The 288,358-nt window shown below is 44.5% G+C and overlaps 2 protein-coding genes across 3 annotated transcripts; both read left to right on the top strand.

Annotated features, from left to right (window-relative positions):
- Positions 1-31,818: 31,818 nt before the first annotated feature.
- On the top strand, positions 31,819-40,541 carry LOC144511365 (uncharacterized). Its single transcript, XM_078241657.1, has 4 exons — positions 31,819-33,040; positions 38,236-38,408; positions 39,393-39,517; positions 40,218-40,541. The coding sequence occupies exons 1-4, from the start codon at positions 31,866-31,868 to the stop codon at positions 40,374-40,376; spliced, it is 1,632 nt and encodes a 543-aa protein (XP_078097783.1). The 5' UTR covers positions 31,819-31,865; the 3' UTR covers positions 40,377-40,541.
- Positions 40,542-62,247: 21,706 nt separating this feature from the next.
- Positions 62,248-270,292, top strand: LOC144511363 (uncharacterized). 2 transcript variants are annotated; one of them, XM_078241652.1, is made up of 6 exons: positions 62,248-62,351; positions 247,342-247,397; positions 257,282-257,405; positions 259,053-259,209; positions 259,677-259,870; positions 261,643-270,292. In XM_078241652.1, the coding sequence occupies exons 4-6, from the start codon at positions 259,062-259,064 to the stop codon at positions 268,666-268,668; spliced, it is 7,368 nt and encodes a 2,455-aa protein (XP_078097778.1). In that variant the 5' UTR covers positions 62,248-62,351; positions 247,342-247,397; positions 257,282-257,405; positions 259,053-259,061; the 3' UTR covers positions 268,669-270,292. The 2 variants fall into 2 exon arrangements, with proteins under 2 accessions (XP_078097778.1, XP_078097779.1); XM_078241653.1 differs by having other exon boundaries at positions 247,342-247,410.
- Positions 270,293-288,358: the final 18,066 nt, after the last annotated feature.

Here is a 288,358-nt window from a genome sequence, read left to right as displayed (position 1 = left end):
CCCAAATTCAGTTAATACAAAGACTCGAAGTCAGTATCCTGGTTAAAGATATATCTTTATTTGACCAACAATCACTAGGAGTGTGTTTTGGGCAGCCCAACACCTCTGAAGGCCCTGAGCATTCCAATACCACAAGTTACAATACATCAGACAGGGCAATTATACATTTTCAAATTTGCTTTTCCCACCTTCCCATTAGTTATGAACCAGTCATCATTAGTACAAATCAATCATTGTTGACAGTTGTCATATACCTGAGCCAATTGCATTCTACCCTCTGACATGGGATTTTATTGGTCCATAGAATCCAGATGTTTCTTCCCCCTGTCACTAATCAACCCCTGACGCTTGGCAATAGAGTTCAAAGGCACTGTTCTCACCAACTCTCAATTACATGAATGGTCGAGTCAGACAGTTGACATTCCCATGGCTGAAGCGCTGTCTTATCGGTATAAATTGAACAGCTCTATTCATACTATGTCTTTGGGGACCCATATAGTCTGTAACTTGTGCTGATAAGAATATAAACATCCTGCGGTTTCATTGTTCCAAAGAATGTGGTTCGTCTCACTCGGTCTTCATCCCATCATGCACTGGAGCAACCTGCCTTTGGCTAAAGTGTACAGATTACTTTAAAAATACATTTTTAAAATACATGTTTAAATCAAATACTTGTTCAAATCTCTTTTTTGTTTAAATCTTTTACTGTCATTGTGTCTTTGTGCAGACAGTACCCCTGTTAGTCTGTGGGTCTGATCTGGAGTCTCTTCACTCAGTGCGAGTAGTTTTATTAGTGTATAAATCCCTGATTATTTGAAATTTCTCTAACAAAGCAATATATTAGGGATGGGCAATAACTGCTGGCCCAGCCAACAATGACCACATCCCATAAATTAATTTTTTTAAAAATCCACCTAGTGATGGTGTGGAAGTAGTTTTTTTAATGTCAATTTCCCATGAGGGTGACACTTAACAAATGTAAACTAAATTATTTTGGTGTGGTGTAGTGCTATATCACTGGGTTAGTCATATTGGGTCCAGGCTAAGGCTCTGAGCTTCTAACTTGATAAAAAAAATTAACTTGTCTCTCATTTAATTGGTTCAGTAGCCCTTCAGGGAAGGAAATCTGTTGTGCTTATCCGGTCTGACTGACGCGAATCCAGACCCACAGCAATGTGGCTGACTCTTAACTGCTATCTGAAATGGCCAAGCAAGCTGTTTAGTTGGGGACAGGCAACAACTGACCTTTTGGCTAAGATCAAGCATTGGGCCGTGTCCAAGATGGGGCGCAATGCCTTATCTTGTCTGTGTCTCTTGTGGCACAGTAAGAAGTTTAACAACAGCAGGTTAAAGTCCAACAGGTTTATTTGGTAGCGAAAGCTTGTGTGGCTTCTGCTACCAAATAAACCTGTTGAACTTTAACCTGGTGTTGTTAAACTTACTGTGTTTACCCCAGTCCAATGCCGGCATCTCCACATCTCTTGTGGCAGCCATGGTGGCACAGTGGTTATCACTGCTGCCTCACAGCGCCGGGGACTCGGGCTCGATTCCAGCCTTGGGTGACAGTGGAGTTTGCACGTTCTCCCTGTCTACGTGTGTTCCCTCCGGGTGCTCTGCTTTCCTCCCACACAAGATGTGCAGGTTAAGTGGGTTGGCTGTGCTAAATGTACAGGGTTAGAGGGCTAGGGTGGGGATGGTGCACATGGGTAAGATGCTTTTTCAGGTGGCACAGTGGTTAGCACTGCTGCCTCACAGCACCAGGGACCTGGATTCGATTCCGGGTTTGGGTGACTATGGCATCTGCACATTTCCTCCCCCTTCCCCTCCCTCCCCTGCTGTGTCTGTGTGGGTTTCCCGAGTGCTCTAGTTTCCTCCCACAGGCCAAAGATATGCAAGTTGGGTGGATTGGCCATGCTAAATTGCCCCTTGGTGTCCAAGGATGAGCAGGTTGGTGGAGTAGCCATTGTAAATGTGGGGAGAGGGTCTGGGATTGATGCTCCGAGTCGGTACAGACTCATTGGGTTTAATGGCCTCTTCTGCACTGCAGAGATTCTATTGGAATTTCGTTTTTTTTGGAGCAAGCAAGAGATGGATTTGGATCTGCACGGCCCACTTTGAGTATTGGCTTTGTAATTACATCTTTGTAATCTAAGAATGGAGCAAAAATTTAGAAAGAAGTACTGGCCACGCCATTGCGTGGAAGCACTTGTGGAATGCAACTTTGCACCACACAACCTGGTGTGTAAAGACCCTGATGGCGATTTTAGAAATGTTTTGTAATGTTCTTTCAGATATTTTATGAAAGTATATATTTGCAATAAAAACAAATGCTGACCTTGCCAGTGGTGCCCTCATTCTGTGAAAGCATTAAAAAGAATGGTACCATAACAAGGATCCTTATCCTGTTGTACGCAGTCATTGGCAAAGAATAAAACAAGACTGGGTCAAATGAGGTGGCTGCGATTGGAAATTTTTGAATTATGTCCCCTGTACAATGACAGGATTCTGGCAGGAAGGAAAGCCCCATTGCTGGTGTTTAATCTGTCAAGTTACCTGATATTTGTGGAGCTTCATCAAACATTGGCAGTGCTTTTTTTTAGTCATTTGTGGGACATGAGCGTTGCTGGCTGGTCAGCATTAATTGCCCATTCCCTAGTTGCCCTTGATCAGAGGACAGTTGAGTCAACCACATTTTTGTGCCACTGCAGTCACGTGTAGGCCATGATGTGGAAATCCTGGTGTTGGACTGGGGGTGGGCACAGTAAGAAGTCTGACAACATCAGGTTAAAGTCCAAAAGGTTTATTTGGCATCGTGAGCTTTCGGAGCCCTGCTCCTCCTTCAGGTGAGTGAAAGAGCAGCACTCCAAAAGCTCATGATTCCAGATAAACCTGTTGGACTTTAACCTGAAGTTGAGGGACTACCTGCATATGGGCCAGACCAGCTAAGGGCAGCAGATTTCCTTCCCTAGTTAAGGGTGTTCCAGTAATTTTATTCAGTTGAAGGGGTACAGCACTAATGCTGCAACCTTTTATGGAGTTGCTGAATTCATCCCAGTTATTGAGACTGGGGGAACTGCACATGCAGTTTGGGGTTGTTTGGAACATGGCTTGATTGGGTCCGACCTTCCCTGCCACCAGATGCCTGCATTTGTTCAGCTGAAGGTGCTTTGAGCTGGGAGGGTGACTTGGCCAGCCAGCCTCAGGCAAATAGCACTGGGTGCTGACAGGAAAACGCCTGATATTCTGCCTGTCAGTCAAGGGCACTGGGACCACCTCCAATGCTTCTAATGTCAAGTGGCAGTTGCATAATAGAATGATGTGCTTAATGTGACCATAATTATGCCTGAACCCCTCTGTACCCCTTTAGATGCCAGTGTTGGTGACTGACAGTGGCTTCTGTGTGCAAGAAAGCAATGCAATTGCTTATTATGGTGAGTAAGTTTCCTGTTGTCTCATCTTTCCCGTTCTGACCTCCTACACTTGCATTGAGTGTACAGCATGGAAACCGGCCTTTAGTCCCCACTGGCCAGTGCTCCTCTCATCTGATCGATATATTCTTCCTTTCTCCCTTGCATGTTCACCTAGCTTACTCTTAACTCCATCCGTGTTGTTCGTCTCAGCTACCCCTTGTGGGAATGAGTTACCGCTGAATTCATCCCTGGGGTTTTTGGATTTTTGATTTTTGGAGTCAAAGGGGATGGGCAGGAAAATCGAGTTGTTCAATGGGCCCAATGGCCTACTCCTTCTATTGGTAACTTTGCCAACTTATCAAATTAGGAAGGCTAAGTCAAGCTAGTCTTGTGTTTTTTTTTGCTTTGTTCATGAGATATGGATGTCACTGGCAAGGCTAGTATTTATTGCCCTTGGGAAGTAGCAGTGAGTCACCTTCAGCAGCGACAGGCCATGTAGTGTAGGTACATCCACAGTGCTGTTAGTAAGGGAGTTAGGATTTCCATGATGAAGGAATGGCAGTTGTAGTTTCAAGTCGGGGAGGGGGACTTGCAGGTGGTGTGTATCCCATGCACCTGTTGCCCTTGGTCTTCTAGGTGGTACAGACTACTGTTGAAGGGGCTGGAGTTGGAACAGTGCAGCTTGTAGATGGTGTACATCGCTCAGGGGGAGGGGAGGCAATCGAGCAGGCTTTTGTCTTGGATGGTGTTGAGCTGCTTGTATTGTTGGAGCTGCACTCCAGGCCAGTGGAGAGTATTCCATCACACTCCTGACTTGTGCCTTATAGATGGCACAGGGGTTTTGGGGATTGGGCAGTGTAGGTGAATTACTTGCCTTGTTTTCCTGTCTCTGACCTGTTATTTTTAGCCACAGTAATAATGCAGCTGGTTCAGTTTCTTGTCAATGGTAACCCCAGGAGTGTAGACTCCATAAATGGGATGGAGAGCAGTGCTATGTCCAGAGAATGGGTTGAAAATTGACAATTATATTCTATATCACTGTCCTTGTCCCTGTGAGCCTTCCAGCTGATAAACTACACTTCTGAAATCCAATCTGTGGCTGCCAATTCATACCCACTGCAGGGCAACACATTCTGCTTCTGGTGTTCAGTCTGGAAAAAGTATAAAGAATTTAAAGGTATGAAGTCTTCCAACAAGGGCATTGGACTGTCTTTCCTTCGTCCCTGTCCGATGAAATTGCAATTTTATCTCTTAGCCAAGCAATGCTGTTTATGAATCATAGAATTCTACAGTGCAGAAGGAGACCATTCAGCCCATCGAGTGTGCACCGTCCACAATTCCACCCAGGCCCTATCCCCATAACACGTTTTTTACCCTGCTAATCCCCCTGACACTAAGGGGCAGTTTAGCATGGCCCATCCCCCTAACCCACACATCTTTGGGCTGTGGGAGGAAACATTCATTTATTAAAATTTCTATTGTTGCAGCTAACCAGCTGTGGAATGTTCTGGCATCGACTCAGACCAATGGGTCCAGAGACGGGGCTGGAAGGATCTGGTGAGGAGATGGGAAGGGGCTGGGTGGAAGGTTGCAGTATTGTGAATCATTTTAATTTCTGGTTTGTACAAAATCCATGGCATCTCTTAATGGTCATGATGTGGATCTCTTAATGGTGTCAGGTACAGGAGACTGGGAGCAGTTCCTGCTGAACCGGAGCGTCTGACCTTGTTCCTCTTAGTAACAAGTTTAACAACAGGTTAAAGTCCAACAGGTTTTTTGGTAGCAAAAGCCACACGTGGTGTTAAACTTCTTACTGTGTTTACCCCAGTCCAACGCTGGCATCCCCACATCTTGTTCCTCTTGTCAGTGGGCAATAGTGGAGCTTATCCAACAGAGGGCAGCATGGTCTCAGTCACTAAAGCCAATGCTGATTAAAGTCTGGATAAAAGCAAATTACTGCGGATGCTGGAATCTGAAACCAAAAGAGAAAATGCTGGAAAATCTCAGCGCATCTGTAAGGAGAGAAAAGAGCTGAAGTTTCAAGTCCAGATGACCCTTTGTCAAAGCCCTGATTAAACTCCACTGCTTGGCAGGAGAGCCTTGGATAGTTGAAATAAAACTGCTGTTCTCCTGGATGTTTATTCCATGTGATTCAGAAAATGGCCTTCCTTATCTATAACTATCTTGTGAACTGGCATGTTAGAACATTTAATATAAGAAATGGGCCATTTGCTGCCTTCCACCCAAGCCCGCAACTCCTTCATTCAATAGAATCGTGGCTGATCTGATTGTAGCCATAATTGCATTTTTCTGCCAGTCCCCCTTATCCACTCACCTTGACCCTGTCAGTCATTTGTCCAACTCGACCCTGAATATACAGGGAGGCGCAGCCTCTGTCGGATCATAGAATCCCCACAGTGCAGAAGGAGGCCCTTTGGCCCATCAAGCCTGCACCAACAATCCTCACTCGGGGCCCTATCCCCATGACCCCACATCTACCCTAACTAGTCCCCCTAACACTAAGGGGCAATTTAGCATGGCCAATGCAGCTAACCCCCACACCTTTTGGAGTGTGGGAGGAAACCCACATAGGGAGAATGTTTGCGCAGACAGTGACCTGAGGCTGTATTGAACCTGGGTCCCTGGCAATGAGGCAGCAGTGCTTGCCGCCATGTCGCCCGCATGCTCTTTGGGAAGATTAATGACTGTCTGTCTGAAGAAATTCCTTCACGGAATCCCCAGTTTTTGCAGATGGTCCTGTCTTTCAAGATTGGGTTTTAACAAAAGCTTTGGACATTGCTAGAACTGGAAACTTCAGATTGAATAAGGAGACCTGTGGAATTAATGGCTTAATGTGCCCCTTTTCCAGGGGAAAAGGGTTTTTTGGGTAGTGGGATGGTAACTGGCATAGAGCAGTAAGCTTCTGATGCACTCTTCCATAAGGCACTTGTCAGCTGGATTCGAGCCTTGGGGCAGCACAGTGGTTAACACTGCTGCATCACAGCGCCAGGGTTCGATTCCTGGCTTGGGTCACTGTCTGTGTGGAGTTTGCACATTTGCATATTCTCCCTTTGCCTGCGTGGGTTTCCTCCGGGTGCTCCGATTTCCTCCCACAGTCCAAAGATGTGCAGGTTAGGTGGGTTGGCCACGCTAAATTGCCCCTTGTGTCGGGGGGGTTAGCTAGGGTAAACGCATGGGACCTGGGTGGGATTGTGATCGGTGCAGACTCAATGGGCCAAATGGTGGCCTCCTGCACTAGGATTCCATGAAAATCTCACTGCGGGGGGTGCACAAGCTTATGTGCTACTCATCTTTTAATCCTCTTATACTGCACAGCCCATAATCTGCTCCTGGAATATATAGTCCATGCTGCAGTCATGGTTCATGTTTGGGTAAAGTCTCATCCTTGTTTGACTGAGTTGGTTGGAGGCAGCTGGGTTGGAGTCCTGTTCAAAGTGGCAGTTTAGCCAGTGAGTGGGTTCATGCTCTGGTGACTGTTATGGACAGAGATGGAGATGATTGCTGCCATTGAGTAAAGCTGCAGATGGCAGTCTCTGCTCCCTTGCACAAATCATTGCTGCTCACATTGAACCATGGAATATGTGAAGGAAAATGGATGAAGTGGTGGAAAGAATCCTGTTGGTTGAATTGGGCAATTCTCAGTGAAGATTCCCCTTCAAATCCTGCTGCATGGTATGTCGGTGGTTAATTCGGAGATGGGACCCAGAGAAGTAATGTCCATGTGCCCAATCTCCCAAGGGGAAATGAGGATAACCTCAGCCAGGAATTTATCTGCCGTGCTTTTGTAATCTCTATTTAAGGGCTGGGCATTTCATGTTCTGAAGTATTTTGTACCTAGTCTGAGATTTGGTGTCACTTTCAGCCCCAATCGCTGGTCTTGCGTTGTCTTGACCTCTGATTGTTATAGGGGGCTGCATGTGGTTGGACCTCACCCCCAGCCAGGGCCTAGATCTCTCTTGGGGCTTCTGAGTGACAACACAAGAAGTAGAGGCTTCTTTGTTGCTTGACAATCCTGCCAAAAAATCAAATGACAATACAGCACAGGAACAGGCCCTTCAGCCCTCCAAGCCTGTGCTGATCACAATGCCTGCCGAAACTAAAACCGTAAGCACTTACGGAGTCCATATCCTTCCATTTCCAGTCTATTCATGTATTCGTCGAGATGCCCCTTAAATGCTGCCAATGTATCTGTTCCCACCACCTCCCCAGGCAGTGCGTTCCAGATATTCACTATTTAAAAAAAGAAAACTGCCCCTCACATCTCAACTTTTCCCCACACACCTTAAATCTATGTCCCCGAGTACTTGACTTTTCTACCCTAGGAAAGGGCACCTGACTATCCACTCTCTCCATGCCACTCATAATCTTGTAAACCTCTATCAGGTCACCCCTCAACCTCTGTTGTTCCAATAGGAACAAACCAAGTTTATCCAACCTCTCCTCATAGCTAATGCCCTCCAGACTCGGCGACATCTTGGTTTGGCTTTGGCCTTTTCAAGCTCTGGATGGCTGTTATCCTGCAGTTCATCATTTAATTCTGAACTACTCCCCTGGTGGTGGTGATTCTGATTTTGTGTTGTCTTTAATCCTGACCAGGGTGTTTGATTTGAGCACTGAGCATGTTGCCTGTTATCCTGTTAAACTTTGGAAGCCAGTGATATCCATTTATTTATAATGGAATCCACCCACTAGAATGCTCTGGCAAGAGTTACCATTTGCACTCCGCTTCAGTCTTTATATGGCACTGAGTGGGTAAAGGGGCCTGCCTATCTTGCTTCTGGCCCTGTCAGACCTGAACTCCTGGCACCTAGTGGGGCAGTACAGTGGGTTAGCAGGGACCCAGGTTTAATTCCAGCCTTGGGTCCCTGTCTGTGTGGAGTTTGCACTTTCTCCGTGTCTGTGTGGGTTTCTTCCACGTGCTCTGATTTCTTCCCACAGTCCAAAGATGTGTGGGTTAGGTTGAGTGGCCATGATAGATTGATTATTCATGATGTGGAGATGCTGGCGTTGGACTGGGGTAAACACAGTAAGAGTTTTAACAACACCAGGTTAAAGTCCAACAGGTTTATTTGGTAGAAAATGCCATTGGCTTTCGGAGCACTGCTCCTTCGTCAGATGGAGTGGATATCCACTCCATCTGACGAAGGAGCAGGGCTCCGAAAGCTAATGGCATTTGCTACCAAATAAACCTGTTGGACTTTAATCTGGTGTTGTTAAAACTCTTACTAGATTGACTGACTATTGTCAGGGGATTAGCAGGGTAAATATGTGGGGTTGTGGGAATAGGGCCTGGGTGGGATTGTGGTTGGTGCAGACAGTGCATGAATAAGGACTCCATGCATTCTTTCACCTACTGTCAGGAGAAAGATACAAAAGCCTGAGGTCATGTACCAACCGACTGTAACACATTCTGCACTCTCTCCTCTCCTCCTCTATGAATGGTATACTTTGTCTGGATTGTATGCAAGAAACAATACTTTTCACTGTATACTAATACATATGATGATAAATCAAAGACTTAATGGGCTGGATGGCCTCCTGCACTGAAGGGATTCTATGATTCTAGTCTTTGTAATATGGAGATATTTTCTTCTGGTCTGATAGAACAGAAGGAGTCAAATTTATCAGGAACATGTTGGGTTGATTGGTAGTGGTGTGACCTATGCTTCAGTAACCTCTAGGGGTTAAATATGAAATAAATCAATGGCGCACACTCTAAAATCAACATGTAACTATTTATCTAACACTGAGCAAATTAACTAAACTAACAAACTAAATAAAACAAGATTCTAGTGGTATGCTTTTCCAATAAATACAATTCTCAACAAAAACAAATTTAGTCGCACTCATTTGCAACTAGGTTTTGTCTACCGGAATATTCCGGGCCTTCTGATTCTTTCTTCTTTGGTACCTTTTGCTATCTAGATGGGGCTTTGAGCAGTTGCTCTCTGCTTTTGTCCCACAGCCCCCTTCGTTTATACCTGTAATGACAACACACCAATATTTCCCACAGTAGGATTGGTCCTAGGTTGTCAAAACCATCATTTACATTTAATAGGTTCTTGGTATCTAAGTCCCTGAATCATATTGGCTGAATTCAACACTGCTGCTTGGCCTTTCGATACAAATGTTTCTGTTTGGGGCTCTTTGTACTTGCCTTGTCACAGAAAAAGCATCACCTTTTAAAGGCACCATGCAATGCTTTCTCCCCAAGCATCTTACAAACACCAATGTACAATTATTGGGGGGGGGGGTTGTGATATTTTTCTTGGCTGCATGGGTTGTGGCAGTGGCTACTTGGTAGTTTGGCTGCTGGAATGCATGGTGTTGGGAGGCAGTTCTTGTCCTCCCTGAAACATCCTGACTCTGGATGTCTGGACGATGATGCCTCCTGTTGCTAGGGTTTCCAGGAGGGTGGGGGGTGGGTGGGGGGAAGAGAATGGATGGAATTCTGTTTATGGTGGGGCCTGAATCGTATCTTGGGTGTGACTGCAGATGGGGGGAACATTTGCTTTTGTATGAGTCCCTTAAACTGTCGTTCTATATTTATCTTTGCTGTGATTTGATTCATTATTGCTGCATGTATTAGTATACAGAAAAGTATTGTTTCTTGCACACTATGCAGTGTACCATTCATTGAAGGAGAGAGTGCCGAATGTAATATTACAGTCATGGGGTGTAGCGAAAGATCAACTTAATGCGAGGTAGGTCCATTCCTGGCAGCAGGAAAGAAGCTATTCTTGAGTCGGTTGGTATGTGACGTCAGACTTTTGTATCTTTTTCCTGACAGAAGAAGGTGGGAGAGAATGTCCAGGGTGTGTGGGGTCCTTTAATTATGCTGGTGCTTTTGAGGCAGTGGAAAGTGTAGAAGTCAATGTGTGGAAGGCTATGTAGCTTAGGGCAGTTGCTGCTTTGATTATCCATTCCTGGACCTTGTGAATATACTAGATGAGGGAGTGGGTTGTGCTCCCCTAAGATGTCCCCATTTGAGGACTTCTGGACAACTGGGTTTAGGTTGGGGAAGGAAAAGAGGAGATCCTGTTTGGGGCATGGGAACCCAAATGAGTTTCTCCTATGAGATTATGTTCCTGATATCCTGCATATTGAGGGTGTACACTGTAAGACCTTGTCTATGGTTTTATCCTGGTGGTACAGTGGTTAGCATTGCTGTCTTACAACCCTGGTTCAATTCCAGCCTTTGTCTATGTGGAGTTTGCACATTGTGTCTGTGTGGGTTTCCTCTGGGTGCTCTGGTTTCCTCCCACAGTTTAAAGATGTGTGGGTTAGGTGGATTGGCCACATTAAATTGCCCATTAGTATCCAAAGATGTTGAGGTTAAATGCCATGGGAAATGTGTGGGGTTGCAAGGGGAGGTGGGTCTGACTAAGACGCTTCAGTGTCAGTGTGGACTTGATGGGTTGAATGGTCTCTTCTGCATTGTAGGGATTCTATGATTTCCCCTCTCTTCGATATTTCCTTTTGTTATCTGGGTCAGTGGGATGCTGATGAGGTCCAATTAATATTTGATCCCATGGGGTGGGTTTCCCTTCCCCTGTAGGGAGGAGGAGAATTGTCTTTCCCCGAGGTGTCTTGACGAATCTTCCAGTTGGTGGGGAAATGCATTAAATTTTCTGGTAAATGGTGGGACTTGAGTGGCATCTATTGTTTGGCTGGAGATGGAGGGTTATTTTGTAGTGAGCATGATGTGAGAATCTTTGGCTTATTGGCTCTTTGAGTCAACATCCCTTTGGCTGTGTAAGCAAAGGTAGCAGCTATTTTGGAAGCTGGGCTGTGGAGATTGTAACAGAGGTTATGGTCACTTGAGAGTTTGTGTTGTCTATAAAAGTTGGGGGAGAGGTCACTGTCTGTGTGGAGTCTGCACATTCTCCCCATGTTTGCATGGGTTTCCTCCCACAGTCTGAAAGACTTGCTGGTTAGGTGCATTGGCCATGCTAAATTCTCCTTCGGTGTACCCAAACAGGTGCCAGAGTGTGGCGACTAGGGGATTTTCACAGTAACTTCATTGCAGTGTTAATGTAAGCCTACTTGTGACACTAATAAATAAACTTAAAACAGTTGGATTAACTTGCATTTAAATTTCAGAGGGGGAAGAGTTTGGGTCCTGGTAACATGAAGAATTACAATAGAGTTGGTGAGCCCTGATGTTTAATGGAAGGATTTGGTGAACCCATTGTTAACTGGGATATGGTAGCTCTCTTGAAGGTTCCCCGCTCGCAGTATGAAGAGAATTTTTTGGGCCAGCATTGGACCATCTCCCAATTGCCCTTGAACTGAGTGTCTCACTCGGCCATTTCAGAGGGAATGTGAGAATCAACCACATTGCTGTGGCTCTGGAGTCATATGTAGGCCAGACCGGGTAAAGATGGCAGATTTCCTTCCTTGAAGGACATCAGTGAACCAGATGATGGGTTTTAACAACAAAAGGTTGTCATGGTTGTCATTAAACTTTTAGTTTCTGTTTGCATTTCTTTATCTGCCGTGGTGGGATTGGATTCTAGCACCCAGAGCATTACTCTGGGTCTCTGGATTCCGAGTCCAGCTGCAATCTCATTTACATATTTCCTTTAAGAATTTTAAGGAAACTGGGTGAGTCATTTGGCCCTCTGAGCCTTATCTGCCAGATCACATTCTACCTTCCATATCCCCTGATTTCCCCCAGTATCCAAAATCTCTCTTGGAATTGTTAACTTGCTGTCTGAAAATCCACTCCCCTCTGGGGACAGGAATTCCAAACTTTTGGAGAAATTTCTTCTTGTCGCTCTTAAATGATCCTTATTCTGTGATTTTTTTTTTAAAATTTATTTTCATTTTTGACCCTTCGTGCTCAATTTCCCAACTCTCGCCCTCACTCAAAGCAAGCTTCACCTCCTTTTGGTTCTGTATGCATCCATGGGTGATATGGGTGTGGTTGCCCTTCTAACCAGCCTAGATTCACTTACCCAGCCTGTGATCAGGGCACTGGCTCGTTCAAGGCCAAAGTGGAAAAAGGGATAAAAGATTGGCTTGGTTGATGTCTGCTCGAGTGAGCTGGATTTACATTGCTTGGGTGAATTGGATTTAAATCCTACTGTGGAGCAATTTGCTCCTTTTTTGTTTTAAAGAGCTGACTCTGGGAGCAGGGTGAGGTCTCCACAGTGATGTAAAAGGCGTGCGGCCCAGCGAGTGGGACTCCATCGGTTGTAGTCTTGCGTGATTCCTGCCAGGGTGGAGCTGCAGACGGCCTTTGTAAAGGAAGCTTGTGTGTGATTAGGACATCCTGTTTATAATGCGAAGGCTGCGTGTGTTGGTTCCTGAACACTCCTCCCAATCTGCCAGTGCTGGGTGAGGCTGGGATCTCTCCCAGCAGCTGGTGTGAACGTGCCTCTGGTCTGGTGGGGAGTGGGCAGTGAAGTCTTGTGTTATTTGTGGAGCAGTAATTAATATGGTGCAAACATTATGATTTCTGTCTTCTCTTCCCTGCGTGGTTTAATGCATTGGGTGTGAGCCATGTCTTGTGTCTTAGTGAATAACATTCTCTCTCCTGCCCCATGGACCTATGCATTGTGTGAGAGGCATGAATTAGTGGCTAGAGTTCTTGCCTGAGTTAGAAAGTTGTCAGTTCAAGCCTCCACGCCCAAGGTGACGCTCCAGTGCTGTGTTGTCAGAGGTGCCATTTTGTTCAGGTTAGATATTTAAACCAACTTCTGCCCACTCGGGTGGTCAAAGATCCCATGGTACCTTTTTTATTTGAAGAGGAATAGGGGAATTTTCCTCTGTATTGGAAATGTATTCATTCATGGGACATGGGTGTTGCTGGCTATCCAGCATTTCTTGCCCATCCCTAGTTGCTCTTGAATGAAGTGGCTTGCTAGGCCACTTCAGAGGGCAGTTGAGAGTCAACTGCATTTCTGTGGCTCTGGAGTCACATGTAGGCCAGACCAGGTAAGGATGGCAGATTTCCTTCCCTAAAGGACATTAGTGAATCAGATGGGTTTTTCCGACAATGGTTTCATGGTCATCAGTAGATTCTTAATTCCAGACATTTTATTGAATTCCAATTCTGCCATGGTGGGATTTGACCCCAGGTCCCCAGAACATTAGCTGAGTTTCTGGATTAATATATTAGTGTTTTTTAAAATACCACTAGGCCTTCACCTTCCCCCTATTTATCCATTAGTCAACATGACAAAGTAACAATGATCTAGTGATTGTGTTGGGGGTGAGGGGGGCTTGCTGTATGCAAATGAACTGCTGCATTTTCCAGTGACAGGAAAGGTGAGTGGCAAGTGCTTTGGATGTCCTTTGAGGCACTACAGAAATGCAGGTCTTCAATTGGTGGATCTCATTCAAGGAAACAAAACACTGCTGTTCCCCCCCCCCCCCTTTGCCTTTTGAAGAAATTCAGTTTCTTTAATTGAGGATCCATCTGAGGGAAGAGTTGGGGTCTGTTTTATTAAACTGTGTTCCTTCCTAGATAAAGTGTATTAATCCCTGACCCTCCCCAACAACAACAAGGTTGCTCTTTCTGGAAATTCTGCCTCCAATGACTGCATTGTCAAACCAGCACTTTTAACACTGGAAGTTGGAACTTTACAGTAGCTGGTTCCAGGCTTCTGTAGGAGGAGCCTCAGCAGATGTTCTGCAGCTGTGTTGTGTACTCAACCTCTGCACAGAGGAGTACACTTAGATCCTCGCTACCTTAAATAACACTAAGAGCTGTAAGATTTGGATCAAAAGGCCTTTATTTCAGGCTTGAGGCTCCTTTGAACTGGAGGACTGAGGGCATTCCCACTGTTTTAACAGGCTTGGAATCCATTGCTGCTCTGTTGCTGTGGCAATTTACTGAGATCTTTTTACACTCCTTTGTTGCCAACTGGCATGAGATAACCGTGCAGTCCCTTCCAAGCAAAACCTCCATTTCCTTTAACATTTTGACTAGTTGATTGCTGGTCCTTGTTCACTGGCAGCTCCCAGTCCATCCTGTTGCATTGAGGCTTCCCTTCTGATGGCTCTTGAAGGCGCAGTGCCCATTGTCAGCGTGATGGAATATAAACTGCAAAAAGCAGTGTCGTGTTGACCTGCTGTGACCTCTGCAGATGGACCCTTGCTCACCTATGCACCCAATATTCTGGCTGAGTAGCATTTAGTTTTGAAGAATTTGCATTTCTAAAGGGCCCTTCATGGACACCAGAGGCCTCAAAAGTATTACTTTGAAGAGCCAACTTGCATGTAGCAAGCTCTCCCAAACAGCAGTGAGCTCATGATTAGAAAAATGTCTTCTATAATTTGAATGTCTGTTCGTGCTTTGACATTGGCAGTCATAGAGAGATACAGCAGAAACAGGCCCTTCGGCCCAGCTTGCCCATGCTGACCAGGTTTCCTCAACTGAACTAGTCCCATTGGGTCCATATCCCTCTAAACTTTCCCATCCATGTACCTGTGCAAATTTGTACTCGCCTCTACCACCAGATCTGGCAGTTCATTCTATCTACACACTGCCCTGTGTGGTGGTGGTGGCGGCAGGAGTTGCCCCTTGGGTCCCGTTTAATCTTCCCTTCTCCCCTTAAACCTATGCCCTCTGGTTTTGGACTCCCCTACCCTGGGGAAGAGACCGTGGCTATTCGCCTTGTCTATGCCCCTCATGGTTTTATAAACCTCTAAGGTCACCCCTCATCCACCTACACTCTGCGGGGGTGGAGGGGAGGAAGTCCCATCCCCTCATAATTTAAACTTTCCAGTCCCAGTAACATCCTTGTAAATTTTTTTGGTAGTTTATTAACATCCTTCCTATAGCAGGGTGACTAGAATTGTACATAATACTCCAAATATGGCCTTGCCACATTTGTACAGTTGTAACATAACATCCCAACTCCTGTACTCAGTGCTCTGACAGATGTAGACAAGTGTGCCAAACACTACCTTCACCACCCTGTCTACCTGTGACGCCACTTTCAAGGAGCTATGTATCTGCACCCCTAGGTCTCTGTTCGGCAATACTCCTCAGGGCCCTACCATTAACTGAAATTCCCACCCTGGTTTGTCTTACCAAACTGCCTCATCTTGCATTTATCTGAATTAAACTCCACCTGCCATTCCATGGCCTTGTCCATCTCAATCTACAACCCTCTGCTTTTTGCACTCATCAGATCATGGCTTCATGGGCCTCTGATTTTAATTGTCAATATTTGCAGTGCCCAGGCCCCAAGATCTGAGCATTCCCTCCCTAAACCTTGTGTGCTTTCTCCATTTTTATTCCTCCTCTCCATCTCTGGCTAAACTCTTGGTCCTATGTGGTAGCGTCCAATTTTGACTGAATTGCAATGCCTGTTGGATGTTTTACTGCTTGAAACTCTACATTAAATGCAAGTAGTTTCAGTTTGTGCAAACTTTTTTGTGGTATACATGTGGCTCCGGTTTGGTGAAAGCATGTTGTGATGGGTTTTTTCCTCCCTTCTTGCAGTAAGTCATGATGTTCTGCGAGGTACTTCCAGACAAGAAGCTGCCCTCATTCAGCAGTGGATTAACTTTGCTGAAAGCGAGCTTGTCTCTCCTGCTGCAGCCTGGGTATTGAAGTCCAGCAAGTTGGTAAGTCTCCTGGTTAGGCAGTGGCTTTAAAACTCAGCACCATTTGATCAGATTCATTAATCTGCAACTTGCTGAATAAAATCATCTACTTCAGCACCATCCGTTAGATGCAGAACGTTGTGGAGGAGATTGATGCTGATAGTGTGGTGAACCATCGTTGGTTCCCACTGGATAGTACTGAGCCAGGGCTGGCCAGTACTACAAGGATGTATATATGTTACTGTTGGATTGTACTACTGTTGCTGTTGGGTTAGGGTGGGGTTGTTACACCTGTGTTTGTTACTGTTGTGGCACATCCCAGTCGGGCTCCGCCTCCTGGGAGAGGTACGAGTCCCTGCTCTGGCCGGGACCCCTTCAGTCTGGGATAGTGTACTTAAGTTCTGATAGCTTCATTAATAGTAAATAAAAACCTTCATTTACTGAAGCTTCGAGCCTCGTGTCTAAATTGATGTGCATCAGATAGTGAGGTTAGAGACTGGGACTCCCTAAAGCCATCTACAAGGCACAAGTCAGGAGTGTGATGGAATACTCCCCACTTGCCTGAAGTGCAGCTCCAACAGCACAAGATGATCATCACCATCCAGGACAAAACAGCCCACTTGGTACCCCATCCAGCACCTCAAACATTAATCCCCTCCACCACCAACAGAGTAGCAGTCTTGTGTTCCATCCACAAGGTGCACTGCAGCAACTCGCCAAGGCACTTTCCAATCCTTGACTGCTAGCACCCCTCCAAGCTCCACATCACCCTGACTTGGAAATATATCACCGTGGGTCAAAGCCCTGGAAATCCCTCCCAAACAGCACTGGGTATATCTACTCCACAGGCCTACAGTGGTTCAAGAAGGCAGGTCACCACCAGTATCTTGAGGATAATTAGGGATGGGCAATAAATGCCAGTGCCACTGGTGTCCTGTGAATGTTCTTTTAAAAAGCTGCTTCCCATGTTGTAGCTCAAAGTTGCTGTGTGGTGTCTGCATTTTCTTTATAATCCCAGTAAGAAGGTAACCTTGAAACTGGCATTGTTGGGGCTCTTAAAGGTGTTCTGCTATCATAGAATCTACGGCACGGAGACAGGCCCTTTGGCCCAAACTGGTCCATGCCAACCAGAAAGCCCATCTAAGCTAACCCCACTTGCCTGCATTTGGCCCATATCCCTCTAAACCTTTCCTATCCATGTATCTGTCCAAATGCCTTATAAATGTTGTCAATGTCCCTGCCTCAACCACTTCCTCCAGCAGCTCATTCCACCCTCGTTTTTTTAAAAAAAACTGCTCCTTGGGTTCCCATTAATTCTTTAACTTAAATCTATGTTCTCTAGTTCTTGATTTCAACCAACCCTGGGAAAAAGACCGAGTGCATTCACCCTATCCATGGCTCATGATTTTATTCGCCTCTATAAGATCACCCCTCAGTCTCCTGCACTGCAAAGGAAAAAAAAGTCCTAGTCTGTCCAAACGCATCCTATAACTCAGTCCCTTCCTGGCAAAGTCCTTGTAAATCTCTTCTGCACTCTCCAGTTTAATAACATCTTTCCTATAGCAAAGCTGAACACACTACTCCAGGTGTGGCCTCCCCAGCATCCTGTACAACTACAAGTTGGTATCTGCTTGGCACAGAAAACCCTGTTCCTCAGCTGGGGATTGGTGGGAAACAGTGTTCCAAGGTAGTCCTGAGTTTAACCATCCCCAATCAGTATCTAGGCAAGCCTGAAACATCCACAATGCCTGCCTTAGTTTGCCAGTACTGAATGACCTGTCTATTCCCAGTGATTTTGTCTTGTGTACTTGGGGCCATGTTAATCCTCTTGCACTCCCTCCCTGCTGTTTTCTTGCACTGATTTAATCAGTAAATCTCACTAAATAATTTGCTGTCTGCCCACCCACACTCGGTGCAGAATGCTTCTGAGATTCACTCCTGCTATAAATTGCTTTGACGAAATGCTGACTCCCAAATGGCAGCCCACCCTTCCTGCCGTCTGTGGGAATATGAGGCTGTCAATGAAACTAATGTTCGAGGGATAGCTCTGACCTTCAGTGAGTTACAATCAGTTGTTTAAATGAAGCCTCTTTACAGTGCAACAGGAAATGTGATTCTTTCAAGTTGAACTCGCCATGAAACTGACTCCTTCCCTTTGACCACAGCAAGTTGTGATTAAAGCTAACAGCAAAAAAAAAAGTTTTGGAGATGACCCACTTTTGAAGTGCAGTCACTATTGTATTTCAGGAAACAGTTATTCATTGGGACGTGGGCGTTGCTGGCTGGCCAGCATTTATTGCCCGTCCCTAGTTGCCCTCGAAGGTGGTGGTGAGCTGCCACCTTGAATCACTGCAGTCCCATGTTCTGTGGGTTGACCCACAATGCCATTAGGGAGGGAATTCCAGGATTTTGACCTAGTGACCCACACAGCAATCTCTCTCTCTCTCATGGACTAAGAGCAGGAATAGGCATTTTAGTAAGCCTGCTCCACCTTTCGAGATCATGGTTGATTGCTGCCTTCCCCCATGGCCCTTGACTTCCTTGTGACTTGTCCCATTCAATATCATGGCTGATTGTTCCCATCTGTCCCCCCATGACCCATCAAAAGTCTTGTCCAATTCTGCTTTCGATATAGTCAATGACCCTCTGGACAAAAGAATTTCCAAAGACTAACAGCCCTCCTGGAAGAGATTCCTCCTTGCTTCCAGCTTGAATGGAGATCCCTCGTGCCCCCACTGAGTCCTAGATTCCACCCAGCCTCCTCCCAAACCCATGAGGGGAAACATTCTCTTAATATTCACCCTATCGAGTCCCCTCAAGGCCTTGCATTTTTTCAATAAATTATGGGGTGGTGGCATAGTGATATGGTTGCTGGACTTGTAATCCAGAGACCCAGGGTAATGCTCTGGGAACCTGGGTTCAAATCCCACCACAGCAGATGAAGTCTGATGACCATGAAACCAAAAACCCATCTGGTTCACTAATGTTCTTTAGGGAAGGAAATTTGCTGTCTTTAGCCAGTCTGACCTGCATGTGACTCCAGACCCACAGCAATGGTCTTGAATGCCCTCAAAACCACCGAGCAAGTCACTCATTTCAAGGGCCATTAAGGATGGGCAATAAATGCTGACTCAGCCAGCAATGCCCACATCCCATGAACAAATTAAGAAAAAATATCCCCCCAGTTTTGTTCTAAATAGTGATAAATATAGACCTAAACTCCTCTGGTTTACAGCATGAAAACAGGCCCTTCAGCCCATCTTGTCCATGCTGCTGCTTTTTTTTGACCCCCTAAGCTAGTCCAAATTGCCCACATTTGGCCCATATGCCTCTACATCTTTTGTCCAGAGGGTCATTGACTACATCTTACCCATGTAACTATCAAAATGCTTTTAAAAGACAATTGTACCTGCCTCTACTACTACCTCTGGCAGCTTGTTCCAGACTCTCTCCACCCTGTGGGAAAAAAAATTGCCCATCTGGACCCTTTATATCTCTCTCCCTCACTTTAAACCTATGCGCTCTAGTTTTAGACTCCCCTACCTTTTGGGAAAAGATATTGACTATCTAGCTGATCTGTGCCACTCATTATTTTATAGACCTCTAAGGTCACCCCAACGCCCCAGGGGAAAAAGTCCCAGCTTCTCCTTATAACTCAAACCATCTGCCCTCTTTGTAGTTTAATATCCTTTCTATAATGGGGTGACCAGAACTGTGCACAATTGAACTGCTCAAAGCTTTCCTCAGACAACCCTCTTCTTCCAGAAGCTGCCTAGTAAATTATATTGCTGAATTGCTTCCAATACAAGTATGCCCTTCAGGGGACCAAACTGTATATAGCACTCCAGGTGCAGGGCACCCAGATCCCTCCACTTGACGAGTAGAAAAGCAAACCTATTTTTCCATCTACCACTTATTGCCCACTCAACCTATGAGCAGCAATGTGATATAGCAGATAATCACTTTTTTTGGTGGGGGGGGGGACTTTAGCCAACATACTCATCCCCAATTGCTTTTGAGGAAGTGATTGAGTGAGATGCAGTGGGATGGCTTGCTAGGCCTTTTGAGGGCAGTTGAGTCAACCACATAGCTGTGAATCTGGTGTTTTGGCCACACTGGAAAAAGGATGGCACCTTTTTTCAACATCCTGGGTGTTTTGCCACTGACCAGGAACTGAACTGCACCAGCCAACTAAATACTGTGGCTACAAGAGCAGGGGAAAGGCTCAGTGTACTTCTCCCCCTGACTCTCCAAACCTGTCCACTATCTCAGCAAATCAGGAATGTGATAGAATGCTCTTCTTGTGCCTGGATGAGGGCATTTGTTGCACCATCCAGGACCAAGCCTGTTTGACTAGTACCCCATCATTCATTCATTCACTCCCTCTACCACCAACCCACAGTGGCAGCAGTGTGTACCATCTCCAGGATGCACTGCAGCAAGTCACCAAGGCTCCTCAACAGCACCTTTCAAACCTGTGACTTCTGCCACTAGAACAAGGGCAGCAGATACATGGAAACACCACCAAAGTTCCCTTCCAGTCTCGCACCATTCTGAGTTCACAGAATCACAGAATACTACAGGGCAGAAGAAGTCCTTTGGCCCATCGAGTCTGCACTGATGCATGAAAAGCCCTGACCTGCCCACCTAATCCCACTTGGCCCATGGCCCACACAACATTCAAGGCTAAGTACTCATCCAGATACTTTTTAAAGGATGTGAGGCATCCCTCCTCCACCACCCTCCAGGGCAGTGCATTCCAGAATGTCACCACCCTCTGGGTAAAAAAAGTTGTTCCTCCAATACCCCCATAACCTCCCACCCCTCATTTTTAACTTGTCTCCTTGTAACTTCCCCTTCAACTAAGGGGAACAGCTGCTCCCTATCCATCCTGTCCATGCCCCTCATAATCTTGTGCATCTCAGTCAGGTCGCCCCTCAGTCTTCTCTGTTCCAGAGAGAACGATCCAAGCCTATCCAACCTCCATGACTTAAATGTTCCATCCCAGGCAACGTTCTGGTGAATCTCCTCTGCACTCCTTCCAGTGCATTCACGTCCTTCCTATAATGTGGCGACCAGAACTGCACACAGTACTCCAGCTGTGGCCTCCAGTTCTATACAACTTCATGATCTTTACTTTTGTAATCTATATCTTGATTGATAAAGGTGAGTGTGCCATATGGCTTTTTCACCACCCTGTTAACCTGTCTTTCCACCTTCAGAGATCTATAGACAAACACGCCAAGGTCCCTTTGTTCTTTGTAACTTCCCAGTGTCAGACCTTTCACAGTATACTTCCCTGTCAAATTACTCCTTCTAAAGTGCAACACCTCACTTTTCAGGCTTAAGTTCCATCTGCCACTTATCCACCCATTTGACCATCTCATCTATATTTTCCTGTAACCCAAGACACTCGACCTCACTGTTAACCACCCGGCCAATCTTTGTCATCAGCAAACTTGCTGATCCTGACGCGCACGCGCACCATCCCCCCCCACATAGTCACCTGTCATTTATATAAATGATGAACAATAGGGGGCCCAGCATGGTTCCCTGTGGTACATCACTGGCCTCCAGTCACTAAAGCAGCTGTCTGTCATCACCCTCTGTCTCCTACTACCAAGCCAATTATGAATCCACCTTATCAGATCATCCTGTATCCCATGTGCATTAGCTTTAAGTCTCCCATGTGGGACTTTGTCAAGAGGCTTTGTTGAAATCCATGTAAATTACATCAGCTGTACTACCCTCATCCACACACTTGGTTACATGTTCAAAAAATGTAATCAAATTTGTTAGGCATGACATCCCTCTGACAAAACCATGCTGACGATCCCTGATCAAACCTTGCCTCTCCAAATGGAGATCGATTCTCTCCTTCAGAATCTTCTCCAGTAGTTTCCCAACCACGGATGTGAGACTCGCTGGTCTGTAGTTCCCTGGCTTGTCTCTACAATCTTTCTTAAATAGTGGGACCACATTAGCTGTTCCCCAGTCCTCTGGCACCTCCCCGGTGGCCAGGGAGGAATTAAAAATTTGGGTCAGAGCCCCTGCAATTTCCTCCCTCGCCTCCCACAAAAATTTGTCACTTTTAAGCCTGCCAATACCTTGTCACTCCCTATGATTTTTCTCTAGAGTCTTGGTCTCTCTTTCCGAGTTCCATAAATACCACCTCATTCTGTGGGTGAGGACAGATGTGAAATATTTGTTTAACACTCTACCAAAGTCCTCTGCCTCCACCCACAGATTTCCCCCTTGGTCCCTAATGGGCCCTACTCTTTCCCTGGTTATCCTCTTCCCATATACTTATAGAATATTTTAGGATTTTCCCTACTTTTGCCAGACTTGCAACTCCATTGTTCCTTCACTGTTGCTGGGTCAAAATCCTGGAACTCCCTAATGGCACTGGGTGCACTTGCACCACATGGACTGCAGCAGTTCAAGGAGGCAGCTCACCATCACCTTCTCTGGGCAATTGAAGAATTGCACCTGAGTACTGGGTACAGTTTGGTCTCCCCAACCAGTGATGCCCACTTCCATGAATGAATTTTAAAAAACTTGAACACCAGTGACCCAGGTGGGTTCTTCAGACGGTCCCCATTATATTTTCCCCCCTGATTTTTATTCCGTTTTCTGTAGTCGCTATGGTGGGATTTGAACTCTTGTCTCTCGATCACTAATCCTAGTCTAACTGAGAGCTACAGTAGGAACAGGCTATTTGGCCTCTTGAGCCTGCTCCACTGTTCAATGCAATCATAGCTGATCTGATTATGGCCTTAACTCCATTTTCCTGCCTGCCCCCTCGCCTGCAAATATATTCAATTACCCAGCCCACTGCTCTCTGCGGAAGAGAATTCCACAGACTGATAGGAGACCCTTTAATTTTTTTTGAAACACAAATGCCTAGTTTGAGATTCCCCCACAAGGGGAAAAATCCCCTTCAGGGTCTTGTTTCAAGAAGATCACTCCTTATTCTAAACTCCAAAGTAAAAGTTCCAGCATCTGGAACTGCATCATTGCCAATCCCATACCCAGTTCTTCTTTGGGCCTGGCCATACCCAATGTGTGTACCAAGGTTTTGTTGAAATGTCATTTAGTTTTTAATATTGTTTACAGATGAACAAACTGGGACAAAAACATTACCTCCCTCCCCCACCTTCAGTGGCAGAGGAAGTAAGCAGTGCCTCGTGAAGATGGAGAAGTTTATTAGGGTTTGAAATCTTTTTTGAGATTAAATACCCCAGAGAGCAGTGGAGACTGCGTCACTGGATATATTCAAGGCTGAGTTGAACGGACTTTCCAACTACAAGGGAGTTGCAGGAAAGTGGAGTTAAGGCCCTGATCTTATTGAATAGTGGAGTGTCTCCAAAGGGAGAGGGAATTGACTTCTCCCATTTTGCATTAATGCCTCTGGATTACTAGTCCAGCAACACAACTGTGTTATATGGAAAATAAGGAAAGACTCCCAAGTCAGGCAGCATCTGTGGTCAGGGAAACAACCATTATGTTGCCATATGCCTCCAGGCAATTGAAGAAAACTAAACATTCTGGAAGAGTCAGACATTGGGGTAAAAGTCCAACCCTTTCCCGAACAAGATGCCCATTCTTTCCTGATCAAGAAAGATGGCTGTTGCTCTGCAAATACGAAGTATAGACCTGTGATGTTAAAGACTTGCTACTCTGTTCTGCCAAGGATGTTTGAGGTGTTGGCCTGGTCTCTGGGATTGCATTACAATACATTTGTGGAAGACTGCGTCTTCTGAGCTCAGTATCAGATGCACTATGCCAGTGGGCCAAAGCAGTTTTACAAATGTTGCTCATAGCTAACTTGCACTCTCTGCGTCTATTTTATAAAGCTCTCCTGCTTCCTGCATGCCTTTTTGACCACTTTCCCAACTGTCCTGTGTGAACACAGGTCTCCCTGAGCTCCTTTTAGAATTATCCTTTTATATTGCAGCCTCTTGCATTTCCTGTGAATGTTTCACTTCACACTGAAACTGCACTCTGCCCATCCAATGCCTCCTTGTCCCCTCTACAGGTCACTCTCTTTTATCTGTGAATGTTTTTGCTCTGTGCTTGCCAGTCTAGGTGATTAATATACATGATCTTACTCTGCAGGTGGCTGAGTGTGCCAAAGCAGATGTGAAGAAAGTACTGGGGTTGCTGAATGATCACCTCCGTGGCCGGACATACCTGGTCAGTGAGCATGTCACTCTAGCTGACATCACACTGGTGTGTGCAATGCTGGGACTTTTCAAAGTAAGAATTGCCTGGTACCTGATCAGTTTCCCACCTCCTGACTGTTTTATAATATCCAATGAAGCACAAGTGACCCTTGCTGAGAGCATCTTTCATGTATCCTCTCCCTCACTAGCACTGTTTTACAGCCTCTGTATTGGTTAACAAATGTTCCACTTGTCATTCCTGAGGATAAATGATCTTCTCTGTTCTAGACATTTGTTTGAGGTGACTGATACCACAGGGCTTTCAGAATCTGACTTTTTTCAGCCAAATTGGAATTTGAGATTTTGGTATTATAGAATCCCTACAGTGCAGGAGGAGGCCAATCAGCCCATTGAGTCCTGCACCAACAACCCCATGTATTTACCCTTCAAATCCCCCTGACACAAAGGGGCAATTTCCACTTAACTAACCCACACCTTTGGACTGTGGGAGGAAACCCACGCAAACATGGGGAGAATGTGCAAAATCTACACACTTCCCAAGCAGGGTATTGAACCCAGGTCCCTGGTGCTGAGGCAGCGGTGCTAACCAGCGTGCTGCCCCACCTGTAGGTGGATGATGGCTTATTACTTTGGTTACTGAGGAGGGTTAGTGTTTTATCTGCTAGATTCTCAAGGGAGTGTGTATTAGTCTGGACTCCAGACCTGACTATATTTTTTAATTACCAGACTGTGCAGCTCAAGGTAATGGTGTGATGCTTCAGAGCTGAGCTAGAATGAACTCTTATTGGATGTGGTGAAGTTGTTCAGATTGTGTGAAGAAACTGCTGATCTGTAGTCAATCTACTTTGTTTCACCAGATATCAAATCTATGATTGCTGCCTGCTTCCTTGATCTAGAACCTGTAGCTGACTTCCAAACTGGTCTCAAAACCTGATCCTAAATCCTGGTGCTGTCTTGCCTCTGGTCATGTATTTATTGGGGTATGAACTTCAAGAGAGCCATGTGTCCTATTTCTTGGCAGCTGTCTCTATAATGTCTTTTTTCCCCCATCCAACCACTTTCCAGTCTGAGTTTGTGCAAGAACCTCCCAGTCTCAAACTGCCTCCCCTTGATATAATACGGTAGGATTTTTCTTCTTTGGCTCTACAGTTGACCAACACCACTCTTCCTGATTTGGTTGCCTGCAAAGAGTTAGAATTTCATAGAAACCCACAATGCAGAAGGAGGCCATTAGGCCCATTGAGTCTGCACCAACCACAATCCCACGCAGGCCCTATCCCCATGCATTTACCTTAGCTAATTCCAGGGACCATTACTATGGTCAATCCATCTAACCTCATCTTTGGACTGTGGGAGGAAACTGGAGCACCTGGAGGAAACCCACGCAGACACAGGGAGAATGTGCAAACACCACACACAGTGACCCAAGCCAGGAATCGAACACTTGTCTCTGGCACTGTAAGGCATCAGTGCAAACCTCTGCCACCGTGCCGCTTCTTTAATTTCCTGCCTTTTCCACCCCAATCCAAACATATCCAGAATTGCAGTAAGAAAGCAGAGTACCTGGCTTCTCCTGTTTAACTAGGCTATTAATGTGATTGGCCTTTAAACCCCTCCGGTTTCAACTGATGTGTGCCTTGTACAAGTAACTCTGGCATCTTCACTCCTTTGCTGGATGATTGGATCCTTGGGAAAATTCACTGGGTGCCTAAGAATACCATCTCTCCCATTGTAATGAGTTCTGATTCAGGCCCAGATTTAATGACTCCTGTTTAGGAATGCTGAAGGTATCCATTGTCAGATTCTAGGTGAGTTGGTACAGGATCCAGGTCTCCATTTCCCCAGTGCTGTAGGCACCCAGAGGCACAAATAGAATTTTTCTATTCGGATTCTGTACTGGCACATCCAAGATGTAGAACCAGAAGATAGAATTCAAGAGCAGATGCCTTTAATGCAGTCCTTTGTCCAGACTTTGCTTCCAGCTGATTCTGGTTTCAAGTGGATCTTTTGTGCAAGTTAATTCCTTAAATCAATAGATCATAAAAGTATCTTGCAGAATGTACCATGTGTGGCAATTGAATTGCTCCTTGAGTTGGTGCAGACATGACGGGCTGAATGGTCTCAAACATTGTGCAATTCTGCAAACTATCCTTTATTTTCCCCATTTAACTTGAATGCAAATCGTACTTCTCAAGTCCCCACCTGACCCAAACATCTGTTAACCGATGCCACCCGTCACTGCTTGGCCAAGTTGCTTGGTGTTCTGCTTTGGTGCAAACTTTGTTTGGTCATGTGACTGGCTGGCTTTGGTGTTCTAATATTTATCTATAGTCAACCCTACATCCCCAATCTGATTGTGGAGAATTGTTAAGAATCTTGGTGCTCTATTGCAGATGCCAGTTTGATTACGATAGGCTGCTTCACCTCAGCACAAGGTATTGGCAAATGGCTTGGAGAGTTCCTGGTTTACTTTAGCCTGTGTTAAATGTGGTTTGATGGTGTTACTGGGCCACATCGTGGCTCATAGAATCACTGCAGTATAGAAGGAGGCCATTTTGGCCCATCATGCCTGCAATGACAACCATCCCACTCGGGCACTAACCATGTAACCCCATGTATTTACCTTGCTAATTCCCTGACACTAAAGGACAACTTGGTGTGGCCAATCCACCTAACCTGCACATCTTTGGAGTGTGGGAGGAAACCCACGCAGATGCTGAGTGTGCAAACTCCACAGTCACCTAGAATTGAACTAGGTCCCTGGTGCTGAGGCAGCCGTACTAATCACCATCTTGAAGTGCTTGGCAATTGAGTGAAGAGAAGATGAGGACTGGGCTGTGGTGCTTTTTTGGCAATTGTCTCGTATTTGAAGGTTGTTACTAATGTAGAGCTGTGTCCAGATAGTACCAGAGGAAGGAATCCAGCAACTGAACACGTGACTGATCGAGTCACATCCCAGAACCATTAGGGCTCAACTAACTGTACCCAAGAAGGAAGGTCTGCTTCCAGCTAGTCACTAAATGTCAACTTTCTCACACTTGGTGTGTCTGGAAATCAGTAATGTGGTGAAGATTAAAGCAATTCTTCAACCCTTTAAAAGTCCAACGTTCAAGACCATGGTGCATTTGTCATTCAGCTCAATCTGTAAACATTAACTTGAAGTGGATTGATTTCAAATTAAGAATGTCTGTCTGAAGATATAGGCTGAGAGCCCTTTGATGCCTTGGGCAAACAGGAACTCTTTAATCTACCAGAATTACTTGCAATTTATTTTCCCAAGGAGGTACTATTAGTGAAGGGTCTAGGATATGAAGAACTAAAGCTTCAACTTGTCCACTTTGCACTGTCTTCACACCAGTCTTTTGATGCTGCTACTTAACCATTTCCAATCGCCACACTCCTGGTGTTTTCTTTAAACATGTGCAGCATGCACTGACCCAGTTTTTACTGGGTGAGTTGAAATCTGTGCACTGCCCCGTACTATTGAGACAAACTTCAAGTGTCTCTACACTTTTGGCCAGGAATGCCGCAACTATCACTGCACCAGTGCCTCCCTCCCACATGGCACTGAGCCCCAAGTGCAGTCATCACTTTCTGGAAGACGGGTGCTGTTGGCTTCAAGTTGTGCAAGCTTTGGACTCTTGGCATAAGGGACAAGCAGATGTCCCAATGGTGGGGGAGTCCAGAACTAAGGATCATAGTTTGAGGATAAGGGGTAAACCTTTTGGGACTGAAGTGAGGAGAAATTTCTTCCACCAGAGGGTGGTGAATGTGTGGAATTCACTACCACAGAATGTAGTTGAGGCCAAAATGTTGGTCTGATTTCAAGAAATTGGATATGGCTCTTGGGGCTAAAGGGGTATGGGGGGGCTTGTGGAGGGAGTTGGATCAGGATCTAAATGAATGGTGGAGTAGGCTCGAAGGGCTGAATGACCCACTCCTAGTTTCTATTGTTGTATTGCATGAATTGTGTAGAAACAACTCTGGGAATCAAAGTGGCTAAGATTTAGAGATAATTAAGTTTCAACAAATGACCAATTTAAAACTAAAAGTTGCTTTAGTACTCTGACCAGTTGGTGTTCCCTTAAATGGAGCCAATGAATGCTAATTTATTTTCTTTTGGGCAATTTAGTTTTAACTACTGTTGCAGACCAATATTTCCTTCCAATAATAGTCAGGTTTCTGAGCTGTGCTATTATTACCGACTGTCTTGTTGACTGTATAGTTCTGGTCACCCTATTATAGAAAGGATATAGTCAGATTTACATGGAAACAGGCCCTTCGGCCCAACTTGTCCATGCTGCCTTTTTAAAAAAAAACCCTAAACTAATCCCATTTGGCTCATATCCCTCTATACCCATCGTACCCATGTAACTATCTAAATGCTTTTTAAGATAAAATTGTACCTGCCTCTACTACTACCTCTGGCAGCTTGTTCCAGACACTCCACCCTGTGTGAAAAAATTACCCCTCTGGACACTTTTTGTATCTCTCCCCTCTCGCCTTAAACCTATGCCCTCTAGTTTTAGACTCCCTTACCTTTGGGAAAAGATATTGACTATCTCGCTGATCTGTGCCCCTCATTATTTTATAGACCTCTATAAGATCACCCCTCAGCCTCCTATGCTCCAGAGAAAAAAGTCCCAGTCTATTCAGCGCCTCATAACTCAATCCATCAAGTCCCGGTAGCATCCCAGTAAATCTTTTCTGCACTAGTTTAATTATATCCTTTCTATAATCGGGTGACCAGGACTGCACACAAGTTATTACATTGGAAAGAGTGCAAAAAAAGATTTATTAGGATGCTACCAGGACTTGATTTTTAGTTATAAGGAGAGGCTGGATAGACTGGGACGTTTTCCTCCTGGGACATTGGAGGCTTGGGGTTGATCTTGGAGGTCTATAAAATAATGAGGGGCATAGATCAAGTAGATAGTCAATATCTTTCCCCAAGGTAGGGGAGTCTAAAACGAGAGGGCATAGGTTTAAAGTGAGGGGAGAGACACCAATGGGTTGAGTGACAATTTTTTCACTCAGGGTGGTGTGTCTGCAGCAAGCTGGCAGAGGTGGGTACAATTTTGTCTTAAAGCATTTACAGTTACATGGGTAAGATGGGTATAGAGGGATATGGGCCAAATGTGGACAATTGGGACTAGCTTAGTGGTCTTAAAAAAAGAAAAACGGCATGGACAAGTTGGGTCAAAGGGCTGTAAACCGCTATGGCTCTGACCAACTTGAGACTTAGTAGCTCCCATATCTCGATGTACAAGACACATCAAGTGCACTGTTCTCTCCTATCCACTCTTGTCACTGCAGTGTCTTCACCAGCTGGAGGTCTGACATCTGTCACCACTTCATCTTGGGTTGCCCCCCCCCTTCTGCATCCAGGAGGATCCAGTGCATGACTTGTTGGATGTGATGGCCAAGCTACTTGAGGTGTTTGTGCAGACAATGGATGAAACGGGAGGCTGTTCTGGAGTGTTTAATTTCTTCAATTTTGGTGGTGGGGAGAATTGTCCTGGGTGTGTTTGGGGAGGGATGGTGAACTTATCCAGGATTTCTATTCTGAGTAGCAATCCTGGGATCTCTGCTGGGGAACACATGCATTCAGTACCCCAAAAGAGAGAATGCTGGAAAATCTCAGCAGGTCTGGCAGCTTCTGGTGAGAGAAGAGCTGATATTTTGCGTCCAGTCTGGAAACTCAACATTGGCTTTTTTCTCTCCTTACAGATACTGCCAGACCTGCTGAGATTTTTCAGCATTTTCTTTTGGTTTCAGATTCCAGCATCTGCAGTAACTTTTTGTATAGTATGCATTCGGATGTCTGGTAAGGAGAGATCGAGTTCTATGGAGCTGTCGTTGCAAACATAATCCTAATTTGTCTGACTTTGGTTTGTGTTGATTAGAGCCAGGCTCTCAAATGATGAATCAGTGATTCATTCTCCCAGTTTGCGTCCATTTCAGACAGAGCTGTCCAGCGATGGGATTGACAAGTTAATTCTAAAAATTCAGTAACTGCCCAAGGTTATTTATATCGGGCAATAAACCTGAATATTTTCAGTTAGCTAATTGGTCTTTTCGAAGGTCACCAGTAAATGTGTCTTTTTCATCACTCTAGGTCTTGGACCCCTCTCTGAGGGGGGAGTATGGTGATGTAGACCGCTGGTTCACTACATGTGTTAATCAGCCCCCATTCCAGAAAGTACTAGCAGAGGTGGAGCCAGCTGTCCTGTATCCAGGTAAGGAACAATGGGCAGGGGCTACAAGGTACTGCTTATAATGGGCATGGGAGTTGAGGCACCTTCGTGCTGTTATATGACCATGGGATAGTGCCCAACTCGACGCATTTGGGTTGCATGGTATGAATCCTGACTTGGAAAAATCTCCTACAGAAGATAGATGCAGGTCCTCCTATTTCCAAATGCATATCAAGTACTCCAGTCCCCACCACCTTTTTGAGCCCCATTTTTCATTATTGCCACTACACCTTTGTCTCCTACAGCTAGCTATTTGTGCTTGTAGCTCACCAAGCTTATTCACCATGTTGTGCATTTTTCATACTTGCACTGTGAACCTGTCTTTTTGAGGCTTTGAGATCAAGGAGCAAAAACCCATGACGTGGGAATAGAACTATCTGGGGTCTAGATACTGCTCCATCCTGACTTGTACTGAAGCCAGGTGTTTATCAGCAATAACTAGGTTTTCTAAACCTACTTTATTGTCACAAGTAGACTTGCATGAAGTTACTGTGAAAATCCCCTAGTTGCCACACTCTGGTGCCTGTTCAGGTACACTGAGGGAGAATTTACTGTGGCCTATACACCTAACCAGCACACTTTGAGACTGGGAGGAAACCGGAGTTCCCAGAGGAAACCCACGCAGACAGAACAATAAAGACTCCACGCAAACAGTGACCCAAGCTAGGAACTGGCACTGAGGCTAACCACTGCCATGAGATTAACAAAGCTGTCATGGGCACAAGCTGAAGGGAGTGTTAATGATTGCATTAAGGACTCTAGTGCTAATCGTGGCATTGAGGGAAGATGGCTAAATGTGTTAGTACAAGAGGTCAGTGCTCAATGAAAGCAAAACTGAAAACCAAGGGTGTTTTTTTGGGCGGGGGGGCGGTTGGCAGGGTTGAAGAATTGTTTGCTTTAGGTAAAACTAGAGAATCCAAGGGTCAAGACTTTTTTCTTGTACAGTAGAGACTGTCTGCAAGAACTTGCAAAGAGGTTGATTGAACTAGCTGAAGTGTACATTAATGTTTAGAATCATTAGAATTCCTACAGTGCAGAAGAAGGCCATTTGGCCCATCGAGTCTACACTGGCCACAATCCCACCCAGCTCCTATCCCTGCAACCCCATGCATTTGCCCTAGCTGGTCCCCCTGACACTAAGGGGCAATTTAGCATGGCCAAATTTGGAATGGGTTTATTTGAATCTCAAGTTCTTGATCCAGTGAGTTAATTAGCTGCCTGGATTTCTATAAGCTGGTATTTATGCAACTGATATTTGGCTTTGGTTCAAGGGTCCTGTGGTAAGTTGGGGCATTGAGTTGAGTAGGAAAATTATGGCTGGAGGGATGGGGCAATGGTGTACATTTCTACAGCAAAACATTCATCTTTCCACAGCCACAAAACCACTGGAAGGGCAAGATGTCACCAAAGAAGCTGCTAGACCTGAGATGGACTTAGTCTCGACTTGTGGAGGGAATGGATCCAATGAAGAAACAGTCAGTCTTGTTGACACCGGAGTGGATAAAGAAGTGTCTGCAGTTGAGGCCCACCCTGTAGGATCTTCAGTGGAGTGTGAACCAGTTGGTGCTGCAGATCCCCCTTGGCAGAATAGATTAGCCAGTTTAATCGATGCATCTGAAGCAGAACTCTGTGCAGTGTGTGCCTCAGTGGACGGTAGAATAGAAGCAGGGAGGTCAGCTGTTGCTTCTAGAGAGGCTATAACCACAAATGAGGAAATGAGAAGTAAAGAGAAGGCCATGTCTGACATTCTGGTGGATCTCTCTGTGGAGGTAGTCTGTGTAACTGGTGAATCCAAAGAGCAGGGAGCAGCTGAGGAGGCAGCAGTGAGAGTCCAAGAGGAAGGAATCTCTGAAGAGACGAGATTGGTTGAAATCTTGAACAAACCTGGTTCTGCAGATGGAGCTACAGTAGGAAGCACTTTAGTATCCTTATTGGAGGAGGATCGATTGAGTAATGCAAGTTTGGTACATGAATCGAAAGGGGAATCTGAAATCTCTGCAGCAGAAGCTTCTGAAGAGCAGAGTCCAACTGAAGCAAGCCAGCTTGATGTGTCCCAGTGTGGAACTGAGGCCAGAATGGCAGATGATTCTGGAAAGGGCTGTTCCAGTGACCTGAAGCTAATGGAGGATACTAAACAAGATCGGCCGTCCAAAGAGGAAGTTGCCATAATGAGTGCATCCAAAGATGGATTGGCTGCAGAGGAGGCTGTAGGTGAGGCAGATTCATTGAAAGAGGCCAATGTGGTCTCATTGAGTACACTAGATGCTTCTGCAAAGGATCAAGTATGTAAACGGGAAGCTACAAGTGCAATATGTGCTTCTAAGGTGGATGTACCCACCACTGTTGACGTGGTCGTGCTAGAAACTTCAAAAGAGAGTGCCCACATTGATCCGTCTCTGGCGGGTGGATCAGTTGCAGCAAGTATGGCTGATGCACCCAAAGACAGTGAAACAACTAAATGTGATGCAGTGGATAAATCACAAGGAGGCAGACTGGGAACCGAGGAACCCATGAGGGTCTGCAGTGAATATGATGATGGATGGGGCTCCAAACCAGCTGATCAGTTAAAAGCCAAAGATCCTTTTGTAAACATGCCAAAAAGGTAAGCTGATGTGTTGCGTGGATGTCTCCTGGTCTGAGTTATGTTTGGTCAGTTTTCAAACCCAGTATTGTTCATGGTGGAAGGAACATTTCCTCTAACTTGCATAGCAAGATGCAATGACCTGTTACTGTCTGAGGTCATCACTGTCTTGTGACAGTTTTTCAAACCGCGTTAACCTTCCCACGGCCAGTGTAACTGCTCCATTAGCATGGAGTAAACCATTCAGCTCTTCCAGCAATGTCAGACTTTGCTGCTGAGCTGTCCTCCACCAATCTAACCTTGCCATCTAACTTCCTCTTCCCCACTGGCCACCTTGGGGTAGAGGGGGGTGGGGGGCACACCACATTCTATTCACTACATATCTCTCTCTCCCTCGTCTAACATGCTGCTCCAGCCTTTTGCTTGTATAAATGTATTTGACGTTCCTTTCCAATTGTGCTTCATGCTCCTGACCACCTTGATGGCTTGTGACTACTTTTAGATCCCTTGCACAAATGTGCCATGCAAACGGGAAGCTATCATTGAAATCTATGCAGCTTGAGTGATTGATCCACTAATCTGAGCCTGGTGGCTACTTTATAAGCAGTAAATACTTTGGAAAAGCATTGGTAACGCATTGTGGCTTCCTGTGGTCGTCCTGACCATTTGGTGCCGCCTCAATCCAAACGATGTCTAACTCTTTATGCCCATCAACCAGCTTTTTTATCCCTACTGTGTTTCCTCGTGTCTTAGACTTTCGCAAAGTTGCTTCCAAATTGTATATTGAGGGAGGATGTACACTGGAGACCATGGTGAAATCACTGGACTAGCAATCCAAAAAGTTTGTTTGTTAGTCACAAGTAGGCTTACATTAACACTGCAATGAAGTGAAAATCCCCTGGTCGCCGCACTCCAGCGCTTGTTTGGGTACGCTGAGGGACCTAACCAGCATGTCTTTTAGACCATGGGAGGAAACCCCCACAGACAAGGAGAACATACAGGCAGTGACCCAAGCTGGGAATCGAACTGGGTTTGGCACTGAGGCAGCAGTGTTAACCACTGTGCCACCCAAAGGCTCGGGTTGACATTCTGGGGCATAGGTTAAAATCTCAACCACAGCAGCTGGTGGAAGTTCCAATTGTACTTCAGGAGCACTAAATACAATTGGAAAGGAGCTTTAAATTGATTAAAATTCAGCTCTCCCGAGATGGAAAGGGAAATTTAGCAAGTATTCCCCTCCATGTCCAAGCTCACATGCAGAGAATGAAAATCTGAGGTCCATGCTGTTCTGAATGAACAAGACAATAGCATTTAATGTAATATAAGCCAAAATATATTCACTGCAAAATTCGGTGTATTGGTTTGTAGACTGGATGACGTAATAAGATGTTATTAGACACTCAGTTGAAATGAATTGGCAAAACAGGCAGTTGGATTTCTGAGGTCATCCAGTTTGGACCCCATAGGAGGGTATTTCTAAACTCTAGTTAAAGTTTATTTATTAGTCACGAGGGCTCTCGTTAACACTGCAATGAAGTTACTGTGAAAATCCCCTAATTGCCACATTCCGGTGCCTGTTCGGGTACACGGAGGGAGAATTTAGCACGGCCAATGTACCTAACCAGCATGTCTTTTGGGCTGTGGGAGGAAACCAGAGCACCCGGTGGAAACCCACACAGATATTGGGAGAACTTGCAAACTCCATACAAACTATGACCCAAGCTGGGAATTGAACCTGGGTCCCTGGCGCTGAGGCTGCAGTGCTAACCACTGCCACACAAGTTTTAAACTTGGGAGACTAAGACCATTTACCATGGCCACACAGGCACAGAACATGCAAATTCCATACAGACAGTGACTTGAGGCCAGAATTGAACACGAGTCGGAGGTTTACAGCATGGAAACAGGCCCTTCGGCCCAACTTGTCCATGCCGCCCTTTTTTTTAAAACCCCTAAGCTAATCCCAATTGCCTGCATTTGGCCCATATCCCGCTATACCCATGTAATTGTCTAAACGCTTTTTAAAAGACAAATTTGTACCCGCCTCTACTACTACCTCTGGCAGCTTGTTCCAGACACTCGCCACCCTCTGACCAAATTGTCCCTCTGGACACTTTGGTATCTCTCCCCTCTCACCTTAAACCTATGCCCTCTAGTTTTAGACTCCCCTGCCTTTGGGAAAATATATTGACTACCTTGTCTATGCCCCTCATTATTTTATAGACCTCTTAAGGTCACCCCTCAGCCTCCTACGCTCCAGAGAAAAAAGTCCCAGTCTATTCAGCCTCTCCTTGTAACTCAAACCATCAAGTCCCAGTAGCATCCTAGTAAATCTTTTCTGCGCTCTTTTTCTAGTTTAATATCCTTTCTATAATAGGGTGACCAGAACTGTACACAGCATTCCAAGTGTGGCCTCACCAATGTCTTGTACAACTTCAAGACGTCCCAACTCCTGTATTCGATGTTCTGACCAATGAAACCAAGCATGCCAAATGCTGCCTTCACCACTCTGTCCACCTGTGACTCCACTTTCAAGGAGCTATGAACATGTACCCCTCGATCTCTTTGTTCTGTAACTCTCCCCAACGCCCTACCATTAACTGAGTAAGTCCTGCCCTAGTTCAATCTACCAAAATACATCACCTTGCATTTGTCTAAATTAGACTCCATCTGTCATTCATCAGCCCATTGGAGATATCTTTCTTCACTGTTCACTATGCCACCAATCTTGGTGTCATCTGCAAACTTACTAACCATACCCTCTATATATTCTCATCCAAATCATTAATATAAATGACAAATAACAGTGGGCCCAGCACTGATCCCTGAGGCACACTGCTGGTCACAGGCCTCCAGTTTGAAAAACAACACTCGACAACCATCCTCTGGCTTCTGTCAAGAAGGCAATTTTGTATCCATTTGGATACCTCGCCCTGGATCCCATGAGATTTAACTTTATGCAACAACCTACCATGCGGTACCTTGTCAAAGGCCTTGCTAAAGTCCATGTAGACAACATCAACTGCACTGCCCTCATCTACCTTCGTGGTTACCCCTTCAAAATCTCAATCAAATTTGTGAGACATGATTTTCCACACTCAAAGCCATGCTGATTGTCCCTAGTCAGTTCTTGCGTCTCTAAATGCCTGTAGATCCTGTCTCAAATACCTTCCAACAACTTACCCACCACAGATGTGAGACTCACTGGCCTGTAGTTTCCAGGCTTTTCCCTGCAGCCCTTTTTAAACAAAGGCACAACATTTGCCACCCTCCAATCTTCAGGCACCTCACCCGTGACTATCGATGATTCAAATATCTCTGCTAGGGGACCTGCAATTTCCTCCCTGGCCTCCCATAATGTCCTGGGATATACCTCATCAGGTCCTGCAGATTTATCTACCTCGATGCACTTTAAGACTTCCAGCACCTCCTTCTCTGTAATATGTACATTCCTTAAGACATCACTATTTAATTCCCCAAGTTCCCTAACATCCATGCTTTTCTCAACAGTAAATACTGATAAGAAATATTCATTTGGGATCTCACCCATCTCTTGTGGATCCACACGTAGATGACCTTGTTGATCCTTAAGAGGCCCTACTCTCTCCCTAGTTACTCTTGGCTTTTATGTATTTGTAGAAGCTCTTTGGATTTTCCTTTGCCTTATCTGGCACTGAGGCAGCAATGCTGACCACTGTACCACCAGGCCGCTCCAATAGGAAATGAAGATTTTGGATTAATTTATGAAAATTGCTCCAGGGTTCCAAGTAATGCTAATGTTTGCTTTATCTCAAGGGGTGGAAATGATGTCAGTTGTATAAACTCTGGTTAGACCCCATTTAGATGACTACATTCATGTCTAGATACTACCTCGAGTGATATATTGGCTTTGGAGGGAATCCATTCACCTGTGATTCTGGGGCCAAAAGGGTTAAATTGAGGAGAGGCTACCCTAGGCTTTTATTCCTGGTAGAAGATTAAGGGATGGCTTAATTGTGGGGTGTAGGTAGTTGGGGGAGCTCAAAGGCTAATTTTTAAAATTGGACCCTTTCCAGGATAAGGGTGGAAGGCAGTTTGAGTAGCTGGGGTCAGTTTGATTGTTAGACTTGTGCTGAGTAAGGGTTACAGAAACAAGTAGTAAATTGAGATGCATGACCTACCTGACTGCAGGCCCAGTGAGCAGATTTAGCTCGCTGTTTCTATTGATTATGTCCCTCAGTCACATCTTCAATAATAACTTGATGAATCTACACTGGGTTGTCTTTGATTCTCCATGCATCTCCTATTCTTACTAAGTTTTACCAACTTGCAAAGACCGAGTAAGCCACTTATGCTTGCTCTGCCCTTCAGTAAGATCAGGATTGACCTGATTGTAACTTTTTTCACCCCATTTATTTATCTATCGAGCTCTACCTTAAAAATATTCAAATATGCTTCCACCACCCTTTGAAGGTTTGTTCCAAAGACACTAAATCCTCCACCGTCTCAAATGGGTAACCCCTTTAAACAGTGCCCCCAAGTCCATGAGATGGGGGAATCCATTCTATCCAAACCCCTCTGGACTGTAACATAAAGATCCAGTCTTCTAATCCCCAGCAGATACAAGTCTAGTCTGCCCAACCTTTCCTCGTAAGACAGCCTGCCCATTCCAGGTATTAGTTGAGTTTGTAGATTTTTATCCTTGACTAACAGACTGCAATATATTTACCTATATTCACCATTCTTCAGTAAAATGATACATGAAGGTTTTGATCACATTTCTGGATGATAACCAGATCTCTGAAATGAAAGGTCACTGAACTGCCTGATTTACTGCAAAGACATAGAATCCCTACAGTGCAGAAGGAGGCCATTTGATCTATCAAGTCTGCACCAACAACAATCCCACCCAGGCCCTAACTTGTAACCCCACACTTACCCTGCTAATCCCCCTGACACTAAGGGGCAATTTTAGCATAGCCAATCCACCTAACCTGGAGGAAACGCATGCAGACACGGGGGGGAAAACGTGCACTCGGCACAGACAGTGACCCAAGCTGAGAATCGACCCAGGTCTCTGGCACTGAGGCAGCAGTGCTAACCACTGTGCCACCCAAATTCCCAGTGTATTAATCCTGTTCTGTCTGGATGACGTTGTGGACTGTCTAATGTCTGTTCTGTGTACACAGGTTGTTTAATATTGAACATATTTAATGGCATGAAAATCTTTTCTTTAGTACCTTTGTTCTGAATGAGTTCAAGTGGAAATACTCAAATGAGGATATTCGTTCTGTGGCACTCCCCTATCTGTGGGATAATTTTGATGAGCAGGGTTGGTCGGTTTGGTACATGGAGTACAAGTACCCTCAAGAACTCTGCCTGGATTTCATGAGCTTGAATCTAATAACTGGTTAGTAAATAATGGAGGAGTAATCTATTGCTTGTTCGGAGAATGTTACTGTCATTTTGTGACATGCATGGAGGTTGCCAATTCTGCTCGGATAGTCCAAGTTTCCAGGAATGTCCCCACATTAATTAAAATTGTTGCCTTGAATAATACCAGAGTCCTGCAAAACATTTGCAATGAAATTACTGCCTTTATTGTACAAGAACTCATTTAATTCTCACTCATCTTACCCATTCTTTTTCATCTCTTGTATCATCCTCATTCCACACTGCCCCAGAACATCCCCTTCCTGCCCTCCTTTGTTGTCAAGAGCTCAATAACTGAGGCAAGGTCCAGGAGTGGTGTGCCAGGCGCTACCCACAATCAAGCTATTATAGATTAGTGGCATCTGTAATGAATCATCATGGCAAGATCCCCTGCCCAACAATGGTCAAGTCATGAATCGTCCAGTCTGGTTGGGAAGGCAAGGCATCATTACAATAACAAGTGTAGAGATGGGGCAGTGGGTGATAGAAGGATCTGATGTAACTTCAGTGTGACCAACTGGAGCTGGCTGCCCAGTGGTGTTAATTACCTGCTCGACTATAGAAAATAAATTTTGTGATTTATTTTAATGGGAAGCAGAGGATTGTCCACCTCCATTCTATTGCATGACCTAACTGGTAGCTTGTTCTAACCCCTTGTCCCCTGGACAAGACTTGGTGGGGGTGCAGGATTAAATCTCTGGCTGAAGCCTAAGTATTTGGAACTTCCATGAAAACTTGGAAATTCGAAGCACAAGTTGAGAGTTGGGAAACTGCGGATGGCTCTCGAGCATTTCTTGTAGAAACTGGTTGATCTTCACAAACCTTGGGTATCTGTCGCGTTGAGGGTAACCACCCAACCTGTGGTTGAATGGATGACAGACACATGCTTGCTGTTTGCAGGGTCGCTTTCGGTATTGTGAACAGTCCTTTACTGTTTGATTTTGTGCAATCTGTGATGCAGGGCTGTTCCAGTGTTTGGATGGGCTGCGGAAGCACAGCTTTGCGAGTGTAATCCTCTTTGGCACTGATGGTGAACGCTCGATATCGGGAATTTGGATTCTGCGAGGACAGCAGCTCATTTCTGAAGTAAGACTGACTGGTTTTGAGTTTTTATCTGGTATCCAGGATGTCACTGAAAAGGGGGAAAGTGGTCAATAGGAAATATTTTTGTTTGGCTAATTTTGTACCTGTGCTGAAAATGCTGCCTTCTGAAAAGGGTATGATTCTTGTGCCAACTGTCCTTTTTTAATTGTAGCATTCAAAGAACAAAGAAAATTACAGCATAGGAACAGGCCCTCCAAGCCTACACCGACCATGCTGCTAAAACCCCCGACCCTTCCGGGGACCTCTATTCCCATTCTAGTCATGTATTTGTCAAGACGCTTCTTTAAAAGTCACAATTGTATCAGCTTCCACTACCCCCCCCCCCCCCTGCCGGTGGTGAGTTCCAGGCACCCACCACCCTCTTTTGCCTCTTGCATCTCCTTTTAAACCTTGCCCCCCCCCCCCCCCCAATACTTTAAACCTATCCCCCCTGGTAATTGACTCTTCCCTGGGAAAAAGCTTCTGACTATCCACTCTGTCCATGCCCCTCATCTTGTAGACTTCTATCAGGTTGCCCTTTAACCTCCATCGTTCCAGTGAGAACAAGCCAAGTTTCTCCAACCTCTACTCGTAGCTAATGCTCTCCATACAATGCTGAAATTGCACACTTAAACTGTCCAAGGGTCCACTGGTCTGAGGCTGCCAATCCACCACTTTAATTATATAGTTTTCCCCCCTCCAGTTAAATGAAGAATGGCAAGTGACCTGTGAGCCGTATTCCTGGAAGAAGTTGGATGTGGACACCGACGAATGCAAGGCTGTGGTTAATGAGTACTTCATGATGGAGGGAGCATTCCAACATGTGGGCAAACCCTTCAATCAGGGAAAAATCTTTAAGTGAGAGGACTTGATGACTGCATTTGGGATTGCTGTAATCATTGTGAACCAGTTGGCTACTGAATCTACCTCCAAGACTGTACTGGCATTGTATAAACCCAGGTACAAAGCGCTTGAAATTTATTTATCTATGGTGGGGCGAGGGGAAAATAAAAGCATTTGAAAACTGACCTATAGCTCGTTCCTTTTGACCAAGGTCAACCATAAGATGAAATCCTCTTGAGGGATAAATGGTGTCCCAATTTAGCTTGTGTCTGGTGAATCGAGGAGATGAATGGTGTCACTGGACTTAACAGCAGAAAGGGGATATTAACTTAACTGCTGAGAACCTCTGCACTGTGTTGTACAAGTGGTGGATTTGGGCCTGGGAGGACTGGAACTGTGGCCCAGCTCTGTTCCTTGTTCAAGAAACGTCATAGATTGCCAAGCAAGCTTCCAATTAAAACTTATTTTTGGTAACGGAAGGGAGCCTGTTGCGTATCCCCTCTGGTACAATTAACTAATTCAGGAATTAGAGACAGTGAATTTTCAGCCGGAAAAGTCTGTACTTTTTATAGATTATTTCTTGTGTCGATTTTTTTTTTTTTCTTTCAAAGGAAGTACTTGAGTTTGTGGAGATAGCAAGATGTTTTGGGAGGAGCTCGTTGACCTTTAACCAGCTGGGAGTTTAGTTTGACAATGGGATGGGGAATGAATAGAATTGACACAAGATGCTGGAGACTCGAGTATTTCAGTAAGACTTTAGAAGCCTTTTCTGTATTTTTGCAGGACTTCCTCGGGCTTGCTTAACTTCTGGCGGATGACTTTCCACTTTTTTCCTTTGCACCATCCACACGTACCAGGACATAAAGGAACTTGACTAATTTTTCTTTCATTCGTTAACTGTCCTTGTTGCAGCCACGTAATTTGAGTAGGGAAGTGGTTAGCACTGCTGCCTCGCAGCGTCAGGGACCTGGGTTCAATTCCCACCTTGGGTCACTGTGGAGTTTGCACATTCTCTCTCGTGTCTGCGTGGGTTTCCTCCCGGGTGCTCCGGTTTCCTCCCACAGTCCGAAAGACGTGCAGGTTAGGCTGATTGGCCATGCTAAATTGCCTCTTAAAGACAGCAGATTAGCAGGGATATATTATAATAGGATTACAGCCTATTCTCTGCACTGTGGGGATTCTAATGTTTGTTATCATGCTCTTGGGCTACTTTTTTGAACTGTTGACGTTGAAGATTCTCCGTGTTGGGTAGGCAGCTGCAGTGAAGAGTGGTGATCATTTATCCAGGTGAGGATGGTTTGTGACTTCATAGAATTGCTACAGTGCAGAAGGAGGTCATTTGGCCCATCGCACCAATAACCTATCCAAGCCCTATCCTTACCCCATGTATTTACCCTACAAAACCCCCAACAGTAATGGTCAATTTACCTTGGCCAATCCACCTAACCTGCACATCTTTGGACTGTGGGAGGAAACCAGAGCACCCGGAGGAAACCCACAGACACGGGGAGAACATGGAAACTCCACAAGGTGACCCAAGGTGGAAATTGAACCCAGGTCCCTGGTGCTGAGGCAGCAGTGCTAACCACTGTCACTTAAGTATACTTCAATAAAACCTTTTAAAAACTTTTACCTCTCCACTTTTAATCTTTGGCTATCCCTTTTTTAAAGCTTCTAGTAGCGCATTTGGAATTCATCCATATTAATTATCATTTGGTAATATTAGAATCAATACTGGTCAACCATTACTGTTCCTCTAACCAAAGGCATTATCTGTACCCATACTGTAGGTATACAATTAGATCAGGTTTATTTACAGCTTGATTTTTGTAAGCAGTTATGCTGTTCCAATTTTCTTTATCCCTACAGTTTTGGTGTTGGAGAGGCAGACTTCTCCTCTTGGTGATTGTGGCTTTTGAAAGTGCGTGCAGTAGATATTACATTGATACCACTTGTGATGTGAATGTTATTTGCTACTAATGAAACTTACAAGTCCCAAGATGTGTGTGGATGAGCAGTCCAAAGTGACCAACTGGTCTGGGGTGGGATGGAGATCTTGGTAGGTGGTGGGAGGATTCCTCTTCTCCTGGCCCCCTCCAAATATGCCTGGAAATATTTGGCTGTAGCTGTTTCGGGACTTTGCTATGCTGCAGTGTTGCCCAAATGCAGTTTTTTTTTAAAAAGCTGAGACTTTTGGGTGGCAGCACTGACCCCTCACAGCTCCAGGGACCTGGGTTCAATTCCTGGCATTGGTCACTCTGGAGTTCGCACCTTCTCCCCATGCCTGGGAGAAGGCTATGGCAGGTGGGGGCCTAGAAACTATCAATTATCATGAAAGTCGTGGTGTTGGGAAAGTTAATGGGGCTAAAGATAGACAAGTCTCCTGGCCCTGATGGCATGCATCCCAGGGTACTAAGAGATGCTGGGGGGAAATAGCAAATGCACTAGTGGTAATTTACCAAAATTCACCGGATTCTGGGGTGGTTCCTGCAGACTTGAAAACAGCAAATATGACACCACTATTTTAAAAAGGAGGTAGACAAAAGACTGGTAACTATAGGCCAATTAACTTAACTTCTGTAGTGGGGAAAATGCTTGAATCTATTATCGAGGAAGAAATAATGAGACATGTGGATATAAATTGTTCCATTGGTAAGATTCAGCATGGGTTCATGAAGGGCAGGTCATGTTTGACTAGTTTGGTGGAATTCTTTGAGAACATTACGTGCACAGTGGACAATGGGGAGCCTGTGGATGTGGTGTATCTGGATTTCCAGAAGGCATTTGACAAGGTGCCGCACCAAAGGCTGCTGCATAAGATAAAGGTGCACGGTGTTACGGGTAATGTATTAGCATAGATAGAGGCTTGGTTAACTAACTAAGCAGTGGGGGTAAATGGGTGTTTTTCTGGTTGGCGATTGGTGACTAGTGGTGAGCCTCGGATCAGTGTTGGGACTGCAATTGCTTACAATTTACATAGAAGATTTGGAGTTGGACCAAGTGTAGTGTTAATTTGCAGATGACACGAAGATGGATGGCAGAGCAAAGTGTGCAGAGGATGCTGAAAGTCTGCAAAGGGATATAGATAGTCTAAGTGGGTGAGGGTCTGGCAGATGGAGTACAATGTTGGTAAATGTGAGGTCATCCATTTTGCTAAGAATAACAGCAAAATTGACTTTAAATGGTAAAAAATTGCAGCATGCTGCTGTGCAGTGGGACCTAGGTGTCCTTGTGCAGGAATCTCAAGGAGTTAGTTTGCAGGTACAGCAGATGATTAAGAAGGCAAATGAAATTTTGTCCATCGCTAGAAGGATGGAGTTTAAAAACAGCAAGATTATGTTGCAGCTGTATAAGGTGCTAGTACAGTTTTGGTCACCTTGAGAGGATATACTGGCACTGGAGGGAGTGCAGAGGAGATTCACTAGGTTGATTCCGGAGTTGAGGGTTGGCTTATGAGGAGAGACTGGGGCTATACTCACGAATTCAGAAGAATGAGGGGAGATCTTATAGAAACAGATAAGATAGAAGCAGGGAAGTTGTTTCCACTGGCGGGCGAAACTAGAACTAGGCGGCATGGCCTCAAAATAAGGGGAAGCAGATTTGGGACTGAGTTGAGGAGGAACTTCTTCACAAAGGGTTGTGAATCTGTGGAATTCCCTGCCCAGTGAAGCAGTTGAGGCTGCCTCATTGAATGTTTTTAAGGCAAGGATAGATACATTTTTGAACAGTAAAGGAATTGAAGTTTATGGTGAGCGGGTGGGTAAGTGGAGCTGAGTCCACAAAAAGATCAGCCATGATCTTCTTGAATGGTGGAGCAGGCTCAAGGGGCCAGATGGCCTACTCCTGCTCCTAGTTATGTTCTTGTGTCTGTGTGGGGTTCCTCCCACAGTCCAAAAGATGTGCAGATTAGATTGATTGGCCATGCAAAATTGCCCCTTAGTGTCCCACGGTGTGTATGTTGGAGGGATTGGCTGTGCTAAATTTGGGAATGGGGCCTAGGTGGGATTGTTGTCAGTGCAGACTCAATGGGCTGAATGGTCTCTTGCAGTGCAGGGTTTCTATGATTCACCTTGGATGAGAATAGAGATACTACAAAATCATGACCAGTCTTTGCAGAGTGGAATGGGAGAAACCATTCCCATTGGTGGAATGATGGAGTACCAGAGTACAGATTTGAGGTGATTGGCAAAGGAAGCAATGGTGACCTGAGAACCTGGTTAGGATCTGGAATGAACTGCCTGAGATGTGTAGAGGCAGATTCAATCGAGGCTTTCAAGAGAATTGGATAAGCATCTGAAGAATTTGTAGGGCTGCAGGGAAATAGCACAAGATAAATTGCCCTCAATCAGCATAGGCACGATGGGCTGAATGGCCTCATTGTAACCATTTTAACTCTGGGTCCCTGATGTGCTTGAAATGTTAAAATTTTTATTCATGGGACATGAGTGTCACTGGCTGGCCAGCATTTATTGCCCACCCCTAGTTGAGAGTCAACCACATTGCTATGGTCTGGCGTCACTTGTAGGCCAGACCAGGTAAGGACAGCAGATTTCCTTCCCTAAAGGATGTTGGTGAACCAGATGGGTTTTTCCATCAATCGACTGGTTTAATGGTCATCAGGAGATTTTTAATTCCAGCTTTGTGATGGGATTTGAACCGAATCTCCAGAGCATTACCCGAGTTTCTGGATTAATAGTCTAATGACAGTACCACTAGGCCATTGCCTGCCTCCCCTGGTGTGATGTTTCTCTCGTCAATTTTAACTCTGTGCTACATGATGGGGGAAACTTAACTTCTCAATCTTTTATTGTGGTTCAACCCTTTTAACACTAGAGATCAGTCTTGTGTTTTCTCTGCCTTGTTTTCTCCATTTGGATAATTTTGTATCCTGAATAACTTTTTTCATAGTACAAAAGTGATTGGAATCCAAGGGCTGCCACTGCCTTCCAAGGAGCAAAAGGCTTCTCTGCAATCACCCTCCCTGTAATGTAACCACTTGCACTTTTCAAATGGATTATTAACTATGATGCCACGAGTTGGAAGAAGGGTGTGTACTAGAGGTACACGGGGCAAGCACTTGTTCTTTACTTCCAATCCAAACTGTGTTCTCACCAACGTATCTCTACTGCCTTCTCCTCCTTTTGGAGGTTGATCGATTAATCGCATGCAGTCTCCTCTGACCTTAATCTGCTCCCTCCAAGCACAGCTGCTTCCCTGCTGCCATCAGAATTTTGAATGGACCTACCTCGTATTGAGTTGATCTTTCTCTACACCCTAGCTTTGACTAACACTACATTCTTCACACTATCATTTCCTTTATGTACATTATGCTTTGTCTGTATAGTGTGCAAGAAACAATACTTTCCACTGTATACTAATACATGTGACAATAAATCAAATCCATTTAACTTCCCCATCTCCAACCCATATTTATGGCCTTGAAATAGAATCACAAGAGTCCAGAAGGATATCATTCAGCCCATCAAACCTGCACTGACAACAATCCCACAACCTAACTTGCATATTTTTGAGGAAACCCATGCAGACGCGGGGAGAACGTGCAAACTCCTCACAGACAGTGACCCAAGGCCAGAGTTGAACTCTGGTCCCTAGCGCTGTGAGGCAGCAGTGCGAACCACTGTGCCACTCAAAACAAAGTGCTGGGAAAACTCTGCTGGTCTGTCAGCAGAGTTGATGGTTGAGTCCATATGACTGAGGAGGTAAGAATGTGGGTTTTGTATTGATTTAAAGGGGTGGGGGAGAAGGTCAGGGATACATTGTAACTCGGATAAAAAGGCAGATTTCCTGGACACGGGGAGTGGTAATGAAGACCAAAGCATGTTTATTTCCAGCCCCCTGACTTTACCATCTCGCGTGGCCTCACTACTCATTGTCTCCACTTCAGATGAGACCATCTCTGGTCACTTTGGATCAATCTCCACAACATTCCCCTTCCTTCTCCCAACCCTACTTCCTTCAGTGCCTGTTCCTGGGGTGGAAACCCCCCCCCCCCCCCCCACCCCCCCACACAACTGCAATTTGGAAATCCCAATCCTCTAGGCTTTGGTCTTCCATTTCCAACAATTCTGGTTCAACTATGCCATCGCACTTGTCCCAGTTAGCACCGAGCCTTGTTCACTCATTGTCTCATTGCCTCTTCTTCAATCTTGCCTTGTTTTTCCAGATTTTCAGGAAGATCTAATTAGTAGAATAGCTTGGGGAACCAGTAGATCTGGTGTATTTGGATTTTCATTAAGCTTTTGAAAGTCCCACGAGGTTAGTGCCTAAAATTGAAACTTGAGATTGGGGAGAATATATTGGCATGGATTGAGAATTGGTTAGCAGACAGGAAACAGTAGGAATAAATGGGGTTTTTTTTGGAGTGGAAAACAATGACAGCCCCCAGCTATTCCCAATATATATCCATAATTTGGATGAAGAAATCAAAATTCATATTTCCAAGTTTGTCAATGACATACACCTAGGTGGGATTGAGTGGTGAGGAGAAAGTAAAAATGCTTCAGTATGGTTGAGTTCTTGTACACCAATCAGGAAGGCAAATGGTATGTTGGCCTTTGCTACAGAACTTAGCGTAACGGGCAAGGATGTCTTGCTGCAGGATCTTAGTGAGATTGTAATTGGGGTATTGCTGCTGCAAATGTTTGTTATGGATCAAGTTGGTGTCCAAAAGCTCCCACATTTTCAGCTGCAGCATAACCTGTCCCACCATTGTTACTTGTTGGTTAGCTCGATTTATTCCTGTGTACCACACTCCTTTCTGCATGCACCAAATTCCCACATGACCCTAATTCTTCCATCTGTAACAATTGGCTGTTGTTACCTGACTTCTCACCTGCCCCTTTCTGATTCATGTGGTTTGAGAAGCCTGTCTCTTGACCCTTTCTCTTCAGCTTCCTGCTCCAATAGTAAACACCCCTGAACCAACTGCCTTCAAGTGATTGACAAAGCCAGTTTTCTGTGTAACAAGCTGGTGGGTTACTGTTGTGTCAGATCTTGATACTTAATCTATAGTTAAACCTTGAAAAGACTTGCATGTGAACCTAGTTCGCTAATCACCCTGTCTCTCTGGGTGTAGTCGCTTGTCTCCTTGCCTGCCCCTTACTGAAGGTGTTGGGCACCTTGTTCTGGCAAAAGTAATTGACGTTCAGTCAGTGCCACAACTAAAGGGATTCTTGGAGGTTGAGGCAGGCTTGACTTCAGCCAACCAATGTACCATTTACAAATTAACTATTTCCAGTAAGCCGCAGTCAGCTGATAGAACTAGAAACCATTTGCACAATTCTGTAGAGTTGGTTGTTGTGCTCTCTGTCTGTCTCTCTCCCTTGGTCTCTCTCTGACATGTTACTGACTTAATTATCAACTCTTGAAATAATTCTGCAAACAATGGAATGAGTGCAGGCGGCTACTTACAGGAATGTTGGGGGCATGGAATGGTTACGCACTGAGATGGAATCTCTGGAGGCAGCAGTGCCTGTCAGTACCAGAACACTGAGACAACGGCAGCAGCGGCAGCAGTGACCATAGGAGAAGCAGAGCAGCAAATACCATGGCAACTGGGAGAGATGGTCAGTTTGGAGTGGTAGTAAGCTGCTCTGGTGGAAGAAACAAATCCATCTCTCTTGACCCTTTTAATGTTAAACACTTCAATAAAACATCCTTAATCTTCTAAATCTGAGGGTATTCAAGCCTTGCCTATGGATCCTCATAATTTAACTCTTCCAGACCCTGTGACTGTTAATGTCTTAATTTAACTTTAGTATTGATGTCTTAAGTTGCCAGTTGGATCCTGGGGCTAAAATAATGAACGAAGTTGGTGAGTCAGATGTACAGCATAGAAACAGGCCCTTTGGCCCAATTCATCCATGCCGATTAACTCAAATAGCCCCATTTGGCCCATATCCCTCTAGACCTTTCCTATCCATGTACCTGTCCTAATGTTGTAATTGTACCCACCTCTACCACCATCTCTGGCAGCTCATTCCATATACACACCACCCTCTGTGTGAAAGGTTGCCCCTCCCTTTTAAATCCCCCCCCCCCCCCTCACCTTAAACCTATGCCCTCTAGTTTTGGACTCCCCTGCACTGGGGAAGAGACCTTGGCTATAACCACCATGATTTTCTAAACCTCTATGGTACCCCCTCCTCCTCCTACACTCTCTAGGGAAAAAGTCCCAGCCTCTCATCATTCAAACCTTCCAGTCCCAGTAACATCCTTGTAAATATTTTTTTCACCCTTTTCAGTTTAATAACATCCTTCCTATAGCAGGGTGACCAGAATTGTACGTAATACTCAATGTAGCCTTACCAGTGTCTTGTACAGTTGTAACGTAACATCCCAACTCCTGTACTGTGTTCTGGCTGATTGAAGGCAAATGTGCCAAACTCCTTCACCACCCTTTCTACCTGTGGCGCCACTTTCAAGGAACTATGCACCTGCACCCCTAGCTCTCTCGGTTCAACAGCACTCCCTAGGACCCTGCCATTAACTGTGTAAGACTTGCCCTGGTTTGTCTTACCAAAAGGCTACACCTCGTATTTACCTGAATTAAACTCCATCTGCCACTCCTCAGCCCCCTGGCCCAGTTGATCAAGATCCCGCTGTAGTCTTAGATGACCACATTCACTGTCCACTGCACCACCAATTTTGGTGTCATCCACAAACTTACTAACCACTCCTCTTGATGACAAATAACAGTGGACCCAGCACCAATCCCTGCAGCGCACCACTGGTCACAGGCCTCCAATCTGAAAAACAACCCTCTACCACCAACCTCTGTCTCCTACCAGCAAGCCAATTTTGCATCCAATTGACTAGTTCCCCCTGTATCCCATGCGATCTAACCTTGCTGACCAGACTATGTGGTACCTTGTCAAAGGCCTTGCTCAAGTCCATGTGGAGAACATCTACCGCATTGCCCTCATCTATTTTCTTGGTCACTCCTTCAAAAAACTCCTTTAAGCTTGTAAAAACACAAAGCTGTGCTGACTATCCCTAATCAGTCCTTACCTTTTTCTAAATGCATATAGATCCTGTCTCTCAGAATCCCCTCCAGCAACTTACCCACCACTGACAGGCTCACCGCTCTGTCGTTCCCTGGCTTTTCCCTGCTGCCTTTCTTGAACAACATTTGCCGCCCTCCAGTCTTCCGGCACCTCACCTGTAGCTGTCTCCACCAGGGCACCCGCCCCCCCCAACTTCTTCCCTAGCTTCCCACAATGTCCTGGGATACACTTGATCAGGTCCTGGGGATTTATCTATCTTTGTGTTTTAAAACCTCCAGCACCACCTCTTTGGTAATGAGACTAATAATTAGTGGGTTCTCTGGATAAACTTAACTTTCAAACCATCGAACATATATTTTGTGCATCAGAATGTCTTGGTGTTGAGAGGATGATCTTGATGCTCTTGATTCCTCTGCTACCCAACCTTGATATCCTAATAGGCATTTGTCTCTTATCATACTGCTCATGTACTGTATCCTTATGTTTGGAAAGTGGTTAAAGTTTTCTTTATCAGTGTCACCGGTAGGCTTACATTTACACTGCAATGAAGTTACAGCGAAAATCCCACAGTTGCCACATGCTGGTGCTTGTTCGGGTACACTGAGGAAGAATTTACCATGGTCAATGCACCTAACCAGCCCGTCTTTTGGACTGTGGGAGCACCCCGAGGAAACCCTTGCAGACACAGAGAGAACGTGCAAACTCCACACAGACAGTGACCCAAGCCGGGAATCAAACACAGGTCCCTGGCGCTGTGAGGCAGCAGTGCTAACCACAGGATTGATTCTCGGAGTGATCTAGGCTTTGCATGGAATAAATGGCACTGAAACAGGCCATTCGGCCCAACCAGCCCATGCCAGCATTTTATACTCCACTCAAATCTTCACCTATCTTTCTTCCGTTAGCAACTTAACCCTCTATTCCCTTCTCCCTTGTGTGTGTATCTAGTTTTCCCTCTATTATTCACCACTCCCCATGTGAGCAAGTTCCACGTTCTCATCATTCTCTGAGTAAAGAAGTTTATTCTGAATTCCTTGTTGGATTTCTCAGTGGGCGTTCTCTCCATCTAAACCTTTCATCAGTTTAAGGACCTCCATTTGGTCAGCCCTCAGCCTTTCCTCTTAAAGAGAAAAGAGACCTAGCCTGTGCCCATTCATCTCGCTGAGCGGCATAATAAGATGTGATTTATTCCATTTATTCTGAGGAGGAAGGGTGACCAGCCACAGGATGTGGTCCATTTTGGTGCCAATGACATCAACAAAGAGGAGAAAGTTCACCAAAGCCTGTCAAGGGACTAGGAAAGAATTGAATAAGCAGGGCCTCAAGGAGAGTCATCTCAGATTAGTTCTGGTGCTATGCAGTGGAAAAATGGCAAGGTAGTGTAGATGCAGCACAGCGGTTAGCACTGCTGCCTCAGAGCGCAAGGGACCCGGGTTCGATTCCGGCGTTGAGTGACTATCTGTGGGGAGTTTATCCGTCCTCCCCATGTCTGCGTGGGTTCCCTCCCACAGTCCAAAGATGTGCAGGCTAGGTGGATTGGCCATGCTAACTTGCCCCTTAGCGTCCCAAAGATGTGTAGGTTAGGTGGATTGGCCAAGGTAAATGCGCGGGGATGGTGGGGGTTGGAGTTGGAGTCGGCTAGCCGGGATAAGATGCTTGTTCGGAGAATCAGGGCACGCTTGATGGGCCGAATGGCCTCCTGCTGCGCTGTAGAGATTTTATGCTTCTATGAATGTGTAGCAGGTGAGCGAGCGCAGGAGGGAGGGCTTTAGATTCCTGGGCCACTGGAACTGGTTCTTGGGAGAGACGGGACCTGTAACAAACCAGGCAGGTTGCTCATACAGAGCGAAGACCAGTGTAGTCATTGGGAGGGGCACAGACTAATCAAGGGAAGTCAGCATAATTTTGTTTTTAAGGGAATTTGCATTGTCTGACTAACTTGATTGAATCTTTTTGAGGAAGTAAGATCCATGAGTGTTACGTGTTTGATATAGTCTACGTGGATTTTAGCAAGACTTTTGACAAGGTCCCACGTGACCAGTTTATCAGAAGAATAAAAGCCCTTGAGATCCAAGGGACAATTAGATGCAAAATTGGCTCAATGACAAGTATCGGAGTGTTGGTTGGTGGGTGTTTTTTTTTCTTTTGACAGGAAGACTGTTTTCAGTGGCGTTCTGCAAGGCCTGGCACGGGCCCATTTTGTGGTATACGTCAGTGATTGAGATTGAAATGTAAGAGGCATGATGATACAAAAATTGGCCATGTGATGATTAATGAATAAGAAAGCCATTGACTGCAGGAAAATATCAATTGACTAGTCTGGTGGGCAGAAAAGTGGTAAATGGAATTGGAGAAGTTAAATTTATTTATTAGTCACAAGTAGGCTTACGTTAACACTGCAATGAAGTTACTGTGAAAATCCCCTAGTTGCCATACTCTGGTGCCTGTTCGGGTACACTGAGGGAGAATTTAGCATAGCCAATGCACCTAACCAGCACGTCTTTCAGACTGTGGGAAGAAACCGGGGCACCCGGAGGAAACCCACGCAGACACAGGGAGAATATAAGGCTCCCTCCAGACAGAAGGAGGCCATTCAGCCCATTGAGCCTGCACCGACTCTCCAAAAGAACATCTTTCCCAGGCCCACTCACTGATCTCCTAGCCCCGTCACCTCCATACATTTACCACGGCTAAATCCACGTAACCGACACATCTGTGGACTCGATGCGAGGGGGTGGGGAGACACGTGAGTTAGCAAATTAGAAGAGGGAAGTTGTGTGTAAAATTTGACCTGCTCGTTAATAAACGTCTCAGAAACAAACATCTGCACCATGGCTGAGACACGTCTCGATCCAGAGTTTCTTCTGTCATATTCAGCGACTTAACAAATCAATCATGTCGCATTTTTCTGATAGAGAAAAACCCAAGATGGAGAAAGTTGTAAACTCCTCTTTCTCAGGAATTTTCTGGTAATGAAATTCATCTAAATATTTATGGCATGCAGCTAGCAGTTCCTCAACAATGACCAGGCAGAATTAAACAAAAACCCACTTTGGCTGGCCCCGTAGGCTTATAACACCAGCGAGACCTTCAGTTCGAAACACTGCTCTCTCTCTCTCTGTCCAAAAAATGCTGAAAATTCACTCTCGACGCATTCTCATTCAAAGGTCAATTCTCCTTTTATTGCAGAATGTAGCAGACCTCAGCACCACTCTCAGGGTTAACCACGCGGCTGTGTTTCACCACCGTAGCAGCATCGTTAATAGAAATGAATCCAGGCACACATAGGACGTGGAATAATTGTTTAAGTTTATTTGTTAGTGTCCCAAGTAGGCTTACATTAACACCGCAATGCAGTTACTGTGAAAATCCCCTAGTCGCCTCACTCCGGCGCCTGTTCGGGTACACTGAGGGAGAATTTAGCATAGCCAATGGGCGGCACGCTGGCACAGTGGTTAGCACTGCTGCCTCACAGCGTCAGAGACCTGGGTTCAATTCCGGCCTCGGGTCACTGTCTGTGTGGAGTTTGCACATTTTCCCTGTGTCAGCATGGGTTTCCTCCGGGTGCTCTGGTTTCCTCCCACACTCCAAAGATGTGCAGGTTAGGTTGATTGGCCATGCTAAATTGACCCTAGTTTCAGGGGGATTGGCAGGGTAAATATGTAGGGTTACGGGAATAGGACCTGGGTGGGATTGTGGTCGGTGCAGACTCGATGGGCGGAATAGCCTCCTTCTGCACTGTAGGGATTCTATGATTCAATCCACCTAACCAGCATGTCTTTCGGACTGTGGGAGGAAACTGGAGCACCCGGAGGAAGCCCGTGCAGACACGGCGAGACGTGCAAACTCTGCACAGACAGTGACCCCAAGCCGGGAATCGAAACCGGGTCCCTGGCGCTGTGAGGCAGCAGCTCTAACCACTGTGCTGCTCCAATAGGAATGGAAAGATGGTGTAAATGCGTATATATTGAATGTAAGAGCACAGGAATATTGCAAGTAGGAAGGTAGGAGTATCATAAATAAGAACATGCGATCATCATGAATAGGAACATTATAAATAGGAATGTAGGAGTATCGTAAATAAGAACTTAACAAACACTGTGATTAGGAACATCTTAAATACAAATGCCAGAGTTTTGTGACTAAGAACACAAAAGCATTGTAAATAGGACCATCGTAACTAGGGATGCAGGGGATATCGTAACTAGAAATGCAGGGATGTTGTGAATGTGAACACATGAATATCATGAATTGGGACATCAGAACTAGGAACGCAGGAGTATGATAAATAAGGAGGTAGGAAAATTGTGACTAGAATCATTGTAAGTGGGAATTTAATGCCCAAACATCGTGCATAGTAACATTGGCTCTGAATTTGCTCCTCTGTTACGGCAGACTTAACACTGTTGGGACTCTCCTCAAAGGATTAAATGCATTTGGGATGTGGTAATCCTGTCCTTGTTTTGGAGCTCGCAGTGAACTTTTTAGGGTACCGTTCCTCTACCTGTCCTCTACTATGGCGGCACGGTAGCACAGTGGTTAGCACTGCTGCTTCACAGCTCCAGGGACCTGGGTTCGATTCCCGGCTTGGGTCACTGTCTGTGTGGAGTTTGCACATTCTCCCAGTGTCTGCGTGGGTTTCCTCCGGGTGCTCCGGTTTCCTCCCACAGTTCAAAGATGTGCGGGTTAGGTTGATTGGCCATGCTAAAATTGCCCTTAGTGTCCTGGGATGCGTAGGTTAGAGGGATTAGTGGGTGGATATGCAGGTAGGGCCTGGGTGGGATTGTGGTCGGTGCAGACTCGATGGGCCGAATGGCCTCTTTCTGTGCCATAGGGTTTCTAAGATCTCATCTTCTAAGATGTCCCAAACTAGGCTATTCTGCTGTTGCTGGGATTCAAGAGTGGAGACACCTGTGGATGAGAGATCCCCCTACCTTGATCTCAGTGGGACACAGAATGGGAGGGAAGGGAATTGATCTCCAGCAAGGTACAGTGTGTCTCACCAATAAGGGAGCTCAGGCCTTGGTGAGCACATGGAGCCATGAAGGTCACAGGTGACTGTAGCGTGCACAACAATATTGGTTTCTGGGGAGTGGAGGAAGCTGACAATTTTTCTCCCCCTGCCCAGGTTGGACATTTAACACCAGTGTGCCCAGCACCTTCAATGGAGGAAGACTCAGAGCATATATAAAAGGCTGATGGTCCCAGACTGCACAGAGACCTAGTGTCCTGTTTAATCCAGAACTGAGTTCTAAAACTGACATGCTATAAATTCACTACAGAGGCTCCTTCATCTGCAGCCTTTGCATCAACCCCTACACTCTGAAACTCCAATCTGGGCTCTTCTTCATCAGACTCCATTTCTCTAATGTCTTTTTTTCCAGCCTCCATTCTTCAGCTAACTTGCTGAAGACGAGCACGCAAGCAGTAAGCAGTCAGGAAGACTAATGGAGCCTTGGCCTTTATTACAAGAGGATTTGAGTAGCAAAGTCTTGCTTCAAATGTGTAGAACCTTGGTTAGACCGCACCCAGCAGTTGAGTGCAGTTGATCTCCTTACCTTAGAGAAAGGATATTATTAGCACAAAACGGGTGCAGCAAAGGATGACCAGACTTGTTCCTGGGCTTGTCACCGAAACTGTCTTATGAACAGAGATTGGGGAAACCAGTCTTTTATTTCTAGAGTTTGGAAGGATGAGAGGTGATCTCATTGAAACCAACACAATGTTTAAAAGGATAGACACTGGGTAGATGCAGGGCATACGTTTCCCTGGGTTGGGGAGCCTAGAACTAGAATTTCAAAATAAGGGGGAGCTTTAGGGCGGCACGGTGGCACAGTGGTTGGCACTGCTGCCTCACAGCGCCAGCGACCCGGGTTCAAATCTGGTCATTGTGTGCAGAGTTTGCACGTTCTCCCATGTGTCTGCGTGGATTTCCCCCAGGTGCTCATGTTTCCTCCCACAGTCCGAAGATATGTGGGTTAAGTTGATTGGTAAATTGACCTTAGTGTCGGGGGATTAGCAGGGTAAATATGTGGATTTGTAGGAATAGGGCCTGGGTGGGATTGTTGTCAGAGCAGATACGATGGGCTGAATGGCCTCCTTTTGCACTGTAGGGATTCTATACTTGGGACCAAGATGAAGAGATTTTTTTTTTTACTGGGTGGGTGGGTGGGTGGGGGGGGGGGGGGGTTATGAATCTTTGGAATTCTTTACCCCAGAGGGTGATAGAATCATAGAATCCTACAGTGCAGAAAGAGGCCATTCAGCCCATCGAGTCTGCACCAACCACAATCCCACCCAGGCCCTATCCACATATCCCTACATATTTACCCACTAACCTATGCATCCTGGGACATTAAGGGGCAATTTAGAATAGCCAATCAACCTAGCCCGCACATCTTTGGACTGTGGGAGGAAACCGGAGCACCCGGAGGAAACCCACGCAGACACACGGAGAATGTGCAAACTCCACACAGACAGCGACCCGAGCCGGGATTCGAACCCAGGTCCCTGGAGCTGTGAAGAAGCAGTGCTAACCACTGTGCTACCGTGCTGCCCAGATAGAAGTTCTGTTATTGAAAAGTTAAAAGTTTATTTATTAGTGTCACAAGTAAGCTTACATTAACAATGCAATGAAGTTACTGTGAAAATCTCCTAGTCGCCACACTCTGGCACCTGTTCGGGTACACTGAGGGAGAATTTAGCACGGCCAATGCACCTAACCAGCACGTCTTTCAGAGTGTGGGAGGAAACCGGAGCACCCGGAAGAAACCCACACAGACAGAATGTGCAAACTCCGCACAGATAGTGACCCAAGCTGGGAATCGAACCCAGCTCCCTAGCATTGTGAGGCAGCAGTGCTAACCACTGTGCCACCCTGTGCCGCAGTATGTTTAAAGCGGAGATTGACAGATTTCTCAATACCAATGACATAAAGGGATATATGGATAGTGTGGGGGGGAGAAAAGGCATTGAATTGGATGATCGGGTGGAGCAGGCTCAATGGGCTGAATGGCCTACTGCTACTCCCATGTTCATTCATGACCACAAGGCATCCCAAAACACTTTACAGCCAATGAACTACTTCTGAAGTGTACTCACAGCTGTAATGGAGGAATCATGGTAGCCAACACAATTGGTTTTGGATGGGCCACATCGCAATACTCTGCACAGTTTTGATCTCCATATCTAAGGAAGGATGTACTTGCGTTGGCAGCAGTGCAGTGAAGGTTCGTTAGGCTGGTCCCTGCGATGAGAGGTTTGTCTTGTGTTGAGAGGCTGAGTAATTTGGGCGTGTATTCTCTGGGAGTTTAGAAGAATGGGAGGTAATCTCATTGAAACATACAGAATTTTGAAGGGGCTTGATAGGGTCGACACACAAGGTTGTTCCCCCTTGATTGGGGAATCTAGAATAAGGGTACACAAGTCTCAGGATAAGGGGTCGATCATCATCCGATGAGAAATGTCTACTTCAGAGTTGTAAATAGTTAGAATTCTCTTCTGCAGAGGGTTGTTGATGATCCATCATTGAACATATTTAAGACAGATTTTTGATCTCTCGGGAATCGAGGGATATGGGGAGCGGGGAAGTGGGAGTCAAGATTTGATTTATTATTGTCACATGTATTAGTATGCAGTGAAAAGTATTGTTTCTTGCGCACAATACAGACAAAGCATACCGTTCATAGAGAAGGAAGGGAGAGTGTGCAGAATGTAGTGTTAGTTATAGCCAAGATGTAGAGAAAGATCAACTTAATGCCAGGTACGTCCATTCAAAAGTCTGATGGCAGCACGGAAGAAGCTGCTTTTGAGTCGGTTGGTACGTGACCTCAGACTTTTTTTTCCCAACGGAAAAAGGTGGAAGAGAGAATGTCCGGGGTGTGTGGGCTCCTTGATTCTGTTGGCTGCTTTGCCGAGGCAGTGGGAAGTGTAGACAGAGTCAATGGATGGGAGGCTGGTTTGTGTGATGGATTGGGCTTTGTTCTCAACCTTCTGTAGTTTCTTGCGGTCTTGGACAGTGCAGGAGCCATACCAAGCTGTGATACATTCGGAAAGGATGCTTTCGATGGTGCATCTGTAAAAGTTCGTAAGAGTTGTAGCGGACATGCCAAATTTCCTTAGTCGTCTGAGAAAGTAGAGGCATTGGTGGCTTTCTTAACTGTAGCATCCACATGGAGGGACCAGGACAGGTTGTTGGTGATCCGGACACCTAGAAACTTGAAGCTGTCGACCCTTTCTACTTCGTCCTCATTGATGTAGAGAGGAGCAAGTTCTCCTTTACGCTTCCTGAAGTCGATGACAATCTCCCCTCATTTTGCTGGAGATCAGGGGACAAGAGATCTACTGTGATAGTATTGAATGGCGGAGCAGGTTTTGCGAGGTCGTATGGTTTATTCTTCCTCCTATTTCATATGTCATTAATCTCCCACAAGCAACAATATGATAATAACCAGGTAACCTCATTTCAGCAATGTTAACTATGGGATAAATATTGGTCAGGACACAAGGGGAACATCTCCGCTCTTGTTCAAAGTAGAGCCATGTTCACAAGTGCCAGGTTTCATAAAGTCCATTGTGCTTTGTCTTCCTGGGTGTCAATCAGCAGTCTATGGAGATTATAACATTTAAGATACAAGATGTTCCAATGCTTGTTACATTAGTTTCTGCCAAGTAACAAGGATGGAACCCCCTGAGAGTGTTTTGATAGCAGATGGGATCCGGGATAACTTGGCAAGTTGGATCCAAAACTGGTTTAGTGGTGGGAGTGATGTGGAGATGCCGGCGTTGGACTGGGGTAAGCACAGTAAGAAGTCTCACAACACCAGGTTAAAGTCCAACAGGTTTATTTGGTAGCAAATACCATAAGCTTTCGGAGCGCTGCCCCTTCGTCAGATGGAGTGAAAATCTGTTCTCCAACAGCGCACAGAGACACAGAAATCAAGTTACAGAATACTAATTAGAATGCAAATGTCTACAGCCAGCCAGGTCTTAAAGGTACAGATGATGTGGGTGGATGGAACATTCAACACAGGTTAAAGTGATGTGTATTGTCTCCAGACAGAACAGCTAGTAAGATTCTGCAAGATCAGGGGGAAAGCTGTGGGGATTTCTGATAATGTGACATAAATCCAACATCCCGGTTTAGGCCGTCCTCATGTGTGCGGAACTTGGCTATCAGTTTCTGCTCAGCGACTCTGCGCTGTCGTGTGTCGTGAAGGCCGCCTTGGAGAACGCTTACCTGAAGATCCAAGGCTGAATGCCCGTGACTGCTGAAGTGGTCCCCCACAGGAAGAGAACAGTCTTGCCTGGTGATTGTCGAGCGGTATTCATTCATCCGTTGTTGTAGCGTCTGCATGGGTTTCCCCAATGTACCATGCCTCGGGACATCCTTTCCTGCAGCGTATCAGGTAGACAACGGGCCGAGTTGCAAGAGTATGTACCGTGTACCTGGTAGATGGTGTTCTCACATGAGATGATGGCATCCGTGTCGATGATCCGGCACGTCTTGCAGAGGTTGCTGTGGCAGGGTTGTGTGGTGTCATGGTCACTGTTCTCCTGAAGGCTGGGTAGTTTGCTGCGGACAATGGTCTGTTTGATGTTGCGTGGTTGTTTGAAGGCAAGAAGTGGGGGTGTGGGGATGGCCTTGGCGAGATGTTCGTCTTCATCAATGACATGTTGCAGGCTCCGGAGGAGATGCCGTAGCTTCTCCGCTCCGGGGAAGTACTGGACGACGAAGGGTACTCTGTCCACCGTGTCCCGTGTTTGTCTTCTGAGGAGGTTGGTGCGGTTTTTCGCTGTGGCGCGTCGGAACTGTTGATCGATGAGTCGAGCGCCATATCCTGTTCTTATGAGGGCATCTTTCAGCGTCTGGAGGTGTCTGTTGCGATCCTCCTCATCCGAGCAGATCCTGTGTATTCGGAGGGCTTGTCCGTAGGGGATGGCTTCTTTTACGTGTTTAGGGTGGAAGCTGGAGAAGTGGAGCATCATGAGGTTATCCGTGGGTTTGCGGTACAGTGAGGTGCTGAGGTGACCGTCCTTAATGGAGATGCGTGTGTGCAAGAATGCAACCGATTCCGGAGAGTAGTCCATGGTGAGTCTGATGGTGGGATGGAACTTGTTGATGTCATCATATAGTTGTTTCAGTGATTGCTCACCATGACTCCAAAGGAAGAAAATGTCATCGATGTATCTAGTGTATAGCATCGGTTGAAGGTCCTGTGCGGTGAAGAAGTCTTGTTCGAACCTGTGCATGAAGATGTTGGCATATTGAGGTGCGAATTTTGTCCCCATGGCTGTTCCATGTGTCTGGATGAATAACTGGTTGTTGAAGGTGAAGATATTGTGGTCCAGGATGAAGCGGATGAGTTGTAAAATTGCATCTGGAAACTGGCAGTTGACGGCATTGAGTACTGAGGCCGTTGCAGCAATGCCATCCTCGTGGGGGATGCTGGTGTAGAGTGCCGAGACATCCATTGTGACGAGGAGTGCTCCTGGTTCAACTGCTCCATGTGTGTTGAGTTTCTGTAGGAAGTCCGTAGTGTCGCGACAAAAGCTGGGGGTTCTTTGTACAATGGGTTTCAAGATGCCCTCGACATAGCCGGAGAGGTTCTCGCACAGGGTTCCATTTCCTAAAACGATGGGACGGCCGGGTGTGTTTGCCTTGTGTATTTTTGGGAGGCAGTAGAGATCTCCAACGTGTGGAGTACGTGGGATGAGAGCACGGAGGGTGCTCTGAAGGTCCGGATCAAAGGTTTTGATCATAGTGTTGAGTTGACGGGTGTGTTCTTTGGTCGGATCTGTGGGTAACTGTCTGTAGTGTTCCTTGTTGTTCAGTTGTCGGTACACTTCTTTGCAGTAATCCGTTCTGTTCAGTATGATGATGGCCCCTCCTTTGTCTGCTGGTTTGTTGACAATGTTGCGGTTGGTCTTGAGAGCGTGGATGGCGTTGCGTTGTGCTTGGGTGATGTTCGGTGCTGTCTTGTGAGTGCGGCTGATGAATTTGGTGTTGACGCACCTCCTGATGGCTTGGGCATACATGTCAAGTCGAGGGCAGCGGCCTTCCGGAGGAGTCCAATTCGACTCTTTCCTCTTCGGTTGCGCTGCGGATCTCTCTGTCTGCTGTTCCGGTTCATTAGCTGTCTCATTGTGTTCGCTGTTGGCCTCTTGGGATTTGTGGAAGAACTCCCGCAGCCTCATTCGCCTGATGAATTCCTCTGTGTCTGCTGCGAGACTGATGGGGTCTATTTTGGTAGTGGGGCAAAAGTTGAGCCCTCGGCTGAGAACTTCGATTTCATCTGGCTGAAGTGTGTAGTCCGATAAGTTGACAATGGACTTCCCTGCAGTGGTACTGTTTTCTACTGTGGTACCGGGGGAGGCTTGGTTGCTGCTGGTGGTGATGCCGAGTTTCTCAAGTTTCCTGTTCTTGGTGTGCATGTAGATGGTGTAGTTCCTTTGTCTCGTCTGCTTGGCAGAGTTTCGCAGCTGGTCTGCGTCCTGAGCGCAAGTGGAGAATATGGATTCGATCTTGGTTTCCAGGCTGCGGCGTTTGCTGTACAGTTGGTGTATGAGGTGTTTGAGGAGTGTGAGAGAGTGCGACGGCAAAGTCTCTCAGCGTAGTCTGTGTTAAAGGTTGACCTGAGTGGGTTCGTGATCCGTAGTTCTTTCGGTATCTTGTCTGCTTTCTTGCATGTTTGTAGAAACTTGATGTCTGTGTCGATATGCGCGATCTTCTTGGAGATCCTCTCCACTTAATAGTGGGAGACAGAGGGTGGGGATAGAAGGTTGTTGTGTGACTGGAGGCTGGTGTTCAGTGACGTACCACTGGGATCAGCGCCTGGTCCCTTATTGTTCATGATATGTACAAACAATATAGATGAGAATGTCCGAGGGTGGGGAAGTTTGCGGATGACATGAAGATTGGCAGGGTGGTTAATAGTGAGGAAGAAGGTCTTGGGTTGCAGGAAGATGGGCAGAGCAGTGACAGATGGAATTTAACCTTGAAAAATGTGAGGTGTTTCACTTTGGAAGAAGTAATAAGACAAGGGGATACTCAATGAATGGCAGGACACTAGGAAACTCAAAGGAGCAGAGGAATCCTGCGGTGCTTGTCCACAGATCCCTAAAGGTAACAGGGCAGGTTCAAAGAATTCCTAAAGTTCAGAAGGAGGTCATTTGACCTTTCGAGTCTGCACCAATGCTCCAAAAGAACATCCCGCCTAGGCCCTATCTCTGTAACCTAACGTATTCACCCCACTAATCCCCCTACTTACACATCTTGGGACACGAAGTGGCAATTTATCATAGCCACTCCACATAACCTACACATCTTTGGACTGTGAGAGGAAACCGGAGCGCCTGGAGGAAACTCACGCAGACACGGGGAGAACGTGTAGACTCTGCACAGACAGTGACCCAAGCCGGGGATCAAACCTGGGTCCCTGGTGGTGTGAGGCAGCAGTGCTAACCACTGTGCCACCGCACCGCCCAGTTACTGCTGATTTAGTGCGGAAAGGGTTAAGGTGCTGAGGAACCATCTGATCTAACTTTATTAAAAATTGAGCGCTTTGCTGTTTTCCTTCAAGGGGCCATCTTCCCACCCTCTGGGGCATGAGGTTCTGAAATAGTTAAGATAATTGCAGTGGGGTTAAAGTCTGTCTCCAGGAGCTGCTGGAACAGTGCGGGCAGTCAGCACTCTTGAAACTGACCAAACTTCCAGCACAGATTGACATCTGGTGCAGCCCCATCAGCCTGATGTCAGAACAGCCTGGACCAATAGTCGAGAGGGGAGCCGCCCCTCCTGGGAGGGTGCCAGCCGTGCCTCCCTCACTCACACTCAGGGGCTCTGCGCTGTCTGTCTGGCTCTCTGTCTGTTCGACACAGGGCGTTACAGAGGGCTGCAGCTCCAGCTTGCTCCCCTGGCAGTTTCCACTATCACACAGGGCTCCTGAGGAAGGGATAAAGTGGAGAAGGTAAAATGTCTCTTCCAGTTGTTCACGCTGTTACTTTTCCAGTTGCTTTACTTTCCAACCCGTAAAGATTAACCCCAAGAAAGTTCACATTTGCTGTAAAGTTGTCCTTGAGTCCTGAAGCTGAACTCTGGAGCCGGGTTAAGTCTCTTGACGTGAGGAACCTCCTTCCCCCCGCAGTATTTCTAATTTTACAAAAGGAAAAAAGTTTAATTAAGTTCTATTTTACTTCCAGAGCATGTTTAACATTTGTCTTTAAAGTTGTGTGTGAGTCCGCTATTCGTGTTGGTGTCACTGTTTATCATTTACAGTCACAATTGATTCGAAATTCATCCAGTTGCGATTCCCAATCAGGATTAGGATGCTAAATTCACAGATGGTTACGCCCAATTGCCCACAGCTAAAGTGCCCATTAGGATCCTCAGAATACTTGATGGTTATCAGGAACTTCATCCTGAAAGATGCAAGTGTGTATACGTATATGTGTGTGTGTGTGTGTGTGTGTGTGTCTATGTATGTGTGCGGCGTGTTTGTGTGTGTGTGTGTACACGTGTGTCTATGTATGTATGCGCGCGTGATGTATGTGTGCGCGCGTGTTGTGTGTGTGCGCACATGCGTGTGTGTGTGTGTGTGTGTGTGTGTTTGTGTGTCAGTGAGGGTGTGTGGGGGCGGCGAGACGTTGGGTGAAGACAGGAAGGGGCTCTGATAATGTCGATCAGGGGTGACTATCCAGCCCACAATCACTTGGACTTCATCATGGCTTCGTCAGGCAAGCTACAAATCTCCCATCATGTGTGGAGCCCGTACCCCAGTGAGAGTCAGTGTGTGTGGGACCTGTACCCCAGTGAGAGTCAGTGTGTGTGGGACCTGTACCCCAGTGAGAGTCAGTGTGTGTGGAACCCGTACCCCAGTGAGAGTAAGTGTGTGTGGAACCCGTACGCCAGTGAGAGTCAGTGTGTGTGGGACCCATACCCAGTGAGAGTCAGTGTGTGTGAAACCCGTATCCCAGTGAGAGCCAGTGTGTGTGGAACCTGTGCCCCAGTGAGAGTCAGTGTGTGTGGAACCCGTACCCCAGTGAGAGTCAGTGTGTGTGGAACCTGTGCCCCAGTGAGAATCAGTGTGTGTGGAACCCGTACCCCAGTGAGAGTCAGTGTGTGTGTGTGTGGAACCCGTATCCCAGTGAGAATCAGTGTGTGAGTGGAACCCGTACCCAGTGAGAGTCAGTGTGTGTGGAGCCCATACCTCAGTGAGAGTCAGTGTGTGTGGAACCCGTACTCCAGTGAGAATCAGTGTGTGTGGAACCCGTACCCCAATGAGAGCCAGTGTGTGTGGAGCCCATACCCCAGTGAGAGTCAGGGTGTGTGAAACCCGTATCCCAGTGAGAGCCAGTGTGTGTTGAACCCATACCCCAGTGAGAGCCAGTGTGTGTGGAACCCATTCCCCAGTGAGAGTCAGTGTGTGTGGAATCCCTACCCTAGTGAGAGTCAATGTGTGTGGAACCCCTACCCTAGTGAGAGTCAGTGTGTGTGGAATCCCTACCCTAGTGAGAGCCAGTGTGTGTGGAACCCATTCCCCAGTGAGAGTCAGTGTGTCTGGAATCTCTACCCTAGTGAGAGTCAGTGTGTGTGGAATCCAAGAAGGTAGATGAGGGCAGTGCAGTTGATGTTGTCTACATGGACTTTAGCAAGGCCTTTGACAAGGTACCGCATGGTAGGTTGTTGCATAAAGTTAAATCTCACGGGATCCAGGGTGAGGTATCTAAATGGATACAAAATTGGCTTCTTGACAGAAAGCAGATGGTGTTTGTAGAGAGTTGTTTTTCAAACTGGAGGCCTGTGACCAGCGGTGTGCCTCAGGGATTGGTGCTGGGCCCACTGTTATTTGTCATTTATATTAATGATTTGGATGGGAATATAGGGGGCATGGTTAGTAAGTTTGCAGATGACACCAAGATTGGTGGCATAGTGGACAGTGAAGAAAGTTATCTCCAATTGCAATGGGATCTTGATCAATTGGGCCAGTGGGCTGAGGAATGGCGGATGGAGTTTAATTTAGACAAATGCGAGGTGATGCATTTTGGTAGATTGAACCAGGGCAGGGCTTACCCAGTTAATGGTAGGGCGTTGGGGAGAGTTACAGAACAAAGAGATGTCGGGGTACATGTTCATAGCTCCTTGAAAATGGAGTCGCAGGTGGACAGAGTGGTGAAGGCAGCATTCGGCATGCTTGGTTTCATCGGTCAGAACATTGAATAGTTGGGACGACTTGTTAAAGTTGTACAAGACATTGGTAAGGCCACACTTGGAATACTGTGTGCAATTCTGGTCACCCTATTATAGAAAGGATATTATTAAACTAGAAAGAGTGCAGAAAAGATTTACTAGGATGCTACCGGGACTTGATGGATTGAGTTATAAGGAGAGGCTGAATAGACTGGGATTTTTTTCTCTGGAGCGTAGGAGGCTGAGGGGTGACCTTATAGAGGTCTATAAAATAATGAGGGGCATAGACAAGGTAGATAGTAATTTCTTTTCTCAAAGGCAGGGGAGTCTAAAACTAGAGGGCATAGGTTTAAGGGAAGAGATACAAAAGTGTCCAGAGAGGCAATTTTTTCACACAGTGGGTGGTGAGTATCTGGAACAAGCTGCCAGAGGTAGTAGTAGAGGCGGGTACAATTTTATGTTTTAAAAAGCATTTAGACAGTTACATGGGTACGATGTGTTTAGAGGGATATGGGCCAAATGCGGGCAATTGGGATTAGCTTAGGGGTTTTTAAAAAAAAAAAGGCGGCATGGACAAGTTAGGCCGAAGGGCCTGTTTCCATGCTGTAAACCTCTGACCCTATAACCCCTATCCTAATGAGAGTCAGTGTGTGTAGAACCCGTACCCCAGTGAGGGTCAGTGTGTGTGGGACCCGTACTCCAGTGAGAGTCAGTGTGTGTGGGGCCCATACCCCAGTGAGGGTCAGTGTGTGTGGGACCCGTACCCCAGTGAGAGTCAGTGTGTGTGGGACCCGTACCCCAGTGAGAGTCAGTGTGTGTGGAACCCGTACTTCAGTGTGATGTATAGAGTACAATCAGTGGATGTTCGGGAGTAGTGTGTCAGACTGGTTGTCAGGATTTGTGAAATGTCTCTAGCTCTGGAGAGTTTGTGAATACTCACCTATTGTGTATGGTGTGATTTTGCAGCTGTGTTACCATGCTTGTTATATATTGAAAATAAAGAGTGTGTGAAAAATGACAACACACATAATAGAAAATAAATCACCTAAACCTCACTCTCTAAAAGCAATTTAACAACAGAAAATGATTTGGATGAGAATATAGGAGGCATGGTTAGTAAGTTTGCTGATGACACCAAGATTGGTGGCATAGTGGGCAGTGAAGGAGGTTATCTAGGATTGCAACTGGACCTTGATCAATTGGACCAGGGGGCTGACAAATGGCAGATGGAGTTTAATTTAGAGGTGATGCATTTTGGTAGATTGAACCAGGGCAGAACTTACTCAGTTAATAGTAGGGCGTTGGGGAGAGTTACAGAACAAAGAGATCTAGAGGTACATATTCATAGCTCCTTGAAAGTGGAGTCACAGGTGGACAGAGTGGTGAAGAAGGCATTCAGCATGCTTGGTTTCATTGGTCAGAGCATTGGATACAGGAGTTGGGACATCATGTTGAAGTTGTACAAGACATTGGTAAGGCCACACTTGGAATACTGTGTACAGTTCTGGTCACCCTATTATAGAAAGGATATTATTAAACTAGAAAGAGTGCAGAAAAGATTTACTAGGATGCTACCGGGACTTGATGGTTTGAGTTATAAGGAGAGGCTGGATAGACTTGGACTTTTTTCTCTGGAGCCAAGAAGGCTGAGGGGTGATCTTATAGAGGTCTATGAAATAATGAGGGGCACAGATCAGCTAGATAGTCAGTATCATTTCCCAAAGGTAGGGCAGTCCCTCATGGTAGGCTGGTGAAAAAGGTTGGATCTCATGGGATAAAGGGGGAGGTGGCTAGATGGGTGGAGAACTGGCTTGGTCACAGAAGACAGAGGGTGGTAGTGGAAGGGTCTTTTTCCGGCTGGAGGCCTGTGACTAGTGGTGTTCCGCAGGGCTCTGTATTGGGACCTCTGCTGTTTGTGATTTATATAAATGATCTGGAAGAAGGTGTAACTGGGGTGATCAGTAAGTTTGCGGACGACACAAAATTGGCAGGACTTGCAGATAGTGAGGAGCATTGTCAGAAGCTACAGAAGGATATAGATAGGCTGGAAATTTGGGCAAAGAAATGGCAAATGGAGTTCAATCCTGATAAATGCGAAGTGATGCATTTTGGTAGAAATAATGTAGGGAGGAGCTATATGATAAATGGCAGAACCATAAAGGGTGTAGATACGCAGAGGGACCTGGGTGTGCAAGTCCATAGATCCTTGAAAGTGACGTCACAGGTGGAGAAGGTGGTGAAGAAGGCATATGGCATGCTTGCCTTTATAGGACGGGGCATAGAGTATAAAAGTTGGGGTCTGATGTTGCAGATGTATAGAACGTTGGTTCGGCCGCATCTGGAATACTGCGTCCAGTTCTGGTCGCCACACTACCAGAAGGACGTGGAGGCTTTGGAGAGAGTACAGAGGAGGTTTACCAGGATGTTACCTGGTATGGAGGGGCTTAGTTATGAGGAAAGATTGGGTAAACTGGGGTTGTTCTCCCTGGAAAGACGGAGGATGAGGGGAGACTTAATAGAGGTGTATAAAATTATGAAAGGCATAGATAGGGTGAACGGTGGGAAGCCTTTCCCCAGGTCGGTGGTGACGTTCACGAGGGGTCATAGGTTCAAGGTGAAGGGGGGGAGGTTTAACACAGATATCAGACGGACATACTTTACACAGAGGGTGGTGGGGGCCTGGAATGCGCTGCCAAGCAAGGTGGTGGAGGCGGACACACTGGGAACGTTTAAGACTTATCTAGACAGCCATATGAACGGAGTGGGAATGGAGGGATACAAAAGAATGGTCTAGTTTGGACCAGGGAGCGGCGCGGGCTTGGAGGGCCGAAGGGCCTGTTCCTGTGCTGTATTGTTCTTTGTTCTTTGTTAAAACTGGAGGGCATAGGTTTAAGGTGAGAGGGGAGAGATTCAAAAGTGTCCAGAGAAGCAATGTTTTCACACGGAGGATGGGGAGTGTCTGGAACAAGCTGCCAGAGGTAGTAGTAGAGGCGGATACAATTTTGTCTTTTAAAAAGCTTTTAGACAGTTACATGGGTACGATGGGTATGGAGGGATATGGGCCAAATGCTGGCAATTGGGACTAGCTTAGGGGTTTTTTAAAAAAAAAGGGCGGCATGGACAAGTTGGGCCGAAGGGCCTGTTTGCATGCTGTAAACATGACTCTATGAAATGCCGAACAGTTCAGCATTATCCTGAGGTGCAGAAACGGGGTTAACCTTACTGACCTTTCATCAGAACGGGAAGGTTTTTGCGATGTTTGCAGATTTGTACAATGACAGAGGTGGGAGTGAGGGGTTAAATAACAAAGGGGATGTTGGTGTCGGCACAAAGCCCTGGTCATGGGATCAGCGAAGAAAGTGTTTCTGTAGGAGGTGTAATTTGGAAATGCAATGTCATTAACTACAGTGTCCCATTCTGATGAAAGGTCATTGATGTGAAAGGTTAACTCTGTCTCTCTCTCCCCAGATACGCCCAGGACTGCTGAGTGTTTCCAGTTTTTACCACCAGTATCTCCTGTATGCAAAAACTGAGGCAGTATTTCTGATTTGAAGTAGTTAAAAGCACTGAGCCCTGAGGGTCTAAAGTGTCAGATCGAATGTTGATCTTCATTTAAAAAATAGATGAAATCGAGGAAAAAGAGGAATTGAGAAAAGAGAATTCCTGATTCTGTCAATATCATTATCCATCCTTAATCCATAGTTAAGAGGCATCTGGATGTGTACATGAATAGGGAGGGAATGGAGGGATATGGACCGAGTACGGGCAGAAGATTTTTTTTAGTTTGGGTAGGACATCATGATTGGCAGGTGCTTGGAGGGCTGAAGGGCCTGTTCCTGTACTTTTCTTTGTTCATTGCTGGGGCTCAGTGCTGTTGCACACACACACACTCACACACTCTCATACACACACATACATATATACATACACACACACTCACACACTCTCATACATACACATACACACTCACACACACACACACACACACATATACAGTCAATGCTGAGTTGTGTGTGACACAGACTGAATATTAGTGCGTCCTCAATCATCAGGCCCTCAAACTGACCCTTTTGGCTGACTCCTGTCTTTAAAAATATTGTGGCAGTGACTGTGAGTCAGACATTGGAAATAAAGAATAGAGAGGAAGGATCCTGGAATGTTTGGGAGAATTCCACATCCCTCTTCCGCAGCATTAAACAGAAGGGGAAGTTGAACCTGGAATATGGCCGGAAGCAAACCATGCCTGAGTGGCGATCAGGAACTGATCCCATCTCCTGTGCAACCGTAGGGTGTTTGAAATGTTAGAACATAAAAAAACATAGAACAGTACAGCACAGTACAGGCCCTTCGGCCCTCGATATTGTGCCGAGCTTTGTCCAAAACCAAGATCAAGCTATCCCACTCCCTATCATTCTGGCGTGCTCCATGTGCCTATCCAATAGCCGCTTGAAATTTCCTAAAGTGTCCGACTCCACTATCACAGCAGGCAGTCCATTCCACACCCGATGTTAAAAAAATTGTTTCAAAAATTGAATTGTTCTTACAGAATGAGAGCCCTCTTGCTCCCCAGTTCCCCAGTGAAACCTGCCCTGGGCCAGAAGAATTCCCTGCAAAGTCCTCTCACTAATTCCACAGTTTTCATTAATATTCTTGACTTCTCCCTTCTTCAGAGACGCTGTCAACATTTATTCCTCTTTCTGTCCCTGGCTGTTCCCTCACCCAAAGTGTCATATGACCTTCGACAGTGAGAAAGCTGTTCGGCCATGGGAGAATCACAACTGAGCACAATTCTCTCCTTTCCCATTGCCAGAGGTTAGAACCAGTGTCTGTCAGTAAACCCCCAGGCTTACTGGCACCTTTTTGTGTGAACGGAGGCAAGGTGGGTATTGAAATAACGGAGAGGAAATTCTCGAGCTTGGTCCCAAATGAGATGTAGCACAGCCAGCAAGACTGGGGCAAGGATAAAGGATATGCTTGGCTAAGAGATCAGAGTATTGGTGACAACAATGCAGAGCACACAGGCAGTCTGGTGAATTGCAGATGGATCTTTTATATTATTCTTTGGAATGTGGGTATCAGTTTTTAAGTTTAGGTTTATTTATTAGTGTCACAAGAAGGCTTACATTAACACTGCAATGAAGTTACTGTGAAAATCCCCTAGTCGCCACACTCCAGACCCTGTTCAGGTACACTGAGTGAGAATTTAGCATGGCCAATGCACCTAAGCAACATGTCTTTCGGGGTGTGAGAGGAAACCGGAGCACCCGGAGGAAACTCACGCAGACACGGGAAGAACGTGCAAACTCCACACAGACAGTGACGCAAGCTGGGAATAGAACCTGGGCTTCTGGTGCAGTGAGGCAGCAGTGCTAACCACTGTGCCACCGGGCCGCCCACTGACATTCATTGCCCAACCCTAATTGTCCTTGAACTGAGTGGCTTACCAGCAATGTCAGAGGGCAGGTAATAGTCACGGGTCGATCAGACTGGGTAAGGGTGGCAGATTTCCCTCTCTAAAGGGCATAAGTGAGCCAGATGGGTTTGTACGGCAATCGATCGTTTCACAGTCACCAATAATGAGACTATCTTTCAATCACAGATTTATTATTATCCCCGCTGCTATGATGGAATTTGAACCCACGCCCCCAGAGCATTAGCCTGGGTTATAGGTCCTGTGACATTACCACCAAGCTACCATCTCCCTCTGTGCAACAAGCCCTCTTTGTAGCAGAGGAATGTGGAATGATACATTTTCTAAGGATAGAAACATAGAAACTGGAAGCAGGAGTAGGCCATTCGGCCCTTCCAGCCTGGTCCGCCATTCATTATGATCGTGGCTGACCATCAAATTCAATATCCTGATTCCCCCCCCTTCCCCCTATATCCCTTGATCCCTTTAGCCCCAAGAGCTATATCTAATTTCTTCTTGAAATCACACAATGTTTTGGCCTCAGCTACTTTCTGTGGGAGTGAATTCCACACATTCACCACTCTCTGGGTGAAGAAATTTCTCCTCACATCCGTTCTAAAAGGTTTACCCCTTATTCTCAAACTGTGACCTCTAGTTCTGGACTCCCCCACCATCGGGAACATTCTTTCTGAATCTACCCTGTCTAACCCTGTGTGAATTTTATAAGTTTCCATGAGATTCCCTCTTGCTCTTCTAAACTCCAATGAATAGAATCCTGACCAACTTAGTCTCTCCTCATATGACAGACCTGCCATCCAGGAATCAGCCTGGTAAACCTTCGCTGTACTCCCCTTTAGTCTCCCACACAAGAGAAAAATCCTTCAGATATTCACCCTCGCAAGTCCCCTCAAGATCTAATATGCCTCAATAAATCACCTCTCATTCTTCTAAACTCTGCTGTATTTAGGCCCACCCTGTCCAACCTTTTTTCATGAGATAAGACCCCATCCCAGGAATGAATCTCGCTGAACTGCTTCCAAAGCTACATTTTTTTTTCAAATAAGTAGCCCAAACTGTACACCGTACTCCAGATGTGGTCTCACCAAGGCCCTCACCTAAGACTTCCCTACTTTCATATTCCATTCCTCTTGCAATAAGTACCAACATTCCATGTCCCGTTCTAATCACTTGCTGTATCTGCATACTAACTTTATGTGATTCATGTACCAGGACACCCAGATCCCTCTGCGCCTCCGAATCCTGCAATCTCTCTCCATTTAAATAATATACTGCTTTTCTATTCTTCATGCCAAAGTGGACAAGTTCACATTTTTCTCACATTATAATCCACCTGCCAAACTTGTGCCCACTCACTTAACCTGTCTCTTTCCCTTTGTAGACTCTCTATCTCCTCTTGACAACTTAGTTTCCTACCTATTTTGGTGTCATCAGCAAATTTAGCCGCCATGCATTTGGTCCCTTCATCCAGGTCATTGATATAAGATTGTACAAAATTGAGGACCAAGCACTGTGGTACTCCACTCGTTACAGTTCGCCATCGCAAAAAAGACCCATTTATCCCTACCCTCTGCTTCCTGTTGGCCGAGCAATCCTTTATCCATGCTAATATGTTACCCCCTACACCATGAGCTCTTACCTTGTGCTGTAACCTTTGATGTGGTACCTTATCAAATGTGTTCTGGAAATCTAAGTACATCACGTCTACAGGTTCCCCTTTACCCACCTTGAATATTTACTACAATGGTACTAAGGATGAGGAACAAAGAACAAAGAACAATACAGCACAGGAACAGGCCCTTCGGCCCTCCAAGCCCGCGCCGCTCCCCGGTCCAGGATTGAATCCTGAATCCAGGATCCCCGCCCAATTTTCCAGCCTATCTACATACTAATATCCTATCCACCGAGCTGTCCCTCACAGCTATGATGTTCATCACAACCTATTAACTCACCCCTGCCCCCCCATTCCAGACCATGTGATCTCCAGGGAGAGGCGAAAACCCAGAGTGAAAACCCCAGGGCCAATATGGGGAAAAGAAAAATCTGGGAAATTCCTCTCCGACCCCCTGAGGCGATCGAAACGAGTCCAGGAGATCACACTGGCCCTGATCGGAAAATGCTTCCCAACCCTATTCATTTCCACTTCCACGAACACCATATGAATTCCCTGCCCCCAAGACAGGTTCCCAACTATCCGCAGTCTCACTCTGTACTGGCACCAGCAAGATGATCATAGAATGAAGCCTTGAAACGAGAAACAAAGAACAATTAGCCCACGCCGCTCCCTGGTCCAAACTAGACCACTCTTTTGTATCCCTCCATTCCCACTCCGTTCATATAGCTGTCTAGATAAGTCTTAAACGTTCCCAGTGTGTCCGCCTTCACCACCTTGCCCGGCAACCCATTGCAGGCCCCCACGACCCTCTGTGTAAAATATGTCCTTCTGATATCTGTGTTAAACCTCCCCCCCTTCACCTTGAACCTATGACCCCTCGTGAACGTCACCACCGACCCGGGGAAAAGCTTCCCACCGTTCACCCTATCTATGCCTTTCATAATTTTATACACCTCTATTAAGTCTCCCCTCATCCTCTGTCTTTCCAAGGAGAACAACCCCAGTTTCCCCAATCTCTCCTCATAACCAAGCCCCTCCATACCAGGCAACATCCTGGTAAACCTCCTCTGTACTCTCTCCAAAGCCTCCACATCCTTCTGGTAGTGTGGCGACCAGAACTGGACGCAGTATTCCAAATGCGGCCGAACCAACGTTCTATACATCTGCAACATCAGACCCCAACTTTTATACTCTATGCCCCGTCCTATAAAGGCAAGCATGCCATATGCCTTCTTCACCACCTTCTCCACCTGTGACGTCACCTTCAAAGATCTGTGGACTTGCACACCCAGGTCCCTCTGCGTCTCTACACCCTTTATGGTTCTTCCATTTATCGTGTAGCTCCTCCCTACATTATTCCCACCAAAATGCATCACTTCGCATTTATCAGGATTGAACTCCATCTGCCATTTCTTTGCCCAACTTTCCAGCCTATCTATATCCTTCTGTAGCCTCCGACAATGTTCCTCACTATCTGCAAGTCCTGCCAGTTTTGTGTCGTCCGCAAACTTACTGATCACCCCAGTTACTCCTTCTTCCAGATCATTTATATAAATCACAAAAAGCAGAGGTCCAAATACAGAGCCCTGCGGTACACCACTAGTCACAGACCTCCAGCCGGAAAAAGAAAAAGGAACTTCAGTTCTGTAGAGAGAATGGAGAAGCTGGGATTGTCCTTCTTAGGTTAACGGGAGATTAAAAACAACATGGAAAATCATGAATATGTTTGAGAAGAGTTCGATTTTTTTTAAAAACAGGTCTGAATTCTATTGGGGAGAAAGCAGGATTAGGCTATTGAGTTGCATGATCAGCTTTGATTATAATGAATGGCGGAGCAGGCTCGAAGGGCCGAATGGCCTCCTGCTCCTATCTTCTATGTTTCTATGAATGTCGTGGTGTCACCTTGGTCTTCAGTTGTTTTACTGTGATCCCCCTCAGTTGGGTCCCTTGACTGCCCTCCTTCTTCCCCTCTCTCCTCAACCTTTCCAAGACACAGCAGCACCTTGTCTTGTGTCCAGAGTAGTGTGACTCCCCATTAGCCAGTGCTTTGATTCACTGGCCCTACCCATTACTGGAACATGTCGGATAGTCAAGATTTTATTGTAATAACTTTCAAAATATAATAGGGTAGAGATATTTAGAAAGGATAGATTTACAGGGCCTTGATCCACACTTTGTGCATGTGGGGAAAAGTGGATGGTGGCATAGTGGTGATGTCCGTGGCCTAGTAATCAAGAGGCTTTATTGCTTTGGGAACAGTGGGTTCAAATCCCATCACAGCAGCTGGTGGGTTTGTTTGAATATTTTTAAGGCAGAACTGGATGGATTCTTGATTAACAAGGGGGTGAAATATTATTGGGGGCGGACAGCAATGTGGGATTGAAGTTACAATCAGCCATGATCTTACTGAATGGTGGAGCAGTTTCGAGGGGCCGAGTGGCCTCCTCCTGCTCATACTTTGTATGTACGTATGTAATTAATTCATTAAAACCTGGAATTAAAAGCTAATCTCAGTAATGGTGACCATGAAACCATTGCCAATTGTTGTAAAAACCCATCTGGTTCAATAATGTCCTTTAGGAAGGAAATCTGCCATCTTTACCCGGTCTGGCCCACATGTGACTCCAGACCATAGCAATGTTATTGACTCTGAAGTGCCCTCTGAAACGGCCGAGCAGGAGTCTCAGTTCAAGGGCAATTAGAGATGGGCAACAAATGTTGGCCTAGCCAGCGATGCCCACATCCCTTAAAAGGACAAGAAAAAATTGACGTCACTACGGGACAAGCTATGAAAAAGGAAGAGGGTGTATTCTTGGGGGAGTTCTAGACTCTCCAACCAAGGGAAACATCTTATATTCATCTACCCTGTCTATTCCTTTAAGTATTTTGTAGGTTTCAATGAGATCGCCTCTCATTCTTCCTCTTTGGTAATAATATCCTTTCTGAGGTAAGGGGACCAAAGCTGCATGCAGTATTCCAGGTTGCGGTCTAACCAAGCTCCTATACGATTGAAGCAAGAGCTCACTCCTCCTGTACTCAAATCCTCTTGTGATAAAGGTTAACATTCCATTAGCCTTCCTAACTGCTTGCTGCACCTGTATACCAGCCTTAAGTGATTTATGGACAAGGACACCCAGGTCTCTCTGTACATCTACACTTTCTAATTTCTTATCATTGAGGAAATACTCTGCACATCTGTTCTTTCCACCAATGTGGATTACCTCACATGTTTCCACATGAGCCATAGCCACAAAAACAAGGGGAAAGGCCACCCTGAAGATGTACTGCTCTTCTCTCCAACCCTCTTGTTTTTGGGCTATGACTCATCTTTCATAGCCTGAGGAGAGCAGGTCATTGAGTGTCTTTAAGACAGAGATAGGTAGGTTCTTGATTAATAAGGGGGTCAGGGGTTATGGGGAAAAGACAGGAGAACAAGGATGAGAAAAATATCAGCCATGATTGAATGGCGGAGCAGACTCGATGGGCCGAGTGGCCTAATTCTGCTCCTATGTCTTATGGTCTTCATTCCCCCACCCTACAGTATAAATATCTCCCACTTTCTCTGCCTTTTAGCTTTGACAAAGGGTCATCGGGACTCAAAACGTCAGTTCTTTTCTCTCCTTACAGATGCTGTCAGACCTGCTGAGATTTTCCAGCGATTTCTCTTTTGGTTTCAGATTCCAGCACCTGCAGTAATTTGCTTTTACCTTGTACTGGTAACCTTGTTTGGGGGAATTCTTTAATTTCTCAGAGTGATTTATAGGTTTCTCATTCTTGGATGCGGTTCCTGGTCGCGTTTGGGATTTTTGGGAGCTCGAATTGGATCTGATTTGTCTTCAGTCATGTCTCACCGTTGCACCTTTGTGTGTACTGACTTCACAGGATCTTGATTCTAAATCAATCCTTGTTACCTCGGCTGGTCGCCATGTATCTTATGTGTGGCCCTGGATGTGAACTTGTCCCAACTGCAAACCTGGAAATTCATAGAAACTCTACAGTGCAGAAAGAAGCCATTTGGCCCATCAAGTCTGCACCGACCACAATCCCACCCAGGCCCTACCCCCATATCCCTACACATTTACCCGCTAATCCCTCTAACCTACACATCTCAGGACACTAAGGGGCAATTTTAGCATGGCCAATCAACCTAAGAGGAGGAAACCGGAGCACCCGGAGAAAACCCACGCAGACATGAGGAGAACGTGCAAACTCCACACAGACAGTAACCCAAGCCGGGAATCGAACCCAGGTCCCTGGAGCTGTGAAACAGCAGTGCTAACCACTGTGCTACTGTGCCGCATTTTTATCATGCACATTAGTTCTCTTCTCTTGCAGTTTTAAAAGTTGTTCTGTATTTTCTGAGAGAGTAGGATGGGTACGAGTTGGTAAATTGCAACGTACTAGTCTGCTAAACATGAGCTCTGCCGGTGATGGAATAGTTGCAATCAAAGGTGTTGTTCTCAGATGTAACAATGAAATTTGTAGTTCTTATCTGGTCTGTCTGCATTTGAGAATAAGGGATTTCACTGTGCAAATCAATCACTCAGCTCGGCCCTTAGATCGAGAGTAATAAGGAGAAGAAATAGTATGATCGATATTCCATTTCTCACACAAATCCTGAAATGGCTTACCAATAAATTGCAGACCGTTATCCGTAATGATCTCTCCAGGCACACTGAAAACAGCACTTAGAGTGTGCGTGACAGTTGTGGCTTATGGCATTGTGCAGTTGTTGAATAATGGGGCATTTGGTAAAGTACTTGACGATAATGATGAAATCAGCACCATGGACATGAAAGAGATCAGGTACAGTTTTGGACCAAGGATGGGCAGAAATTTCATGTGGAATCAATGGTTCTTTGTGCTGACTTGGCAAATGCTCTTGACATGCCTCTCGCTTGACAATGAATAGAGGGTCTCCCTTGTGTGTCTTCTTGTCCAATCTATGCCCTTGTGTGAGTGATGAAGTTGTTGAGGAACATCAGGTTGCAATAATTCCGGGAAGGTGATCTGCATGTCTTTAAAAATGACTCGCTGGAAAATGCCTGGCTTGCTCTAATAAGGCCAAATGGTCTCCTGTCTTTGTGGACATGCTGATTTGAATCAGGCTATCCTTCAATGACTGTTTCCCACAGTTTCTGAAGCATGGAATATTGTTGCTGTTTCTTCTGACGTTGCACAAAATGGTGTGAGTTAGGACATGGCAAGCCTCTGGGCAGAGCACCATTCAAATTCAATAAAGTGAGAATCGGATTATCTGAACAGTTTAAAAACCATGTGTACACACCGGGGCACAGAACACGAGGGAATGACTAAATAGGTGAATGTGCTTTTAAAGCATTCTTCCATGGGAAGTGGACAATGCTGGTTAGACCAGCATTTTTATTGCCCATTCCTTGAGAAGGTGGTGGTGAGCTGCCTTCTTGGACTGCTGCAGTCCAGGTGGTGTAGGTACATCCATGCTGTTCGGGAGGGAGTTCCGAGATTTTGACCCAGCGACAGTGAAGGAACGGTCAGAATAGTGTGTGACTTGGAGGGTAATTTGCTAGAGGTGGTGTCCCATGCATCTACCAGCTTGTTCTTCCAGGTGGTAGAAGTCGCGGGTTTGAAGGTGCTGTTGTAGGAGCCTTGGTGAGTTGCTGCGGTGCATCTTGTTGACGGTACACATAACTGCCACGGTGCATCGGTGGTAGAGGGAGTGGATGTTGAAGGTGGTGGATGGGGTGCTTATCAAGTGGACAACTTTGTCCTGGATGAGCTTCTTGAGTGTTGCTGGAGCTGCACTCATCCGGGCAATCACATTCCTGATTTGTGTCTTGGTGGACAGGTTTTGGGGAGTCAGGAAGTGAGTTACTCTCCGCAGGATTCCCAGCCTCTGACCTGCTCTTGTAGCCGTGGTATTTTATGGCTGGATCCGTTCATTTTCTGATCAATGGAAACCCTCAGGATGTTGAAAGTGGGAGATTCAATGATGGTAATGCCATTAAATGTCGGTTACATTCCCTCTTGTTGGAGATGGTCATTGCCTGACACTTGTGTGGCATGAATGGTACTAACCACTTGTCAACCCAAGCCTGGATATTCTCCAGGCCTTGCCTCTGGTGTCCATCATGTGGAGCCCCTTCAGAATCCTGTCTTTTTCAATAAGATCTCATTGCAATGTTGGCAATCACATTGGCCATCTGTGCTACCCCGCATCTGATCAGCATTGAAGGACATCTCACCCCTTTCCTTATCAACATGAGAGAGAGCTGGAAAACTACTGTAGCTCGAAGGAGAACCACCCAACTCTCTTGTGGTGAATTTGTTGATGGATAGATGTTTCCCTTCTTGGTCTGTGTCTGACTGTGAAAGATGTCATGGGACAAATGTGGGCAATTGGAACTGGCTCAGTGGTTAAAAACTGGACAAGTTGGGTTGAAGGGCCTGTTTCCATGCTGTAAACCTCTATGACTCTTAAGTTGTTGATGACACTGGTAATGGTGATCGCTGAGAAGCTTAAACCCCTTGCAGTGATTTTTCAGTGGTTGAAGCAATGTGAATCATATCCGGGGCCCAAAATCAGCTGCAGGCTGTTGACACAAAGCCTACTCTTGCTGAGGTGGCAAAGGAAACCCTCTCTGAAAATCAACAGGACAAAGTGTGAACTTCAGCTTTGAATGTTTTGGGAAGCTGAGCAGATTTGGAAATGTACACCTGAACCCTAGATTTATGGACCAGCTACATTTGGATTTATATACAGCATATTTACTGTAGTAAAGATCCCACGGCGTTATAAAACAAACTCTGAGCCACATATGGAGATAGTTGGACAAAAGACCTAAAGCTTTGTTAAGGAGACAGATTTTGGGGAGCATCTTAAAAAAGGAGAGAGAGAGGTAGTGGAGATCAGCGAGATAATTCCTCGGTTTAGGGCCCAGGCAACTGAACGCACAAACACCAGTGGTGGAACGGTGAAAGTTGGGGCAGAGGCCAAAGCTAAAGGATTGTAAAGTTCTCGTAGGGTTGGAGGAGATTACAGAGAGAGGGTGGGTTGAGGCAATGAAGCGAAGGGTGGGTTGAGGCAGTGGAAGTGAAATAACTCCTCACAGGCCGGTGTCCCTTCACCAGATTCCCTTGATTTACAAATTTATCTCCACTCCTCAGAGTGCTTCAGTTACAAAGTCAGAATCCGGGGTGTCAGTAGCCCTGGCATTCCTCATTATAATGTGGAGATGCCGGCGTTGGACTGGGGTAAACACAGTAAGAAGTCTCACAACACCAGGTTAAAGTCCAACAGGTTTATTTGGTCGCAAATATTGCTCGTTGAGGTCATTACAGGAGGGATTTGAGGAAATTACAGAGATAGGGTGGATTGAGGCAGTGGAGGGACTGGAGGGGATTACAAAGATAAGGATGTTGAGGCAATGAAAGGATTTGAGGAGTTACAGAGAAACGGTGGATTGAGGTTGTGGAGGGATTTGCGGAGATGTTCCCAATTGCGGGTTTGCGGTGGAGAGCTCCTCCCCCTTTGCACGGGGAGGAGAAGATCCAGCCCACTGTGTCCCGACATCCTATACTCCCAACTGAGACAGTTACTGAGAGAGCATCGTGCTGCCACTGAGTACAAAGCGGGATGTGCCCTTTGATGCCAGACAGTGAGGGCAGCAGACACCTTTCCTGCTTACTGCTCTCCTCAGGAAAGAGATAGATGGGGAAGAGGATGTGACGAATACAACTCCATTTGAAAAGGATTTGGAGGCTGCGTCACTGGCAGGAAGTGGTCCTGCCAGTGACGCAGGAAATGGGAGAGTGCCTGCTCACATCTTAGGAACCTCCTGTTAATTTAACCCCTTACTCATCAGAGGAGTCAGATACCCATCTGAACCTGACTCATGGCACAATCAAAACCAACTCACAGAATCAAAGAATTAAAAGTCGTACATCCAGGAAGGCTATTCAGCCCATCGTGCCTGTAATAGCTCTTTGGAAGAGCTGTCTGATCAGTTCCACTCCCTGCTGTTTCCCCATAAATCTGCTAATTTTCTCCTCTTCAAATATTTGTCTAATTTCCCCATTGAAAGCTCTAATGAATCTGCTTCCAGCGCCCTTTCTGTCAGCACCATCCAGACCATGACAACTTCCTCCTCATTTCCTCCTGGCTGTTTATTAATTACCCCAAACTGAAGGTAAATGCAAGAGAAGCGATGGCAAATGAGGTTAAAAAGTCTTCATGCAGCGAGTGGTTAGCATCTGAAATATTCTACCCAAGGTGTGGTGGAGGCAGGTTTAATCGAAGCATTTAAATTGATTTGATTTGATTTATTATCTGTCACATGTATTGGGATACAGTGAAAAGTATTGTTTCTTGCGCCCTATACAGACAAAACATACCGTTCATAGAGAAGGAAAGGAGAGGGTGCAGAATGTAGTGTTACAGTCATAGCTCGGGTGTAGAGAAAGATCAACTTAATGCAAGGTAGGTCCATTCAAAAGTCTGACAGCAGCAGGGAAGAAGCTGTTCTTGAATCAGTTGGTACCGACTTGGTACCGGTTGGTTCAGACTTCTGTATCTTTTTCCCGATGGAAGAAGGTGGAAGAGAGAATGTCCGGGGTGCGTGGGGTCCTCAATTAGGTTGGCTGCTTTGCCGAGGCAGCGGGAAGTGTAGACAGAGTCAATGGATGGGAGGCTGGTTTGCATGATGGATTGGGCTACATTCATGACCTTTTGTAGTTCCTTGCAGTCTTGGGCAGAGCAGGAGCCCATACCAAGCTGTGATACAACCAGAAAGAATGCTTTCTATGGTGCATTTGTAAACATTGATGAGAGTCGTAGCGGACATGCCAAATTTCCTTAGTATTCTGAGAAAGTAGAGACATTGATGGGCTTTCTCAACTATAGTGTCGGCATGGGGGGACCAGGACAGGTTGTTGGTGATCTGGACACCTAAAAACTTGAAGCTCTCGACCTTTTCTACTTCGTCCCCGTTGATGTAGACAGGGCCATGTTCTCCTTTACGCTTCCTGAAGTCAATGACAATCTCCTTCGTTTTGTTGACATTGAGGGAGAGATTATTTTTGCCGCACTCGGTCACCAGATTCTCTATCTCATTCCTGTATTCTGTCTCGCCATTGTTTGAGATCCGACCCACTACGGTGGTGTCGTCAGCAAACTTGAAAATCGAATTGGAGGGGAATTTGGCCGCACAGTTATAGGTGTGGGAATTCCCATGATACTGAATTGAAGTAGAATTGGACTTTTAAAAAAATATGCAGGTTTACTGGAAGAAGACAGATAGGGAATGTCCCTCTGGAAATTGTCCCTATGAAGAACCAGTGTCGATATGAGAGGCCGAATGGTCTCCTGTTGTGTAACAGATCCTCCTGGGGATATGCCACCACTCACTCTCTAGGCTCGTGCTCGAGAGCTGGCCCACTGAGCGAGTTCGTACCTCAAAGGGGAGACTTATTGTTGGGGAAAGTAAATTCGGGAACGGGATGGGTCCTCAGGAAAGTTGGGAAGCAGACACACAAATGGCATCTGGGGTCTCGCAAGAAACATCAAGTAATCGGGACTTCCGAGACACAACATGACTCTTGTCCCTGTTAGGTTGGCAAGCAGCGCACCAGAACATGAGCTCGAGGGTTGGCCTGCTGCGGAAGCAAGGCTTTTCCATAGAATGCTACACTCAATGCCCTTGGGAATGTCCCTTCCCATGGAACACCACGATATAAACAGGAGTAATGAGCAGTATATGATGTGGTTCCATACTGACTAGATGACCTGGGAGGTCAGAGAAAGAGTCATTTCAGAGGTCATGCAAAATTTCACAGACATTTCCACAGCATTTGACAGACAGATTTAAGTGTAGCTGTGGCAGGGGGAGAAGGTGGTGAGTGGCACAGGGTGAATTTCTCCCTCAGAAAGCCAGCACTGTCAGAATGGGCAGAATGTCCTCCTTCTGCACTGTAACCATCCTGAGAGTTTGTAGTTAGTAAAACTGAGCATCTTTGACCCAAATAAAAGGAAAACTTAAAATAAGGTAATCACTCTGGTCACAAATAGTTACATTCAATGACGGCGAGCAACTTTTACACTGGATCCTGCTAGGCCTGTCCAGTCAGGGTTGCCATAGCGATCATTGCTGTCCCTGTCCAGGGTGAGTTGAAAGAGACACCATGGATGGATGGATGGACGTATTGATAGACGGACGGACAGACAGAGATGGATAGATAGAGAGGCAGAGAGACAGATAGAAAGATAAACAGATGGATGGATAAGTAGAGAGACGTATAGATAGACAGACAGAGAGATAGAGAGACAGACGGATAGAAAGAGACAGATGGATAGAGAGAGAGATAGATGGATGGATAGAGAGGTAGATAGATAGAGAGACAGATGGATAGAGATAGAGATAGAAAGAGACAGATGGATAGAGAGATAGATGGAGACAGATGGATAGAGAGACAGACGGATAGATAGCGAGAGAGAGGGACAGAGAGAGAATAAAAACACAATATAAAGTATTGGAAGAGTGAGCCATAATGAACAATTCAGTATCGTTACAATGTGTGTGAAGTGCCAGTCTCTTTAATGTCCAGAATGAAAATGAGACTTCTGCTGCTTCCTGCATGTTGTCCATAGTCCATAGATCATGTGGTGTCAGATTGAATTCATTAAATTATCAATTATTTACACACCATTTATGAGGTGTGATTTATGAACTTTATAAAGGAGAGGATTTGGATTGATCTTCCAGACAGACTGTCCGCTTGGAAATAAAGTTTGTCAAGATACAGTGGGTTGTGGCCCTGTCACAACCAGATCCAACTCCTTCTTGAAATCATACAATGCTTTGGCCTCAACTGTTTACTGTGGTAGCGAATCCACAGGCTGACCACTCTCTGGGTGAAGACATTTCTCCTCATCTCTGTCCTGAGTGGTTTACCCCTTATCCTTAGACGGTGACCCCTGGTTCTGGACTCTGGAATCCTCTCTTTCTTTCTCATATTCTTCTCTTCCCCTCATTTCCTTCTCCTCCTACCTTCAGCAATGAATATTTTCTCCAAAGACCAGGGTTGCCAACTGTGATTGTATGTATTCCTGGAGGGTTCATCACATGGTGGGCGTACAGTGGTCAGCAATGCTGCCTCACAGCAGAGGGAGGCGATGGCCGAGTGGTATTATCACTAGACTATTAATCCAGAAACTCAGCTAAGGTTCTGGGCACCTGGGTTCGAATCCCGCCACGGCAGAAGGTGGAATTTGAATTCAATAAAAAAAACCTGGAATGAAGAATCTACTGATGACCCTTTGTCAATTGTCGGAACAACTCATCTGGTCCTTTAAGGAAGGAAATCTGCCATCCTTACCCGGTCTGGCCTACATGTGACTCCAGCATCACAGCAATGTGATTGACTCCCAACTGCCCTCCAAGGGCAACTAGGGATGGGCAATAAATGCTGGCCCAGCCAGCGACGCCCATGTCCACCGAATGAATAAAAGAAAACACAGTGCCAGGGACCCGGGTTCAGTTCGAGCCTCAGGTGTGGAGTTTGCACGTTCTCCCCGTATCTACGTGGGTTTCCTCCGGGTGCTCCGGTTTCCTCCCACAGTCCGATGATGTGCGGGTTAGGTGGATTGGCCATGGTAACTTGTCCCTTAACGTCAGGGTGACTAGCAGGGTAGGTACGGGGATATGGCCTGGGTGGGATTGATGTCAGTGCAGGCTCGATGGGCCGAATGGCCTCTTTATGCACTGTAGGAATTCTATGATTCTGTGACTTGACCCCAACATTCTAGCCATGAGTTGGCAATGCATCCATCCTTGTGACGGACAGCCTTCCTACATTCGAAAGCAAAGAGACTCATTACCCAATTGGATGATGGCTATCAGCCCAACCTCCCCTCCCCGAGAGGAAAGAAAAATCCACATCGCCATCTTAAATGGGAGGCCCCTTCTTTCTAACCTGTGCCCCCGAGTTTTAGATTCCCCCAGAAGAGGAAGCGTTCTTTCAGCATCCACACTGTAAATACCCCAGGACGCAGAGCTGTACCCACCTCCAGGTGTGGCTGCACCCGTACTCCAGGTGTGGCTGCACCCGTACTCCAGGTGTGGCTGCACCCATACTCCAGGTGTGGCTGCACCCGTACTCCAGGTGTGGCTCAGATTAAATGTCCCGTTGTGGTATGTTCACTTTTGGAATTCTGTACATGGCATTTGTGAGGCAGCTACTGTGACACATTCCAGGGATCATCAGGAATGTCAGCAGCAATACCCGATCTTATTGTCTGAGGAAAAATGAAGTCCCAAATAACAATGGCTGACCTTTAGCGAGGAGGGAATGTGGGTTTCGAATGCTGGAGTGTGGGGAAGGAGAGAATATTTCACTCAGCACACAACCCTGGGAGTTGAATAAGGCTCCTTTTCTCAGCTGATTGGCACACTGAGTGGAATTAAATTCCTCATGTTTTTGAGTGGGAGAGGGCAGCACAGCCAGAGCAGTCTGTAAATTCTTTAAGCGTTTTAATTATAAATATTAAAGTGTACAGAAAGTAAACAGGAGAATGAGATTAAACCAGACATTGGAGCGAACGTAAAATACGGGCCCGTTGCATCTTAACACGCGCCAAGTCCCCTTCGCTCATCAGCTCTATACTCACTGACCGACATTGGCTCCTGGTTACATAACATCATTATAAAGTTCTTACCCTTGTTTTCAAATCCCTCCATGGTCTCCCCCCCCCTTTCTCTGTAATCACTCCAGCCTCACAACTCTGATATATTTGTGTTCCTCTAATTCTGGCCTCTTGCGTACCTCCTGGTTTCAATCGTTCCACCACTGGTGGCCATTCCTTCAGCTGCCTGGGCCCTAACTCTGGAATTCCCCCCCCCCTTAAACCCCTCCACCTCCCTCCTTTCCTTTGAGATTCTCCGAGCTCTTTGACCAAGGCTTTGGTCATTTGCCCTATCACCTGATATGGCTGGGGTGGGTGTTTTGCACTAGAACATTCCATGATTCACTGTGCACTGAGCATGAGGAGACATTACTGTGTCAGACGGATGCCATTTTGCCCCGTTCAGTTTCTGAAGCTTTTGACTTTAGCCCTCTTTGGAGGGCTTCTGACTGCCGTGGTGTGGGAGGATGTCACATTGTTTGAAGGTGCTCACCATCACTGGGGCACTGGCCATCACCTTGTAGCCCACCCAGTGAGAAGAAAAGCAGCAGGACTCCATCCCATTTTCTCTGTTCCTTCACCTCCGTCCCATCTGTTCCAATGATGCTATTTTCCAAAATAGCGCTGCTGATATGCCTGCCTTCTTCCTTAATCGTGGTTTTCCACTCATTGTGGTTTGATTTGATTTTACAGTGTATTAACATACAGTGAAAAGTATTGTTTCTTGCGCCCTATACAGACAAAGCATACCGTTCATAGAGAAGGAAACGAGAGAGCGCAGAATGTAGTGTTACAGTCATAGCTAGGGTGTAGATTAGTCTCTAGCGTGCGAGAAACAATACTTTTCACTGTATATTCATACCTGTGACAATAACGCAAATCATAAATATTGTTTTTATAAATGTATATTTTCAAACAGTTGCATTTTTGAACTATCTTCACCGTTGTTTTCTGTGGGGGGAATTTTCCCAGAATCGTAGCGTTGACCTCAGTTGAGATTTTCCGGTTTTGGGGCGAGCACGGCTGGAAAATCCCACATTCTGAGTTTCATTAACATAATGAAGCTGTTCTTCTGCAATTCTCAAGATATTCATACCTGGTACATTGGAAGATGGTTGTGGTTGTGGAGGGTCAGTCATCTCAGCTCCAGGACATCTCTGCAGGAGTCCCTCAGGGTAGTGTCCTAGGCCCAACCATCTTCAGCTGCTCCATCAATGACCTTCCCTCCGCCATAAGGTCAGAAGTGGGGTTGTTTGCCGATGATTGCACAATGTTCAGCACCATTCGCAACTCCTCAGATGCTGAAGCAGTCCATGTTCAAATGCAACAAGATCTGGACAATATCCAGGATTGGTCTGACAAGTGGCAAGTAACATTCGTGCCGCACAAATGCCAGGCAATAACCATCTCCAATAAGAGACATTCTAACCACTGCCCCTTGACACTCAAATGGTGTTCCCATCACTGAATCCCCCACTGTCAACATCCTTGGGGTTACCATTGACCAGAAACTCCACTGGACTTGCCACAGTGGCTACGAGAGCAGGTCAGAGGCTGGGAATACTGCGGTGAGCAACTCAGCTCCTGACTCCCCAAAGCCTGTCCACCATCTACAGGGCACAAGTCAGGAGTGTGATGGAATACTCCCCACTTCCCTGGATGGGTGCAGCTCCAACAACACTCAAGAAGCTTGACACCATCCAGGACAAAGCAGCCTCGCTTGATTGGCACCACATTCGCAAACATCCACTCTCTCCACCACCGTCACTCAGTGGCAGCAGTGTGTACTATGTGGACGATGCATTGCAGCAATTCACCAAAGTTCCTTAGGGAGCACTTTCCAAACCCATGACCAGGTAAGGATGGCAGATTTCGTTCCCTAAAGGACATTAGTGAACCAGATGGATTTTTCCGACAATGGTTTCATGGTCATCAGTAGATTCCTAATTCCAGATATTTTTTATTGAATTCATTTCCACCAGCTGCCGTGGCGGGATTCGAATCTGGGTCCCCTGGATTAATTGTCTCGTGATAATACCACTAGGCCACCGCCTCCCCTATCTTACAGCAGGCAGGATACTTCTAAGGTATTTCATTGACTTTAATGGGCTTTGGGAGCTTCCAAGATCGTGAAAGGCAGTTGTGTGAATTATAGAATTTCTAAAGTGCAAAAAGGTGCCCATTTGGCCCGATCCTCATAATCCCATGCATTAGTCATGACCAGTCCACATAACCTGCACATCTTTAGACTGTGAGAGGAAACCGGAGCAGACACAGGGAGAACGTGCAAACTCCACACAGACAGTGACCCAAGGCTGGAATCAAACCCGGATCCCTGGGGGTGGGGTGGCAGCATCATGTTGATATTACTGCATTAGCAATCCAGAAGCCTGCACTAATGCTCCAAAGATTTGTGTTCGAATCCCAGCCGGGCAGCTAGGATAATTCAAATTTGATTAATTAATGCACCTGGAATCAAATATTAGTCTCATTAATGATAACACCAGATTGTCATTAAACACCCACCTGGCTGACTGGGGAGGAAAGCTGCCGTCTTTACCTACACATGACTCCAGATCCACAGCAATGTGGTTGATTTTTAACTGTCCTCTGAAATGGCCGAGAAAGCAGGACTGCGTGAGATAGAAAGTAACTGTGGCAATGCTCACAACGCAGGAACAAATAAAGCAAATATGAGGAGATCAAAACTGCACACAGTATTCGAGATGTGGTCTCACCAATGCCCTGTATAACTGAAGCCTCACATCAATTGAAAGGCAGCGCGGTAGCACAGTGGTTAGCACTGCTGCCTCACAGCTCCAGGGACCTGGGTTCGATTCCCGGCTTGGGTCACTGCCGGTGGAGTCTGCACATTCTCCCCGTGTCTGCGTGGGTTTCCTCCGGGTGCTCCGGTTTCCTCCTACACTCCAAAGATGTGCAGGTTAGGTAGATTGGTCATGGTAAATTGCCCCATAGTGTCCCGGGATGCGTAGCTTGGAGGGATTAGTGGGATAAATATGTGGGTTGCAGAGATAGGCCCTGGGTGGGATTGTTGTCAGTGTAGATGGGCCGAATGGCCTCCTTCTGTACTGTAGAGATTCTATGATCCTTACCCTTCTATTCAATTCCTCTCACATTCCATTCACCTCCTTAATTCTTGCTGTACCTGCATACTAACATTTTGTGACTCATGCACCGGAACACCTAGATCCCTCTGCAGCTCCGAATTCTGCAGCCCTTCTCCATTTAAGTGACACTCTGCCCTTTCATTCTTCCTGCCAAAGTGAACAGCTTCACATTGTACTCTGTCAGACTTTTTCCCACTCGCTCAATGGACAGAATTTACTGATTTTGACCCCAGGTGCTGGCTCCAGCGAGAAGACTGGCGTGCTGCTCCCCCCGGCTGCACGGCCGACTTTTCTCATCAGATAACGCAGCACAAGTTGGGGCGGCACGGTAGCACAGTGGTTAGCACTGCTGCTTCACAGCTCCAGGGACCTGGGTTCGATTCCTGGCTTGGGTCACTGTCTGTGTGGAGTTTGCACATTCTCCTCGTGTCTGCGTGGGTTTCCTCCGGGTGCTCCGGTTTCCTCCCACAGTCCAAAGATGTGCGGGTTAGGTTGATTGGCCAGGTTAAAAATTGCCCTTGAGATGCGTAGGTTAGAGGGATTAGCGGGTAAAAATATGTGGGGGTGGGGCCTGGGTGGGCTTGTGGTCGGTGCAGACTCAATGGGCCGAATGGCCTCCTTCTGCATTGTAGGGTTTCTGTGATTTCTGTGAAGTTAAACGATGGAGACATCTCTGACTCAGGACCGCTGGGGGAGCTGGGTCTGACAGAGCGACTAACACTGGTTTCACAGACACACCGGGACAACCTTCCCCCTCCACAGATAAGGAGGTACCCGCCCCCAACACCCTCAGCAGAGCTCCCCAGAGGGGTCCCCTTGGCATTGGCCCAACTTGGCACGTCGTCATTTGTGCCCATGGCGAACATGGGTGCAAGATTGCTCCCAACCTATCTATATCTGTCTGCAACCTCTTTCTGTCCTCTTGACAACTTTGCTACCTATCTGTGTTTCATCTACAAGTTTAGCTACCTTGCCTTTACTCCCCTCATCAAAGTTATTGATAGAAATTGTGAAAAGCTGAAAATTGTGACTCCAGTGGGATTGTCACAACCCGGCAATCGGTTTAACTCTGCGTCCTCCGTCGACTCACTCTCAGTGAAAGCGCTGAAACATTAGAAAGTGTACAGCACAGAAGGAGCCATTTGGCTTGTCCATGCTAGAATCATAGAAACCCTACAGTGCAGAAAGAGGCCATTTGGCCCATCGAGTCTGCACCGACCACAATTTCACCCAGGCTCTACCCCATATCCCGACATATTTACCCACTAATCCCTCTAACCTATGCATCTCAGGACACTCAGGGGCAATTTTAGCATGGCCAATCAACCTAACCCGCACATCTTTGGTGCTGGCCAAAAGAAGCCTGATATCATGTCTGACAAACGGTCATTCAGACTGGAAACGTTGGCTCTATTCTCTCTCCACAGATGCTGTCAGAGCTGATGAGATTTTCCAGTATTTTCTGTTTTGATCATGTTCAACACTTCAAACTCCTAAAGTACTTTTCTAAATGGATTGAGGGATTTTGCCTTAACCAGCCTTTCAGGCAATGAGTTCCAGAACCTCGGCTTCTCATTGAAAAACATGCTCCTCAACTCCTGTTTAATCCCTCTACCAATTACTTTAACTCCCTGCCCCTGGTTATTGAACTCTCTGCTAAAGGGCTAGGTCTCTTATAAGTTAAAACACCTCAATTCAATCTCTCCTGAGTCTCCCCATTCCAAAGAGCAGCAAGTGCTTGCGAACATCGTTGCCTGCAGGTTCCCCTCCAAGCCACACACCACCCTGGCTTGGAACTATGGATGGAATTTTCTGGCCGTTCCCACATAGCCAGATCTTCCGCTCCCACCGGCAGCGAACGGGAAGTTGGGGGAATTGCATAAAATGGGAAACCCAGTTGACAGCGGGAGGACGAGAAGGTCCCACCTCTGGCCAAAGTGACAGGAGCGCACGAAAATCCCACCTTTTGTTGTCGTTCCTTAACTGTCGCTGGGACAAAATCCTGGAACTCCCTCCCTAACAGCACTGTGGGTGCACCTACACCACATGGACTGCAGTGGTTCAAGAAGGCAGCGCACTACCACCTTCTCAAGGGCGGCTGGCGGTGGGCAATAAATGCTGGCCCAGTCAGCGATGCCCACATCCCGTGTAAAAATAACAAAAGAGAAGTATGGGGCGGCATGGTGGCACAGTGGTTAGTGCTGCTGCCTCACAGCGCCAGGGACCCGGGTTCAGTTCCTGGCTTGGGTCAATGTGCGGAGTCTGCACGTTCTCCCGATGTCGGCGTGGGTTTCCTCAGGGTACTCCGGTTTCCTCCCACAGTCCGAAAGGCGTCCTGGTTAGGTGGTTTGGCCGTGCTAAATTCTCCCTCAGTGTACCCGAACAGGCGCCAGAGTGTGGCGACTGGGGGATTTTCACAGTAACTTCATTGTAGTGTTAATGTAAGCCTACTTGTGACTACATTTTAAACAAACCTAGCCTATCCAATCTTTCCTTTTTAATTTAACCCCTGCCCTTTCTATACTCTAGGCTTTCTGTAGCATTGAACTCTCCACATCTGACATATGCCTCCCTCCATGCTTTATCCTATTCTGCTTGCCTTTTTACATCCAGTGGGTCTGGAGGCCCACCCTCTTAGTGGGAGCATGTTTTTTGTGAACCCTCTATATCTCTCTTCCTTTGAATGCCTCCCATTGCTCTGACACTTAATTACCTTCAAGAGCTGTTTCCAGTCCACTTTTGCCAAATCACAACTCAGGTTAGTAAAATCGGCCTGTTGCCAATTTTAAACTTTTACTCTTAGACTGCCTTTCTCCTTTTCTCTTGCTATCCTGAAGCTAAGTTAATTATGATCACTACCACCGAAATGCTCCCCCACTTATAGCCCTGCCACCTGCCCAACATTGTTCTCTAAAGCTCAATCCAGAACTGCTCCTTCTCTTGCTGGCCTTGCTAACTGCTGGCTAAAATTGTGCTCCTGAACACATCGTAAAAGTTTTGTACCTTCAGTACTTTCTACACTGACTTGATTCCAGTGTAATATTCGAGTAGTTGAAATCCCCTCCTGGCTAGCACTGGCCTATTGTTTCTCTGCTTCTCAATCATTTTGTGGAGATGCCGGCGTTGGACTGGGGTGAACACAGTAAGAAGTCTCACAACACCAGGTTAAAGTCCAACAGGTTTATTTGGTAGCAAATAACTTTGGTAGCATTTGGCATTTGCTACCAAATAAACCTGTTGGACTTTAACCTGGTGTTGTGAGACTTCTTACTGTCTCAATCATTTGCCAGCTTCTCCTTATTTGTTCCAAACCCTTCAGGATTTTGAACGCAATCTCAATTTGAGTATTCCTGAAAAAAAGAGACATGCGGTCAAAGCTTTTCATCTTGCACTCATCAGGACAGATTCGCAAGAAACATAGAAACTAGAAGCAGAAGTAGGCCATCCGGCCCTTTGAGCCCGCTCCACCATTCATTTTGATTGTGGCTGATCATCAAATTCAATATCCTGATCCCCCCTTCCCCCCCATATCCCTTGATCCCTTTATCCTCAAGAGCTATATCTAATTTCTTCTTGAAATAACACAACATTTTGGCCTCAGCTACATTCTATGGTAGTGAATTCCACACATTCATCACCCTCTGGGTGAAGAAATTTCTCCTCACCTCAGTTCTAAAAGGTTTACCCCTTATCCTCAAACTATGGCCCCTAGTTCTGGAGGCCCCCACCATCGGGAACATTCTTTCTGAATCTACCCTGTCTAACCCTGTGTGAATTTTATAAGTTTCTATGAGATTCCCTCTCTCTTCTAAACTCCAGTGAATATAATCCTAACCGGCTGAGTCTCTCCTCATATGACAGACCTGCCATCCCAGGAATCAGCCTGGTAAACCTTTGTTGTACTTCCTCTTTCGCAAGGACATCCTTCCTCAGATAAGGATACCAAAGCCGCACACAATACTCCAGGTGTGGTCTCACCAACGCCCTATACAATTGCAGTGAAACATCCCTATCCTTACACTTAAATCCTCAAGAATACCAGTTGTAAAGAGAAGAACAATTTATGCTCATTGATTGGCAAATGGACTCCGATTGGTAGAAGTGATGCTATGGAAAATGCACTAGGGAATAGTTAACTGCCAAGTTTTTGTACAAATTCAAACCAGACACTGGATTGACTTTGATTTGCCCATGTATTGCCTTGGGGAATGAGCCAGGGAATGGCTGTCATCCAGGCTTTTGTTCAGTTGAAAAAGGCACAATGTGTGGACCTGCTGCTCCTGTCTGCAAAGACAGGGCCCTGTACATGAATATGTGTGGCTTAGAATCATAGAATCCTGCAGTGTAGAAGAAGTCCATTCGGTCCATTGAGTCTGTACCGACCACAATCCCACCCAGGCCCTATCCCCATAAACCCCATGCATTTACCCTAGCTAGTCCCCCTGATACTAAGGGGCAATTTAGCGTAGCCAATCCACTTAACCCACACATCTTTGGACTGTGGGAGGAAACTGGAGCGCCCGGAAGAAACCCACGCAGACACGGGGAGAACGTGCAGACTCCACACAAACAGTGACCCAAGCCGGGAATCGAACTTGGGTCCCTGGCGCTGTGAGGCAGCAGTGCTAACCACTGTGGCACCGTGCCACCCGCTTCTAGCATGATGTGGAGATGCCGGCGTTGGACTGGGGTGGGCACAGTAAGAAGCCTCACAACACCAGCTTTAGGTCCAACAGGTTTATTTGGAATCACAAGCTTTCGGAGTGCTGCTCCCTCTTCAAGTGAGTGGCTACTCACCTGATGAAGGAGCAGTGCTCCGAAACCTCCTAACATGAGTAAGTGAGCCAGACAGCAAGCGGACTGACAAGCTTAAATTGGATTTCAGTGTAATTCTTGGCACCATCGGGATTGTTCAGTTAGTGCTGCTCAATTGCAGAATCACAATTAATGTTGGTCGCTGTGGATGGGATTTTCAGACCCTCCGCACGGCGTGTTTTCCAGCAGGGGAGGTGGCTCATCATTGACCGCTGGTGGGATCTTACAATCCCGCCGATGTCTGAGTCATTTTGCGTGGAAAAGATGACCTAGGACTGAGATGAGGAGAAATTTCTTCACTCAAAGGGTCGCAAATCCCTGGAATTCCCTACTCCAGAGGGTTGTAGATGCTCCATGGTTGAATACATTGGAGGCTGGGATAAACGGATTTTTGGTCTCTCAGGGAATGAATGGGAATGGGGAGTGGGTGGGAAAGTGCAGTTGAAACCCTTTGTTGTGCTGGATGGAGGAGCAGGCTCGATGGATTGGATGGTCTACTCCTTTTCTTTATTCAGTCGTGGGACACGGGCGTCGCTGGGCATTTATTGCCCATCCATGGTTGCCCTCGGAGGGCAGTTGAGAGTTGCTGTGGCTCTGGAGTCACATGTAGGCCAGACCGGGTAAGGAACCTGCTCCTATTCCTTGTGTTCCAGAGTTTTTAATCTTGTGTGCTTTAAGGAGAGGAACCTCAGCTCCCTTAGCTTCTCCACACATCCTCCGCACCCTCTCGGGGACCTTGGCATTCTCCCTAAAGTGCGGTGTCCACAGAATTGAACAGCACATTGCAGCTGATGCCTAACCATAAGACTTTAAGACATAGGAGCAGAATTAGGCCACTCGGCCCATCGAGTCTGCTCCGCCATTCAATCCTGGCTGATATTTTTCTCATCCCCATTCTCCTTTTCCCCATAAGCCCTGATCCCCTTATTAACCAAGCACCTCATCTCAGTCATAGAAGCCATTCAGAATTGAGTATCTTAAAGACACTCAATGACCTGCCCTAACTTCCTTACTTTTGTATTCTGTGCTTCTGGTTGTAAAACTGAGAATGCCACCTGCTTCTTCAACACCCTCTCAACCCAAGGCTGCAGTGATCATATTGTTGGGTTGGTAATCAAGAGGAGCAGATTAGTGCTGAAGGGACATAGGTTCAAATCCCACCATGGCGCTGGTGGAATTCAAATACATTAATAAAATCTAGAATTGAAAGCTAGTCTCAATAATGGGGACCATGGAACTATCATTGATTGTTGGAAAAACCTATCTGGTTCACTAATGTCCCTTAGGGAAGTAAATCTGCCGTCCTTATCTGGTCTGGCCTACATGTGACTCCAGCTCCAATGTGGTCAATTCTTAAATACCCCCTGACATGGTCCCTAAGCCATTCAGTTCAAGGGCAGTTAACAATCTGTAACAAATGCTTTAAAAGTTTATTTATGAGTCACAAGTAGACTTACATTAACACTGCGATTAAGTTACAGTGAAATTCCCCTCGTCACCACACTCCGGCACCTGTTCGGGTACACTGAGGGAGAATTTAGCACGGCCAATCCACCTGACCAGCACATTTTTCAGACTGTGGGAGGAAACCGGAGCATGTGGCCTTTCCAATGATGCCTTCGTCTCATGAAAGAATAAATCAAGAAGCACAAAAGGTCAGATCAAAATGCTCGTTGGTCTCAGTATCAACCCTGTGAAACAGTGGTGTACACTTCCCTCAGAAAAACCACCATTCACCACAACTCTTTGCCCCTTAGCAACACTGCCATTATCCTTTAATCCTACACACTTCAATTTTGCTAATTGTATATGTCCCTGTGATGATGTCGTATTGGCCCCGATGTTTGAGGTGTGCATGTCTTTGTGGTAGAGGTGTACATGTCCATGTGTTGGAGATGTACGTGTCCCTGTAGTGAAAGGATACATATTCTTGATGTGTACGTGTCCCTGTTGTGAAAGTGTATGTGTCCCTGTGGTGAAGGTATACATATTCTTTCGTGGAAGTGTACATGTCCCAGGTGGCACAGTGGTTAGCACCGCTGCCTCATAGCGCCAGGGACCCAGGTTCAATTCCGGTTTTGGATAAAGTTTTGTGTGGAGTTTGCATGTTCTCCCCACATCTGCGTGGGTTTCTTCCAGATGCTCCGGTTTCCTCCCACAGTCCAAAGGTGAGGTGGACTGTCCATGCTTAGGGCCCGATTTTACCATCAAGTTGTGCCCGTTTTCGGGCAAGAGAACTTGGTAAAGTCGTGAGGCGAGTAGTGTGATCCGCGCCTGCCCCCGTGCCGGTTCCCCCGTTACCAAGGCCTGAAAATGGCCGCGATTTGCATGCATAAGGGGGTCAGTAATGTTGTGGGGGTGGGGCAATGTCTATATGGGCCAGGGTGGAGGCATTATCCGGCCCGGGAGGGATGTGGCAAGGGAGCCGCATTCTATCTTTTTTTCCTGCGCGTGCGCAATTGGAGGTGCTGATCGGAGCTGCAGGATTTCAGGCGCATCAACACCCCCCCCCCCCCAGGCTTCTGCAGCACAATTCGGACTCGCTGATATTGTTTTAGGCAGAGTGCGTATGGGGGCTAAAAGTTGGATCTGAAACACTCCCAGATTCAAGTCTGCCCAGCACTTAGAATCAAAATGGAAAAATAGGACCCTTAGTTTCCAAGGATGTGAAGGTTAGATGGATTAGTCAGGGTAAATGTGTGGGGTTACGGGAGGAGGGCGGGGGCCCAGGTAAAATACTCCGTCAGAGAGTCGATGCAGAATCGCTGGGCCGAATGGCCTCGTCTGCACAGTAGGGATTCTATGATCGTTTACCCCGGTAGTAAACGTGTATATGTCCCTGTGGTCAAGTAAGACATGTCCTCATGGTGAAACTCTGGAGAGCCCTGCTTTGGAGCTGTAGGGAGCTCTGCGGTGGAGGTGTAGGGAGCTCTGCGGTGGAGCTGTAGGGAGCTCTGCGGTGGAGCTGTAGAGAGCTCTATGGTGGAGCTGCAGGGAGCTCTGCGGTGGAGGTGTAGGGAGCTCTGCGGTGATGGTGTAGGGAGCTCTGCGGTGGAGCTGTAGGGAGCTCTGCAGTGGAGCTGTAGGGAGCTCTGCGGTGTAGAGAGTCCTGTGGCGGAGTTGCTTTGAGCTCTGTTGTAGAGGTACACCAGGGTCTGTGGTCATACTGCACCTTGTGGCAGAGTCTGTGACATATTTGCATCATTGCAATTGAAGAATCGAGAGTCCATCATGGAGATAATAATGAACCAAGGCTCTGGAATGATCGGAGATTGTCAGCTGCTCGATGCTGGGCTGTGGGCAGCTCTTCGCAGACAATCCAAGAAACTCAAAAAATACCAAAAATTGCAAGTGGGCAGCAGAGTTTGCTGCAGTGAATCGCTGCTTTGTGTTCGAACCTTTCTGTTGGAGTGTGAGTCTTAAATAGTAAGATATTTATAAAGAGTTGAATCTGTGCTTGTTACTAATTCAGGCACTGAACCCTCTTGGGCTAACTCAGCCTCTCTGGGACTTGGTGGGGCGGACTGAAAGCTGCTGACGTTGGCATTGTGGAATCTGATGAGTGTTTGGTTCAACCTTGCTGTGCTATTGTTTACATAGGAACGGCCACTGATGGGGACGTGACATTAGAAAATGACAGATGGTTCCTGTGGGAAAGAGCTGCTTGGAGCGGCTTAGGGGACAGGCACTGGGACTGGAGGTTCAGGCATTGCCCTGGGAGGGACAGACACTGGCATAGGACCAAGAGACACTGGCATAGGACCAAGAGACACTGGCATAGGACCGAGAGACGCTGGCATGGGACTGAGAGACACTGGCATGGGACTGAGAGACGCTGGCATGGGACTGAGAGACACTGGCATGGGACTGAGAGACACTGGCATGGGACTGAGAGACACTGGCATGGGACTGAGAGACACTGGCATGGGACTGAGAGACGCTGGCATGGGACTAAGACGCTGGCATGGGACTGAGAGACACTGGCATGGGACTAAGACGCTGGCATAGGACCGAGAGACGCTGGCATGGGACTGAGAGACACTGGCATGGGACTGAGAGACACTGGCATGGGACTGAGAGACACTGGCATGGGACTGAGAGACACTGGCATGGGACTAAGACGCTGGCATAGGACCGAGAGACGCTGGCATGGGACTGAGAGACACTGGCATGGGACTGAGAGACACTGGCATGGGACTGAGAGACGCTGGCATGGGACTAAGACGCTGGCATGGGACTGAGAGACACTGGCATAGGACCGAGCGACGCTGGCATGGGACTGAGAGACAGTGGCATGGGACTGAGAGACACTGGCATGGGACTGAGAGATGCTGGCATGGGACTGAGAGACACTGGCATGGGACTGAGAGACGCTGGCATGGGACTGAGAGATGCTGGCATGGGACCAAGAGACACTGGCATGGGACTGAGAGACGCTGGCATGGGACCAAGAGACACTGGCATGGGACTGAGAGACACTGGCATGGGACTGAGAGACGCTGGCATGGGACTGAGAGATGCTGGCATGGGACTATGACGCTGGCATGGGACTGAGAGACCCTGGCATGGGACCAAGAGACACTGGCATGGGACTGAGAGACACTGGCATGGGACTGAGAGACGCTGGCATGGGACTGAGATGCTGGCATGGGACCAAGAGACACTGGCATGGGAGGTTCAGGCATTGCCCTGGGAGGGACAGATGCTGGCATGGGACCAAGAGACACTGGCATGGGAGGTTTAGGCATTGCCCTGTGAGGGACAGACATTGGCATGGAACTGAGAGACACTGGCACAGGAAGGACAGGCCCTGAAATGAGACAGAGCCAGAACATATTGGGAAATTGGACATTAGAATGACTTAGAAAGGGAAAGTAGGGAAAATTAAAGGAAGAAGTGAAAGAATGGAAATATTTTAACATGTCTCTTTCCATTGCAGCATCCTGGCCAGTCAGAGTTGACTTGCCATCCAATCATTACCCTTTTCTCCTGTTGTATAAGTTGTTGTGTTTGTTTGAAATTTGGTGTTCTTGAGTATGTCCTGATGAGTGCAAGGTGAAAAACTTTGGCAGTGTGCCTCTTTTTCAGCAATATTCAAATTTTGCCCTACCAAGCGTGTTTGGAATATTTGAACCGGGTTGTGTTTGACCATTGGTGTTAGGTTTGACCGTTGGTGAGAGGTTAGTGAGTGAATGCAGCCCAAAGAGATCAAGAGAGCTGGAAGACAAGGCCACTCCATGCAATCCAATGGCTGGGGGGGTGGGGAGGGACCTGTCACTAAAAATATTTATTTTTATCAGAGATAGACTAGGCTGTAATATTAGATGACTGTGCCCAGTTCTAGTCTCTATAATAGGAAAATGATATGGAGAACCGATGAACTAGGAGAAGGCCACTCGACCCCTCGAGACTGCTCCGCCATTCAGTAAGATCGTGGCTGATCTGATTGTAACCTCAACCCCACATTCCCACCTACCCCCAATAACCTTTCACCCCCTTGTTGATCAACAATTTATCTAGCTGTCTAAAAATGTTCAAAGACTCTGGGCAGAATTTTCCCATCCAGCCCGCCACGGGAATTGTAACAGGCGGGACACGGACCATGTAAAGGTCCGTTGACCTCGGGTGGGATTTTCCAGTCTTGGGGCGAGCGTGGGCTGGAAAATCCCACCCTCTGCTTCCATCGCCTTTTGAGGCAGAGATTTCCAATGACACTCACCACCCTCCGAGATATAAAAAGCTCTCCTCGCGTCTGTCTTGTGATCCCCTGGACTCTGGGGAAGAGCCTGAGAACAGAACTGAGAGTTTACAGCTTATGAAAGATTAAACTGATTAATTGAAAGGTTAAACAGGCTGATGCTCAAAGAGAGAACTGAGGGGAACGGGGTCATCAAAATTTTGAAGGGATTTGATTGGGAGGATGCACAGAAGATGTCTCCATTAAGGGGATAATGGTAGATTGAACCAGGGCAGGACTTATTCAGTTAATGGTAGGGCGTTGGGGAGAGTTACAGAACAATGAGATCTAGGGGTACATGTTCATAGCTCCTTGGAAGTGGAGTCACAGGTGGACAGAGTGGTGAAGAAGGCATTCGGCGTGCTTGGTTTCATCGGTCAGAACATTGAATATAGGAGTTGGGACATCTTGTTGAAGTTGTCCAAGACATTGGTAAGGCCACACTTGGAATACTGTGTGCAGTTCGGGTCACCCTATTATAGAAAGGGTATTATTAAACTAGAAAGAGTGCAGAAAGATTTACTAGGATGCTACCGGGACTTGATGGATTGAGTTATAAGGAGAGGCCGGATAGATTCGGACTTTTTTCTCTGGAGCGTAGGAGGCTAAGGGGTGAGGTCTATAAAATAATGAGGGGCACAGATCAGCTAGATAGTCAATATCTTTTCCCAAAGGGAGAGGAGCCTAAAACTGGAGGGCATAGGTTTAAGGTGAGAGGGGAGAGATACAAAAGTGTCCAGAGGGGCACTTTTTTCACACAGAGGGTGGTGAGTGTCTGGAACAAGTTGCCAGAGGTAGTAGTAGATAGAGGCGGGTACAATTTTGTCTTTTAAAAAGCATTTAGATAATTACATGGATAAGATGGGTGTAGAGGGATATGGGCCAAATGCAGGCAATTGGGATTAGCTTCGGGGTTTAAAAAAAAGGGCGGTATGGACAAGTTGGACCGAAGGGCCTGTTTCCATGCTGTAAACCTCTATGACTCAACGACTCTATGCTCCGGTTTCCTCCCACAGTCCAAAGATGTGCGGGTTAGGTGGATTGGCAATGATAGATTGCTCCTCAGCATTGACGATCCCCCTAACCTGCACATCTTTGGACACGAAGGGGCCATTTAACATGGACAGCCTTTTTGATTTGATTTGATTTATTATTGTCACATGTATTAGAATCAGCGAAAAGTATTGTTGCTTGCATGCTATACAGACAAAGCATACCGTTCATAGAGAAGGAAATGAGAGAGTGCAGAATGTAGTGTTACAGTCATAGCTAAGGTGTAGAGAAAGATCAACTTAGTGCGAGGTAGGTCCATTCAAAAGTCTGATGGCAGCAGGGAAGAAGCTGTTCTTGAGTCGGTTGGTACGTGTCCTCAGACCTCTGTATCTTTTTCCCGACGGGAGAAGGTGGAAGAGAGAATGTCCGGGGTGCGTGGGGTCCTTGATTATGCTGGCTGCTTTGCTGAGGCAGTGGGAAGTATAGACAGAGTCAATGGAGGGGAGGCTGGTTTGTGTGATGGATTGGGCTACGTTCACGACCTTTTGTAGTTCCTTGCGGTCTTGGGCAGAGCAGGAGCCCATACCAAGCTGTGATACAACCAGAAAGAATGCTTTCTATGGTGCATCTATAAAAGTTGGTGAGAGTCTTGGCTGACATGCCAAATTTCCTTAGTCTTCTGAGAAATTAGAGGTGTTGGTGGGCTTTCTTAACTATAGTGTTGGCATGGAGGGGGACCAGGACAGGTTGGTGATCTCTCCACCTAAAAACTTGAAGCTCTCGACCCTTTCTACTTCGTCCCCATTGATGTAGACAGGAGCATGTCTCCTTTACGCTTCCTGAAGTCGATGACAATCTCCTTTGTTTTGTTGACCACTTAATCTGCACATCTTGGGACACTAAGGGGCAATTTAGCATGGCCAATCCACCTAACCTGCACAACTTTGGACATTAAGGGGCAATTTAGCATGGCCAATCCACTTAACCTACACATCTTTGGATTGATGGGTAATGGGTGTGCACGACTTAGGACATGGGCAGCAGTGCTTTGGATGAGCTGTAGTTTGAATGTGGCCCTTTCCCAGCTTTACGTAGGAGAAACTCTGATCCCTGCCCAGTGCCTGAAAGATTAGCACGGCACGAAAGGCCTCAAGGCTAAGATCTGTTTTCTGACAGATTTTCTTCATCAGCTGCTTGGGAAGCCCCAGATCCAGTTTTCCTTTGATGTTGCTGAAAAAAGAGACATCCAGTCGAAGCTTTTTGTCTTGCAGTCATCGGGACAGGTGCAAGAATGCCAAATTTCAAAGAGAGCAACAATTTGTACAGCATGAGAAAAGGTTTGCTGATTGGTTGGCAAGTCAGCTCTGATTGGGAGCGATGGGGAGACGGGGAGGCAATGGCTTAGTGTTGTTATAAAACAAAGAATGAAGAACAGTACAGCATAGGAAACAGACCCTTCGGCCCTCCAAGCCTGTGCCGCTCCTTGGTCCAACTAGACCAATTGTTTGTATCCCTCCATTCCCAGGCTGCTCATGTGACTATCCAGGTAAGTCTTAAACGATGTCAGCGTGTCTGCCTCCACCACCCTACTTGGCAGCGCATTCCAGGCCCCCACCACCCTCTGTGTAAAAAACATCCCTCTAATATCTGAGTTATACTTCGCCCCTCTCACCTTGAGCCCGTGACCCTTCGTGATCGTCACTTCTGATCTGGGAAAAAGCTTCCCACCGTTCACCCTATCTATCCCCTTCATAATCTTGTACACCCCTATTAGATCTCCCCTCATTCTCCATCTTTCCAGGGAGAACAACCCCAGTTTACCCAATCTCTCCTCATAACTAAGACCCTCCATACCAGGCAACATCCTGGTAAACCTTCTCTGCACTCTCTCTAACGCCTCCACGTCCTTCTGGTAGTGCGGCGACCAGAACTGGACGCAGTACTCCAAATGTGGCCTAACCAGCGTTCTATACAGCTGCATCATCAGACTCCAGCTTTTATACTCTATACCCCGTCCTATAAAGGCAAGCATACCATATGCCTTCTTCACCACCTTCTCCACCTGTGTTGCCACCTTCAAGGATTTGTGGACTTGCACACCTAGGTCCCTCTGTGTTTCTATACTCTTGATGGCTCTGCCAACTATTGTGTAACTCCTCCCTACATTATTTCTTCCAAAATGCATCACTTCGCATTTATCTGGATTAAATTCCATCTGCCACCTCTCCGCCCAATTTTCCAGCCTATCTATATCCTGCTGTATTGCCCGACAATGCTCATTGCTATCCGCAAGTCCAGTCATCTTCATGTCATCCGCAAACCTGCTGATAACACCAGTTACACCTTCTTCCAAATCATTTATATATATCACAAATAGCAGAGGGCCCAGTACAGAGCCCTGCGGAACACCACTGGTCACAGACCTCCAGCCGGAAAAAGACCCTTCGACCGATACCCTCTGTCTCCTATGGCCAAGCCAGTTCTCTACCCATCTAGCCACTTCTCCTTGTATCCCATGAGCCTGAACCTTTTTAACAACCTGCCATGTGTGACTTTGTCAAATGCCTTACTGAAATCCATATAGACGACATCCACGGCCCTTCCTTCGTCAACCGTTTTTGTCACTTCCTCAAAAAACTCCACCAAATTTCCACGGCTCAACATCTGGACCACTGGGTGGTCTGTAGTCCACCCCCAGCATAGTGACTGCACCCTTCCTGTTTCTGAGTTCCACCCACAGTGACTCAGTACATGACCCCTCTAAGTTGTCTACCCTCTGCACCGCGGTAATATGCTCCCTAACTAATACCGCTACTCCCCCACCTTTTTAGCCCCTCCTCTGTCTCGCCCAAAACACTTATACCCCGGAATATTCAGCTGGCAGTCCTGTCCTTCTTTTAACCAAGTCTCCGTCACCGCAACCACATCCAAATTCCACGTAAGCATTAAGGCCCTAAGTTCGTCTGTCTTACCCGTTACGCTCCTCGCATTGAAGCACATGCACTCCAGACCTCCAGGCTCACTCAGGTCATCCTCCTCCAGTGTGCTCCTCTTCTTAGCTAGCCTTGCCCTGGCCCCCAGCTCAACCCCAGCCTCAGTACTTACTGACCTACTGTTTTGTTTCCCACCCCCCCTGCCACGCTAGTTTAAATCCTGCCGAAACACTCTAGCAAAACTCCCAGCCAGGATATTTGCTCCCTTCCAGTTAAGGTGTAACCCATCCTTTCTGTACAGTTGCCATCCTGACTTGAAGACTTCCCAGTTATCTATGAATTTGAAACCCTCCCTCTTGCACCAGTCCTTTAGCCATGCGTCCAACTGTAGAATCTCCCTGTTCCTAGCCTCACTTGCACTAGACACCGGGAGCAGTCCAGAGATTGCTACCCTGGAGGCCTTACTTTTTAGCCTAGCACCCATCTCCCTGAATTTCTCTAGTATGACCCCCCTGCTCTTCCTACCTACATCATTTTCACCAATGTGTATAATTACGTCCGTTTGACGACCTTCCTTTTTTAATATGCTCCCTACCCTCTCGGAGACATCCAGTACCCCGGCACCAGGGAGGCAGACTACCATCCCGGATTCTCGTTTGCTCCCACAGAACCGCCTGTCCGTGCCTCTAACCATTGCGTCCCCCACCACTATCACTCTCCTAAACCCCTTCTTTCCCTTCCGGACCCCGGACCCCTGTGCAGGCGATCTGGTCCTCGTGGCTTACCCCTGGAGGGTCATCCCCCTCCACAGAATCCAAAACAATATACCTATTTTGGAGGGGGACAACCACAGGGGATCCCTCCACAGACTCCTCACTCCCCTGATCCCATCTGTTGCCCATCCCTTTCTTTTATGGGAGACTGCCACTGGGGTACTTTCTGGCACATCACCCTTCTGACTATTACCCCTCCTAACTGTGACCCACGTGTCTTCCTTCCGAGACCCTGGTGTCACTACCTGACTATAACTTCTATCTATTAATCTCTCATGTTCCCTAACTAAATTGAGGTCATCGAGCCGCAGCTCCAGCTCCCTAACACGATCCCTCAGGAGTTGCAGTTCCACGCACCTGGCACAGATATGGATTTCCGGGAGGCAAGTCGTCTCCAGGAACTCCCACATCTCACACCGAATGCAGTATACTGGCCTCCCACTCATACCTGCCATGTCCTTTTTAGTTTTTGGAAGATCAAACAAAAAGGGGGGGAATAGAAGAAAAGCGAACAACCTTCCTCGCCTCCGCCAAAGCCCTGTGAGCCAAAGCCCTTACAGCTCACACTCTGCTCACTACGCTGCCCGCTCCCGACGCTGCCCGCTCAAAAGTGCGGCCTGCTTTTAAACCCTCCAAAAACCTTCCCAGGCTTCTCCTGGGCCTACTTCCGGTTTTGGAAAAAACCTCCGATTTTTAACACAAAATTAACTGAAAAATAAATAAAATATCAAATGCAGAAACAAATTCCCTTACCCTCAGCCTGCTCCTGTAGAACAATGAGGATCACGAGACTATTAATCCAGAAACTCAGCTGACGTTCTGGTGACCTGGGTTCGAATCCCGCCACAGCAGATGGTAGAATTTGAATCCAATAAAAAAAATCTGGAATTAAGAATCTACTGATGACCATAAAAACCCATCTGGTTCACTGATGTTTTTTAGGGAAGGAAATCTGCCATCCTTATCTGGTCCAGCCTCCATGTGACTCCAGAACCACAGCAATGTGGTTGACGCTCAACTGTCCTCTCAACAAGGGCAACTAGGGATGAGCAATAAAAGCTGGCCAGCCAACGACGCCCATGTCCCACGAACGAATAAAAAAAATGTTGCTATGGCGAATGCACCAGGGAACTATTTCCCCATGGCAAAATGGGGGAAGATGGAGGTGTAATGGGAATTACCAGTTGCTGGATTGGTAATTCAGAGACCCAAGCTAATGCCTGGGGTTCACGGGTTCAAATCCCACCATGGCAGCTGGTGGAATTTTAATTCAATGAATAAAAGAATCTGGAATATAAAGCGAGTCTCAACTATCATCACTTGTTCCATAAGCCCATCTGGTTCACTAATGTCCTTTGGGGAAGGAAATCTGCCGTCCTTACCTGGTCTGGCCGACATGTGACTCCAGACCCACAGCAATGTGGACTCTTGACCGCCCTCTGAAATGGCCGAGTGAGACACCCAGTTCAAGGGCAGTTAGGGATGGGCAAACAAACGCGAGCCTTGCCAAGAATAAAGAAAGAAAACCTCTGCAGCATCAATGATTGAGAGGCAGCAGCGAAGGCTGCAAGGAGGGCAAGAGGATACAGCCATGTTAAAGTCAGAGAATATTGATAAGACAGTGCCACGTCTGCTGGACACAGTGAGGGGAGGGGTCGATGCATCCAGCAGCTGTGTCTGCGTTGGGAAGCTGCTGTACGAGGCGAAAGGTGGCCTGTCCACCCCACAGGGAGATCATTCCACTGCTTGTAATCTCAGGGCAGCCTGGTAACCTCTGACTGTATGGGCGCTGTATTGGTAATCTCTCACTGTACAGACTCTGTATTGGTAATCTCTCACTGTATGGGCTCTGTATTGGTAATCTCTGATTGTACAGACTCTGTATTGGTAATCTCTCACTGTATGGTCTCGGAATTGGTAATCTCTGTCTGTATGGGCTCTGTATTGGTAATCTCTGATTGTACAGACTCTGTATTGGTAATCTCTCACTGTATGGTCTCTGAATTGGTAATCTCTGTCTGTATGGGCTCTGTATTGGTAATCTCTGATTGTACAGACTCTGTATTGGTAACCTCTGATTGTACAGACTCTGTATTGGTAATCTCTGACTGTAAAGACTCTGTATTGGTAATCTCTGTCTGTATGGGATCTGTATTGGTAATCTCTGATTGTACAGACTCTGTATTGGTAATCTCTCACTGTATGGACTCGGTATTGGTAATCTCTCACTGTATGGACTCTGTATTGGTAATTTCTGACTGTATGGACTCGGTATTGGTAATCTCTCACTGTATGGACTCGGTATTGGTAATCTCTCACTGTATGGACTCTATATTGGTAATTTCTGACTGTACAGACTCTGTATTGGTAATCACTCACTGGATGGACTCTGTATTGGTAATCGCTGACGGTATGGGCTCTGTATTGGTAATCTCTGACTGTATGGGCTCTGTATTGGTAATCACTGACTGTATGGACTCTGTATTGGTAATCTCTGACTGCATGGACTCTGTATTGGTAATGTCTGACTGTATGGCCTCTGTATTGGTAATCACTGACTGTATGGACTCTGTATTGGTAATCTCTGACTGTATGGACTCTGTATTGGTCATCTCTGTCTGTATGGGCTCTGTATTGGTAATCTCTGATTGTACAGACTCTGTACTGGTAATCTCTCACTGTATGGACTCTGTATTGGTAACCTCTGATTGTACAGACTCTGTATTGGTAATCTCTGACTGTACAGACTCTGTATTGGTAATCTCTCACTGTATGGAGTCTGTATTGGTAATCCCTGTCTGTATGGGCTCTGTATTGGTAATCTCTGATTGTACAGACTCTGTATTGGTAATCTCTCACTGTATGGGCTCTGTATTGGTAATCTCTGTATGGACTCTGTATTGTTAATCTCAGACCGTATGGGCTCTGTATTGGTAATCTCTGACTGTCTGGACTCTGTATTGGGAATCTCTGACTGTGTGGACTCTGTATTGGTAATCTCTGTAAGGGCTCTGTCTTGGTAATCTCCAACTGTATGGTCTCGGTTTTGGTAATCTCTGTATGGGCTCTGTATTGGCAATCTCTGACTGTATGGGCTCTGTATTGGTAATCTCTGACTGTATGGACTCTGTATTGGTAATCTCTGACTGTATGGACTCCGTATTGGTAATCTCTGACTGCATGGCTGTGAATTGGTAATCTCTGTATGGGCTCTGTATTGGTAATCTCTGACTGTATGGGCTCTGTATTGGTAATCACTGACTGTATGGACTCTGTATTGGTAATCTCTTTATGGGCTCTGTATTGGTAATCACTGACTGTATGGACTCTGTATTGGTAATCTCTGACTGTGTGGAATCTGTATTGGGAATCTCTGACTGTATGGGCTCTGTGTTGGTAATCTCTGTATGAGCTCTGTATTGGTAATCTCTGTATGGACTCTGTATTGGTAATCTCTGTCTGGGCTCTGTATTGCTGATCTCTGACTATATGGACTCTGTATTGGTAATCTCTGACTGTATGGACTCTGTATTGGGAAACTCTGACTGTATTGACTCTGTATTGGTAATCTCTGACTGTATGGGCTCCGTATTGATAATCTCTGAATATAAGAGCTCTGTATTGGTAATCTCTGTGTGGGCTCTGTATTGGTAATCTCTGTATGGACTCTGTATTGGTAATCTCTGTATGGGCTCTGTATTGGTAATCTCAGACTTTATGGACTCTGTATTTGTAATCTCTGACTGTATGGGCTCTGTATTGGTAATCTCTGACAGTATGGGTTCTGTATTGGTAATCTCTGACTGTACGGACTCTGTATTGGTAATCTCTGACTGTATGGACTCTGTATTGGTAATATGTGACCATATGGACTCTGTGTTGGTAATCTCTGACTGTATGGACTCTGCATTGGCAACCTCTGACTGTATAGGTTCTGTATTGGTAATCTATGACTGTATGGTGTCTGTATTGGTAATCACTGACTGTATGGGCTCTGTATTGGTAATCTCTGTATGGGCTCTGTACTGGTAATCTCTGTCTGTACGGACTCTGTATTGGTAATCTCCGACTGTATGGACTCTGTATTGGCAATCTCTGACTGTATAGGTTCTGTATTGGTAATCGATGACTGTATGGTGTCTGTATTGGTAATTTCTGACTGTATGGTGTCTGTATTGGTAATCACTGACTGTATGGGCTCTGTATTGGTAATCTCTGTATGGGCTCTGCATTGGTAATGTCTGTCTGTACGGACTCTGTATTGGTAATCTCTGTATGGGCTCTGTATTGGTGATCTCTGACTGTATGGGCTCTGTATTGGTAATCTCTGTAAGGGCTCTGTCTTGGTAATCTCTGACTGTATGGGCTCTGTATTGGTAATCTCTGACTGTATGGGCTCTGTATTGGTAATCACTGACTGTATGGACTCTGTATTGCTAATCTCTGACTGCATGGCTGTGTATTGGTAATCTCTGTATGGGCTCTGTATTGGTAATCTCTGACTGTAGGGGCTCTGTATTGGTAATCACTGACTATATGGATTCTGTATTGGTAATCTCTTTATGGGCTCTGTATTGGAAATCACTGACTGTATGGACTCTGTATTGGTAATCTCTGACTGTATGGGCTCTGTATTGGGAATCTCTGACTGTATGGGCTCTGTGTTGGTAATCTCTGTATGAGCTCTGTATTGGTAATCTATGTATGGACTCTGTATTGGTAATCTCTGACTGTATGGACTCTGTATTGGCAATCTCTGACTGTATAGGTTCTGTATTGGTAATCTATTACTGTATGGTGTCTGTATTAGTAATCTCTGACTGGATGGACTCTGTATTGGTAATCTCTGACTGTATGGTGTCTGTATTGGTAATCTCTGTATGTACGGACTCTGCATTGGTAATCTCTGTATGGTCTCTGTATTGGTGATCTCTGACTGTATGGGCTCTGTATTGGTAATCTCTGTAAGGGCTCTGTATTGGTAATCTCTGACTGTATGGGCTCTGTATTGTTAATCTCTGTGTGGGCTCCGTATTGGTAATCTCCGACTGTATGGTCTCGGTTTTGGTAATCTCTGTATGGGCTCTGTATTGGCAATCTCTGACTGTATGGGCTCCGTATTGGTAATCTCTGACTGTATGGACTCTGTATTGGTAATCTCTGACTGTATGGGCTCTGTATTGGTAATCACTGACTGTATGGACTCTGTATTGGTAATCTCTTTATGGGCTCTGTATTGGTAATCACTGACTGTATGGACACCGTATTGGTAATCTCTGACTGTGTGGAATCTGCATTGGGAATCTCTGACTGTATGGGCTCTGTGTTGGTAATCTCTGTATGAGCTCTGTATTGGTAATCTCTGTATGGACTCTGTATTGGTAATCTCTGTCTGGGCTCTGTATTGGTAATCTCTGACTATATGGACTCTGTATTGGTAATCTCTGACTGTATGGACTCTGTATTGGGAAACTCTGACTGTATTGACTCTGTATTGGTAATCTCTGACTGTATGGGCTCCGTATTGATAATCTCTGAATATAAGAGCTCTGTATTGGTAATCTCTGTGTGGGCTCTGTATTGGTAATCTCTGTATGGACTCTGTATTGGTAATCTCTGTATGGGCTCTGTATTGGTAATCTCAGACTTTATGGACTCTGTATTTGTAATCTCTGACTGTATGGGCTCTGTATTGGTAATCTCTGTAAGAAGTTTAACAACACCAGGTTAAAGTCCAACAGGTTTATTTGGTAGCAAAAGCCACACAAGCTTTCGAGGCTCTGAGCCCCTTCTTCAGGTGAGTGGGAATTCTGTTCACAAACAGAACTTATAAGACACAGACTCAATTTACATGAATAATGGTTGGAATGCGAATACTTACAACTAATCCAGTCTTTAAGAAACAAAACAATGGGAGTGGAGAGAGCATCAAGACAGGCTAAAAAGATGTGTATTGTCTCCAGACAAGACAGCCAGTGAAACTCTGCAGGTCCACGCAACTGTGGGAGTTACAAATAGTGTGACATAAATTCTGATTCTAGGATCGCATGATAAAGACTCAGGAGGAAAAAAGCAGAAATATTTATGTGAAATAGTGTGACATAAACCCAATATCCCGGTTGAGGCCGTCCTTGTGTGTGCGGAACCTGGCTATCAGTTTCTGCTCCGCGACTCTGCGCTGTCGTGTGTCGCGAAGGCCGCCTTGGAGAACGCTTACCCGAATATCAGAGGCCGAATGCCCGTGACCGCTGAAGTGCTCCCCAACAGGAAGAGAACAGTCTTGCCTGGTGATTGTCGAGCGGTGTTCATTCATCCGTTGTCGCAGCGTCTGCACAGTTTCCCCAATGTACCATGCCTCGGGACATCCTTTCTTGCAGCGTATCAGGTAGACAACGTTGGCCGAGTTGCAAGAGTATGTACCGTGTACCTGGTGGATGGTGTTCTCACGTGAGATGATGGCATCTGTGTCGATGATCCGGCACGTCTTGCAGAGGTTGCTGTTGGGGAGCACTTCCTGTTGGGGAGCACTTCAGCGGTCACGGGCATTCGGCCTCTGATATTCGGGTAAGCGTTCTCCAAGGCGGCCTTCGCGACACACGACAGCGCAGAGTCGCGGAGCAGAAACTGATAGCCAGGTTCCGCACACACAAGGACGGCCTCAACCGGGATATTGGGTTTATGTCACACTATTTCACATAAATATTTCTGCTTTTTTCCTCCTGAGTCTTTATCATGCGATCCTAGAATCAGAATTTATGTCACACTATTTGTAACTCCCACAGTTGCGTGGACCTGCAGAGTTTCACTGGCTGTCTTGTCTGGAGACAATACACATCTTTTTAGCCTGTCTTGATGCTCTCTCCACTCCCATTGTTTTGTTTCTTAAAGACTGGATTAGTTGTAAGTATTCGCATTCCAACCATTATTCATGTAAATTGAGTCTGTGTCTTATAAGTTCTGTTTGTGAACAGAATTCCCACTCACCTGAAGAAGGGGCTCAGAGCCTCGAAAGCTTGTGTGGCTTTTGCTACCAAATAAACCTGTTGGACTTTAACCTGGTGTTGTTAAACTTCTTACTGTGTTTACCCCAGTCCAACGCCGGCATCTCCACATCATGGTAATCTCTGACAGTATGGGTTCTGTATTCATAATCTCTGACTGTATGGACTCTGTATTGGTAATCTCTGACTGTATGGACTCTGTATTGGTAATCCCTGACCATATGGGCTCTGTATTGGCAATCTCTGACTGTATAGGTTCTGTATTGGTAATCTATGACTGTATGGTGTCTGTATTAGTAATCTCTGACTGTATGGACTCTGTATTGGTAATCTCAGACTGTATGGTGTCTGTATTGGTAATCACTGACTGTAAGGGCTCTGTATTGGTAATCTCTGTATGGGCTCTGTATTGGTAATCTCTGTCTGTACGGACTCTGTATTGGTAATCTCTGTAACAACTGTGTATTGGTAATCTCTGACTGTATGTACTCTGTATTGGTAATCACTGACTGTATGGACTTTGTATTGGTAATCTCTGACTGTATGAACACTGTACCGGTAATCTCTGACTGTACGGACTCTGTATTAGTAATCTCTGACTCTATGGACTCTGTATTGATAATCTCTGTATGGGCTCTGTTTTGGTAATCTCTGACTGTATGGTGTCTGCATTGGTAATCTCTGACTGTATGGTGTCTGCATTGGTAATCTCTGACTGTATGGAATCTGTATTGGTAATCTCTGACTCTGTGGTGTCTGTATTGGTAATCTCTGACTGTATGGACTCTGTATTGGTAATCTCTGACCATATGGACTCTGTGTTGGTAACCTCTGACTGTATGGACTCTGTATTGGTAATCTCTGACTGTATGGACTCTGTATTGGCAATCTCTGACTTTATAGGTTCTGTATTGGTAATCTATGACTGTATGGACTCTGTATTGGTAATCTCTGACTGTATGGTGTCTGTATTGGTAATCACTGACTGTATGGGCTCTGTATTGGTAATCTCTGTATGGGCTCTGTGTTGGTAATCTCTGTATGGACTGTGTATTGTTAATCGCTGACTGTATGTACTCTGTATTGGTAATCACTGACTGTATGGATTTTGTATTGGTAATCTCTGACTGTATGAACACTGTACTGGTAATCTCTGACTGTACGGACTCTGTATTAGTAATCTCTGACTCTATGCACTCTGTATTGGTAATCTCTGTATGGGCTCTGTTTTGGTAATCTCTGACTGTATGGTGTCTGTATTGGTAATCTCTGACTGTATGGAATCTGTATTGGTAATCTCTGACTCTGTGGTGTCTGTATTGGTAATCTCTGACTGTATGGACTCTGTATTGGTAATCTCTGACCATCTGGACTCTGTGTTGGTAATCTCTGACTGTATGGACTCTGTATTGGTAATCTCTGACTGTATGGGCTCTGTATTGGTAATCACTGACTGTATGGACTCTGTATTGGTAATCTCTTTATGGGCTCTGTATTGGTAATCACTGACTGTATGGACTCTGTATTGGTAATCTCTGACTGTGTGGAATCTGTATTGGGAATCTCTGACTGTATGGGCTCTGTGTTGGTAATCTCTGTATGAGCTCTGTATTGGTAATCTCTGTATGGACTCTGTATTGGTAATCTCTGACTGTATGGACTCTGTGTTGGTAATCTCTGACTGAATGGACTCTGTATTGGTAATCTCCGACTGTATGGACTCTGTATTGGCAATCTCTGACTTTATATCATAGAAATCATAGAAATCATAGAAACCCTACAGTGCAGAAGGAGGCCATTCGGCCCATCGAGTCTGCACCGACCACAATCCCACCCACATATTTTACCCGCTAATCCCACTAACCTACGCATCACAGTACTCTAAGGGGCAATTTTTAACCTGGCCAATCAACCTAACCCGCACATCTTTGGACTGTGGGAGGAAACCGGAGCACCCGGAGGAAACCCACGCAGACACGAGGAGAATGTGCAAACTCCACACAGACAGTGACCCGAGCCGGGAATCGAACCCGGGACCCTGGAGCTGTGAAGCAGCAGTGCTAACCACTGTGCTACCGTGCACAGTGGTTCTGTATTGGTAATCAATGACTGTATGGTGTCTGTATTAGTAATCTCTGACTGTATGGACTCTGTATTGGTAATTTCTGACTGTATGCTGTCTGTATTGGTAATCACTGACTGTATGGGCTCTGTATTGGTCATCTCTGTATGGGCTCTGCATTGGTAATGTCTGTCTGTACGGACTCTGTATTGGTAATCTCTGTATGGTCTCTGTATTGGTGATCTCTGACTGTATGGGCTCTGTATTGGTAATCTCTGTAAGGGCTCTGTCTTGGTAATCTCTGACTGTATGGGCTCTGTATTGGTAATCTCTGATTGTATGGGCTCTGTACTGGTAATCTCTGACTGCATGGCTGTGTATTGGTAATCTCTGTCTGGGCTCTGTATTGGTAAACTCTGACTATATGGACTCTGTATTGGTAATCTCTGACTGTATGGACTCTGTATTGGGAAACTCTGACTGTATTGACTCTGTATTGGTAATCTCTGACTGTATGGGCTCCGTATTGATAATCTCTGAATATAAGAGCTCTGTATTGGTAATCTCTGTGTGGGCTCTGTATTGGTAATCTCTGTATGGACTCTGTATTGGTAATCTCTGACTGTATGGGCTCTGTATTGGTAATCTCAGACATTATGGACTCTGTATTTGTAATCTCTGACTGTATGGGCTCTGTATTGGTAATCTCTGACAGTATGGGTTCTGTATTCATAATCTCTGACTGTATGGACTCTGTATTGGTAATCTCTGACAGTATGGACTCTGTATGGCAATCTCTGACTGTATAGGTTCTGTATTGGTAATCTATGACTGTATGGTGTCTGTATTAGTAATCTCTGACTGTATGGACTCTGTATTGGTAATCTCTGACTGTATGGTGTCAGTATTGGTAATCACTTACTGTATGGGCTCTGTATTGGTAATGTCTGTATGGGCTCTGTATTGGTAATCTCTGTCTGTACGGACTCTGTATTGGTAATCTCTGTAACAACTGTGTATTGGTAATCTCTGACTGTATGTACTCTGTATTGGTAATCACTGACTGTATGGACTTTGTATTGGTAATCTCTGACTGTATGAACACTGTACTGGTAATCTCTGACTGTACGGACTCTGTATTAGTAATCTCTGACTCTATGGACTCTGTATTGATAATCTCTGTATGGGCTCTGTTTTGGTAATCTCTGACTGTATGGTGTCTGCATTGGTAATCTCTGACTGTATGGAATCTGTATTGGTAATCTCTGACTCTGTGGTGTCTGTATTGGTAATCTCTGACTGTATGGACTCTGTATTGGTAATCTCTGACCATATGGACTCTGTGTTGGTAACCTCTGACTGTATGGACTCTGTATTGGTAATCTCTGACTGTATGGACTCTGTATTGGCAATCTCTGACTTTATAGGTTCTGTATTGGTAATCTATGACTGTATGGACTCTGTATTGGTAATCTCTGACTGTATGGTGTCTGTATTGGTAATCACTGATTGTATGGGCTCTGTATTGGTAATCTCTGTATGGGCTCTGTATTGGTAATCTCTGTATGTACTGTGTATTGTTAATCGCTGACTGTATGTACTCTGTATTGGTAATCACTGACTGTATGGATTTTGTATTGGTAATCTCTGACTGTATGAACACTGTACTGGTAATCTCTGACTGTACGGACTCTGTATTAGTAATGTCTGACTCTATGCACTCTGTATTGGTAATCTCTGTATGGGCTCTGTTTTGGTAATCTCTGACTGTATGGTGTCTGTATTGGTAATCTCTGACTGTATGGAATCTGTATTGGTAATCTCTGACTCTGTGGTGTCTGTATTGGTAATCTCTGACTGTATGGACTCTGTATTGGTAATCTCTGACCATCTGGACTCTGTGTTGGTAATCTTTGACTGTATGGACTCTGTATTGGTAATCTCTGACTGTATGGGCTCTGTATTGGTAATCACTGACTGTATGGACTCTGTATTGGTAATCTCTTTATGGGCTCTGTATTGGTAATCACTGACTGTATGGACTCTGTATTGGTAATCTCTGACTGTGTGGAATCTGTATTGGGAATCTCTGACTGTATGGGCTCTGTGTTGGTAATCTCTGTATGGACTCTGTATTGGTAATCTCTGACTGTATGGACTCTGTATTGGCAATCTCTGACTGTATAGGTTCTGTATTGGTAATCTATGACTGTATGGTGTCTGTATTAGTAATCTCTGACTGTATGGACTCTGTATTGGTAATCTCTGACTGTATGGTGTCTGTATTGGTAATCACTGACTGTATGGGCTCTGGATTGGTAATCTCTGTATGGGCTCTGTATTGGTAATCTCTGTCTGTACGGACTCTGCATTGGTAATCTCTGTATGGACTCTGTATTGGTAATCTCTGACCATATGGACTCTGTGTTGGTAATCTCTGACTGTATGGACTCTGTATTGGTAATCTCTGACTGTATGGACTCTGCATTGGCAATCTCTGACTGTATAGGTTCTGTATTGGTAATCTATGACTGTATGGTGTCTGTATTAGTAATCTCTGACTGTATGGACTCTGTATTGGTAATCTCTGACTGTATGGTGTCTGTATTGGTAATCACTGACTGTATGGGCTCTGTATTGGTAATCTCTATATGGGCTCTGCATTGGTAATCTCTGTCTGTACGGACTCTGTATTGGTAATCTCTGTATGGTCTCTGTATTGGTGATCTCTGACTGTATGGGCTCTGTATTGGTAATCTCTGACTGTATGGGCTCTGTATTGGTAATCTCTGACTGTATGGGCTCTGTATTGTTAATCTCTGTGTGGGCTCCGTATTGGTAATCTCCAACTGTATGGTCTCGGTTTTGGTAATCTCTGTATGGGCTCTGTATTGGCAATCACTGACTGTATGGGCTCTGTATTGGTAATCTCTGACTGTATGGACTCTGTATTGGTAATCTCTGACTGTATGGATTCTGTATTGGTAATCTCTGACTGCATGGCTGTGTATTGGTAATCTCTGTATGGGCTCTGTATTGGTAATCTCTGACTGTATGGGCTCTGTATTGGTAATCACTGACTGTATGGACTCTGTATTGGTAATCTCTTTATGGGCTCTGTATTGGTAATCACTGACTGGATGGACTCTGTATTGGTAATCTCTGACTGTGTGGAATCTGTATTGGGAATCTCTGACTGTATGGGCTCTGTGTTGGTAATCTCTGTATGAGCTCTGTATTGGTAATCTCTGTATGGACTCTGTATTGGTAATCTCTGACTGTATGGACTCTGTATTGGCATTCTCTGACTGTATAGGTTCCGTATTGGTAATCTATGACTGTATGGTGTCTGTATTAGTAATCTCTGACTGTATGGACTCTGTATTGGTAATCTCTGACTCTATGGTGTCTGTATTGGTAATCACTGACTGTATGTGCTCTGGATTGGTAATCTCTGTATGGGCTCTGTATTGGTAATCTCTGTCTGTACGGACTCTGCATTGGTAATCTCTGTATGGTCTCTGTATTGGTGATCTCTGACTGTATGGGCTCTGTATTGGTAATCTCTGTAATGGCTCTGTATTGGTAATCTCTGACTGTATGGGCTCTGTATTGTTAATCTCTGTGTGGGCTCCGTATTGGTAATCTCCAACTGTATGGTCTCGGTTTTGGTAATCTCTGTATGGGCTCTGTATTGGCAATCTCTGACTCTATGTGCTCTGTATTGGTAAACTCTGACTGTATGGACTCTGTATTGGTAATCTCTGACCATCTGAACTCTGTGTTGGTAATCTTTGACTGTATGGACTCTGTATTGGTAATCTCTGACTGTATGGGCTCTGTATTGGTAATCACTGACTGTATGGACTCTGTATTGGTAATCTCTTTATGGGCTCTGTATTGGTAATCACTGACTGTATGGACTCTGTATTGGTAATCTCTGACTGTGTGGAATCTGTATTGGGAATCTCTGACTGTATGGGCTCTGTGTTGGTAATCTCTGTATGAGCTCTGTATTGGTAATCTCTGTATGGACTCTGTATTGGTAATCTCTGACTGTATGGACTCTGTATTGGCAATCTCTGACTGTATAGGTTCTGTATTGGTAATCTATGACTGTATGGTGTCTGTATTAGTAATCTCTGACTGTATGGACTCTGTATTGGTAATCTCTGACTGTATGGTGTCTGTATTGGTAATCACTGACTGTATGGGCTCTGGATTGGTAATCTCTGTATGGGCTCTGTATTGGTAATCTCTGTCTGTACGGACTCTGCATTGGTAATCTCTGTATGGACTCTGTATTGGTAATCTCTGACCATATGGACTCTGTGTTGGTAATCTCTGACTGTATGGACTCTGTATTGGTAATCTCTGACTGTATGGACTCTGCATTGGCAATCTCTGACTGTATAGGTTCTGTATTGGTAATCTATGACTGTATGGTGTCTGTATTAGTAATCTCTGACTGTATGGACTCTGTATTGGTAATCTCTGACTGTATGGTGTCTGTATTGGTAATCACTGACTGTATGGGCTCTGTATTGGTAATCTCTATATGGGCTCTGCATTGGTAATCTCTGTCTGTACGGACTCTGTATTGGTAATCTCTGTATGGTCTCTGTATTGGTGATCTCTGACTGTATGGGCTCTGTATTGGTAATCTCTGACTGTATGGGCTCTGTATTGGTAATCTCTGACTGTATGGGCTCTGTATTGTTAATCTCTGTGTGGGCTCCGTATTGGTAATCTCCAACTGTATGGTCTCGGTTTTGGTAATCTCTGTATGGGCTCTGTATTGGCAATCACTGACTGTATGGGCTCTGTATTGGTAATCTCTGACTGTATGGACTCTGTATTGGTAATCTCTGACTGTATGGATTCTGTATTGGTAATCTCTGACCGCATTGCTGTGTATTGGTAATCTCTGTATGGGCTCTGTATTGGTAATCTCTGACTGTATGGGCTCTGTATTGGTAATCACTGACTGTATGGACTCTGTATTGGTAATCTCTTTATGGGCTCTGTATTGGTAATCACTGACTGTATGGATTCTGTATTGGTAATCTCTGACTGTGTGGAATCTGTATTGGGAATCTCTGACTGTATGGGCTCTGTGTTGGTAATCTCTGTATGAGCTCTGTATTGGTAATCTCTGTATGGACTCTGTATTGGTAATCTCTGACTGTATGGACTCTGTATTGGCAATCTCTGACTGTATAGGTTCCGTATTGGTAATCTATGACTGTATGGTGTCTGCATTAGTAATCTCTGACTGTATGGACTCTGTATTGGTAATCTCTGACTCTATGGTGTCTGTATTGGTAATCACTGACTGTATGGGCTCTGGATTGGTAATCTCTGTATGGGCTCTGTATTGGTAATCTCTGTCTGTACGGACTCTGCATTGGTAATCTCTGTATGGTCTCTGTATTGGTGATCTCTGACTGTATGGGCTCTGTATTGGTAATCTCTGTAATGGCTCTGTATTGGTAATCTCTGACTGTATGGGCTCTGTATTGTTAATCTCTGTGTGGGCTCCGTATTGGTAATCTCCAACTGTCTGGTCTCGGTTTTGGTAATCTCTGTATGGGCTCTGTATTGGCAATCTCTGACTCTATGTGCTCTGTATTGGTAAACTCTGACTGTATGGACTCTGTATTGGTAATCTCTGACTGCATGGGCTCTGTATTGGTAATCACTGACTGTATGGACTCTGTATTGGTAATCTCTTTATGGGCTCTGTATTGGTAATCACTGACTGTATGGACTCTGTATTGGTAATCACTGACTGTGTGGAATCTGTATTGGGAATCTCTGACTGTATGGGCTCTGTGTTGGTAATCTCTGTATGAGCTCTGTATTGGTAATCTCTGTCTGGGCTCTGTATTGGTAATCTCTGACTTTCTGGACTCTGGATTGGTAATCTGCGACTGTATGGGCTCCGTATTGATAATCTCTGAATATACGAGCTCTGTATTGGTAATCTCTGTGTGGGCTCTGTATTGGTAATCTCTGTATGGACTCTGTATTGGTAATCTCTGTATGGGCTCTGTATTGGTAATCTCAGACTTTATGGACTCTGTATTTGTAATCTCTGACTGTATGGGCTCCGTATTGGTAATCTCTGACAGTATGCGTTCTGTATTCATAATCTCTGACTGTATGGACTCTGTATTGGTAATCTCTGACTGTATGGACTCTGTATTGGTAATCTCTGACCATATGGACTCTGTGTTGGTAATCTCTGACTGTATGGACTCTGTATTGGTAATCTCTGACTGTATGGACTCTGTATTGGCAATGTCTGACTGTATGGGCTCTGTATTGGTAATCTCTGTAAGGGCTCTGTATTGGTAATCTCTGACTGTATGGGCTCTGTATTGTTAATCTCTGTGTGGGCTCCGTATTGGTAATCTCCAACTGTATGGTCTCGGTTTTGGTAATCTCTGTATGGGCTCTGTATTGGCAATCTCTGACTCTATGTGCTCTGTATTGGTATTCTCTGACTGTATGGACTCTGTATTGGTAATCTCTGACTGTATGGGCTCTGTATTGGTAATCACTGACTGTATAGACTCTGTATTGGTAATCTCTGACTGTATGGACTCTGTATTGGTAATCTCTGACCATATGGACTCTGTGTTGGTAATCTCTGACTGTATGGACTCTGTATTGGTAATCTCTGACTGTATGGACTCTGTATTGGCAATGTCTGACTGTATGGGCTCTGTATTGGTAATCTCTGTAAGGGCTCTGTATTGGTAATCTCTGACTGTATGGGCTCTGTATTGTTAATCTCTGTGTGGGCTCCGTATTGGTAATCTCCAACTGTATGGTCTCGGTTTTGGTAATCTCTGTATGGGCTCTGTATTGGCAATCTCTGACTCTATGTGCTCTGTATTGGTAATCTCTGACTGTATGGACTCTGTATTGGTAATCTCTGACTGTATGGGCTCTGTATTGGTAATCACTGACTGTATGGACTCTGTCTTGGTAATCTCTTTATGGGCTCTGTATTGGTAATCACTGACTGTATGGACTCTGTATTGGTAATCTCTGACTGTGTGGAATCTGTCTTGGGAATCTCTGACTGTATGGGCTCTGTGTTGGTAATCTCTGTATGAGCTCTGTATTGGTAATCTCTGTCTGGGCTCTGTATTGGTAATCGCTGACTATATGGACTCTGTATTGGTAGCCTCTGACTGTATGTGCTCCGTATTGATAATCTCTGAATATAAGAGCTCTGTATTGGTAATCTCTGTGTGGGCTCTGTATTGGTAATCGCTGTATGGACTCTGTATTGGTAATCTCTGTATGGGCTCTGTATTGGTAATCTCAGACTTTATGGACTCTGTATTTGTAATATCTGACTGTATGGGCTCTGTATTGGTAATCTCTGACAGTATGGGTTCTGTATTCATAATCTCTGACTGTATGGACTCTGTATTGGTAATCTCTGACTGTATGGACTCTGTATTGGTAATCTCTGTGTGGGCTCTGTTTTGGTAATCTCTGTATGGACTCTGTATTGGTAATCTCTGTCTGGGCTCTGTATTGGTAATCTCAGACTTTATGGACTCTGTATTTGTAATCTCTGACTGTATGGGCTCTGTATTGGTAATCTCTGACAGTATGGGTTCTGTATTCATAATCTCTGACTGTATGGACTCTGTATTGGTAATCTCTGACTGTATGGACTCTGTATTGGCAATCTCTGACTGTATAGGTTCTGTATTGGTAATCTATGACTGTATGGTGTCTGTATTAGTAATCTCTGACTGTATGGACTCTGTATTGGTAATCTCTGACTGTATGGTGGCTGTATTGGTAATCACTGACTGTATGGGCTCTGTATTGGTAATCTCTGTATGGGCTCTGCATTGGTAATCTCTGTCTGTACGGACTCTGTATTGGTAATCTCTGTATGGTCTCTGTATTGGTGATCTCTGACTGTATGGGCTCTGTATTGGTAATCTCTGTAAGGGCTCTGTCTTGGTAATCTCTGACTGTATGAGCTCTGTATTGGTAATCTCTGACTGTATGGGCTCTGTATTGGTAATCTCTGACAGTATGGGTTCTGTATTCATAATCTCTGACTGTATGGACTCTGTATTGGTAATCTCTGACTGTATGGACTCTGTATTGGTAATCTCTGACCATATGGACTCTGTGTTGGTAATCTCTGACTGTATGGACTGTGTATTGGCAATCTCTGACTGTATAGGTTCTGTATTGGTAATCTATGACTGTATGGTGTCTGTATTAGTAATCTCTGACTGTATGGACTCTGTATTGGTAACCTCTGATTGTATGGTGTCTGTATTGGTAATCTCTGTATGGGCTCTGTATTGGTAATCTCTGTCTGTACGGACTCTGTATTGGTAATCTCTGTATGGACTGTGTATTGGTAATCTCTGTCTGTATGTACTCTGCATTGGTAATCTCTGACTGTATGGACTCTGTATTCGAAATCTCTGTATGGACTCTGTATTGGTAATCTCTGTATGGGCTCTGTATTGGTAATCTCCGACTGTATGGGCTCTGTATTGGTAATCTCTGACTGTACGGACTCTGTATTGGTAATCACTGTATGGACTCTGTATTGGTAATCACTGACTGTATGTACTCTGTATTGTTAATCTCTGACAGTATGGTGTCTGTATTCGTAAACTCTGACTGTATGGACTCTGTATTGGTAATCTCTGACTGTATGGACTTTGTATTGGTAATCACTGACTGTATGGACTTTGTATTGGTAATCTCTGACTGTATGAACACTGTACTGCTAATCTCTGACTGTACGGACTCTGTATTAGTAATCTCTGACTCTATGGACTCTGTATTGGTAATCTCTGTATGGGCTCTGTATTGGTAATCTCTGACTGTATGGAATCTGTATTGGTAATCTCCGACTCTGTGGTGTCTGTATTGGTAATCTCTGACTGTATGGACTCTGTATTGGTAATCTCTGACTGTATGGACTCTGTATTGGTAATCCCTGACTGTATGGTGTCTGTATTGGTAATCACTGACTGTATGGGCTCTGTATTGGTAATCTCTGTAATGGCTCTGTATTGGTAATCTCTGACTGTATGGGCTCTGTATTGTTAATCTCTGTGTGGGCTCCGTATTGGTAATCTCCAACTGTCTGGTCTCGGTTTTGGTAATCTCTGTATGGGCTCTGTATTGGCAATCTCTGACTCTATGTGCTCTGTATTGGTAAACTCTGACTGTATGGACTCTGTATTGGTAATCTCTGACTGCATGGGCTCTGTATTGGTAATCACTGACTGTATGGACTCTGTATTGGTAATCTCTTTATGGGCTCTGTATTGGTAATCACTGACTGTATGGACTCTGTATTGGTAATCACTGACTGTGTGGAATCTGTATTGGGAATCTCTGACTGTATGGGCTCTGTGTTGGTAATCTCTGTATGAGCTCTGTATTGGTAATCTCTGTCTGGGCTCTGTATTGGTAATCTCTGACTTTCTGGACTCTGGATTGGTAATCTGCGACTGTATGGGCTCCGTATTGATAATCTCTGAATATACGAGCTCTGTATTGGTAATCTCTGTGTGGGCTCTGTATTGGTAATCTCTGTATGGACTCTGTATTGGTAATCTCTGTATGGGCTCTGTATTGGTAATCTCAGACTTTATGGACTCTGTATTTGTAATCTCTGACTGTATGGGCTCCGTATTGGTAATCTCTGACAGTATGCGTTCTGTATTCATAATCTCTGACTGTATGGACTCTGTATTGGTAATCTCTGACTGTATGGACTCTGTATTGGTAATCTCTGACCATACGGACTCTGTGTTGGTAATCTCTGACTGTATGGACTCTGTATTGGTAATCTCTGACTGTATGGACTCTGTATTGGCAATGTCTGACTGTATGGGCTCTGTATTGGTAATCTCTGTAAGGGCTCTGTATTGGTAATCTCTGACTGTATGGGCTCTGTATTGTTAATCTCTGTGTGGGCTCCGTATTGGTAATCTCCAACTGTATGGTCTCGGTTTTGGTAATCTCTGTATGGGCTCTGTATTGGCAATCTCTGACTCTATGTGCTCTGTATTGGTATTCTCTGACTGTATGGACTCTGTATTGGTAATCTCTGACTGTATGGGCTCTGTATTGGTAATCACTGACTGTATAGACTCTGTATTGGTAATCTCTGACTGTATGGACTCTGTATTGGTAATCTCTGACCATATGGACTCTGTGTTGGTAATCTCTGACTGTATGGACTCTGTATTGGTAATCTCTGACTGTATGGACTCTGTATTGGCAATGTCTGACTGTATGGGCTCTGTATTGGTAATCTCTGTAAGGGCTCTGTATTGGTAATCTCTGACTGTATGGGCTCTGTATTGTTAATCTCTGTGTGGGCTCCGTATTGGTAATCTCCAACTGTATGGTCTCGGTTTTGGTAATCTCTGTATGGGCTCTGTATTGGCAATCTCTGACTCTATGTGCTCTGTATTGGTAATCTCTGACTGTATGGACTCTGTATTGGTAATCTCTGACTGTATGGGCTCTGTATTGGTAATCACTGACTGTATGGACTCTGTCTTGGTAATCTCTTTATGGGCTCTGTATTGGTAATCACTGACTGTATGGACTCTGTATTGGTAATCTCTGACTGTGTGGAATCTGTCTTGGGAATCTCTGACTGTATGGGCTCTGTGTTGGTAATCTCTGTATGAGCTCTGTATTGGTAATCTCTGTCTGGGCTCTGTATTGGTAATCGCTGACTATATGGACTCTGTATTGGTAGCCTCTGACTGTATGTGCTCCGTATTGATAATCTCTGAATATAAGAGCTCTGTATTGGTAATCTCTGTGTGGGCTCTGTATTGGTAATCGCTGTATGGACTCTGTATTGGTAATCTCTGTATGGGCTCTGTATTGGTAATCTCAGACTTTATGGACTCTGTATTTGTAATATCTGACTGTATGGGCTCTGTATTGGTAATCTCTGACAGTATGGGTTCTGTATTCATAATCTCTGACTGTATGGACTCTGTATTGGTAATCTCTGACTGTATGGACTCTGTATTGGTAATCTCTGTGTGGGCTCTGTTTTGGTAATCTCTGTATGGACTCTGTATTGGTAATCTCTGTCTGGGCTCTGTATTGGTAATCTCAGACTTTATGGACTCTGTATTTGTAATCTCTGACTGTATGGGCTCTGTATTGGTAATCTCTGACAGTATGGGTTCTGTATTCATAATCTCTGACTGTATGGACTCTGTATTGGTAATCTCTGACTGTATGGACTCTGTATTGGCAATCTCTGACTGTATAGGTTCTGTATTGGTAATCTATGACTGTATGGTGTCTGTATTAGTAATCTCTGACTGTATGGACTCTGTATTGGTAATCTCTGACTGTATGGTGGCTGTATTGGTAATCACTGACTGTATGGGCTCTGTATTGGTAATCTCTGTATGGGCTCTGCATTGGTAATCTCTGTCTGTACGGACTCTGTATTGGTAATCTCTGTATGGTCTCTGTATTGGTGATCTCTGACTGTATGGGCTCTGTATTGGTAATCTCTGTAAGGGCTCTGTCTTGGTAATCTCTGACTGTATGAGCTCTGTATTGGTAATCTCTGACTGTATGGGCTCTGTATTGGTAATCTCTGACAGTATGGGTTCTGTATTCATAATCTCTGACTGTATGGACTCTGTATTGGTAATCTCTGACTGTATGGACTCTGTATTGGTAATCTCTGACCATATGGACTCTGTGTTGGTAATCTCTGACTGTATGGACTGTGTATTGGCAATCTCTGACTGTATAGGTTCTGTATTGGTAATCTATGACTGTATGGTGTCTGTATTAGTAATCTCTGACTGTATGGACTCTGTATTGGTAACCTCTGATTGTATGGTGTCTGTATTGGTAATCTCTGTATGGGCTCTGTATTGGTAATCTCTGTCTGTACGGACTCTGTATTGGTAATCTCTGTATGGACTGTGTATTGGTAATCTCTGTCTGTATGTACTCTGCATTGGTAATCTCTGACTGTATGGACTCTGTATTCGAAATCTCTGTATGGACTCTGTATTGGTAATCTCTGTATGGGCTCTGTATTGGTAATCTCCGACTGTATGGGCTCTGTATTGGTAATCTCTGACTGTATGGACTCTGTATTGGTAATCTCTGACCATACGGACTCTGTGTTGGTAATCTCTGACTGTATGGACTCTGTATTGGTAATCTCTGACTGTATGGACTCTGTATTGGCAATGTCTGACTGTATGGGCTCTGTATTGGTAATCTCTGTAAGGGCTCTGTATTGGTAATCTCTGACTGTATGGGCTCTGTATTGTTAATCTCTGTGTGGGCTCCGTATTGGTAATCTCCAACTGTATGGTCTCGGTTTTGGTAATCTCTGTATGGGCTCTGTATTGGCAATCTCTGACTCTATGTGCTCTGTATTGGTATTCTCTGACTGTATGGACTCTGTATTGGTAATCTCTGACTGTATGGGCTCTGTATTGGTAATCACTGACTGTATAGACTCTGTATTGGTAATCTCTGACTGTATGGACTCTGTATTGGTAATCTCTGACCATATGGACTCTGTGTTGGTAATCTCTGACTGTATGGACTCTGTATTGGTAATCTCTGACTGTATGGACTCTGTATTGGCAATGTCTGACTGTATGGGCTCTGTATTGGTAATCTCTGTAAGGGCTCTGTATTGGTAATCTCTGACTGTATGGGCTCTGTATTGTTAATCTCTGTGTGGGCTCCGTATTGGTAATCTCCAACTGTATGGTCTCGGTTTTGGTAATCTCTGTATGGGCTCTGTATTGGCAATCTCTGACTCTATGTGCTCTGTATTGGTAATCTCTGACTGTATGGACTCTGTATTGGTAATCTCTGACTGTATGGGCTCTGTATTGGTAATCACTGACTGTATGGACTCTGTCTTGGTAATCTCTTTATGGGCTCTGTATTGGTAATCACTGACTGTATGGACTCTGTATTGGTAATCTCTGACTGTGTGGAATCTGTCTTGGGAATCTCTGACTGTATGGGCTCTGTGTTGGTAATCTCTGTATGAGCTCTGTATTGGTAATCTCTGTCTGGGCTCTGTATTGGTAATCGCTGACTATATGGACTCTGTATTGGTAGCCTCTGACTGTATGTGCTCCGTATTGATAATCTCTGAATATAAGAGCTCTGTATTGGTAATCTCTGTGTGGGCTCTGTATTGGTAATCGCTGTATGGACTCTGTATTGGTAATCTCTGTATGGGCTCTGTATTGGTAATCTCAGACTTTATGGACTCTGTATTTGTAATATCTGACTGTATGGGCTCTGTATTGGTAATCTCTGACAGTATGGGTTCTGTATTCATAATCTCTGACTGTATGGACTCTGTATTGGTAATCTCTGACTGTATGGACTCTGTATTGGTAATCTCTGTGTGGGCTCTGTTTTGGTAATCTCTGTATGGACTCTGTATTGGTAATCTCTGTCTGGGCTCTGTATTGGTAATCTCAGACTTTATGGACTCTGTATTTGTAATCTCTGACTGTATGGGCTCTGTATTGGTAATCTCTGACAGTATGGGTTCTGTATTCATAATCTCTGACTGTATGGACTCTGTATTGGTAATCTCTGACTGTATGGACTCTGTATTGGCAATCTCTGACTGTATAGGTTCTGTATTGGTAATCTATGACTGTATGGTGTCTGTATTAGTAATCTCTGACTGTATGGACTCTGTATTGGTAATCTCTGACTGTATGGTGGCTGTATTGGTAATCACTGACTGTATGGGCTCTGTATTGGTAATCTCTGTATGGGCTCTGCATTGGTAATCTCTGTCTGTACGGACTCTGTATTGGTAATCTCTGTATGGTCTCTGTATTGGTGATCTCTGACTGTATGGGCTCTGTATTGGTAATCTCTGTAAGGGCTCTGTCTTGGTAATCTCTGACTGTATGAGCTCTGTATTGGTAATCTCTGACTGTATGGGCTCTGTATTGGTAATCTCTGACAGTATGGGTTCTGTATTCATAATCTCTGACTGTATGGACTCTGTATTGGTAATCTCTGACTGTATGGACTCTGTATTGGTAATCTCTGACCATATGGACTCTGTGTTGGTAATCTCTGACTGTATGGACTGTGTATTGGCAATCTCTGACTGTATAGGTTCTGTATTGGTAATCTATGACTGTATGGTGTCTGTATTAGTAATCTCTGACTGTATGGACTCTGTATTGGTAACCTCTGATTGTATGGTGTCTGTATTGGTAATCTCTGTATGGGCTCTGTATTGGTAATCTCTGTCTGTACGGACTCTGTATTGGTAATCTCTGTATGGACTGTGTATTGGTAATCTCTGTCTGTATGTACTCTGCATTGGTAATCTCTGACTGTATGGACTCTGTATTCGAAATCTCTGTATGGACTCTGTATTGGTAATCTCTGTATGGGCTCTGTATTGGTAATCTCCGACTGTATGGGCTCTGTATTGGTAATCTCTGACTGTACGGACTCTGTATTGGTAATCACTGTATGGACTCTGTATTGGTAATCACTGACTGTATGTACTCTGTATTGTTAATCTCTGACAGTATGGTGTCTGTATTCGTAAACTCTGACTGTATGGACTCTGTATTGGTAATCTCTGACTGTATGGACTTTGTATTGGTAATCACTGACTGTATGGACTTTGTATTGGTAATCTCTGACTGTATGAACACTGTACTGCTAATCTCTGACTGTACGGACTCTGTATTAGTAATCTCTGACTCTATGGACTCTGTATTGGTAATCTCTGTATGGGCTCTGTATTGGTAATCTCTGACTGTATGGAATCTGTATTGGTAATCTCCGACTCTGTGGTGTCTGTATTGGTAATCTCTGACTGTATGGACTCTGTATTGGTAATCTCTGACTGTATGGACTCTGTATTGGTAATCCCTGACTGTATGGTGTCTGTATTGGTAATCACTGACTGTATGGGCTCTGTATTGGTAATCTCTGTATGGGCTCTCTATTGGTAATCTCTGTCTGTGCGGACTCTGTATTGGTAATCTCTGTATGGACTGTGTATTGGTAATCTCTGACTGTATGTTCTCTGTATTGGTAATCACTACTGTATGGACTTTGTATTGGTAATCTCTGACTGTATGAACACTGTACTGGTAATCTCTGACTGTACGGACTCTGTATTAGTAATCTCTGACTCTATGGACTCTGTACTGGAAATCTCTATATGGGCTCTGTTTTGGTAATCTCTGACTGTATGGTGTCTGTATTGGTAATCTCTGACTGTATGGAAACTGTATTGGTAATCTCTGACTCTGTGGTGTCTGTATTGGTAATCTCCGACTGCATGGGCTCTGCATTGGAAATCTCTGTTTGGGCTATGTATTGGCAATCTCTGACTGTACGGTCTCTGTGTTGGTAATCTCTGTATGGACTCTGTATTGGTAATCTCTGCATGGGCTCTGTATTGGTAATCTCTGACTGTACGGACTCTGTATTGGTAATCTCTGTATGGGCTCTGTATTTGAAATCTCTGACTGTATCGACTCTGTATTGGTAATCTCTGTATCTGCTCTGTCTTGGTAATCTCTGACTGTGTGGACTCTGTATTGGTAATCTCTGTCTGGGCTCTGTATTGGTAATCTCTGTCTGTACGGACTATGTATTGGTAATCTCTGTATGGACAGTGTATTGGTAATCTCTGCATGGGCTCTGTATTGGTAATCTCTGACTGTACCGACTCTGTATTGGTTATCTCTGTATGGGCTCTGTATTGGTAATCTCTGACTGTATGGACTCTGTATTGGTAATTGCTGACTGTATGGGTTTTGTATTGGTAATCTCTGACTGTTTGTTCTCTGCATTGGTAATCTCTGTATGGACTCTGTCTTGGTAATCTCTGACTGTTTGGACTCTGTATTGGCAATCATTGACTGTATGGACTCTGTATTGGTAATCTCTGACTGTATGGGCTCTGTATTGGTAATCTCTGTATGGGCTCTGTATTGGTAATCACTGACTGTATGGACTCTGTATTGGTAATCTGTGACTGTATGGACTATGTATTGGGAAACTCTGGCTGTATTGACTCTGTATTGGTAATCTCTGATTGTATGTGCTCCGTATTGATAACCTCTGAATATAAGGGCTCTGTATTGGTAATCTCTGTGTGGGCTCTGTATTGGTAATCTCTGTCTCGACTCTGTATTGGTAATCTCCGTATGGGCTATGTGTTGGTAATCTCTGACTGTTTGGACTCTGTATTGGTAATCTCTGACTGTATGGTGTCTGTATTGGTAATCACTGACTGTATGGGCTCTGTATTGGTAATCTCTGTATGGGCTCTGTATTGGTAATCTCTGTCTGTACGGACTCTGTATTGGTAATCTCTGTAACAACTGTGTATTGGTAATCTCTGACAGTATGGGTTCTGTATTGGTAATCACTGACTGTATGGAATCTGTATTGGCAATCTCTGACTGTATGGACTCTGTATTGGTAATCTCTGACTGTATGGTCTCTGTATTGGTTATCTCTGACTCTATGGACACTGTATTGGTAATCTCTCTATGGGCTCTGTATTGGGAATCTCTGACTGTATGGTGTCTGTATTGGTAACCTCTGACTGTATGGACTCTGTATTGGTCATCTCTGATTGTATGGAATCTGTATTGGTAATCTCTGACTGCATGGCTGTGTATTGGTAATCTCTGTATGGGCTCTGTATTGGTAATCTCTGACTGTTTGGACTCTGTATTGGTAATCTCTGACTGTATGGTGTCTGTATTGGTAATCACTGACTGTATGGGCTCTGTATTGGTAATCTCTGTATGGGCTCTGTTTTGGTAATCTCTGACTGTATGGTGTCTGTATTGGTAATCTCTGACTGTATGGAATCTGTACTGGTAATCTCTGACTCTGTGGTGTCTGTATTGGTAATCTCTGACTGTATGGACTCTGTATTGGTAATCTCTGACCATATGGACTCTGTGTTGGTAATCTCTGACTTTATGGACTCTGTATTGGTAATCTCTGACTGTATGGACTCTGTATTGGCAATCTCTGACTGTATAGGTTCTGTATTGGTAATCTATGACTGTATGGTGTCTGTAATTGGTAATCTCTGACTGTATGGACTCTGTATTGGTAATCCCTGACTGTATGGTGTCTGTATTGGTAATCACTGACTGTGTGGGCTCTGTATTGGTAATCTCTGTATGGGCTCTGTATTGGTAATCTCTGCCTGTACGGACTCTGTATTGGTAATCTCTGTATGGTCTCTGTATTGGTGATCTCTGACTGTATGGGCTCTGTATTGGTAATCTCTGTAAGGGCTCTGTCTTGGTAATCTCTGACTGTATGGGCTTTGTATTGGTAATCTCTGACTGTATGGGGTCTGTATTGTTAATCTCTGTGTGGGCTCCGTATTGGTAATCTCTGTATCGACTCTGTATTGGTAATCTCTGTATGGGCTATGTATTGGTAATCACTGACTGTATGGACTCTGTATTGGTAATCTCTGACTGTATGGGCTCTGTATTGGTAATCTCTGACAGTATGGGTTCTGTATTGGTACTCTCTGACTGTATGGACTCTGTATTGGTAATCTCTGACTGTATGGACTCTGCATTGGTAATCTCTGACTGTATGGTCTCTGTATTGGTTATCTCTGACTCTATGGACGCTGTATTGGTAATCTCACTATGGGCTCTGTATTGGGAATCTCTGACTGTATGGTGTCTGTATTGGTAACCTCTGACTGTATGGACTCTGTATTGGTCATCTCTGATTGTATGGAATCTGTATTGATAATCACTACTGTATGGGCTCTGTCTTGGTAATCTCTGACTGTATGGACTCTGTATTGGTAATCTCTGACTGTATGGACTCTGTATTGGTAATCTCTGACTGCATGGCTGTGTATTGGTAATCTCTGTATGGGCTCTGTATTGGTAATCTCTGACTGTTTGGACTCTGTATTGGTAATCTCTGACTGTATGGTGTCTGTATTGGTAATCACTGACTGTATGGGCTCTGTATTGGTAATCTCTGTACGGACTGTGTATTGGTAATCTCTGTCTGTACGGACTCTGTATTGGTAATCTCTGTACGGACTGTGTATTGGTAATCTCTGACTGTATGTACTCTGTATTGGTAATCTCTGACTGTACGGACTCTGTATTAGTAATCTCTGACTGTATGGACTCTGTATTGGTAATCTCTGTATGGGCTCTGTTTTGGTAATCTCTGACTGTATGGTGTCTCTATTGGTAATCTCTGACTGTATGGAATCTGTATTGGTAATCTCTGACTCAGTGGTGTCTGTATTGGTAATCTCTGACTGTATGGACTCTGTATTGGTAATCTCTGACCATATGGACTCTGTGTTGGTAATCTCTGACTGTATGGACTCTGTATTGGTAATCTCTGACTGTATGGACTCTGTATTGGCAATCTCTGACTGTAGAGGTTCTGTATTGGTAATCTATGACTGTATGGTGTCTGTATTGGTAATCTCTGACTGTATGGACTCTGTATTGGTAATCCCTGACTGTATGGTGTCTGTATTGGTAATCACTGACTGTTTGGGCTCTGTATTGGTAATTTCTGTATGGGCTCTGTATTGGTAATCTCTGTCTGTACAGACTCTGTATTGGTAATCTCTGTATGGACTGTGTATTGGTAATCTCTGACTGTATGTACTCTGTATTGGTAATCACTGACTGTATGGACTTTGTATTGGTAATCTCTGACTGTATGAACACTGTACTGGTAATCTCTGACTGTACGGACTCTGTATTAGTAATCTCTGACTCTATGGACTCTGTATTGGTAATCTCTGTATGGGTTCTGTTTTGGTAATCTCTGACTGTATGGAATCTGTATTGGTAATCTCTGACTCTGTGGTGTCTGTGTTGGTAATCTCTGACTGTATGGACTCTGTATTGGCAATCTCTGACTGTATAGGTTCTGTATTGGTAATCTATGACTGTATGGTGTCTGTATTAGAAATCTCTGACTGTATGGACTCTGTATTGGTAATTTCTGACTGTATGGTGTCTGTATTGGTAATCACTGACTGTATGGGCTCTGTATTGGTAATCTCTGTATGGGCTCTGGATTGGTAATCTCTGTCTGTACGGACTCTGTATTGGTAATCTCTGTATGGTCTCTGTATTGGTGATCTCTGACTGTATGGGCTCTGTATTGGTAATCTCTGTAAGGGCTCTGTCTTGGTAATCTCTGACTGTATGGGTTTTGTATTAGTAATCTCTGACTGTCTGGGCTCTGTATTGTTAATCTCTGTGTGGGCTCCGTATTGGTAATCTCCAACTGAATGGTCTCGATTTTGGTAATCTCTGTATGGGCTCTGTATTGGCAATCTCTGACTGTATGGGCTCTGTATTGGTAATCTCTGACTGTATGGACTCTGTATTGGTAATCTCTGACTGTATGGATACTGTATTGGTAGTCTCTGACTGCATGGCTGTGTATTGGTAATCTCTGTATGGGCTCTGTATTGGTAATCTCTGACTGTATGGGCTCTGTATTGGTAATCACTGACTGTATGGACTCTGTATTGGTAATATCTTTATGGGCTCTGTATTGGTAATCTCTGACTCTGTGGAATCTGTATTGGGAATCTCTGACTGTATGGGCTCTGTGTTGGTAATCTCTGTATGAGCTCAGTATTGGTAATCTCTGTATGGACTCTGTATTGGTAATCTCTGACTGTATGGACTCTGTATTGGCAATCTCTGACTGTATAGGTTCTGTATTGGTAATCTATGACTGTATGGTGTCTGTATTAGTAATCTCTGACTGTATGGACTCTGTATTGGTAATCTCTGACTGTATGGTGTCTGTATTGGTAATCACTGACTGTATGGGCTCTGGATTGGTAATCCCTGTATGGGCTCTGTATTGGTAATCTCTGTGTGTACGGACTCAGCATTGGTAATCTCTGTATGGTCTCTGTATTGGTGATCTCTGACTGTATGGGCTCTGTATTGGTAATCTCTCTAAGGGCTCTGTATTGGTAATCTCTGACTGTATGGGCTCTGTATTGTTAATCTCTGTGTGGTCTCCGTATTGGTAATCTCCAACTGTATGGTCTCGGTTTTGGTAATCTCTGTATGGGCTCTGTATTGGCAATCTCTGACTGTATGGGCTCTGTATTGGTAATCTCTGACTGTGTGGAATCTGTATTGGGAAACTCTGACTGTATTGACTCTGTATTGGTAATCTCTGACTGTATGGGCTCCGTATTGATAATCTCTGAATATAAGAGCTCTGTATTGGTAATCTCTGTGTGGGCTCTGTATTGGTAATCTCTGTATGGACTCTGTATTGGTAATCTCTGTATGGGCTCTGTATTGGTAATCTCTGACTGTATGGACTCTGTATTGGTAATCTCTGACTGTATGGACTCTGTATTGGTAATCTCTGACTGTATGGACTCTGTATTCGAAATCTCTGTATGGACTCTGTATTGGTAATCTCTGTATGGGCTCTGTATTGGTAATCTCCGACTGTATGGGCTCTGTATTGGTAATCTCTGTATGGGCTCTGTAATGGTAATCTCTGACTGTACGGACTCTGTATTGGTAATCACTGTATGGACTCTGTATTGGTAATCACTGACTGTATGGACTCTGTATTGTTAATCTCTGACGGTATGGTGTCTGTATTCGTAAACTCTGACTGTATGGACTCTGTATTGGTAATCTCTGACTGTATGGTGTCTGTATTGGTAACCTCTGACTGTATGGACTCTGTATTGGTCATCTCTGACTGTATGGAGTCTGTATTCGTAATCACTGACTGTATGGGTTCTGTCTTGCTAATCTCTGACTGTATGGTGTCAGTATTGGTCATCTCTGACTGTATGGACTCTGTATTGGTAATCTCTGACTATATGGACTCTATATTGGTAATCTTTGACTGTATGGACTCTGTATTGGTAATCTCTGACTGTATAGGTTCTGTATTGGTAATCTATGACTGTATGGTGTCTGTCTTGGTAATCGCTGACTGTATGGACTCTGTATTGGTAATCTCTGACTCTATGGTGTCTGTATTGGTAATCTCCGACTTTATGGGCTCTGTATTGGTAATCTCTGACAGTATGGACTCTGTATTGGTAATCTCTGTAAGGACTCGGTATTGGTCATCTCTGTATGGGCTCTGTATTGGTAATCTCCGACTGTATGGGCTCTGTATTGGTAATCTCTGACTGTATGGGCTCTGTATTGGTAATCTCTGACTGTACGGACTCTGTATTGGTAATCTCTCTATCTGCTCTGGATTGGTAATCACTGACTGTATGGACTCTGTATTGGTAATATCTGTATGGACTCTGTGTTGTTGATCTCTGTCTGTATGGGCTCTGTATTGGTAATCTCTGACTGTATGGTCTCTGCATTGGTAACCTCTGTCTGTGTGGGCTCTGTAGTAGTAATCTCTGTCGGTGTGGGCTTTGTATTGGTAAACTCTGACTGTATGGGCTCTGTATTGGTAATCTCGGACTGTATGGACTCTGTATTGGTAATCACTGACTGTATGGACTCTGTATTGGAAATCTCTGACTGTATGGGTTCTGTATTGGTAATCTCTGACTGTATTGTGTCCGTATTGGTAATCTCTGACTGTCTGGACTCTGTATTGCTAATTTCTGTATGTGTGGGCTCTGTATTGGTAATCTCTGAATGTATGGACTCTGTATTGGTAATCACTGACTCTATGGACTCTGTTTTGGTAATCTCTGACTGTATGATGTCTGTATTGGTAATGTCAGACTGTATGGACTCTGTATTGGTAATCTCTGACTGTATGGACTCTGTATTGGTAATCTCTGACTGTATGGTCTCTCTTTTGGTTATCTCTGACTGTATGGACTCGGTATTGGTAATCTCTCTATGGGATCTGTATTGGGAATCTCTGACTGTATGGTGTCAGCATTGGGATCCTCTGACTGTATGGACTCTGTATTGGTCATCTCTGACTATGTGGAGTCTGTATTCGTAATCTCTGACTGTATGGGTCCTGTCTTGGTAATCTCTAACTGTATGGTGTCAGTATTGGTAATCTCTGACTGTTTGGGCTCCGTATTGGTAATCTCTGGCTGTATGGACTCTGTATTGGTAATCTCTGACTGTATGGACTCTGTATTGGTAATCTCTGTATGGACGCTGTATTGGTAATCTCTGTATGGGCTCTGTATTGGTAATCTCAGACAGTATGGGTTCTGTATTCATAATCTCTGACTGTATGGACTCTGTATTGGTAATCTCTGACTGTATGGACTCTGTATTGGTAATCTCTGACCATATGGACTCTGTGTTGGTAATCTCTGACTGTATGGACTCTGTATTGGCAATCTCTCACTGTATGGTGTCTGTATTGGTAATCTCTGTATGGGCTCTGTATTGGTAATCTCTGTCTGTACGGACTCTGTATTGGTAATCTCCGTACGCACTGTGTATTGGTAATCTCTGACTGTATGTACTCTGTATTGGTAATCACTGACTGTATGGACTTTGTATTGATAATCTCTGACTGTATGAACACTGTACTGGTAATCTCTGACTGTACGGACTCTGTATTAGTAATCTCTGACTCTATGCACTCTGTATTGGTAATCTCTGTATGGGCTCTGTTTTGGTAATCTCTGACTGTATGGTGTCTGTATTGGTAATCTCTGACTGTATGGAATCTGTATTGGTAATCTCTGACGCTGTGGTGTCTGTATTGGTAATCTCTGACTGTATGGACTCTGTATTGGTAATCTCTGACCACATGGACTCTGTGTTGGTAATCTCTGACTGTATGGACTCTGTATTGGTAATCTCTGACTGTATGGACTCTGTATTGGCAATCTCTGACTGTATAGGTTCTGTATTGGTAATCTATGACTGTATGGTGTCTGTATTAGTAATCTCTGACTGTATGGACTCTGTATTGGTAATTTCTGACTGTATGCTGTCTGTATTGGTAATCACTGACTGTATGGGCTCTGTATTGGTAATCTCTGTATGGGCTCTGCATTGGTAATCTCTGTCTGTACGGACTCTGTATTGGTAATCTCTGTATGGTCTCTGTATTGGTGATCTCTGACTGTATGGGCTCTGTATTGGTAATCTCTGTAAGGGCTCTGTCTTGGTAATCTCTGACTGTATGGGCTCTGTATTGTTAATCTCTGTGTGGGCTCCGTATTGGTAATCTCCAACTGTATGATCTCGGTTTTGGTAATCTCTGTATGGGCTCTGTATTGGCAATCTCTGACTGTATGGGCTCTGTATTGGTAATCTCTGACTGTATGGACTCTGTATTGGTAATCTCTGACTGTATGGGCTCTGTATTGGTAATCACTGACTGTATGGACTCTGTATTGGTAATCTCTTTATGGGCTCTGTATTGGTAATCACTGACTGTATGGTGTCTGTATTAGTAATCTCTGACTGTATGGACTCTGTATTGGTAAACTCTGACTGTATGGTGTCTGTATTGGTAATCTCTGTATGGGCTCTGTATTGGTAATCTCTGTCTGTACGGACTCTGTATTGGTAATCTCTGTATGGACTGTGTATTGGTAATCTCTGTCTGTATGTACTCTGTATTGGTAATTACTGACTGTATGGACTTTGTATTGGTAATCTCTGACTGTATGAACACTGTACTGGAAATCTCTGACTGTACGGACTCTGTATTAGTAATCTCTGACTCTATCGACTCTGTATTGGTAATCTCTGTATGGGCTCTGTTTTGGTAATCTCTGACTGTATGGTGTCTGTCTTGGTAATCTCTGACTCTGTGGTGTCTGTATTGGTAATCTCTGACTGTATGGACTCTGTATTGGTAATCTCTGACCATATGGACTCTGTGTTGGTAATCTCTGACTGTATGGACTCTGTATTGGTAATCTCTGACTGTATGGACTCTGTATTGGCAATCTCTGACTGTATAGGTTCTGTATTGGTAATCTATGACTGTATGGTGTCTGTATTGGTAATCCCTGACTGTATGGACTCTGTATTGGTAATCCCTGACTGTATGGTGTCTGTATTGGTAATCACTGACTGTATGGTCTCTGTATTGCTAATCTCTGTATGGGCTCTGTATTGGTATTCTCTGTCTGTACGGACTCTGTATTGGTAATCTCTGTATGGACTGTGTATTGGTAATCTCTGACTGTTTGTACTCTGTATTGGTAATCACTGACTGTATGGACTTTGTATTGGTAATCTCTGACTGTCTGAACACTGTACTGGTAATCTATGACTGTACGGACTCTGTATTAGTAGTCTCTGACTCTATGGACTCTGTATTGGTAATCTCTGTATGGGCTCTGTTTTGGTAATCTCTGACTGTATGGTGTCTGTATTGGTAATCTCTGACTGTATGGAATCTGTATTGGTAATCTCTGACTCTGTGGTGTCTGTATTGGTAATCTCCGACTGCATGGGCTCTGGATTGGTAATCTCTGTTTGGGCTATGTATTGGTAATCTCTGACTGTACGGGCTCTGTGTTGGTAATCTCTGTATGGACTCTGTATTGGTAATCTCTGTATGGGCTCTGTGTTGGTAATCTCTGTATCTGCTCAGTATTGGTAATCTCTGTATGGACTCTGTATTGGTAATCTCTGACTGTATGGACTCTGTATTGGCAATCTCTGACTGTATAGGTTCTGTATTGGTAATCTATGACTGTATGGTGTCTGTATTCGTAATCTCTGACTGTATGGACTCTGTATTGGTAATCACTGACTGTATGGGCTCTGGATTGGTAATCTCTGTATGGGCTCTGTATTGGTAATCTCTGTGTGTACGGACTCTGCATTGGTAATCTCTGTATGGTCTCTGTATTGGTGATCTCTGACTGTATGGGCTCTGTATTGGTTATCTCTCTAAGGGCTCTGTATTGGTAATCTCTGACTGTATGGGCTCTGTATTGTTAATCTCTGTGTGGGCTCCGTATTGGTAATCTCCAACTGTATGGTCTCGGTTTTGGTAATCTCTGTATGGGCTCTGTATTGGCAATCTCTGACTGTATGGGCTCTGTATTGGTAACCTCTGACTGTATGGACTCTGTATTGGTCATCTCTGATTGTATGGAGTCTGTATTGATAATCACTCCTGTATGGGTTCTGTCTTGGTAATCTCTGACTGTATGGACTCTGTATTGGTAATCTCTGACTGTATGGACTCTGTATTGGTAATCTCTGACTGTATGGGCTCTGTATTGGTAATCTCTGACAGTATGGGTTCTGTATTCTGTATATGGGAAATAGGTTAAAAAGTAGGGTCACTAGGGTGGCCATCTCTGGGCTGCTCCCAATGCCTCGTGCCAGTGAGGCTAAGAATAGGGAGTTGGTACAAATGAATGCCTGGCTAAAGGACTGGTCCAGGAGGGAGGGCTTTATTTTCATAGACCAATGGGAGTTTTTCAGGAGAGGATGGCACCTGTACAAGAGGGAGGGGTCACAACTAAGTTGGAAGGGCACAAATATCCTGGCTGGGAGCTTTGCTAGTGCAGTTCGGGGGGGTTTAAACTAGTATGGCAGGGGGGTGGGGATCAAACTATTAGGTCTATAAGTGTGGTGGCTGGGGACGAGCTTGGGGCTGGGACAAGGCTGGCAAAGAAGAAGAGCAATCTGGGGGAGGACGACCTCACTGAGCCTGGGCGTCTGGAGTGCTTATACTTCAATGCAAGGAGCGTAGCAGGTAAAACAGACGAACTTGGGGCCTTAATGCGCACAAGGAATTTGGATGTGGTTGCGGTGACAGAGACTTGATTGAAAGAGGGACAGGACTGGCAGCTGAATATTCCAGGGTACAAGTGTTTTAGGCGAGACAGAGGAGGGGCCAAAAGAGGTGGGGGAGTAGCGGTATTGGTTGGAGAGCATATTACAGCGGTGCAGAGGGAGGACAATTCGGAGGAGTCGTGTAGCGAGTCACTCTGGGTGGAGCTTAGAAACAGGAAAGGCGCAGTCACTATGTTGGGGGTGTACTACAGGCCCCCCAACAGCCCAAGGGAAGTGGAAGAATGGATATGTCAGGAGATACTGGATAGGTGCAGGAAATATAGGGTTGTTGTAGTGGGAGACTTCAATTTCCCTGGTATAGACTGGAAATCGCTGAGGGCAGGGACTCTGGATGGGGAGGAATTTGTAAAATGTGTACAGGAGGGTTCGTTGGAACAATATGTGGACAGCCCGACTAGAGAGGGGGCTATACTGGACCTGGTACTGGGGAATGAGTCCGGTCAGGTCTTCAAAGTTTTGGTTGGGGAACATGTGGCAAATAGTGACCACAATTCTGTTAGCTTTAGGATAGTGATGGAAAAGGATGAGTGGTGTCCCAAGGGTAAGGTGTTGGATTGGGGGAAGACTAACTTTATTGGGATCAGGCAGAAATTGGCAGCTCTTGATTGGGAGAGGCTGTTTGAGGGTAAATCCACATCTGGTATGTGGCAGTCTTTTAGGGAACGGTTGTTAGGGCTACAGGACAAGCATGTGCCTGTAAAAAAGAAGGATAGGAAGGGTAGGATTAGAGAACCGTGGATAACCAGGGAAATTGAGGGACTGGTCAAAAGGAAAAGAGAGGCGTATGTTAGGTCCAAGCAGCTAAAAACGGAGGGAGCTCTGGAGGAGTACAATGAAAGTAGGAAAATACTCAAACGGGGAATTAGAAGAGCAAAAAGGGGTCACGAAATGTTCTTGGCAGACAGGATTAAGGAGAATCCCAAGGCATTTTATTCATACGTTAGGAACAAAAGGGTTGTTAGGGAAAAAATCGGACCTCTCAGGGACAAAAGTGGGGACTTATGCTTGGAGCCCAAAGAAGTAGGGGAGATCCTAAATGAATACTTTGCGTCGGTATTCACAAAGGAGAGGGATGTGTTGACTGGGAGTGTCTCGGAGGGGAGTGTTGAACCGTTGGAGAAAATCTCCATTACAAAGGAGGAAGTGTTAGGTTTGTTAGAGAATATAAAGACTGACAAATCCCCAGGGCCTGATGGAATCTATCCAAGGCTGCTCAGGGAGACGAGAGGTGAAATCGTTGGGCCTCTGACGCAAATCTTTGTCTCGTCACTGGACACAGGTGAGGTCCCAGAGGATTGGAGGATAGCCAATGTGGTCCCGTTATTTAAGAAGGGTAGGAAGGATAACCCGGGTAATTATAGGCCGGTGAGCTTGACGTCCGTGGTGGGGAAGTTGTTGGAGAAGATTCTTAGAGATAGGATGTATGCGCATTTAGAAAGGAATAAACTCATTAACGATAGTCAACATGGTTTTGTGAGAGGGAGGTCACGCCTCACTAACCTGGTGGTGTTTTTTGAAGAAGTGACCAAAATGGTTGACGAAGGAAGGGCCGTGGATGTTGTCTGTATGGACTTTAGTAAAGCGTTTGACAAAGTCCCTCATGGTAGGCTAGTGAAAAAGGTTGGATCCCATGGGATAAAGGGGGAGGTGGCTAGATGGGTGGAGAACTGGCTTGGTCATAGAAGACAGAGGGTGGTAGTGGAAGGGTCTTTTTCTGGCTGGAGGCCTGTGACTAGTGGTGTACCGCAGGGCTCTGTATTGGGACCTCTGCTGTTTGTGATTTATATAAATGATCTGGAAGAAGGAGTAACTGGGGTGATCAGTAAGTTTGCGGACGACACAAAACTGGCAGGACTTGCAGATAGTGAGGAACATTGTCAGAGGCTACAGAAGGATATAGATAGGCTGGAAATTTGGGCAAGGAAATGGCAGATGGAGTTCAATCCTGATAAATGCGAAGTGATGCATTTTGGTGGGAATAATGTAGGGAGGAGCTACACGATAAATGGAAGAACCATAAAGGGTGTAGAGACGCAGAGGGACCTGGGTGTGCAAGTCCACAGATCTTTGAAGGTGACGTCACAGGTGGAGAAGGTGGTGAAGAAGGCATATGGCATGCTTGCCTTTATAGGACGGGGCATAGAGTATAAGAGTTGGGGTCTGATGTTGCAGATGTATAGAACGTTGGTTCGGCCGCATTTGGAATACTGCGTCCAGTTCTGGTCGCCACACTACCAGAAGGACGTGGAGGCTTTGGAGAGAGTACAGAGGAGGTTTACCAGGATGTTGCCTGGTATGGAGGGGCTTGGTTATGAGGAGAGATTGGGGAAACTGGGGTTGTTCTCCTTGGAAAGACGGAGGATGAGGGGAGACTTAATAGAGGTGTATAAAATTATGAAAGGCATAGATAGGGTGAACGGTGGGAAGCTTTTCCCCGGGTCGGTGGTGACGTTCACGAGGGGTCATAGGTTCAAGGTGAAGGGGGGGAGGTTTAACACAGATATCAGAAGGACATATTTCACACAGAGGGTCGTGGGGGCCTGGAATGTGTTGCCGGGCAAGGTGGTGGAGGCGGACACACTGGGAACGTTTAAGACTTATCTAGACAGCTATATGAACGGAGTGGGAATGGAGGGATACAAAAGAGTGGTCTAGTTTGGACCAGGGAGCGGCGCGGGCTAATTGTTCCTTGTTTCTCGTTTCAAGGTTTCATTCTATGATCATCTTGCTGGTGCCAGTACAGAGCGAGACTGCGGATAGTTGGGAACCTGTCTCGGGGGCAGGGAATTCATATGGTGTTCGTGGAAGTGGAAATGACTAGGGTTGGGAAGCATTTTCCGATCAGGGCCATTGTGATCTCCTGGACTCGTTTCGATCGCCTCAGGGGGTCGGAGAGGAATTTCCCAGATTTTTTTTCCCCATATTGGCCCTGGGGTTTTTCACTCTGGGTTTTCGCCTCTCCCTGGAGATCGCATGGTCTGGAATGGGGGGGTGGGGGTGAGTTAATAGGTTGTAATGAACAAAGCATCGTAGCTGTGAGGGACAGCTCGGTGGATAGGATATTGGTATGTAGATAGGCTGGAAAATTGGGCGGGGATCCTGGATTCAGGATTCAATCCTGGACCGGGGAGCGGCGTGGGCTTGGAGGGCCGAAGGGCCTGTTCCTGTGCTGTATTGTTCTTTGTTCTTTGTATTGGGAATCTCTGACTGTATGGTGTCTGTGTTGGTAATCTCTGACTGTATGGACTCTGTATTGGTAATCTCTGACTGTATGGGCTCTGTATTGGTAATTTCTGACAGTATGGGTTCTGTATTGGTAATCTCTGACTGTATGGACTCTGTATTGGTAATCTCTGACTGTATGGACTCTGTATTGGTAATCTCTGACTGGTCTCTGTATTGATAATCTCTGACTCTATGGGCTGTGTATTGGTAATCTCTGTATGGACTCTGTATTGTTCATCTCTGTCTGTATGGGCTCTGTATTGGTAATCTCTGACTGCATGATATCTGTATTGGTGATCTCTGACTGTATGGACTCTGTACTGGTAATCTCTGTCTGTGTGGACTCTGTATTGGTAATTTCTGTATGTGTGGGCTCTGTATTGATAATCTCTGACCGTATGGGCTCTGTATTGGTAATCTCTGAATGTATGGACTCTGAATTGGTAATCACTGACTCTATGGACTCTGTATAGGTAATCTCTGACTGTACGGACTCTGTATTGGTAATCTCTATATGGACTCTGTATTGGTAATCTCTGACTGTATGGACTCTGTAATGGTAATGTCAGACTGTATGGACTCTGTATTGGTAATCTCTGACTGTATGGACTCTGTATTGGTAATCTCTGACTGTATGGACTCTGTATTGGTAGTCTCTGACTGTATGGACTCTGTACTGGTAATCTCTGTCTGTGTGGACTCTGTATTGGTAATTTCTCTATGTGTGGGCTCTGTGTTGGTAATCTCTGACTGTATGGGCTCTGTATTGGTAATCTCTGAATGTATGGACTCTGAATTGGTAATCACTGACTCTATGGACTCTGTATTGGTAATCTCTGACTGTATGGACTCGGTATTGGTCATCTCTCCATGGGATCTGTATTGGGAATCTATGACTGTATGGTGTCTGCATTGGCAACCTCTGACTGTCAGGACTCTGTATTGGTAATCTCTGACTGTATGGACTCTGTATTGGTAATCTCTGACTCTATGGACTCTGTATTGGTAATCTCTGACTGTATGGACTCTGTATTCGTAATCTCTGACTGTATAGGTTCTGTATTGGTAATCTATGGCTGTATGGTGTCTGTATTGGTCATCTCTGACTGTATGGACTCTGTATTGGTAATCTCTGACTCTATGGTGACTATATTGGGAATCTCCGACTGTATGGGCTCTGTATTGGTAAACTCTGTATGGACTCTGTATTGGTAATCTCTCTCTGTATGGGCTCTGTATGGGATATTTCTGACTGTATGGTCTCTGTATTGCTAATATCTGACTGTATGGACTCTGTATTGGTAATCTCTGACTGTATGGACTCTGTATTGGTAATCTCTAACTGTACGGACTCTGTATTGGTAATCTCTGACTGTATGGACTCTGTATTGGTAATATCTGAATGTATGGACTCTGTATTGGTAATCTCTGACTGTATGGACTCTGTATTGGTCATCTCTGACTGTATGGGCTCTGTATTGGTAATCTCTGTCTGTGTGGACTCTGTATTGGTAATTTCTGTATGTGTGGGCTCTGTATTGATAATCTCTGACCGTATGGGCTCTGTATTGGTAATCTCTGAATGTATGGACTCTGAATTGGTAATCACTGACTCTATGGACTCTGTATTGGTAATCTCTGACTGTACGGACTCTGTATTGGTAATCTCTGACTCTATGGACTCTGTATTGGTAATCTCTGACTGTATGGACTCTGTATTCGTAATCTCTGACTGTATAGGTTCTGTATTGGTAATCTATGGCTGTATGGTGTCTGTATTGGTCACCTCTGACTGTATGGACTCTGTATTGGTCATCTCTGACTCTATGGTGACTGTATTGGGAATCTCCGACTGTGTGGGCTCTGTATTGGTAAACTCTGTATGGACTCTGTATTGGTAATCTCTCTCTGTATGGGCTCTGCATGGGACATTTCTGACTGTATGGTCTCTGTATTGCTAATCTCTGACTGTATGGACTCTGTATTGGTAATCTCTGACTGTATGGACTCTGCATTGGTAATCTCTGACTGTCTGGACTCTGTATTGGTAATCTCTGACTGTATGGACTCTGTATTGGTAATCTCTGACTGTACGGACTCTGTATTGGTAATCTCTATATGGACTCTGTATTGGTAATCTCTGACTGTATGGACTCTGTCATGGTAATGTCAGACTGTATGGACTTTGTATTGGTAATCTCTGACTGTATGGACTCTGTATTGGTAATCTCTGACTGTATAGGTTCTGTATTGGTAATCTATGGCTGTATGGTGTCTGTATTGGTAATCTCTGACTGTATGGACTCTGTATTGGTAATCTCTGACTCTATGGAGACTGCATTGGTAATCTCCGACTGTATGGGCTCTGCATTGGTAAACTCTGTATGGACTCTGTATTGGTAATCTCTCTCTGTATGGGCTCTGTATGGGTAATCTCTGACTGTATGGTCTCTGTATTGCTTATCTCTGACTGTATGGACTCTGTATTGGTAATCTCTGACTGTATGGACTCTGCATTGGTAATCTCTGACTGTATGTACTCTGTATTGGTAATCTCTGACTGCATGGACTCTGTATTGGTAATCTCTATATGGACTCTGTATTGGTAATCTCTGACTGTATGGACTCTGTATTGCTTATCTCTGACTGTATGGTCTCTGTATTGGTAATCTCTGACTGTATGGACTCTGCATTGGTAATCTCTGACTGTATGGACTCTGTATTGGTAATCTCTGACTGTATGGACTCTAATGGTAACGTCAGACTGTATGGACTCTGTATTGGTAATCTCTGACTGTATGGACTCTGTATTGGTAATCTCTGACTGTATGGACTCTGTATTGGTAATCTCTGACTGTATGGACTCTGTATTGGTAATCTCTGAATGAATGGACTCTGTATTGGTAATCTCGGACTGGAGAGGTTCTGTATTCGTAATCTATGACTGTATGGTGTCTGTATTGGTAATCTCTGACTGTATGGACTCTGTATTGTTAATCTCTGACTCTATGGTGTCCGTATTGGTAATGTCCGACTGTATGTGCTCTGCATTGGTAATCTCTGACTGTATGGACTCTGTATTCGAAATCTCTGTATGGACTCTGTATTGGTAATCTCTGTATGGGCTCTGTATTGGTAATCTCCGACTGTATGGGCTCTGTATTGGTAATCTCTGTATGGGCTCTGTAATGGTAATCTCTGACTGTACGGACTCTGTATTGGTAATCACTGTATGGACTCTGTATTGGTAATCACTGACTGTATGGACTCTGTATTGTTAATCTCTGACGGTATGGTGTCTGTATTCGTAAACTCTGACTGTATGGACTCTGTATTGGTAATCTCTGACTGTATGGTGTCTGTATTGGTAACCTCTGACTGTATGGACTCTGTATTGGTCATCTCTGACTGTATGGAGTCTGTATTCGTAATCACTGACTGTATGGGTTCTGTCTTGCTAATCTCTGACTGTATGGTGTCAGTATTGGTCATCTCTGACTGTATGGACTCTGTATTGGTAATCTCTGACTGTATGGACTCTATATTGGTAATCTCTGACTGTATGGACTCTGTATTGGTAATCTCTGACTGTATAGGTTCTGTATTGGTAATCTATGACTGTATGGTGTCTGTCTTGGTAATCGCTGACTGTATGGACTCTGTATTGGTAATCTCTGACTCTATGGTGTCTGTATTGGTAATCTCCGACTTTATGGGCTCTGTATTGGTAATCTCTGACAGTATGGACTCTGTATTGGTAATCTCTGTAAGGACTCGGTATTGGTCATCTCTGTATGGGCTCTGTATTGGTAATCTCCGACTGTATGGGCTCTGTATTGGTAATCTCTGACTGTATGGGCTCTGTATTGGTAATCTCTGACTGTACGGACTCTGTATTGGTAATCTCTGTATCTGCTCTGGATTGGTAATCACTGACTGTATGGACTCTGTATTGGTAATATCTGTATGGACTCTGTGTTGTTGATCTCTGTCTGTATGGGCTCTGTATTGGTAATCTCTGACTGTATGGTCTCTGCATTGGTAACCTCTGTCTGTGTGGGCTCTGTAGTAGTAATCTCTGTCGGTGTGGGCTTTGTATTGGTAAACTCTGACTGTATGGGCTCTGTATTGGTAATCTCGGACTGTATGGACTCTGTATTGGTAATCACTGACTGTATGGACTCTGTATTGGAAATCTCTGACTGTATGGGTTCTGTATTGGTAATCTCTGACTGTATTGTGTCCGTATTGGTAATCTCTGACTGTCTGGACTCTGTATTGGTAATCTCTGACTGCATGGTCTCTGTATTGGTAATCTCTGACTCTATGGACTCTGTACTGGTAACCTCTGTCTGTGTGGACTCTGTATTGCTAATTTCTGTATGTGTGGGCTCTGTATTGGTAATCTCTGAATGTATGGACTCTGTATTGGTAATCACTGACTCTATGGACTCTGTATTGGTAATCTCTACCTGTATGGACTCTGTTTTGGTAATCTCTGACTGTATGATGTCTGTATTGGTAATGTCAGACTGTATGGACTCTGTATTGGTAATCTCTGACTGTATGGACTCTGTATTGGTAATCTCTGACTGTATGGTCTCTCTTTTGGTTATCTCTGACTGTATGGACTCGGTATTGGTAATCTCTCTATGGGATCTGTATTGGGAATCTCTGACTGTATGGTGTCAGCATTGGGATCCTCTGACTGTATGGACTCTGTATTGGTCATCTCTGACTGTGTGGAGTCTGTATTCGTAATCTCTGACTGTATGGGTCCTGTCTTGGTAATCTCTAACTGTATGGTGTCAGTATTGGTAATCTCTGACTGTTTGGGCTCCGTATTGGTAATCTCTGGCTGTATGGACTCTGTATTGGTAATCTCTGACTGTATGGACTCTGTATTGGTAATCTCTGTATGGACGCTGTATTGGTAATCTCTGTATGGGCTCTGTATTGGTAATCTCAGACAGTATGGGTTCTGTATTCATAATCCCTGACTGTATGGACTCTGTATTGGTAATCTCTGACTGTATGGACTCTGTATTGGTAATCTCTGACCATATGGACTCTGTGTTGGTAATCTCTGACTGTATGGACTCTGTATTGGCAATCTCTCACTGTATGGTGTCTGTATTGGTAATCTCTGTATGGGCTCTGTATTGGTAATCTCTGTCTGTACGGACTCTGTATTGGTAATCTCCGTACGCACTGTGTATTGGTAATCTCTGTCTGTATGTACTCTGTATTGGTAATCACTGACTGTATGGACTTTGTATTGGTAATCTCTGACTGTATGAACACTGTAGTGGTAATCTCTGACTGTACGGAAACTGTATTAGTAATCTCTGACTCTATGGACTCTGTATTGGTAATCTCTGTATGGGCTCTGTTTTGGTAATCTCTGACTGTATGGTGTCTGTATTGGTAATCTCTGACTGTATGGTGTCTGTATTGGTAATCTCTGACTGTATGGAATCTGTATTGGTAATCTCTGACTCTGTGGTGTCTGTATTGGTAATCTCTGACTGTATGGACTCTGTATTGGTTATCTCTGACCATATGGACTCTGTGTTGGTAATCTCTGACTATATGGACTCTGTATTGGTAATCTCTGACTGTATGGACTCTGTATTGGCAATCTCTGACTGTATAGGTTCTGTATTGGTAATCTATGACTGTATGGTGTCTGTATTGGTAATCTCTGACTGTATGGACTCTGTATTGGTAATCCCTCACTGTATGGTGTCTGTATTGGTAATCACTGACTGTATGGTCTCTGTATTGGTAATCTCTGTATGGGCTCTGTATTGGTAATCTCTGTCTGTACGGACTCTGTATTGGTAATCTTTGTATGGACTGTGTATTGGTAATCTCTGACTGTATGTACTCTGTATTGGTAATCACTGACTGTATGGACATTGTATTGGTAATCTCTGACTGTATGAACACTGTACTGGTAATCTATGACTGTACGGACTCTGTATTAGTAATCTCTGACTCTATGGACTCTGTATTGGTAATCTCTATGGGCTCTATTTTGGTAATCTCTGACTGTATGGTGTCTGTATTGGTAATCTCTGACTGTACGGAATCTGTATTGGTAATCTCTGACTCTGTGGTGTCTGTATTGGTAATCTCCGACTGCATGGGCTCTGGATTGGTAATCTCTGTTTGGGTATGTATTGGTAATCTCTGACTGTACGGGCTCTGTGTTAGTAATCTCTGTATGGACTCTGTATTGGTAATCTCTGCATGGGCTCTGTATTGGTAATCTCTGACTGTACGGACTCTGTATTGGTAATCTCTGTATGGTCTCTGTATTTGTAATCTCTGACTGTATCGACTCTGTTTTGGTAATCTCTGTATCTGCTCTGTATTGGTAATCTCTGACTGTGTGGACTCTGTATTGGTGATCTCTGTATGGGCTCTGTATTGGTAATCTCAGACTTTATGGACTCTGTATTTCTAATCTCTGACTGTATGGGCTCTGTATTGGTAATCTCTGACAGTATAGGTTCTGTATTCATATTCTCTGACTGTATGGACTCTGTATTGGTAATCTCTCACTGTATGGACTCTGTATTGGTAATCTCTGACCATATGGACTCTGTGTTGGTAATCTCTGGCTGTATGGACTCTATATTGGTAATCTCTGACTGTCTGGACTCTGTATTGGCAATCTCTGACTGTATAGGTTCTGTATTGGTAATCTATGACTGTATGGTGTCTGTATTAGTAATCTCTGACTGTATGGACTCTGTATTGGTAACCTCTGACTGTATGGTGTCTGTATTGGTAATCACTGACTGTATGGGCTCTGTATTGGTAATCTCTGTACGGACTGTGTATTGGTAACCTCTGACTGTATGTACCCTGTATTGGTAATCACTGACTGTATGGACATTGTATTGGTAATCTCTGACTGTATGAACACTGTACTGGTAATCTATGACTGTACGGACTCTGTATTAGTAATCTCTGACTCTATGGACTCTGTATTGGTAATCTCTGTATGGGCTCTGTTTTGGTAATCTCTGACTGTATGGTGTCTGTATTGGTAATCTCTGACTGTATGGAATCTGTATTGGTAATCTCCGACCTCTGTGGTGTCTGTCTTCGTAATCTCTGACTGTATGGACTCTGTATTGGTAATCTCTGACCATATGGACTCTGTGTTGGTAATCTCTGACTGTATGGACTCTGTATTGGTAATCTCTGACTGTATGGACTCTGTATTGGCAATCTCTGACTGTATAGGTTCTGTATTGGTAATCTATGACTGTATGGTGTCTGTATTGGTAATCTCTGACTGTATGGACTCTGTATTGGTAATCCCTGACTGTATGGTGTCTGTATTGGTAATCACTGACTGTATGGGCTCTGTATTGGTAATCTCTGTATGGGCTCTCTATTGGTAATCTCTGTCTGTACGGACTCTGTATTGGTAATCTCTGTATGGACTGTGTATTGGTAATCTCTGACTGTATGTACTCTGTATTGGTAATCACTGACTGTATGGACTTCGTATTGGTAATCTCTGACTGTATGAACACTGTACTGGTAATCTCTGACTGTACGGACTCTGTATTAGTAATCTCTGACTCTATGGACTCTGTATTGGAAATCTCTATATGGGCTCTGTTTTGGTAATCTCTGACTGTATGGTGTCTGTATTGGTGATCTCTGACTGTCTCGACTCTGTATTGGTAATCTCTGTATCTGGTCTGTATTGGTAATCTCTGACTGTGTGGACTCTGTATTGGTAATCTCTGTATGGGCTCTGTATTGGTAATCTCTGTCTGTACGGACTCTGTATTGGTAATCTCTGTATGGACTGTGTATTGGTAATCTCTGCATGGGCTCTGTATTGGTAATCTCTGACTGTACCGACTCTGTATTGGTTATCTCTGTATGGGCTCTGTATTGGTAATCTCTGACTGTATGGACTCTGTATTGGTAATTGCTGACTGTATGGGTTTTGTATTGGTAATCTCTGACTGTTTGTACTCTGTATTGGTAATCTCTAAATGGGCTCTGTCTTGGTAATCTCTGACTGTATGGGCTCTGTATTGGTAATCTCTGACTGTGTGGACTCTGAATTAGTAATCTCTGACTGTACGGACTCTGTATTGGTAATATCTGACTGTTTGGACTCTGTATTGGCAATCATTGACTGTATGGACTCTGTATTGGTAATCTCTGACTGTTAGGGCTCTGTATTGGTAATCTCTGTATGGACTCTGTATTGGTAATCTCTGACTGTACGGTGTCTGTCTTGGTAATCTCTGACTGCATGGGCTCCGTACTGGTAACCTCTGACTGTATGGGCTCTGTATTGGTAATCTCTGTATGGGCTCTGTGTTGGTAATCTGTGACTGTATGGACTATGTATTGGGAAACTCTGGCTGTATTGACTCTGTATTGGTAATCTCTGATTGTATGTGCTCCGTATTGATAACCTCTGAATATAAGGGCTCTGTATTGGTAATCTCTGTGTGGGCTCTGTATTGGTAATCTCTGTATCGACTCTGTATTGGTAATCTCTGTATGGGCTGTGTATTGGTAATCACTGACTGTATGGACTCTGTATTGGTAATCACTGACTGTATGGACTCTGTATTGGTAATCACTGACTGTATGGACTTTGTATTGGTAATCTCTGACTGTATGAACACTGTACTGCTAATCTCTGACTGTATGGACTCTGTATTAGTAATCTCTGACTCTATGGACTCTGTATTGGTAATCTCTGACTGTATGGAATCTGTATTGGTAATCTCCGACTCTGTGGTGTCTGTATTGGTAATCTCTGACTGTATGGACTCTGTATTGGTAATCTCTGACTGTATGGACTCTGTATTGGTAATCCCTGACTGTATGGTGTCTGTATTGGTAATCACTGACTGTATGGGCTCTGTATTAGTAATCTCTGACTGTTTGGACTCTGTATTGGCAATCATTGACTGTATGGACTCTGTATTGGTAATCTCTGACTGTTAGGGCTCTGTATTGGTAATCTCTGTATGGACTCTGTATTGGTAATCTCTGACTGTATGGTGTCTGTCTTGGTAATCTCTGACTGCATGGGCTCCGTACTGGTAATCTCTGACTGTATGGGCTCTGTATTGGTAATCTCTGTATGGGCTCTGTATTGGTCATCGCTGACTGTATGGACTCTGTATTGGTAATCTGTGACTGTATGGACTATGTATTGGGAAACTCTGGCTGTATTGACTCTGTATTGATAATCTCTGATTGTATGTGCTCCGTATTGATAACCTCTGAATATAAGGGCTCTGTATTGGTAATCTCTGTGTGGGCTCTGTATTGGTAATCTCTGTATCGACTCTGTATTGGTAATCTCTGTATGGGCTATGTATTGGTAATCACTGACTGTATGGACTCTGTATTGGTAATCTCTGACTGTATGGGCTCTGTATTGGTAATCTCTGGCAGTATGGGTTCTGTATTGGTACTCTCTGACTGTATGGACCCTGTATTGGCAATCTCTGACTGTATGGACTCTGTATTGGTAATCTCTGACTGTATGGTCTCTGTATTGGTTATCTCTGACTCTATGGACGCTGTATTGGTAATCTCTCTATGGGCTCTGTATTGGGAATCTCTGACTGTATGGTGTCTGTATTGGTAACCTCTGACTGTATGGACTCTGTATTGGTCATCTCTGATTGTATGGAATCTGTATTGATAATCACTACTGTATGGGTTCTGTCTTGGTAATCTCTGACTGTATGGACTCTGTATTGGTAATCTCTGACTGCATGGCTGTGTGTTGGTAATCTCTGTATGGGCTCTGTATTGGTAATCTCTGACTGTTTGGACTCTGTATTGGTAATCTCTGACTGTATGGTGTCTGTATTGGTAATCACTGACTGTATGGGCTCTGTATTGGTAATCTCTGTATGGGCTCTGTATTGGTAATCTCTGTCTGTACGGACTCTGTATTGGTAATCTCTGTAACAACTGTGTATTGGTAATCTCTGACTGTATGTACTCTGTATTGGTAATCACTGACTGTATGGACTTTGTATTGGTAATCTCTGACTGTATGAACACTGTACTGGTAATCTCTGACTGTACGGACTCTGTATTAGTAATCTCTGACTCTATGGACTCTGTATTGGTAATCTCTGTATGGGCTCTGTTTTGGTAATCTCTGACTGTATGGTGTCTGTATTGGTAATCTCTGACTGTATGGAATCTGTATTGGTAATCTCTGACTCTGTGGTGTCTGTATTGGTAATCTCTGACTGTATGGACTCTGTATTGGTAATCTCTGACCATATGGACTCTGTGTTGGTAATCTCTGACTTTATGGACTCTGTATTGGTAATCTCTGACTGTATGGACTCTGTATTGGCAATCTCTGACTGTATAGGTTCTGTATTGGTAATCTATGACTGTATGGTGTCTGTAATTGGTAATCTCTGACTGTATGGACTCTGTATTGGTAATCCCTGACTGTATGGTGTCTGTATTGGTAATCACTGACTGTATGGGCTCTGTATTGGTAATCTCTGTATGGGCTCTGTATTGGTAATCTCTGTCTGTACGGACTCTGTATTGGTAATCTCTGTATGGACTGTGTATTGGTAATCTCTGACTGTATGTACTCTGTATTGGTAATCACTGACTGTATGGACTTTGTACTGATAATCTCTGACTGTATGAACACTACTGGTAATCTCTGACTGTACGGACTCTGTATTAGTAATCTCTGACTCTATGCACTCTGTATTGGTAATCTCTGTATGGGCTCTGTTTTGGTAATCTCTGACTGTATGGTGTCTGTATTGGTAATCCCTGACTGTATGGTGTCTGTATTGGTAATCACTGACTGTATGGGCTCTGTATTAGTAATCTCTGACTGTTTGGACTCTGTATTGGCAATCATTGACTGTATGGACTCTGTGTTGGTAATCTCTGACTGTTAGGGCTCTGTATTGGTAATCTCTGTATGGACTCTGTATTGGTAATCTCTGACTGTATGGAATCTGTATTGGTAATCTCCGACTCTGTGGTGTCTGTATTGGTAATCTCTGACTGTATGGACTCTGTATTGGTAATCTCTGACTGTATGGACTCTGTATTGGTAATCCCTGACTGTATGGTGTCTGTATTGGTAATCACTGACTGTATGGGCTCTGTATTAGTAATCTCTGACTGTTTGGACTCTGTATTGGCAATCATTGACTGTATGGACTCTGTATTGGTAATCTCTGACTGTTAGGGCTCTGTATTGGTAATCTCTGTATGGACTCTGTATTGGTAATCTCTGACTGTATGGTGTCTGTCTTGGTAATCTCTGACTGCATGGGCTCCGTACTGGTAATCTCTGACTGTATGGGCTCTGTATTGGTAATCTCTGTATGGGCTCTGTATTGGTCATCGCTGACTGTATGGACTCTGTATTGGTAATCTGTGACTGTATGGACTATGTATTGGGAAACTCTGGCTGTATTGACTCTGTATTGATAATCTCTGATTGTATGTGCTCCGTATTGATAACCTCTGAATATAAGGGCTCTGTATTGGTAATCTCTGTGTGGGCTCTGTATTGGTAATCTCTGTATCGACTCTGTATTGGTAATCTCTGTATGGGCTATGTATTGGTAATCACTGACTGTATGGACTCTGTATTGGTAATCTCTGACTGTATGGGCTCTGTATTGGTAATCTCTGGCAGTATGGGTTCTGTATTGGTACTCTCTGACTGTATGGACCCTGTATTGGCAATCTCTGACTGTATGGACTCTGTATTGGTAATCTCTGACTGTATGGTCTCTGTATTGGTTATCTCTGACTCTATGGACGCTGTATTGGTAATCTCTCTATGGGCTCTGTATTGGGAATCTCTGACTGTATGGTGTCTGTATTGGTAACCTCTGACTGTATGGACTCTGTATTGGTCATCTCTGATTGTATGGAATCTGTATTGATAATCACTACTGTATGGGTTCTGTCTTGGTAATCTCTGACTGTATGGACTCTGTATTGGTAATCTCTGACTGCATGGCTGTGTGTTGGTAATCTCTGTATGGGCTCTGTATTGGTAATCTCTGACTGTTTGGACTCTGTATTGGTAATCTCTGACTGTATGGTGTCTGTATTGGTAATCACTGACTGTATGGGCTCTGTATTGGTAATCTCTGTATGGGCTCTGTATTGGTAATCTCTGTCTGTACGGACTCTGTATTGGTAATCTCTGTAACAACTATGTATTGGTAATCTCTGACTGTATGTACTCTGTATTGGTAATCACTGACTGTATGGACTTTGTATTGGTAATCTCTGACTGTATGAACACTGTACTGGTAATCTCTGACTGTACGGACTCTGTATTAGTAATCTCTGACTCTATGGACTCTGTATTGGTAATCTCTGTATGGGCTCTGTTTTGGTAATCTCTGACTGTATGGTGTCTGTATTGGTAATCTCTGACTGTATGGAATCTGTATTGGTAATCTCTGACTCTGTGGTGTCTGTATTGGTAATCTCTGACTGTATGGACTCTGTATTGGTAATCTCTGACCATATGGACTCTGTGTTGGTAATCTCTGACTTTATGGACTCTGTATTGGTAATCTCTGACTGTATGGACTCTGTATTGGCAATCTCTGACTGTATAGGTTCTGTATTGGTAATCTATGACTGTATGGTGTCTGTAATTGGTAATCTCTGACTGTATGGACTCTGTATTGGTAATCCCTGACTGTATGGTGTCTGTATTGGTAATCACTGACTGTATGGGCTCTGTATTGGTAATCTCTGTATGGGCTCTGTATTGGTAATCTCTGTCTGTACGGACTCTGTATTGGTAATCTCTGTATGGACTGTGTATTGGTAATCTCTGACTGTATGTACTCTGTATTGGTAATCACTGACTGTATGGACTTTGTACTGATAATCTCTGACTGTATGAACACTACTGGTAATCTCTGACTGTACGGACTCTGTATTAGTAATCTCTGACTCTATGCACTCTGTATTGGTAATCTCTGTATGGGCTCTGTTTTGGTAATCTCTGACTGTATGGTGTCTGTATTGGTAATCTCTGACTGTATGGAATCTGTATTGGTAATCTCTGACTCTGTGGTGTCTGTATTGGTAATCTCTGACTGTATGGACTCTGTATTGGTAATCTCTGACCACATGGACTCTGTGTTGGTAATCTCTGACTGTATGGACTCTGTATTGGTAATCTCTGACTGTATGGACTCTGTTTTGGCAATCTCTGACTGTATAGGTTCTGTATTGGTAATCTATGACTGTATGGTGTCTGTATTAGTAATCTCTGACTGTATGGACTCTGTATTGGTAATTTCTGACTGTATGCTGTCTGTATTGGTAATCACTGACTGTATGGGCTCTGTATTGGTAATCTCTGTATGGGCTCTGCATTGGTAATGTTTGTCTGTACCGACTCTGTATTGGTAATCTCTGTATGGTCTCTGTATTGGTGATCTCTGACTGTATGGGCTCTGTATTGGTAATCTCTGTAAGGGCTCTGTCTTGGTAATCTCTGACTGTATGGGCTCTGTATTGTTAATCTCTGTGTGGGCTCCGTATTGGTAATCTCCAACTGTATGATCTCGGTTTTGGTAATCTCTGTATGGGCTCTGTATTGGCAATCTCTGACTGTATGGGCTCTGTATTGGTAATCTCTGACTGTATGGACTCTGTATTGGTAATCTCTGACTGTATGGGCTCTGTATTGGTAATCACTGACTGTATGGACTCTGTATTGGTAATCTCTTTATGGGCTCTGTATTCGTAATCACTGACTGTATGGTGTCTGTATTAGTAATCTCTGACTGTATGGACTCTGTATTGGTAACCTCTGACTGTATGGTGTCTGTATTGGTAATCTCTGTATGGGCTCTGTATTGGTAATCTCTGTCTGTACGGACTCTGTATTGGTAATCTCTGTATGGACTGTGTATTGGTAATCTCTGTCTGTATGTACTCTGTATTGGTAATTACTGACTGTATGGACTTTGTATTGGTAATCTCTGACTGTATGAACACTGTACTGGAAATCTCTGACTGTACGGACTCTGTATTAGTAATCTCTGACTCTATGGACTCTGTATTGGTAATCTCTGTATGGGCTCTGTTTTGGTAATCTCTGACTGTATGGTGTCTGTCTTGGTAATCTCTGACTGTATGGAATCTGTATTGGTAATCTCTGACTCTGTGGTGTCTGTATTGGTAATCTCTGACTGTATGGACTCTGTATTGGTAATCTCTGACCATATGGACTCTGTGTTGGTAATCTCTGACTGTATGGACTCTGTATTGGTAATCTCTGACTGTATGGACTCTGTATTGGCAATCTCTGACTGTATAGGTTCTGTATTGGTAATCTATGACTGTATGGTGTCTGTATTGGTAATCCCTGACTGTATGGACTCTGTATTGGTAATCCCTGACTGTATGCTGTCTGTATTGGTAATCACTGACTGTATGGTCTCTGTATTGCTAATCTCTGTATGGGCTCTGTATTGGTATTCTCTGTCTGTACGGACTCTGTATTGGTAATCTCTGTATGGACTGTGTATTGGTAATCTCTGACTGTATGTACTCTGTATTGGTAATCACTGACTGTATGGACTTTGTATTGGTAATCTCTGACTGTATGAACACTGTACTGGTAATCTATGACTGTACGGACTCTGTATTAGTAGTCTCTGACTCTATGGACTCTGTATTGGTAATCTCTGTATGGGCTCTGTTTTGGTAATCTCTGACTGTATGGTGTCTGTATTGGTAATCTCTGACTGTATGGAATCTGTATTGGTAATCTCTGACTCTGTGGTGTCTGTATTGGTAATCTCCGACTGCATGGGCTCTGGATTGGTAATCTCTGTTTGGGCTATGTATTGGTAATCTCTGACTGTACGGGCTCTGTGTTGGTAATCTCTGTATGGACTCTGTATTGGTAATCTCTGCATGGGCTCTGTATTGGTAATCTCTGACTGTACGGACTCTGTATTGGTAATCTCTGTATGGGCTCTGTGTTGGTAATCTCTGTATCTGCTCAGTATTGGTAATCTCTGTATGGACTCTGTATTGGTAATCTCTGACTGTATGGACTCTGTATTGGCAATCTCTGACTGTATAGGTTCTGTATTGGTAATCTATGACTGTATGGTGTCTGTATTCGTAATCTCTGACTGTATGGACTCTGTATTGGTAATCACTGACTGTATGGGCTCTGGATTGGTAATCTCTGTATGGGCTCTGTATTGGTAATCTCTGTGTGTACGGACTCTGCATTGGTAATCTCTGTATGGTCTCTGTATTGGTGATCTCTGACTGTATGGGCTCTGTATTGGTTATCTCTCTAAGGGCTCTGTATTGGTAATCTCTGACTGTATGGGCTCTGTATTGTTAATCTCTGTGTGGGCTCCGTATTGGTAATCTCTGTGTGTACGGACTCTGCATTGGTAATCTCTGTATGGTCTCTGTATTGGTGATCTCTGACTGTATGGGCTCTGTATTGGTTATCTCTCTAAGGGCTCTGTATTGGTAATCTCTGACTGTATGGACTCTGTATTGGTAATCTCTGACTGTATGGTGTCTGTATTGGTAATCACTGACTGTAAGGGCTCTGTATTGGTAATCTCTGTATGGGCTCTGTATTGGTAATCTCTGTCTGTACGGACTCTGTATTGGTAATCTCTGTAACAACTGTGTATTGGTAATCTCTGACTGTATGTACTCTGTATTGGTAATCACTGACTGTATGGACTTTGTATTGGTAATCTCTGACTGTATGAACACTGTACCGGTAATCTCTGACTGTACGGACTCTGTATTAGTAATCTTTGACTCTATGGACTCTGTATTGATAATCTCTGTATGGGCTCTGTTTTGGTAATCTCTGACTGTATGGTGTCTGCATTGGTAATCTCTGACTGTATGGTGTCTGCATTGGTAATCTCTGACTGTATGGAATCTGTATTGGTAATCTCTGACTCTGTGGTGTCTGTATTGGTAATCTCTGACTGTATGGACTCTGTATTGGTAATCTCTGACCATATGGACTCTGTGTTGGTAACCTCTGACTGTATGGACTCTGTATTGGTAATCTCTGACTGTATGGACTCTGTATTGGCAATCTCTGACTTTATAGGTTCTGTATTGGTAATCTATGACTGTATGGACTCTGTATTGGTAATCTCTGACTGTATGGTGTCTGTATTGGTAATCACTGACTGTATGGGCTCTGTATTGGTAATCTCTGTATGGGCTCTGTGTTGGTAATCTCTGTATGGACTGTGTATTGTTAATCGCTGACTGTATGTACTCTGTATTGGTAATCACTGACTGTATGGATTTTGTATTGGTAATCTCTGACTGTATGAACACTGTACTGGTAATCTCTGACTGTACGGACTCTGTATTAGTAATCTCTGACTCTATGCACTCTGTATTGGTAATCTCTGTATGGGCTCTGTTTTGGTAATCTCTGACTGTATGGTGTCTGTATTGGTAATCTCTGACTGTATGGAATCTGTATTGGTAATCTCTGACTCTGTGGTGTCTGTATTGGTAATCTCTGACTGTATGGACTCTGTATTGGTAATCTCTGACTGTATGGGCTCTGTATTGGTAATCACTGACTGTATGGACTCTGTATTGGTAATCTCTTTATGGGCTCTGTATTGGTAATCACTGACTGTATGGACTCTGTATTGGTAATCTCTGACTGTGTGGAATCTGTATTGGGAATCTCTGACTGTATGGGCTCTGTGTTGGTAATCTCTGTATGAGCTCTGTATTGGTAATCTCTGTATGGACTCTGTATTGGTAATCTCTGACTGTATGGACTCTGTGTTGGTAATCTCTGACTGAATGGACTCTGTATTGGTAATCTCCGACTGTATGGACTCTGTATTGGCAATCTCTGACTTTATATCATAGAAATCATAGAAATCATAGAAACCCTACAGTGCAGAAGGAGGCCATTCGGCCCATCGAGTCTGCACCGACCACAATCCCACCCACATATTTTACCCGCTAATCCCACTAACCTACGCATCACAGTACTCTAAGGGGCAATTTTTAACCTGGCCAATCAACGTAACCCGCACATCTTTGGACTGTGGGAGGAAACCGGAGCACCCGGAGGAAACCCACGCAGACACGAGGAGAATGTGCAAACTCCACACAGACAGTGACCCGAGCCGGGAATCGAACCCGGGACCCTGGAGCTGTGAAGCAGCAGTGCTAACCACTGTGCTACCGTGCACAGTGGTTCTGTATTGGTAATCAATGACTGTATGGTGTCTGTATTAGTAATCTCTGACTGTATGGACTCTGTATTGGTAATTTCTGACTGTATGCTGTCTGTATTGGTAATCACTGACTGTATGGGCTCTGTATTGGTCATCTCTGTATGGGCTCTGCATTGGTAATGTCTGTCTGTACGGACTCTGTATTGGTAATCTCTGTATGGTCTCTGTATTGGTGATCTCTGACTGTATGGGCTCTGTATTGGTAATCTCTGTAAGGGCTCTGTCTTGGTAATCTCTGACTGTATGGGCTCTGTATTGGTAATCTCTGATTGTATGGGCTCTGTACTGGTAATCTCTGACTGCATGGCTGTGTATTGGTAATCTCTGTCTGGGCTCTGTATTGGTAAACTCTGACTATATGGACTCTGTATTGGTAATCTCTGACTGTATGGACTCTGTATTGGGAAACTCTGACTGTATTGACTCTGTATTGGTAATCTCTGACTGTATGGGCTCCGTATTGATAATCTCTGAATATAAGAGCTCTGTATTGGTAATCTCTGTGTGGGCTCTGTATTGGTAATCTCTGTATGGACTCTGTATTGGTAATCTCTGACTGTATGGGCTCTGTATTGGTAATCTCAGACATTATGGACTCTGTATTTGTAATCTCTGACTGTATGGGCTCTGTATTGGTAATCTCTGACAGTATGGGTTCTGTATTCATAATCTCTGACTGTATGGACTCTGTATTGGTAATCTCTGACTGTATGGACTCTGTATGGCAATCTCTGACTGTATAGGTTCTGTATTGGTAATCTATGACTGTATGGTGTCTGTATTAGTAATCTCTGACTGTATGGACTCTGTATTGGTAATCTCTGACTGTATGGTGTCAGTATTGGTAATCACTTACTGTATGGGCTCTGTATTGGTAATCTCTGTATGGGCTCTGTATTGGTAATCTCTGTCTGTACGGACTCTGTATTGGTAATCTCTGTAACAACTGTGTATTGGTAATCTCTGACTGTATGTACTCTGTATTGGTAATCACTGACTGTATGGACTTTGTATTGGTAATCTCTGACTGTATGAACACTGTACTGGTAATCTCTGACTGTACGGACTCTGTATTAGTAATCTCTGACTCTATGGACTCTGTATTGATAATCTCTGTATGGGCTCTGTTTTGGTAATCTCTGACTGTATGGTGTCTGCATTGGTAATCTCTGACTGTATGGAATCTGTATTGGTAATCTCTGACTCTGTGGTGTCTGTATTGGTAATCTCTGACTGTATGGACTCTGTATTGGTAATCTCTGACCATATGGACTCTGTGTTGGTAACCTCTGACTGTATGGACTCTGTATTGGTAATCTCTGACTGTATGGACTCTGTATTGGCAATCTCTGACTTTATAGGTTCTGTATTGGTAATCTATGACTGTATGGACTCTGTATTGGTAATCTCTGACTGTATGGTGTCTGTATTGGTAATCACTGATTGTATGGGCTCTGTATTGGTAATCTCTGTATGGGCTCTGTATTGGTAATCTCTGTATGTACTGTGTATTGTTAATCGCTGACTGTATGTACTCTGTATTGGTAATCACTGACTGTATGGATTTTGTATTGGTAATCTCTGACTGTATGAACACTGTACTGGTAATCTCTGACTGTACGGACTCTGTATTAGTAATGTCTGACTCTATGCACTCTGTATTGGTAATCTCTGTATGGGCTCTGTTTTGGTAATCTCTGACTGTATGGTGTCTGTATTGGTAATCTCTGACTGTATGGAATCTGTATTGGTAATCTCTGACTCTGTGGTGTCTGTATTGGTAATCTCTGACTGTATGGACTCTGTATTGGTAATCTCTGACCATCTGGACTCTGTGTTGGTAATCTTTGACTGTATGGACTCTGTATTGGTAATCTCTGACTGTATGGGCTCTGTATTGGTAATCACTGACTGTATGGACTCTGTATTGGTAATCTCTTTATGGGCTCTGTATTGGTAATCACTGACTGTATGGACTCTGTATTGGTAATCTCTGACTGTGTGGAATCTGTATTGGGAATCTCTGACTGTATGGGCTCTGTGTTGGTAATCTCTGTATGGACTCTGTATTGGTAATCTCTGACTGTATGGACTCTGTATTGGCAATCTCTGACTGTATAGGTTCTGTATTGGTAATCTATGACTGTATGGTGTCTGTATTAGTAATCTCTGACTGTATGGACTCTGTATTGGTAATCTCTGACTGTATGGTGTCTGTATTGGTAATCACTGACTGTATGGGCTCTGGATTGGTAATCTCTGTATGGGCTCTGTATTGGTAATCTCTGTCTGTACGGACTCTGCATTGGTAATCTCTGTATGGACTCTGTATTGGTAATCTCTGACCATATGGACTCTGTGTTGGTAATCTCTGACTGTATGGACTCTGTATTGGTAATCTCTGACTGTATGGACTCTGCATTGGCAATCTCTGACTGTATAGGTTCTGTATTGGTAATCTATGACTGTATGGTGTCTGTATTAGTAATCTCTGACTGTATGGATTCTGTATTGGTAATCTCTGACTGTATGGTGTCTGTATTGGTAATCACTGACTGTATGGGCTCTGTATTGGTAATCTCTATATGGGCTCTGCATTGGTAATCTCTGTCTGTACGGACTCTGTATTGGTAATCTCTGTATGGTCTCTGTATTGGTGATCTCTGACTGTATGGGCTCTGTATTGGTAATCTCTGACTGTATGGGCTCTGTATTGGTAATCTCTGACTGTATGGGCTCTGTATTGTTAATCTCTGTGTGGGCTCCGTATTGGTAATCTCCAACTGTATGGTCTCGGTTTTGGTAATCTCTGTATGGGCTCTGTATTGGCAATCACTGACTGTATGGGCTCTGTATTGGTAATCTCTGACTGTATGGACTCTGTATTGGTAATCTCTGACTGTATGGATTCTGTATTGGTAATCTCTGACTGCATGGCTGTGTATTGGTAATCTCTGTATGGGCTCTGTATTGGTAATCTCTGACTGTATGGGCTCTGTATTGGTAATCACTGACTGTATGGACTCTGTATTGGTAATCTCTTTATGGGCTCTGTATTGGTAATCACTGACTGGATGGACTCTGTATTGGTAATCTCTGACTGTGTGGAATCTGTATTGGGAATCTCTGACTGTATGGGCTCTGTGTTGGTAATCTCTGTATGAGCTCTGTATTGGTAATCTCTGTATGGACTCTGTATTGGTAATCTCTGACTGTATGGACTCTGTATTGGCATTCTCTGACTGTATAGGTTCCGTATTGGTAATCTATGACTGTATGGTGTCTGTATTAGTAATCTCTGACTGTATGGACTCTGTATTGGTAATCTCTGACTCTATGGTGTCTGTATTGGTAATCACTGACTGTATGTGCTCTGGATTGGTAATCTCTGTATGGGCTCTGTATTGGTAATCTCTGTCTGTACGGACTCTGCATTGGTAATCTCTGTATGGTCTCTGTATTGGTGATCTCTGACTGTATGGGCTCTGTATTGGTAATCTCTGTAATGGCTCTGTATTGGTAATCTCTGACTGTATGGGCTCTGTATTGTTAATCTCTGTGTGGGCTCCGTATTGGTAATCTCCAACTGTATGGTCTCGGTTTTGGTAATCTCTGTATGGGCTCTGTATTGGCAATCTCTGACTCTATGTGCTCTGTATTGGTAAACTCTGACTGTATGGACTCTGTATTGGTAATCTCTGACCATCTGAACTCTGTGTTGGTAATCTTTGACTGTATGGACTCTGTATTGGTAATCTCTGACTGTATGGGCTCTGTATTGGTAATCACTGACTGTATGGACTCTGTATTGGTAATCTCTTTATGGGTTCTGTATTGGTAATCACTGACTGTATGGACTCTGTATTGGTAATCTCTGACTGTGTGGAATCTGTATTGGGAATCTCTGACTGTATGGGCTCTGTGTTGGTAATCTCTGTATGAGCTCTGTATTGGTAATCTCTGTATGGACTCTGTATTGGTAATCTCTGACTGTATGGACTCTGTATTGGCAATCTCTGACTGTATAGGTTCTGTATTGGTAATCTATGACTGTATGGTGTCTGTATTAGTAATCTCTGACTGTATGGACTCTGTATTGGTAATCTCTGACTGTATGGTGTCTGTATTGGTAATCACTGACTGTATGGGCTCTGGATTGGTAATCTCTGTATGGGCTCTGTATTGGTAATCTCTGTCTGTACGGACTCTGCATTGGTAATCTCTGTATGGACTCTGTATTGGTAATCTCTGACCATATGGACTCTGTGTTGGTAATCTCTGACTGTATGGACTCTGTATTGGTAATCTCTGACTGTATGGACTCTGCATTGGCAATCTCTGACTGTATAGGTTCTGTATTGGTAATCTATGACTGTATGGTGTCTGTATTAGTAATCTCTGACTGTATGGACTCTGTATTGGTAATCTCTGACTGTATGGTGTCTGTATTGGTAATCACTGACTGTATGGGCTCTGTATTGGTAATCTCTATATGGGCTCTGCATTGGTAATCTCTGTCTGTACGGACTCTGTATTGGTAATCTCTGTATGGTCTCTGTATTGGTGATCTCTGACTGTATGGGCTCTGTATTGGTAATCTCTGACTGTATGGGCTCTGTATTGGTAATCTCTGACTGTATGGGCTCTGTATTGTTAATCTCTGTGTGGGCTCCGTATTGGTAATCTCCAACTGTATGGTCTCGGTTTTGGTAATCTCTGTATGGGCTCTGTATTGGCAATCACTGACTGTATGGGCTCTGTATTGGTAATCTCTGACTGTATGGACTCTGTATTGGTAATCTCTGACTGTATGGATTCTGTATTGGTAATCTCTGACTGCATGGCTGTGTATTGGTAATCTCTGTATGGGCTCTGTATTGGTAATCTCTGACTGTATGGGCTCTGTATTGGTAATCACTGACTGTATGGACTCTGTATTGGTAATCTCTTTATGGGCTCTGTATTGGTAATCACTGACTGTATGGACTCTGTATTGGTAATCTCTGACTGTGTGGAATCTGTATTGGGAATCTCTGACTGTATGGGCTCTGTGTTGGTAATCTCTGTATGAGCTCTGTATTGGTAATCTCTGTATGGACTCTGTATTGGTAATCTCTGACTGTATGGACTCTGTATTGGCAATCTCTGACTGTATAGGTTCCGTATTGGTAATCTATGACTGTATGGTGTCTGTATTAGTAATCTCTGACTGTATGGACTCTGTATTGGTAATCTCTGACTCTATGGTGTCTGTATTCGTAATCACTGACTGTATGGGCTCTGGATTGGTAATCTCTGTATGGGCTCTGTATTGGTAATCTCTGTCTGTACGGACTCTGCATTGGTAATCTCTGTATGGTCTCTGTATTGGTGATCTCTGACTGTATGGGCTCTGTATTGGTAATCTCTGTAATGGCTCTGTATTGGTAATCTCTGACTGTATGGGCTCTGTATTGTTAATCTCTGTGTGGGCTCCGTATTGGTAATCTCCAACTGTATGGTCTCGGTTTTGGTAATCTCTGTATGGGCTCTGTATTGGCAATCTCTGACTCTATGTGCTCTGTATTGGTAAACTCTGACTGTATGGACTCTGTATTGGTAATCTCTGACTGCATGGGCTCTGTATTGGTAATCACTGAATGTATGGACTCTGTATTGGTAATCTCTTTATGGGCTCTGTATTGGTAATCACTGACTGTATGGACTCTGTATTGGTAATCACTGACTGTGTGGAATCTGTATTGGGAATCTCTGACTGTATGGGCTCTGTGTTGGTAATCTCTGTATGAGCTCTGTATTGGTAATCTCTGTCTGGGCTCTGTATTGGTAATCTCTGACTTTCTGGACTCTGGATTGGTAATCTGCGACTGTATGGGCTCCGTATTGATAATCTCTGAATATACGAGCTCTGTATTGGTAATCTCTGTGTGGGCTCTGTATTGGTAATCTCTGTATGGACTCTGTATTGGTAATCTCTGTATGGGCTCTGTATTGGTAATCTCAGACTTTATGGACTCTGTATTTGTAATCTCTGACTGTATGGGCTCCGTATTGGTAATCTCTGACAGTATGCGTTCTGTATTCATAATCTCTGACTGTATGGACTCTGTATTGGTAATCTCTGACTGTATGGACTCTGTATTGGTAATCTCTGACCATATGGACTCTGTGTTGGTAATCTCTGACTGTATGGACTCTGTATTGGTAATCTCTGACTGTATGGACTCTGTATTGGCAATGTCTGACTGTATGGGCTCTGTATTGGTAATCTCTGTAAGGGCTCTGTATTGGTAATCTCTGACTGTATGGGCTCTGTATTGTTAATCTCTGTGTGGGCTCCGTATTGGTAATCTCCAACTGTATGGTCTCGGTTTTGGTAATCTCTGTATGGGCTCTGTATTGGCAATCTCTGACTCTATGTGCTCTGTATTGGTATTCTCTGACTGTATGGACTCTGTATTGGTAATCTCTGACTGTATGGGCTCTGTATTGGTAATCACTGACTGTATAGACTCTGTATTGGTAATCTCTGACTGTATGGACTCTGTATTGGTAATCTCTGACCATATGGACTCTGTGTTGGTAATCTCTGACTGTATGGACTCTGTATTGGTAATCTCTGACTGTATGGACTCTGTATTGGCAATGTCTGACTGTATGGGCTCTGTATTGGTAATCTCTGTAAGGGCTCTGTATTGGTAATCTCTGACTGTATGGGCTCTGTATTGTTAATCTCTGTGTGGGCTCCGTATTGGTAATCTCCAACTGTATGGTCTCGGTTTTGGTAATCTCTGTATGGGCTCTGTATTGGCAATCTCTGACTCTATGTGCTCTGTATTGGTAATCTCTGACTGTATGGACTCTGTATTGGTAATCTCTGACTGTATGGGCTCTGTATTGGTAATCACTGACTGTATGGACTCTGTCTTGGTAATCTCTTTATGGGCTCTGTATTGGTAATCACTGACTGTATGGACTCTGTATTGGTAATCTCTGACTGTGTGGAATCTGTCTTGGGAATCTCTGACTGTATGGGCTCTGTGTTGGTAATCTCTGTATGAGCTCTGTATTGGTAATCTCTGTCTGGGCTCTGTATTGGTAATCGCTGACTATATGGACTCTGTATTGGTAGCCTCTGACTGTATGTGCTCCGTATTGATAATCTCTGAATATAAGAGCTCTGTATTGGTAATCTCTGTGTGGGCTCTGTATTGGTAATCGCTGTATGGACTCTGTATTGGTAATCTCTGTATGGGCTCTGTATTGGTAATCTCAGACTTTATGGACTCTGTATTTGTAATATCTGACTGTATGGGCTCTGTATTGGTAATCTCTGACAGTATGGGTTCTGTATTCATAATCTCTGACTGTATGGACTCTGTATTGGTAATCTCTGACTGTATGGACTCTGTATTGGTAATCTCTGTGTGGGCTCTGTTTTGGTAATCTCTGTATGGACTCTGTATTGGTAATCTCTGTCTGGGCTCTGTATTGGTAATCTCAGACTTTATGGACTCTGTATTTGTAATCTCTGACTGTATGGGCTCTGTATTGGTAATCTCTGACAGTATGGGTTCTGTATTCATAATCTCTGACTGTATGGACTCTGTATTGGTAATCTCTGACTGTATGGACTCTGTATTGGCAATCTCTGACTGTATAGGTTCTGTATTGGTAATCTATGACTGTATGGTGTCTGTATTAGTAATCTCTGACTGTATGGACTCTGTATTGGTAATCTCTGACTGTATGGTGGCTGTATTGGTAATCACTGACTGTATGGGCTCTGTATTGGTAATCTCTGTATGGGCTCTGCATTGGTAATCTCTGTCTGTACGGACTCTGTATTGGTAATCTCTGTATGGTCTCTGTATTGGTGATCTCTGACTGTATGGGCTCTGTATTGGTAATCTCTGTAAGGGCTCTGTCTTGGTAATCTCTGACTGTATGAGCTCTGTATTGGTAATCTCTGACTGTATGGGCTCTGTATTGGTAATCTCTGACAGTATGGGTTCTGTATTCATAATCTCTGACTGTATGGACTCTGTATTGGTAATCTCTGACTGTATGGACTCTGTATTGGTAATCTCTGACCATATGGACTCTGTGTTGGTAATCTCTGACTGTATGGACTGTGTATTGGCAATCTCTGACTGTATAGGTTCTGTATTGGTAATCTATGACTGTATGGTGTCTGTATTAGTAATCTCTGACTGTATGGACTCTGTATTGGTAACCTCTGATTGTATGGTGTCTGTATTGGTAATCTCTGTATGGGCTCTGTATTGGTAATCTCTGTCTGTACGGACTCTGTATTGGTAATCTCTGTATGGACTGTGTATTGGTAATCTCTGTCTGTATGTACTCTGCATTGGTAATCTCTGACTGTATGGACTCTGTATTCGAAATCTCTGTATGGACTCTGTATTGGTAATCTCTGTATGGGCTCTGTATTGGTAATCTCCGACTGTATGGGCTCTGTATTGGTAATCTCTGTATGGGCTCTGTAATGGTAATCTCTGACTGTACGGACTCTGTATTGGTAATCACTGTATGGACTCTGTATTGGTAATCACTGACTGTATGTACTCTGTATTGTTAATCTCTGACAGTATGGTGTCTGTATTCGTAAACTCTGACTGTATGGACTCTGTATTGGTAATCTCTGACTGTATGGACTTTGTATTGGTAATCACTGACTGTATGGACTTTGTATTGGTAATCTCTGACTGTATGAACACTGTACTGCTAATCTCTGACTGTACGGACTCTGTATTAGTAATCTCTGACTCTATGGACTCTGTATTGGTAATCTCTGTATGGGCTCTGTATTGGTAATCTCTGACTGTATGGAATCTGTATTGGTAATCTCCGACTCTGTGGTGTCTGTATTGGTAATCTCTGACTGTATGGACTCTGTATTGGTAATCTCTGACTGTATGGACTCTGTATTGGTAATCCCTGACTGTATGGTGTCTGTATTGGTAATCACTGACTGTATGGGCTCTGTATTGGTAATCTCTGTATGGGCTCTCTATTGGTAATCTCTGTCTGTGCGGACTCTGTATTGGTAATCTCTGTATGGACTGTGTATTGGTAATCTCTGACTGTATGTTCTCTGTATTGGTAATCACTACTGTATGGACTTTGTATTGGTAATCTCTGACTGTATGAACACTGTACTGGTAATCTCTGACTGTACGGACTCTGTATTAGTAATCTCTGACTCTATGGACTCTGTACTGGAAATCTCTATATGGGCTCTGTTTTGGTAATCTCTGACTGTATGGTGTCTGTATTGGTAATCTCTGACTGTATGGAAACTGTATTGGTAATCTCTGACTCTGTGGTGTCTGTATTGGTAATCTCCGACTGCATGGGCTCTGCATTGGAAATCTCTGTTTGGGCTATGTATTGGCAATCTCTGACTGTACGGTCTCTGTGTTGGTAATCTCTGTATGGACTCTGTATTGGTAATCTCTGCATGGGCTCTGTATTGGTAATCTCTGACTGTACGGACTCTGTATTGGTAATCTCTGTATGGGCTCTGTATTTGAAATCTCTGACTGTATCGACTCTGTATTGGTAATCTCTGTATCTGCTCTGTATTGGTAATCTCTGACTGTGTGGACTCTGTATTGGTAATCTCTGTCTGGGCTCTGTATTGGTAATCTCTGTCTGTACGGACTATGTATTGGTAATCTCTGTATGGACAGTGTATTGGTAATCTCTGCATGGGCTCTGTATTGGTAATCTCTGACTGTACCGACTCTGTATTGGTTATCTCTGTATGGGCTCTGTATTGGTAATCTCTGACTGTATGGACTCTGTATTGGTAATTGCTGACTGTATGGGTTTTGTATTGGTAATCTCTGACTGTTTGTTCTCTGCATTGGTAATCTCTGTATGGACTCTGTCTTGGTAATCTCTGACTGTTTGGACTCTGTATTGGCAATCATTGACTGTATGGACTCTGTATTGGTAATCTCTGACTGTATGGGCTCTGTATTGGTAATCTCTGTATGGGCTCTGTATTGGTAATCACTGACTGTATGGACTCTGTATTGGTAATCTGTGACTGTATGGACTATGTATTGGGAAACTCTGGCTGTATTGACTCTGTATTGGTAATCTCTGATTGTATGTGCTCCGTATTGATAACCTCTGAATATAAGGGCTCTGTATTGGTAATCTCTGTGTGGGCTCTGTATTGGTAATCTCTGTCTCGACTCTGTATTGGTAATCTCCGTATGGGCTATGTGTTGGTAATCTCTGACTGTTTGGACTCTGTATTGGTAATCTCTGACTGTATGGTGTCTGTATTGGTAATCACTGACTGTATGGGCTCTGTATTGGTAATCTCTGTATGGGCTCTGTATTGGTAATCTCTGTCTGTACGGACTCTGTATTGGTAATCTCTGTAACAACTGTGTATTGGTAATCTCTGACAGTATGGGTTCTGTATTGGTAATCACTGACTGTATGGAATCTGTATTGGCAATCTCTGACTGTATGGACTCTGTATTGGTAATCTCTGACTGTATGGTCTCTGTATTGGTTATCTCTGACTCTATGGACACTGTATTGGTAATCTCTCTATGGGCTCTGTATTGGGAATCTCTGACTGTATGGTGTCTGTATTGGTAACCTCTGACTGTATGGACTCTGTATTGGTCATCTCTGATTGTATGGAATCTGTATTGGTAATCTCTGACTGCATGGCTGTGTATTGGTAATCTCTGTATGGGCTCTGTATTGGTAATCTCTGACTGTTTGGACTCTGTATTGGTAATCTCTGACTGTATGGTGTCTGTATTGGTAATCACTGACTGTATGGGCTCTGTATTGGTAATCTCTGTATGGGCTCTGTTTTGGTAATCTCTGACTGTATGGTGTCTGTATTGGTAATCTCTGACTGTATGGAATCTGTACTGGTAATCTCTGACTCTGTGGTGTCTGTATTGGTAATCTCTGACTGTATGGACTCTGTATTGGTAATCTCTGACCATATGGACTCTGTGTTGGTAATCTCTGACTTTATGGACTCTGTATTGGTAATCTCTGACTGTATGGACTCTGTATTGGCAATCTCTGACTGTATAGGTTCTGTATTGGTAATCTATGACTGTATGGTGTCTGTAATTGGTAATCTCTGACTGTATGGACTCTGTATTGGTAATCCCTGACTGTATGGTGTCTGTATTGGTAATCACTGACTGTGTGGGCTCTGTATTGGTAATCTCTGTATGGGCTCTGTATTGGTAATCTCTGCCTGTACGGACTCTGTATTGGTAATCTCTGTATGGTCTCTGTATTGGTGATCTCTGACTGTATGGGCTCTGTATTGGTAATCTCTGTAAGGGCTCTGTCTTGGTAATCTCTGACTGTATGGGCTTTGTATTGGTAATCTCTGACTGTATGGGGTCTGTATTGTTAATCTCTGTGTGGGCTCCGTATTGGTAATCTCTGTATCGACTCTGTATTGGTAATCTCTGTATGGGCTATGTATTGGTAATCACTGACTGTATGGACTCTGTATTGGTAATCTCTGACTGTATGGGCTCTGTATTGGTAATCTCTGACAGTATGGGTTCTGTATTGGTACTCTCTGACTGTATGGACTCTGTATTGGTAATCTCTGACTGTATGGACTCTGCATTGGTAATCTCTGACTGTATGGTCTCTGTATTGGTTATCTCTGACTCTATGGACGCTGTATTGGTAATCTCACTATGGGCTCTGTATTGGGAATCTCTGACTGTATGGTGTCTGTATTGGTAACCTCTGACTGTATGGACTCTGTATTGGTCATCTCTGATTGTATGGAATCTGTATTGATAATCACTACTGTATGGGCTCTGTCTTGGTAATCTCTGACTGTATGGACTCTGTATTGGTAATCTCTGACTGTATGGACTCTGTATTGGTAATCTCTGACTGCATGGCTGTGTATTGGTAATCTCTGTATGGGCTCTGTATTGGTAATCTCTGACTGTTTGGACTCTGTATTGGTAATCTCTGACTGTATGGTGTCTGTATTGGTAATCACTGACTGTATGGGCTCTGTATTGGTAATCTCTGTACGGACTGTGTATTGGTAATCTCTGTCTGTACGGACTCTGTATTGGTAATCTCTGTACGGACTGTGTATTGGTAATCTCTGACTGTATGTACTCTGTTTTGGTAATCTCTGACTGTACGGACTCTGTATTAGTAATCTCTGACTGTATGGACTCTGTATTGGTAATCTCTGTATGGGCTCTGTTTTGGTAATCTCTGACTGTATGGTGTCTCTATTGGTAATCTCTGACTGTATGGAATCTGTATTGGTAATCTCTGACTCAGTGGTGTCTGTATTGGTAATCTCTGACTGTATGGACTCTGTATTGGTAATCTCTGACCATATGGACTCTGTGTTGGTAATCTCTGACTGTATGGACTCTGTATTGGTAATCTCTGACTGTATGGACTCTGTATTGGCAATCTCTGACTGTAGAGGTTCTGTATTGGTAATCTATGACTGTATGGTGTCTGTATTGGTAATCTCTGACTGTATGGACTCTGTATTGGTAATCCCTGACTGTATGGTGTCTGTATTGGTAATCACTGACTGTTTGGGCTCTGTATTGGTAATTTCTGTATGGGCTCTGTATTGGTAATCTCTGTCTGTACAGACTCTGTATTGGTAATCTCTGTATGGACTGTGTATTGGTAATCTCTGACTGTATGTACTCTGTATTGGTAATCACTGACTGTATGGACTTTGTATTGGTAATCTCTGACTGTATGAACACTGTACTGGTAATCTCTGACTGTACGGACTCTGTATTAGTAATCTCTGACTCTATGGACTCTGTATTGGTAATCTCTGTATGGGTTCTGTTTTGGTAATCTCTGACTGTATGGAATCTGTATTGGTAATCTCTGACTCTGTGGTGTCTGTGTTGGTAATCTCTGACTGTATGGACTCTGTATTGGCAATCTCTGACTGTATAGGTTCTGTATTGGTAATCTATGACTGTATGGTGTCTGTATTAGAAATCTCTGACTGTATGGACTCTGTATTGGTAATTTCTGACTGTATGGTGTCTGTATTGGTAATCACTGACTGTATGGGCTCTGTATTGGTAATCTCTGTATGGGCTCTGGATTGGTAATCTCTGTCTGTACGGACTCTGTATTGGTAATCTCTGTATGGTCTCTGTATTGGTGATCTCTGACTGTATGGGCTCTGTATTGGTAATCTCTGTAAGGGCTCTGTCTTGGTAATCTCTGACTGTATGGGTTTTGTATTAGTAATCTCTGACTGTCTGGGCTCTGTATTGTTAATCTCTGTGTGGGCTCCGTATTGGTAATCTCCAACTGAATGGTCTCGATTTTGGTAATCTCTGTATGGGCTCTGTATTGGCAATCTCTGACTGTATGGGCTCTGTATTGGTAATCTCTGACTGTATGGACTCTGTATTGGTAATCTCTGACTGTATGGACACTGTATTGGTAGTCTCTGACTGCATGGCTGTGTATTGGTAATCTCTGTATGGGCTCTGTATTGGTAATCTCTGACTGTATGGGCTCTGTATTGGTAATCACTGACTGTATGGACTCTGTATTGGTAATCTCTTTATGGGCTCTGTATTAGTAATCTCTGACTCTGTGGAATCTGTATTGGGAATCTCTGACTGTATGGGCTCTGTGTTGGTAATCTCTGTATGAGCTCAGTATTGGTAATCTCTGTATGGACTCTGTATTGGTAATCTCTGACTGTATGGACTCTGTATTGGCAATCTCTGACTGTATAGGTTCTGTATTGGTAATCTATGACTGTATGGTGTCTGTATTAGTAATCTCTGACTGTATGGACTCTGTATTGGTAATCTCTGACTGTATGGTGTCTGTATTGGTAATCACTGACTGTATGGGCTCTGGATTGGTAATCCCTGTATGGGCTCTGTATTGGTAATCTCTGTGTGTACGGACTCAGCATTGGTAATCTCTGTATGGTCTCTGTATTGGTGATCTCTGACTGTATGGGCTCTGTATTGGTAATCTCTCTAAGGGCTCTGTATTGGTAATCTCTGACTGTATGGGCTCTGTATTGTTAATCTCTGTGTGGTCTCCGTATTGGTAATCTCCAACTGTATGGTCTCGGTTTTGGTAATCTCTGTATGGGCTCTGTATTGGCAATCTCTGACTGTATGGGCTCTGTATTGGTAATCTCTGACTGTGTGGAATCTGTATTGGGAAACTCTGACTGTATTGACTCTGTATTGGTAATCTCTGACTGTATGGGCTCCGTATTGATAATCTCTGAATATAAGAGCTCTGTATTGGTAATCTCTGTGTGGGCTCTGTATTGGTAATCTCTGTGTGGACTCTGTATTGGTAATCTCTGTATGGGCTCTGTATTGGTAATCTCAGACTTTATGGACTCTGTATTTGTAATCTCTGACTGTATGGGCTCTGTATTGGTAATCTCTGACAGTATGGGTTCTGTATTCATAATCTCTGACTGTATGGACTCTGTATTGGTAATCTCTGACTGTATGGACTCTGTATTGGTAATCTCTGACCATATGGACTCTGTGTTGGTAATCTCTGACTGTCTGGACTGTGTATTGGCAATCTCTGACTGTATAGGTTCTGTATTGGTAATCTATGACTGTATGGTGTCTGTATTAGTAATCTCTGACTGTATGGACTCTGTATTGGTAACCTCTGATTGTATGGTGTCTGTATTGGTAATCTCTGTATGGGCTCTGTATTGGTAATCTCTGTCTGTACGGACTCTGTATTGGTAATCTCTGTATGGACTGTGTATTGGTAATCTCTGTCTGTATGTACTCTGCATTGGTAATCTCTGACTGTATGGACTCTGTATTCGAAATCTCTGTATGGACTCTGTATTGGTAATCTCTGTATGGGCTCTGTATTGGTAATCTCCGACTGTATGGGCTCTGTATTGGTAATCTCTGTATGGGCTCTGTAATGGTAATCTCTGACTGTACGGACTCTGTATTGGTAATCACTGTATGGACTCTGTATTGGTAATCACTGACTGTATGGACTCTGTATTGTTAATCTCTGACGGTATGGTGTCTGTATTCGTAAACTCTGACTGTATGGACTCTGTATTGGTAATCTCTGACTGTATGGTGTCTGTATTGGTAACCTCTGACTGTATGGACTCTGTATTGGTCATCTCTGACTGTATGGAGTCTGTATTCGTAATCACTGACTGTATGGGTTCTGTCTTGCTAATCTCTGACTGTATGGTGTCAGTATTGGTCATCTCTGACTGTATGGACTCTGTATTGGTAATCTCTGACTGTATGGACTCTATATTGGTAATCTTTGACTGTATGGACTCTGTATTGGTAATCTCTGACTGTATAGGTTCTGTATTGGTAATCTATGACTGTATGGTGTCTGTCTTGGTAATCGCTGACTGTATGGACTCTGTATTGGTAATCTCTGACTCTATGGTGTCTGTATTGGTAATCTCCGACTTTATGGGCTCTGTATTGGTAATCTCTGACAGTATGGACTCTGTATTGGTAATCTCTGTAAGGACTCGGTATTGGTCATCTCTGTATGGGCTCTGTATTGGTAATCTCCGACTGTATGGGCTCTGTATTGGTAATCTCTGACTGTATGGGCTCTGTATTGGTAATCTCTGACTGTACGGACTCTGTATTGGTAATCTCTCTATCTGCTCTGGATTGGTAATCACTGACTGTATGGACTCTGTATTGGTAATATCTGTATGGACTCTGTGTTGTTGATCTCTGTCTGTATGGGCTCTGTATTGGTAATCTCTGACTGTATGGTCTCTGCATTGGTAACCTCTGTCTGTGTGGGCTCTGTAGTAGTAATCTCTGTCGGTGTGGGCTTTGTATTGGTAAACTCTGACTGTATGGGCTCTGTATTGGTAATCTCGGACTGTATGGACTCTGTATTGGTAATCACTGACTGTATGGACTCTGTATTGGAAATCTCTGACTGTATGGGTTCTGTATTGGTAATCTCTGACTGTATTGTGTCCGTATTGGTAATCTCTGACTGTCTGGACTCTGTATTGCTAATTTCTGTATGTGTGGGCTCTGTATTGGTAATCTCTGAATGTATGGACTCTGTATTGGTAATCACTGACTCTATGGACTCTGTATTGGTAATCTCTACCTGTATGGACTCTGGTTTGGTAATCTCTGACTGTATGATGTCTGTATTGGTAATGTCAGACTGTATGGACTCTGTATTGGTAATCTCTGACTGTATGGACTCTGTATTGGTAATCTCTGACTGTATGGTCTCTCTTTTGGTTATCTCTGACTGTATGGACTCGGTATTGGTAATCTCTCTATGGGATCTGTATTGGGAATCTCTGACTGTATGGTGTCAGCATTGGGATCCTCTGACTGTATGGACTCTGTATTGGTCATCTCTGACTATGTGGAGTCTGTATTCGTAATCTCTGACTGTATGGGTCCTGTCTTGGTAATCTCTAACTGTATGGTGTCAGTATTGGTAATCTCTGACTGTTTGGGCTCCGTATTGGTAATCTCTGGCTGTATGGACTCTGTATTGGTAATCTCTGACTGTATGGACTCTGTATTGGTAATCTCTGTATGGACGCTGTATTGGTAATCTCTGTATGGGCTCTGTATTGGTAATCTCAGACAGTATGGGTTCTGTATTCATAATCTCTGACTGTATGGACTCTGTATTGGTAATCTCTGACTGTATGGACTCTGTATTGGTAATCTCTGACCATATGGACTCTGTGTTGGTAATCTCTGACTGTATGGACTCTGTATTGGCAATCTCTCACTGTATGGTGTCTGTATTGGTAATCTCTGTATGGGCTCTGTATTGGTAATCTCTGTCTGTACGGACTCTGTATTGGTAATCTCCGTACGCACTGTGTATTGGTAATCTCTGACTGTATGTACTCTGTATTGGTAATCACTGACTGTATGGACTTTGTATTGATAATCTCTGACTGTATGAACACTGTACTGGTAATCTCTGACTGTACGGACTCTGTATTAGTAATCTCTGACTCTATGCACTCTGTATTGGTAATCTCTGTATGGGCTCTGTTTTGGTAATCTCTGACTGTATGGTGTCTGTATTGGTAATCTCTGACTGTATGGAATCTGTATTGGTAATCTCTGACGCTGTGGTGTCTGTATTGGTAATCTCTGACTGTATGGACTCTGTATTGGTAATCTCTGACCACATGGACTCTGTGTTGGTAATCTCTGACTGTATGGACTCTGTATTGGTAATCTCTGACTGTATGGACTCTGTATTGGCAATCTCTGACTGTATAGGTTCTGTATTGGTAATCTATGACTGTATGGTGTCTGTATTAGTAATCTCTGACTGTATGGACTCTGTATTGGTAATTTCTGACTGTATGCTGTCTGTATTGGTAATCACTGACTGTATGGGCTCTGTATTGGTAATCTCTGTATGGGCTCTGCATTGGTAATCTCTGTCTGTACGGACTCTGTATTGGTAATCTCTGTATGGTCTCTGTATTGGTGATCTCTGACTGTATGGGCTCTGTATTGGTAATCTCTGTAAGGGCTCTGTCTTGGTAATCTCTGACTGTATGGGCTCTGTATTGTTAATCTCTGTGTGGGCTCCGTATTGGTAATCTCCAACTGTATGATCTCGGTTTTGGTAATCTCTGTATGGGCTCTGTATTGGCAATCTCTGACTGTATGGGCTCTGTATTGGTAATCACTGACTGTATGGACTCTGTATTGGTAATCTCTTTATGGGCTCTGTATTGGTAATCACTGACTGTATGGTGTCTGTATTAGTAATCTCTGACTGTATGGACTCTGTATTGGTAAACTCTGACTGTATGGTGTCTGTATTGGTAATCTCTGTATGGGCTCTGTATTGGTAATCTCTGTCTGTACGGACTCTGTATTGGTAATCTCTGTATGGACTGTGTATTGGTAATCTCTGTCTGTATGTACTCTGTATTGGTAATTACTGACTGTATGGACTTTGTATTGGTAATCTCTGACTGTATGAACACTGTACTGGAAATCTCTGACTGTACGGACTCTGTATTAGTAATCTCTGACTCTATCGACTCTGTATTGGTAATCTCTGTATGGGCTCTGTTTTGGTAATCTCTGACTGTATGGTGTCTGTCTTGGTAATCTCTGACTCTGTGGTGTCTGTATTGGTAATCTCTGACTGTATGGACTCTGTATTGGTAATCTCTGACCATATGGACTCTGTGTTGGTAATCTCTGACTGTATGGACTCTGTATTGGTAATCTCTGACTGTATGGACTCTGTATTGGCAATCTCTGACTGTATAGGTTCTGTATTGGTAATCTATGACTGTATGGTGTCTGTATTGGTAATCCCTGACTGTATGGACTCTGTATTGGTAATCCCTGACTGTATGGTGTCTGTATTGGTAATCACTGACTGTATGGTCTCTGTATTGCTAATCTCTGTATGGGCTCTGTATTGGTATTCTCTGTCTGTACGGACTCTGTATTGGTAATCTCTGTATGGACTGTGTATTGGTAATCTCTGACTGTTTGTACTCTGTATTGGTAATCACTGACTGTATGGACTTTGTATTGGTAATCTCTGACTGTCTGAACACTGTACTGGTAATCTATGACTGTACGGACTCTGTATTAGTAGTCTCTGACTCTATGGACTCTGTATTGGTAATCTCTGTATGGGCTCTGTTTTGGTAATCTCTGACTGTATGGTGTCTGTATTGGTAATCTCTGACTGTATGGAATCTGTATTGGTAATCTCTGACTCTGTGGTGTCTGTATTGGTAATCTCCGACTGCATGGGCTCTGGATTGGTAATCTCTGTTTGGGCTATGTATTGGTAATCTCTGACTGTACGGGCTCTGTGTTGGTAATCTCTGTATGGACTCTGTATTGGTAATCTCTGTATGGGCTCTGTGTTGGTAATCTCTGTATCTGCTCAGTATTGGTAATCTCTGTATGGACTCTGTATTGGTAATCTCTGACTGTATGGACTCTGTATTGGCAATCTCTGACTGTATAGGTTCTGTATTGGTAATCTATGACTGTATGGTGTCTGTATTCGTAATCTCTGACTGTATGGACTCTGTATTGGTAATCACTGACTGTATGGGCTCTGGATTGGTAATCTCTGTATGGGCTCTGTATTGGTAATCTCTGTGTGTACGGACTCTGCATTGGTAATCTCTGTATGGTCTCTGTATTGGTGATCTCTGACTGTATGGGCTCTGTATTGGTTATCTCTCTAAGGGCTCTGTATTGGTAATCTCTGACTGTATGGGCTCTGTATTGTTAATCTCTGTGTGGGCTCCGTATTGGTAATCTCCAACTGTATGGTCTCGGTTTTGGTAATCTCTGTATGGGCTCTGTATTGGCAATCTCTGACTGTATGGGCTCTGTATTGGTAACCTCTGACTGTATGGACTCTGTATTGGTCATCTCTGATTGTATGGAGTCTGTATTGATAATCACTCCTGTATGGGTTCTGTCTTGGTAATCTCTGACTGTATGGACTCTGTATTGGTAATCTCTGACTGTATGGACTCTGTATTGGTAATCTCTGACTGTATGGGCTCTGTATTGGTAATCTCTGACAGTATGGGTTCTGTATTCTGTATATGGGAAATAGGTTAAAAAGTAGGGTCACTAGGGTGGCCATCTCTGGGCTGCTCCCAATGCCTCGTGCCAGTGAGGCTAAGAATAGGGAGTTGGTACAAATGAATGCCTGGCTAAAGGACTGGTCCAGGAGGGAGGGCTTTATTTTCATAGACCAATGGGAGTTTTTCAGGAGAGGATGGCACCTGTACAAGAGGGTGGGGTCACAACTAAGTTGGAAGGGCACAAATATCCTGGCTGGGAGCTTTGCTAGTGCAGTTCGGGGGGGTTTAAACTAGTATGGCAGGGGGGTGGGGATCAAACTATTAGGTCTATAAGTGTGGTGGCTGGGGACGAGCTTGGGGCTGGGACAAGGCTGGCAAAGAAGAAGAGCAATCTGGGGGAGGACGACCTCACTGAGCCTGGGCGTCTGGAGTGCTTATACTTCAATGCAAGGAGCGTAGCAGGTAAAACAGACGAACTTGGGGCCTTAATGCGCACAAGGAATTTGGATGTGGTTGCGGTGACAGAGACTTGGTTGAAAGAGGGACAGGACTGGCAGCTGAATATTCCAGGGTACAAGTGTTTTAGGCGAGACAGAGGAGGGGCCAAAAGAGGTGGGGGAGTAGCGGTATTGGTTGGAGAGCATATTACAGCGGTGCAGAGGGAGGACAATTCGGAGGAGTCGTGTAGCGAGTCACTCTGGGTGGAGCTTAGAAACAGGAAAGGCGCAGTCACTATGTTGGGGGTGTACTACAGGCCCCCCAACAGCCCAAGGGAAGTGGAAGAATGGATATGTCAGGAGATACTGGATAGGTGCAGGAAATATAGGGTTGTTGTAGTGGGAGACTTCAATTTCCCTGGTATAGACTGGAAATCGCTGAGGGCAGGGACTCTGGATGGGGAGGAATTTGTAAAATGTGTACAGGAGGGTTCGTTGGAACAATATGTGGACAGCCCGACTAGAGAGGGGGCTATACTGGACCTGGTACTGGGGAATGAGTCCGGTCAGGTCTTCAAAGTTTTGGTTGGGGAACATGTGGCAAATAGTGACCACAATTCTGTTAGCTTTAGGATAGTGATGGAAAAGGATGAGTGGTGTCCCAAGGGTAAGGTGTTGGATTGGGGGAAGACTAACTTTATTGGGATCAGGCAGAAATTGGCAGCTCTTGATTGGGAGAGGCTGTTTGAGGGTAAATCCACATCTGGTATGTGGCAGTCTTTTAGGGAACGGTTGTTAGGGCTACAGGACAAGCATGTGCCTGTAAAAAAGAAGGATAGGAAGGGTAGGATTAGAGAACCGTGGATAACCAGGGAAATTGAGGGACTGGTCAAAAGGAAAAGAGAGGCGTATGTTAGGTCCAAGCAGCTAAAAACGGAGGGAGCTCTGGAGGAGTACAATGAAAGTAGGAAAATACTCAAACGGGGAATTAGAAGAGCAAAAAGGGGTCACGAAATGTTCTTGGCAGACAGGATTAAGGAGAATCCCAAGGCATTTTATTCATACGTTAGGAACAAAAGGGTTGTTAGGGAAAAAATCGGACCTCTCAGGGACAAAAGTGGGGACTTATGCTTGGAGCCCAAAGAAGTAGGGGAGATCCTAAATGAATACTTTGCGTCGGTATTCACAAAGGAGAGGGATGTGTTGACTGGGAGTGTCTCGGAGGGGAGTGTTGAACCGTTGGAGAAAATCTCCATTACAAAGGAGGAAGTGTTAGGTTTGTTAGAGAATATAAAGACTGACAAATCCCCAGGGCCTGATGGAATCTATCCAAGGCTGCTCAGGGAGACGAGAGGTGAAATCGTTGGGCCTCTGACGCAAATCTTTGTCTCGTCACTGGACACAGGTGAGGTCCCAGAGGATTGGAGGATAGCCAATGTGGTCCCGTTATTTAAGAAGGGTAGGAAGGATAACCCGGGTAATTATAGGCCGGTGAGCTTGACGTCCGTGGTGGGGAAGTTGTTGGAGAAGATTCTTAGAGATAGGATGTATGCGCATTTAGAAAGGAATAAACTCATTAACGATAGTCAACATGGTTTTGTGAGAGGGAGGTCACGCCTCACTAACCTGGTGGTGTTTTTTGAAGAAGTGACCAAAATGGTTGACGAAGGAAGGGCCGTGGATGTTGTCTATATGGACTTTAGTAAAGCGTTTGACAAAGTCCCTCATGGTAGGCTAGTGAAAAAGGTTGGATCCCATGGGATAAAGGGGGAGGTGGCTAGATGGGTGGAGAACTGGCTTGGTCATAGAAGACAGAGGGTGGTAGTGGAAGGGTCTTTTTCTGGCTGGAGGCCTGTGACTAGTGGTGTACCGCAGGGCTCTGTATTGGGACCTCTGCTGTTTGTGATTTATATAAATGATCTGGAAGAAGGAGTAACTGGGGTGATCAGTAAGTTTGCGGACGACACAAAACTGGCAGGACTTGCAGATAGTGAGGAACATTGTCAGAGGCTACAGAAGGATATAGATAGGCTGGAAATTTGGGCAAGGAAATGGCAGATGGAGTTCAATCCTGATAAATGCGAAGTGATGCATTTTGGTGGGAATAATGTAGGGAGGAGCTACACGATAAATGGAAGAACCATAAAGGGTGTAGAGACGCAGAGGGACCTGGGTGTGCAAGTCCACAGATCTTTGAAGGTGACGTCACAGGTGGAGAAGGTGGTGAAGAAGGCATATGGCATGCTTGCCTTTATAGGACGGGGCATAGAGTATAAGAGTTGGGGTCTGATGTTGCAGATGTATAGAACGTTGGTTCGGCCGCATTTGGAATACTGCGTCCAGTTCTGGTCGCCACACTACCAGAAGGACGTGGAGGCTTTGGAGAGAGTACAGAGGAGGTTTACCAGGATGTTGCCTGGTATGGAGGGGCTTGGTTATGAGGAGAGATTGGGGAAACTGGGGTTGTTCTCCTTGGAAAGACGGAGGATGAGGGGAGACTTAATAGAGGTGTATAAAATTATGAAAGGCATAGATAGGGTGAACGGTGGGAAGCTTTTCCCCGGGTCGGTGGTGACGTTCACGAGGGGTCATAGGTTCAAGGTGAAGGGGGGGAGGTTTAACACAGATATCAGAAGGACATATTTCACACAGAGGGTCGTGGGGGCCTGGAATGTGTTGCCGGGCAAGGTGGTGGAGGCGGACACACTGGGAACGTTTAAGACTTATCTAGACAGCTATATGAACGGAGTGGGAATGGAGGGATACAAAAGAGTGGTCTAGTTTGGACCAGGGAGCGGCGCGGGCTAATTGTTCCTTGTTTCTCGTTTCAAGGTTTCATTCTATGATCATCTTGCTGGTGCCAGTACAGAGCGAGACTGCGGATAGTTGGGAACCTGTCTCGGGGGCAGGGAATTCATATGGTGTTCGTGGAAGTGGAAATGACTAGGGTTGGGAAGCATTTTCCGATCAGGGCCATTGTGATCTCCTGGACTCGTTTCGATCGCCTCAGGGGGTCGGAGAGGAATTTCCCAGATTTTTTTTCCCCATATTGGCCCTGGGGTTTTTCACTCTGGGTTTTCGCCTCTCCCTGGAGATCGCATGGTCTGGAATGGGGGGGTGGGGGTGAGTTAATAGGTTGTAATGAACAAAGCATCGTAGCTGTGAGGGACAGCTCGGTGGATAGGATATTGGTATGTAGATAGGCTGGAAAATTGGGCGGGGATCCTGGATTCAGGATTCAATCCTGGACCGGGGAGCGGCGTGGGCTTGGAGGGCCGAAGGGCCTGTTCCTGTGCTGTATTGTTCTTTGTTCTTTGTATTGGTAATCTCTGACTGTATGGACTCTGTATTGGGAATCTCTGACTGTATGGTGTCTGTGTTGGTAATCTCTGACTGTATGGACTCTGTATTGGTAATCTCTGACTGTATGGGCTCTGTATTGGTAATTTCTGACAGTATGGGTTCTGTATTGGTAATCTCTGACTGTATGGACTCTGTATTGGTAATCTCTGACTGTATGGACTCTGTATTGGTAATCTCTGACTGGTCTCTGTATTGATAATCTCTGACTCTATGGGCTGTGTATTGGTAATCTCTGTATGGACTCTGTATTGTTCATCTCTGTCTGTACGGGCTCTGTATTGGTAATCTCTGACTGCATGATATCTGTATTGGTGATCTCTGACTGTATGGACTCTGTACTGGTAATCTCTGTCTGTGTGGACTCTGTATTGGTAATTTCTGTATGTGTGGGCTCTGTATTGATAATCTCTGACCGTATGGGCTCTGTATTGGTAATCTCTGAATGTATGGACTCTGAATTGGTAATCACTGACTCTATGGACTCTGTATAGGTAATCTCTGACTGTACGGACTCTGTATTGGTAATCTCTATATGGACTCTGTATTGGTAATCTCTGACTGTATGGACTCTGTAATGGTAATGTCAGACTGTATGGACTCTGTATTGGTAATCTCTGACTGTATGGACTCTGTATTGGTAATCTCTGACTGTATGGACTCTGTATTGGTAGTCTCTGACTGTATGGACTCTGTACTGGTAATCTCTGTCTGTGTGGACTCTGTATTGGTAATTTCTCTATGTGTGGGCTCTGTGTTGGTAATCTCTGACTGTATGGGCTCTGTATTGGTAATCTCTGAATGTATGGACTCTGAATTGGTAATCACTGACTCTATGGACTCTGTATTGGTAATCTCTGACTGTATGGACTCGGTATTGGTCATCTCTCCATGGGATCTGTATTGGGAATCTATGACTGTATGGTGTCTGCATTGGCAACCTCTGACTGTCAGGACTCTGTATTGGTAATCTCTGACTGTATGGACTCTGTATTGGTAATCTCTGACTCTATGGACTCTGTATTGGTAATCTCTGACTGTATGGACTCTGTATTCGTAATCTCTGACTGTATAGGTTCTGTATTGGTAATCTATGGCTGTATGGTGTCTGTATTGGTCATCTCTGACTGTATGGACTCTGTATTGGTAATCTCTGACTCTATGGTGACTATATTGGGAATCTCCGACTGTATGGGCTCTGTATTGGTAAACTCTGTATGGACTCTGTATTGGTAATCGCTCTCTGTATGGGCTCTGTATGGGATATTTCTGACTGTATGGTCTCTGTATTGCTAATATCTGACTGTATGGACTCTGTATTGGTAATCTCTGACTGTATGGACTCTGTATTGGTAATCTCTGACTGTACGGACTCTGTATTGGTAATCTCTGACTGTATGGACTCTGTATTGGTAATATCTGAATGTATGGACTCTGTATTGGTAATCTCTGACTGTATGGACTCTGTATTGGTCATCTCTGACTGTATGGGCTCTGTATTGGTAATCTCTGTCTGTGTGGACTCTGTATTGGTAATTTCTGTATGTGTGGGCTCTGTATTGATAATCTCTGACCGTATGGGCTCTGTATTGGTAATCTCTGAATGTATGGACTCTGAATTGGTAATCACTGACTCTATGGACTCTGTATTGGTAATCTCTGACTGTACGGACTCTGTATTGGTAATCTCTGACTCTATGGACTCTGTATTGGTAATCTCTGACTGTATGGACTCTGTATTCGTAATCTCTGACTGTATAGGTTCTGTATTGGTAATCTATGGCTGTATGGTGTCTGTATTGGTCACCTCTGACTGTATGGACTCTGTATTGGTCATCTCTGACTCTATGGTGACTGTATTGGGAATCTCCGACTGTGTGGGCTCTGTATTGGTAAACTCTGTATGGACTCTGTATTGGTAATCTCTCTCTGTATGGGCTCTGTATGGGACATTTCTGACTGTATGGTCTCTGTATTGCTAATCTCTGACTGTATGGACTCTGTATTGGTAATCTCTGACTGTATGGACTCTGCATTGGTAATCTCTGACTGTCTGGACTCTGTATTGGTAATCTCTGACTGTATGGACTCTGTATTGGTAATCTCTGACTGTACGGACTCTGTATTGGTAATCTCTATATGGACTCTGTATTGGTAATCTCTGACTGTATGGACTCTGTCATGGTAATGTCAGACTGTATGGACTTTGTATTGGTAATCTCTGACTGTATGGACTCTGTATTGGTAATCTCTGACTGTATAGGTTCTGTATTGGTAATCTATGGCTGTATGGTGTCTGTATTGGTAATCTCTGACTGTATGGACTCTGTATTGGTAATCTCTGACTCTATGGAGACTGCATTGGTAATCTCCGACTGTATGGGCTCTGCATTGGTAAACTCTGTATGGACTCTGTATTGGTAATCTCTCTCTGTATGGGCTCTGTATGGGTAATCTCTGACTGTATGGTCTCTGTATTGCTTATCTCTGACTGTATGGACTCTGTATTGGTAATCTCTGACTGTATGGACTCTGCATTGGTAATCTCTGACTGTATGTACTCTGTATTGGTAATCTCTGACTGCATGGACTCTGTATTGGTAATCTCTATATGGACTCTGTATTGGTAATCTCTGACTGTATGGACTCTGTATTGCTTATCTCTGACTGTATGGTCTCTGTATTGGTAATCTCTGACTGTATGGACTCTGCATTGGTAATCTCTGACTGTATGGACTCTGTATTGGTAATCTCTGACTGTATGGACTCTAATGGTAACGTCAGACTGTATGGACTCTGTATTGGTAATCTCTGACTGTATGGACTCTGTATTGGTAATCTCTGACTGTATGGACTCTGTATTGGTAATCTCTGACTGTATGGACTCTGTATTGGTAATCTCTGAATGAATGGACTCTGTATTGGTAATCTCGGACTGGAGAGGTTCTGTATTCGTAATCTATGACTGTATGGTGTCTGTATTGGTAATCTCTGACTGTATGGACTCTGTATTGTTAATCTCTGACTCTATGGTGTCTGTATTGGTAATGTCCGACTGTATGTGCTCTGCATTGGTAATCTCTGACTGTATGGACTCTGTATTCGAAATCTCTGTATGGACTCTGTATTGGTAATCTCTGTATGGGCTCTGTATTGGTAATCTCCGACTGTATGGGCTCTGTATTGGTAATCTCTGTATGGGCTCTGTAATGGTAATCTCTGACTGTACGGACTCTGTATTGGTAATCACTGTATGGACTCTGTATTGGTAATCACTGACTGTATGGACTCTGTATTGTTAATCTCTGACGGTATGGTGTCTGTATTCGTAAACTCTGACTGTATGGACTCTGTATTGGTAATCTCTGACTGTATGGTGTCTGTATTGGTAACCTCTGACTGTATGGACTCTGTATTGGTCATCTCTGACTGTATGGAGTCTGTATTCGTAATCACTGACTGTATGGGTTCTGTCTTGCTAATCTCTGACTGTATGGTGTCAGTATTGGTCATCTCTGACTGTATGGACTCTGTATTGGTAATCTCTGACTGTATGGACTCTATATTGGTAATCTCTGACTGTATGGACTCTGTATTGGTAATCTCTGACTGTATAGGTTCTGTATTGGTAATCTATGACTGTATGGTGTCTGTCTTGGTAATCACTGACTGTATGGACTCTGTATTGGTAATCTCTGACTCTATGGTGTCTGTATTGGTAATCTCCGACTTTATGGGCTCTGTATTGGTAATCTCTGACAGTATGGACTCTGTATTGGTAATCTCTGTAAGGACTCGGTATTGGTCATCTCTGTATGGGCTCTGTATTGGTAATCTCCGACTGTATGGGCTCTGTATTGGTAATCTCTGACTGTATGGGCTCTGTATTGGTAATCTCTGACTGTACGGACTCTGTATTGGTAATCTCTGTATCTGCTCTGGATTGGTAATCACTGACTGTATGGACTCTGTATTGGTAATATCTGTATGGACTCTGTGTTGTTGATCTCTGTCTGTATGGGCTCTGTATTGGTAATCTCTGACTGTATGGTCTCTGCATTGGTAACCTCTGTCTGTGTGGGCTCTGTAGTAGTAATCTCTGTCGGTGTGGGCTTTGTATTGGTAAACTCTGACTGTATGGGCTCTGTATTGGTAATCTCGGACTGTATGGACTCTGTATTGGTAATCACTGACTGTATGGACTCTGTATTGGAAATCTCTGACTGTATGGGTTCTGTATTGGTAATCTCTGACTGTATTGTGTCCGTATTGGTAATCTCTGACTGTCTGGACTCTGTATTGGTAATCTCTGACTGCATGGTCTCTGTATTGGTAATCTCTGACTCTATGGACTCTGTACTGGTAACCTCTGTCTGTGTGGACTCTGTATTGCTAATTTCTGTATGTGTGGGCTCTGTATTGGTAATCTCTGAATGTATGGACTCTGTATTGGTAATCACTGACTCTATGGACTCTGTATTGGTAATCTCTACCTGTATGGACTCTGTTTTGGTAATCTCTGACTGTATGATGTCTGTATTGGTAATGTCAGACTGTATGGACTCTGTATTGGTAATCTCTGACTGTATGGACTCTGTATTGGTAATCTCTGACTGTATGGTCTCTCTTTTGGTTATCTCTGACTGTATGGACTCGGTATTGGTAATCTCTCTATGGGATCTGTATTGGGAATCTCTGACTGTATGGTGTCAGCATTGGGATCCTCTGACTGTATGGACTCTGTATTGGTCATCTCTGACTGTGTGGAGTCCGTATTCGTAATCTCTGACTGTGTGGGTCCTGTCTTGGTAATCTCTAACTGTATGGTGTCAGTATTGGTAATCTCTGACTGTTTGGGCTCCGTATTGGTAATCTCTGGCTGTATGGACTCTGTATTGGTAATCTCTGACTGTATGGACTCTGTATTGGTAATCTCTGTATGGACGCTGTATTGGTAATCTCTGTATGGGCTCTGTATTGGTAATCTCAGACAGTATGGGTTCTGTATTCATAATCCCTGACTGTATGGACTCTGTATTGGTAATCTCTGACTGTATGGACTCTGTATTGGTAATCTCTGACCATATGGACTCTGTGTTGGTAATCTCTGACTGTATGGACTCTGTATTGGCAATCTCTCACTGTATGGTGTCTGTATTGGTAATCTCTGTATGGGCTCTGTATTGGTAATCTCTGTCTGTACGGACTCTGTATTGGTAATCTCCGTACGCACTGTGTATTGGTAATCTCTGTCTGTATGTACTCTGTATTGGTAATCACTGACTGTATGGACTTTGTATTGGTAATCTCTGACTGTATGAACACTGTAGTGGTAATCTCTGACTGTACGGAAACTGTATTAGTAATCTCTGACTCTATGGACTCTGTATTGGTAATCTCTGTATGGGCTCTGTTTTGGTAATCTCTGACTGTATGGTGTCTGTATTGGTAATCTCTGACTGTATGGTGTCTGTATTGGTAATCTCTGACTGTATGGAATCTGTATTGGTAATCTCTGACTCTGTGGTGTCTGTATTGGTAATCTCTGACTGTATGGACTCTGTATTGGTTATCTCTGACCATATGGACTCTGTGTTGGTAATCTCTGACTATATGGACTCTGTATTGGTAATCTCTGACTGTATGGACTCTGTATTGGCAATCTCTGACTGTATAGGTTCTGTATTGGTAATCTATGACTGTATGGTGTCTGTATTGGTAATCTCTGACTGTATGGACTCTGTATTGGTAATCCCTGACTGTATGGTGTCTGTATTGGTAATCACTGACTGTATGGTCTCTGTATTGGTAATCTCTGTATGGGCTCTGTATTGGTAATCTCTGTCTGTACGGACTCTGTATTGGTAATCTTTGTATGGACTGTGTATTGGTAATCTCTGACTGTATGTACTCTGTATTGGTAATCACTGACTGTATGGACATTGTATTGGTAATCTCTGACTGTATGAACACTGTACTGGTAATCTATGACTGTACGGACTCTGTATTAGTAATCTCTGACTCTATGGACTCTGTATTGGTAATCTCTATGGGCTCTATTTTGGTAATCTCTGACTGTATGGTGTCTGTATTGGTAATCTCTGACTGTACGGAATCTGTATTGGTAATCTCTGACTCTGTGGTGTCTGTATTGGTAATCTCCGACTGTATGGACTCTGTATTGGTAATCTCTGCATGGGCTCTGTATTGGTAATCTCTGACTGTACGGACTCTGTATTGGTAATCTCTGTATGGTCTCTGTATTTGTAATCTCTGACTGTATCGACTCTGTTTTGGTAATCTCTGTATCTGCTCTGTATTGGTAATCTCTGACTGTGTGGACTCTGTATTGGTGATCTCTGTATGGGCTCTGTATTGGTAATCTCAGACTTTATGGACTCTGTATTTCTAATCTCTGACTGTATGGGCTCTGTATTGGTAATCTCTGACAGTATAGGTTCTGTATTCATATTCTCTGACTGTATGGACTCTGTATTGGTAATCTCTCACTGTATGGACTCTGTATTGGTAATCTCTGACCATATGGACTCTGTGTTGGTAATCTCTGGCTGTATGGACTCTATATTGGTAATCTCTGACTGTCTGGACTCTGTATTGGCAATCTCTGACTGTATAGGTTCTGTATTGGTAATCTATGACTGTATGGTGTCTGTATTAGTAATCTCTGACTGTATGGACTCTGTATTGGTAACCTCTGACTGTATGGTGTCTGTATTGGTAATCACTGACTGTATGGGCTCTGTATTGGTAATCTCTGTACGGACTGTGTATTGGTAACCTCTGACTGTATGTACCCTGTATTGGTAATCACTGACTGTATGGACATTGTATTGGTAATCTCTGACTGTATGAACACTGTACTGGTAATCTATGACTGTACGGACTCTGTATTAGTAATCTCTGACTCTATGGACTCTGTATTGGTAATCTCTGTATGGGCTCTGTTTTGGTAATCTCTGACTGTATGGTGTCTGTATTGGTAATCTCTGACTGTATGGAATCTGTATTGGTAATCTCCGACCTCTGTGGTGTCTGTCTTCGTAATCTCTGACTGTATGGACTCTGTATTGGTAATCTCTGACCATATGGACTCTGTGTTGGTAATCTCTGACTGTATGGACTCTGTATTGGTAATCTCTGACTGTATGGACTCTGTATTGGCAATCTCTGACTGTATAGGTTCTGTATTGGTAATCTATGACTGTATGGTGTCTGTATTGGTAATCTCTGACTGTATGGACTCTGTATTGGTAATCCCTGACTGTATGGTGTCTGTATTGGTAATCACTGACTGTATGGGCTCTGTATTGGTAATCTCTGTATGGGCTCTCTATTGGTAATCTCTGTCTGTACGGACTCTGTATTGGTAATCTCTGTATGGACTGTGTATTGGTAATCTCTGACTGTATGTACTCTGTATTGGTAATCACTGACTGTATGGACTTCGTATTGGTAATCTCTGACTGTATGAACACTGTACTGGTAATCTCTGACTGTACGGACTCTGTATTAGTAATCTCTGACTCTATGGACTCTGTATTGGAAATCTCTATATGGGCTCTGTTTTGGTAATCTCTGACTGTATGGTGTCTGTATTGGTGATCTCTGACTGTCTCGACTCTGTATTGGTAATCTCTGTATCTGGTCTGTATTGGTAATCTCTGACTGTGTGGACTCTGTATTGGTAATCTCTGTATGGGCTCTGTATTGGTAATCTCTGTCTGTACGGACTCTGTATTGGTAATCTCTGTATGGACTGTGTATTGGTAATCTCTGCATGGGCTCTGTATTGGTAATCTCTGACTGTACCGACTCTGTATTGGTTATCTCTGTATGGGCTCTGTATTGGTAATCTCTGACTGTATGGACTCTGTATTGGTAATTGCTGACTGTATGGGTTTTGTTTTGGTAATCTCTGACTGTTTGTACTCTGTATTGGTAATCTCTAAATGGGCTCTGTCTTGGTAATCTCTGACTGTATGGGCTCTGTATTGGTAATCTCTGACTGTGTGGACTCTGAATTAGTAATCTCTGACTGTACGGACTCTGTATTGGTAATATCTGACTGTTTGGACTCTGTATTGGCAATCATTGACTGTATGGACTCTGTATTGGTAATCTCTGACTGTTAGGGCTCTGTATTGGTAATCTCTGTATGGACTCTGTATTGGTAATCTCTGACTGTACGGTTTCTGTCTTGGTAATCTCTGACTGCATGGGCTCCGTACTGGTAACCTCTGACTGTATGGGCTCTGTATTGGTAATCTCTGTATGGGCTCTGTGTTGGTAATCTGTGACTGTATGGACTATGTATTGGGAAACTCTGGCTGTATTGACTCTGTATTGGTAATCTCTGATTGTATGTGCTCCGTATTGATAACCTCTGAATATAAGGGCTCTGTATTGGTAATCTCTGTGTGGGCTCTGTATTGGTAATCTCTGTATCGACTCTGTATTGGTAATCTCTGTATGGGCTATGTATTGGTAATCACTGACTGTATGGACTCTGTATTGGTAATCACTGACTGTATGGACTCTGTATTGGTAATCACTGACTGTATGGACTTTGTATTGGTAATCTCTGACTGTATGAACACTGTACTGCTAATCTCTGACTGTATGGACTCTGTATTAGTAATCTCTGACTCTATGGACTCTGTATTGGTAATCTCTGTATGGGCTCTGGATTGGTAATCTCTGACTGTATGGAATCTGTATTGGTAATCTCCGACTCTGTGGTGTCTGTATTGGTAATCTCTGACTGTATGGACTCTGTATTGGTAATCTCTGACTGTATGGACTCTGTATTGGTAATCCCTGACTGTATGGTGTCTGTATTGGTAATCACTGACTGTATGGGCTCTGTATTAGTAATCTCTGACTGTTTGGACTCTGTATTGGCAATCATTGACTGTATGGACTCTGTATTGGTAATCTCTGACTGTTAGGGCTCTGTATTGGTAATCTCTGTATGGACTCTGTATTGGTAATCTCTGACTGTATGGTGTCTGTCTTGGTAATCTCTGACTGCATGGGCTCCGTACTGGTAATCTCTGACTGTATGGGCTCTGTATTGGTAATCTCTGTATGGGCTCTGTATTGGTCATCGCTGACTGTATGGACTCTGTATTGGTAATCTGTGACTGTATGGACTATGTATTGGGAAACTCTGGCTGTATTGACTCTGTATTGATAATCTCTGATTGTATGTGCTCCGTATTGATAACCTCTGAATATAAGGGCTCTGTATTGGTAATCTCTGTGTGGGCTCTGTATTGGTAATCTCTGTATCGACTCTGTATTGGTAATCTCTGTATGGGCTATGTATTGGTAATCACTGACTGTATGGACTCTGTATTGGTAATCTCTGACTGTATGGGCTCTGTATTGGTAATCTCTGGCAGTATGGGTTCTGTATTGGTACTCTCTGACTGTATGGACCCTGTATTGGCAATCTCTGACTGTATGGACTCTGTATTGGTAATCTCTGACTGTATGGTCTCTGTATTGGTTATCTCTGACTCTATGGACGCTGTATTGGTAATCTCTCTATGGGCTCTGTATTGGGAATCTCTGACTGTATGGTGTCTGTATTGGTAACCTCTGACTGTATGGACTCTGTATTGGTCATCTCTGATTGTATGGAATCTGTATTGATAATCACTACTGTATGGGTTCTGTCTTGGTAATCTCTGACTGTATGGACTCTGTATTGGTAATCTCTGACTGCATGGCTGTGTGTTGGTAATCTCTGTATGGGCTCTGTATTGGTAATCTCTGACTGTTTGGACTCTGTATTGGTAATCTCTGACTGTATGGTGTCTGTATTGGTAATCACTGACTGTATGGGCTCTGTATTGGTAATCTCTGTATGGGCTCTGTATTGGTAATCTCTGTCTGTACGGACTCTGTATTGGTAATCTCTGTAACAACTGTGTATTGGTAATCTCTGACTGTATGTACTCTGTATTGGTAATCACTGACTGTATGGACTTTGTATTGGTAATCTCTGACTGTATGAACACTGTACTGGTAATCTCTGACTGTACGGACTCTGTATTAGTAATCTCTGACTCTATGGACTCTGTATTGGTAATCTCTGTATGGGCTCTGTTTTGGTAATCTCTGACTGTATGGTGTCTGTATTGGTAATCTCTGACTGTATGGAATCTGTATTGGTAATCTCTGACTCTGTGGTGTCTGTATTGGTAATCTCTGACTGTATGGACTCTGTATTGGTAATCTCTGACCATATGGACTCTGTGTTGGTAATCTCTGACTTTATGGACTCTGTATTGGTAATCTCTGACTGTATGGACTCTGTATTGGCAATCTCTGACTGTATAGGTTCTGTATTGGTAATCTATGACTGTATGGTGTCTGTAATTGGTAATCTCTGACTGTATGGACTCTGTATTGGTAATCCCTGACTGTATGGTGTCTGTATTGGTAATCACTGACTGTATGGGCTCTGTATTGGTAATCTCTGTATGGGCTCTGTATTGGTAATCTCTGTCTGTACGGACTCTGTATTGGTAATCTCTGTATGGACTGTGTATTGGTAATCTCTGACTGTATGTACTCTGTATTGGTAATCACTGACTGTATGGACTTTGTACTGATAATCTCTGACTGTATGAACACTACTGGTAATCTCTGACTGTACGGACTCTGTATTAGTAATCTCTGACTCTATGCACTCTGTATTGGTAATCTCTGTATGGGCTCTGTTTTGGTAATCTCTGACTGTATGGTGTCTGTATTGGTAATCCCTGACTGTATGGTGTCTGTATTGGTAATCACTGACTGTATGGGCTCTGTATTAGTAATCTCTGACTGTTTGGACTCTGTATTGGCAATCATTGACTGTATGGACTCTGTATTGGTAATCTCTGACTGTTAGGGCTCTGTATTGGTAATCTCTGTATGGACTCTGTATTGGTAATCTCTGACTGTATGGAATCTGTATTGGTAATCTCCGACTCTGTGGTGTCTGTATTGGTAATCTCTGACTGTATGGACTCTGTATTGGTAATCTCTGACTGTATGGACTCTGTATTGGTAATCCCTGACTGTATGGTGTCTGTATTGGTAATCACTGACTGTATGGGCTCTGTATTAGTAATCTCTGACTGTTTGGACTCTGTATTGGCAATCATTGACTGTATGGACTCTGTATTGGTAATCTCTGACTGTTAGGGCTCTGTATTGGTAATCTCTGTATGGACTCTGTATTGGTAATCTCTGACTGTATGGTGTCTGTCTTGGTAATCTCTGACTGCATGGGCTCCGTACTGGTAATCTCTGACTGTATGGGCTCTGTATTGGTAATCTCTGTATGGGCTCTGTATTGGTCATCGCTGACTGTATGGACTCTGTATTGGTAATCTGTGACTGTATGGACTATGTATTGGGAAACTCTGGCTGTATTGACTCTGTATTGATAATCTCTGATTGTATGTGCTCCGTATTGATAACCTCTGAATATAAGGGCTCTGTATTGGTAATCTCTGTGTGGGCTCTGTATTGGTAATCTCTGTATCGACTCTGTATTGGTAATCTCTGTATGGGCTATGTATTGGTAATCACTGACTGTATGGACTCTGTATTGGTAATCTCTGACTGTATGGGCTCTGTATTGGTAATCTCTGGCAGTATGGGTTCTGTATTGGTACTCTCTGACTGTATGGACCCTGTATTGGCAATCTCTGACTGTATGGACTCTGTATTGGTAATCTCTGACTGTATGGTCTCTGTATTGGTTATCTCTGACTCTATGGACGCTGTATTGGTAATCTCTCTATGGGCTCTGTATTGGGAATCTCTGACTGTATGGTGTCTGTATTGGTAACCTCTGACTGTATGGACTCTGTATTGGTCATCTCTGATTGTATGGAATCTGTATTGATAATCACTACTGTATGGGTTCTGTCTTGGTAATCTCTGACTGTATGGACTCTGTATTGGTAATCTCTGACTGCATGGCTGTGTGTTGGTAATCTCTGTATGGGCTCTGTATTGGTAATCTCTGACTGTTTGGACTCTGTATTGGTAATCTCTGACTGTATGGTGTCTGTATTGGTAATCACTGACTGTATGGGCTCTGTATTGGTAATCTCTGTATGGGCTCTGTATTGGTAATCTCTGTCTGTACGGACTCTGTATTGGTAATCTCTGTAACAACAGTGTATTGGTAATCTCTGACTGTATGTACTCTGTATTGGTAATCACTGACTGTATGGACTTTGTATTGGTAATCTCTGACTGTATGAACACTGTACTGGTAATCTCTGACTGTACGGACTCTGTATTAGTAATCTCTGACTCTATGGACTCTGTATTGGTAATCTCTGTATGGGCTCTGTTTTGGTAATCTCTGACTGTATGGTGTCTGTATTGGTAATCTCTGACTGTATGGAATCTGTATTGGTAATCTCTGACTCTGTGGTGTCTGTATTGGTAATCTCTGACTGTATGGACTCTGTATTGGTAATCTCTGACCATATGGACTCTGTGTTGGTAATCTCTGACTTTATGGACTCTGTATTGGTAATCTCTGACTGTATGGACTCTGTATTGGCAATCTCTGACTGTATAGGTTCTGTATTGGTAATCTATGACTGTATGGTGTCTGTAATTGGTAATCTCTGACTGTATGGACTCTGTATTGGTAATCCCTGACTGTATGGTGTCTGTATTGGTAATCACTGACTGTATGGGCTCTGTATTGGTAATCTCTGTATGGGCTCTGTATTGGTAATCTCTGTCTGTACGGACTCTGTATTGGTAATCTCTGTATGGACTGTGTATTGGTAATCTCTGACTGTATGTACTCTGTATTGGTAATCACTGACTGTATGGACTTTGTACTGATAATCTCTGACTGTATGAACACTACTGGTAATCTCTGACTGTACGGACTCTGTATTAGTAATCTCTGACTCGATGCACTCTGTATTGGTAATCTCTGTATGGGCTCTGTTTTGGTAATCTCTGACTGTATGGTGTCTGTATTGGTAATCTCTGACTGTATGGAATCTGTATTGGTAATCTCTGACTCTGTGGTGTCTGTATTGGTAATCTCTGACTGTATGGACTCTGTATTGGTAATCTCTGACCACATGGACTCTGTGTTGGTAATCTCTGACTGTATGGACTCTGTATTGGTAATCTCTGACTGTATGGACTCTGTTTTGGCAATCTCTGACTGTATAGGTTCTGTATTGGTAATCTATGACTGTATGGTGTCTGTATTAGTAATCTCTGACTGTATGGACTCTGTATTGGTAATTTCTGACTGTATGCTGTCTGTATTGGTAATCACTGACTGTATGGGCTCTGTATTGGTAATCTCTGTATGGGCTCTGCATTGGTAATGTTTGTCTGTACCGACTCTGTATTGGTAATCTCTGTATGGTCTCTGTATTGGTGATCTCTGACTGTATGGGCTCTGTATTGGTAATCTCTGTAAGGGCTCTGTCTTGGTAATCTCTGACTGTATGGGCTCTGTATTGTTAATCTCTGTGTGGGCTCCGTATTGGTAATCTCCAACTGTATGATCTCGGTTTTGGTAATCTCTGTATGGGCTCTGTATTGGCAATCTCTGACTGTATGGGCTCTGTATTGGTAATCTCTGACTGTATGGACTCTGTATTGGTAATCTCTGACTGTATGGGCTCTGTATTGGTAATCACTGACTGTATGGACTCTGTATTGGTAATCTCTTTATGGGCTCTGTATTCGTAATCACTGACTGTATGGTGTCTGTATTAGTAATCTCTGACTGTATGGACTCTGTATTGGTAACCTCTGACTGTATGGTGTCTGTATTGGTAATCTCTGTATGGGCTCTGTATTGGTAATCTCTGTCTGTCCGGACTCTGTATTGGTAATCTCTGTATGGACTGTGTATTGGTAATCTCTGTCTGTATGTACTCTGTATTGGTAATTACTGACTGTATGGACTTTGTATTGGTAATCTCTGACTGTATGAACACTGTACTGGAAATCTCTGACTGTACGGACTCTGTATTAGTAATCTCTGACTCTATGGACTCTGTATTGGTAATCTCTGTATGGGCTCTGTTTTGGTAATCTCTGACTGTATGGTGTCTGTCTTGGTAATCTCTGACTGTATGGAATCTGTATTGGTAATCTCTGACTCTGTGGTGTCTGTATTGGTAATCTCTGACTGTATGGACTCTGTATTGGTAATCTCTGACCATATGGACTCTGTGTTGGTAATCTCTGACTGTATGGACTCTGTATTGGTAATCTCTGACTGTATGGACTCTGTATTGGCAATCTCTGACTGTATAGGTTCTGTATTGGTAATCTATGACTGTATGGTGTCTGTATTGGTAATCCCTGACTGTATGGACTCTGTATTGGTAATCCCTGACTGTATGCTGTCTGTATTGGTAATCACTGACTGTATGGTCTCTGTATTGCTAATCTCTGTATGGGCTCTGTATTGGTATTCTCTGTCTGTACGGACTCTGTATTGGTAATCTCTGTATGGACTGTGTATTGGTAATCTCTGACTGTATGTACTCTGTATTGGTAATCACTGACTGTATGGACTTTGTATTGGTAATCTCTGACTGTATGAACACTGTACTGGTAATCTATGACTGTACGGACTCTGTATTAGTAGTCTCTGACTCTATGGACTCTGTATTGGTAATCTCTGTATGGGCTCTGTTTTGGTAATCTCTGACTGTATGGTGTCTGTATTGGTAATCTCTGACTGTATGGAATCTGTATTGGTAATCTCTGACTCTGTGGTGTCTGTATTGGTAATCTCCGACTGCATGGGCTCTGGATTGGTAATCTCTGTTTGGGCTATGTATTGGTAATCTCTGACTGTACGGGCTCTGTGTTGGTAATCTCTGTATGGACTCTGTATTGGTAATCTCTGCATGGGCTCTGTATTGGTAATCTCTGACTGTACGGACTCTGTATTGGTAATCTCTGTATGGGCTCTGTGTTGGTAATCTCTGTATCTGCTCAGTATTGGTAATCTCTGTATGTACTCTGTATTGGTAATCTCTGACTGTATGGACTCTGTATTGGCAATCTCTGACTGTATAGGTTCTGTATTGGTAATCTATGACTGTATGGTGTCTGTATTCGTAATCTCTGACTGTATGGACTCTGTATTGGTAATCACTGACTGTATGGGCTCTGGATTGGTAATCTCTGTATGGGCTCTGTATTGGTAATCTCTGTGTGTACGGACTCTGCATTGGTAATCTCTGTATGGTCTCTGTATTGGTGATCTCTGACTGTATGGGCTCTGTATTGGTTATCTCTCTAAGGGCTCTGTATTGGTAATCTCTGACTGTATGGGCTCTGTATTGTTAATCTCTGTGTGGGCTCCGTATTGGTAATCTCCAACTGTATGGTCTCGGTTTTGGTAATCTCTGTATGGGCTCTGTATTGGCAATCTCTGACTGTATGGGCTCTGTATTGGTAACCTCTGACTGTATGGACTCTGTATTGGTCATCTCTGATTGTATGGAGTCTGTATTGATAATCACTCCTGTATGGGTTCTGTCTTGGTAATCTCTGACTGTATGGACTCTGTATTGGTAATCTCTGACTGTATGGACTCTGTATTGGTAATCTCTGACTGTATGGGCTCTGTATTGGTAATCTCTGACAGTATGGGTTCTGTATTCTGTATATGGGAAATAGGTTAAAAAGTAGGGTCACTAGGGTGGCCATCTCTGGGCTGCTCCCAATGCCTCGTGCCAGTGAGGCTAAGAATAGGGAGTTGGTACAAATGAATGCCTGGCTAAAGGACTGGTCCAGGAGGGAGGGCTTTATTTTCATAGACCAATGGGAGGTTTTCAGGAGAGGATGGCACCTGTACAAGAGGGAGGGGTCACAACTAAGTTGGAAGGGCACAAATATCCTGGCTGGGAGCTTTGCTAGTGCAGTTCGGGGGGGTTTAAACTAGTATGGCAGGGGGGTGGGGATCAAACTATTAGGTCTATAAGTGTGGTGGCTGGGGACGAGCTTGGGGCTGGGACAAGGCTGGCAAAGAAGAAGAGCAATCTGGGGGAGGACGACCTCACTGAGCCTGGGCGTCTGGAGTGCTTATACTTCAATGCAAGGAGCGTAGCAGGTAAAACAGACGAACTTGGGGCCTTAATGCGCACAAGGAATTTGGATGTGGTTGCGGTGACAGAGACTTGGTTGAAAGAGGGACAGGACTGGCAGCTGAATATTCCAGGGTACAAGTGTTTTAGGCGAGACAGAGGAGGGGCCAAAAGAGGTGGGGGAGTAGCGGTATTGGTTGGAGAGCATATTACAGCGGTGCAGAGGGAGGACAATTCGGAGGAGTCGTGTAGCGAGTCACTCTGGGTGGAGCTTAGAAACAGGAAAGGCGCAGTCACTATGTTGGGGGTGTACTACAGGCCCCCCAACAGCCCAAGGGAAGTGGAAGAATGGATATGTCAGGAGATACTGGATAGGTGCAGGAAATATAGGGTTGTTGTAGTGGGAGACTTCAATTTCCCTGGTATAGACTGGAAATCGCTGAGGGCAGGGACTCTGGATGGGGAGGAATTTGTAAAATGTGTACAGGAGGGTTCGTTGGAACAATATGTGGACAGCCCGACTAGAGAGGGGGCTATACTGGACCTGGTACTGGGGAATGAGTCCGGTCAGGTCTTCAAAGTTTTGGTTGGGGAACATGTGGCAAATAGTGACCACAATTCTGTTAGCTTTAGGATAGTGATGGAAAAGGATGAGTGGTGTCCCAAGGGTAAGGTGTTGGATTGGGGGAAGACTAACTTTATTGGGATCAGGCAGAAATTGGCAGCTCTTGATTGGGAGAGGCTGTTTGAGGGTAAATCCACATCTGGTATGTGGCAGTCTTTTAGGGAACGGTTGTTAGGGCTACAGGACAAGCATGTGCCTGTAAAAAAGAAGGATAGGAAGGGTAGGATTAGAGAACCGTGGATAACCAGGGAAATTGAGGGACTGGTCAAAAGGAAAAGAGAGGCGTATGTTAGGTCCAAGCAGCTAAAAACGGAGGGAGCTCTGGAGGAGTACAATGAAAGTAGGAAAATACTCAAACGGGGAATTAGAAGAGCAAAAAGGGGTCACGAAATGTTCTTGGCAGACAGGATTAAGGAGAATCCCAAGGCATTTTATTCATACGTTAGGAACAAAAGGGTTGTTAGGGAAAAAATCGGACCTCTCAGGGACAAAAGTGGGGACTTATGCTTGGAGCCCAAAGAAGTAGGGGAGATCCTAAATGAATACTTTGCGTCGGTATTCACAAAGGAGAGGGATGTGTTGACTGGGAGTGTCTCGGAGGGGAGTGTTGAACCGTTGGAGAAAATCTCCATTACAAAGGAGGAAGTGTTAGGTTTGTTAGAGAATATAAAGACTGACAAATCCCCAGGGCCTGATGGAATCTATCCAAGGCTGCTCAGGGAGACGAGAGGTGAAATCGTTGGGCCTCTGACGCAAATCTTTGTCTCGTCACTGGACACAGGTGAGGTCCCAGAGGATTGGAGGATAGCCAATGTGGTCCCGTTATTTAAGAAGGGTAGGAAGGATAACCCGGGTAATTATAGGCCGGTGAGCTTGACGTCCGTGGTGGGGAAGTTGTTGGAGAAGATTCTTAGAGATAGGATGTATGCGCATTTAGAAAGGAATAAACTCATTAACGATAGTCAACATGGTTTTGTGAGAGGGAGGTCACGCCTCACTAACCTGGTGGTGTTTTTTGAAGAAGTGACCAAAATGGTTGACGAAGGAAGGGCCGTGGATGTTGTCTATATGGACTTTAGTAAAGCGTTTGACAAAGTCCCTCATGGTAGGCTAGTGAAAAAGGTTGGATCCCATGGGATAAAGGGGGAGGTGGCTAGATGGGTGGAGAACTGGCTTGGTCATAGAAGACAGAGGGTGGTAGTGGAAGGGTCTTTTTCTGGCTGGAGGCCTGTGACTAGTGGTGTACCGCAGGGCTCTGTATTGGGACCTCTGCTGTTTGTGATTTATATAAATGATCTGGAAGAAGGAGTAACTGGGGTGATCAGTAAGTTTGCGGACGACACAAAACTGGCAGGACTTGCAGATAGTGAGGAACATTGTCAGAGGCTACAGAAGGATATAGATAGGCTGGAAATTTGGGCAAGGAAATGGCAGATGGAGTTCAATCCTGATAAATGCGAAGTGATGCATTTTGGTGGGAATAATGTAGGGAGGAGCTACACGATAAATGGAAGAACCATAAAGGGTGTAGAGACGCAGAGGGACCTGGGTGTGCAAGTCCACAGATCTTTGAAGGTGACGTCACAGGTGGAGAAGGTGGTGAAGAAGGCATATGGCATGCTTGCCTTTATAGGACGGGGCATAGAGTATAAGAGTTGGGGTCTGATGTTGCAGATGTATAGAACGTTGGTTCGGCCGCATTTGGAATACTGCGTCCAGTTCTGGTCGCCACACTACCAGAAGGACGTGGAGGCTTTGGAGAGAGTACAGAGGAGGTTTACCAGGATGTTGCCTGGTATGGAGGGGCTTGGTTATGAGGAGAGATTGGGGAAACTGGGGTTGTTCTCCTTGGAAAGACGGAGGATGAGGGGAGACTTAATAGAGGTGTATAAAATTATGAAAGGCATAGATAGGGTGAACGGTGGGAAGCTTTTCCCCGGGTCGGTGGTGACGTTCACGAGGGGTCATAGGTTCAAGGTGAAGGGGGGGAGGTTTAACACAGATATCAGAAGGACATATTTCACACAGAGGGTCGTGGGGGCCTGGAATGTGTTGCCGGGCAAGGTGGTGGAGGCGGACACACTGGGAACGTTTAAGACTTATCTAGACAGCTATATGAACGGAGTGGGAATGGAGGGATACAAAAGAGTGGTCTAGTTTGGACCAGGGAGCGGCGCGGGCTAATTGTTCCTTGTTTCTCGTTTCAAGGTTTCATTCTATGATCATCTTGCTGGTGCCAGTACAGAGCGAGACTGCGGATAGTTGGGAACCTGTCTCGGGGGCAGGGAATTCATATGGTGTTCGTGGAAGTGGAAATGACTAGGGTTGGGAAGCATTTTCCGATCAGGGCCATTGTGATCTCCTGGACTCGTTTCGATCGCCTCAGGGGGTCGGAGAGGAATTTCCCAGATTTTTTTTCCCCATATTGGCCCTGGGGTTTTTCACTCTGGGTTTTCGCCTCTCCCTGGAGATCGCATGGTCTGGAATGGGGGGGTGGGGGTGAGTTAATAGGTTGTAATGAACAAAGCATCGTAGCTGTGAGGGACAGCTCGGTGGATAGGATATTGGTATGTAGATAGGCTGGAAAATTGGGCGGGGATCCTGGATTCAGGATTCAATCCTGGACCGGGGAGCGGCGTGGGCTTGGAGGGCCGAAGGGCCTGTTCCTGTGCTGTATTGTTCTTTGTTCTTTGTATTGGGAATCTCTGACTGTATGGTGTCTGTGTTGGTAATCTCTGACTGTATGGACTCTGTATTGGTAATCTCTGACTGTATGGGCTCTGTATTGGTAATTTCTGACAGTATGGGTTCTGTATTGGTAATCTCTGACTGTATGGACTCTGTATTGGTAATCTCTGACTGTATGGACTCTGTATTGGTAATCTCTGACTGGTCTCTGTATTGATAATCTCTGACTCTATGGGCTGTGTATTGGTAATCTCTGTATGGACTCTGTATTGTTCATCTCTGTCTGTATGGGCTCTGTATTGGTAATCTCTGACTGCATGATATCTGTATTGGTGATCTCTGACTGTATGGACTCTGTACTGGTAATCTCTGTCTGTGTGGACTCTGTATTGGTAATTTCTGTATGTGTGGGCTCTGTATTGATAATCTCTGACCGTATGGGCTCTGTATTGGTAATCTCTGAATGTATGGACTCTGAATTGGTAATCACTGACTCTATGGACTCTGTATAGGTAATCTCTGACTGTACGGACTCTGTATTGGTAATCTCTATATGGACTCTGTATTGGTAATCTCTGACTGTATGGACTCTGTAATGGTAATGTCAGACTGTATGGACTCTGTATTGGTAATCTCTGACTGTATGGACTCTGTATTGGTAATCTCTGACTGTATGGACTCTGTATTGGTAGTCTCTGACTGTATGGACTCTGTACTGGTAATCTCTGTCTGTGTGGACTCTGTATTGGTAATTTCTCTATGTGTGGGCTCTGTGTTGGTAATCTCTGACTGTATGGGCTCTGTATTGGTAATCTCTGAATGTATGGACTCTGAATTGGTAATCACTGACTCTATGGACTCTGTATTGGTAATCTCTGACTGTATGGACTCGGTATTGGTCATCTCTCCATGGGATCTGTATTGGGAATCTATGACTGTATGGTGTCTGCATTGGCAACCTCTGACTGTCAGGACTCTGTATTGGTAATCTCTGACTGTATGGACTCTGTATTGGTAATCTCTGACTCTATGGACTCTGTATTGGTAATCTCTGACTGTATGGACTCTGTATTCGTAATCTCTGACTGTATAGGTTCTGTATTGGTAATCTATGGCTGTATGGTGTCTGTATTGGTCATCTCTGACTGTATGGACTCTGTATTGGTAATCTCTGACTCTATGGTGACTATATTGGGAATCTCCGACTGTATGGGCTCTGTATTGGTAAACTCTGTATGGACTCTGTATTGGTAATCTCTCTCTGTATGGGCTCTGTATGGGATATTTCTGACTGTATGGTCTCTGTATTGCTAATATCTGACTGTATGGACTCTGTATTGGTAATCTCTGACTGTATGGACTCTGTATTGGTAATCTCTGACTGTACGGACTCTGTATTGGTAATCTCTGACTGTATGGACTCTGTATTGGTAATCTCTGACTGTATGGACTCTGTATTGGTAATCTCTGACTGTATGGACTCTGTATTGGTCATCTCTGACTGTATGGGCTCTGTATTGGTAATCTCTGTCTGTGTGGACTCTGTATTGGTAATTTCTGTATGTGTGGGCTCTGTATTGATAATCTCTGACCGTATGGGCTCTGTATTGGTAATCTCTGAATGTATGGACTCTGAATTGGTAATCACTGACTCTATGGACTCTGTATTGGTAATCTCTGACTGTACGGACTCTGTATTGGTAATCTCTGACTCTATGGACTCTGTATTGGTAATCTCTGACTGTATGGACTCTGTATTCGTAATCTCTGACTGTATAGGTTCTGTATTGGTAATCTATGGCTGTATGGTGTCTGTATTGGTCACCTCTGACTGTATGGACTCTGTATTGGTCATCTCTGACTCTATGGTGACTGTATTGGGAATCTCCGACTGTGTGGGCTCTGTATTGGTAAACTCTGTATGGACTCTGTATTGGTAATCTCTCTCTGTATGGGCTCTGTATGGGACATTTCTGACTGTATGGTCTCTGTATTGCTAATCTCTGACTGTATGGACTCTGTATTGGTAATCTCTGACTGTATGGACTCTGCATTGGTAATCTCTGACTGTCTGGACTCTGTATTGGTAATCTCTGACTGTATGGACTCTGTATTGGTAATCTCTGACTGTACGGACTCTGTATTGGTAATCTCTATATGGACTCTGTATTGGTAATCTCTGACTGTATGGACTCTGTCATGGTAATGTCAGACTGTATGGACTTTGTATTGGTAATCTCTGACTGTATGGACTCTGTATTGGTAATCTCTGACTGTATAGGTTCTGTATTGGTAATCTATGGCTGTATGGTGTCTGTATTGGTAATCTCTGACTGTATGGACTCTGTATTGGTAATCTCTGACTCTATGGAGACTGCATTGGTAATCTCCGACTGTATGGGCTCTGCATTGGTAAACTCTGTATGGACTCTGTATTGGTAATCTCTCTCTGTATGGGCTCTGTATGGGTAATCTCTGACTGTATGGTCTCTGTATTGCTTATCTCTGACTGTATGGACTCTGTATTGGTAATCTCTGACTGTATGGACTGCATTGGTAATCTCTGACTGTATGTACTCTGTATTGGTAATCTCTGACTGCATGGACTCTGTATTGGTAATCTCTATATGGACTCTGTATTGGTAATCTCTGACTGTATGGACTCTGTATTGCTTATCTCTGACTGTATGGTCTCTGTATTGGTAATCTCTGACTGTATGGACTCTGCATTGGTAATCTCTGACTGTATGGACTCTGTATTGGTAATCTCTGACTGTATGGACTCTAATGGTAACGTCAGACTGTATGGACTCTGTATTGGTAATCTCTGACTGTATGGACTCTGTATTGGTAATCTCTGACTGTATGGACTCTGTATTGGTAATCTCTGACTGTATGGACTCTGTATTGGTAATCTCTGAATGAATGGACTCTGTATTGGTAATCTCGGACTGGAGAGGTTCTGTATTCGTAATCTATGACTGTATGGTGTCTGTATTGGTAATCTCTGACTGTATGGACTCTGTATTGTTAATCTCTGACTCTATGGTGTCTGTATTGGTAATGTCCGACTGTATGTGCTCTGCATTGGTAATCTCTGACTGTATGGACTCTGTATTCGAAATCTCTGTATGGACTCTGTATTGGTAATCTCTGTATGGGCTCTGTATTGGTAATCTCCGACTGTATGGGCTCTGTATTGGTAATCTCTGTATGGGCTCTGTAATGGTAATCTCTGACTGTACGGACTCTGTATTGGTAATCACTGTATGGACTCTGTATTGGTAATCACTGACTGTATGGACTCTGTATTGTTAATCTCTGACGGTATGGTGTCTGTATTCGTAAACTCTGACTGTATGGACTCTGTATTGGTAATCTCTGACTGTATGGTGTCTGTATTGGTAACCTCTGACTGTATGGACTCTGTATTGGTCATCTCTGACTGTATGGAGTCTGTATTCGTAATCACTGACTGTATGGGTTCTGTCTTGCTAATCTCTGACTGTATGGTGTCAGTATTGGTCATCTCTGACTGTATGGACTCTGTATTGGTAATCTCTGACTGTATGGACTCTATATTGGTAATCTCTGACTGTATGGACTCTGTATTGGTAATCTCTGACTGTATAGGTTCTGTATTGGTAATCTATGACTGTATGGTGTCTGTCTTGGTAATCGCTGACTGTATGGACTCTGTATTGGTAATCTCTGACTCTATGGTGTCTGTATTGGTAATCTCCGACTTTATGGGCTCTGTATTGGTAATCTCTGACAGTATGGACTCTGTATTGGTAATCTCTGTAAGGACTCGGTATTGGTCATCTCTGTATGGGCTCTGTATTGGTAATCTCCGACTGTATGGGCTCTGTATTGGTAATCTCTGACTGTATGGGCTCTGTATTGGTAATCTCTGACTGTACGGACTCTGTATTGGTAATCTCTGTATCTGCTCTGGATTGGTAATCACTGACTGTATGGACTCTGTATTGGTAATATCTGTATGGACTCTGTGTTGTTGATCTCTGTCTGTATGGGCTCTGTATTGGTAATCTCTGACTGTATGGTCTCTGCATTGGTAACCTCTGTCTGTGTGGGCTCTGTAGTAGTAATCTCTGTCGGTGTGGGCTTTGTATTGGTAAACTCTGACTGTATGGGCTCTGTATTGGTAATCTCGGACTGTATGGACTCTGTATTGGTAATCACTGACTGTATGGACTCTGTATTGGAAATCTCTGACTGTATGGGTTCTGTATTGGTAATCTCTGACTGTATTGTGTCCGTATTGGTAATCTCTGACTGTCTGGACTCTGTATTGGTAATCTCTGACTGCATGGTCTCTGTATTGGTAATCTCTGACTCTATGGACTCTGTACTGGTAACCTCTGTCTGTGTGGACTCTGTATTGCTAATTTCTGTATGTGTGGGCTCTGTATTGGTAATCTCTGAATGTATGGACTCTGTATTGGTAATCACTGACTCTATGGACTCTGTATTGGTAATCTCTACCTGTATGGACTCTGTTTTGGTAATCTCTGACTGTATGATGTCTGTATTGGTAATGTCAGACTGTATGGACTCTGTATTGGTAATCTCTGACTGTATGGACTCTGTATTGGTAATCTCTGACTGTATGGTCTCTCTTTTGGTTATCTCTGACTGTATGGACTCGGTATTGGTAATCTCTCTATGGGATCTGTATTGGGAATCTCTGACTGTATGGTGTCAGCATTGGGATCCTCTGACTGTATGGACTCTGTAATGGTCATCTCTGACTGTGTGGAGTCTGTATTCGTAATCTCTGACTGTATGGGTCCTGTCTTGGTAATCTCTAACTGTATGGTGTCAGTATTGGTAATCTCTGACTGTTTGGGCTCCGTATTGGTAATCTCTGGCTGTATGGACTCTGTATTGGTAATCTCTGACTGTATGGACTCTGTATTGGTAATCTCTGTATGGACGCTGTATTGGTAATCTCTGTATGGGCTCTGTATTGGTAATCTCAGACAGTATGGGTTCTGTATTCATAATCTCTGACTGTATGGACTCTGTATTGGTAATCTCTGACTGTATGGACTCTGTATTGGTAATCTCTGACCATATGGACTCTGTGTTGGTAATCTCTGACTGTATGGACTCTGTATTGGCAATCTCTCACTGTATGGTGTCTGTATTGGTAATCTCTGTATGGGCTCTGTATTGGTAATCTCTGTCTGTACGGACTCTGTATTGGTAATCTCCGTACGCACTGTGTATTGGTAATCTCTGTCTGTATGTACTCTGTATTGGTAATCACTGACTGTATGGACTTTGTATTGGTAATCTCTGACTGTATGAACACTGTAGTGGTAATCTCTGACTGTACGGAAACTGTATTAGTAATCTCTGACTCTATGGACTCTGTATTGGTAATCTCTGTATGGGCTCTGTTTTGGTAATCTCTGACTGTATGGTGTCTGTATTGGTAATCTCTGACTGTATGGTGTCTGTATTGGTAATCTCTGACTGTATGGAATCTGTATTGGTAATCTCTGACTCTGTGGTGTCTGTATTGGTAATCTCTGACTGTATGGACTCTGTATTGGTTATCTCTGACCATATGGACTCTGTGTTGGTAATCTCTGACTATATGGACTCTGTATTGGTAATCTCTGACTGTATGGACTCTGTATTGGCAATCTCTGACTGTATAGGTTCTGTATTGGTAATCTATGACTGTATGGTGTCTGTATTGGTAATCTCTGACTGTATGGACTCTGTATTGGTAATCCCTGACTGTATGGTGTCTGTATTGGTAATCACTGACTGTATGGTCTCTGTATTGGTAATCTCTGTATGGGCTCTGTATTGGTAATCTCTGTCTGTACGGACTCTGTATTGGTAATCTTTGTATGGACTGTGTATTGGTAATCTCTGACTGTATGTACTCTGTATTGGTAATCACTGACTGTATGGACATTGTATTGGTAATCTCTGACTGTATGAACACTGTACTGGTAATCTATGACTGTACGGACTCTGTATTAGTAATCTCTGACTCTATGGACTCTGTATTGGTAATCTCTATGGGCTCTATTTTGGTAATCTCTGACTGTATGGTGTCTGTATTGGTAATCTCTGACTGTACGGAATCTGTATTGGTAATCTCTGACTCTGTGGTGTCTGTATTGGTAATCTCCGACTGCATGGGCTCTGGATTGGTAATCTCTGTTTGGGTATGTATTGGTAATCTCTGACTGTACGGGCTCTGTGTTAGTAGTCTCTGTATGGACTCTGTATTGGTAATCTCTGCATGGGCTCTGTATTGGTAATCTCTGACTGTACGGACTCTGTATTGGTAATCTCTGTATGGTCTCTGTATTTGTAATCTCTGACTGTATCGACTCTGTTTTGGTAATCTCTGTATCTGCTCTGTATTGGTAATCTCTGACTGTGTGGACTCTGTATTGGTGATCTCTGTATGGGCTCTGTATTGGTAATCTCAGACTTTATGGACTCTGTATTTCTAATCTCTGACTGTATGGGCTCTGTATTGGTAATCTCTGACAGTATAGGTTCTGTATTCATATTCTCTGACTGTATGGACTCTGTATTGGTAATCTCTCACTGTATGGACTCTGTATTGGTAATCTCTGACCATATGGACTCTGTGTTGGTAATCTCTGGCTGTATGGACTCTATATTGGTAATCTCTGACTGTCTGGACTCTGTATTGGCAATCTCTGACTGTATAGGTTCTGTATTGGTAATCTATGACTGTATGGTGTCTGTATTAGTAATCTCTGACTGTATGGACTCTGTATTGGTAACCTCTGACTGTATGGTGTCTGTATTGGTAATCACTGACTGTATGGGCTCTGTATTGGTAATCTCTGTACGGACTGTGTATTGGTAACCTCTGACTGTATGTACCCTGTATTGGTAATCACTGACTGTATGGACATTGTATTGGTAATCTCTGACTGTATGAACACTGTACTGGTAATCTATGACTGTACGGACTCTGTATTAGTAATCTCTGACTCTATGGACTCTGTATTGGTAATCTCTGTATGGGCTCTGTTTTGGTAATCTCTGACTGTATGGTGTCTGTATTGGTAATCTCTGACTGTATGGAATCTGTATTGGTAATCTCCGACCTCTGTGGTGTCTGTCTTCGTAATCTCTGACTGTATGGACTCTGTATTGGTAATCTCTGACCATATGGACTCTGTGTTGGTAATCTCTGACTGTATGGACTCTGTATTGGTAATCTCTGACTGTATGGACTCTGTATTGGCAATCTCTGACTGTATAGGTTCTGTATTGGTAATCTATGACTGTATGGTGTCTGTATTGGTAATCTCTGACTGTATGGACTCTGTATTGGTAATCCCTGACTGTATGGTGTCTGTATTGGTAATCACTGACTGTATGGGCTCTGTATTGGTAATCTCTGTATGGGCTCTCTATTGGTAATCTCTGTCTGTACGGACTCTGTATTGGTAATCTCTGTATGGACTGTGTATTGGTAATCTCTGACTGTATGTACTCTGTATTGGTAATCACTGACTGTATGGACTTCGTATTGGTAATCTCTGACTGTATGAACACTGTACTGGTAATCTCTGACTGTACGGACTCTGTATTAGTAATCTCTGACTCTATGGACTCTGTATTGGAAATCTCTATATGGGCTCTGTTTTGGTAATCTCTGACTGTATGGTGTCTGTATTGGTAATCTCTGACTGTCTCGACTCTGTATTGGTAATCTCTGTATCTGGTCTGTATTGGTAATCTCTGACTGTGTGGACTCTGTATTGGTAATCTCTGTATGGGCTCTGTATTGGTAATCTCTGTCTGTACGGACTCTGTATTGGTAATCTCTGTATGGACTGTGTATTGGTAATCTCTGCATGGGCTCTGTATTGGTAATCTCTGACTGTACCGACTCTGTATTGGTTATCTCTGTATGGGCTCTGTATTGGTAATCTCTGACTGTATGGACTCTGTATTGGTAATTGCTGACTGTATGGGTTTTGTATTGGTAATCTCTGACTGTTTGTACTCTGTATTGGTAATCTCTAAATGGGCTCTGTCTTGGTAATCTCTGACTGTATGGGCTCTGTATTGGTAATCTCTGACTGTGTGGACTCTGAATTAGTAATCTCTGACTGTACAGACTCTGTATTGGTAATATCTGACTGTTTGGACTCTGTATTGGCAATCATTGACTGTATGGACTCTGTATTGGTAATCTCTGACTGTTAGGGCTCTGTATTGGTAATCTCTGTATGGACTCTGTATTGGTAATCTCTGACTGTACGGTGTCTGTCTTGGTAATCTCTGACTGCATGGGCTCCGTACTGGTAACCTCTGACTGTATGGGCTCTGTATTGGTAATCTCTGTATGGGCTCTGTGTTGGTAATCTGTGACTGTATGGACTATGTATTGGGAAACTCTGGCTGTATTGACTCTGTATTGGTAATCTCTGATTGTATGTGCTCCGTATTGATAACCTCTGAATATAAGGGCTCTGTATTGGTAATCTCTGTGTGGGCTCTGTATTGGTAATCTCTGTATCGACTCTGTATTGGTAATCTCTGTATGGGCTATGTATTGGTAATCACTGACTGTATGGACTCTGTATTGGTAATCACTGACTGTATGGACTCTGTATTGGTAATCACTGACTGTATGGACTTTGTATTGGTAATCTCTGACTGTATGAACACTGTACTGCTAATCTCTGACTGTATGGACTCTGTATTAGTAATCTCTGACTCTATGGACTCTGTATTGGTAATCTCTGTATGGGCTCTGGATTGGTAATCTCTGACTGTATGGAATCTGTATTGGTAATCTCCGACTCTGTGGTGTCTGTATTGGTAATCTCTGACTGTATGGACTCTGTATTGGTAATCTCTGACTGTATGGACTCTGTATTGGTAATCCCTGACTGTATGGTGTCTGTATTGGTAATCACTGACTGTATGGGCTCTGTATTAGTAATCTCTGACTGTTTGGACTCTGTATTGGCAATCATTGACTGTATGGACTCTGTATTGGTAATCTCTGACTGTTAGGGCTCTGTATTGGTAATCTCTGTATGGACTCTGTATTGGTAATCTCTGACTGTATGGTGTCTGTCTTGGTAATCTCTGACTGCATGGGCTCCGTACTGGTAATCTCTGACTGTATGGGCTCTGTATTGGTAATCTCTGTATGGGCTCTGTATTGGTCATCGCTGACTGTATGGACTCTGTATTGGTAATCTGTGACTGTATGGACTATGTATTGGGAAACTCTGGCTGTATTGACTCTGTATTGATAATCTCTGATTGTATGTGCTCCGTATTGATAACCTCTGAATATAAGGGCTCTGTATTGGTAATCTCTGTGTGGGCTCTGTATTGGTAATCTCTGTATCGACTCTGTATTGGTAATCTCTGTATGGGCTATGTATTGGTAATCACTGACTGTATGGACTCTGTATTGGTAATCTCTGACTGTATGGGCTCTGTATTGGTAATCTCTGACAGTATGGGTTCTGTATTGGTAATCTCTGACTGTATGGACTCTGTATTGGTAATCTCTGACTGTATGGGCTCTGTATTGGTAATCTCTGACAGTATGGGTTCTGTATTGGTAATCTCTGACTGTATGGACTCTGTATTGGTAATCTCTGACTGTATGGACTCTGTATTGGTAATCTCTGACCATATGGACTCTGTGTTGGTAATCTCTGACTGTATGGGCTCTGTATTGGTAATCTCTGACCGTATGGACTCTGTATTGGGAATCTCTGACTGTATGGGCTCTGTATTGGTAATTTCTGACAGTATGGGTTCTGTATTGGTAATCTCTGACTGTATGGACTCTGTATTGGTAATCTCTGACTGTATGGACTCTGTATTGGTAATCTCTGACTGGTCTCTGTATTGATAATCTCTGACTCTATGGGCTGTGTATTGGTAATCTCTGTATGGACTCTGTATTGTTCATCTCTGTCTGTATGGGCTCTGTATTGGTAATCTCTGACTGCATGATCTCTGTATTGGTGATCTCTGACTGTATGGACTCTGTACTGGTAATCTCTGTCTGTGTGGACTCTGTATTGGTAATTTCTGTATGTGTGGGCTCTGTATTGATAATCTCTGATCGTATGGACTCTGTATTGGTAATCTCTGACTGTATGGGCTCTGTATTGGTAATTTCGATGTGGAGATTTGTATGGACTGTATGGACTCGGTATTGGTAATCTCTCTATGTGATCTGTATTGGGAATCTATGACTGTATGGTGTCTGCATTGGCAACTTCTGACAGTATGGGTTCTGTATTGGTAATCTCTGACTGTATGGACTCTGTATTGGTAATCTCTGACTGTATGGACTCTGTATTGGTAATCTCTGACTGTTCTCTGTATTGATAATCTCTGACTCTATGGGCTGTGTATTGGTAATCTCTGTATGGACTCTGTATTGTTCATCTCTGTCTGTATGGGCTCTGTATTGGTAATCTCTGACTGCATGATATCTGTATTGGTAATTTCTGACAGTATGGGTTCTGTATTGGTAATCTCTGACTGTATGGACTCTGTATTGGTAATCTCTGACTGTATGGACTCTGTATTGGTAATCTCTGACTGGTCTCTGTATTGATAATCTCTGACTCTATGGGCTGTGTATTGGTAATCTCTGTATGGACTCTGTATTGTTCATCTCTGTCTGTATGGGCTCTGTATTGGTAATCTCTGACTGCATGATCTCTGTATTGGTGATCTCTGACTGTATGGACTCTGTACTGGTAATCTCTGTCTGTGTGGACTCTGTATTGGTAATTTCTGTATGTGTGGGCTCTGTATTGATAATCTCTGATCGTATGGACTCTGTATTGGTAATCTCTGACTGTATGGGCTCTGTATTGGTAATTTCGATGTGGAGATTTGTATGGACTGTATGGACTCGGTATTGGTAATCTCTCTATGTGATCTGTATTGGGAATCTATGACTGTATGGTGTCTGCATTGGCAACTTCTGACAGTATGGGTTCTGTATTGGTAATCTCTGTATTGGTGACTCTGTACTGGTAATCTCTGTCTGTGTGGACTCTGTATTGGTAATTTCTGTATGTGTGGGCTCTGTATTGATAATCTCTGACCGTATGGGCTCTGAATTGGTAATCTCTGACTGTATGGACTCGGTATTGGTAATCTCTCTATGTGATCTGTATTGGGAATCTATGACTGTATGGTGTCTGCATTGGCAACCTCTGACTGCCAGGACTCTGTATTGGTAATCTCTGACTGTATGGACTCTGTATTGGTAATCTCTGACTCTATGGACTCTGTATTGGTAATCTCTGACTGTATGGACTCTGTATTCGTAATCTCTGACTGTATAGGTTCTCTATTGGTAATCTATGGCTGTATGGTGTCTGTATTGGTCACCTCTGACTGTATGGACTCTGTATTGGTCATCTCTGACTCTATGGTGACTGTATTGGGAATCTCCGACTGTGTGGGCTCTGTATTGGTAAACTCTGTATGGACTCTGTATTGGTAATCTCTCTCTGTATGGGCTCTGTATGGGATATTTCTGACTGTATGGTCTCTGTATTGCTAATCTCTGACTGTATGGACTCTGTATTGGTAATCTCTGACTGTATGGACTCTGCATTGGTAGTCTCTGACTGTCTGGACTCTGTATTGGTAATCTCTGACTGTATGGACTCTGTATTGGTAATCTCTGACTGTACGGACTCTGTATTGGTAATCTCTATATGGACTCTGTATTGGTAATATCTGACTGTATGGACTCTGTCATGGTAATGTCAGACTGTATGGACTCTGTATTGGTAATCTCTGACTGTATGGACTCTGTATTGGTAATCTCTGACTGTATGGACTCTGTATTGGTAATCTCTGACTGTATGGACTCTGTATTGGTCATCTCTGACTGTATGGGCTCTGTATTGGTAATCTCTGTCTGTGTGGACTCTGTATTGGTAATTTCTGTATGTGTGGGCTCTGTATTGATAATCTCTGACCGTATGGGCTCTGTATTGGTAATCTCTGAATGTATGGACTCTGAATTGGTAATCACTGACTCTATGGACTCTGTATTGGTAATCTCTGACTGTACGGACTCTGTATTGGTAATCTCTATATGGACTCTGTATTGGTAATCTCTGACTGTATGGACTCTGTATTGGTAATCTCTGACTGTATGGACTCTGTATTGGTAATCTCTGACTGCATGGCTGTGTATTGGTAATCTCTGTATTGGCACTGTATTGGTAATCACTGACTGTATGGACTCTGTATTGGTAATCTCTTTATGGGCTCTGTATTGGTAATCACTGACTGTATGGACTCTGTATTGGTAATCTCTGACTGTGTGGAATCTGTATTGGGAATCTCTGACTGTATGGGCTCTGTGTTGGTAATCTCTGTATGAGCTCTGTATTGGTAATCTCTGTATGGACTCTGTATTGGTAATCTCTGTCTGGGCTCTGTATTGGTAATCTCTGACTATATGGACTCTGTATTGGTAATCTCTGACTGTATGGACTCTGTATTGGGAACCTCTGACTGTATTGACTCTGTACTGGTAATCTCTGACTGTATGGGCTCCGTATTGATAATCTCTGAATATAAGAGCTCTGCATTGGTAATCTCTGTGTGGGCTCTGTATTGGTAATCTCTGTATGGACTCTGTATTGGTAATCTCTGTATGGGCTCTGTATTGGTAATCTCTGACTTTATGGACTCTGTATTTGTAATCTCTGACTGTATGGGCTCTGTATTGGTAATCTCTGACAGTATGGGTTCTGTATTGGTAATCTTTGACTGTATGGACTCTGTATTGGTAATCTCTGACTGTATGGGCTCTGTATTGGTAATCTCTGACAGTATGGGTTCTGTATTGGTAATATCTGACTGTATGGACTCTGTATTGGTAATCTCTGACTGTATGGGCTCTGTATTGGTAATCTCTGACAGTATGGGTTCTGTATTGGTAATCTCTGACTGTATGGACTCTGTATTGGTAATCTCTGACTGTATGGACTCTGTATTGGTAATCTCTGACCATATGGACTCTGTGTTGGTAATCTCTGACTGTATGGGCTCTGTATTGGTAATCTCTGACTGTATGGACTCTGTATTGGGAATCTCTGACTGTACGGTGTCTGTGTTGGTAATCTCTGACTGTATGGACTCTGTATTGGTAATCTCTGACTGTATGGGCTCTGTATTGGTAATTTCTGACAGTATGGGTTCTGTATTGGTAATCTCTGACTGTATGGACTCTGTATTGGTAATCTCTGACTCTATGGACTCTGTATTGGTAATCTCTGACTGGTCTCTGTATTGATAATCTCTGACTCTATGGGCTGTGTATTGGTAATCTCTGTATGGACTCTGTATTGTTCATCTCTGTCTGTATGGGCTCTGTATTGGTAATCTCTGACTGCATGATCTCTGTATTGGTGATCTCTGACTGTATGGACTCTGTACTGGTAATCTCTGTCTGTGTGGACTCTGTATTGGTAATTTCTGTATGTGTGGGCTCTGTATTGATAATCTCTGACCGTATGGACTCTGTATTGGTAATCTCTGACTGTATGGGCTCTGTATTGGTAATTTCTGACAGTATGGGTTCTGTATTGGTAATCTCTGACTGTATGGACTCTGTATTGGTAATCTCTGACTGTATGGACTCTGTATTGGTAATCTCTGACTGTTCTCTGTATTGATAATCTCTGACTCTATGGGCTGTGTATTGGTAATCTCTGTATGGACTCTGTATTGTTCATCTCTGTCTGTATGGGCTCTGTATTGGTAATCTCTGACTGCATGATATCTGTATTGGTGATCTCTGACTGTATGGACTCTGTACTGGTAATCTCTGTCTGTGTGGACTCTGTATTGGTAATTTCTGTATGTGTGGGCTCTGTATTGATAATCTCTGACCGTATGGGCTCTGAATTGGTAATCTCTGACTGTATGGACTCGGTATTGGTAATCTCTCTATGTGATCTGTATTGGGAATCTATGACTGTATGGTGTCTGCATTGGCAACCTCTGACTGCCAGGACTCTGTATTGGTAATCTCTGACTGTATGGACTCTGTATTGGTAATCTCTGACTCTATGGACTCTGTATTGGTAATCTCTGACTGTATGGACTCTGTATTCGTAATCTCTGACTGTATAGGTTCTCTATTGGTAATCTATGGCTGTATGGTGTCTGTATTGGTCACCTCTGACTGTATGGACTCTGTATTGGTCATCTCTGACTCTATGGTGACTGTATTGGGAATCTCCGACTGTGTGGGCTCTGTATTGGTAAACTCTGTATGGACTCTGTATTGGTAATCTCTCTCTGTATGGGCTCTGTATGGGATATTTCTGACTGTATGGTCTCTGTATTGCTAATCTCTGACTGTATGGACTCTGTATTGGTAATCTCTGACTGTATGGACTCTGCATTGGTAGTCTCTGACTGTCTGGACTCTGTATTGGTAATCACTGACTGTATGGACTCTGTATTGGTAATCACTGACTGTATGGACTTTGTATTGGTAATCTCTGACTGTATGAACACTGTACTGCTAATCTCTGACTGTATGGACTCTGTATTAGTAATCTCTGACTCTATGGACTCTGTATTGGTAATCTCTGTATGGGCTCTGGATTGGTAATCTCTGACTGTATGGAATCTGTATTGGTAATCTCCGACTCTGTGGTGTCTGTATTGGTAATCTCTGACTGTATGGACTCTGTATTGGTAATCTCTGACTGTATGGACTCTGTATTGGTAATCCCTGACTGTATGGTGTCTGTATTGGTAATCACTGACTGTATGGGCTCTGTATTAGTAATCTCTGACTGTTTGGACTCTGTATTGGCAATCATTGACTGTATGGACTCTGTATTGGTAATCTCTGACTGTTAGGGCTCTGTATTGGTAATCTCTGTATGGACTCTGTATTGGTAATCTCTGACTGTATGGTGTCTGTCTTGGTAATCTCTGACTGCATGGGCTCCGTACTGGTAATCTCTGACTGTATGGGCTCTGTATTGGTAATCTCTGTATGGGCTCTGTATTGGTCATCGCTGACTGTATGGACTCTGTATTGGTAATCTGTGACTGTATGGACTATGTATTGGGAAACTCTGGCTGTATTGACTCTGTATTGATAATCTCTGATTGTATGTGCTCCGTATTGATAACCTCTGAATATAAGGGCTCTGTATTGGTACTCTCTGTGTGGGCTCTGTATTGGTAATCTCTGTATCGACTCTGTATTGGTAATCTCTGTATGGGCTATGTATTGGTAATCACTGACTGTATGGACTCTGTATTGGTAATCTCTGACTGTATGGGCTCTGTATTGGTAATCTCTGACAGTATGGGTTCTGTATTGGTAATCTCTGACTGTATGGACTCTGTATTGGTAATCTCTGACTGTATGGGCTCTGTATTGGTAATCTCTGACAGTATGGGTTCTGTATTGGTAATCTCTGACTGTATGGACTCTGTATTGGTAATCTCTGACTGTATGGACTCTGTATTGGTAATCTCTGACCATATGGACTCTGTGTTGGTAATCTCTGACTGTATGGGCTCTGTATTGGTAATCTCTGACCGTATGGACTCTGTATTGGGAATCTCTGACTGTACGGTGTCTGTGTTGGTAATCTCTGACTGTATGGACTCTGTATTGGTAATCTCTGACTGTATGGGCTCTGTATTGGTAATTTCTGACAGTATGGGTTCTGTATTGGTAATCTCTGACTGTATGGACTCTGTATTGGTAATCTCTGACTGTATGGACTCTGTATTGGTAATCTCTGACTGGTCTCTGTATTGATAATCTCTGACTCTATGGGCTGTGTATTGGTAATCTCTGTATGGACTCTGTATTGTTCATCTCTGTCTGTATGGGCTCTGTATTGGTAATCTCTGACTGCATGATCTCTGTATTGGTGATCTCTGACTGTATGGACTCTGTACTGGTAATCTCTGTCTGTGTGGACTCTGTATTGGTAATTTCTGTATGTGTGGGCTCTGTATTGATAATCTCTGATCGTATGGACTCTGTATTGGTAATCTCTGACTGTATGGGCTCTGTATTGGTAATTTCGATGTGGAGATTTGTATGGACTGTATGGACTCGGTATTGGTAATCTCTCTATGTGATCTGTATTGGGAATCTATGACCGTATGGTGTCTGCATTGGCAACTTCTGACAGTATGGGTTCTGTATTGGTAATCTCTGTATTGGTGACTCTGTACTGGTAATCTCTGTCTGTGTGGACTCTGTATTGGTAATTTCTGTATGTGTGGGCTCTGTATTGATAATCTCTGACCGTATGGGCTCTGAATTGGTAATCTCTGACTGTATGGACTCGGTATTGGTAATCTCTCTATGTGATCTGTATTGGGAATCTATGACTGTATGGTGTCTGCATTGGCAACTTCTGACTGCCAGGACTCTGTATTGGTAATCTCTGACTGTATGGACTCTGTATTGGTAATCTCTGACTCTATGGACTCTGTATTGGTAATCTCTGACTGTATGGACTCTGTATTCGTAATCTCTGACTGTATAGGTTCTCTATTGGTAATCTATGGCTGTATGGTGTCTGTATTGGTCACCTCTGACTGTATGGACTCTGTATTGGTCATCTCTGACTCTATGGTGACTGTATTGGGAATCTCCGACTGTGTGGGCTCTGTATTGGTAAACTCTGTATGGACTCTGTATTGGTAATCTCTCTCTGTATGGGCTCTGTATGGGATATTTCTGACTGTATGGTCTCTGTATTGCTAATCTCTGACTGTATGGACTCTGTATTGGTAATCTCTGACTGTATGGACTCTGCATTGGTAGTCTCTGACTGTCTGGACTCTGTATTGGTAATCTCTGACTGTATGGACTCTGTATTGGTAATCTCTGACTGTACGGACTCTGTATTGGTAATATCTGACTGTATGGACTCTGTATTGGTAATATCTGACTGTATGGACTCTGTCATGGTAATGTCAGACTGTATGGACTCTGTATTGGTAATCTCTGACTGTATGGACTCTGTATTGGTAATCTCTGACTGTATGGACTCTGTATTGGTAATCCCTGACTGTATGGACTCTGTATTGGTCATCTCTGACTGTATGGGCTCTGTATTGGTAATCTCTGTCTGTGTGGACTCTGTATTGGTAATTTCTGTATGTGTGGGCTCTGTATTGATAATCTCTGACCGTATGGGCTCTGTATTGGTAATCTCTGAATGTATGGACTCTGAATTGGTAATCACTGACTCTATGGACTCTGTATTGGTAATCTCTGACTGTACGGACTCTGTATTGGTAATCTCTATATGGACTCTGTATTGGTAATCTCTGACTGTATGGACTCTGTATTGGTAATCTCTGACTGTATGGACTCTGTATTGGTAATCTCTGACTGCATGGCTGTGTATTGGTAATCTCTGTATTGGCACTGTATTGGTAATCACTGACTGTATGGACTCTGTATTGGTAATCTCTTTATGGGCTCTGTATTGGTAATCACTGACTGTATGGACTCTGTATTGGTAATCTCTGACTGTGTGGAATCTGTATTGGGAATCTCTGACTGTATGGGCTCTGTGTTGGTAATCTCTGTATGAGCTCTGTATTGGTAATCTCTGTATGGACTCTGTATTGGTAATCTCTGTCTGGGCTCTGTATTGGTAATCTCTGACTATATGGACTCTGTATTGGTAATCTCTGACTGTATGGACTCTGTATTGGGAACCTCTGACTGTATTGACTCTGTACTGGTAATCTCTGACTGTATGGGCTCCGTATTGATAATCTCTGAATATAAGAGCTCTGCATTGGTAATCTCTGTGTGGGCTCTGTATTGGTAATCTCTGTATGGACTCTGTATTGGTAATCTCTGTATGGGCTCTGTATTGGTAATCTCTGACTTTATGGACTCTGTATTTGTAATCTCTGACTGTATGGGCTCTGTATTGGTAATCTCTGACAGTATGGGTTCTGTATTGGTAATCTTTGACTGTATGGACTCTGTATTGGTAATCTCTGACTGTATGGGCTCTGTATTGGTAATCTCTGACAGTATGGGTTCTGTATTGGTAATATCTGACTGTATGGACTCTGTATTGGTAATCTCTGACTGTATGGGCTCTGTATTGGTAATCTCTGACAGTATGGGTTCTGTATTGGTAATCTCTGACTGTATGGACTCTGTATTGGTAATCTCTGACTGTATGGACTCTGTATTGGTAATCTCTGACCATATGGACTCTGTGTTGGTAATCTCTGACTGTATGGGCTCTGTATTGGTAATCTCTGACTGTATGGACTCTGTATTGGGAATCTCTGACTGTACGGTGTCTGTGTTGGTAATCTCTGACTGTATGGACTCTGTATTGGTAATCTCTGACTGTATGGGCTCTGTATTGGTAATTTCTGACAGTATGGGTTCTGTATTGGTAATCTCTGACTGTATGGACTCTGTATTGGTAATCTCTGACTCTATGGACTCTGTATTGGTAATCTCTGACTGGTCTCTGTATTGATAATCTCTGACTCTATGGGCTGTGTATTGGTAATCTCTGTATGGACTCTGTATTGTTCATCTCTGTCTGTATGGGCTCTGTATTGGTAATCTCTGACTGCATGATCTCTGTATTGGTGATCTCTGACTGTATGGACTCTGTACTGGTAATCTCTGTCTGTGTGGACTCTGTATTGGTAATTTCTGTATGTGTGGGCTCTGTATTGATAATCTCTGACCGTATGGACTCTGTATTGGTAATCTCTGACTGTATGGGCTCTGTATTGGTAATTTCTGACAGTATGGGTTCTGTATTGGTAATCTCTGACTGTATGGACTCTGTATTGGTAATCTCTGACTGTATGGACTCTGTATTGGTAATCTCTGACTGTTCTCTGTATTGATAATCTCTGACTCTATGGGCTGTGTATTGGTAATCTCTGTATGGACTCTGTATTGTTCATCTCTGTCTGTATGGGCTCTGTATTGGTAATCTCTGACTGCATGATATCTGTATTGGTGATCTCTGACTGTATGGACTCTGTACTGGTAATCTCTGTCTGTGTGGACTCTGTATTGGTAATTTCTGTATGTGTGGGCTCTGTATTGATAATCTCTGACCGTATGGGCTCTGAATTGGTAATCTCTGACTGTATGGACTCGGTATTGGTAATCTCTCTATGTGATCTGTATTGGGAATCTATGACTGTATGGTGTCTGCATTGGCAACCTCTGACTGCCAGGACTCTGTATTGGTAATCTCTGACTGTATGGACTCTGTATTGGTAATCTCTGACTCTATGGACTCTGTATTGGTAATCTCTGACTGTATGGACTCTGTATTCGTAATCTCTGACTGTATAGGTTCTCTATTGGTAATCTATGGCTGTATGGTGTCTGTATTGGTCACCTCTGACTGTATGGACTCTGTATTGGTCATCTCTGACTCTATGGTGACTGTATTGGGAATCTCCGACTGTGTGGGCTCTGTATTGGTAAACTCTGTATGGACTCTGTATTGGTAATCTCTCTCTGTATGGGCTCTGTATGGGATATTTCTGACTGTATGGTCTCTGTATTGCTAATCTCTGACTGTATGGACTCTGTATTGGTAATCTCTGACTGTATGGACTCTGCATTGGTAGTCTCTGACTGTCTGGACTCTGTATTGGTAATCACTGACTGTATGGACTCTGTATTGGTAATCACTGACTGTATGGACTTTGTATTGGTAATCTCTGACTGTATGAACACTGTACTGCTAATCTCTGACTGTATGGACTCTGTATTAGTAATCTCTGACTCTATGGACTCTGTATTGGTAATCTCTGTATGGGCTCTGGATTGGTAATCTCTGACTGTATGGAATCTGTATTGGTAATCTCCGACTCTGTGGTGTCTGTATTGGTAATCTCTGACTGTATGGACTCTGTATTGGTAATCTCTGACTGTATGGACTCTGTATTGGTAATCCCTGACTGTATGGTGTCTGTATTGGTAATCACTGACTGTATGGGCTCTGTATTAGTAATCTCTGACTGTTTGGACTCTGTATTGGCAATCATTGACTGTATGGACTCTGTATTGGTAATCTCTGACTGTTAGGGCTCTGTATTGGTAATCTCTGTATGGACTCTGTATTGGTAATCTCTGACTGTATGGTGTCTGTCTTGGTAATCTCTGACTGCATGGGCTCCGTACTGGTAATCTCTGACTGTATGGGCTCTGTATTGGTAATCTCTGTATGGGCTCTGTATTGGTCATCGCTGACTGTATGGACTCTGTATTGGTAATCTGTGACTGTATGGACTATGTATTGGGAAACTCTGGCTGTATTGACTCTGTATTGATAATCTCTGATTGTATGTGCTCCGTATTGATAACCTCTGAATATAAGGGCTCTGTATTGGTACTCTCTGTGTGGGCTCTGTATTGGTAATCTCTGTATCGACTCTGTATTGGTAATCTCTGTATGGGCTATGTATTGGTAATCACTGACTGTATGGACTCTGTATTGGTAATCTCTGACTGTATGGGCTCTGTATTGGTAATCTCTGACAGTATGGGTTCTGTATTGGTAATCTCTGACTGTATGGACTCTGTATTGGTAATCTCTGACTGTATGGGCTCTGTATTGGTAATCTCTGACAGTATGGGTTCTGTATTGGTAATCTCTGACTGTATGGACTCTGTATTGGTAATCTCTGACTGTATGGACTCTGTATTGGTAATCTCTGACCATATGGACTCTGTGTTGGTAATCTCTGACTGTATGGGCTCTGTATTGGTAATCTCTGACCGTATGGACTCTGTATTGGGAATCTCTGACTGTACGGTGTCTGTGTTGGTAATCTCTGACTGTATGGACTCTGTATTGGTAATCTCTGACTGTATGGGCTCTGTATTGGTAATTTCTGACAGTATGGGTTCTGTATTGGTAATCTCTGACTGTATGGACTCTGTATTGGTAATCTCTGACTGTATGGACTCTGTATTGGTAATCTCTGACTGGTCTCTGTATTGATAATCTCTGACTCTATGGGCTGTGTATTGGTAATCTCTGTATGGACTCTGTATTGTTCATCTCTGTCTGTATGGGCTCTGTATTGGTAATCTCTGACTGCATGATCTCTGTATTGGTGATCTCTGACTGTATGGACTCTGTACTGGTAATCTCTGTCTGTGTGGACTCTGTATTGGTAATTTCTGTATGTGTGGGCTCTGTATTGATAATCTCTGATCGTATGGACTCTGTATTGGTAATCTCTGACTGTATGGGCTCTGTATTGGTAATTTCGATGTGGAGATTTGTATGGACTGTATGGACTCGGTATTGGTAATCTCTCTATGTGATCTGTATTGGGAATCTATGACCGTATGGTGTCTGCATTGGCAACTTCTGACAGTATGGGTTCTGTATTGGTAATCTCTGTATTGGTGACTCTGTACTGGTAATCTCTGTCTGTGTGGACTCTGTATTGGTAATTTCTGTATGTGTGGGCTCTGTATTGATAATCTCTGACCGTATGGGCTCTGAATTGGTAATCTCTGACTGTATGGACTCGGTATTGGTAATCTCTCTATGTGATCTGTATTGGGAATCTATGACTGTATGGTGTCTGCATTGGCAACTTCTGACTGCCAGGACTCTGTATTGGTAATCTCTGACTGTATGGACTCTGTATTGGTAATCTCTGACTCTATGGACTCTGTATTGGTAATCTCTGACTGTATGGACTCTGTATTCGTAATCTCTGACTGTATAGGTTCTCTATTGGTAATCTATGGCTGTATGGTGTCTGTATTGGTCACCTCTGACTGTATGGACTCTGTATTGGTCATCTCTGACTCTATGGTGACTGTATTGGGAATCTCCGACTGTGTGGGCTCTGTATTGGTAAACTCTGTATGGACTCTGTATTGGTAATCTCTCTCTGTATGGGCTCTGTATGGGATATTTCTGACTGTATGGTCTCTGTATTGCTAATCTCTGACTGTATGGACTCTGTATTGGTAATCTCTGACTGTATGGACTCTGCATTGGTAGTCTCTGACTGTCTGGACTCTGTATTGGTAATCTCTGACTGTATGGACTCTGTATTGGTAATCTCTGACTGTACGGACTCTGTATTGGTAATATCTGACTGTATGGACTCTGTATTGGTAATATCTGACTGTATGGACTCTGTCATGGTAATGTCAGACTGTATGGACTCTGTATTGGTAATCTCTGACTGTATGGACTCTGTATTGGTAATCTCTGACTGTATGGACTCTGTATTGGTAATCTCTGACTGTATGGACTCTGTATTGGTCATCTCTGACTGTATGGGCTCTGTATTGGTAATCTCTGTCTGTGTGGACTCTGTATTGGTAATTTCTGTATGTGTGGGCTCTGTATTGATAATCTCTGACCGTATGGGCTCTGTATTGGTAATCTCTGAATGTATGGACTCTGAATTGGTAATCACTGACTCTATGGACTCTGTATTGGTAATCTCTGACTGTACGGACTCTGTATTGGTAATCTCTATATGGACTCTGTATTGGTAATCTCTGACTGTATGGACTCTGTATTGGTAATCTCTGACTGTATGGACTCTGTATTGGTAATCTCTGACTGCATGGCTGTGTATTGGTAATCTCTGTATTGGCACTGTATTGGTAATCACTGACTGTATGGACTCTGTATTGGTAATCTCTTTATGGGCTCTGTATTGGTAATCACTGACTGTATGGACTCTGTATTGGTAATCTCTGACTGTGTGGAATCTGTATTGGGAATCTCTGACTGTATGGGCTCTGTGTTGGTAATCTCTGTATGAGCTCTGTATTGGTAATCTCTGTATGGACTCTGTATTGGTAATCTCTGTCTGGGCTCTGTATTGGTAATCTCTGACTATATGGACTCTGTATTGGTAATCTCTGACTGTATGGACTCTGTATTGGGAACCTCTGACTGTATTGACTCTGTACTGGTAATCTCTGACTGTATGGGCTCCGTATTGATAATCTCTGAATATAAGAGCTCTGCATTGGTAATCTCTGTGTGGGCTCTGTATTGGTAATCTCTGTATGGACTCTGTATTGGTAATCTCTGTATGGGCTCTGTATTGGTAATCTCTGACTTTATGGACTCTGTATTTGTAATCTCTGACTGTATGGGCTCTGTATTGGTAATCTCTGACAGTATGGGTTCTGTATTGGTAATCTTTGACTGTATGGACTCTGTATTGGTAATCTCTGACTGTATGGGCTCTGTATTGGTAATCTCTGACAGTATGGGTTCTGTATTGGTAATATCTGACTGTATGGACTCTGTATTGGTAATCTCTGACTGTATGGGCTCTGTATTGGTAATCTCTGACAGTATGGGTTCTGTATTGGTAATCTCTGACTGTATGGACTCTGTATTGGTAATCTCTGACTGTATGGACTCTGTATTGGTAATCTCTGACCATATGGACTCTGTGTTGGTAATCTCTGACTGTATGGGCTCTGTATTGGTAATCTCTGACTGTATGGACTCTGTATTGGGAATCTCTGACTGTACGGTGTCTGTGTTGGTAATCTCTGACTGTATGGACTCTGTATTGGTAATCTCTGACTGTATGGGCTCTGTATTGGTAATTTCTGACAGTATGGGTTCTGTATTGGTAATCTCTGACTGTATGGACTCTGTATTGGTAATCTCTGACTCTATGGACTCTGTATTGGTAATCTCTGACTGGTCTCTGTATTGATAATCTCTGACTCTATGGGCTGTGTATTGGTAATCTCTGTATGGACTCTGTATTGTTCATCTCTGTCTGTATGGGCTCTGTATTGGTAATCTCTGACTGCATGATCTCTGTATTGGTGATCTCTGACTGTATGGACTCTGTACTGGTAATCTCTGTCTGTGTGGACTCTGTATTGGTAATTTCTGTATGTGTGGGCTCTGTATTGATAATCTCTGACCGTATGGACTCTGTATTGGTAATCTCTGACTGTATGGGCTCTGTATTGGTAATTTCTGACAGTATGGGTTCTGTATTGGTAATCTCTGACTGTATGGACTCTGTATTGGTAATCTCTGACTGTATGGACTCTGTATTGGTAATCTCTGACTGTTCTCTGTATTGATAATCTCTGACTCTATGGGCTGTGTATTGGTAATCTCTGTATGGACTCTGTATTGTTCATCTCTGTCTGTATGGGCTCTGTATTGGTAATCTCTGACTGCATGATATCTGTATTGGTGATCTCTGACTGTATGGACTCTGTACTGGTAATCTCTGTCTGTGTGGACTCTGTATTGGTAATTTCTGTATGTGTGGGCTCTGTATTGATAATCTCTGACCGTATGGGCTCTGAATTGGTAATCTCTGACTGTATGGACTCGGTATTGGTAATCTCTCTATGTGATCTGTATTGGGAATCTATGACTGTATGGTGTCTGCATTGGCAACCTCTGACTGCCAGGACTCTGTATTGGTAATCTCTGACTGTATGGACTCTGTATTGGTAATCTCTGACTCTATGGACTCTGTATTGGTAATCTCTGACTGTATGGACTCTGTATTCGTAATCTCTGACTGTATAGGTTCTCTATTGGTAATCTATGGCTGTATGGTGTCTGTATTGGTCACCTCTGACTGTATGGACTCTGTATTGGTCATCTCTGACTCTATGGTGACTGTATTGGGAATCTCCGACTGTGTGGGCTCTGTATTGGTAAACTCTGTATGGACTCTGTATTGGTAATCTCTCTCTGTATGGGCTCTGTATGGGATATTTCTGACTGTATGGTCTCTGTATTGCTAATCTCTGACTGTATGGACTCTGTATTGGTAATCTCTGACTGTATGGACTCTGCATTGGTAGTCTCTGACTGTCTGGACTCTGTATTGGTAATCACTGACTGTATGGACTCTGTATTGGTAATCACTGACTGTATGGACTTTGTATTGGTAATCTCTGACTGTATGAACACTGTACTGCTAATCTCTGACTGTATGGACTCTGTATTAGTAATCTCTGACTCTATGGACTCTGTATTGGTAATCTCTGTATGGGCTCTGGATTGGTAATCTCTGACTGTATGGAATCTGTATTGGTAATCTCCGACTCTGTGGTGTCTGTATTGGTAATCTCTGACTGTATGGACTCTGTATTGGTAATCTCTGACTGTATGGACTCTGTATTGGTAATCCCTGACTGTATGGTGTCTGTATTGGTAATCACTGACTGTATGGGCTCTGTATTAGTAATCTCTGACTGTTTGGACTCTGTATTGGCAATCATTGACTGTATGGACTCTGTATTGGTAATCTCTGACTGTTAGGGCTCTGTATTGGTAATCTCTGTATGGACTCTGTATTGGTAATCTCTGACTGTATGGTGTCTGTCTTGGTAATCTCTGACTGCATGGGCTCCGTACTGGTAATCTCTGACTGTATGGGCTCTGTATTGGTAATCTCTGTATGGGCTCTGTATTGGTCATCGCTGACTGTATGGACTCTGTATTGGTAATCTGTGACTGTATGGACTATGTATTGGGAAACTCTGGCTGTATTGACTCTGTATTGATAATCTCTGATTGTATGTGCTCCGTATTGATAACCTCTGAATATAAGGGCTCTGTATTGGTACTCTCTGTGTGGGCTCTGTATTGGTAATCTCTGTATCGACTCTGTATTGGTAATCTCTGTATGGGCTATGTATTGGTAATCACTGACTGTATGGACTCTGTATTGGTAATCTCTGACTGTATGGGCTCTGTATTGGTAATCTCTGACAGTATGGGTTCTGTATTGGTAATCTCTGACTGTATGGACTCTGTATTGGTAATCTCTGACTGTATGGGCTCTGTATTGGTAATCTCTGACAGTATGGGTTCTGTATTGGTAATCTCTGACTGTATGGACTCTGTATTGGTAATCTCTGACTGTATGGACTCTGTATTGGTAATCTCTGACCATATGGACTCTGTGTTGGTAATCTCTGACTGTATGGGCTCTGTATTGGTAATCTCTGACCGTATGGACTCTGTATTGGGAATCTCTGACTGTACGGTGTCTGTGTTGGTAATCTCTGACTGTATGGACTCTGTATTGGTAATCTCTGACTGTATGGGCTCTGTATTGGTAATTTCTGACAGTATGGGTTCTGTATTGGTAATCTCTGACTGTATGGACTCTGTATTGGTAATCTCTGACTGTATGGACTCTGTATTGGTAATCTCTGACTGGTCTCTGTATTGATAATCTCTGACTCTATGGGCTGTGTATTGGTAATCTCTGTATGGACTCTGTATTGTTCATCTCTGTCTGTATGGGCTCTGTATTGGTAATCTCTGACTGCATGATCTCTGTATTGGTGATCTCTGACTGTATGGACTCTGTACTGGTAATCTCTGTCTGTGTGGACTCTGTATTGGTAATTTCTGTATGTGTGGGCTCTGTATTGATAATCTCTGATCGTATGGACTCTGTATTGGTAATCTCTGACTGTATGGGCTCTGTATTGGTAATTTCGATGTGGAGATTTGTATGGACTGTATGGACTCGGTATTGGTAATCTCTCTATGTGATCTGTATTGGGAATCTATGACCGTATGGTGTCTGCATTGGCAACTTCTGACAGTATGGGTTCTGTATTGGTAATCTCTGTATTGGTGACTCTGTACTGGTAATCTCTGTCTGTGTGGACTCTGTATTGGTAATTTCTGTATGTGTGGGCTCTGTATTGATAATCTCTGACCGTATGGGCTCTGAATTGGTAATCTCTGACTGTATGGACTCGGTATTGGTAATCTCTCTATGTGATCTGTATTGGGAATCTATGACTGTATGGTGTCTGCATTGGCAACTTCTGACTGCCAGGACTCTGTATTGGTAATCTCTGACTGTATGGACTCTGTATTGGTAATCTCTGACTCTATGGACTCTGTATTGGTAATCTCTGACTGTATGGACTCTGTATTCGTAATCTCTGACTGTATAGGTTCTCTATTGGTAATCTATGGCTGTATGGTGTCTGTATTGGTCACCTCTGACTGTATGGACTCTGTATTGGTCATCTCTGACTCTATGGTGACTGTATTGGGAATCTCCGACTGTGTGGGCTCTGTATTGGTAAACTCTGTATGGACTCTGTATTGGTAATCTCTCTCTGTATGGGCTCTGTATGGGATATTTCTGACTGTATGGTCTCTGTATTGCTAATCTCTGACTGTATGGACTCTGTATTGGTAATCTCTGACTGTATGGACTCTGCATTGGTAGTCTCTGACTGTCTGGACTCTGTATTGGTAATCTCTGACTGTATGGACTCTGTATTGGTAATCTCTGACTGTACGGACTCTGTATTGGTAATCTCTATATGGACTCTGTATTGGTAATATCTGACTGTATGGACTCTGTCATGGTAATGTCAGACTGTATGGACTCTGTATTGGTAATCTCTGACTGTATGGACTCTGTATTGGTAATCTCTGACTGTATGGACTCTGTATTGGTAATCTCTGACTGTATGGACTCTGTATTGGTCATCTCTGACTGTATGGGCTCTGTATTGGTAATCTCTGTCTGTGTGGACTCTGTATTGGTAATTTCTGTATGTGTGGGCTCTGTATTGATAATCTCTGACCGTATGGGCTCTGTATTGGTAATCTCTGAATGTATGGACTCTGAATTGGTAATCACTGACTCTATGGACTCTGTATTGGTAATCTCTGACTGTACGGACTCTGTATTGGTAATCTCTATATGGACTCTGTATTGGTAATCTCTGACTGTATGGACTCTGTATTGGTAATCTCTGACTGTATGGTCTCTGTATTGCTTATCTCTGACTGTATAGGTTCTGTATTCGTAATCTATGACTGTATGGTGTCTGTGTTGGTAATCTCTGACTGTATGGACTCTGTATTGGTAATCTCTGACTCTATGGTGTCTGTATTGGTAATGTCCGACTGTATGGGCTCTGTATTGGTAATCTCTCACTGTATGGACTCTGTATTGGTAATCTCTGACTGTATGGTCTCTGTATTGGTTATCTCTGACTGTATGGACTCTGTACTGGTAATCTCTGTCTGTGTGGACTCTGTATTGGTAATTTCTCTATGTGTGGGCTCTGTATTGGTAATCTCTGACTGTATGGGCTCTGTATTGGTAATATCTGAATTAATGGACTCTGAATTGGTAATCACTGACTCTATGGACTCTGTATTGGTAATTTCTGACTGTATGGACTCGGTATTGGTAATCTCTCTATGGGATTTGTATTGGGAATCTATGACTGTATGGTGTCTGCATTGGCAACCTCTGACTGCCAGGACTCTGTATTGGTAATCTCTGACTGTATGGACTCTGTATTGGTAATCTCTGACTCTATGGACTCTGTATTGGTAATCTCTGACTGTATAGGTTCTCTATTGGTAATCTATGGCTGTATGGTGTCTGTATTGGTCACCTCTGACTGTATGGACTCTGTATTGGTCATCTCTGACTCTATGGTGACTGTATTGGGAATCTCCGACTGTGTGGGCTCTGTATTGGTAAACTCTGTATGGACTCTGTATTGGTAGTCTATCTGTATGGGCTCTGTATGGGATATTTCTGACTGTATGGTCTCTGTATTGCTAATCTCTGACTGTATGGACTCTGTATTGGTAATCTCTGACTGTATGGACTCTGCATTGGTAATCTCTGACTGTCTGGACTCTGTATTGGTAATCTCTGACTGTCTGGACTCTGTATTGGTAATCTCTGACTGTATGGACTCTGTATTGGTAATCTCTGACTGTACGGACTCTGTATTGGTAATCTCTATATGGACTCTGTATTGGTAATATCTGACTGTATGGACTCTGTCATGGTAATGTCAGACTGTATGGACTCTGTATTGGTAATCTCTGACTGTATGGACTCTGTATTGGTAATCTCTGACTGTGTGGACTCTGTATTGGTAATCTCTGACTGTATGGACTCTGTATTGGTCATCTCTGACTGTATGGGCTCTGTATTGGTAATCTCTGTCTGTGTGGACTCTGTATTGGTAATTTCTGTATGTGTGGGCTCTGTATTGATAATCTCTGACCGTATGGGCTCTGTATTGGTAATCTCTGAATGTATGGACTCTGAATTGGTAATCACTGACTCTATGGACTCTGTATTGGTAATCTCTGACTGTACGGACTCTGTATTGGTAATCTCTATATGGACTCTGTATTGGTAATCTCTGACTGTATGGACTCTGTATTGGTAATCTCTGACTGTATGGTCTCTGTATTGGTTATCTCTGACTGTATAGGTTCTGTATTCGTAATCTATGACTGTATGGTGTCTGTGTTGGTAATCTCTGACTGTATGGACTCTGTATTGGTAATCTCTGACGCTATGGTGTCTGTATTGGTAATGTCCGACTGTATGGGCTCTGTATTGGTAATCTCTCACTGTATGGACTCTGTATTGGTAATCTCTGACTGTATGGTCTCTGTATTGGTTATCTCTGACTGTATGGACTCTGTACTGGTAATCTCTGTCTGTGTGGACTCTGTATTGGTAATTTCTCTATGTGTGGGCTCTGTATTGGTAATCTCTGACTGTATGGGCTCTGTATTGGTAATATCTGAATTAATGGACTCTGAATTGGTAATCACTGACTCTATGGACTCTGTATTGGTAATTTCTGACTGTATGGACTCGGTATTGGTAATCTCTCTATGGGATTTGTATTGGGAATCTATGACTGTATGGTGTCTGCATTGGCAACCTCTGACTGCCAGGACTCTGTATTGGTAATCTCTGACTGTATGGACTCTGTATTGGTAATCTCTGACTGTATAGGTTCTCTATTGGTAATCTATGGCTGTATGGTGTCTGTATTGGTCACCTCTGACTGTATGGACTCTGTATTGGTCATCTCTGACTCTATGGTGACTGTATTGGGAATCTCCGACTGTGTGGGCTCTGTATTGGTAAACTCTGTATGGACTCTGTATTGGTAATCTCTCTCTGTCTGGGCTCTGTATGGGATATTTCTGACTGTATGGTCTCTGTATTGCTAATCTCTGACTGTATGGACTCTGTATTGGTAATCTCTGACTGTATGGACTCTGCATTGGTAATCTCTGACAGTCTGGACTCTGTATTGGTAATCTCTGACTGTATGGACTCTGTATTGGTAATCTCTCTATGGGATTTGTATTGGGAATCTATGACTGTATGGTGTCTGCATTGGCAACCTCTGACTGCCAGGACTCTGTATTGGTAATCTCTGACTGTATGGACTCTGTATTGGTAATCTCTGACTCTATGGACTCTGTATTGGTAATCTCTGACTGTATAGGTTCTCTATTGGTAATCTATGGCTGTATGGTGTCTGTATTGGTCACCTCTGACTGTATGGACTCTGTATTGGTCATCTCTGACTCTATGGTGACTGTATTGGGAATCTCCGACTGTGTGGGCTCTGTATTGGTAAACTCTGTATGGACTCTGTATTGGTAATCTCTCTCTGTATGGGCTCTGTATGGGATATTTCTGACTGTATGGTCTCTGTATTGCTAATCTCTGACTGTATGGACTCTGTATTGGTAATCTCTGACTGTATGGACTCTGCATTGGTAATCTCTGACTGTCTGGACTCTGTATTGGTAATCTCTGACTGTATGGACTCTGTATTGGTAATCTCTGACTGTATGGACTCTGTATTGGTAATCTCTGACTGTACGGACTCTGTATTGGTAATCTCTATATGGACTCTGTATTGGTAATATCTGACTGTATGGACTCTGTCATGGTAATGTCAGACTGTATGGACTCTGTATTGGTAATCTCTGACTGTATGGACTCTGTATTGGTAATCTCTGACTGTATAGACTCTGTATTGGTAATCTCTGACTGTATGGACTCTGTATTGGTCATCTCTGACTGTATGGGCTCTGTATTGGTAATCTCTGTCTGTGTGGACTCTGTATTGGTAATTTCTGTATGTGTGGGCTCTGTATTGATAATCTCTGACCGTATGGGCTCTGTATTGGTAATCTCTGAATGTATGGACTCTGAATTGGTAATCACTGACTCTATGGACTCTGTATTGGTAATCTCTGACTGTACGGACTCTGTATTGGTAATCTCTATATGGACTCTGTATTGGTAATCTCTGACTGTATGGACTCTGTATTGGTAATCTCTGACTGTATGGTCTCTGTATTGGTTATCTCTGACTGTATAGGTTCTGTATTCGTAATCTATGACTGTATGGTGTCTGTGTTGGTAATCTCTGACTGTATGGACTCTGTATTGGTAATCTCTGACTCTATGGTGTCTGTATTGGTAATGTCCGACTGTATGGGCTCTGTATTGGTAATCTCTCACTGTATGGACTCTGTATTGGTAATCTCTGACTGTATGGTCTCTGTATTGGTTATCTCTGACTGTATGGACTCTGTACTGGTAATCTCTGTCTGTGTGGACTCTGTATTGGTAATTTCTCTATGTGTGGGCTCTGTATTGGTAATCTCTGACTGTATGGGCTCTGTATTGGTAATATCTGAATTAATGGACTCTGAATTGGTAATCACTGACTCTATGGACTCTGTATTGGTAATTTCTGACTGTATGGACTCGGTATTGGTAATCTCTCTATGGGATTTGTATTGGGAATCTATGACTGTATGGTGTCTGCATTGGCAACCTCTGACTGCCAGGACTCTGTATTGGTAATCTCTGACTGTATGGACTCTGTATTGGTAATCTCTGACTCTATGGACTCTGTATTGGTAATCTCTGACTGTATAGGTTCTCTATTGGTAATCTATGGCTGTATGGTGTCTGTATTGGTCACCTCTGACTGTATGGACTCTGTATTGGTCATCTCTGACTCTATGGTGACTGTATTGGGAATCTCCGACTGTGTGGGCTCTGTATTGGTAAACTCTGTATGGACTCTGTATTGGTAATCTCTCTCTGTATGGGCTCTGTATGGGATATTTCTGACTGTATGGTCTCTGTATTGCTAATCTCTGACTGTATGGACTCTGTATTGGTAATCTCTGACTGTATGGACTCTGCATTGGTAATCTCTGACTGTCTGGACTCTGTATTGGTAATCTCTGACTGTATGGACTCTGCATTGGTAATCTCTGACAGTCTGGACTCTGTATTGGTAATCTCTGACTGTATGGACTCTGTATTGGTAATCTCTGACTGTACGGACTCTGTATTGGTAATCTCTATATGGACTCTGTATTGGTAATCTCTGACTGTATGGACTCGGTATTGGTAATCTCTGACTGTATGGTCTCTGTATTGGTTATCTCTGACTGTATAGGTTCTGTATTCGTAATCTATGACTGTATGGTGTCTGTATTGGTAATCTCTGACTGTACGGACTCTGTATTGGTAATCTCTATATGGACTCTGTATTGGTAATCTCTGACTGTATGGACTCGGTATTGGTAATCTCTGACTGTCTGGTCTCTGTATTGGTTATCTCTGACTGTATAGGTTCTGTATTCGTAATCTATGACTGTATGGTGTCTGTATTGGTAATCTCTGACTGTATGGACTCTGTATTTGTAATCTCTGACTCTATGGTGTCTGTATTGGTAATGTCCGACTGTATGGGCTCTGTATTGGTAATCTCTCACTGTATGGACTCTGTATTGGTAATCTCTGACTGTATGGTCTCTGTATTGGTTATCTCTGACTGTATGGACTCTGTACTGGTAATCTCTGTCTGTGTGGACTCTGTATTGGTAATTTCTCTATGTGTGGGCTCTGTATTGGTAATCTCTGACTGTATGGGCTCTGTATTGGTAATCTCTGAATGTATGGACTCTGAATTGGTAATCACTGACTCTATGGACTCTGTATTGGTAATCTCTGACTGTATGGACTCGGTATTGGTAATCTCTCTATGGGATCTGTATTGGGAATCTATGACTGTATGGTGTCTGCATTGGCAACCTCTGACTGCCAGGACTCTGTATTGGTAATCTCTGACTGTATGGACTCTGTATTGGTAATCTCTGACTCTATGGACTCTGTATTGGTAATCTCTGACTGTATGGACTCTGTATTCGTAATCTCTGACTGGAGAGGTTCTGTATTGGTAATCTATGGCTGTATGGTGTCTGTATTGGTCACCTCTGACTGTATGGACTCTGTATTGGTCATCTCTGACTCTATGGTGACTGTATTGGGAATCTCCGACTGTGTGGGCTCTGTATTGGTAAACTCTGTATGGACTCTGTATTGGTAATCTCTCTCTGTATGGGCTCTGTATGGGATATTTCTGACTGTATGGTCTCTGTGTTGCTAATCTCTGACTGTATGGACTCTGTATTGGTAATCTCTGACTGTATGGACTCTGCATTGGTAATCTCTGACTGTCTGGACTCTGTATTGGTAATCTCTGACTGTATGGACTCTGTATTGGTAATCTCTGACTGTACGGACTCTGTATTGGTAATCTCTATATGGACTCTGTATTGGTAATCTCTGACTGTATGGACTCTGTCATGGTAATGTCAGACTGTATGGACTCTGTATTGGTAATCTCTGACTGTATGGACTCTGTATTGGTAATCTCTGACTCTATGGTGACTGCATTGGTAATCTCCGACTGTATGGGCTCTGCATTGGTAAACTCTGTATGGACTCTGTATTGGTAATCTCTCTCTGTATGGGCTCTGTATGGGTAATCTCTGACTGTATGGTCTCTGTATTGCTTATCTCTGACTGTATGGACTCTGTATTGGTAATCTCTGACTGTATGGACTCTGCATTGGTAATCTCTGACTGTATGTACTCTGTATTGGTAATCTCTGACTGCATGGACTCTGTATTGGTAATCTCTATATGGACTCTGTCTTGGTAATCTCTGACTGTATGGACTCTGTATTGCTTATCTCTGACTGTATGGTCTCTGTATTGGTAATCTCTGACTGTATGGACTCTGCATTGGTAATCTCTGACTGTATGGACTCTGTATTGGTAATCTCTGACTGTACGGACTCTGTATTGGTAATCTCTGACTGTATGGACTCTGTATTGGTAATCTCTGACTGTATGGACTCTGTATTGGTACTCTCTGACTGTATGGACTCTGTATTGGTAATCTCTGAATGAATGGACTCTGTATTGGTAATCTCGGACTGTATAGGTTCTGTATTCGTAATCTATGACTGTATGGTGTCTGTATTGGTAATCTCTGACTGTATGGACTCTGTATTGTTAATCTCTGACTCTATGGTGTCTGTATTGGTAATGTCCGACTGTATGTGCTCTGCATTGGTAATCTCTGACTGTATGGACTCTGTATTCGAAATCTCTGTATGGACTCTGTATTGGTAATCTCTGTATGGGCTCTGTATTGGTAATCTCCGACTGTATGGGCTCTGTATTGGTAATCTCTGTATGGGCTCTGTAATGGTAATCTCTGACTGTACGGACTCTGTATTGGTAATCACTGTATGGACTCTGTATTGGTAATCACTGACTGTATGGACTCTGTATTGGTAATCTGTGACTCAATGGTGACTGCATTGGTAATCTCCAACTGTATGGGCTCTGCATTGGTAAACTCTGTATGGACTCTGTATTGGTAATCTCTCTCTGTATGGGCTCTGTATGGGTAATCTCTGACTGTATGGTCTCTGTATTGCTTATCTCTGACTGTATGGACTCTGTATTGGTAATCTCTGACTGTATGGACTCTGCATTGGTAATCTCTGACTGTATGTACTCTGTATTGGTAATCTCTGTCTGCATGGACTCTGTATTGGTAATCTCTATATGGACTCTGTATTGGTAATCTCTGACTGTATGGACTCTGTATTGCTTATCTCTGACTGTATGGACTCTGTATTGGTAATCTCTGACTGTATGGACTCTGCATTGGTAATCTCTGACTGTATGGACTCTGTATTGGTAATCTCTGACTGTACGGACTCTGTATTGGTAATCTCTATATGGACTCTGTATTGGTAATCTCTGACTGTATGGACTCCGTAGTGGTAATCTCTGACTGTATGGACTCTGTATTGGTAATCTCTGACAGTATGGACTCTGTATTGGTAATCTCTGTAAGGACTCGGTATTGGTCATCTCTGTATGGGCTCTGTATTGGTAATCTCCGACTGTATGGGCTCTGTATTAGTAATCTCTGTATGGGCTCTGTATTGGTAATCTCTGACTGTACGGACTCTGTATTGGTAATCTCTGTATGGGCTCTGTATTTGTAATCTCTGACTGTATTGACTCTGTGTAGGTCATCTCTGTATCTGCTCTGTATTGGTAATCTCTGACTGTATGGTCTCTGCATTGGTGACCTCTGTCTGTGTGGGCTCTGTAGTAGTAATCTCTGTCGGTGTGGGCTTTGTATTGGTAAACTCTGACTGTATGGGCTCTGTATTGGTAATCTCGGACTGTATGGACTCTGTATTGGTAATCACTGACTGTATGGACTCTGTATTGGAAATGTCTGACTGTATGGGTTCTGTATTGGTAATCTCTGACTGTATGGTGTCCGTATTGGTAATCTCTGACTGTCTGGACTCTGTATTGGTAATTTCTGACTGCATGGTCTCTGTATTGGTAATCTCTGACTCTATGGACTCTGTACTGGTAACCTCTGTCTGTGTGGACTCTGTATTGGTAATTTCTGTCTGTGTGGGCTCTGTATTGGTAATCTCTGAATGTATGGACTCTGTATTGGTAATCACTGACTCTATGGACTCTGTATTGGTAATCTCTACCTGTATGGACTCTGTTTTGGTAATCTCTGACTGTATGATGTCTGTATTGGTAACCTCTGACTGTATGGACTCTGTATTGGTCATCTCTGACTGTATGGAGTCTGTATTCGTAATCACTGACTGTATGGGTTCTGTCTTGGTAATATCTGACTGTATGGTGTCAGTATTGGTCATCTCTGACTGTATGGACTCTGTATTGGTAATCTCTGACTGTATGGACTCTATATTGGTAATCTCTGACTGTATGGACTCTGTATTGGTAATCTCTGACTGTATAGGTTCTGTATTGGTAATCTATGACTGTATGGTGTCTGTCTTGGTAATCGCTGACTGTATGGACTCTGTATTGGTAATCTCTGACTCTATGGTGTCTGTATTGGTAATCTCCGACTGTATGGGCTCTGTATTGGTAATCTCTGACAGTATGGACTCTGTATTGGTAATCTCTGTAAGGACTCGGTATTGGTCATCTCTGTATGGGCTCTGTATTGGTAATCTCCGACTGTATGGGCTCTGTATTGGTAATCTCTGTATGGGCTCTGTATTGGTAATCTCTGACTGTACGCACTCTGTATTGGTAATCTCTGTATCTGCTCTGGATTGGTAATCACTGACTGTATGGACTCTGTATTGGTAATATCTGTATGGACTCTGTGTTGTTGATCTCTGTCTGTATGGGCTCTGTATTGGTAATCTCTGACTGTATGGTCTCTGCATTGGTAACCTCTGTCTGTGTGGGCTCTGTAGTAGTAATCTCTGTCGGTGTGGGCTTTGTATTGGTAAACTCTGACTGTATGGGCTCTGTATTGGTAATCTCGGACTGTATGGACTCTGTATTGGTAATCACTGACTGTATGGACTCTGTATTGGTAATCACTGACTGTATGGACTCTGTATTGGTAATCTCTGACTGTATGGTGTCCGTATTGGTAATCTCTGACTGTCTGGACTCTGTATTGGTAATCTCTGACTGCATGGTCTCTGTATTGGTAATCTCTGACTCTATGGACTCTGTACTGGTAACCTCTGTCTGTGTGGACTCTGTATTGGTAATTTCTGTATGTGTGGGCTCTGTATTGGTAATCTCTGAATATATGGACTCTGTATTGGTAATCGCTGACTCTATGGACTCTGTATTGGTAATCTCTACCTGTATGGACTCTGTTTTGGTAATCTCTGACTGTATGATGTCTGTATTGGTAATGTCAGACTGTATGGACTCTGTATTGGTAATCTCTGACTGTATGGACTCTGTATTGGTAATCTCTGACTGTATGGTCTCTCTTTTGGTTATCTCTGACTGTATGGACTCGGTATTGGTAATCTCTCTATGGGATCTGTATTGGGAATCTCTGACTGTATGGTGTCAGCATTGGGATCCTCTGACTGTATGGACTCTGTATTGGTCATCTCTGACTGTGTGGAGTCTGTATTCGTAATCTCTGACTGTATGGGTCCTGTCTTGGTAATCTCTAACTGTATGGTGTCAGTATTGGTAATCTCTGACTGTTTGGGCTCCGTATTGGTAATCTCTGACTGTATGGACTCTGTATTGGTAATCTCTGACTGTATGGACTCTGTATTGGTAATCTCTGTATGGACGCTGTATTGGTAATCTCTGTATGGGCTCTGTATTGGTAATCTCCGACTGTATGGGCTCTGTATTGGTAATCTCTGTATGGGCTCTGTAATGGTAATCTCTGACTGTACGGACTCTGTATTGGTAATCTCTGTATGTACTCTGTATTGTTCATCTCTGTCTGTATTGGCTCTGATTTGGTAATCTCTGACTGTATGGTCTCTGTACTGGTAATCTCTGTCTGTGTGGACTCTGTATTGGTAATCTCTGACTGTATGGACTCTGTATTGGTAATCTCTGACTGTATAGGTTCTGTATTCATAATCTATGACTGTATGGTGTCTGTATTGGTAATCTCTGACTGTATGGACTCTGTATTGGTAATCTCTGACTGTATGGACTCTGTATTGGTAATCTCTGTATGGACTCTGTATTGGTAATCTCTGTCTGTATGGGCTCTGTATTGGTAATCTCCGACTGAATGGACTCTGTATTGGTAATCTCTGTATGGGCTCTGTAATGGTAATCTCTGACTGTGCGGACTCTGTATTTGTAATCTCTGTATGGACTCTGTGTTGGTAATCACTGATTGTATGGACTCTGTATTGTTAATCCCTGACTGTATGGACTCTGTATTGGTAATCTCTGACTGTATGGACTCTGTATTCGTAATCTCTGACTGTATAGGTTCTGTATTGGTAATCTATGGCTGTATGGTGTCTGTATTTGTCACCTCTGACTGTATGGACTCTGTATTGGTCATCTCTGACTCTATGGTGACTGTATTGGGAATCTCCGACTGTATGGGCTCTGTATTGGTAAACTCTGTATGGACTCTGTATTGGTAATCTCTCTCTGTATGGGCTCTGTATGGGATATTTCTGACTGTATGGTCTCTGTATTGCTAATCTCTGACTGTATGGACTCTGTATTGGTAATCTCTGACTGTATGGACTCTGTATTGGTAATCTCTGACTGTATGGTCTCTGTATTGGTAATCTCTGACTGTATGGACTCTGTATTGGTAATCTCTGACTGTATGGACTCTGTATTGGTAATCTCTGACTGTATGGACTCTGTATTGGTAATCTCCGACTGAATGGACTCTGTATTGGTAATCTCTCTATGGGCTCTGTATTGGTAATCTTTGACTGTATGGTGTCTGTATTGGTAATCTCTGACTGTATGGACTCTGTATTGGTCATCTCTGACTGTATGGGCTCTGTATTAGTAATCTCTGTCTGTGTGGACTCTGTATTGGTAATTTCTGTATGTGTGGGCTCTGTATTGATAATCTCTTACCGTATGGGTTCTGTATTGGTAATCACTGAATGTATGGACTCTGAATTGGTAATCACTGACTCTATGGACTCTGTATTGGTAATCTCTGACTGTACGGACTCTGTATTGGTAATCTCTATATGGACTCTGTATTGGTAATCTCTGACTGTATGGACTCTGTAATGGTAATGTCAGACTGTATGGACTCTGTATTGGTAATCTCTGACTGTATGGACTCTGTCTTGGTAATCTCTGACTGTATGGTCTCTGTTTTGGTTATCTCTGACTGTATAGGTTCTGTATTCGTAATCTATGACTGTATGGTGTCTGTATTGGTAATCTCTGACTGTATGGACTCTGTATTGGTAATCTCTGACTCTATGGTGTCTGTATTGGTAATGTCCGACTGTATGGGCTCTGTATTGGTAATCTCTCACTGTATGGACTCTGTATTGGTTATCTCTGACTGTATGGACTCTGTATTGGTAATTTCTCTATGGGATCTGTATTGGAAATCTCTGACTGTATGGTGTCTGTATTGGTCATCTCTGACTGTATGGAGTCTGTATTCGTAATCTCTGACTGTATGGGTTCTGCATTGGTACCCTGTGTCTGTGTGGGCTCTGTATTAGTAATCTCTGTCGGTGTGGGCTTTGTATTGGTAATGTCTGACTGTATGGGCTCTGTATTGGTAATCTCTGTATGGACTCTGTATTGTTGATCTCTGTCTGTATGGGCTCTGTATTGGTAATCTCTGACTGTATGGTCTCTGCATTGGTACCCTGTGTCTGTGTGGGCTCTGTATTAGTAATCTCTGTCGGTGTGGGCTTTGTATTGGTAATGTCTGACTGTATGGGCTCTGTATTGGTAATCTCTGACTGTATGGACTCGGTATTGGTAATCACTGACTGTATGGACTCTGTATTGGAAATCTCTGACTGTATGGGTTCTGTATTGTTAATCTCTGACTGTATGGTGTCTGTATTGGTCAACTCTGACTGTACGGTGTCTGTATTGGTAATCTCTGGGCTCTGTATTTGTAATCTCTGACTGTATCGACTCTGTATTGGTACCTCTGACTGTATGGACTCTGTATTGGTAATCTCTGACTGTATGGACTCTGTACTGGTAATCTCTGTCTGTGTGGACTCTGTATTGGTAATTTCTCTATGTGTGGGCTCTGTATTGGTAATCTCTGACTGTATGGTCTCTGCATTGGTACCCTGTGTCTGTGTGGGCTCTGTATTAGTAATCTCTGTCGGTGTGGGCTTTGTATTGGTAATGTCTGACTGTATGGGCTCTGTATTGGTAATCTCTGACTGTATGGACTCGGTATTGGTAATCACTGACTGTATGGACTCTGTATTGGAAATCTCTGACTGTATGGGTTCTGTATTGTTAATCTCTGACTGTATGGTGTCTGTATTGGTAAACTCTGACTGTACGGTGTCTGTATTGGTAATCTCTGGGCTCTGTATTTGTAATCTCTGACTGTATCGACTCTGTATTGGTATCTCTGACTGTATGGACTCTGTATTGGTAATCTCTGACTGTATGGACTCTGTACTGGTAATCTCTGTCTGTGTGGACTCTGTATTGGTAATTTCTCTATGTGTGGGCTCTGTATTGGTAATCTCTGACTGTATGGGCTCTGTATTGGTAATCTCTGAATGTATGGACTCTGAATTGGTAATCACTGACTCTATGGACTCTGTATTGGTAATCTCTGACTGTATGGACTCGGTATTGGTAATCTCTCTCTGGGATCTGTATTGGGAATCTATGACTGTATGGTGTCTGCATTGGCAACCTCTGACTGTCAGGACTCTGTATTGGTAATCTCTGACTGTATGGACTCTGTATTGGTAATCTCTGACTCTATGGACTCTGTAATGGTAATCTCTGACTGTATGGACTCTGTATTCGTAATCTCTGACTGTATAGGTTCTGTATTGGTAATCTATGGCTGTATGGTGTCTGTATTGGTCACCTCTGACTGTATGGACTCTGTATTGGTCATCTCTGACTCTATGGTGACTGTATTGGGAATCTCCGACTGTATGGGCTCTGTATTGGTAAACTCTGTATGGACTCTGTATTGGTAATCTCTCTCTGTATGGGCTCTGTATGGGATATTTCTGACTGTATGGTCTCTGTATTGCTAATCTCTGACTGTATGGACTCTGTATTGGTAATCTCTGACTGTATGGACTCTGCATTGGTAATCTCTGACTGTCTGGACTCTGTATTGGTAATCTCTGACTGTATGGACTCTGTATTGGTAATCTCTGACTGTACGGACTCTGTATTGGTAATCTCTATATGGACTCTGTATTGGTAATCTCTGACTGTATGGACTCTGTCATGGTAATGTCAGACTGTATGGACTCTGTATTGGTAATCTCTGACTGTATGGACTCTGTATTGGTAATCTCTGACTGTATAGGTTCTGTATTGGTAATCTATGGCTGTATGGTGTCTGTATTGGTAATCTCTGACTGTATGGACTCTGTATTGGTAATCTGTGACTCAATGGTGACTGCATTGGTAATCTCCAACTGTATGGGCTCTGCATTGGTAAACTCTGTATGGACTCTGTATTGGTAATCTCTCTCTGTATGGGCTCTGTATGGGTAATCTCTGACTGTATGGTCTCTGTATTGCTTATCTCTGACTGTATGGACTCTGTATTGGTAATCTCTGACTGTATGGACTCTGCATTGGTAATCTCTGACTGTATGTACTCTGTATTGGTAATCTCTGTCTGCATGGACTCTGTATTGGTAATCTCTATATGGACTCTGTATTGGTAATCTCTGACTGTATGGACTCTGTATTGCTTATCTCTGACTGTATGGACTCTGTATTGGTAATCTCTGACTGTATGGACTCTGCATTGGTAATCTCTGACTGTATGGACTCTGTATTGGTAATCTCTGACTGTACGGACTCTGTATTGGTAATCTCTATATGGACTCTGTATTGGTAATCTCTGACTGTATGGACTCCGTAGTGGTAATCTCTGACTGTATGGACTCTGTATTGGTAATCTCTGACAGTATGGACTCTGTATTGGTAATCTCTGTAAGGACTCGGTATTGGTCATCTCTGTATGGGCTCTGTATTGGTAATCTCCGACTGTATGGGCTCTGTATTAGTAATCTCTGTATGGGCTCTGTATTGGTAATCTCTGACTGTACGGACTCTGTATTGGTAATCTCTGTATGGGCTCTGTATTTGTAATCTCTGACTGTATTGACTCTGTGTAGGTCATCTCTGTATCTGCTCTGTATTGGTAATCTCTGACTGTATGGTCTCTGCATTGGTGACCTCTGTCTGTGTGGGCTCTGTAGTAGTAATCTCTGTCGGTGTGGGCTTTGTATTGGTAAACTCTGACTGTATGGGCTCTGTATTGGTAATCTCGGACTGTATGGACTCTGTATTGGTAATCACTGACTGTATGGACTCTGTATTGGAAATGTCTGACTGTATGGGTTCTGTATTGGTAATCTCTGACTGTATGGTGTCCGTATTGGTAATCTCTGACTGTCTGGACTCTGTATTGGTAATTTCTGACTGCATGGTCTCTGTATTGGTAATCTCTGACTCTATGGACTCTGTACTGGTAACCTCTGTCTGTGTGGACTCAGTATTGGTAATTTCTGTCTGTGTGGGCTCTGTATTGGTAATCTCTGAATGTATGGACTCTGTATTGGTAATCACTGACTCTATGGACTCTGTATTGGTAATCTCTACCTGTATGGACTCTGTTTTGGTAATCTCTGACTGTATGATGTCTGTATTGGTAATGTCAGACTGTATGGACTCTGTATTGGTAATCTCTGACTGTATGGACTCTGTATTGGTAATCTATGACTGTATGGTCTCTCTTTTGGTTATCTCTGACTGTATGGACTCGGTATTGGTAATCTCTCTATGGGATCTGTATTGGGAATCTCTGACTGTATGGTGTCAGCATTGGGATCCTCTGACTGTATGGACTCTGTATTGGTCATCTCTGACTGTGTGGATTCTGTATTCGTAATCTCTGACTGTATGGGTCCTGTCTTGGTAATCTCTAACTGTATGGTGTCAGTGTTTGTAATCTCTGACTGTTTGGGCTCTGTATTGGTAATCTCTGACTGTATGGACTCTGTATTGGTAATCCCTGACTGAATGGACTCTGTATTGGTAATCTCTGTATGGACGCTGTGTTGGTAATCTCTGTATGGGCTCTGTATTGGTAATCTCCGACTGTATGGGCTCTGTATTGGTAATCTCTGTATGGGCTCTGTAATGGTAATCTCTGACTGTACGGACTCTGTATTGGTAATCTCTGACTGAATGGACTCTGTATTGGTAATCTCTGTATGGACGCTGTATTGGTAATCTCTGTATGGGCTCTGTATTGGAAATCTCCGACTGTATGGGCTCTGTATTGGTAATCTCTGTATGGGCTCTGTAATGGTAATCTCTGACTGTACGGACTCTGTATTGGTAATCTCTGTATGGGCTCTGTAATGGTAATCTCTGACTGTACGGACTCTGTATTGTTCATCTCTGTCTGTATCGGCTCTGATTTGGTAATCACTGACTGCATGGTCTCTGTACTGGTAATCTCTGTCTGTGTGGACTCTGTATTAGTAATCTCTGACTTTATGGACTCTGTATTGGTAATCTCGGACTGTATGGACTCACTATTGGTAATCTCTGACTGTATGGACTCTGTATTGGTAATCTCTGACTGTATAGGTTCTGTATTCATAATCTATGACTGTATGGTGTCTGTATTTGTAATCTCTGACTGTATGGACTCTGTATTGGTAATCTCTGACTGTATGGACTCTGTATTGGTAATCTCTGTATGGACTCTGTATTGGTAATCTCTGTCTGTATGGGCTCTGTATTGGTAATCTCCGACTGAATGGACTCTGTATTGGTAATCTCTGTATGGGCTCTGTAATGGTAATCTCTGACTGTGCGGACTCTGTATTGGTAATCTCTGTATGGACTGTGTTGGTAATCACTGATTGTATGGACTCTATTGTTAATCCCTGACTGTATGGTGTCTGTATTGGTAAACTCTGACTGTATGGCTCTGTATTGGCAATCTCTGACTGTATGGTGTCTGTATTGGTAACCTCTGACTGTATGGGCTCTGTATTGGTCATCTCTGACTGTATGGACTCTGTATTGGTCATCTCTGACTGTATGGACTCTGTATTGGTCATCCCTGACTGTATGGGCTCTGTATTGGTAATCTCTGACTGTATGGACTGCGTATTGGTAATCTCAGACTGCACGGACTCCGTATTGGCAATCTCTGACTATACGGACTCTGTATTGGTAATCTCTGACTGTATGGACTATGTATTGGTAATCTCTGACTATACAGACTCTGTATTGGTAATCTCTGACTGTATGGACTCTGTATTGGTAATCTTTGACTGTATGGGCTCTGTATTGGTAATCTCTGACTGTATGGACTGCGTATTGGTAATCTCAGACTGTACGGACTCTGTATTGGTAATCTCTGACTGTATGGACTCTGTATTGGTCATCTCTGACTGTATGGGCTCTGTATTGGTAATCTCTGACTGTATGGACTATGTATTGGTAATCCCTGACTGTATGGACTATGTATTGGTAATCTCTGACTGTACGGACTCTGTATTGGTAATCTCTGACTATACGGACTCTGTATTGGTAATCTCTGACTGTATGGACTATGTATTGGTAATCTCTGACTATACGGACTCTGTATTGGTAGTCTCTGACTGTATGGACTATGTATTGGTAATCCCTGACTGTATGGACTATGTATTGGTAATCTCTGACCGTACGGACTCTGTATTGGTAATCTCTGTCTGTATGGACTATGCATTGGTAATCTATGACTATACTGACTCTGTATTGGTAATCTCTGACTGTACGGACTCTGTATTGGTAGTCTCTGACTGTATGGACTATGTATTGGTAATCCCTGACTGTATGGACTATGTATTGGTAATCTCTGACCGTACGGACTCTGTATTGGTAATCTCTGTCTGTATGGACTATGCATTGGTAATCTATGACTATACTGACTCTGTATTGGTAATCTCTGACTGTACGGACTCTGTATTAGTAATCTCTGTCTGTATGGGCTCTGTATTGGTAATATCTGACTGTATGGACTCTGTATTGGTAATCTCTGACGGTATGGGCTCCGTATTGGTTATCTCTGACTGTACGGACCACTATTCATAATCTCTGACTGTCCGGACTACTATTCATAATCTCTGACTGTACGGACTCTGTATTGGTAATCTCTGACTGTATGGACAATGTATTGGTAATCTCTGACTATATGGACTCTGTGTTGGTAATCTCTGACTGTATTGGCTCTGTATTGGTAATCTCTGACTGTATGGGCTCTGTATTGGTAATCTCTGACTGTATGGACTCTGTATTGGTAATCTCTGACTGTATGGACGCTGTATTGGTAATCTCCGACTGTGTGGACTCTGTATTGGTAATCACTGACTGTATCGATTCAGTATTGGTAATCTGTATGGACTCTGTATTGGTAATCTCTGTCTGTATGGGCTCTGTATTGGTAATCTCTGACTGTATGGACTCTGTATTGGTCATCTCTGTATGGACTCTGTATTGTTAATCTCTGTCTGTATGGGCTCTGTATTGGTCATCCCTCACTGTATGGTCTCTGTATTGGTAATCTCTGACTGTATGGACTCTGTATTGGTAATCTCTGATTTACGGACTCTGTATTGGTAATCTCTGTATGGACTCTGTATTGGTAATCTCTGACTGTATGGGCTCTGCATTGGTTATCTCTGTATGGACCCTGTATTGGTAATCTCTGACTGTATGGACTCTGTATTGGTAATCTCTGTCTGTATGGACTCTGTATCGGTAATCCCAGACTGTACGGACTCTGTATTTGTAATCTCTGACTGTATGGACTCTGTATTGGTAATCTCTGACTGTATGGACTCTGTATTGGTAATCTCTGACTGTACGGACTCTGTATTGGTAATTTCTGACTGTATGGTCTCTGTATTGGTAATCTCTGACTATACGGGCTCTGTATTGGTAATCTCTGACTGTATGGACTCTGTATTGGTAATGTCTGACTGTATGGGTCTGTATTGGTAATCTCTGACTGTATGGACTCTGTATTGGTAATCTCTGAGTGTATGGGCTCTGTATTGGTAATCTCTGACAGTCTGGACTCTGTATTGGTAATCTCTGACCGTATGGACTCTGTATTGGTTATCTCTGACTGTCCGGACTCTGTATTGATAGCACCAAGAGGTTCTTGAAATCACACAACGTTTTTGTCCTCAGCTGCATTCTGTGGGAGTGAATTCCACCCATTCATCACCCTCTGGGTGAAGAAATTTCTCCTCACCTCAGTTCTGAAAGGTTTACCCTTTATCCTCAAACTTTGACCCCTAGTTTTGGACTCCCCCACCATCGGGTACATTCTTTCTGATTCTACCCTGTCTTACCCTGTTAGAATTTTATAAGTTCCTATGTGTTTCTGTGAACTCTGTGTATTGATAATCTCTGTATGGATGCTGGAATCAATAAGAATCCATTTTGTCAGAATATGAACACACTCGTTTCATCTGGTATTATCCGCTTGATGTGTGACGTATGGTTCATTTGCAGGTCTCCTGTGAAGGTCCGAGGATGGTCAACCTTCCATTTCTTGAGGAGACCCTCCTGTGAGTACTGAATGTAAATAAATGAATTTTCTCAGAATCGGTTTTATGCCCTCTGATTGTATTTTTTATTTTGTCAAATTTCTCCTTTTACTCGCAAAGGTGCACCCCGACAGACATATAGTCATGCACACATTCACACACACACACACGCACTCACCCATACCCTCACACTCAGACACACACACACTCAGACACAGAAAATCACTCTCATGTGCACTCACACTCACCCACACATCTGACACACACGCACACACACACACACACAGACATACACCCTCACCCTCACCCTCACACTCGGAAACATGGTGAGTAACTCACCTCCTGGCTCCCCAGAGCCTGTCCAACATCTACAAGGCACAAGTCAGGAGTATGATGAAATACTCCCCACCTTTAATGGGCAGCACAGTGGTTAGCACTGTGCTGCCCATTAAAGGTGCTCCGGTTTCCTCCCACAGTCCAAAAGACGTACTAGTTAGGTGCATTGGCCGTGCTAAATTCTCCCTCTGTACCCGAACAGGCGCCGGAGTGTGGCGACTAGGGGATTTTCACAGTAACTTCACTGCAGTGTTCATGTAAACCTACTTGTGACACTAATAAATAAAAGTGCAGCTCCAACAACACTCAAGAACCTTTACATCATCCAGGGCAAAGCAGCCCGCTTGATTGGCACCACATCTACAAATACTCACTCCTGCCGCCTCCGACGCTCAGTAGCAGCAGTGTGTACTATCTACAAGATGCACTGCAGCAATTCACCAAACACCCTTAGACAGCACCTTCCAAACCCCAGACCACTTCCATCTAGAAGGACAAGGGCAGCAGATACCTGGGAACACCACCACCTGCAAGTTCCCCTCCGAGTCACTCACCATCCTGAATTGGAAATATATCGCCGTCCCTTCGCAATTTTCACAGAATCCCTGCAGTGCAGAAGAAGGCCATTTGGCCCATCGAGTCTGTCCTCACCACAATCCCACACAGGCCCTATTCCTGGAACCCCACGCATTTACCCTGCTAATCCTCCTGACACTTAGAGGCAATTTAGCACGGCCAATCCATCTAACCTGCACATCTTTGGACTGTGGGAGGAAACCGGAGCACCCGGGGGAAACCTACGCAGACACGTGGAGGACGTGCAAACTCCACACAGACAGTGACCCGAGGCTGGGAATCGAACCCAGGTCCCTGACACTGTGAGGCAGCAATGCTACCACTGCGGCGCCGTACCGCCCCTTGGCACGGTGGCATAGTGGTTAGCACTGCTGGGCCAAAATCCTGGAATTCCCTCCCTAACGGCATTGTGGGTCAACCCACAACTTGTGGACTGCGTCTGTATGTGATGTTCATTCTTTGCGGTGAAGGCGACTATATTCATCATCCTGGGTATTTGTTTAAAATTTATTTATTAGTGTCACAAGGAGGCTTACATTAACACTGCAATGAAGTTACTGTGAAAATCCCCTAGTTGTCACAATCCGGCGCCTGTTCGGGATACACTGAGGGAGAATTTACAACGGCCAATGCACCTAACCAGCACGTCTTTTGGACTGTAGGAGGAAACCGGAGCATCCGGAGGAAACACACGCAGACACGGGGAGAACGTGCAGACTCCGCACAGACAGTGACCCAAGCTGGGAATCGAACCCGGGGCTCTGGTGCTGTGAGGCAGCAGTGCTAACCACTGTGACGCCATGCCTGTGCCGGAAGGTTCTGCAGCGAAAAGGTCAGGATACTACAGACAACTGAGTCTCGGATGAACTGCGAGCTCAGGATCTTTTCTCCTTGTGCTTCTGATATGCGCTTCCTTCCGAAGGAGGCTACATTGCTTCTTTATCTGGTGAGGCGGAGCTAGGCAAGCTTCGTGCACTTCATGAATAGATATCTCACACAACTTCAGGTGTACTTCACACACACAGCGATGGATATGAGTGGCCATAGAGCTGGCACTAACATGAGGTCAGAAGCTCGCTTTGGGATCAAATGGGATCAAGGCTGGAAACAGGGTTAATCTCAGACAATGGTGAGAGATTGGAATGTGGATGAGGGAGCGAAAGCAATGGCTTCAGTCTTTGCAATATTTCATTGATGATTCTTATCTGATAATTTAGCAACAGAGAAGGAGCCGAGAGCGGTGGGGGGGGTGAGGTCAATCAGTCAACGTGCAAAAACTAACACTGGGCCTTTAGGTGATGTTGCCGAGGGGCAGCACGTGGATCAGAACCAGTGGGGGAGCCGAGGATGGATCCATGGGAGGGCACCAGAGGTAACGGTGTGGGAGCAGGAGGAGAAGCCATTGCCAATTCTCTGGCTGTGACTAGGCGGCACGGTGGTTAGCACTGCTGCCTCACAGCGCCAGAGCCCTGGGTTCGATTCCCGGCTTGGGTCACTGTCTGTGCAGAGTCTGCACGTTCTCCCCATGTCTGCGTGGGTTTCCTCCGGGTGCTCCGGTTTCCTCCCACAGTCCAAAAGACGTGCTGGTTAGGTGCATTGGCCGTGCTAAATTCTCCCTCAGTGTACCCGAACAGGCGCCGGAGTGTGGCGACTAGGGGATTTTCACAGTAACTTCATTGCAGTGTTAATGTAAGCCTTCTTGTGACGCTAATAAATAAATAATAGATGAAAATGGAACCACCCAGTTGGATAACAGGTGTTGGAGAAAGATGGTTTGGTCAAACAAAGCTAGAAGGACATGAAGGGAAAGCTTCCACACAAATTTGTTCCTCTATTTCTTCCCCACTAGTTGTTGGCCCACAGAATACACCCAATAATGCCGTTCCTTATCTCTATCCAAATAGATTAGAGTCAAAGAACAACAAAGAACAATACAGCACAGGAACAGGCCCTTCGGCCCTTCAAACCCGCACCGCTCCCTGGTCCAAACTAGACCATTCTTTTGTATCTCTGCATTCCCACTCCATTCATGTGGCTATCTAGATAAGTCTTAAATGTTCCCAGTGTGTCTGCCTCCACCACCTTGCCCGGCAGCGCATTCCAGGCTCCCACCACCCTCTGTGTAAAATACGTCCTTCTGATATCCGTGTTAAACCTCCCCCCACCCTTCACCTTGAACCTATGACCCCTCGTGAACGTCACCACCGACCCGGGGAAAAGCTTCCCACCGTTCACCCTATCTATGCCTTTCATAATTTTATACACCTCTATTAAGTCTCCCCTCATCCTCCGTCTTTCCAGTGAGAACAACCCCAGTTTACCCAATCTCTCCTCATAACTAAGCCCTTCTATACCAGGCAACATCCTGGTAAACCTCCTCTGCACTCTCTCTAAAGCCTCCACGTCCTTCTGGTAGTGTGGCGACCAGAACTGGGCGCAGTATTCCAAATGCGGCCGAACCAACGTTCTATACAACTGCAACATCAGACCCCAACTTTTATACTCTATGCCCCGTCCTATAAAGGCAAGCATGCCATATGCCTTATTCACTACCTTCTCCACCTGTGACGTCACCTTCAAGGATCTGTGGACTTGCACACCCAGGTCCCTCTGCGTATCTACACCCTTTATGGTTCTGCCATTTATCGTATAGCTCCCCCCTACGTTAGTTCTACCAAAATGCATCACTTCGCATTTATCTGGATTGAACTCCATCTGCCATTTCTTTGCCCAAATTTTCAGCCTATCTATATCCTTCTGTAGCCTCTGACAATGTTCCTCACTATCTGCAAATCCAGCCATTTTCGTGTCGTCTGCAAAGTTACTGATCAGCCCAGTTACACCTTCTTCCAGATCGTTTATATAAATCACAAACAGCAGAGGTCCCAATACAGAGCCCTGCGGAACACCACTAGTCACAGGCATCCAGCCGGAAAAAGACCCTTCCACTACCACCCTCTGTCTTCTGTGACCAAGCCAGTTCTCCACCCATCTAGCCACCTCCCCCTTTATCCCATGAGATCCAACCTTTTGCACCGACCTACCATGAGGGACTTTGTCAAACGCTTTACTAAAGTCCATATAGACGACATCCACGGCCCTTCCCTCGTCAACCATTCTAGTCACTTCTTCAAAAAACTCCACCAGGTTAGTGAGGCATGACCTCCCTCTCACAAAACCATGCTGACTATCGTTAATGAGTTTATTCCTTTCTAAATGCGCATACATCCTATCTCTAAGAATCCCCTCCAACAACTTCCCTACCACGGACGTCAAGCTCACCGGCCTATAATTTCCCGGGTTAGCCTTCCTACCCTTCTTAAATAACGGGACCACATTAGCTATCCTCCAATCCTCTGGGACCTCACCTGACGGGTGTTTTATACAGCTCCATCATAACCTCCCTGCTCTTATATTCTGTGCCTTGGCTAATAAAGGCAACTATCACGTATTCCTTCTTAATCTAATCTAGCCCTGCTACCTTCAGGGATCTTTGGACATGCACCCCAAGGTCCCTCTGGTCCTCTGCACTTCTGAGAATCCTGCCGTGCATTGTGTATTCCCTGTCCTTGTTAGTCCTCCCAAAATGTATCATCTCACACTTTTCAGGGTTAAATTCCATTTGCTGCTGTTTGCCTATCTGACCAGCCCGTCTATATCGTCCTGTAATCTCAGGCTTTCCTCCTCACTGTTTACCAAAACACCAATTCCCATGCCATCTGTGACCCTAATGATCACACCCCCCAAATTCACATCTAGATCATTAATGTACACTACGAACAGCAAGAGACCCAGCACCGATCCCTGTCCTTGACTCTAGGATTTCCTTTCTCACCAACACTGCCACCCCTTTTCCTTTCTCTCCTTTCCTATCTTTCCCGGACACCTTTACCAGGAATATTTAGTACCCTGCTTCAGTCCTGTGCTTTTCTGAGCCAGGTTTCCATCATTGTTCAGTTCTGGTCGCCTCATTACAGAAAAGATGTGGAAGCCATAGAAAGGGTGCAGAGGAGATTTACGAGGATGTTGCCTGGATTGGGTGGCATGCCTTATGAGGATAGGTTGAGAGAGCTTGGTCTTTTCTCCTTGGAGAGGCGAAGGATGAGAGGTGACCTGATAGAGGTGTATAAGATGTTGATGGGTATAGATAGAGTGGATTCTCAGAGGCCTCTACCCAGGGCTGAAATGGTTGCCACAAGAGGTCACAGGTTTAGAGTGCTGGGGAGTAGGTACAGAGGAGATGTTAGGGGTAAGTTTTTCACTCAGAGGGTGGTGGGTGCGTGGAATCGGCTGCCGGTAGTGGTGGTGGAGGCGGATTCGATAGGGTCTTTTAAGAGACTTTTAGATAAGTTCATGGAAGTTAGTTAGAGGGTTATAGGTAAGACTAGTAGATAGGGACATGTTCGGTCCAACTTGTGGGCCGAAGGGCCTGTTTGTGCTGTAGCTTTTCTATGTTCTATGTTCTATTGCCATAATAATTCATCGCGACTACCTGCATCTGCAGTTGGCCAACATTATTAACCACACTCTGCACACTACTCTAGTGCTATTGGTGTCTATCAATGCACTGTGTACCCTGTTTTTTAAAAATAATAAAGCAGGGTAGCTCAGTGGTTAGCACTGCTGCCTCACGGCGCCAGGGACCGGGGTTCGATTCCCGGCTTGGGCCACTGGCTGTGTGGAGTCTGCACGTTCTCCCCGTGTCTGCGTGGGTTTCCTCCGGGTGCTCCGGTTTCCTCCCAGCCTGAAAGATGCGCGGGTGAGGTTGATTGGCCATGTTAAATTGACCCTTCTGGTTGCGCTCGCCCTAAAACGGGAAAATCCCGCCCAAGGTCAGCAGTCCATGCCCGGCCCACTATGATTCCCATGCTGGGCGGGATGGGAAAATTCCCCCCATAATGTCAGGGGGGTTTACAGGGTAAATGCGTGGGGTTATGGGCCTGTTGCTGGTGCAGGCTCGATGGGCCGAATGGCCTCCTTCTGCACTGTAGGGATTCCCCTCCTGGTTGCCTGCTAAGTTAATTTAAACCCTCTCCAATGGCACAAGCAAACTGTCCTGCAAGGAAGTTGGTCCTAGTTCTGTTCAGATGCAACCTATCAGGGCTGTTGCAGGCCTTTTTGGGAAACCTCGTTGATGGCCTGATTTGTACACTTTAACACTGAAAGGGACAGGAATCTGGGGATTATGCACAGTACGATGGTGCAACCTGGCCACTCTATATGGATAAATCCTGATCCATTCTGCACTGGAGGCGAGTTTATAATTCATGAGTTCCATTCGGATCAAGGTGGAGAAACACTGGCCGGCAGAGGTAAGGCCAGCCGGTTTTCCTTCTCTAAAGGACACCAGCGAACCAGGTGGGGTTTTACAACATTCCAGTCGCTTTTATTCTGGATGAATTCAATTAATTAAATTCAAATTTCCTCAGTGGATGTGTTGGGAGTTGAACTCATGCCTCTTGGTTATTAACCCAGTTACATAAACGCTAGACTAGTGTGCACCTGGGCCTGTGCTTCTCAGGAGCCGGGGAAAATGTTTGCACTTTCTACCCTTAGCTCCTGGTTGTTTCAGTAGTTGAATGTTGTTGGGACTGCTGTTGGCAGAGCAGGTGCCTCTGGTACTGGCATGGGTGTGCCACTCTGATTTGGGCCAAGCAGTCACTGGCAGATTGGAACTCCATCAGTTTCTGGCCCAGAGCTTTTTGCAGCAAAGGAGATGACCTTGTTGCCCAGAATGCCTTATTCAGCTCTCGGAATGGGCCAACCTCTTAGCTTCACTCCCCCTCGGCTGACAAACCTTTTCATAATGAGGTGAGTAACTCACTGGACTTGTGTACTGAATCTCCCACATGTACTGTGCTCTCATCATCTGCGGTCAGAACAACCATTAGCAGCATAAACCTATTGGATTAAACACAGGCTGCGCGGGAGAATATTCTGGCAGCGTGTCCAGGGATCCCACTCTAATCGCCTGTTAACTAGCAATAACGGCAGGAGCCTGTACTGGACATGTTACTCTCGTGTGTCTCAGCAGGAGCACCTGCTGGGATTCCTTACTCCAATAACTCGCCTCTCATTGCTTCCCTCATCACCACCTGCCCGGATCACACTGTATCTCTCAACGCAACCAACCCACTCCCCGTATAAATCGGAATATCGAGTATAAAAGTTGGAGTGTTATGGTAAGGTTATATACGGCATTGGTGAGGCCGAATTTGGAGTATTGTGTACAGTTTTGGTCACCTAGTTACAGGAAGGATGTAAATAAGGTTGAAAGAGTGCAGAGAAGGTTCACAAGGATGTTGCCGGGACTTGAGAAGCTGAGTTACAGAGAGAGATTGAATAGGTTAGGACTTTATTCCCTGGAGCGTAGAAGATTGAGGGGAGATTTGATAGAGGTGTATAAGATTTTGATGGGTATAGATCGAGTGAATGCAAGCAGGCTTTTTCCGCTGAGGCTAGGTGAGAAAAAAACCAGAGGGCATGGGTTAAGGGTGAAAGGAGAAAAGTTTAAAGGGAATATTAGGGGGGGCTTCTTCACGCAGAGAGTGGTGGGAGTGTGGAATGAGCTGCCGGATAAAGTGGTAAATGCAGGATCACTTTTAACATTTAAGAAAAGCTTGGACGGGTTCATGGATGAGAGGGGTGTGGAGGGATATGGTCCAAGTGCAGGTCAGTGGGACTAGGCATAAAATGGTTCGGCACAGACAAGAAGGGCCAAAAGGCCTGTTTCTGAGCTGTAATTTTCTATGGTTCGATGGTATCCCTGAGAATCACCAACCCACTCCCCGTATCCCTGAGAATCACCAACCCACTCCCCGTATCCCTGAGAATCACCAACCCACTCCCCGTATCCCTGAGAATCACCAACCCACTCCCCGTATCCCTGAGAATCACCAACCCACTCCCCATATCCCTGAGAGTCACCAACCCACTCCCCGTATCCCTGAGAATCACCAACCCACTCCCCATATCCCTGAGAATCACCAACCCACTCCCCGTATCCCTGGAAAACACCAACCCACTCCCCATATCCCTGAGAATCACCAACCCACTCCCCGTATCCCTGAGAATCACCAACCCACTCCCCGTATCCCTGGAAAACACCAACCCACTCCCCGTATCCCTGAGAATCACCAACCCACTCCCCGTATCCCTGGAAAACACCAACCCACTCCCCATATCCCTGAGAATCACCATCCCACTCCCCATATCCCTGGAAAACACCAACCCACTCCCAGTATCCCTGAGAATCACCAACCCACTCCCCGTATCCCTGAGAATCACCAACCCACTCCCCGTATCCCTGAGAATCACCAACCCACTCCCCATATCCCTGAGAATCACCAACCCACTCCCCATATCCCTGAGAATCACCAACCCACTCCCCGTATCCCTGAGAATCACCAACCCACTCCCCGTATCCCTGAGAATCACCAACCCACTCCCCGTATCCCTCAATGCCATTGACACACCTTCTTCCCAAATTCTTCAGCCCCACTGACCCTGCTTCTGCCAATAATCAGAAGTCCCATCTGCCATTTTCCTCATATCCCTCAACCCCAACTTGTCCCCATCTTACCACCCACCTTCTCAGCAAACCTCAGCAAATAAGAAGCTGTGTTATCTGGGATGATATCAGGGAGAGTTGCTTCACCTTATTAAAGGCAGGGAAAAGTGGAGAGGCAGGATGTCCACTGGAAATGTCAAAACTTCAATGGGACTATGTTAGGTAAGCGTCTGGAGAGGTACAGAACCCCAGCAAGAAATTAGGATTAAGATGCAGATCAGCCATGATAGCGGCGCGGGTTGAGGGGCTGAATGGCCTCCTCCTCTTGTGATGTCTCCTCAAGTCCACCCACTCACCGTGAGGCTTTTGTTAGGTTACCAAGCAGTGTTATTTTGGGAATGACCTGTATGGGGGGAATCTTCCCGTCCCGCCTGCCACAGGAATCGTAGCGGGCGGTGGGGCAGACCATGCAAAGGTCCGTTGACTTCTGGCAGGATTTTCCGGTTTTGGGGCGAGCGCGGCTGGGAAATCCCGCCTGAGGTTAACGGAAATTTCCGTTGCCGGACCCTCACCCCCTCCGATTCGGTAGAGGGGGAGGTGTAAGATGTTGTACCTGTTAATTCTCAGATACTTTCAACCAGTTTACTTACTCTAAGGTTTTACCCCGGTGCCCTTATTTGCAAGGTGGACAAAGGACAAACACAAGTAAAGGTTCAACAAGTTTATTAATAATAACACTATTAACCCTTAAATTACCCACATAAAACAAGAGGATACCCCAGATTCAAGTATACTACCCGTAAAGATGGCTTGGTTAAACTGCAGGCCCGATTCTCTGAGTCCCTCTGGTCTGTCGTCATGAAGGTGAGTCTCGATGGCCGCTTCTTCCTTCCTTCCTTCTCTGGTCAGTCTTCCGAATGGTCACAGCCGCCTCCCCTGTCGAGTCTTCGCTGCTTGTGCCTCTGAGTGTGTCCCTTTATCCCCAGCCTGCTTGCCTTTCCAGAAACTTCTCTGGCTTCCAGCCAATGAGGTCCCAGGAGGGGGTTCCAATACCCAGTGTGTTTCTTGATGTCTGCCTGACAGGACACCAGGGTCCGCCCCCCAGGTGTCCATCTCCATGTTGTTGAACTTGTTATCAGATAAGGTTTCTACAGGATCTCTTGGTGACAGAAAGTCTGGCCCGATCTGGGCTTCTAACAATAGACTGATGCATTTCAATGAGGTGCCATGATCTCCTGCTAAGTCTCAAGTAGAGTGTAACGACCTTTGATGGGTGGTTGATGGGTCAGGCCCAGACACATTTGTGTATTGTACAATTGGCCTGCCTGAGGTGTGACTGTGTTTGATTTCAAAATGCTCAATTCTTTAATTTAGGATATCCAATTTTATCAGTCTTAAAACTAGGCCCTGTTTATATCACCACAAAGAGTTTTGGCTTATGCGCCTGGAGGATTAAATTCTGAGGAGATTTTCTGATTTGCAGATTCGAAAGGAGCTACTGCACCAGGAGGTAGAAAGCGTTGCGCGACTCAAAGAGAATTCTCACAACGATTCAGTGCCCGACTGAAGCCAACGTGGAGTCTGTGCCTCAGAGTGGAGTGACCGAGGTAATGTCGAGAGTACCATCTCTCTCAGACTCCTGATGTTAAACACAGCTCATATCCCAGGCAATGGATGTTAAATCACCCACTTTGCTGCTTCTGATACACTGGCAATTGGACACATCCACATTCAACTCGGAAACCAGATGATTCGATGCTTCATCTGTGCAGCAATGTCTGCACTGACAGAGAATAACTTTATTAGCAACACACAGAGGTCATGAGGCTTCAGCAACCTCACGATGGTGGGTGCGAGGGAGATAGAGGAATGAGGGAGATAGGGGGTGAGGGAGATAGAGGAATGAGGGAGATAGGGGGTGAGGGAGATAGAGGAGTGAGGGAGATAGGGGGGTGAGGAAGATAGGGGGATGAGGGAGATAGGGGAGTGGGGGAGATAGGGGAGTGAGGGTGATGGAGGAGTGAGGAAGTTAGGGGAGTGAGGGAGATAGGAGAGTGAGGGAGATAGCGGAGTTAGGAAGTTGGGGAAGTGAGGGAGATGGGGGAGTGAGGGAAATGGGGGAGTGAGGGAGATAAGAGGATGAGGGAGATAGGGGGAGTGAGGGAGATGGGGGAGTGAGGGAGATAGGGGAGTGAGGGAGATAGGGGAGTGAGGGAGATAGGGGAGTGAGGAAGATAGGGGGATGAGGGAGATGGGGGAGTGAGGGAGATGGGGGAGTGAGGGAGATACGGGAGTGAGGGAGATACGGGAGTGAGGGAGATACGGGAGTGAGGGAGATACGGGAGTGAGGGAGATACGGGAGTGAGGGAGATACGGGAGTGAGGGAGATAGGAGAGTTAGGGAGATACGGGAGTGAGGGAGATAGGAGAGTGAGGGAGATAGAGGAGATAGGAAGTTGGGGAGGTGAGGGAGATGGGGGAGTGAGGGAGATGGGGGAGTGAGGGAGATCGGGGAGTGAGGGAGATAGGGGAGTGAGGAAGATAGGGGGATGAGGGAGATGGGGGAGTGAGGGAGATGGGGGAGTGAGGGAGAAAGGAGAGTGAGGGAGAAAGGAGAGTGAGGGAGATAGGAGAGTGAGGGAGATAGGAGAGTGAGGGAGATAGGAGAGTGAGGGAGATCGGGGAGTGAGGGAGATAGGGGAGTGAGGGAGATGATGGGACATAACTGACAGGGAATATGTTGTCCAGCCCTCGCTGCCGTGGAGAAGGTGGAAGAGTCGTAATGTGTGAGGTGAAGGTATTTCCACGGTGCTGTTAGTTTGGGAGTTGTGGGAGTGTGATCCAGCGATGCGAAAGGAAGGGGGATATATTTGCCTGTTGGGTTGACCTGGAGGCTGTTGGTATCTCCATCGGCCCACTGGACCCCATCGCAAGAGAACTTTAATGTTCTTGCGTGTTTTTCAGAATTCCTTTATCCTTTTGATGATCTGTCTTTCCCGACTCTGCCTCTGATCCTGACCCTCTCATTTATAATATTTCATCCCTGAATAATCCAACCCATTCCCCTCCCAGAGAGGATCAGTGCCATTCATCGCAACCAGTCAGAGCCTACACCTATCCTTCCAAGATATTGAGGGAGAGAATGACACACGGGTCGGCAGTTACTGATAGATACATCTAGGTTTGACCAGGAGCCACAAGGAGGGGGGCATCGCACGTGCCCACATCTAATCTGTGTCTCCTTCCCCTCATCAGGAGGTCAAGATGTCAGAGATGGTGGAATTAATTATGGAGACGACAGCAGAGGTCGGGGCGACAGGATTTCGTGTGGCTGGTGGAGGGAAGGAAGGAATCTTTGTCAAGGAGGTTCTGAAGGAGTCAAGGGCTGCAAGAGCCCTGAATCTGAAGGAAGGTAAGCTGTGTTTTAGACCGGGTCAGGGCAGGGTAGGCACATCCAGATTGTAACTGTGCACAAGACATTGGGTAAATAAATGCCTTCGACTTTCGCAAGCTTGACAAATGGGGGCACCACCTGAGATGCTGGGTCACACACTGTCCTTTCACACTCTGGGACACTGGGTCACACACTGTCCTTTCACACTCTGGGACACTGAGTCACACACTGTCCTTTCACACTCTGGGACACTGGGTCACACACTGTCCTTTCACACTCTGGGACACTGGGTCACACACTGTCCTTTCACACTCTGGGACACTGGGTCACACAGCGTCCATTCACACTCTGGAACACTGGGTCACACACTGTCATTTTACCCTCTGGGATAGTGGGATTGTCCCTCCTCCCCGATGCCTAACAGTGGAAAGCCAGCATGTTTTCCCTCCTCTCTCACTGACGGTTGTTTGTGGATGTGTCTGCAGGGGACCAGCTCCTCAGTGCTAAGGTCTACTTTGACAATGCCAAGTATGAGGATGTGATGAAGATTCTTCAGAGCGCAGAGCCGTACAAAGTTGCCTTCTGCCTGAAGCGGACCGTGCCCAGTGCTGATGTGGCTATTTCAGCAGAGACTGGGAGCCTTGAACTGAAAGGGCCAGAAGCCAAAAAGACTAAACTGGTAAGATCATCAAACAAAAGTCCTGGATTATTCTGGAATCTTCTTCACCAAGTGGCAACTTTCTATAAACAAGGCAGGTGAATTTTTACTTTTACAGTGGCACAGAAAACAGGAAGCAGCAAACCCATCGCTTGCTTTGTACACGACCTGGTTTCCATTTCAATGGTTAATTATTCTCGTGAAAAGGGCAGTCACATACCCCTCAGCAACCTCTCCCCATGGGACGGCTGTGAAATGGGCAGTCCGATATGGGTGGCACAGTGGGTTAGCACTGCCGCCTCACAGCGCCAGGGACTGGGGTTCGATTCCCGGCTTGGGTGACTGTCCGTGTGGGGTTTGCACATTCTCCCCATGTCTGCGTGGGTTTCCTCCGGGTGCTCCGGTTTCCTCCCACACTCCAAAGTGCGGGTTCGGTTGATTGGCCATGCTAAATTGCTCCTTAGTGTCAGGGGGATTAGCAGGGTAAATACCTGGGGTTACGGGGATAGGACCTGGATGGGATTGTTGTCGGTGCAGGCTCGATGGGCTGAATGGCCTTCTTCTGCACTGTAGGGATTCTATGATTCTTTGAGTCTAAAACTGGAAGCAACAAATCCATTCTAGTCTGGATGACCCTGCGTCAGAATCATCCTCTGATGAAGGTTCATCCAGACTCGGAACGTTGGCTCTATTCTCTCTCCACAGATGCTGCCAGACCCGCTGAGATTTTCCAGCATTTTCTGTTTTGTAACTATATTTCAGCCTGTCCAGTGTTGATTAAGACCAAAATTGATAAGATCGTTAATCTTGAATTTGAATGAGTAAAACTTGCGATTGTACAAATCGAAGACAGCCAGCGATTGTTTATTAATCTACTTTCGAAGATTGACTATAGTGAGGGCTAGGAATGGAAGTGAGCTAGTCAGCTCCTTGCGAGGGGCTGAATGGCCTCCTCCTGTGCCAAGTCCCTTCTTCCAGTAGGGAATATGCTGGGTGTAGACCACATTGGATGTTGTTCAGGAACAGCTAAACTGGGGAGGCGATGGCCTAGTGGTATTATCGCTAGACTATTGATCCAGAAACTCAACTAATGTTCTGGGGACCCAGGTTCGAAACCCGCCATGGAAGATGGTGGAATTTGAATTCAATAAATTAAGAATTGTACTGATGACCGTGAAACCATTGTCAATTGTCAGAAAAACCCATCTGGTTCACTAATGTCATTGAGGGAAAGAAATCTGCTGTCCTTACCCGGTCTGGCCTACATGGAGGGCAGCACAGTGGCACAGGGGTTAGCTGCCTCACAGCGTCAGGAACCTGGGTTCAATTCCCGGCTTGGGTCACTATGTGTGTGCAGACTTTGCACATTCTCCCCGCCTCTGCGTGAGTTTCCTCCGGGTGCTCCTGTTTCCTCCCACAGTCCAAAGATGTGTGGGTTAGGTGGACTGGCTATGCTAAATTGCCCCTTAGTGTCAGGGGGACTAGCTAGGGTAAATGCACGGGGTTACAGTGATAGGGCCTGGGTGGGATTGTGATTGGTGCAGGCTCGATGGGCCGAATGGCCTCCTTCTGCACTGTAGGATTCTATGATTCTAGATGACTCCAGAGTCACAGCAATGTGGTTGACTCTCAACTGCCCTCTGAAATGGCTGAGTGGGATACTCAGTTCAAGAGCAATAAATGCTGGCCCAGCCAGCGACACCCATGTCCCACAAATTAATTTTAAAAATGATTTTGAATTGACAGGCCGTAGTTAAGGAGAGCAAGGACTAATGTCTGTGTCTTTTGTTTAGAGTGTCAAGAGCATCTCGCCCATCAAGAAAACCAAGAAGCTAATGAAGGGGAAGGTCCTCAGCAGGGATGAGGCGGATGTGGAGCTGGATGTGCCGGTAGACGTGGAGTTTGCCTTTCCCAAATTCTCCACCTTTAAGAAGCTGACCATCACTTCCCCCAAGGACGCAGCGGCTTTGAAAGGTGAGGGCAGGTTCACGCACCCGGAGGTGGAAGCTGAACTCTCGTTGGGAGAGGGACACGTGAAAGACAAGAAGAAGAAGCTCAAGTTCCCGGGGCTGCGGGGGTGGGAGTCGGGGAAGGCCAAGGTGGACGTTGGGCTGAAACCCCCTGAGCCAAAAGGCACCGTCTCGGTGAGGCCGCCACAGCTCACAGCTAAAGACAGCAAAGGAGCCGGAGTGAAAGCCGACGCCAAGGTGCCGACTCTCGATTGGCTGCCTAAAGCTAAGAAGGAGAAAGTAGATGTCCCCATTTCTAAAGCTAAAACTGAACTCGCGGTGTCCGGCGGAGCTGAAGGAGAGGCAGCTGAAGGCAAATTGGTTCTTGGCATCCCAGCGAAAGCCCCGAAGGTTGAAATAGACATCGGCTTACCAAAAGCTGAACTCGACGTCAAAGGCCCGTCAGTGGAAGGTGACCTGAGTGCGAAAGGACCTGCCTTCAAGCTGAAGATGCCATCGTTTGCCCTAAAAGATGGCGAGGCAGCCGAGATAACAGGCCCAAAGGTCAAAGTGGAAAGTCAAGAAGCTGTGGGTGAGGTGGAGGGCCCAGAGGGCAAACTGAAAATGCCCCAAATATCGATGCCCAGCATTGACATCTCTGTACCAAAAATGAAACAAAGTGAAGAAGTCGATGTGGCTCCACGAGGTGTCGAAATTGCCATCGGTAGTTATAGGACAGAAGGCTTGGAAGGAAAAGTTAAAGAACTTGCCCAGAAAATCACAACAATTGATATTTCCGCCCCCAAGGTCAAGGTGCTGGATTTTGATATCAGTCTCCCAAAGGGTAAGGCTGACGTTTCAGGCGCGGGACTTGATGGCAAGGCCCCCGACATTCGAGCTGCGAAGGTTGAGGGAGAAATCCAAAAATCCAAGGGCAGCATTGAAGGACCTGAGCTCAAACTGAAGATGCCAAAAGTGTCCCTCCCAGAGTTCAGCATCTCCACCAAGGGCAAAGAAGGCCAGGAAATGGAAGACGAAGGTCCAGATGCCAAAGGCTCAATGTTGAAGATGCCAAAATTTGAGGTCTCTCTACCCAAAATGAAACTAGGTGAGGCTGAGCCTGTTGGCTCCCCACCAAAGACTGAAGCCCGAGTACAGGTCTCCAAAGCCAAAATGGATATCAAGGGCCCCCAACTGGAAGGACCTGAAGCAAAGATTAAACTGCCCTCGGTGAAAATGCCAACCATTGATATTACAGCGCCCAAGGTAACAATTCCAGATGTTCAGCTTCCTGCTCGGAAAGTAGAGGTTTCTTCCCCAGGGGTTGACCTGAAAACTTCAAAGGTCAGCATTGGCGCGCCAAGGGCTGATGGTCAAAGACCTGACGTGAGTTCCGAGGGATTCGATCTGCAGCTGAAGATGCCCAAAGTGTCACTGCCAATGTTTGACATCTCAGCAAGCAGCAAGGAGGCTGAGGCAAAGGTAGATGCAAAACTGGAGGCAGATGGCGAAGATGCCAAGTTCAAAGGGATGAAGATCCCCAAATTTGAAGTGTCTCTACCCAAAATCAAACACGCGGAAGACAAGGCAGAGCTTGCTGCTGAAGCCGATGTGAGTGGCCCTGGCCTCGGCATCATGGGAAAACTGCCATCCGTCAAAATGCCAACAATTGACATCTCGGCGCCCGAGATAAAGATCCCTGATGTCCACCTTTCAACGGGTAAGGCAGAGGTCCCAGCACCGGCTGTCGAAGGCGGCTTCAAGATTCCCAAAGTCAGCATCGGATCGCCAAAGCTTGGCAGCCAACCTTCCGAAGTGAGTCCAGAGGCACTCACTCTGCAGCTAAAGATGCCCAAAGTGTCACTGCCAACGTTTGGTACGTCAGCCAGCGGCAAGGAGGCGGCAGGGGATGTACGCGGCCGTGAGGTGGATATTAAGGGAAAACTGCCATCAGTTAAAATGCCAACGCTTGACATCTCAGCGCCTGAGATAAAACTACCAGAGATGGATATTAATGTCTGCCTTCCCAAAGAGAAAGCAGAAGTTGGCGACATTGCTGTCAAAGGGGAGGGTCTTCGTGCCAGTGTTAAATCACCAAAGATTAGTGGAGAGGATCAGAGGGCTGGAGTTACCCTGACAGGCCCCGATGTCACCTTCCAAATGCCAAAGGTATCACTTCCAAAGTTTGATATCTCAATGAAGAGCAAAGAGGCTGGAGCAGACGTTGATGTGAAAGCAGGGAAAAGACTGGAAGCTGAGGACATGGATGGGAAAGCAAAGCTTAAAATGCCCCAATTTGAAGTAGCTCTTCCAAAGCTGAAAGCGGGCGCAGTGGATGTGTCCGGCCCAACGATTAAGGCTGACATCAAAACCGGTAAACGGGACGCAAAGGTCTCAAAGGGGAAGGCCGAAGTGGAAGAGGACGAGAGCTCAAAGCTGAAACTGAAAATGCCTTCGATGAAAATGCCCACAATTGATATTCCTGCCCTTCAGACTGAGTTCCTGGACATCGATATCAGCCTTCCTTCGATTAAATCGACTTCCGCCGCTGAAGGTGATGCCAAGATTGAGAGAGGTGGCCATCCAGCAGGGGTTAGCTTCGAAGGGCCTGATGCCAAGGTCAAAATGCCCAAACTCTCACTGCCAAAATTTGGCTCAAAGAGTAAGGAGTCAGACGGCAGTGGGTCAAAGGTTGACGGAAAGACGCCCTCTCCAGCAGCAAAGGGCAAAGTTCAAGGGAAGGCCCTCGACGTCAATATCAAAGGACCATCTGTCGATGCAGATGTTGATGATCCAAAACTGAAAGGGAAAGAAGGCAAGCTCAAGATGCCCAAGTTCAAAATGCCGACATTTGGAACCTCCAAGAAATACGAGGAAGGCACTGACATCTCTATGCCTGGCCCTGACGTTGATAAACACACTCCGAAAGGCAAGGTCGAAGTTAAAGGGCCAGAACTTAAAGCAGAGAGTCCCGAGGGAAAAGGAAAATCGACCTTTATGAAATCCACCAAATTTGGGATTTCAGCATTTAAAAGCAAATCTCTCGAAGCCGAAGTGAGTCTTCCTTCAGACACCCGTCTAGCAAAGGGCAAAACGGAGGGTAAGGACCCTGGTGCCAGTATGAAAAAGATGGACATCAGCACCAAGGCCGATCTGACCACTGAAGGACCTGACATCCAACTCAAGATGCCTTCTTTTACAATGCCCACCATTGGGATATTCGGACCAAAAGTCGAAGCAGACCTGGACGTAGAGGCCAAAACCAAATCTGGAACGTTAGATGCTGAAGGTTCCGGCAGCAAGTTGAAAATGCCAAGTGTACAGATGCCTTCGATTGAAATTTCGGTGCCTCAGGTAAAGCCGGCAGACACCGAGGGGTTGTTGCGAAGGCCGGAAGTCGATGTCTCAGAAGTCGAACTGAAAAGCTACGGGGGAGAATTAAAGATTCCGAAAGTGAAGGGGAAAACGGGAGTGCCCGACCCGGAGGAGAAACAGAAATTCCCCTCGGTGAAAATGCCGTCAGTCGACATTTCGGTGCCCAAAGTGAAGGCTCCAGATGTTGACCTCAGTTTCTCCATTCCCAAGGTCGACACCTCCGTACAAAGGGCTGAAGGCAAGGCTTTGTTAAGCTCTGAACCCCAAGACCTGGAACTCAAGCTGAAGATGCCCAGGTTTGGCTTGCTGGGGTCAAAGGAAAAGGAGGCGGGCGCTGACGTTTCAGCATCTGTGGAGGATACAGAAGGCAAAGGGATGATGTTCAAAGGAAAAATGCCTAAAGTGGACATTTCTCTACCCAAAGTTAAACAGTCTGATGTTGACGTCGAGATGGATGCCTCTCTACTTGAGGCCGAGGGACCAGATACGGAAGGAAAATTTAAACTGCCTGCATTTTCTCTGCCAAAGTTCTCACCACCAAAGATCGTGGCTCCGGATATCAGCCTTGATATCACTTTGTCCAAAGACAGGAAGTTGGCTCGTGAGGCACCAGACTCCAAAGTGGAGCCTCACCCTGCAGGAGGCGAATTCAAAATAAAGATGCCTCAGGTTTCTTTGCCCGGTTTCGGCACTTCCACAGCCGAGGCAAAGGACATTGAGCTGGACGCCGGCCTCCCAACGGACAAATCGAAGGCAAAGTCAAAAGCAGAGATTAAAGGCCCTCAGGTGGAGCTGGAAAGCCCAGGGGGGAAAATCAAAGGGGGCAAGATCAAAATGCCCAAATTTCAGATCAGCACAAAAGTCAAGGCCGAAGGTGAGGCAGCTGAACCCAAGGAGGAAACAGAGGGAGGGAAACTGAAGCTGAGGCTCCCAAAATTTGGGACTTCGCCCAAATCCACCGAGATGGAGGCCGGTCTGGGACTGGAGGGCTCGGACGGAAAGGGTAAAGCATCCAAATCCAAAATGTCCATGCTTGGAATTTCACTGGGGAAAGGCCGAAAGGGGGAGGTGGATACCAGCGCGGGTGTGTCTGGGCCGGCCGAGGGAGACCTCGAGGCAAATGGTAGCAGAAAGTCAGAAAAGTTCAAGATTAAGATGCCGTCAGTCACCATCCCCACACCGAAAGTGGACATTGATATCGATAGGAGTTCACCCAAAGGTAAGGTCATCTCCACCGACCGGGAAGCCAAAGTTGACGTGAAAGGGACAAAAGGAGTACAGGTCAAAGGTGAGCTCCAGGCCCCAGATGCAAGCGTGGACAGTTCCGAATCTTGGTTCAAAATGCCTAAACTTACGATGCCTGATTTTAACATCTCCGACAGCGGCAGGAAAGATGGCAGCGCCACGGTGGAAACAAAGGTGAAAGTGTCAGAAACAAGCGTCCGAAGGTCAAAAGCCGAGATAGATGTTCAGGGTCCAGAGGTGGACATGGATGGCAAGTTCCAGATGTTGATGGTAAAGATGCCCAAAGTTGAGATTGACTTGCCCAAAGACGACTCATTTGGGGAAGGAAAAGTTGAGGTCAAAGCAGGTGTAGATGTTCGACAGGCTGGTCAAGGTGGCGCAAGTTCCGAAGAAATATCCTCAACGGGGTTCTTTAAGATGCCCACCATTGAAATTTTAACGCCCAAGATCGGAGAGTCATCAGTTGGCATGGAGGGAAGTGGCACTCAAATGGACCTGCGCGCACTGGAGGGCAAGGGGGGTTTTCAGGAGGCCGATGCTGACATCCTTCAGTTGAAGATGCCCAAGATCGAGCTTCCCTCATTCGGCTCGACTGAGTCGAAGGACAAAAGTCAAGACCCATCTGGAGATCGGAGCAGCACAGGGGCTACTGCGGGCAGTTCGGTGTCCAAGGCTAAAACAGAGGCTAAAGGTCCACAGGTGAGCATTAAAGGCCTGCAAGTTGGACTCGACGCAACGGGAGCAGAGCTGGACGGTTCAGAGGGCAGGTTGAGCAAACTCAAAGAGAAAATGTCAAAGTTTGGTGTGGAGTTGCCAAAAGTCTCACCGCAAGAGGAGACGAGGTTGACCACTGGTGTGGCTAAGGGCGAAGGCACAACAAAGGGCAGGGATGTCAGTTATACCTCACTCAAGGCCGATATTGAACTGACAGGACCTGAGGCGAAACTAAAGACCGACAAAGCTAGAAAGCAGCTGTTTGGCTTTCCAAAGACATCGTCACCCAAGGACAAAGGGCACAGTAAATCAGCAGCTGCAAAGGGAAGCGTTGGCGCTGGAACTCCGCCAGAGGCCGATAGTTCAGAGGTCAAACTGAAAATGTCCAAGGTGAAGATGCCCAGCTTTGGGATCTCCTGGTCGAAAAATAAAATCTCAGAGTTTAATGGGAGTTCAGAGGCAGAAACATCTGCCAGAAAAGGAGAGGATTGGGAAATTCACACTGGCCGGAAAAAGGCGGCAGGAGCTGAGGAAAGCGATGACACAGATAGCTTGGAGGGAAAATCCAAACTGAAACTGAAGTTGCCGAAGGTTAACTTCACGCCGGTTAAAATTCCCACAGTTGACATCTCTCTGAGCGGGCCTGGTTCATCCGTCGCAGTGAAGCCAGGCGATACATCGGGGCTCCACATCAATGGGGAGAGCGAGAGCCAAGGAATGATTGGCAAAATCAAACTTCCGAAAGTGGAGTTTTCCTCACCCTACCAGAAGGCCAAAGACGGCGACAGCGAACAAAGCCTCGAGCTGGTCAAAACGGAGATGTTGCTGTCGAAAGACGATGCGGGTCCCCAATCCGGCTCTGACCAATCTTTCAAGACTTCATCGCCCAGAGTTAATGGAGGAGCGGTCAGAGGCGGAAAGGTCAAGGGGCCAAAAATAACCTTGTCGGGTTTCAAAAAGAAAGGGCACGAAAGGGCACAAGAGGACGAAGATGCAGAGGCGTCAAAGCTGGTGACATCAACCGCCAGGACCGAGCTGGCACTGCTGGAGTCCGGAGGTGATGCCGGGCACACCAAAACCAGCAAGTCAAAATCAGTGGGCTTTACCTCGGGTAAATTCAAAGGATCGTATTCTGTTCACGGCGCCGCCACATCCTTGGCTGACTCTGGCAAGGAACACAAAGCAAAGGGGGGCGCAGACGGCCACGGCGGGGAGAGAGAAGAGCCGGAAATCAAGGACAAGTCAGCTAAATTCAAACTCCCAAAGTTCTCTCTTGGCCCCAAGTCTAAAGGGGTGCTGGAGCTCAGCTCAGCAGAATATCAGAACAACATCGTCTCGGAGCTGCAGCTGGAAGACGCGGAGTCCAGCACGCGCCATTTTAAATTCCAAGTGCCCAGAATCGGCTTCACAACCGTCTACCACGAGGAGCACAGCTCCGAGGAGAAGGTCTTGGACGGGCAAGGCTCTGTGACCGTGTCCAAGGGCAGAAAGCAGACGAAAACGGAAACTCTGACCGATAAACCGACCAGCATTTAACTGAAGGATGCGGTGCAGATGGGCAATGAAGACTCCATGCCAGCACCAGTCCCTGAATGGACAGAGACCTTTGTGTTGTACAGATCTCCCTCACTTGGAACATTCCGGCAAATTAACAGCGTGCCTGCGTTTTGGTGCACAAGCAGATAATAATGACTGGACTACAGTTTGGCATAAAAAGATACTGGCTGGAGCCTCCCTGGGCTCGAAGTGATGGTTAAAGCTGTTTCCAATACTGTATGTCAATTCTAATGTAAGACTGTGCACAGAATGCAACTCGTGTAAAACCTTCTCTGTGACTAACACTCACCAACACGTTCCATCGCAGGCACTCACTTTTAATCTTCTCATGGTTGCTTCAAAACTTACGCTTTAGATTGGCGATCTTACCAAAGCATTGTGGCCCTAACGTATTAATTGTAGATTAAAAGCCCAGGCCTTGGCTCACAGCTTGTACAGGCGAACATTTCATTTTGTAATCTGAGAGGACGATGTTTGGTGGGAAAATGATTAAATAGGAGGAATCCCTCGGGTGAATGAGTCTCAGGGTGAAAGTGAGGCCGAGAGAGTGAATTCAGCCCCGGGGGGGGGGGGGGGGGGGGGGGTGGTGGTTTACAAGGTAAATGGACCCCAAAGGGTGAGTGGGGTGAGAGAGGTGAATGAATTCCGATAGGGGGTGAACCTGCCCCATCTTGTTTGCTTTGTCTGTGAATCCGTTGGCGAGGTCCTGGTTATCGTCTTACAGGGATCAGTGGCCAGTCTAATATACTGATGCTTCATTTTTATTAAACACCAGAGCTTTGCAAAGCAGTAAGGGTGAGGTGTCGAATGGAAGGCGGCTGCCTGGGATCGCTGACTGGCCGTATACACAGTCAGGTTCCAGCAGTATTGTTATAACCGTATGGAGTTACTTGTGTCAACATGTTAAAGGCAGGCTATAGGGAGGTGTCAAAACTTAAGGATTGCTCACTCCCGTCCCTGGAACAGGGGAATTGGAGGATTATTACGCATTCTTATGGAGTCCGATTGAGAAAATTCTAAATGTTTATATTCCATTAACAGTTTACATTCCAAGTGTGTTTACTGCCTGCTTTTCAGGTACATTTAGTGTGTGAAGGGTTAATTGCTGGAGTAGGTGACAAGCCAGGTCAGAATGGTGGCTGGGCATCTTTCTCACCCTGACATTTCTGCTCCAACTCATTAACACTGACTAGGTCGAGGATGCTGGTGATGTCAGGTTAAATTGGCCAGGAGTAATGGTGACAGTCGGGTTAAATCAGTCAGGATCTCTGGGCAAAGCCAGGTTAAACTGTTCAGGTTGCTGAAGAGTGAGTGTTACTCTTTCCTGTTAGTCACGCTCCTACCTGCTTCACTTCATCTACACACTTTGATTCTTCGATTCCTTTGAAGGCTGTTTGTTTGCCAACTATCAGATGTTTAGTGTGAATGGACACTGGAATAATGAACTAAAACCATATTTACACAGTCTGCCCGGAGAGAGAGTGAGGAAATTATTTTGGAGAATGTAATAATTTGCAATGTTCATACCTTTTACAGATTTGTTAATTTTCTGCTTTTAATATTGTCTGTACCAAAGTTATTAAATCTTTGTTTCAAAGGAGAATGTCTTGAAATCCTTTAAATACCTTCCTGCCAGTTGCTGCAAAATATTTTAGCCTCCAAACTAAAAGATATTCCTAACCTGATGTAATTTCCAAATATGACCTCACACTTTAATCATATTTTAAGATGGTTAATGGAAGCAGGAGACACAAATAACTCGACATTGCTGCTCCGATGTAAACTGTCCAAAGATGTGCAGGTTAGGTTGATTGGCCAGGTTAAAAAAATTGCCCCTTAGAGTCCTGGGATGCGTAGGTTAGAGGGATTAGCGGGTAAAATATGTGGGGGTAGGGCCTGGGTGGGATTGTGGTCGGTGCAGACTCGATGGGCCGAATGGCCTCCTTCTGCACTGTAGGGTTTCTATGATTTCTATGTACCTGTTCCTCCATCACTCACTCACACACACTGAGCCTATCCCACTCTCAGATACAGCTCCTCCATCACACCCACACTCACACACACTCACACACACACACTCACACACACACACTCACACACACACACACACTCACACACACGTACACACCCTCACACATACACACTCTCACATACGCACATGCACACACATGTACACACACACACTCAAACACACACACAGTCACACACATTCACACACATTCACACATTCACACTCACTCACACATTCACACTCACACACACACAAATTGACACACACACACATATACTTACAACTCACACACATGTACACATAAACACTCACACAAACCCACACACATAGACACACACTCACTCACGTCCACACACACACTCACACACACACACTCACACACACACACACACACACACATACACACACGTTCACACTCACACACATGTACACACACACACTCACACATACTCGCACACACTGACACACACACACACACACACACACACACTGACACACACAGCCTGTCCCACTCTCAGATACAGCTCCTCCATCACCAACCCATATTAAATACTGGTTTGTGATGACCCCATTACATTGGAGTTGGGCACATGAACCATTGGTGGTCCTAAAATCCTACTGGCCAGTGTCTCTCATGCAAACCCACGTTATTACAGGTGATTTACATCCCAGTGACTTGATGTACAATTGTTTCCTGGGCTGTGTGAGCCATTCCTCAAGGTGAGGCAGTCCTTCGCCACTCCTTACACACAACCTGCAGAGTACATTAACTTCATTACCCAGCTTCTCAGTGGGTTCAATTTGCACCTTGTGAATTCGCATCACATTGAACACAAACCTTGTCAGGTTTATCTTTTGATGCTTAATAACCTATGGAGGTGAGATGATGAGTGTGAAATTGTGTACTTAAACTGTTCAGAAGCTACAGGTCAGTAAATGCAAAAATTTTCAGCCAAAACACTGCTACAGAGAACTAGCTATCTCCTGACATGGTCAACTCATATAACTTTTAATCTTCTGGCAATTGTAACAGGGAAACTTTTAAGTTTGGAATATATATAATAAAGACGTGGGATTTCTCATACCTAACCTGCAGTGAGGCGGGTTATATCTGTTGAAAAACATGGAAAGAAATTCTGTAACTGTCTGACGGAGGGAACCATTCAGCAAAACTAAATAGATGAACATTAGAATGAAACAAGCAGGGAAAGACAAGCCACCCCTTGCTTGGACTTGCTGGAGCATAAATGCTTGATATTTCCCACCCTCCCTCCCTCCCTCCCACGGCATGGTGGCACAGTGGTTAGCACTGCTGCCTCACAGTCACCCAACCCAAGTTCAATTCCCGGCTTGGGTGACTGTCTGTGTGAAGTCTGCAGGTTCTCCCCGTGTCTGCATGGGTTTCCTCCGGGTGCTCCGGTTTCCTCCCACAGTCCGAAAGACATGCTGGTTAGGTGCATTGGCCGTGCTGAATTCTCCCTCAGTGTACCCGAACAGGTGCCAGAGTGTGGCGAGTAGGGGATTTTCACAGTAACTTCACATAAGCCTACTTGTGACACTAATAAATAAACTTTTAACAAACCCCTCCTGGATCTCATCTCACCCGCAGTCACACATACCCCTGCGAGAGGCAAAGATTATTGGAAATATCTCCGGTCAATGAAAGATAAAATACTCTCCAGCCCTCACAGGCAATCAGAATAGGCCCAGTAAATTGGCAGGACCATGAACACTTGGACTTAAGGCACAATTGGTTCCTGAAAACCATGATGTAAGTCAAAACGTTGTAAGTTGGAACCGATTTTCCCTTCAGAATGATGGTATAAATGGGGAATTGGCCCCTGAACCAAGGCTAGAAATCACTCATGGAATGCCTAGTGGTGTAAAATGCTCTCAGCCGTCATCCCGGTTAAGACACTGAGGTGATTGTTGATGTCTGCACGTCTTAACACAAGTTCCTCAGTTAGTGTGGGGGATATAATGAAGCCATCGATCACCGTCCCTTGTCTGTTTAACCTTGAACCTCTGTGAGTCTGAGCAACAATTGAATACAACATCAGTGTATGATTGCATTAAAATCGTGAAGGCTGTGCCAAAAAAACTTAACAGCATAAAACACTCGTTTCAATCTAATAAAGATGGTTCGACCTGTCCCGTCATACAGGAGGGGGGTATAAAACGTCAGTGTACACAATGTGTTGGCATGGTGCGTTAGTTCAAAACCAACAGCATAAAGTCAAAATGGGGTGTCAATTTATGAACATTGTAAGTGCCGTTCATTGTAACTGGAATGTTGTAAAATCAAGAACTGCCTGTGTTATATCGCTTACCTTCCATAACAAATGATTCGGGGCTAAACTGATCAATAAATCAGTGCCATCCATTATAGATAAAATGGAGACATAAGAACAAAGAGAACAAAGAAAATTACAGCACAGGAACAGGCCCTTCGGCCCTCCAAGCCTGTACTGACCATGCTGCCCGACTGAACTAAAACTCCCTACCCTTCCGGGGACCATATCCCTCTATTCCCATCCTATTCATCCTATTCCCATCCCTCTATTCCCATCCTATCCTGTCAAGTCGCCCCTTAAAAGTCACTATCGTATCTGCTTCCACTACCTCCGTAAGAGTTTTCACAACACTAGGTTAAAGTCCAACAGGTTTATTTGGTGGCATTTGCTACCAAATAAACCTGTTGGACTTTAACCTGGTGTTGTTAAAACTCTTACTGTGTTTACCCCAGTCCAACGCCGGCATCTCCACATCATCTCCACTACCTCCCCCAGCAGCAAGTTCCTGGCACCCACCACCCTTTGTGTAAAAAATCTGCCTCGTACATCTCCTTTAAACCTTGCCCTCGCACCTTAAACCTGTGCCCCCTAGAACATAGAACATTACAGCTCAGTAAAGGCCCTTTGGCCCTCGATGTTGCGCCGACCAGTGAAACCAATCTAAAGCCCATCTAACCTACACTATTCCAATATCATCCATATGTTTATCCAATGACCATTTAAATGCCCTTAATGTTGGCGAGTCCACTACTGCTGCAGGCAGGGCATTCCACGCCCTTACTACTCTCTGAGCGAAGAACCTACCTCTGACATCTGTCCTATATCTATCACCTCTCAATTTAAAGCTATGTCCCCTCGTGCTAGCTATCACCATCCGAGGAAAAAGGCTCTCACTATCCACCCTATCTAATCCTCTGATCATCTTGTATGCCTCTATTAAGTCACCTCTTAACCTTCTTCTCTCTAACGAAAACAACCTCAAGCCCCTCAGCCTTTCCTCATAAGACCTTCCCACCATACCAGGCAACATCCTAGTAAATCTCCTCTGCACCCTTTCCAATGCTTCCACATCCTTCCTATAATGCAGCGACCAGAACTGTATGCAATACTCCAAGCACGGGCCGCATCAGAGTTTTGTACAGCTGCAACATGACCTCCTGGCTCCAAAACTCAATCCCTCTACCAATAAAAGCTAACACTCCATACGCCTTCTTAACAACCCTATCAACCTGCGTGCCAACTTTCAGGGATCTATGCACATGGACACCGAGATCTCTCTCTTCATCCACACTACCAAGTATCTTACCATTAGCCCAGTACTCTGTAATCTTGTTACTCCTTCCAAAGTGAATCACCTCACACTTTTCCGCATTGAACTCCATTTGCCACCTCTCAGCCCAGCTCTGCAGCTTATCTATATCCCTCTGTAACCTGCAACAACCTTCCGCACTGTCCACAACTCCACCGACTTTTGTGTCATCCGCACATTTACTAACCCATCCTTCTACGCCCTCATCCAGGTAATTCATAAAAATGACAAACAGCAGTGGCCCCAAAACAGATCCTTGCAGTACACCACTAGTAACTGAACTAGGATGAACATTTCCCATCAACCACCACCCTCTGTCTTCTTACAGCTAGCCAATTCCTGATCCAAACCGCTAAATCACCCTCAATCCCATGCCTCCATATTTTCTGCAATAGCCTACCATGGGGAACCTTATCAAACGCTTTGCTGAAATCCATATACACCACATCAACTGCTTTACCCTTATCCACCTCTTTGGTCACCTTCTCAAAGAACTCAATAAGGTTTGTGAGGCATGACCTACCCTTCACAAAACCGTGTTGACTATCCCTAATCAAATTATTCCTTTCTAGATGATTATAAATCCTATCTCTTATAATCCTTTCCAAAACTTTGCCCACAACAGAAGTAAGGCTCACTGGTCTATAATTACCAGGGTTGTCTCTACTCCCCTTCTTGAACAAGGGAACAACATTTGCTATCCTCCAGTCTTCTGGCACTATTCCTGTAGACAATGACAACATAAAGATCAAAGCCAAAGGCTCTGCAATCTCCCTAGCCTCCCAGAGAATCCTAGGATAAATCCCATCCGGCCCAGGGAACTTATCTATTTTCACACTTTCCAGAATTGCTAACACCTCCTCCTTATTAACCTCAATCCCGTCTAGTCCAATAGCCTGTATCTCAGTATTCTCCTCGACAACATTGTCTTTTTCCTGCGTGAATACTGACGAAAAATATTCATTTACTGCCTCTCCTATCTCTTCAGATTCCACGCACAACTTCCCACTACTGTCCTTGACTGGTCCTAATCTTACCCTAGTCATTCTTTTATTCCTGACATACCTATAGAAAGCTTTAGGGTTTTCCTTGATCCTACCTGCCAAAGACTTCTCATGTCCCCTCCTGGCTCTTCTTAACTCTCTCTTTAGGTCCTTCCTGGCTAACTTGTAACTCTCAAGCGCCCTAACTGAGCCTTCACGTCTCATCTTTACATAAGTCTCCTTCTTCCTCTTCACAAGAGATTCAACTTCTTTAGTAAACCACGGTTCCCTCGCTTGACCACTTCCTCCCTGCCTGACAGGTACATACTTATCAAGGACACGCAGTAGCTGTTCCTTGAACAAGCTCCACATTTCAATTGTGCCCATCCCCTGCAGTTTCCTTCCCCAACCTATGCATCCTAAATCTCGCCTAATCGCATCATAATTTCCTTTCCCCTATAACTCTTGCCCTTCGGTATATACCTATCCCTTTCCATTGCTAAAGTAAACGTAACCGAATTGTGGTCACTATCACCAAAGTGCTCACCCACCTCCAAATCTAACACCTGGTCTGGTTCATTATCCAGTACCAAATCCAATGTGGCCTCGCCTCTTGTTGGCCTATCTACATACTGTGTCAGGAAACCCTCCTGCACAGATTGGACAAAAACTGACCCCTCTAAAGTACTCGAACTGTAGCTTTTCCAGTCAATATTTGTAAAATTAAAGTCCCCCAGTACAACTACCCTGTTACTTTCACTCCTATCCAGAATCATCTTTGCAATCCTTTCCTGTACATCTCTGGAACTTTTTGGAGGCCTATAGAAAACTCCCAACAGGGTGACCTCTCCTTTCCTGTTTCTAACCTCAGCCCATACTATCTCAGTAGACGAGTCCTCATCAAATGTCCTTTCTGTCACCGTAATACTGTCCTTAACTAACAATGCCACACCTCCACCTCTTTTGCCACCTTCCCTGCTCTTACTGAAACATCTAAACCCCGGAACCTGCAACAACCATTCCTGTCCCTGCTCTATCCATGTCTCCGAAATGGCCACAACATCGAAGCCCCAGGTACCAACGCAGGCTGCAAGTTCACCCACCTTATTCCGGATGCTCCTGGCGTTGAAGTATACACACTTCAAACCACCTTCCTGCCTGCCAGTACACTCCTACGACCTTGAAACCTTATCCATGACCTCACTACTCTCAACCTCCTGTACACTGGAGCTACAATTCAGGTTCCCATCCCCCTGCTGAATTAGTTTAAACCCTCCCGAAGAGCATTAGCAAATTTCCCCCCCAGGCTATTGGTACCCCTCTGGTTCAGGTGTACACCATTCCGTTTGTAGAGGTCCCACCTACCCCAGAATGAGCCCCAATTGCCCAGGTATCTGAATCCCTCCCTCCTGCACCATCCCTGTAGCCACGTGTTCAATTGCTCTCTCTCCCTATTCCTCTCCTCACTATCACGTGGCACGGGTAACAAACCAGAGATAACAACTCTTTTTTGTTCTAGCCCTAAGCTTCCACCCTAACTCCCTGAATTTCTGCCTTACATCCCCATCCCTTTTCCTACCTATGTCTTGGGTGCCTATGTGGACCACAACTTGGGGCTGGTCCCCCTCCCCCTTAAGGTTCACGAAAACACGATCCGAGACATCACAGACCCTGGCACCTGGGAGGCAACACACCAACCGCGCGTCCCCCCCACAGAATCTCCTATCTATCCCCCTAACTATGGAGTCCCCAATAACTAATGCTCTACTCCTCTCTCCCCTTCCCTTCTGAGCAACAAGGACAGACTCTGTGCCAGAGACCTGTACCCCGTGGCTTACCCCTGTTAAGTCCCCCCCAACAGTATCCAAAACAGAATACTAGTTATACAGAGGAACAGGGGATCCAGGGGATCGCTGCTGTGACTGCTTCATACCCCTTCTAGCCGTCACCCACGTATCATCATTTCTAGGACTAGCTACCTCCCTGTAGCTTCTATCTATAGCTGCCTCTGCCTCCCAAATGATCCTGAGTTCATCCAGTTCCAGCTCCAGATCCCTAACACGGTCTTCAAGGAGCTGGAATTGGGTGCACTTCCTGTAGGTGTACTCAGCTGGGACACTGGTGTCCCTCACCTCAAACATCCCACAGGAGGAACATTATACTGCCTGCACTGACACCCTGGCTAGCTTCCCTTACTGAGAAACGAAAGAGAGAAAAAAAAAGCTTACCTGCTCTCACTCCGAGTCGTATTTTTAGGTTAGAGGAGGAGGGAGGGTGGGAGACTCTACATGTGTAGAGTCTCAGGTTTCCTCCCCGTTCAAATTTATTGGGCAAAAAACCTTCCCGGGCCTCTCTGCGGCCTACTTCCGGTTTCCTGTTTAACTGAAAAAAAACTCCGCTAAAAAAGTAAGGTAAAAAAAAATCAATCTCTCTTACCCTCAGCACTCCTGACACGATTCGCTCCCTCTCTGCTTGCTCTGGTAGAAGAGTCAATTACCCTAGTAATTGACTCTTCCACCCTGGGAAAAAGCTTCTGACTATCCACTCTGTCCATGCCTCTCATAATCTTGTAGACTTCTATCAGGTCTCCCCTCAACCTTCATCGCTCCAGTGAGAACAAACCAAGTTTCTCCAACCTCTCCTCATAGCTAATGCCCTCTATAACAGGCATCTGGTGATCTGTCTGTTTGCAGACACTGATGGGTAAATTTTGCTTCACAGGGTGGTATAAAACCCTTGACAGTCCAACAAATACCTGCCAAAACATCATTCAGACTACAGTCAAGAATGGCCCTCAATGTGCTTTCCTACAGAGGAACATGGCTTTGCCAGCACTTTCCAAACTCCGCACTGATCCAAAGGAACTACAGTGTGACCTTCATTCAAACCTCCCACCACTCCCCTGACTGGCCAGGTGGAATGATATCTGAAATGCACACACACATACACACGCATGCACACACACACACGCATGCACACACATGCACACACACACACACACACACGCATGCACACACAGAACTTGTTCCATCCTCTGATACCAGCTCCTCCATCATTAACATTGCCCCTTAGCAGCTTACTACACATCTCCAAGAAGAAACCTGAATTGTACTCCAGCTTATTTATTAGTGTCACAATTAGCCTTACGTTAACACTGCAATGGAATTACTGTGAAAATCCTGGCGGGATTTGAACCCGGGTCCCCAGAACATTAGCTGGGTTTCTGGATTAATAGTCTATAGTAATAATACCACTCAGCCATCACCTCCCATCGGGAATCCCCGATAAAAGTGGTTTTCTCTCTTGCAAAAGTCAGAAGCAAGATGATTTCTACCCGAGTATAAATAGTTCAGGAAACATCAATGTTGGTGTGTCCCAATATTTTGTTCCCGGAAGTTCCCTCAATGTTTCTCCGAGAGAGGAACAATGTACAGTTGACCACTGCACAGGGGATCGTGCCCATGTGGTCTGGCTAGATGTTCACACCCCTGAACCTTTTGTTAGTCACCAGCAATAAGTATTGTAGAGAATACGTTAAGGTACACCAGTAGCCATTAACCTGTTTGTTTAAGGCCGGGTTGGATAGATATGAAGGGAAAGGAGGAATCTGGGACAAACATCAATCAAGCGGGGGTTGACTTGTTAAAATAAATGGCAGTTTCCTGTTGCTAGCACTTCCTGTTTACCAATTCATTGCCCAGTTCTGAAATTAGACATGCACATATTGAAAGGACTATTTAAGCACAAACCTCACTCACCAACTCCCAACGGGGGCAGGTTTAAGAGTACAGAACAGGAGAAGGCCATTCAGCCCCTTCATGTTGTTCCACCGCACGATTAAGTCATTTGTATCTTAACTCCAATAGCCTGTCTCGATTAAACACCTGTCCCTAACGCATTACAATCTCCTCATCCTTTCACCCTTTTAGCCCCAGGATTATTCCAGTCAATCTGCGCTCCACCCCATCCAAGACTCAGTATGTCAAGGGAACTGGGTCATTTTGTGAAAATGGACAATATGCAGGGTTACAGCGGGGAGGGGTTAAGGGGGGTAGTAGGAGGTAAGTCATATCTTCACAGGGCCAACACAGACATGGGGGATCAAATGGCCTCTTTCTGATTTGTCCATCCTGAGGTGTGGTGCCCAGAAGGGAACAAAGTTCTCCAGAGGCACTCCAGCCCATGGTGTAACCGCAGCATCATTTCCAATCCTTTCTATTCCAACTGTCCTGAGATAAAGGCCAACACTCCACTATCCTTATTAGAACCATACAATGGCCAATCCACCTAACCTGCACATCTTTGACACTAAGGGGCAATTTAGCATGGCCAATCCACCTAACCTGCACACCTTTGACACTAAGGGGCAATTTAGCATGGCCAATCCAGCTAACCTGCACATCTTTGGACACTAAGGGACAATTTAGCATGGCCAATCCACCTAACCTGCACATCTTTGGACACTAAGGTGCAATTTAGAATGGCCATTCCACCTATCCTGCACATCTTTGGACACTAAGGGGCAATTTAGCATGGCCAATCCACCTATCCTGCACATCTTTGGACACTAAGTGTCAATTTAGCATGGCCAATCCACCCAACCTGCACATCTTTGGACACTAAGGGTCAATTTAGCATGGCCAATCCACATAACCTGCACATCTTTGAACACTAAGGGGCAATTTAGCATGGTTAATTCACAAACATATGAATTAAGAGCAAGAGTAAGCCATTCAGCCCCTCGAGCCTTCTCCATCTTTCAATAAGATCATAGCTGATCTGATCGTAGCATCAAGTCCACATTCCTGATGACCCCCAATAACCTTTCACAACCACCCCCCACCCCCCCCCCCACCCCACCCCCCACCCACCCCGTTAATCAGGAATCTGTCTCGCTCTGCCTTAGCAATATTCAAAGACTCTGCTTCCATTGCCTTTTGAGGAAGAGACTCTCCACCCTCTGAGAGAGAAAACATTATTTCCTCATCTCTGTCTTAAATGTGACCCCTCATCTGTAACCAGTGACCCTTAGTTCGAGATTCTCCTATAAGAGGAAACATCCTCTCCACATCAAATCTATCAAAACCCCTCAGGATCTTATATACTTCAATCAAGTTGCCTGCAGGTACAACAGGTGATCAAGAAGGCAAATGGGATGTTGGCCTATATTGCGAGGGGGATAGAATATAAAAGCAGGGATGTCTTGATGCACCTGTACAGGGCATTGGTGAGGCCGCAGCTGGAATACTGTGTGCAGTATTGGTCCCCTTATATGAGGAAGGATATATTGGCATTGGAGGGAGTGCAGAGAAGGTTCACCAGGTTGATACCGGAGATGAGGGGTTTGGATTATGAGGAGAGGCTGAGGAGATTGGGTTTGTACTCGTTGGAGTTTAGAAGGATGAAGGGGGATCTTATGGAGACTTATAAGATAATGCGGGGGCTGGATAGGGTGGAGGCGGAGAGATTCTTTCCACTTAGTAAGGAAGTTAAAACTAGAGAACACAGCCTCAAAATAAAGGGGGGTCGGTTTAAGACAGAGTTGAGGAGGAACTTCTTCTCCCAGAGGGTGGTGAATCTCTGGAATTCTCTGCCCACTGAGGTGGTGGAGGCTACCTCGCTGAATATGTTTAAAGCGCGGATGGATGGATTCCTGATCGGTAAGGGAATTAAGGGTTATGGGGATCAGGCGGGTAAGTGGTACTGATCCACGTCAGATCAGCCATGATCTTATTGAATGGCGGGGCAGGCTCGAGGGGCTAGATGGCCTACTCCTGCTCCTATTTCTTATGTTCTTATGTTCTTATTCTTATAAACTCTGGTGGACACAAGTCTAGCCTGTCTAACCATTCCTCAATAGACATAATACAGCGTCTTACTACGGGCTTATCGCGATCTTGGAGTTTGATTTGATTTGATTTATTATTGTCATATGTATTGGGATACAGTGAAAAGTATTGTTTCTTGTGCGTTATACAGACAAAGCATACCGTTCATAGAGAAGGGAAAGGAGAGAGTGCAAAATGTAGTGTTGCAGTCATAGCTAGGGTGTAGAGAAAGAGCAACTTAATATAAGGTAGGTCCATTCAAAAGTCTGACAGCAGCAGGGAAGAAGCTGTTCTTGAGTCGGTTGGTACGTGACCTCAGACTTTTGTATCTTTTTCCTGATGGAAGAAGGTGGAAGAGAGAATGTCCGGGGTGCGTGGGGTCCTTGATTATGCTGGCTGCTTTGCGAGGCAGCAGGAAGTGTTGACAGAGTCAATGGATGGGAGGCTGGTTTGCTTGATGGATTGGGCTACATTCACGAACCTTTGTAGTTCCTTGCGGTCTTGGGCAGAGCAGGAGCCATACCAAGCTGTGATACAACCAGAAATAATGCTTTCTATAGTGCATCTGTAAAAGTACCTGGACCCTATTGGGCAGTTTAATTTCACTCGGTATCAGTTAAATAAAAAGTTCTGTGAGACAATTCCATTAACTGATTGAAACATCAATGGTATTCTACAGTAAGAAGTCTCACAACACCAGGTTATAGTCCACAGGTTTATTTGAAATCTCGAGCTTTCGGAGCGCTGCCCACTCACCTGATGAAGGAGCAGCGCTCCAAAAGCTCGTGATTTCAAATAAACCTGTTGGACTTTAACCTGGTGTTGTGAGACTTCTTACTGTGCCCACCCCAGTCCAACGCCAGTATCTGCACATCGCTCTACATTAAAGCATTAATATTACAATTGTGATTATAAACCTCGACCTCTGTTCCCAGGGCACAAGGCTGACCAAACTCCCATCAGTCAGTGGTCTCAACATCATGAGTCAACTTAAAAGGTGATTGGAGGGTTCACCGGTCCTTTTTTTGGCCGTTTTTCTCCACTTCCTGCACAGTTTACGGACCTCGCCTGCAGCCACCTACATTCTAGATGTTTGTCCTAAGTCGTAGCTTATTGCAGCCAGACTGGATCAGGGGAGATTTAACCATCGCATCCACAAGGATGCCCCACAAGGTGCTTGGCTCACTGAGCAGACCTGGCACAGGCTTTTCCCCTTTAGGTTGCCGTGGTGACAGCTTCTTCTGAGTCAACCAAATTAAACAAAGTTAAATAAACTCAGCTTCCAACTCTTCATCCTCTGCCTCACCAGGACTGCCAGGTTCCAGCTCCAGAACCTGCAATCATGGGCTGTATTGGTGCCACTCTGCCATGAACCACACTGATGTTACCTGCGAGGGTGTCCCAACTTGAAACATCGGATCGTGGTGGTGTTTAGTTTTTTGGGAATATTGGGAGGAGTCACTAAAACCCCAGTGAGGAACCAGTCCAGTCATCGTATAACCAATTGTGAAAGAATATTTATTAACTTAAAAGAAAAGACAAAAAGAAAATGACTACAATATTCTAAGACATTTAAGTACATGAATAACAAAAGACAAACACACAATTTATGTAGAAATTACCTTTTGTTTCAAAAGATATCTACAAACCCTGGACTCACTCAATCTTCCCTTTCCCAAACGACATCCAAATTAAGTCTATAAGTGTAATTCAGCTTATAGTTACCACACAATGCAGGGCTGATGATTAAGTCTGGGAAATGTCTTTTCCTGATTCAGTGAAGATATTTAAACTGCCTTTACAAAGGTTCCTGCAATGCCTTAGAAGCAACACAACACCTCTGAGAAGTTGAAGATGTTACAGGACCCCTTGGCTGTGAAATGGGTCATAATGTGGAGATGCCGGCGTTGGACTGGGGTAAACACAGTAAGAAGTTTAACAACACCAGGTTAAAGTTCAACAGGTTTATTTGGTAGCAAAAGCCACACAAGCTTTCGGAGCTCCAAGGGTCATAGACAGAGACATAGAAGATAGGAGCAGGAGGAGGCCATTTGGCCCTTCTAGCCTGTTCCACCATTCATTACAATCATGGCTGATCGTCCAACTCAATAGCCTAATCCTGCTTTCTCCCCATAAGCTTTGGTCCCAATCGCCCCGAGTGCTATATCCAGCCGCCTCTTGAATACATACAATATTTTGGCATCAACTACTTCCTGTGGTAATGAATTCCACAGGCTCACCACTCTTTGGGTGAAGAAATGTCTCCTCACTGCCGTCCTAAATGGCCTACCCCGAATCTTCAGACTGTGACCCCCGGTCCAAGCCTCCTGGCTGTGAGTTGCGGACTGGCTTTTGGCTGTGAGATATGGACTGTCTGCTTCTGAGGAGAGTAATAGTTATACTGTTTCCCCTTTTGTTATTCCACACTCGAGAGTTGGCTGACTACACATCTCAAAATCTTTCCTCTTGTGGAACTTGCTATTTCTATAACCCTGAATTACCCAGTCATTGAGGGAAACTTTCTGCTTGTGGAGCTTAACATTTCTATAGCAGTCATCTAAGTAATCTGTTTCTACTCTGAGAACAATTCACATCTGATCATCTTTAAATGCTCTCGTGCCATTGGAATGCCCCGATCACTTTTCGAGGCTTTCTTGCCACTGGAAATGCTCATTGTTACTGTTACTAAGCAGATTTCTATCCTTCAGGCCTTGTTAGATTCCTGTTCCTGTTGCTGCTAGGCCAATCTTTGTCACTGTTGAATGGGTTAGTTGGTGATTTCTGAAGAGGTGGCTGGAAACCATGCTAAAGTAGTTCACAAATATGCATTCTTCTTTATTCTATCATGGGATGTGGGCATTAAGGCCAGTGTTTATTGCCCATCCCTAATTGCCCTTTGAGAAGGTGATGGTGAGCTGCCTTCTTGAACTGCTGCAGTCCCTGAGGTGTAGGTACACCCACAGTGCTGGTAGGGGGGAATGTTCCAGGATTTTACCCAGAGACAGTGGAGGAACGGCTGATATATTTTCAAGTCAGGATGGTGAGTGGCTTGGAGGGGAACTTGCAGGTGGTGGTGTTCCCGTGTGTCTATTGACCTTGTCCTTCCAGATGGAAGTGAGCGTGTGTTTGGAAGGTGCTGCCTAAGGAGCCTTGGTGAATTGCTGCACTGCATCTTGTAGGTAGTACACACTGCTGCTACTGAGCGTCGATGGTGCAGGGAGTGGATGTTTGTAGATGTGGTGCCAATCAAGCGGGTTGCTTTGTCCTGGATGGTGTCGAGCTTCTTGAGTGTTATTGGAGCTGCACCCATCCAGGCAAGTGGGGAGTATTCCATCACACTCCTGACTTGTGCCTTGTAGATGGTGGACAGGCTTTGGGGAGCCAGGAGGTGAGTTACTTGTATTCCCAGCCTATGACCTGCTCTGGTAGCCACAGTGTTTATATGGCTGGTCCAGTTGAGTTTCTGGTCAATGGTAACCCCCAGGATGACTATAGTGGGGGAATCAGCGATGGTAATGCCATTGAATGTCAAGGGACGATGGTTGTTGGTGATGGCCACTGCCTGCCATTTGTGTGGCGTGAATGTTACTTGCCACTTGTCAGCCCAAGCCTGGATATTGTCCAGATCTTGTTGCATTTGGACATGGACTGCTTCAGCATCTGAGGAGTTGCGAATGGTGCTGAACATTGTGCAATCAAAGAACAAAGAACAATACAGCTCAGGAACAGGCCCTTCGGCCCTCCAAGCCCGCGCCGCTCATGTGCCCAACTAGACCATTCGTTTGTATCCCTCTATTCCCAGTCTGTTCATGTGGCTATCTCGATAAGTCTTAAACGATCCCAGCGTGTCCGCCGCAATTACCTTGCTTGGCAGTGCATTCCAGGCCCCCATCACCCTCTGTGTAAAATACGTCCCCCTGACATCTGTGTTGAACCTTGCCCCCCTCACCTTGAACCCGTGACCCCTTGTGTTCGTCACCTCCGACCTGGGAAAAAGCTTCCCACTGTTCACCCTATCTATGCCCTTCATAATTTTATACACCTCTATTAGGTCGCCCCTCATCCTCCATCTTTCCAAGGAGAACAACCCCAGTTTACCCAATCTCTCCTCATAGCTAAGACCCTCCATACCAGGCAACATCCTGATAAACCTTTTCTGTACTCTCTCCAAAGCCTCCACGTCCTTCTGGTAGTGTGGCGGCCAGAACTGGACGCAGTATTCCAAATGTGGCCTAACCAACGTCCTATACAGCTGCAACATCATATGCCAACTTTTATATTCTATTCCCCGTCCAATAAAGGCAAGCATGCCATATGCCTTCTTCACCACCCTCTCCACCTGTGCTGCCACCTTTAAGGATCTGTGGACTTGCACACCCAGATCCCTCTGTGTGTCTATACTCCTGATGGTTCTGCCATTTATTGAATAGCTCCCCCTTACATTAGATCTACCGAAATGCATCACTTCGCATTTATCTGGATTAAATTCCATCTGCCATTTCTCCGCCCAATGTTCCAGCCTATCTATATCCTGCTGTATTCTCTGACAATGTTCATCCCTATCTGCAACTCCAACAATCTTCGTGTCGTCCGCAAACTTACTGATCACACCAGCTACATCTTCCTCCAAATCATTTATATATATCACAAACAGCAGAGGTCCCAGTACAGAGCCCTGCAGAACACCACTAGTCACAGACCTCCAACCGGAAAAAGACCCCTCCACTGTTACCCTCTGTCTTCTATGGCTAAGCCAGTTCTCCACCCATCTAGCTAGCTCACCTTTGATCTCGTGAGATTTAACCTTTTGCACCAGCCTGTCATGTGGGACCTTGTCAAACGCTTTACTAAAATCCATATAGACGACATCCACGGCCCTTCCCTCGTCAATCGTTTTTGTCACCTCCTCAAAAAACTCAACCAAATTTGTGAGGCATGACCTCCCTTGTACAAAACCATGCTGTCTATCATCGGCGAACATCCCCACTTCTGACCTTATGACAGAGGGAAGGTCATTGATGGAGCAGCTGGAGATTGTTGGGCCTAGGACACTACCCTGAGGGACTCCTGCAGAGATGTCCTGGAGCTGAGATGACTGACCTTCCACAACCACAACCATCTTCCTATGTACAGGTATGACTTCAAGCAGTGGAGAGTTTGCCCCCTGATACCCATTGATTCCGGTTTTGCTAGGGCTCCTTGATGCCACACTCGGTCGAATCATAGAATCATGGAATCCCTACAGTGCAGAAGGAGCCATTTGGCCCATTGAATCTGCACCGACCACAAGCCCACCTAGGCCCTATCCCCATGTATTAACCCTAGCTAGTCCCCCTGACACTAAAGGGCAATATGCCTTTATGGCGAATCTACCTAACCTGCACATTCTTTTGGACTGTGGGAGGAAACCGGAGCACCCGGAGGAAACCCATGCAGACACGGGGAGAATGTGCTGACTCCGCACAGACAGTGACCCAAGGCCAGGAATCAAACCTGGGTCCCTGGCGCAGTGAGGCAGCAGTGCTAACCCACTGTGCCACCGTGCTGGCCAAGAGCCACATTTCAGTGATCCACTCTGTGGAGAGATTGTTTGCTGGTTTGGCCAAGTTGTCTGAACTGAGTCGACAGAAGGGAAAAGTCAGAAGTCAGTCTCTCACCAAGACACAATGGATTGTGAAGCGGGATTTAAAATGAAGTTATTGTTGAGGGGTTTCCACCCTGCCTATTCCTGGAGTGTTTATCTGTGCAGAAATCATACAGGAAAGAGCTGACAATAGCAGCACATCTAGAATTAGCTCCAGTCTCTGATGTTTATTGTCAGTGGGACTTGGCTGAGAACACGTCTTGACCAGAGATTGTGAAACGCACGCCGACAGGGACCAAGCCTTACTCCCCAGGGTGAGTGGAAACCTTTCCCTCCAACATCTGCGCCTCACAATTCTCTCTTATCCCTCCCCTCAGAGTATCGGCTGTTGCTGGGATACAGGCTCCAGGGACACTGGGCCTCCTCAGTATCTTGTGCAGTTGGCCATTCTTCACGTACCGGTCTGGATCCTTCCACCACAGTGGCATCATGCCCAAGCAGAGGCCTAGTTGTATTATCACTAGATTTTCAATCCAAAAACTCAGTTAATATTCATGCCAGGACCCAGGTTCGAATCCTGCCACGGTAGATGGTGGAATTTGAATTCAGTAAAATAAATCTCAAAATTAAGAATCCACTGATGACCATAAAACTATTGTTGATTATCAGAAAAACCCATTTGGTTCACTATGTCCTTTAGGGAAGGAAATCTGCCATCCTTACCCGGTCTGGCCTATATGTGACTCCAGAGCTACAGCAGTGTAGTTGACTCTCAACTGCCCTCGGGCAACTAGGGATGGGCAATAAATGCTGGCCCAACCAGCGACACCCATGTCCCACGAATGAATAAAAAAAGAAAGTTCCAATTCAGTTCTCACCCAATGGTGACATTCCTGAGCTGTGAGTTTAGGGTCGATGGATGATGATGGGTTGTTTCTTGACTGATATTGCGGCAGCGAGGCCAGTTTTCTCTCCCTCAACACACACTGAGCACCTTGTGTCGATCAGTTCAGCACAGACAAGGAACCCATCCTCATGCGTTCTACCTTGTTTGGCTCAGCTACTCTCTAACAGAACTCTGCCACCCTTATCCCATCACCTCAGCCCTCGATTCACTCTGTTGGGGTTCCCATGACATGAAAAGGAATCCAACACTATGTTCAAAAACTTTGTCCTAATTGTTTTTTTGCTGAATGGATTTTACTGCGGAACAAAGAAAAGATGGCCACCACAAGTCACCCGAGTACAGGGTTGGCTCTTTGTCCAGGAGCCGTCCCCCAGGAGATTCAAGAACAAAATAATTATTTTCTCAGTTTCTGGAACTTTACACTTCATTGTACAAAACCCCTTGTACTTAACAAAAGCAGAGGAAATGCAGGTGAACTGGATCCCCCTTTTTGAACTATCGCAGAAGAGGGTGACTGAAACTCGTTATACTGGAAGAGATGCCAATAGTCACCTGATCTCTCTCCAAAGGAAAAACAATGGAATTCTGGCCAGAAGCATAGAAACTGATTTTTTAAACTGCAATTGTGGAGGCGGTGGTGGGGTGGCATTGTCACGAGACCAGTAACCTAGAAACCCAGGATAATCCTCTGGGGACCCAGGATCGAATCCCACCAAGGCAGATGGCGAAATTTGTATAATTCAATAAATATCT

The sequence above is a fragment of the Mustelus asterias genome, chromosome 24 (genome assembly GCF_964213995.1).
Source record: "Mustelus asterias chromosome 24, sMusAst1.hap1.1, whole genome shotgun sequence".
NCBI lineage: Eukaryota > Metazoa > Chordata > Chondrichthyes > Carcharhiniformes > Triakidae > Mustelus > Mustelus asterias.
The sequence above is the reverse complement of the archived record's forward strand: the minus strand, read 5'-3'. Positions and strand labels throughout refer to the sequence as shown.

Coding starts and splice junctions, on each gene's coding strand:
- LOC144511363 (XM_078241652.1), top strand. CDS start 259,062: ATGTCAGAGATGGTGGAATTAATTATGGAGACGACAGCAGAGGTCGGG. Junction 259,210..259,676: donor AGCCCTGAATCTGAAGGAAG/GTAAGCTGTGTT, acceptor ATGTGTCTGCAG/GGGACCAGCTCCTCAGTGCT. Junction 259,871..261,642: donor AAGCCAAAAAGACTAAACTG/GTAAGATCATCA, acceptor TCTTTTGTTTAG/AGTGTCAAGAGCATCTCGCC.
- LOC144511365 (XM_078241657.1), top strand. CDS start 31,866: ATGGACTTAGTCTCGACTTGTGGAGGGAATGGATCCAATGAAGAAACA. Junction 38,409..39,392: donor GAGCTTGAATCTAATAACTG/GTTAGTAAATAA, acceptor TCTGTGATGCAG/GGCTGTTCCAGTGTTTGGAT. Junction 39,518..40,217: donor GACAGCAGCTCATTTCTGAA/GTAAGACTGACT, acceptor TCCCCCCTCCAG/TTAAATGAAGAATGGCAAGT.